General features: G+C 43.4%; 1 protein-coding gene and 2 long non-coding RNA genes across 7 annotated transcripts; 1 reads left to right on the top strand and 2 right to left on the bottom strand.

The window, feature by feature from the left end:
• Window positions 1-58,747: 58,747 nt before the first annotated feature.
• LOC116737883 lies at window positions 58,748-64,077 on the bottom strand. Its single transcript, XR_004343191.1, has 3 exons — window positions 63,906-64,077; window positions 60,330-60,461; window positions 58,748-60,084 (listed from the first exon to the last, which is right to left on the bottom strand). It is a non-coding gene; the product is annotated as an uncharacterized LOC116737883 (long non-coding RNA).
• Window positions 64,078-66,573: 2,496 nt separating this feature from the next.
• LRATD2 (LRAT domain containing 2) lies at window positions 66,574-194,979 on the bottom strand. Of its 5 annotated transcripts, XR_004343149.1 has the most exons (5): window positions 194,750-194,979; window positions 192,922-194,156; window positions 169,710-169,837; window positions 104,835-104,919; window positions 66,574-66,805 (listed from the first exon to the last, which is right to left on the bottom strand). XR_004343149.1 is itself a non-coding variant. In XM_030303923.2 (2 exons), the coding sequence occupies exon 2, from the start codon at window positions 194,058-194,060 to the stop codon at window positions 193,119-193,121; it is 942 nt and encodes a 313-aa protein (XP_030159783.1). In that variant the 5' UTR covers window positions 194,061-194,156; window positions 194,695-194,979; the 3' UTR covers window positions 189,215-193,118. The 5 variants fall into 5 exon arrangements, 3 of the variants coding, with proteins under 3 accessions (XP_030159783.1, XP_030159782.1, XP_030159785.1); XR_003966214.1 differs by lacking the exons at window positions 66,574-66,805; window positions 104,835-104,919; window positions 169,710-169,837 and adding an exon at window positions 190,810-190,985; XM_030303923.2 differs by lacking the exons at window positions 66,574-66,805; window positions 104,835-104,919; window positions 169,710-169,837 and having other exon boundaries at window positions 189,215-194,156; window positions 194,695-194,979.
• Window positions 194,980-195,120: 141 nt separating this feature from the next.
• On the top strand, window positions 195,121-225,539 carry LOC115506083. The gene is made up of 4 exons (XR_003966217.1): window positions 195,121-195,265; window positions 206,284-206,402; window positions 208,993-209,577; window positions 225,310-225,539. It is a non-coding gene; the product is annotated as an uncharacterized LOC115506083 (long non-coding RNA).
• The last annotated feature ends 62,819 nt before the right edge of the window (window positions 225,540-288,358 follow it).

Below are 288,358 nucleotides of genomic sequence, written 5' to 3'. Positions count from 1 at the left end.
ATTCCCACAAAATATTCTCCCATTTGTGTTACTGCTCTTCTTTAATGCAGGTACGGTTCTCACAGGAGAACATTTGTGAAATGCTTTGAAACAAAGAACAAGATTTTGGGGTTCTTTGGTGGAAAGCCAGGCTTAGTCTAAGCCTACTTTTTAGGGTTCTTTCACTCTGTGGTATCTCTAAGCTTTGTATTGTCTTCCGGCCATTTTACAACTCCGTAATTTGCAGATATGTGATAGACAGCAAGCAATACAATTGATTCTCACACTCTCTTTTCTCCTGTTCCTTCAGCCTCATCCCAGACACAATCTAGCTTTACATATATTTGTAAATTCATTTTGGCACCATTTACTGCTCATAGGTGTGGTTCTTTGAATTCTCCTTCTGAACCAACTATAAACATCTTCCCTATCCCCTCAGTTAATGAGTTCAATAAAATCTCTGACATGTGTTCATTTGTATGAATGCCAAAACTGGTTTTAAAACTGCTTTTTATTTTTTTTTTTAAATTTTTTTTTCAACGTTTTTTATTTATTTTTGGGACAGAGAGAGACAGAGCATGAACGGGGGAGGGGCAGAGAGAGAGGGAGACACAGAATCGGAAACAGGCTCCAGGCTCCGAGCCATCAGCCCAGAGCCTGATGCGGGGCTCGAACTCACGGACCGCGAGATCGTGACCTGGCTGATGTCGGACGCTTAACCGACTGCGCCACCCAGGCGCCCCTTAAAACTGCTTTTTAAAAAAAATACTGTTTAACAACTTTCAAGATACTTTAAAGTAGGTAACGAACTTCCTAACCAGCCTCAACATCTATCAATATCTCCTCATTCCCCAATATCCTCTGTCTTATCACCTTTGGGCTGCTCTCACAAAATGCCACAGAATGAGTAGTTTACAAAAAACAGAAGTGTACTTCTCACGGTTCTGGAGGCTTGATATCCAAGATCAATATGCCAGCATTGTCAAGTTCTGGTGAAGGTCTGCTTTCTGGCTCACAGATGGTACTTTCTTGCTGTGTCTTTTACAAGGTGGAAAGGGTGAAGGAGCTTTGTGGGGTGTCTTTTTTTATCAGAACACTAATCCTATTCATGAAGGCTCCACCCTCAAGACCCAATCATCTCCCAGAGGCCCCCACCTCCTAATACCATCACACTGGACATCAGACTTCCAACATATATATTTGGGAGGAATACAAACATTCAGACAATAGCACTGTCCATTTCCACACGGGTGCACACACCTCCAATCCTTCTGAATGAATATATATTCACTGAGCACATCCTGCACATTTCTGTCTCAATGTTGCCATTTATTCTGTTTGTGTGGTATACCATACAAACTGTTTTCAGTTCTTCATACCATTAATTTTTTACTCATTTACTAACATTCATTTTAAAAAGTTACTTCTGGGGCATCTGAGTGGCTCCGTTGCTTGAGCATCCGACTTCAGCTCAGGTCATGATCTCACGGTTCGTGAGTTCAAGCCCCGCGTTGGGCTCTGTGCTGATAGCTCAGAGCCTGAAGCCTGCTTGGGATTCTGTGTCTCTCTCGCTCTCTCTGCCCCCCCCCACCCCGCTTGCATGCACGCTCTCTCTCTCTCTCTCATAAATAAATAAAACATTTTTTAAAAGTTACTTCTGTGACCATTGCCCTAAATGCCCAAGGTCAAGGTAAATACTCCTTCTTCTGTGCTCCCTCAGCACCTGGCCAGCACTGCTAGAATAGCACTCATCACACTGCACATACTTACTACCTGTGTGCCCATCTCTTTTGTCAAACACAAACAGTAACCTCCTAGAGAGCATTTCTTATTTATTTTTGCATACACATCACTTGATTAGAACCTGGTGCATCACCAGTCTCTATCCCGTGTTTGTGGAGTGAATGAATCATTGAATGATGGAATGAACAGGCAATTACAATCTCACCAGCAGAATCATAGACTTAATCCTCTGTATACACATTTTGATCAATTAGATCATTCTCATAGACCCTCTACATGGGAAGCTGAACATGAATAAATGAAAAAACATCTATCTGTGATTATTGGCATAAAAATTGGCAGTGGACACCAAAAAAACATTATGACCAAGGAAAAAGAATAAACACAATATCCAAACTCATAAATATGTTTTTGTCTCAAAGTTAATTTGCGAACTGGTTGATTAGAACTTCAGGCAGATTTCCCCAGACTAACAATAAGATGCAAAGGGTTTAGTCTCCAAGTTCAGTCCCCTCAAATCTCTTTATCCTGTGACATATTTGAGAACATATATATGCAATAAAGTAGAAGAAGATCACAGATTCAAGAGATACTCAGCATAGTGTCCTGATGACCTAGTATACTCTTTCTAACATTTAGGATTTAAAGAAGATAATTTAATTGACTAGCATATCACTTCTCCATCATTTTGAATACACTATTTGAGGACAAAGGAGGCTTTAGTAGAGCAGAATGATGTATTAGATGAATAACAGAGTATTTCTGAGCACTTTGACATGTGTTTGGCTAGAGAAGCCTGATACTTGACTACATCTAATTTCATTTCAAAATTCATTGCTTTGGGGAGCCTGGGTGGCTCAATCAGTTGAGTGTCTGACTCTTGATTTTGGTTCAGGTCATGATCCCAGGGTCATGGGATTGAGCCCCGTGTCAGAGTCTGAGCTGAGTGTGGAGCCTGCTTAAGATTCTCTCTCTCTCTCTCTCTCTCTCTCTCTCTCTTTCTCTCTCTCTCTCTTTCTGTGTGTCTCTCTCTCCCCTCCCCCCTCAGCCCTTCTCCCCCACTCGCACACTCTCTCTCTCAAATAAAAAGAAAAAGTTCAGTGCTTTGTGTTTCCTTAACTAGGGCATTATCCCTAGCACAATTTCCACTGTGTGTGTGTGTGTGTGTGTGTGTGTGTGTGTGTGTGTGTTTGCTTTCTGTGGCTTTAAATGCTGTTTGGGTTAACAGAATGTTGGCTGTTCTTTATTTTCTTGTCATGTTGTCGGTGGTGTTTTCTGTGAAGAAAAACAAGAAAGAGAAGAAAGTAAAAGTAGGAGAGAAGAAAGAGAGGTTAATAATAAAGAAAGAAAAAAGGCAAGCAGAGCTTCTGAGGTAGAGGCGAGAGGAAGCAATATTATACTGGCAAACTGGCTGAGGTGAGGCGGAAGCATGACTTGCGTGGTTTGCAATTTCCGCAGTGTAAATATTCTTGATGTCGCTGATTCCAAGCTACCGGCACAATGCCCCGAATATAGACTTGCAAAGAAAAGTGTCCATTTGGCTCTTGCAAGTGATAGGAGCCTGACTAGCCAGCTCCAGGACACCACTGGGAAAGAGAGTGAGGAGAGAGTTTAGAAAAAGAGGAAGAAAGAATGTAAGAGAAATTTAAGAATAAGTTTTTTTTTTTAAAAAGGCTGGTGTTAAAATGATGGGTGTTGTGTAAGAATCAGGCTAAGAAAGGAATTATCCAGGTGTGAAGAAGTTCCCTCTCCTGGAATCCAGAGCTAAGATCATCTCTATTTGTGACCCGGTAGGAAAGAGTTTTCCTAGAGGACTTTAGTTGCTAGTAGACATATAGTTTCTGTAAGGTGCATGGTGAGTCATTTTGGAGGTAATCATTCTCCTGCAGGTAGATATTCCCCCAGGAAGGCCTGCCCAGAGAGATGAGACAGAGAGAGAGAGAGAGAGAGAGAGAGAGATGATTTCCACTAAACCAGTTCCCACATTTATGAGCATAAAAACCATCCAAGGATCTTGTTAAAATGAATATGCTGGTTCAGTGAGTCTGGGCTAGGCCAGTGACACTGCATTTTAAAAGGTCCCAGGTGATGCTGGTGCTGCAGGTACATAACCTACAATTTGAGTTTCAAAGCTCTAGTCTGACCTCTCGTCCATGTGCTTCTTTACGTGACAGATGCAAATCTGCTGGTGTCTCATGAGAAAATCCTGATCTTCACGAAGTACCACATGCTGTTCTTGTGCTCTAAGACTAATGATCTAATCACCCTAGGTCCTGATTAGACACAGATGATAACAATAGTAATCATGTTCCCTTCTATCTTCTAAGTGCCATTTGTGTGTCATTGGCTAACTTCCCATCAGTAACTAATACTTGTTCTTTTGCTGACATATGATCATAAATAGAGATCATTAGAGCAAAGAACCCATCTTTGCTTTTATCCCATGTGACAGCTGAGCCATTTATCTAACAACGTCAGTTCACAGTCACACTATCTGTCCTATCTGCTGTGGTCTGAATGCTTGTTTCCCTCCCTCAAATTCATATGTTGAAATCTTAACCCTCAAAGATGATGATATTAGGAAGTGCTGCCTTTGGGAAATGCTGGAGTCATAAAGTCATGAATGAGATGAGTACCTTATATAAAAGATCCCACAGAGCTCCCTAGCTCTTTCCACCATGGGAGGCACAGTGAGAAGGTCTAGACTCTGAGCCAGAAGGAGGGCCTTCACCAGAATTTGATACTTCTGGCACCGAGATCTTGAACTTCCAGCCCCCAGAACCATGAGAAAAAAAATCTGTTGTTTATAAGCCACCAAGTCCATGGTATTTTGTTATAGCAGCCTGAACAGACTAAGATATTCCCTTATACCATTATCCTGAGAGGATAACCATGGCTTGAACATCATACTCTTGCCTTTAGACTTTAGAAAGTTGACAGAGGAATCCATGCAAAATCTGACTTTCCTTAAAGAGCTTCCTTAGGCTAATAGCCACGCTGGTCCTCATCTTGTCATTTTAAGTCTATTTCAAAAATACCTTCCCCGCTGTAAGGATCTCAAATTCCTTACTGTGAGAAAGGTTGCTTATTGGAAACTAACTGTACTATAATCAATGAAACTCAAGTCGGGGGTGAGGGGAGCAAAAATGCCATGAGGGAGGGAGGAAAGATGAACTAGAGAAGAAATACTGCTTTTGCCAATGTCTTGTCCTGTCCACAAAGGTGACATCACCATCCATAGGCTAAAAGAAAGGACCCTGAGACTGTAAGAAATATGTGGGTTTCCAGGACTTCTTGTGTGCCATGATTATAAAGTGAATGTTAGTAAGTCAACAAATGTTTGTATTTCCATTATAACAAAGGACTCCTGGTGTTTCAGTCTTAACCTCAAAATGGAAGGCTGTAAAAAAAAAAAAAAAAGAGCACCCCTTTTCAACTTAGATATATTTGGTTTTAAGTACAAGAATCCATCACTTATGCACTGTGACTGTCCTTGGGCAAATGACTTAACACACTTTGTCTTCATTTCCCCATCTTTAAATTGGTGATAATAAGACTTGTATCATAAAACACTTTTCCAGATTAAATTACATAACACTTAAGAAGTATCTACCACATAGGGGACATTCCATTAATACTACTTTTCCCACTTCCCTTCCTGTAAAGGATGAATTTTAAGTGTTAGAAATTTCAGGTCTTATGAGTAGCTGAAACTTTTTAAGAATGGTAAAAACTTCCTGAAGAATTAAATCACCATCATATATTCTATATTGTAGACACACATGTGGTATTTATACACAGATTCATTGTAATGTTTATGCAATTAGGTAAAATTTTGTCTTAAAATCTATTTTTGTCAAGACTCTATTTCCTTTTGTTCCATCCCAGTGGAATTCATTCATCATTTATTGTAGACTTCATTCGTTTATTACTATCATTGTCTTTTAATTGATAAAGATAGTACTTATTGTTCATAATATAATCATATTACTTTATAGTTGCACTCTTCTAAAATCTTAGATTTAGATTTTTTTTTCCTCGTTTAATCTTACAGCAATACCAGTTAGGTGGCAGATTAGATATTATTATTTCTATTGCATAGATGAAGATAACAATTTATGTAAGTTAACAAAGATCACACGAGAAGGCACAATGAAGACTGCTGTGTCGGCCAATCCTTTAAAGTAGATTAAATTATCTTTATATTCAGATGGGACCAGCTTCTGAGACGTTAGGGATCTTGCTCAAAGCCACACAACTGATAGATGAATGCAGTTGGAACTGGCATACCAATCTGCCTGATTCCACATCTCACACTTCATCTATTTTTCTACTGTATCATTTGAGGTCTAAAGCTATTTTAACTTGGGCAGCACATTATACTAACAGTCCATTTACCTATGTTACTTTGCTTTGAGTCTGATGCTTATAAGAGTCTTATGAAATTAGGATGGACAGATATCATCATAATTCTTATTTTAGTATTTAAACAGAGGCTCAGATACAAAGTATGTGGCACAAGAAAGTCATAAACACTGTGGTTGGGAGGTTTGGTTGGGGAAGAAGAAGGTACTGTGTGTAATGAAGTATCTATATGGGCAAGGCCAGAAACTTTACTAATAATTCTTCTCTCATTCCACAAACGTTGATAAAATGTGCAAGCCCCTCACCCACCCCTCTTTGGAAGGGCACTATCTTGAAGTTCTAGGGTGATGCTACCTAGAACTGTGGTCATATGTATAAACAGGCTTACTACCACTGATACAGCTTGCTTTCCTTGGCAAATATCTTTTTATTTCCCAAGGAGGCAAGAGTTCAGAGTAGAATAAAGAACTACATTAGCAGTAGTGTCTGAGAGCCTGCACCTGTCTAAAACAGGCAGCTTGCAAATTAGTCCCAATCGATTGGACTTCCAGAGAGAAAGGGGAATAAAAAGACAATCAAGTCAACCCCCTACCCCTGTCCAGCCAGTGGGACACATTATTCATGACTCAAACTCAGTGTGTGCTGTTTATAAATAGTTCTAAACCCCAGGATGCCAAATAAACCCTCTGCTATTTGTACACCATTTGAGGTAAAGCAGGACAAGCTTCAAGCCTAGAGCCTGTACTTGAGGTTTCCAGAAATTCCCTGAGCATTTTCCTCAAGCCTTCTAACGGTGGGATGAAGATTTCATTAGGGCATTCTGGACAAATGGCAGACCCGGGCTATAAATGAGGGATGTGGGTGGCCAGTGAGCATAATAAATGTGTGAGAGGGAAAGCTACCCACTTATAATCAGAACTTCATTGTCGTAGACCAGCAGCAACACTGAAATGTGGTCCTCATCTGGCTGAAGTAGAGATGAGGGGCACAAGTTCTGTGTAATAAAATACCCATGTATTATTACTAAAGTGCTTTCTATAAGCAGACAGGACTTTAATTTTTTTTAAGTTTATTTATTTTGAGAGAGAGAGAGAGAGAGAGAGAGAGAGAGAGAGAGAGAGAAAGCCAGGGAGGAACAGAGAGAAAGAGGGAGACAGAGGATCTGAAGCAGGCTCGTCACTGACAGCAGCAAGCCTGATGCAGGGCTTGAACTCATGAACCATGAGATCATGACCTGAGCCAAAATCAGATGCTGCTTAACTGACTGAGCCACCCAGCTGCCACTGAGCAGATGGGACTTCATGTTAATCAAGGTCTAGTCAGCCAATGAAGATGCCATGGCAGGTGCTTCAACAGAGGGAATTTAATATGGGGGACTTAGTTATGACAGTACTACGGTAACTGAAAAACCAAACACGAAAAGGTCCTACAAGAGGCATACATCAAGGTGGGATTAGGTATACTAAAGATTTGTTGGGAAAAATCTCTGTCAAGTACAAAGTAAGAGGGAGCACGGACAAGCAGTTAGAGCCTTCAGAGTCAGGCGGATCTAACATTCATGAAACAAGAAGGGATGGAAGGACTGGGTAGCAAGAGCTTCAGGCTGCAGATAAGGTTCTGACAAAGTGCCAAACAGGTGAATAGGGGTCTCCACACAACAGTTGCTCATGAAAGGAATCCTGCATTGAACAAGGACGACCTGCATCTAGTTGCCCTGCCATCTGCAGCCATTGGCTGGGAGAAGCGTAGGGAAAAACATGATCTTGTCTCACAGCAGATGGATCCACCGAGTGGTGGGGCAGCTGGGCCTGTCAGTCAACCATAGTCCCCTTGTAGTGAAAGGGAACATCTAAGCAGCACTTCTCCACAGTGACCACACTGAGGACACCCAGAGATTCGCAACAGGAGGAAGCCACCACCCACCTCAGTACCAGAGAGGCAAAGGAAGATGATGTTACAGTATTACAGACCCCATCGGCCTGCAGGTGCTGGAACAACAGAGGAAATGTGGGCTCTGCAGAAGAAGAGCCATAACAACAAAAAGTAATAAAATAATAACAAAGTAATTCAAATCTGTGAAATGGACCGAGCCAGTTAGCTCCCCTGCTTTTTAAAAATTAATTTTTAAATATGGAGAAATTCTCAGGTGTGGAAATTCCACTTCCAGCCAATTTGGAGTAACAGGGACTATACCCAACTGCCTGGAACTACTAAAAACCCAGACAAAATATACGAAATAATCACTCTCAAACTATTGGACTTCAATTAACAAAAGTCAGTGATTCCCTAAGAGACAGGAAACAAATTAGGTGATCCCCACCAACGCCTCCTGTGACTACTTGTGGAAGGTCTCCATGCTGTAGCACGTGGACTGGAAGCCCAAGCAGAGTCCAGTGGACTTCCTGAGCTGAGGTGACAGAGCTGAGACTCCTGAGAAACCATGGCAACCAAAAGTTTGGCAGGGTATTGGAGGTAAGAGATATGTATGTAAGAGAGAACTTTGAAGGTCCCTCTCAAATATTCAGCTAAATGCTACTCAGTGCATGCTTAATGAGGAGATTCCTCAAAGCCAGTGGAAGAGCCACCCGAAAAGATCAGAAGGAACATGTGCAAAGCTCACACGGGGTCTGTTCACCAATTAGAGAAGAGGAACACCTATCATATCATATCATGTGCATCATGAATGAACTAGTATAGAAAGACGGTCTTAGAACTGCAGGGAAAATTAGCCCTAGACTACATACCTTCCTGATCCCACCCAACAATGCTTTACAAGGGTAAAACTGTTTCCAAGTAACTTACTCACATTCCAGGACAATACTTATAGAAACACAAAAATATCCAGCATGCAACAAGGTAAAATTTAAACTGTCTGGAATCCGGGGCGCCTGGGTGGCTCAGTCGGTTGAGCGTCCGACTTTGGCTCAGGTCATGATCTCTCGGTCTGTGAGTTGGAGCCCTGTGTTGGGCTCTGTGCTGACAGCTCAGAACCTGGAGCCTGCTTTGGATTCTGTGTCTCCCTCTTTCTCTGCCCCTCCCTCGCTCATGCTCTGTCTCTCTTTCTGTCAAAAATAAATAAATATTAAAAATACATACATGCATACATACATACATACATACATACATACATACATGAATAGTCTGGAATCCAGTAAAAAATTCCCAGACATGCAAAGGGACAGCAAAATGCTACACATAATAAATAACAAGAGCAATTAATGAAAACAGACCTAAAATTGACAGAGATGACAATATTAAAAGATGGAGATGTTAGAACAGCTTTTATACCAGGATAATGTACACAAAAGTAGAAGGTTAAGTATGTTAAGGAAATAAATGAAAGATATAAAATGACAACATTGAACTTCAAGAAATAAAAATTATAATGTCTGAGATGAATAATACACTAAATAGGACTAACATTAGTTGATGAGACAATGCAGAAAAAAAGATTAGAAAAGTTTAAAACATAGCAAAGAAACTCTACAAAATGAAATACAGAAAGGAAAAGATTGAAAACAGAAGAGAATGAAGCATCAATAAATTGTGGGACAAATTCAAGGAGCCCCCCCCCAAAAAAAGCACATAGAAATATTTGAAGATAATGGCTAAAAATTTTTCCAGATGTGGAAAAAAGAAGCCAATAAAGTCACAGATCCAAGAGTATCAAAAACACACAATCAATCAAAAGAAAAATGAAGAAAACGATATCAAGGCATATCATGATCAAATTTCTTAAAACAAATGAGAAGGGGGAGAAAAATCCCAGAGAAAAAAGATCTACATTTCACCTTTAATAAGCTAGAAGAGAAACTATACCCAAAGTAAGCAGAAGAAGGGGAATAATTAAGATTAAAGCAAAGTAGGGGTGCCTGGGTGGCTCATCAGTTAGGCATCTGACTTCAGCTCAGGTCATGATCTCCCTGCTCCTGAGTTTGAGCCCTGCACCAGGCTCTGTGCTGACAACTCAGAATCTGGAGCCTGCTTCAGATTCTGTGTTTTCCTCTCTTTTTCTGCCCCTCCCCGTCTTGCGTGCACACGTGTGGTGCTCTCTCTCCCTCTCTCTCTCTCTCTCTCAGATAAATAAACATCAAGAAAATTTTTTTTGAAAAATTAAAAAAAAGATTAGAGCAAAAGTCAAAGCAATAGAAAACAGAAGATAGTAAAGAAAACCAGTAAAAACCTCTCTGGGCCTCAGTTTCTTCATGTGTACAATGGGAATAAAAATGTCACTCTAATAAATCTCACTGATTCTATTTCCCAACATTAAGGATGAATGGTGGGCGTCATTTATCATCACAATTGCATTACTGTTTTTCTAGTAACAAAGAAAAAGAGGAATGATACTCAAATATAATTTCCAGTGTCAAAGATTTTTATACCCCGAAACATCTTTATTCATTCCTATTACGTGCTTGATTCCTGAGCCCTAGAAGTTGGCAGTTGGCTTGCATGCTCCTTAACATGGCATTAAAATATTTTCCCAAGCTCACCTTAACCTGCTGGTCCTTCCACATCTGTCATCTCCCATTTCTTGTATGTCTGTTACAGCCAGATTAACCATCTCACTGCCCCTGCTGTATATACCATGGTCATTCTTGGTGTTGAACTTTGGACATGCCCTACCTCCAAGGTGGAATGAGGAATCCTTCCACCTCGCTGAATTCTACTAACCCAGTCCTTTTGAAAGCCAATGTTTTCTGTAAAATGTTGTGATACCTCTTAACCAACTCCCCTTACATAATCTAGATCTCCAAGAAATATATAATCGAGAGGGGAACAATAACACATGGGCAAACAAGTGGGATAAAATCCAGTGGGTACTATGTATGTAGCACAGGCATGTACAAAAACCTAGGAAATCAGAAAGGGGGAATTAATTTCATCCAGCAGATACGAAGAGGATACACAAAGTTCACATTTCACATAGGTCTCTAAGAATGAATGGAAGTTCAATCACAGAGTGAAGCGGGGGCAGAGAAAGCAGCCTGTGCAAAGCCAAGGAAATAGAGAGCTGCATGTTTAGGGAACAGTGAGTAGTATGGAGTGTCTGGGCAGAGAAGAGGACCCAAATCCTTATGCTCCCCCAATTCTTTCAGTTGGCTGTTAGAATGTAGGCTCCCGAGAAAGCAGACTGAATAAGATATTAACATGTGGGCCACTTATTAGGGAGTACTCTTGGGATTGATAGCTGTAGAAGAGAGGAAAAGGAAACAGGATTGAACAGAAGTTGAATTTACACACGATCCCAGTGACTGGATCAGATCACCCCACAGTTAGCTCCAGAACTGGAATGACCTCTCATACTTTCAGGCCCCTGCCTCTATCAGCCCACTAGATGTGGGCTGTCCTTGGAAAGAGATGTGACATTGAAGAAGGGAATTTTCTTCAACCTGTGACAATCCTCAAGCAGGGCTGACAGATGTGGGTCATCTTCCAGTAACACTCCCAATAGGTGAATTAACAAGTGCTTCATTCCTTGGGGGGGCGATCTGTGTGTCACATCAGTGTCCAGTCTGCTATTTTGGCCATCACATTTCATCATTTTCCCTCTCCCCCTCCAAAACACGATACTGGACTTGAAATATAGCAATATTGACCTGCAAAGTTGCGAAGCAAACCTGAGAAATTTGCAATTTAAGATGGGATGGATTTTATTGTTTCAGGTATCTGACAAAACACTAAGCATCAATACGAATAAATCTTCAAAAACCAACTCAGGAAGTAGAACTGTCTTTCACCAAGCAATTTGGCTAGACCAATCTTAGTGATATTTGTTCTTTCAAGGACTAATACCCTATTGATATGAAAATTAATTATCTTAATTTTAACTAACTAGAGATATCATGGAAATTGTAGTGGGCATGAATAGCCAAAATGTAGTAAAATAACATAGCTGGAACTATGCTCAGAACTCAAGGGGAATGCTCTGTATGCAACTTCAGTGGTGAATTCATTTATTTGCTACCAGCTAAGACTTCCCTGTAATAAAATCAAACCTGTCCATCTCCTATACAGGAGGGAGAATTCTGAGATGGTCTTCAGTGATCCACACCTTTGTGTAATCCCCTTTCTTTGAGTGTGGGTGAAACCTGTGACTTACTTCTACCCAGTAGAATGTAGCAAAGATGATGGGATTTCACTCCCATGACTGTGTTTTGCAGTATGATAAAGATGAAGGGATTTTGCAGATGTAATTAAGGTCCCTAATCAATTGATTTGAAATTAATCTAAAGGGAGATTATCAGGAGTGGGCCTTTACTAATCACTAATCACATGAGCCCTTTAAAAGAAGGTCTGGAGATTAGAAATGGAAAAAGTAAGGGAGGGGCGCCTGGGTGGCTCAGTGGGTTAAGTGTCTGACTCTTGGTTTCAGCTCAGATCATGATCTCATGGTTCATGAGTTCAAGCCCTGCATCAGGCTCTGAGCTGACAGCATGGAGCCTGTTGGGATTCTCTCTCTCTCTCTCAAAATAAAGAAATAAACTTAAAAAAAATAAGTAAGAGAGATTTTTCCGTATGGCCTTAAAAAACAAACTACCAGATTCTAGGGAAAATGGCGGCGTAGGAGGACGATGGGCTCACCGCGTGTCCTGCTGATCACTTAGATTCCACCTACCACCTGCCTAAATAACCCAGAAAACCACCAGAAGTCTAGCAGAATGAAGTCTCCGGAGCCAAGCACAGACGAGAGGCCCACGGAAGAGGGTAGGAAGGTCGGAGAGGCGGTGCGCGCTCCACGGACTGGCGGGAGGGAGCCGGGGCGGAGGGGCAGCCCGCTGGCCAAGCAGAGCCCCCGAGTCTGGCAAAAGCAGAGGGGCCAGATGGAGTGTGTTCCGACAGCAAGCAGGACTTAGCATGTGGGAGGTCATAAGTTAACAGCTCTGCTCGGAAAGCGGGAAGGCTGGAGGACAACAGGAGGGAGAGTTGTTGAGCCCCGGACGACAGAGCTCAGCTTGGCGGGGAACAAAGGCACTCGCCAGCGCCATCTCCCTAGCCCATCCCCCAGCCAAAAGCCCAAAGGGAACCAGTTCCTGCCAGGGAACTTGCTCGCTCCTTGCAAACAACCAACGCTGTGCTTCTGTGGATCCATCCCTCCGGCGGGTCTGACTCCCTCCCACTGCCACAGGGCCCCTCCTGAAGTGGATCACCAAAGGAGAAGTGAGCTAAGCCTACCCCTCCTGCCCCTGTGCACCTTGACTACCCACCCCAGCTAATACGCCAGATCCCCAGCACCACAAGCCTGGCAGTGTGCAAGTAGCCCAGACGGGCCACGCCACCCCACAGTGAATCCCGCCCCTAGGAGAGGGAAGAGAAGGCACACACCAGTCTGACTGTGGCCCCAGCGGTGGGCTGGGGGCAGACATCAGGTTTCACTGCGGCCCCGCCCACCAACTCCAGTTATACACCACAGCACAGGGGAAGTGCCCTGCAGGTCTGCACCACTCCAGAGACTATCCAAAATGACCAAACAGAAGAATTCCCCTCAGAAGAATCTCCAGGAAATAACAACAGCTAATGAACTGATCAAAAAGGATTTAAATAATATAACAGAAAGTGAATTTAGAATAATAGTCATAAAATTAATTGCTGGGCTTGAAAATAGTATAGAGGACAGCAGAGAATCTCTTGCTACAGAGATCAAGGGACTAAGGAATATTCAGGAGGAGCTGAAAAACGCTATAAATGAGATGCAAAATGAAATGGAAATGACCACGGCTTGGATTGAAGAGGCAGAGGAGAGAATAGGTGAACTAGAAGATAAAATTATGGAAAAAGAGGAAGCTGAGAAAAAGAGAGATAAAAAAATCCAGGAGTATGAGGGGAAAATTAGAGAACTAAGTGATACACTAAAAAGAAATAATATACGCATAATTGGTATCCCAGAGGAGGAAGAGAGAGGGAAAGGTGCTGAAGGGGTACTTGAAGAAATAATAGCTGAGAACTTCCCTGAACTGGGGAAGGAAAAAGGCATTGAAATCCAAGAGACACAGAGAACTCCCTTCAGACGTAACTTGAATCGATCTTCTGCACGGCATATCATAGTGAAACTGGCAAAATACAAGGATAAAGAGAAAATTCTGAAAGCAGCAAGGGATAAACGTGCCCTAACATATAAAGGGAGACCTATAAGACTCGTGACTGATCTCTCTTCTGAAACTTGGCAGGCCAGAAAGGATTGGCAGGAGATCTTCAATGTGATGAACAGAAACAAATATGCAGCAGAGAATCCTTTATCCAGCAAGTCTGTCATTTAGAATAGAAGGAGAGATAAAGGTCTTCCCAAACAAACAAAAACTGAAGGAATTCGTCACCACTAAACCAGCCCTACAAGAGATCCTAAGGGGGATCCTGTGAGACAAAGTACCAGAGACATCGCTACAAGCATAAACAGACATCACAATGACTCTAAACCCGTATCTTTCTATAATAACACTGAATGTAAATGGACTAAATGCGCCAACCAAAAGACATAGGGTATCAGAATGGATAAAAAAACAACCCATCTATTTGCTGTCTACAAGAGACTCATTTTAGACCTGAGGACACCTTCAGATTGAGAGTGAGGGGATGGAGAACTATTTATCATGCTACTGGAAGCCAAAAGAAAGCTGGAGTAGCCATGCTTATATCAGACAAACTAGACTTTAAATTAAAGTCTGTAACAAGAGATGAAGAAGGGCATTATATAATAATTACAGGGTCTACCCATCAGGAAGAGCTAACAATTATAAATGTCTATGCGCCGAATACGGGAGCCCCCAAATATATAAAACAATTACTCATAAACATAAGCAACCTTATTGACAAGAATGTGGTAATTGCAGGGGACTTTAACACTCCACTTACAGTAATGGATAGATCATCTAGACACACGGTCAATAAAGAAACAAGGGCCCTGAATGATACATTGCATCAGATGGACTTGACAGATATATTTAGAACTCTGCATCCCAAAGCAACAGAATATACTTTCTTCTCGAGTGCACATGGAACATTCTCCAAGATAGATCATATACTGGGACACAAAACAGCCCTTCATAAGTATACAAGAATTGAAATCATACCATGCATACTTTCAGACCACAATGCTATGAAGCTTGAAATCAACCACAGGAAAAAGTCTGGAAAACCTCCAAAAGCATGGAGGTGAAAGAACACCCTACTAAAGAATGAGTGGGTCAACCAGGCAATTAAATTCTAATAATTTAATTAGAAATTAAAAAATATATGGAAACAAACGAAAATGAAAATACAACAATCCAAACGCTTTGGGATGCAGCGAAGGCAGTCCTGAGAGGAAAATACATTGCAATCCAGGCCTATCTCAAGAAACAAGAAAAATCCCAAATACAAAATCTAACAGCACACCTAAAGGAACTAGAAGGAGAACAGCAAAGGCAGCCTAAACCCAGCAGAAGAAGAGAAATAATAAAGGTCAGAGCAGAAATAAACAATATAGAATCTAAAAAAACGGTAGAGCATATCAACGAAACCAAGAGTTGGTTTTTTGAAAAAATAAACAAAATTGACAAACCTCTAGCCAGGCTTCTCAAAAAGAAAAGGGAGATGACCCAAATAGATAAAATCATGAATGAAAATGGATTTATTACAACCAATCCCTCAGAGATACAAACAATTATCAGGGAATACTATGAAAAATTATATGCCAACAAACTGGACAACCTGGAAGAAATGGACAAATTCCTAAACACCCACACACTTCCAAAACTCAATCAGGAGGAAAGAGAAAGCTTGAACAGACCCATAACCAGCGAAGAAATTGAATGGGTTATCAAAAATCTCCCAACAAATAAGAGTCCAGGACCAGATGGCTTCCCAGGGGAGTTCTACCAGACGTTTAAAAAAAGAGATAATACCTATCCTTCTCAAGCTATTCCAAGAAATAGAAAGGGAAGGAAAACTTCCAGACTCATTCTATGAAGCCAGTATTACTTTGATTCCTAAACCAGACAGAGACCCAGTCAAAAAAGAGAACTACAGGCCAATATCCCTGATGAATATGGATGCAAAAATTCTCAATAAGATACTAGCAAATCGAATTCAACAGCATATAAAAAGAATTATTCACCATGATCAACTGGGATTCATTCCTGGGATGCAGGGCTGGTTCAACATTCGCAAATCAATCAACGTGATACATCACATTAATAAAAGAAAAGATAAGAACCATATGATCCTGTCAATCGATGCAGAAAAGTCCTTTGACAAAATTCAGCACCATTTCTTAATAAAAACCCTTGAGAAAGTCGGGATAGAAGGAACATACTTAAAGATCATAAAAGCCATTTATGAAAAGCCCACAGCTAACATCATACTCAATGGGGAAAAACTGAGAGCTTTTTCCCTGAGATCAGGAACACGACAGGGATGCCCACTCTCACCGCTGTTGTTTAACATAGCGTTGGAAGTTCTAGCATCAGCAATCAGACAACAAAAGGAAATCAAAGGCATCAAAATTGGCAAAGATGAAGTCAAGCTTTCGCTTTTTGCAGATGACATGATACTATACATGGAAAATCCGATAGACTCCACCAAAAGTCTGCTAGAACTGATACATGAATTCAGCAAAGTTGCAGGATACAAAATCAATGTACAGAAATCAGTTGCATTCTTATACACTAACAATGAAGCAACAGAAAGACAAATAAAGAAACTGATCCCATTCACAATTGCACCAAGAAGCATAAAATACCTAGGAATAAATCTAACCAAAGATGTAAAAGATCTGTATGCTGAAAACTATAGAAAGCTTATGAAGGTAATTGAAGAAGATATAAAAAAATGGAAAGACATTCCCTGCTCATGGATTGGAAGAATAAATATTGTCAAAATGTCAATATTACCCAAAGCTATCGACACATTCAATGCAATCCCAATCAAAATTGCACCAGCATTCTTCTCGAAACTAGAACAAGCCATCCTAAAATTCATATGGAACCACAAAAGGCCCCGAATAGCCAAAGTAATTTTGAAGAAGAAGACCAAAGCAGGAGGCATCACAATCCCAGACTTTAGCCTCTACTACAAAGCTGTCATCATCAAGACAGCATGGTATTGGCACAAAAACAGACACATAGACCAATGGAATAGAATAGAAACCCCAGAACTAGACCCACAAACGTATTGCCAACTAATCTTTGACAAAGCCAGAAAGAACACCCAATGGAAAAAAGACAGTCTCTTTAACAAATGGTGCTGGGAGAACTGGACAGCAACATGCAGAAGGTTGAAACTAGACCACTTTCTCACACCATTCACAAAAATAAACTCAAAATGGATAAAGGTCCTGAATGTGAGACAGGAAACCATCAAAACCCTAGAGGAGAAAGCAGGAAAAGACCTCTCTGACCTCAGCCGTAGCAATCTCTTACTCGACACATCCCCAAAGGCAAGGGAATTAAAAGCAAAAATGAATTACTGGGACCTTATGAAGATAAAAAGCTTCTGCACAGCAAAGGAAACAGCCAACAAAACTAAAAGGCAACCAACGGAATGGGAAAAGATATTTGCAAATGACATATCAGACAAAGGGCTAGTATCCAAAATCTATAAAGAGCTCACCAAACTCCACACCCGAAAAACAAATAACCCAGTGAAGAAATGGGCAGAAAACATGAATAGACACTTCTCTAAAGAAGACATCCGGATGGCCAACAGGCACATGAAAAGATGCTCAACGTCGTTCCTTATCAGGGAAATACAAATCAAACCCACACTCAGATATCACCTCACGCCAGAGTGGCCAAAATGAACAAATCAGGAGACTGCAGATGCTGGAGAGGATGTGGAGAAACGGGAACCCTCTTGCACTATTGGTGGGAATGCAAATTGGTGCAGCCACTCTGGAAAACAGTGTGGAGGTTCCTCAGAAAATTAAAAATAGACCTACCCTATGACCGAGCAATAGCACTGCTAGGAATTTACCCAAGGGATACAGGAGTACTGATGCATAGGGGCACTTGTACCCCAATGTTTATAGCAGCACTCTCAACAATAGCCAAATTATGGAAAGAGCCTAAATGTCCATCAACTGATGAATGGATAAAGAAATTGTGGTTTATATACACATTGGAGTACTACGTGGCAATGAGAAAGAACGAAATATGGCCCTTTGTAGCAACGTGGATGGAACTGGAGAGTGTGATGGTAAGTGAAATAAGCCATACAGAGAAGGACAGATACCATATGTTTTCACTCTTATGTGGATCCTGAGAAACTTAACAGAAACCCATGGGGGAGGGGAAGGAAAAAAAAAAAAAAAGAGGTTAGAGTGGGAGAGAGCCAAAGCATAAGAGACTTAAAAACTGAGAACAAACTGAGGGTTGATGGGGGGTGGGAGGGAGGGGAAGGTGGGTGATGGGTATTGAGGAGGGCACCTTTTGGGATGAGCACTGGGTGTTGTATGGAAACCAATTTGACAATAAATTTCATATATTGAAAAAAAAAAAAAGAAAAAAAAACTACCATGAGTTCCACAGGTTCAGTATAAGGACATGTCATATGTGAATATGTGTCTCTATCTATACATCTATCTACATGTATTCAGCTGACCTCTAAACAACTGGGGGCTTAGTGGCAGTGAGTGACCTCCTGCACAGTCAAAAATCCAGTGTAACTTTTGACTCCCCAAAAGGCTACTAATAGCCCACTGTTGAGTAGAAGCCTTTCTGATAATGTGTCAGTTAATACATGTATTATATGTTATATGTATTATATACTGTATTCTTACAATAAAGTAAGCCAAAGAAAGGAAAATGTTGAGAAAATCATAAGAGAAAATGTATTTGTAGTACTGTACTGTATTTACCAAACTTCTCCTATAAGTGGACCCACACAGTTGAAAACTGTGCTGTCCCAAGGGTCAGCTGTGTATGTACAAATTTTCTGTGTTCCAATATGTGTACTCTTCTACACATCCGCCGCTACATATATATTTATACATTCACACCTGTGCAAGTGTGCACCTGCATGTGGTCTACGAAAAAGCATGGTTAGGTTCAGTGCAGCTCAGTGTATATTTTGATATGTACAAATGCATATTTATATATATGTTCTGCTCATCATTTCCTAATTTTTGTACATTTAATTATATGATATGGTGTGCATGTGAGATGCAGCCTATGAGCCACTACTACCTGTGGCCTCACTTTTGCCTAAGTGTCAAGAAAGAGCCATGATATTTAAGTGACTTTGGTTTCCCTTGGACATCCTGCAGTTCTCCATTTGATGTTAATGTAAATGAACTGAAATGGAGCATGAGATCAGGGCAGGATGACTGCCGATTCCATCTCCACTCCCAGTGGGCCACAAATGGAGCCTGGTAATTCATCCTTCCTGCTCCCCAGGCCAGGAGTTTGGGTCTCTTCCCATTACCCTTTACTAGGACTCTGCCTGTTTTCTGGGCCCCAGCTTTTTTTCCTGACAAAGAATTCAGTAAAACCATCTGGCAAGTGCAATCTTTCGGTCTCCTGGTATAATACTCAACGTCCAGAGAAGCACGTTCCTCTCCCTTCTCTCCCTAAGAGGTCTTCTTTATTTCCTTCTAATGGACTCTCTTAAGTGACAAATTTCCAGCTGTTGTCAAGATTTCTCCATTAATGTGGTCTGAAACTCTTGGGTAGCCTTCAAGCGAGGCTGTGTTATCCTGAAGTCCAGACATACCTATACTGGCCTTAACTCCATGGTCAATACCTGTGTTGACAACACTCTTAAAGTACACAGCCACTGGGGACCCTCTCAGGATGCAGTAAATATGCATTAAAACCAGAGTCTCAGGGGCACCTGAGTGGCTAAGTCGGTTAAGCGTCCAACTTCAGCTCAAGTGATGATCTCGAAGTTCATGAGTTCAAGCCCCATGTTGGGCTCTGTGCTGACAGCTCAGAGCCTTGGAGCCTGCTTTGGATTCTGTGTCTCCCTCTCTCTCTCTGCCCCCCTGCCACTCACACTCTGTCTCTCTCTCTCTCTCTCTGTCAAAAATAAATAAACATTTTAAAAAAATGTTTAAAAACCCACAGTTTCAGATTTGAGAACTTTTTCTCTCTTTTGCTTGCAGGATATGGGCTTAGATTTTCTTGCTGAATCTACTACTACTACTGGAGAAAAGTGAGTCAGAGAGTTGAAAAATCACACCACCTTCCTTCTAGACTCCTTTTCTCTTTCTTCAGTAGAAAGGGTTAGGGCTTGTTATTGCTATGACTGTATTAAATGACTCAGCTATTTTATGAAACATGTCATGCTCTGACGTTTATAGCCGCTGAGGGTCATTAAAGGAGCAAGTTTCCAGGGTGCGTTACAAGTACAATTTCTGGTTTCCCACACACTGTAGCCAGAGTGGTCTTTTACAATGCAAATCAGACCCTGTCACGCTGTTTAAAATTATCCAAAGCGGTCCCATTACTTAGAATAAAACCCCAAAATTTTCATGGCTTAAAAGGCCCTGTGTACTGTTCTCCCTCATCTCCCCAGCCTCATCTCAGGATCCCCTCCTCCTTGACTTTCTTATATAGAATAGAGCTCTTTCAGTTTCCCTAATTCACGGTGCTCCTTTCTGTGAATGCTCCTTTAGCTCGTATGTTTTCTCTCTCGGATATTTTCTTTACCTCCTGCCCCTTCACCGGCCAAATTTGTTCACGATTGGACCTCAGTTCCAGTGTCACCTTCTTTTGTACTCCTCCCCCCACACATACACCAAGTCAATCTCCTAGTCAGACCCCTTGATAGTACCTTCATTGGACCCATCAGAGTCTATAATTGAATGGGTCCTTCATTGGACCCATTACAATTAGTAAGCATACATCTGCTTGCATGACTCTTTGCTAAGTGTCTGTCTTCTACTAGACACAGGATAAGAATCGTGTAAGTTTGGCTAAGCAGTATATTCTTCATACCAATTACCGCCAGTTGGTACCCAGCAGGGTGCTCAACCAATATCCCTGAGTAAATGAGTATGTAGGTTAGGCTTTACCCCGATTATAGCAAAGCCTGAACTCTGCTGGACAAGCTGTCTCCTACATCTCTCAGCGTCCAGTTCCAATACCATGCACCAGAATAACTTCCTTCTAAAAATATATTTATGATATTTGGTGGAGCTGTTTTGCTGGTGAGCATGAAAATTTTACTTCACAGCATTCAAACTGTCTTTCTGAAATAAGAGAACATTGCTTGTGAATCCTTTGCACAGTTTGGCAATTTTCAATTTAAATATTTACCGTGGGTTCACTTGTCATATTTACCATGAATACATAATGCAAGGCAGATGGTAATAAATATTATAATAGACCTCGAAGGTGCTATGAGAACCAAACAGAAGGAATTAATCTCCACTGGGGAGATCTGGGAAGGCCCCAAGTACAAGTTAACATATAAATAAGGCCTTGAAGTCTGGGTAGGTTGGTAAAGACACTTTCAACCCTGTTTACCTGGCCAACCCTTAGCTAACCCTAACTATCTTTATAGTTCAGCTTAAGAATCACTTCCTCCAGGAAGTTTTCTCTAATCCCATCCTCCAACCAAGTTACATGCTCCCATTGTCCTTTCTCCATTATCACATCACTTATTTGTCTATCTTGCTAAATTCTAAGCTCACAGGAAAAGGAACTGAAGGTGACTTATCCACCAATGCATCTGCATGGTTTAGTACAGTGCCTGGCAAAAGGCAGACATTCAATAAATACCCACTGCATGAATGAATGAGTGACAGAAAAATAAGAAGTAAAAGTGGGAATAGCAATTCAGGTATGGAGAAATACCATGAAGACATAAAAGGAAAGAAAGCCTGGTGTGGTCAACACAGATACATTGTTCCATAAGAGAAAGAAAACATCTAGGCAGTTAAGTGCATATTGTATATGGGAAACATAGGAAAAGGAAAGTTTGAAAGCTGGAGTCAGATTTTCAAAGGACTTGAATCATAATGAAGAATTTGTAGTTTCTATCACCAAAAAGAGCTACATGTTACTTAAATAGGAGGGTAGTGATATTAGATGTGTACTTTACAAAAACCACTTCGGTGGACCAGAAGACTGGAGAAAGAAAAGAGAATAAAGGTACAGAGAACGTTTAAGCTACTATAATTATCTAGTTCATGATTTCTCAACCTCGGCACCATTAGCATTTGGGGCTGGTAATTCTTTATTGTGGGTGGCTATTTAGTGCATTGTAGGATGTGTACCAGCACTCTTGGGCTCTACCCACTAGATTCCAGTAGCACCTATCCCCTAAGGTGTGACAGTCAAGAATATCTCTAGACATTGCCTACTATCTCCTGCAGGACAAAATCACCCTCAGTTATTTTGAGTATGACGGATCCAGGTGATAGATAATATGATATAATCGTAGGTGATGGTTTTTAGGATGAATGGGTCAGATACCAAGGACACTAACAAAAGTGATTTACCACAGGGAACAGCCATTTGTTATTGTGCAGCATGACTGGTACACAATATGGAAGTAGGTCTCCTCAAAAGAAGACAGGTAGATTCTTCTTAAAATGATCACATTTCTCCTAGAAAATGTACAGATAGCCGAGTTCTAGACATTTCCATCTATTTTGTTGGATTTAGTAGTCAAGAGGCCATCATTCTTCTTTGATAGTGAAACTCTGATTCTCTCTTGGGCATCAGTCCATGGACTTTAAGCCCCTACCTCTGACTCCAAGGATGAAACAGCTAACACAGAGCCCTGAGCTAAGCAGACACAGGGGATGCCATCATGACACCTCAAAAGAACAGTATATCTGAAGAAGTCAAAGGGAAAAAAGAAGCCAAGAGAAGAAGGGAAAGAAACTAGAGCCATGATGAGGTTATCCGTGCTCTGGAATCTTACCATGCCTGAAGGTAGGTCATCCTTGGATTCCTCAATTTAGTGAGTCAACAAATTTATATTTTTGGTTTGGGTTATCTGAAGAACTGAGGGTGAGCCATATTGTTCAAGGAGAGTAACAGTCATCTAACAATATCCAAGTATCATTATAGAGTGTAGAGTGAGCACTGGACATAGAACCAAACCTCAGAGTTGAATCTAAGCCCAATCATGCACTCATCTATTAGTCATGCATCAAACTTTTATTGAGTACTTCTTGTGTCCTGTGCAATGAACTACACCGAGGCCATAACGCCAGAAAAAAAGACAGTCTTACCTGCCAATAACTTATATTCTAATGCTCAGTTGATGGGTGTCGACCCTGACTACATATTTGAATCAGTTCAGGATGTTTTATTTTTATTAAGGTTTATTTATTTTTTAGAGACAGAGAGACAGAGCACGAGCAGGGGAGGAGGGGCAGAGAGGGAGACACAGAATCCAAAGCAGCCTCCAGACTCTGAGCTGACAGCACAGAGCCCAACAAGGGGCTCGAACTCACAAACTGAACTGTGAGATCATGACCTGAGCTGAAGTTGGACACTCAACTGACTGACTGAGCCACCCAGGCCACCCCCAGGATGTTTTTAAATATGACAATGCCTGGGTTCCATACCAGATGAGTCAAATAAGAATTTCTTAGACATGAGGTAGGCAATGCTTACTGAGGTAATAATAATGATGGTTAGGGTTCTGTTCCCATCTTACAAAAAGGAAGGTGGGGTTAAATAACATGTTCAATGGGGCGCCTGGGTGGCTCAGCGGGTTAAGCGTCCGACTTCAGCTCAGGTCATAATCTCACAGTTCGTTGGTTTAAGCCCCGCATCAGGCTCTGTGCTGACAGCTCAGAGCCTGTAGCCTGCTTCAAATTCTGTGTCTCCCTCTCTTTCTGCCCCTCCCCTGCTCATGCTCTGTCTCTCTCTCTCAAAAATAAACATTAAAAAATTAAAAAAAAAACATGTCCAAGAATACACCACTGATGAGAGGCAAAGCTAGGATTTGAACCCAGACAAAGTCCCACGGGGTTTCAGAGCCTCCTCTTAATCACTAAGTTATGCTGTCATTTGAAAGGCATAGAAACACCATGGTATATTCAATCCAATATTATTATATACAAGCCAAGTTCATTTTCAGAATTCTCAGCTCTTCCTTTGCCTTCCCTTGTTCTTGCACTCACCAGCCCCAGCCTCATACGTACCTTCCACATGTACAGGGATAACAACTTTTCTTCTCTGTCCTATTCAATATATTTTTTCCAGTGGTGCCTGGGTGGCTCAGATGGTTGAACGTCTGACTTCGGCTCAGGTCATGATCTCACAGTTCATGAGTTCTAGCCCTGTGTCAGGCCCTGTGCTGACAGCTCAGAGCCTGGAGCCTGCCTCACATTCTGTGTCTCCCTTTCTCTCTGCCCCTTCCCCACTCATGCTGTCTCTCTCTCAAAAATAAATAAACATTAAAATTTTTTTAATTACAAGTAAAATAAAATATTTTTTTCCAGAAGTTATCTGCTACTCTTCACTTACAATAGAGTATGTGTAAGCCATGGTGCTTCCTTATCCAGAGTCACACTTACATCTTTTTTTAAAGTTTATTTATGTATTTTGAGAGAGAGAGAGAGAGAGAGCAAGCAGGAGAAGGGCAGAGAGAAAGGGAGAAAGAGAGTCCCGAGGGGGCTCTACACAGAGCCCGACTTGGGGCTCCAACCCATGAACTGTGAGATCAAGAACTGAACTGAAATCAAGAGTCAGAGGCTTAACCGATTAAGCCACCCAGACGCCCCCACACTATGTCTTGATATAGCACTTTCTGCCATGGTATAAAGAACACTGGCTCTGGAATTAGAAATCTCAACTATATCACTTTAACTTAACCAGCCCCATAGCTTCAGATAAATTACATAACTACTCTGAGCCCCAGTTTCCTTTCATGTAAAGTGGGAATAACACCTCTCTTGTTGTGTGGTGGTAAAGATTAAATTGAAATATATTTACAGTGTTTAACGGGGTCAAGCACGGCAGACACTAAATTAAAGGCAACTACTGCTATTACAATTGCTGAGTAGTCATACCGATTTTCATATGGCTGAGGCCGTCAAAAATATGTAAAAGTAATTAAAACACCCAATATTATCAATGATTTACTGTGTTCCTGACATTGTTATCATTTCTTTACATGTATTTTCTCAGCTATTTCCAAAAATAATTGCATAAAATAGGTGTTTCCATTTTCCACGTTTTATAGATAATGAAACAAAAACAGAAGGATACCACATAGCTTTCCTAGGAAAGTGTTAAGGATTTATGTAATCTTAGTGCAGATTCTCTTAGGGTTTCCAGACTCAATTTCCAATGGTGAAGGCAAGGGTGGTTCCCAAACACCACAAAAGCAATTCTTTCAAACACCAGCAGGCTGAGGATTCAACTCAATTCTGACACCACCTACTTCAAGAAAGCATCAGATTCCACAAGTTAAGGGTTCAATCCTATAAGACAGTCTCCAACCCCTGACTTCGGAGGCCAGTTGCAAGCCCCAGAATGTTACTACCTATACTTCCGACTGACAGCCTACAGAGTGGAGGTTCCAACAACCTCCTCCTTAAATTCAATTAATTTGCTAAAGCGGCTCACAGAACTCAAGGAAACAGTTATTTACATTGACCAGTTTATTAAAGGAAACAAATCAACAGCCAGATGAAGAGATACACAGGGTGAGGTATTGTTGCAGGATTTTTTACCTCAACACCCAGGGTTCATTGCCTCGCCGCTTTGAAGAATCAAGAGGTGGACACGGAACAAAATGAGCAGCAGGCCAAAGTTTGTTAGGATATAAGATCAGAAAGTGAGAATAGTATGAAACCTGTCTTTACAAAGAGGGGGCGTTCGAAAGTGAATACCTGTAGACTATAGGCAAGGGACTTTGCTTTATAGGGTTTGGGGTGACCCCTTCCCTTCCCCTGTGTTCCTTCTCACGTTCTACCCTTACTGGCTTGACAACTGTAGTCATTCCCTTTGGATCGGGTCGGTTCCACTGTATGACGGGTGGTCTGTAGCCATACTGTTCCTTGTGGGTCATAGTTTTATGATCTGCTTATTTTTACTCAGGTCTTTGGTCAAATTCCTGAGGGAAACCTGAGGGAAAGTAAGTGGTGTCTATTACATTCTTAAGAGGAACCTTATGCCTGAGGGAGTTTGCTTGTGGTCAGATGCTCCCAGCATCGTTTTCAAATCTGTGTTTTCCCCACCCAGGGACCTCGAGTCCTGGCCTTTCCCTCTCTGCCTATTTTATCCTGTATTTCCCTATCATAGTACAGGGAAAGAGTGTGGAGAAGATGTGCCATTTTCTCCACATCTCCACTTGCTCATCACCCCAGAAGCACTCTGAATCTAGTAGTTTCGGTTTTTATGGGGGCTTCATTGCATAGTCATGATTGACTAAGATATTGGCCTTGGCCGGTTCAGTCTCCAGTCCCTCTCTCTTCCCCAGAAATGGGGTAGGGGGTGGGACTCCAATCACCAAGGCACTCCAGGCAACCAGCCCCTATCCTTGGGTGGAGTCCAAAAACGACTCTCATTAACATAACAAAAGACGTCTTTATTGCTTTGATTACAGGAAATTCCAAGGGTTTTAGGAGCCAGGAACCCTGGAGGAAGACTAAATACGTAAGAGGACTATAGTTTGGTAGTCTAAATAACAAAATATGTATTTCTTGTAAATTATAATACCACACAGATCACAGAAGTTTCCTGTTTGGGAACAAATACCAGCATTGTTATGACCATGTACGAGGCACTTGTCATGACAGATGTTTGTGTACATGATCTCATTTAAGCTTTACAACAACCCCAGTTTACAAACAAGCAAACAGAGGCTCAGCGAAATTATGTTAGCTGCCTGGATGTGGGTAGAACCCTGGTCTGTCTCACTCAAAGCTTGTGTGTGCCTTTTTCCCTCTTAGATATAAATAAAAGCTTAATTAAAGGTTTTGATTAATTAATATTATGTGTACACAGAAAAAAAAAAAAAAGGCTTCATTTGTAGATCAACAAACCCCAACCCACCAGAGAAGGGATCTAATGAATTTTAATTTCCTTCTACTGCATTTTACTGACCTCTCAACACTCTTCTCATCTTTGGTTGTCCAGACATCGATACCTCTTCAGTTGTCCAGGGTTCCATCCAGAAAAACTCCCCCTCTTGGGAGGACCCACACAGCATCTCCTTTATGAATCTAATCCCCTTCGCAAGCACAAACTTCCCTGGTCTAGTTTGAATTGGAAAGAGGTCCTCTATTTCAGAATACAGAACTCTCCCAGCATTAAAAAAGAAATTCCGGCAATATGTTCAAATAGGGTGATCAGCCCAAGTCTATCACATTGAAATAGAGGCAAAGATAGCTCCCATGACTTAATTAATTCTTCTATTATCAGCATTCATGCTCTTCAACTGAATCTCATTTGCATATTCCCGTAGAGCATCATTATTTAAGTTTAAAGGCACTTAAAATCAAGTCACACAATGGTTATATGTACTCAAATCAATGCAGGCTATTCAAAGAAAAGCACTGAATGGATATAAAGACTGGCTGATAGATGTACCATTTTCACGCTTGCTCTCTTTATGCTCACATCCCAATAATGCCACTGAGTACCTACTATATGCAAGATATTAAGCAATGAGTTTCACTTCTTATGGGTGTGGTACAGAGGAAACTATGCATTTAAAATAATGCTATCCTATCAAGTTATTGATCTACATTGTATATATTTCCTGGTCATAGGCAGCTTCCACACAGAAACATCTGGATGCAAATTGAAGAATTCAATTACTCAGATCCAAGTGGGTATATCTGTTTCCTGGTAGGTGGATAATTGACTTATAGCTGGCTTCGTACAGATATAGCCCAAAGCTATTTTGACAAAGACAGAATGAAGTAATGTTTTTTTTAATGCTGCTGAGAAGATCTTTGCAGACATGCTTGACATTATGCAGGTAGCCACCAAAACAACCAAATTAGGATTACTATTGGGTCACCTCGAGATGCTACGTGAACCCTCTGATTAATACAACAGTGTAAAAAATATGTCAAGATATTGCCATAATATTGTCTGATATATTGCCTCTGGTACATTTTCTGAGGCATTTCCTTGCCCATGTATAAAACAATGATGGAAAAGTAGTAATTTCAGGAATGAGGGGAAGCCAAGAAAAGGTTTAGATGTTAAATAATGTTTTGAACGTTAAAATGTTAAAATGTTAAAACAATGCTTTGAAATCATTGTTACTCTAAAAATGCAACGTTAGAACTTTTATTGTGGTAGCCAGCCTAGTCTAGTCTAGTCTCTGAAACGAGAGCACAAAGTTATACATTTGAAGTTAAATGAAATGACAATTCAATCTGGATTCCTTTTTCTTTTAATATACTTTCATTAATTTCATCTGAGCCTTGGCCTCTCCAGATCCCTGGAATGCCAGGAGTCATCTCCATGCATTTGATGAGGAAAGAAGGAGGACTGGGCAAGAGGGTGGGGGAAGGGGGGAGGATGGGGTGGGGAGGACAACATAGAAGAGGGAGGACTTAATGAGAATAGACACACCTCTCCTTACACTCAAAAGACACTCTGCTGTGCTGCTCCATTCCCTTCTGTCAAACAGCTTCCCACACAAAAGCCATCTGTAAAGGGAGGTGACAAAGCAAGTTGTTGACAGTATGCAGTCAAGTTCATCTCTGGCCTTATTAGGAAGAGAAATGGAAAGCAGATCTTAGGGCTGTCAGGAATTTCAAAGGTGCTGTTTGCCCAGATGATGGAGAAGACCTTGTTTACTCTGTCTGAGCTCATCCTGCTTCCAAAATCTGCAGGGACTCCCTAGTGCATCTCAAAAGTTAATGCGATTTGGCAGATTGGAGCCACCTGGGAATCTTGTTACAAAGCAGATTCTGTTTGGGTGGGTCTGAATCCTGCATTTCTCACAAACTCCTAGGTGATGCTCTTTCCTAACCCCTTGCTCTTTCCTACCAGATGTTGTGCTCTGCTTCTTCTGACCCCCACCCCTAAAAGGTCCCTATGATTCCCAATGTGTAGCAGTAAGAAGAAAAAAACGTTTTCTATTCTGCCATGCTGCCAACCTCATTTCAAGGGTATGTCTGCAATTCCTTCTTCCCCTAATGGTACTTGCTGATACTTTTGCAGGCTCTTGGAACACTTTAAGTCTGTCTCCTTCTTCTCCTTCTCCTTCTTCTCCTTCTTCTTCTTCGCTCTTTCTTTCTTTTGAATATTTAGTGAAGCATACTAAATGCCTGTGCTGAGGGTGAGGATTCTGGGATGAACACAGCTCCTGCCTTCCTGACTTTCACAGGCTGGCTGGGAGCATTTGGAGAGAATAGGGTGCAACACAGCCAGTCAGTACAATATGGAGGTCCTCCTACAGAGAAAGCATGCGCTGCTGCGGAAGGGCTGGGAAACTGAGTTTTAAAGGAGGATTTTACATGGCCGAGAAGGGAATGAATATTCTTCAGACAGGAGAAAAAAAAAATCACCAGCAGCAACACAGCAAGTAAGGAAGAAATAGCACTGCAGGTGATACAAAGGGCAAGGCGAAGAGTGTCAGAGTGGAAGCTGAAGTTTCTTTGACTTTCACTGTTGAGATTCTCTGACATCTATCAAGGGCTCCAAGCCAGGACACCCTCCTTCAATCCCTTCACTTGACAGAGCCTCCTTTGGAATTCTGGACAATCACGTCTTGCCTCCTGGGGCAAACCCTGAGCTCATGAAGCACATGCGGTTACCTGTTGGTCCCTGAGCATCGCCTAACCTATAACTCGCATACTCTCATCTTCAGTAGCGGACATTTCCATCTTCAATCTTTGCGTTTCTCCAAGAACAGACCCTGGAGCAAGGGCTTGAGAGCAAGTAGTTTAGCTTGGGATGTGAAGACCAGCAGGGGAGTGGAGAAGTGAGAAGGGGAAGGGAGGACAGACAACACAGGGAGGATTTTCAAGCCAGTTGCTGCTATGGGTGCCTGGAACTTCATCCCACGGAGGAAACCTGGGGAGCCAGTGTGAAATATATGTCCCTACGGTACTACACAGAGGGCAAGGAAGCTGCTGGTGCTCCGACGTCCATTTCCCTCATCACTGGTGAGGGCTGCGGGTGGCACAGGAGTTATCCCTCCGGCATGGGATGCTTCTGCTCTGCCATGCATGGAAGTGAGTCTCCTGCAGCGAAAGAAAGCCCTCAGGCAAAGACACGCAGGACCTGGCAGCTGGATGCACACTGAGCTGGTGAGGTAGGGGGGCTGTGAGGTGTCTGCCACATGCCCCACGGAACCCAGGGCCAAACCTCCTTCCTCTTTGCCGGCTCCCAATACCACCCTCAGCCCGATCTTCCTAGCATCCGACCTTGCTGATTCAGTCTCCTGTTTTGGGTTCTCCTCCAACTGAAGCTTCCCTCCCCACCTGCCACTGGGTAGAGCTCACACCGGAGTACTCATGGAACGTTTGTGGCATTTCTACCTGATGACTCAAATCCAATGGGCCACCTGGTGAATTTATTTTTAACATGATCCTGAAATGAAACTGAGATGACTTTACATCAGATGCATACTTTATCTGTAGGTCAACATTTATATTACATCCTAGCTCTCTGGTGACTGATGAAACGTGACAGCAATTTATTTTTGTCTCGAAGTCTGATTCAATTACATCACCATGCCACGCTTAGGAGGTTACATTACATTGCCTCTTCTGTGCCCCAACTGTGCACAAGCCTGCAATATTAGGGAGATTTTGCTACAATTCTTAAGCCTCAAGTACAGTTCCCCAGTGGTCTGTTTTTATGTGCTCTTTTTGGATGGCATTAATGACATCAGTTTTAGGAGGCTGAAGTGTCAGTGGCAGGTTTTTCTCTTTAGTCATTCACTCATCTTCTGTTAGCAGAAGGAAGAAACTAGCCCCTCCATCGTCAGATCACGAGCCTCAGGTGGTATATTACCACCCGCAGCTCTAGCAGCAGGCAGAGACTGTTTGCCTTCTTTCTTCTGAACTTGAACTTGAGAGGATGTTGGCCAGGTACTGCTGTCAGCCTCCTATTGTCAAACCTGAGCCTGAGAACAAAGGTGACAGGGAAGAGAGAACTGGGAGAGGGAGGGGGGCTGAGACTAGATGACCAACGTAGCCGACCTTGAAGCCATGGATCTTTCTGGCCTCAGCGGCAATGTAAGATAACAAATCTCTTTTGCTTTACGATAGTTTGGTTGGATTTTCTGTCACGTGCACCCAAAAGATCTCGAGAGGATGCAGTCCCTGAGAAACCTGGATTCAAATCCCAATTCTGCTTTTTGTTAGTTCTGTTTTTAAAGTTCAGTTTCTTCAGCTTTCAAAGATGAAATATCCCCCTGACAGGGATATTGTAAAGATGAAATGAGATGATGGACTCAAGCTTCTCTGCCCAGTGTCTGCCCCCAAGGCAGGGATCTATGTACCCACTGTCCTTCGCTAAGGAAGCATGTCCCAGCCCAACCAGGGTAAAGTTCTGCACACTGGCTGCTTTCCCACAATTGATAAAATCAGGAAAAAATGCACCCATGAAAAGCCTGATGTTGAAGTATCCCATGACCACTATCAGACTCCATGCTGAGGAAGGCAGGAGCTCCCAGCTAGCCCAAGAAGACTTGTGTCATCTTTGTGACTTGAATAATTTACGTGTCTGCGCTGGGCCTCAGTTGTTGTCATTTTCCAACGAGAAAAATAGCATAGAGATGGTATCTAAGGTTTCTTTCAGCTCAGAAATACTCTATGCCTCATTTCCTGAAATGCCCCCTCTTGGTACTTGGTAAAGTCTAAAGTCCCTGCAATTGTATTCAAAGCAGAGTCAAGACCCGGATGAGGCAAGTGGAAAGCCTAAGACAGAGTACACAAGGAGTCAGTGGCTCCTTGTGCCAAGCCACACAGCACAACTCCAAGAGCAAGTTCCTCCTTAAATTTTGCTCCCTAAGCACCAACCTTGATCTGTGTAGTCTCAACCCTAATATGTTCCTTGTATAGCAGACCTTGTCTAGAATAGATGGAAAACAAATGCTGTGTTCACCACAGCTGGCACTAACCGGCTAGCGCTGCTAAGTAATTTTGAATTTTGAATTAGAATCAGGAAACCAAACCCTTCCTGAACCCAAATGAAGACATTTCCTGACCTATGAATTACAAGACTCATTTCAAGCAACCATGGAGAGACTTATGAATCATACTGTCCTATCTAGAGTTTAAGTTTTCAGTTTTGAATTAGCACAAACACCATGAACCTCCCCCAACCCCCACTCTGGCTTTTCTAGCACATCACAAGTGCCACCATCACCTTCACTCATTGAAGAACGATTTGGGGGGGCGCCTGGGTGGCTCAGTCGGTTGAGCGTCCGACTTCGGCTCAGGTCACGATCTTGCGGTCCGTGAGTTCGAGCCCCGCGTCAGGCTCCGGGCTGATGGCCCAGAGCCTGGAGCCTGCTTCCGATTCTGTGTCTCTCTCTCTGCCCCTCCCCCGTTCATGCTCTGTCTCTCTCTGTCTCAAAAATAAAATTAAAAAATGTTAAAAAAAAAAATTAAAAAAAAAAAAGAACGATTTGGGGAGCTTCGTCACTGATGTCAGTCTTTACCTGGCAAGTATATTGATTGAGCTCCTTAAAACAAATGAAAACAAACAAAACCGCCTCTGGTTTTGTTTTATTCTTTGGCAATATACGTGTGATGTAGCTTTGGGAGAAAGAGTTGATCCCACTTCATTTATAATGAGGTGCATATGACTGAGAAAAGAGGCGTGTAGGGAAGGAATATTCAAACACTGAGAACAGTGTAGAAATAATTAGACACAGGAAGGAGAGGCAAGGATTGGATAGAAAGGGAGTCATTGTCAGACTCCATCTTTGATGTAGATATTCACATGTAAATGAGTACACAAATGTACTTTGAGCATTTGCCAAATACTGGGCACTTTACACGTGATGTCTTATTGAATGCTCACAATAAATGAGAAGACATTGCTATCTCCATTTTACAAATAAGTAAACAAAGACTGAGCCCAGGTCGGTTTCTCAAGGTCACAAGACCCAAGTGTGGTTAAAGTCTTTACTGAAAATGAGGTTTCTCTGACTTTAAAGACAGTGTGCCACCATTCACAATTCTGTAAAAACTCAATGTGATTTTAATTGACTATTTGCCTTTTATACCCATCAAAGTTTTAGTGTTCTTGGTCATCAGCTTAGTTGTTTTTTTAAATGTTTCTGTTAATGTTTATTTATTTTTGAGAGAGAGAGAGACAGACAGACAGAACATGAATGGGGAGGGGCAAAGAGAGAGGGAGACACAGAATCCCAAGCAGGCTCCAGGCTCTGAGCTGTCAGCACAGAAAGTGATGAGGGGCTTGAACTCACGAACTGCAAGATCATGACCTGAGCTGAAGTCAGACGCTTGACCAACTGAGCCACCGGGGAACCCCAGTCATCAGCTAAGTTATAAGAGGAAGAAGTCTCTGGCCACTGAAGGAGCTAGTTTTAATAGCCTGCTTCAGTGAATGGAGTTACACTAGAACTCTTTTTGGAGAATTAGGTATCTGACTTCATGCCTGCTTTTCCAGCAAAGTCTCACAGCTTTTGGCTGTGGCCACGTTTGTAACAGATCTCTCAGCATTAGAGGGTCCACAGCAGCACCTGTAAGATCCCAGAGGAGCAGCAAGACTCCCTCTCTCTCTCTCTCTCTCTCTCTCTCCCCCATCTCCCACACCTAATGTGCCAGTAACACATACCTTACTGATAACCCCGAATTTTGACAGCTCTAGAAGAGAACGTTTTCCCAGTTATTGTCTTTTTAAGGAGCAGTTTCAAGAGTGGGTTCTGATGCAATTTGCCTGGTTGCATTACTAATCCAAACTCAGAACTGATCCAAACTCAGAACTGATCCAAACTCAGAATGGCCATCTGAAGGAATCGCTCCAATGATGCTGCACCTGCTATTTTATGGTCCTCTGAAAAGGCATTTGTTTGTGAGAAACACAATTAATGTCATTTAGTTCTTTTCAAACACCCCATAGTGGATGAAGAATCATCAGAGGAGAAAATGAACAGTTCTTGGAAGAGGTAATGGTAGGAAATAATTACAGCAAAGTGACTGGACCAGTACTGGCTCCTTCAGAGGGACAGAGGGATGACTCTGGCATCTGCCCAGGGCAGACACTGATGTTTCCTAGCCTTTCGTTAAAGCCATATTTGCAGAGTGAAATAGAATATCTAAAGTAATATGGACCATTCTGGGGTTAAATTTGCTTAACGTTTAAATATAGAGAATGTTCTTCATTTCAGACTCCTTGTGTAGTGCAGATATTCGCATGCAAATGAGTCCCTGGTAGGTAATGTAATAAAGAAAATATCTATAGAATATCTTTTGAAATTGATGCGATCAGTTAGGTATTATCAGTGGTCTTTTATAGCTTGAAAAATCTCAACAGTCAGTTCTGATTACTGCTGTTAGCCTATTTGTTTCATCCATTAAGTATATTTTCTAATTTCACTCTCTCTCAAGTCCACCCCAAACTATGAGCCCCTTGAATACTCCATCACATCGTCAGCTCAGTGAACCCCTGTGAAGTTTTAGTCCTATTTGGCACATAACTGATCCTCAATAAATGCTTGTTGGATGCATTGATTTCCCAAACTGATCTCCAGCAATCTTCATGTATGATTTCTAATAATTTTGTAACAATTTCTCTTACAAAAACTGGGGAACCCAGTCAATAAACAGAATAAATCTATATACATACACATACATATACATACATACATATATATATACATACAATATGAAATATAATATATAATCTGTGTATATGCATGTGTATACAATGTATATATGTATATAATATGTATACATTTATACATATATGTAATCTGTAAACATATACATATACATATATATTTATATGTACACACACACAATTCCAGGATGGCCAACTCATAAACTAGGAATAAGAAAAGTCAGTCAGTTAACCTTTTCATTGTTTTTTTTTACCTAGCTTTTTATTTTTTTTCCATTTCTATGTTAACTCTGCCATTGGCAAGTTATTTATCCATTAGTGTATAGCTTTCCCTTTCTGCCATAAGTTTGCTTGTGGTTTATATTTGTTTCTAGGGATTCTTTCTACTCTGAATTTTCACCTAATGGGAGACAGACACAGAACAGCCAAGTTTTCAGGGGAAAGGTAGAGAAAGAGGGTAAAATATCCACTAAAACATAAGAGACAGGTTAGTGGATCTCTGCTAAGCTGATTTCGCACTGGTGTGTGAACCTCTGTAGAAAACAGAATTCAGAGTTGGGTGTGGGATGGTAAGACAGAAGTGGAGAAGTGACCTCTTTATAGGCTGTTTCAAAAGGGGTTACTAGGGGTGAAGCAAAGTCATGTGTCAATCTGAATCTCATAGTATTGACCAGTGCCTGGGAGTTTCTCTTCTCTCTAACAAAAACTGTCCTTGGCTGAGTTCTTTGCTAACAATATCCCCCAACACTTGCCTTGGTTTCTGCCCATATGCTAAGCCTGGTTGTGCAGCCTTCCAACTGATTAAGAGAGCCAAGCAATAGCTTTCCAATAAAGTCTTTGTATGCCTAAACTGGCTAGAGTCTTGCAACCAAGAACATTCACAGATGAAAAAACTAACAGATAGAGATGTTTGAAAAACTTGGCAAAAGTCACAGTTGCAGGCAGCACTGTTGTGATCCAGGCAAATCTATAGGGCTCCCAGAGTCCATGCTCTTAACCATACTCAACACTGCTAGTTTTGCAATAAGGTATATAGCCCCTTTTGGAAAAAGTTTCTAAAAAATCTAGTAAGGTTGAACATATGTATATTCTACAACCCAGAAATTGCACTCTTTTATTTTTATTTTTTTAAAATAAGCTCCACCCCCAATATGGGGCTTGAACTCACAATCCCAAGATCAAGAGTCACACGCTCTACCGATTAGCTAGCCAGGAACCCCCAGAAATTGCACTCTTAGGTGTGATAGATTACAAAAATCAGTGCAATATTTTTCATATCCTCTATCAAGAAGTAGAGTTTATTCTCCCACTCTGCGATTCTAGCCTGGTCTTGAGATTTGTTTTGTCCAAGAAAGTAAGGTAAAGTGATGTTGGGCCAGTTCTGAGCCTGGGTTTCAAGAGAACTTACAATTTTTGTTCTTGCTGCTCTTAAAACTTTGATAGCCTAGGCTGAACCAGACTGCTGGAGGAGGAGAGAAAGACCATGTAGAGCAGAGATGAACAATCCCAGCTTAACCATTTGAGACCACCAGCTAATAGACATTTTATAAGCTGATCATAAAAACATAAAAAGCCCACCTCAAAACAACAGAGCCTGAGCACAACCTAAAATGCCAGCCCACAGAATTGTGAGCTAAATAAATGACTGTTGTGTTGTCACTAACTTCTGAAGTGATGTCGTGCAGCAAAAGCCAATTCATTAAGTGTCTTAGGGGTATCTATCTATCTATCTTCACTAGCTGTGTGTATGTACACACACACACACACACACACACACACACACACGCACACATATAAAGAAGTAGGTATAAGAATGTTCACAACAAAATTGTTTATAACAGCAAGAAATATAAGGCACCTGGGTGGCTCAGTTGGTTAAGCATCCAACTTCAGCTCAGGTCATGATCTCAGGGTCCATGGGGTTCAAGAACCATGTTGGGCTCTGTGCTGACAGTTCAGAGTCTGGAGGCTACTTCACATTCTGTGTCTCCCTCTCTCTCTGCTCCTCCCCCACTCACACTTTGTCTCTCTCTCTCAAAAATAGATACACATTAAAAAATATTTATAATAGCAAGAAATATGAGACTATTTAAATAGCCAGCAATAGCAATATAGATACACAAATGATGCCTGGAGAAATTTACAGCAGTGAAAATAAACTGAGAGAACAGTACCTTACCTGTAGTATGGGAGGATCTCACAAGCAATGGTGAGTAAAAAAACAAGATGCTGAAGAATCACTTGCGATTTAGTTCCATTTTTGTAAGTTGGAAAACATGAAAATTATGTGCTGATTGGGGACTCCTCTTCAGGGGGTAAAAGTTTATATAACTGCATGGAAATGACTAGTCTATTGGTGAGAGGAGGCTAACTCAAAACAAGTCCACTCTTCATTCATGTTTCAGTCCAGTGAAGTTGGTAGTGAAAAACTGCTTCATGCAGTCACTCAGAGACCCAGTTCTGTTCCTTGTTGTCCCCCATCCTCCTTTGGGAACTTTGGAAACTTCTCTATGCAGCCAGTTAAGGAAAGAGCTTGGAGAATACTCAGGATTATGAGCTAGATTTGGAAGTGGTGTACTTCCATTCCATTCACATTCTTTTGGCCAGAATTCTATCACATGCTCTGACCTACAGCAAGGGAAGTTGGCACATATAGTAATACCTACATGTCAAAGAAGAAAAAAAAGGGGGAGCGGAATTTTTGAGTAGGTTTCATTGTGATCACCACTGGATTGAATATGAAGTGTATTCAGGTGAGAAGAAATGAAAGGTTTCATCTACACTGTTGTGTTTTATTTCTTAAGCTGGGATGCATATATAAGTTTTTATTATATTTTATAACATTTTTCTTCAAAAATTTATGGTTTTTTTTTTCTGAAGTATGTCATAAGACAGTAAGAAGCTTAGGAAAGTAATTAGACAGAATGCAGGGGCTCTAACCAAGGGGACTGGGATAAAAACAGTTCTTCTGTATTGAATATTCAAGAGAAGTGAATCAGAATTCTAGTCTGTGATTCTGGAAAAGGAGTAGGGATTTTGCAATTTAGAACTATGTAAGTGCACAGGGCAGATCCCTATTTACGCTGGGTTGATCTTTGAATCAAGATTGATTCTGGAAAGGAGTGAAGATAAGCACTAATATTTCTACTGGAGAGAGGCAGGACAGTCCAAACACCTAATTCTTTCATGCTTCTCTTTGGCTAACCAGAGTTCCCCACTACTATGGGTCCTAACATACACCTTATTATAAAAGAACCATGAAATTTCTGAATGGGAAGCATCTGCAAGGTCATGCACTCTTACCAGCTTTTTACCAAGGACAGAAATCTGCCCCAGAATCTTTGGCAGGTGATCATCCAGCCCCTGTTAGAATATTTTCAGTGAAGAGTATTCTGGGTCTTCTCTATGGGCCTGACTGTCCATCATGTACTCCCTCAGACCCTATTTTCTGCCAGGACAGGGCTGAACAATCCAAGGTAATCTGTACTATGTTGTCATCTGGACTGCTTTTCTGGGAATAGGTAATGGCCTTTCAAAGTCTTAACCCAATGGATGGTCATGCCACAAGCCTGATAGGGAATGTCTTGGAACATATGGAACTTTCATCGAAACTTGCAGGTGCTCACTTATTATCTGTTTATTTTCAAACAAATTTCTTTGCTATTGTGGGACACATATCTGAGATCAAGATTTAAAAAAAAAAATGATCATCTAAAGGTGATATTCAGTTTATGGGAGGCCAATCCCATAGTCATAAAGGTGATATTCCCTTAGTCTGTGCTCCTGGGGAACTGTGTTTATACCTCTTTTTTGAAACTTCATATAATCTGCCATCAGTGAGAGAGTGCTACTTGAATATATTCTCTCTAGTATTTGAAAAATTCCTCATAGATCTTTTTTTTTAATTTTTTAAATGTTTATTCATTTTTGACAGAGACGGAGAAACAGAGCATGAGCAGAGGAAGGGCAGAGAGAGAGGGAGACACAGAATCTGAAGCAGGCTCAAGGTTCCAAGCTGTCAGCACAGAGCTCGATGTGAGGCTTGAACTCACGAACCGTGAGATCGTGACCTGAGCCAAAGCTGGACGCTTAACCGACTGAGCCGCCCTCATAGGTCTTATTAATCAGCTAAAGTCTTTGGTCTATAGAAGATGGTCAATAATAAGAAAAAAAATATGGACATAAACATTAGAAAAGTAATGAGGAAAACAATTTTAAGGTATTGATGAAATGTGAAACTACTTCTATTTAATATGAGTTATTAATGACTATCCAGCTACATAATAAAAAATTATAGTGGGGATCATTCCAAGATTTCAATAAGAAGCTAGTTGAGTGAACCCTTAAATTACATGTAAATTGGGAGGCTTTCAGAATACATGTATAATGACCATGCTAAAAGCTGTGGCCAGCAGGAGTATGAAATTTACCCCTTTTCTTAGACACCCAAGAGTCAGCTATGTTCATGTGCTGAAATTCAAGAAGACGCACATTTTTATAAAACAAGAGAGATAAGATCAAAAGTGTTTTCTTCTCCAGCCCTAGGCGGGAGTGCTCAGTTCCAAAAATGTCAACCTCTTCCTTCCCACTTGAGTATAGATCCAGTTGAAAGATAAGCACAAAAGTCAGATAAAAATGATGACTTAAGTGCTCGGACAAATCGGCTTGCTACTATTTTGCTGAATTGAAAATTTCCCCCAGAGTGCAGTTCATCTCCACAAGGACCGAACCAGCTCTCTTGTGCCTGTGGCATGGTGAAGGCATGATGAGAAGGAGCTGAAACACAATCAAGGAGCATCCTCCGAAATTACCAATCAGAAAAGACCCTCTTCGCAAGGGAGCAGCGATAGGGTGAGAAAGACCAAGAGAGCTACGCCAATGGAAACTTCTCACCCAGAAACGGGAGAAATAGTACATAAGCATTGCCCACCAACAAAGTGGGATTCCCCAATTCTGTTTGCAGTCTGATACCCCATTCCCCATAAAACAATGCAGAGTGTGCTCGCCCCCTGAATCTTTTTCATGACCCAGTAGAAGGCTCGGTTTGACAAGTTCCATGGAAGCCACACACTCCAACACCGTATTCCCCCGCTCCTGGTGGCCCCAGTGAATGCTGATAGAAATGCAAAGACAGTCATCATTAATAAATACGTAAGTAGGTCTGAGCTTGGATAGCAAGGCACAAAGAATCCGGGAGCATGAAATAAAGCTGCTTAGGATTCTGCTGACTGGTCTGAGGGAGAAGTGGTGCAGGCAGATTGTACACTCTTTCTGTCAGAGCCTGAGCGGCTCAAAGGGATTGTTCTGGAAAGTCCCGAAGCAGTTATAAATTTATGGTTGCAAGTATTCTGTTGTGAATGTGCAATTCTAGCGGGGGTTTTAGAATTGAGTATTTCAATTCAATTTGAAAAAAAAGACTATGAAGCCAAAAGCACATCGATCCTTTATAGTATAATTATATAGTCTTCTGTGGCTTTGTTCTAGGACTCTAAAGTGGATACATACACACATATATATTTGTTCTGTGAATTTATATATTTATATAAGCATATCACACAACGTCAGCTACCAGAGGTTTCTGACTCATAAATCGTCCTATGTAAAGTGTCCCTCTTTAAATATCAAAACGTCTTAAATATCAAAGGTTTTACATTTAAAAAACTTTCTAAGCAGATTCTCTGAATTATTAAAAGAGGATTCTGAAGAAAAAATTAACCATTCCTGAATTTTATCATCATAAACGTAGATGACTCTGGGATGAATGTGGGTTATTGAAATATTTATAGACACCTGCCCTTACATGTAATGGCATGTCCATGCTTATAATCTCTTTGTCACTGTCAGCTATGTGATGCCTTAAAGATAAAATTTACAGGGCACCTGGGTGGCTCAGTTGGTTGAGCGACTGACTCTTGATTTTGGCTCGGGTCATGATTCTAGGGTCATGGGATCAAGTTCCATGTCCATGCTGAATGTGGAGCCTGCTTGAGATTCTCCCTCTTTCTCCCTCTGCCCCCTCACACTCTCTTTCTCTCTCTCTCTCTGTCTCTAAAAAAAAATTGAAAAAAGGTAAAATTTACACACAATGAAATACACAGACCTTAAGTGTGAAATTCAATGAGTTCCGATAAGTGTTACACCTGTGTTAGCACCCCAATCAAGACATAGGATGTTTCTATCTGCACAGAGTCCCCGCATGTTCACTTCTAGTGAAGCCTCACTTCCTCCATCAGCAACCGCTGTGCTGATTTTCAATCCACACATTAACTTTGCCTACTCTTGAATTTCATATAAATAGAATCAACAGTATGTAGCCCTTTATGTCTGGCTTCTTTCACTCAATATAACATTTTCAGGATTCATCCATGCTGTTGCATATATCTATGGTAACTTTCTGTATTGCTGATTAGTATGCCATTGTTAGAATAATTGCAATATGTTCTTCCATTTCTCTTATTGATGGATATTTGGATTATTTCCCTTTTTCCCATTATGAACAAGGCTGTACTAGACATTTTTTATAAAATCTGGATATACAGGGGCACCTGGGTGGCGCAGTCGGTTAAGCGTCCGACTTCAGCCAGGTCACGATCTCGCGTTCCGTGAGTTCGAGCCCCGCGTCGGGCTCTGGGCTGACGGCTCAGAGCCTGGAGCCTGTTTCCGATTCTGTGTCTCCCTCTCTCTCTGCCCCTCCCCCGTTCATGCTCTGTCTCTCTCTCTGTCCCAAAAATAAATAAACGTTGAAAAAAAAAAATTTTTAAAATCTGGATATACATATGGAAAACAAACTTGGGACCTTACATCAAATCACATGCAAAAATTAGTCTGTGATTGATTATAAAATTAATGTAAAAGCTAAAACCATAAAGATTCTAGGGGGAAAAAAAAGAAACATAGAATATCTTCATGACCTTGAAGCAGGGAAAAATGTCTTAGGTATAACTTAAAAAGCACTCAACATAAAATAAAAGTTGATAAATTATACCTCATGAAAATAAAAGCTCATCAAAACAAGCCATTTAAAAACTGGGAAATTATTGTCAATGTATTAGAGGCATTGAAATATATTGGCAATATATTTGACAGAGGAATTGTGTCCAGAATAAATAAAGAGGTCTACATATCAAGAATAAGAAGACACACTAGTAAAAACTCAGCAGATGATTGGAAAAGACACCTGACAATAGAAGGCATGTGAATGACCAATAAATACACGAAAAATGCTCAACATCATTAGTCATGAGGGAAGACAAATCAAAGAACAATGATATACCATTTTATACTCACATGAATGCTAAAATTAAAAATATTGACAATATTAAATGCTGGAGAACGTGGAAGGGATGGAGGTGTGAGACGATACTGTCACTTTGGCAAATTGTGCGACAATTTCTTGAAAACTAACCATGTATAACTACTGAGAAATTCCATCCCTAGGTATTTACACAAGAAAAAGGAAAACCTAAGTTCCACTATTGTTTTTAGATGACTGTATACAGGATGCCTTGAAGAACTTTCCTTTAGGGTAGAACAGAAGCAACATATTCAAGGGGCACCCGGGTGGCTCAGCTGAGCCATGATTTCTGGGATCAAGCCTGTGCATTGGGCTCTGCAATGACAGCTCGGAGCCTGCTTAGGATTCTCTCTGACCTTCCCCCAATGTGCTCCCTCTCTCTCTCAAAATAAATTTAAAAACTTAAAAAAAAAAAAAAAAAGCAAGCACAGTCAAGAGAAGCCGACATTATCTGAGCACTTGCTATATGCCAGCCGTTGTGCAAAGCAAGTTATGCATATTACAGGAAATATGTGATTTTCCCAAAGGCAAGACAGGTTAATAGATAACAGATGAGGCTTTTAAAACTCATTGTGGGCTCCTGGGTGGCTCAGTTGTTAAGTATCCAACCTCAGCTCAGGTCATGATCTCAGGGTTCACGAGTTAAAGCCTTGCATCTGGCTCTGTGATGACAGCTCAGAGCCTGGAGCCTGCTTCAGATTCTGTGTCTCCCTCTCTCTCTACCTCTCTCTCTCTCTCTCTCTCTCTTTCAGAAACAAATAAAAGACATTAAAAAATCATTGTATGGATTCATCAAATATTTAGGAAGTTTGTGTTGATGCTGGGCACTGCTCTGAGTGCTGAATATACTACCTGAAAAAAAAAAATTAAAGGCTTAGAGTTTTGTCCTAATGGTACCTCAGTTTTAGTGGGGATTGAAGAACCATAGACGATCAAATCGTTAACATATTAACATAACATTAATATTAGCATATTAATATAAAGCTAATTCCCCATAGAGAGGACATTGAAACAAGGTAACAGGACAGAGTGACAGCAGGGTGGAGGCACATTAGACAGGGTAGCCACGGAAGGTGGATCTGAGGAGATGATGTGTGTGGGATGATATTCTGATGATGAGAAAGAATCAGGCACATGAAGATCTGGAGATGAATAATCTACGTGGAAGGAACAGTAAGAGCAAAGGTCCTGAGGTGAGAACTAGCCTGATGGGTCAGAATAAATAGAGCCTATGTGACTGAAAAGGGAGGATGCCAAGAAATCAGGCTGAAAAAGAAGGAAGCGGCCAGATCATCCAGCACCTTAGATGCTACGGTAAAAAGTTCAGATTTTTATTAAACTCAATAGGACTCCATTAGGAGGTTTTAAGAGCCACTCCAGAAACATTGTTAGGACCCGCTTGATGGTAACTATAATTATTACAGCAGGATCTGACTTGAGGGTTGATTCTATCACTTCTTTAATAAAGTCAAGTACACATTCATTTATCAATTTATCTGCTCAATAAATATTACTTGAGCCCTACTGTCAGCTGGATACTTTTGTCCACACAAACAATGCAATCACAAATTGCACAATCAAAATTCCTGCTCTTCCGGAGTTTATAATCTATTTCTGTGCTTCTCTAACGCGGTTGCACAAGGAGAGTCACCTGGGGAGGAAAGAAGCAAGAAACACGCAAGCAAGAAACTAACAGAGCCTGGTAATTTTTCATCTCTCCAGATTATTTTAATGTGCAAACTGGGGTCAGCACTCTGCTCTTTCCATAGACACATGGGGGCAGCATGAGGTCGTCTTATAGGTTTACAAAAAAAATTTTTTAGCCTTGTTTTCAAACAAATACTGTGATGAAGCCGAAGCACAAATCAACTTTAAAGTGCAGACCCTGCATTGTCCAGCAAGTAGCACAGCTGAGATTTGAACCCATATCTTTCTGATTGCATAGCAATTCTTTTTCCACACAGCAACTACAAAATGTTTTTTTTTTAAATAAATAGTATTTTTGTAATGACTCCTTAAGTTTTCTATTTAGTATCTCAATTCTTTTGCCTCTTACAAAAAGTTACAAGAAAAGATAATATATAATTAGGAGTAGAATTTTAATCTTCTACTTCAACTCTGGAGTTGATTATAGCACTGTCATGATTTAAAGAAACAGGTGATGAAACCTTGAATAACATTCATAGCTGCATAGAGTCTGAACATTGAATTTGCTCGAGATTTGGCCCCCTCCTTCATCTAGCATCATAGGGGGAGTAAGATAGGATGTTGCTTCTGTGGACAGAAGTCTGTTCCTGACATGATCTATGACTTTGTGGGGGGATATTTCCATTTGCAAGATGAAGTTGGCCTTATTTTAAATAAAGAACAGAATTTAAAAAGAAGAGATATTCATGATCACTAAATCTTCCTTTTTGCTTGACATCAATTTGCATAACACAGGTAACTTGTGTCTAACATGCTTTCAGAAACAAATAGAGAAAATAGAAGTTTTCTTTCAACTCCAATAGTAATTTTATATTTTGCCAAATACCAGCTAATGTGGAACTTCAAGGAATAAGGAACAGCTAGGATTTAACCAGAGACTCCGGTGACCATTTATCAAAATTCAGTGTTAATATAAAATGTGACCTCTAGTAGACCTAGTTTGTCAGTGCCTATAAATAATTCACTTGTATTGGCACAAGTGTTTTGCATGTGTATGAAAAGGTTGATAAACCTTCACTAGCCACCAACACCCCTTACCATCAAGAGATTTACAGTATGTTACAGAAGTTAGATCAACATAAGGGCTGCCTATTGTTGTGTCCTTGAATGAACATTCATTTTGCTGAATGAAATAGATCTGAAAAATATCCAATATCTGGTCATTGTGTTTCTAGATAGTCTTGCCGCCCACTCCAGCCAAGTGGGCAACCTCTCATCTTGGCTCAAGTGCACTTAGCACTAAGACTCAATACTTCTTCGTTGCATCCGTGTACCCCGGTCCCCTCATCCAAATTCAGAACTATCAATAGGTAGCATTTACATCATTTACCATGTGAAAAATTAGTAATGATGAAAAGCAAAAAAATGACACCTGGTTCTTCACCCATAATGTCCCTTTCTGGTGACTAGCTGTCTCAGGAGGCTTCTTCACTTTCCCTTCTCCATCACAGGAAGGATGCCATTGTTCTCGGCACCCACGCCCTGACTCCAAGCTTCTAGCACCAGTGCAAATTAGACAAGACACCACCTCTAGAGGACATAGATCCTGATCTAGCAGGAAAGCAGCTGGGCTGGGATGGATTTCAGGACCTATTGGCACCCAGTGACTAGGCACCCAGTGGCTCTGTGCATATCTCTTGGGATTAACCAAACCTACCCTCCTTAGGATGAGGTCTAGTAACCTATCCTTAGTGAGTATGTTTTTTAGGGTTCTCTACCATACGTTTCTAATTAAAGAAGTCACAAAACAAAAACAATTTTTCGGTGGGGAAGGAGGGGAGGTTTCTCTAACGTTAAAACAGCAGTAACAGCAGCAACGACAAAAACAACATTTTCTCCATATCTCAACTATTAAAATATGCCCCTATCCAAGGAAGGTCCACATAGGAAGCGTCGAATCCCACCAGGCTGTCACCTGAAGAGGCCAGAAGAAGGCTTTATCCAAACTTAAAGGGAGACGATGAGTTTGCTGCTCAAACTGGAGGGGAGGATGCCAACTGTTAAACCTCTTGGCTTTTTTCTGAAGACTTTGAAACACAGCCCTGACATTAGTTGGCTAGTTTCTTTCTAAGTCAATTTTATTGTTAGAAACAGCATGCCAGTAGTGATCGGGAAAATTGTGACTATACCCATAAACAATATTATTAAAAGCTATAAGGAGCAAAACAGGTTGTGTGGACTAGCCAGAGGATCCTGCCATTTCGCTGAAAAAGCGTCTCAAATTTGGATGCATTCTAGACATCGCATTAAGGAAAGAAGGGACAGAAGAGTGACAGATGGGATTGCCATTTCTTGAGTCCTAGAAACGTGGAGTTACCTTACACACATTCTTTCTACGTTGCCGAAGCAAATACTACCGAGGGCTCACTTGGTTCCGTCTGGTTTGGGGACCAAAGAATCGGCCTCTGCCTTCAAAGGGGCAAAGGTATTTGGAAATGGAAAACAGATGGCATAGCCAGTGATTTATTACCTATTGAGTTGCCTGATGTCTTTTCCTTTAGTGTTGATCTAATCCACTAATTTAACCAAAATTACCAAGTGGACATTGGGAATCCATCTTGAAATATCTAATTATATGTGCCCATAACAGGAAGTAAAACCAGGTATATATAGGCCTCTATTTGTTTTTGGATAAAGTGAAAGAGTAGGTCTAACTTACAACCCACCCAAAGTCACAAGAAGTCCCTGTATTAGAGTTCTCCAGGGAAACAGAACCAACAAGAGATATTTATATCTCTATATCTGTATCTGTGTTTGTATCTGTATCTATCCATATCAATTTATTTTTTATTTAGTTTTTAAAGTTTATTTATTTATTTATTTAGAGAGACAACAAAAGAGAGTGCAAGCGGGGGAGGGACAGAGAGAGAGAGAGGGTGAAAGAGGATCCCCAGCAGGTTCCACGCTGCCAGCACAGAGCCCGATGTGGGGCTCAAACCCACAAACTGCGAGACCATGACCTGAGCCAAAACCAAGAATCAAAAGCTTGACCAATGGAGCCACCCAAGCATCCCAATCTATATCAATTTATGATGAAGAACTGGCTTATGCCATTATGGATGCTGAGAAGTCCCACAATCTGCCATCTACAGGCTAGAGACCCAGGAAAGCCAGAGGTATTATTCAGTCTTGAGTCTAAAAGGTCTAAGAACCAGGAGAGCTGATGGGATAAATCCCAGTCCGAGGGCACAAGAAAATTAAATGATATGAGATGATGTGTCCCAGCTCATACAGTGAGGCGGGAAAAAATGGCAACTGGCCAAGGCAGAGGCCTTTTGCTAGTCAGGCCCTCAACAGACTGCCCACCCACATGGGGGAGGGTAATCTACTGAGTCTACTGATCCAAATGCTAAGCTCATCCAGAAACACCCTCACCATCACACCCAGAAATAATCTTTAATCTGGGCACCCCCAAGCCCACTCACGTTGACACCTAAAATTAAACACTGCATTCCCCCCTTGGGTGTCAAAGGAGGCTGAGTGGAGAACCTGGACTTCTAGCCCTGGCTGGCAGTCACAGGACAATGCCCCTGCCTTTCCTTTGCCAGAGTGGTATCAGAGGGCCTAGCCGAAACAGATGGTTTAAATAAGGCCCGGAGTCTCATAGCGCAATATGAAAGTGTCCAAGTTTCAACTGCACATCACACATCATCCCGAGAACTAGGAAAATCTCCAGCTGAACGAAAAAGACAATTAACAGATGCAATCCCAAGGTGACAGAAATACTGAAATAACCTGACAAAGATTTAAAGCACTCCTCCTAGAGATACAAGGAGAGCTACAAACAAACAAGACAAATCAAGAAACAGGAAGTCTCAGCAAACAAATTGGAATTTTAGAACTAAACAAAAACACAATAGCTGCAATTTAAAAACCTCACTGGATGGGTCCCAGAGCAAAGTGCAGAGGCAGGGAGACAGAGGAAAGAACCAGTGGATTTGAAGATAGAAAAATAGAAATCACTAAACCTGAACAGAGAGAGAAAAAAACAGAACAAAAAGAGGAACAGAACCTCAGGGACCTGTGGACCGTCATAACAGACCCGACATTTCTGTCATCAGCATCACCGAGGAGAAAAGGAAGAGAGTGCGGCTGAGAAATTTCCCAAACTTCCCCAAAGACAGAAGCCTATGGATTTAAGAAGCTGAGTGAACCCTTTACTGAATAACCTGCTCCCCAAATCCACAAGCCACATTACAGTGTAACTTCGAAATCTAAAGACAAAGAAAAAAATCTTGAAAGCAATGAGACAGAAATGGTATTTCCTCTCCAGGGAAAAACCCAATTCAAATGACCCCAGGACTCTCATCATAAACTATGGAGCCAGAGAAAGTGGTACAATTGAGCGCCCCAGACAGTGTATGGAAAATAAGCATCTTAATACTCTGAAAAGTGGAAGGAACAAGGCGGGCCGGCTAGAAACTATAAAACTTACAGAAAACAAAATAGAGGAAATCTTCAGGATCCAGAGCCAGACAAAGAGTTCACAGTTTGGAGCGTAAGTTTGATTCATAAAAGGAAAATTGGCCAACGAAACTTGATCAAAATTAGAAGTATTTTTCTCTATGAAGGACTCTGTCAAGAAGATGGAAAGACAAGCTGCAGAGTGATAGAAATTTTTTGCAAGCCACGCATCTGACAAAAGACTAGTATCTAGACTCTATAAAGAGCTTTCAAAATTCAATAGCCAAGAAATAATAAAATAAGATAAAAGACCGGAAGAAATATTTCACCAAAGACATACAGGTGACAAAAAAGCACCTAAGAGATATTTAACAGCATTAGCCCTTAGGGAACTGCAAACTAAAACCATGATGAAATATGACCACACACCTATCAGAATGTCTAAAATAAAATGTGTGACAACATCAAATGTTGGTGAGGATGCCAGACTGAATCATTAATACATTCCTGGTCCAAATGTAAAATGGTACGATCCCTCTGGAAAACAGTTGGGAACTTTCCTTAGAAACGAAACACACAACTACCATAAATCCAACAATTACATTTTTGGCCCTTTATCCCAGAGAAATGATGACTCTCGTTCAAACACAAACCCCTACATACATGTAGAGCAGCTTTATTTGTAATAGCCCAAACCTAGAAATGACCCAGATGTCCTTGAATGGCTGAATGGTTTAACAAGCTAGGGTACGTCCACACCACAGAATCTTATTCCACAATAAAAATGAACGCACTCGTTTTATACTCAACAACCTGGGTCAATCTCCAGAGAAATATGCTCACTGGGAAAAACCAACCCCGTAAAGTTGCACACCATCTAACCCACTTATATATTATTAAAGTGATACTTGATAGGGTGGAAAACCTAAATGGAGAAAACTATGGGTAATACACTGTCAATTAGCTAAGAAAGGAGGAGGGGAGGCATACATATATATTTTTTCCTTTTTTTTTTGTTTTTAAGAAAAAAGAAAAAGTATAACAAAAACTTGAAAAGAAACAGGTACAGGGCGCGTGGGTGACTCAGTTGAGTGTCTGACTCTTGATTTCAGCTCCAGTCATGATCTTGAGGTTTGTGGGTTCGAGCCGTGCATCTGGCTCTCTGCTGTCATCACGGAGCCTGCCTCAGATCCTCTGTGTCCCTCTCTCTCCTCCCCTTCTCATGATCTGTCTCTCTCTCAAAATAAATAAATAGACTTAAAAAAAAAAAAAAAAAAAAAAACAGTTCCTCAAAGAACCCAAATAAGTGGTTCAAATGGAGGAAACAGGAGAGGGGAATGAGGTTAGAAGTTAAATTTCTCTGAATATACTCTATCATGTGATATGATTTTGGAATACACTAATATTTTGCATAATTATATAAATACATAAGTAATCTCTCTAAATAAAAAATAAAGTAAAATGACTTAATAGAATACTGAGTTGGTGTCATAACCACATGAGAGAAAATATTTCAGATGACTTTATGACATAATAATTTACTAAACCTCTTTAGTGGGATGCAACTTAAGGCCGAAAATATAAAAAAACGTACAAAAAATCTTAAATTGATTTTAATAATCATATTGCTAATGGTAGCATTTATATTGTTTTTCTGAGTCTGTCGTGTGTGAACTATGTGAGTAATTACATCAGTGTTGAGAAATGCAATGCTTGGCATAACAGAAAAGGAAAGGATATGTACACTTAAACATATTAGGTAAAAACTATGTAGTCCTAATTTGATTGATAAGTATCCACATCAACTCATGACAATTTGTCTTTATTTCCCGGCTCTGTCCATTGAAAGGGCTTAGAAATAATAGCCAAGGAGTACCCTTAGTACCCAGACCATGGTCTTCCACTTTTAGAAGAACTCAGGAGACTCTGAAATATTTATGAATGAGATGATATGATGATATGATGCCAGAAAACAAAGAAGCTATAATGTCTATAAACGTCATATTGAAAGGTTTTAGGACCTCAGGAGTCCATTAAAAGACTCCTACTGGTCAAAAACAGGATAATTTGGGCATCACAAGAGTAGTCACAATGGATTAAAACATTTCAGACATGGTTGTATCCATGAATTCACAGTTACTAAAAGAAAAATGTCCTCATTCTTCTCTGGAGCTTGTGATAAAATAATCTCATATAGTTTGAAAAATAATAAAGGAAAAGCATCAAACATTTATTCTTTCTTTCCTATAAGAACTTATCTCAGGGAAATCAAGTAGTTGACAATGAAAAGTTTGTCTCTAGAAGCATTTTAGCTGGCAAATGAAGGAATGTTGCCATCTCCAACCCATGAAGATAGGCTGTCGTGACAGATGCCGACATCTCAGATCATCTGCTGACGGAAGCACAAAACACCACCTATGGGGACTTCTCGCCAAAAATAAAACTAAATCTGGAACAAAGCTCTATGGCCAACCACCAATTTTTTTTTTTTAATTTTTTTTTCAACGTTTTTTATTTATTTTTGGGACAGAGAGAGACAGAGCATGAACGGGGGAGGGTCAGAGAGAGAGGGAGACACAGAATCGGAAACAGGCTCCAGGCTCTGAGCCATCAGCCCAGAGCCTGACGCGGGGCTCGAACTCACAGACCGCGAGATCGTGACCTGGCTGAAGTCGGACGCTTAACCGACTGCGCCACCCAGGCGCCCCACCAACCACCAATTTAAAGAAAATAGAGGTGACAGAGAACATGTTAAATAACAGAAAATTCCTAACTGTGAGGAGCTCTAGAGATGAATAATCTGGTTTCTTTAAGAAATAAATAAACTGTAAGGATAAGGAGAGATCAAAATCATGAGATAGTGATTGAGAGAGAGGGAGAGGGAGAGAGAGAAAGAGGGAGGTAACCTGTACAAATGACCAAGCAGAATGAAGGAGCTGTAGTTTGAAGCATTTTAAGAGAAATACAAACTACTATGTTGTAATTTATAAATCTTACTTTAATTCTGACCCAAAGAGTATTAAAACTTTTTTAAATAATAAAATTCGAACATCAGCTTGTTTTTTATACTAAGAAAATTCCACTGGTCTTAAAGTATGTATGTATGATAATGATATAGGATTGTATTTTAAAAAAGAGTCTTTAACTTTTGAGGAAACAATTGAAGTATTTATGAAGAAAATAATATGATAATTGGGATTCATCTCAAAATAAGGGGAGGGAACTACATGGGGATACAGGTACCACAGGTTGGGTTGTAAATGAATGATTGGTGGAATTAGATGCTAGGTATAAGGGGGTTGATTAAACTGCTCTCCCAAATTTGTGTATGTTTGAAAGTTTTCATAATAAAAGAGTTTGTAGGGGGGAGGAACCAAGATGGTGGAACAGCATGGAAGTTTTTTGTGTCTCACGTCCATGAAATACAGCCAGATCAACACTAAACCATCCTGCACACCTAGAAAACTGAGCTGAGGATTAACACGACAATCTGCACAACCTGAACCACAGAATTCAGCAGGTACATGGCACGGAGAGGTGAACTTGGGGAGCGAGAAAGGGGGTGCTTTTGCAGGTGGAGAGAGGACAGAGACAGGTGGGGGTGAGGGTGGAGAACGGGAAAAGCACCTCCCCTCAAAGCAGCTGGAGAGAAAGTGGAAAAGTGGAAACAGCCGCAGGGACTGAACTAAAAAAGGAGAAAGGAGAAAGGACAGGGTTTAAATGCCATTAAGACTCTCTACAGGGGGAGCACAGAGTTTGAAACTCAGCAGCTGATACCTGGCGGTGCTCTGGTTGGAAGGGCGAATCCCCAGGAGCGGAGGGAAGTCCAGGGGTCTTGGGGCCACACGGGAGATGCGGTTCCTCTGCTGGGAGGCCATCTGGTAGAGGCTGTGTGGCCCCCCACACAGGCAAAGGCCCCAGTGGAGCCGGGAGAACAACCATGTTCGCTGGTGCTGGAACAAGGTCGTTGGGGGTGAACCCCAGTGCCAGATGCGTGTTGTGATTTTCCATAATCCCTGAAACGCTGCCGCTACACAATTGCGTGAACGTTTTCTGGGGCGGGCTGGCACCCGGCCGCAGTCTCTGGGCATTGGCAGCAGCACAGTCCCGCGAATGTTCCTGGGTGCGGCAGGCACCCGGCAGGTGCTGGTGAGACCCTCCCGCAGAGCGGCTGAGCGGGTCAAAGCCGCAGTCTCTCGGAAGTCAGGGGTCAGGAAACACAGCCGCACCTGAGATAAAACTCAGGAGAGAGGTGCTGCCTGGGGCTTGATCACAGACAGTGTAAAAGTGGGACGTGGACGGAAGCTGAAGACAAAGGACGGGTGCGCAATTGCTGATCGGGAAGAACAGAATTCTGACACTAGAGGCCGGGTAGCCGGGTGATGCCATTTTTTACCGCTCCCACGCATGCGCATACGCACCCACGAGTGCCACGCACTCCACCCCAGTAGGCTAGCAGCGCCATCTAGTGGAGAATGGAGCCATTACACTAAGCCCCGCCCAAATGGGCTAACCTCCCTCTTCAGGAACACACATCTCTCCGCCCGCTTAGTTTACGAACTGTAAAGCGGTTCATAGTTTGACTTCTAGGGGAAAACGAAGTAATTTCCATCGTATTTCAGTCTGCTCGCTGGTCCATCTATTTAATTTTCTTTTTTTCCCCTTTTTCATTTCCTTTCTTTTTCTTGATACGGAAAGAGAACAAAATGATTTTTATTTTCAATTTTTATTAAAACTATTTTTTTAATTTTTTTCTACTATATTTTTTAATTTTGTGTGAATTTTTTCAAATTCTATTTTACTTCCATCTATTTCATCTTATTCTATTTCAATGTATTCATTTTTTCAAATTTTCAAATGATTTCTTTTTTTCCTCTTTCCCCCTTTTTCTCTATCTATCAAGCCCCTTTCAACACCCAGACCAAAACACACCTAGGATCTAGCATCGTTTATTTGATTTCTGTGTGGGTGTGTGTTGTTTTTAATTTTTTAATTTTAATTTTTAATTTTTTAATTTTAATTTTTTTAACTTTAATTTCTTTTTACCTCATTAACTCCTTTTCTCCCTTCAAAATGATGAAAGAAAGGAATTCGCCCCAAAAGAAAGGGCAGGAAGAAATGGCAGCCAGGAACTTAAGCAACACAAATACAAGCAAGATGTCTGAACCAGAATTTAGAATCATTATAATAAGAATACTTATTATCGAAAATACTTATTATGGAGTCAAAAATAGATTAGAATCCCTTTCTGCAGAGATAAAGGAAGTAAAAACTAGTCAGGATGAGATAAAAAACGCTATAACTGAGCTGCAATCTCAAACGGATGCCACGGCGGCACGGATGGATGAGGCAGTGCAGGGAAGAGCAATACAGAGGACAAACTTCTGGAGAATAATGAAGAAGAAAAGAAGAGAGAGGCTAAGGCAAAAGAGCACTATTTAAGAATTCAAGAAATCAGTGATTCATTAAAAAGGAACAACATCAGAATCAGGGGTCCCAGAAGATGAAGGGAGACAAAAAGGGGTAGAACGGTTATGTGAGCAAATCATAGCAGAAAACTTTCCTAACCTGGGGAGAGACTCAGACATCAAAATCCAGGAAGCATGGGGGACTCCCATTAGATTCAACAAAACTGACCATCAACAAGGCATATCATAGTCAAATTCACAAAATACCCAAGCAAGGAAAGAATCATGAAAGGAACAAGGGGAAAAAAGTCCTTAACCTACAAGGGAAGACAGATCAGGTTTGCAGCAGACCTATCCACAGAAACTTGGCAGTCCAGAAAGGAGTGGCAGAATATATTCAGTGGGCTGAATCAGAAAAATACGCAGCCAAGATTCTTTATCCAGCAAGGCTGTCATTCAAAATAGAAGGAGAGATTAAAAGTTTCCCAGACAAACAAAAATTAAAGGAGTTCATGATCATTAAACCAGTCCTGCAAGAAACTTTAAGGGGGACTCTCTGAGGGGAGAAAAGATGAAAATACATGCATACATACATACATACCAAAAGCAACAAAGAGTAGAAAGGACCAGAGAACACCACCAGAAACTCCAACTCTACAAGCAACATAATGGCAATAAATTCATATCTTTCAATACTCATTCTAAATGTCAATGGGCTAAATGCTCCAATCAAAAGACATAGGGTAACAGATTGGATAAGAAAACAAGATCCATCTATATCCTGTTTACAAAAGACCCACTTTAGACCTAAAGACACCTTCAGATTGAAAGTAAGGGGATGGAGAACCATCTATCATGCTAATGGTCACCAAAAGAAAGACAGAGTAGCCATACTTATATCAGACAATCTAGACTTTAAAATAAAGACTGTAACAAGAGATGAAGAAAGGCATTATATCATAATTAGGGGGTCTATCCACCAAGAAGACCTAATAATTGTAAATATTTATGCTCCATATGTGGAAGAACCCAAGTATATAAATCAATTAATCACAAACATAAAAGAAACTCGTTGATAATAGTACCATAATAGTAGGGGACTTCAACACCCCACTTACAACAATAAACAGATCATCTAATCAGAAAATCAATAAGGAAACAATGACTTTGAGTGACACAGTGGACCAGATGAACTTAGCAGATATATTCAGAACATTTCATCCTAAAGCAGTGAAATATACATTCTTCTTCATTGCACATGGAACATTCTCCAGAATAGACCACATCCTGGGACACAAATCAGCCTTCAACAAGTATAAAAAGATTGAGATCATACTGTGCATATTTTCAGACCACAATGCTATGAAACTTGAAAGAAACCACAAGAAAAAATTTGGAAAAGTACCAAATACTTGGACACTAAAGAACATCCTACTGAAGAATGAATGGGCTAACCAAGAAGAGTAAATTTAAAAGTACATGGAAGCCAATGAAAATGATAACACCACAGCCCAATCCTCAAAGAGAAAGCAGGCAAAAACCTTTTTGTCTTGGCCACAGCAACTTCTTAACTCAACACGTCTCCAGAGGCAAGGGAAACAAAAGCAAAAATGAACTATGGGACCTCATCAAAATAAAACAAAACAAAACAAAACAAAACAAAACAAAACAAAACTTCTGCACAGTGAAGGAAACAAGTAGCAAAACTAAAAGGCAACCAACAGAATGGGAGAAGATATTTGCAAATGACATATCAGATAAAGGGTTAGTATCCAAAATCTATAAAGAACTTATCAAACTCAACACCCAAAAAAACAAAGAATCTGGTGAAGAAATGGGCAAAAGACATGAATAGACACTTCTCCAAAGAAGACATCCAGATGGCCAACCGACACATGAAAAAATGCTCAACATCTCTCATCATCAGGGAAATATAAATCAAAACCACAATGAGATACCACCTCACACCTGTCAGAATGGCTAACATTAACAGCTCAGGCAACAACAGATGTTGGTGAGGGTGCCGAGAAAGAGGATCTCTTTTGAACTGCTGGTGGGAATGCAAACTGGTGCAGCCACTCTGGAAAACAGTATGGAGGTTCCTCAAAAATTAAAAATAGAACTACCTTATGACCCAGCAGTTGCACTACTAGGTATTTACCCAAAGGGATACAGGGATGCTGTTTTGATGGGGCACATGCACCCCAATGTTTATAGCAGCAATATCAACAATAGCCAAAGTATGGAAAGAGCCCAAATGCCCATCGATGGATGAATGGATATAGAAGATGTGGTACATATATACAATGGAGTCTTGCATGGCAATCAAAAAGAATGAAATCTTGCCACTTGCAATTATGTGGATGGAACTAGAGGGTATTATGCTAAGTGAAATTAGTTAGAGAAAGACAAATATCATACGACTTTACTCATATGAGGACTTTAAGACACAGAATAGATGAACACAAGGGAAGGGAAGCAAAAATAATATAAAAACAGGGAGGGGGGACAAAACATAGAGACTCTTAAATATGGAGAACAAACAGAGGGTTACTGTGGAGGGGTTGTGGGAGAGAGGATGGGCTAAATGGGTAAGGGACATTAAGGAATCTACTCCTGGGATCATTATTACACTATATGCTAACTAACTTGGATTAAATTAAAAAAATAAAATAAAAATTAAAAATAAATAAAAATTAAAACAAATAAAAAATAGGGACACCTGGGTGGCTCAGTTGGTTAAGTGTCTGACTTGGGCTCAGGTCACGATCTCGTGGTCTGTGAGTTCGAGCCCCACGTCAAGGCTCTGTGCTGACAGTTCAGAGCCTAGAGCGTGCTTCAGATTCCGTGTTTCCCTCTCTCTGCCTTTCCCCTGCCCACACACTGTCTCTCTCTCTCTCTCTCTCTCTCTCTCAAAAATAAATAAAACATTCAAAAAATTTTTTAAATAATTTAAAAAATAAAAAATAAAAGAGTTTTTAAAGTATCATCCAGGATGAGGGTAGTGTCTGTACTGTGTTTGAGGACTATGAGACAAGCTACTCAAAATCATTGGGCTCAAAGCAGGAGGGCAGATTTTCAAAACAGTTGAAAAGTAATGGTGATTCAACACAGTAATACCAGTGAAAAGCAGTGAATGAAAAAATAAATAAAAATTAATTCATTAATCACAATGAATGAAAAAATAAAAAGTAACTAATCACTGAATCAATGAATCAAAATAAAAATGAGCAAACTATAGAAACAGGTAACAGCATAAATGACCCTCCCATACAGGATATTGAGCCAGACACCAAATGAGACATACAAGGTGATTTCATTTATGTAGAGCTCAAAAAAGGCAGAATTAGTCTATATTCTTTTGGAATGCATATAAAAATGGTAAAATGATTTTTTTGATTTATTTAGTTTTGATAAAATGAGGTTTTTTTTTTGTTTTTTTTTTTTTGTTTTTTTTTAAGCAAGGGATAGGATTATACCAAATGTCAGAATCCTAGGTTCTCTCCATAAGGGGGGTGGGGTCCATGAGCGGTTGGAGGGACAGAGGTCTTCTTGGGTTCTGGCAACCATCTCATTCTTGGCCTATGTGGTATTTCCTGTGTATTCACTGTATAGTAATTATTTAAACTGTATGTCTATCTTCTGCACCTTTTAAACCATAGCATATATAAAAAGAGGTTTAAGGGAAAAAGCACAATGATCTGTGAGCAGCATCGTGGAAGGAGGAAGACTCAGTCTCCCCTGGGATTAGGCTCAAGCTAGTCATCAGATTCTGGGCAGACAGAGGCAAAGGAGGAGGGCAGCGTCTCTTGCAGAGGGCCACAGAGTGATGGTGTTAGCAGTGTCCCACAGAAGAGCAGGTGGGGACATTCTGTGAAATAAGGCATGTGAATCCAGAGGAAGTGACCTTAGTCCAGAAGGACCAAAGGGGTTTTCGTCTAGGGCATTAGGAAGGATGGGACAGAGGGAGCTGAGTCTAAGCAACAGACCTCAAACTTCTGAATGGAACTCAGGAACAGTTATTCAATGTCCAAACTGACACAGCACACAGGTTCTTCTGGGTCCCATTTCTACCAGCAACTCCATCCTGGTCAGGGGGGGTGAGCTACCAGCCCATGCGGAAGCCACGGTATCTGTGGGACCTGACAGGCACCAGTCCCGCCCCCCATCCATTTTCATCTTTTTCTTCTGTTTGCTGTAAGACCGTATCTGCCGTGAGCACTGTATCTCCAGAGCCCAGCACGGTGCCTGGGAGACTGATGCTGGTTCAGCCCTTGTGGAATGAACTAAAGAATGAATGAAGAATTCCTATTTCATATTTGTAGAAGCTAACTAAACCTAGAAGAGCTACAGACGGGAATGGAGCCAGCAGAGGGACAGATCGCTTAATACGCGCCATTTAATCCTCAAAACCGTTTTCCGTGACCAGCCTGATCTCTGGTTCCACAAGCTCCCCTAACAGTTTTTGCAGAGCCCAGACTTGGGCAGCTGGGGTTAAGATACGCCGAGGAAAGGAGCGAAAAGCAGGCTCTTGTTCCTTTAGTAAATGGACTTGCTACACTTTTTTTTTTTTTTAAGTACAGAGCTGTTTTGAGATCATTCCTAAGTGAGAGCTCTGTGGGGAAGAAGAGTGAATGGTTGTTTAAGGCAGTTGCAAGGCCGCAGAGACGGCTGGAGGAACGGCCACAGATCGAACCAGGTCGGAAGGAGGCAGAAACAGATCAATGAAGGAGACTGGGCTGCCTCACATCTCAGGCACCTGGGGTGGGACAGAAAGACGAAGCAAGCTTGCAGACAGGGAAGATTAGAAAGGGAGCGGGGGAGGGGAGGCATGAGAGGGCCAGCAGGCACAGTAATAGAAGTTTGTTCTCCTGACTAGCAGGGAGCATCGCAGCCCCCACAGGGGGGTGGGCATGCCTGCTGCAGGGGCCTCCTAACCAGTGTCCGTGCCTCTGGCTTCCCGTGGATCCAGCCAGCACTCCCCACGCTGCTCTGGGTTAGCATGAATGGCAAGAAACCTGTGCTCTAATCCAAGCTTTAGAAGAATGCCGTCGGGTAGAAACATAATGCAAGCCACGTCCGTTATGTTATGGTTTCTAACAGCCACGTGAACAAGGCAAAAGAAGACACAGGTGATCTTATTTTTGATAATACATTTAATTTAGCCAAAAGTTTCCAAAATGTCATCATTTCAACATATAATCAATGTAAAAAATATCAATGAGATACTTATGTTCCTACGGAGCCAATGAAATCCTGTGTGTATTTACACTGAAAGCACACTCCAGTCAGACTGGCCCCATTTCAAGGGCTTCGTGGGCACAGGAGGGGAGTGGCTACTGCATAGGACAAGGCAGGGCTGCTGGGTGACCCCGAGCGTGACACTCTACGTCTCTGAGCCTCAGTTATTTTCCTCCATAAAATGAAGTTTGGGCTCACAGCATTTCTAAGTTACCTTCAATACATTACGGACACACGTTATCAGCAAAGTAAAGCTCTGTTTCATAGCAAGGGACTCCACCTCCCACTCCGGCCAGCTGGTTGGAAGATGTGCAACAGAGGCTGATATTTCCAAACAGCAATACAGATCCACTCAGATGACCAGGGAGTGGGCACAGGGGACAGTCCCTGCAGCACAGCCATTGCCTGTGCAGATCTGGAGCTAGAAATGTCAAGTTTGTGGCTGTACGCCCCGCAGCGTTCTTTTGTGGTGTCCTCAATCTGCAGAGATGAGAAAAGGGACATTAACTTCCACAAACCATGCAGCTGCTACTAGCAATGAGGGCATCAAAGACAGAACCTTTATAAGCAGGAAACCCAAAGACCTTAAGGGTCCAATTGGTTGCCTAAGTTCCTTAAGATAATTTAACTAGTACTTTCTTCTGGAAGGTACACTGCTGGAGGTCACACGTTTGCTGTACTGGTGGCAAAGAAGGTGGGGGGAAGGGAGGGGTCTCCCTTACAGGAGAACTATTCCCCAGAAGATTTTTCTCCACTGCCAAACTCTGCAAAGACAAGTGCACATTCCGGCCATGCAGCTGGCTTATTATAGAATTCTCTGGAAGCTGTCCAAGTTGGATAGAATCGTGCCTCACCTATACTCTGACTCTAACTTGCCTGAGCACATCATCCCCCATCCTCTTACCTGCCTGACTTAGAACCCGTTCCCTGTGTGCAGCCGCACAGTCTCGCTTCTTCCTACCCATGCTCTGCCTTTTGCAAATGCAGCGCTGACTTGAATGCCCCCCGGCCCTTCTCCACATTGCAGAACGCATCTCAATATTCAGCTCACAAAACTTGCAGTATTTCCTCTGTGAAGACTGTTGTAAGCAGTGACTTCTGTGTTTCCACGGCTCTTTGCATGGTATCAGTGCCAAAGTGCTTCTCAGTGACGTGCACCAAACTCCCCGCGGTGTGGAAATGGACAGACCAGAGTTCAGATCCCAACTCTGCCATTAACAAGCTTTGTGCCTCTTGAGCAAGTTACTTAACTTCTTGCAGATTCCTCCTAAATAAAATGGGGACCAAAATAACTACCCGCTGACGCTGCCAGGTTGTTTTAGCTAATCTTCACAAGATGCCACTCAATGGTGTTTATTAAAGCTGATAGCATTGGAAGCACCAGATGCTTGTGCCTTAGTCCATTCAAAAGACATTTACTGAGCAGCTCTTAAGGGCTGGCACTATTGTCGAGGAAAAGGAGAAAGTCTGGTAAATAAGTGAGTCAGTCCCTGCCTGGGAGCAGCTCGTTACCTCAATGCACAAGCTTCAGTCTTTGATGCTGGAACACGAGCTCCTCTGGAAGGCGCGCAAGCAGTCGCTGACTGCCTTTGGTAACTGGGCTCTGTCGGGACACCTGTCGCCAGGCTGGAGAAAAGGAGACTGCTGGAAAGGAAACAAGACAAGGCTGTGTTCAGTAAGACGGGCCTCCCTAGGAGTCCACGTGGAACCGACAACAGCTTAACACCATCTAGAACATGCCCTGCCCCTACCTCCCTTATATTGACTTCCCATTTCAGAGAAGGCTCTGCCCCACCTGAGAACTGGGAGCCACAGCTGAAAGTCAGCAGGGCCAGCACATGGTTTCAGGAGGATCGTGACAAAACACATCTTCCCCACCCCCGATAGGCCCAGTTTTCATGTAATGAAAGGAGAGAGGGTGCATGAGTTCATGCTGACTTAGCCATGCCTCCCTCAGGTAGACTAAGATTTGGGAAGACAAAAGGAATGTGTTTCTTCTCTAAGAAAGGAGGTATCCTGGAGGGGAGAGTGGCTATCACTCTTGTGAGGGGTCGGCGGGGGGGGGGGGGGGGGGGGGGGGGGGGTTGCCAGAGACACTCAGGGGCTGTGATGGAGGAGGGGTCAGCAGGGGCAGGGCCAGGGGCAAGGGGCGGGGTGGGGGGGTGCGGTGTGAGCAGAGAAGTCAGGGAGGAGCCGGTCTGGCAGTGAGGTAGAACACATAACCCCAGGCAGACTCCTCTGGAAATAGTAAGTTCCTCCCAGACGTTAGACTCAGGTAAGCAGAAGTCTTCCAGACCCCCTCTTGCTGTAGAGAGGGGACTCAACTGCGATGCCCAATCCTGACACCTTCAGTTGACAGGACTAGATGGCATGGACAGCCCGGAGAGCAGGTGGCTAATACCACAAAGTAGGCCTCAAGCTTGCAAAGCAGAGCCCTGGGTAGTGAGAAAGAGGAGGTGCTTTCCAACTTCCACCCTAGGAATTGGGATCCCCTAGGGCTCTCTCCTCCCAGGAGACTCCATCTGCCCCCAGGGAACTGGGTGGCAGCTGCTTCTGGTACTCAGTAAGCTGCAAATTTGCACTCACAGTGCAATGCGGTGGGCTTGCTTCCTAAGCATGTTACAGATGGAGAGAACTCAGTGGTCCTCACTACCTTCCTTACTGCTAACCATTTTTCCCTTGGTAGGAAAGATACCCGGGTGTACTCATGGGCATTAAAGTCAGAGAAGATGAGAGAGACAGAGAGAAGATATCTCTGGAAGCTCTGATTCAAAACAAAACAAGTCATTTAAACAAGGACACAAGCTTCGGTTAGCTGCAAAACTGCCCTAACCTGGATAATACTTGGTGACCAGCAGTGGCATTTATGCAGATGAATGGGAGACAGAAGTGCTCACCGAGCATCCTGGGGACTGTGTCATTAAAAAGATGGGGAGAAAATGCAGCCATTTCTGCACAAACCAAGCACAAATCCAAAATGGGAATGCAAACTTGGTGCAGCCACTCTGGAGAAGAGCATCGAGGTTCCTCAAAAAAGCTGAAAATAGAACTACCTTATGACCCAGCAATTGCACTATTAGGTATTTACTCAAAGGATACCAAAATACAAATTTGAAGTAGTACATGCACCCCAATGTTTATAGCAGCATCATCAACAACAGCAAGCTATGGGAAGAATCCAAATGCCCATCAACCGATGAATGTATATATAATATATATATATGTATGCATATATATATATACACACACATATACATATATACACATATATGTGTGTATATATACATATAAATATATACACATATATGTGTATATATACATATACATATATACACATATATACGTGTATGTATATATACATATACATATATACACATATATATGTGTGTGTGTGTGTGTGTATATATATATATATATATATATATAGCATGGAATATTACTCAGCCATCAAAAAGAATGAAATCTTGCCATTTGCAATGACGTGGATGGAGCGAGAGTGTATCATGCTAAGCAAAATAAGTCAATCAGAGAAAAACAAGTACCATATGATTTCACTCTATGTGGACTTTAAGAAACAAAACAGATGAACATATGGGAAGGGGTGGAGGAGGAAAGAGAAGAAAGAGAAATAAACCATGACAGGCTTTTAAAGATAGAAAACACGCTGAGGGTTGATGGAGGGAGGTGGGTGGGGAATGGTCTAGATGGGTGATGGGTACTAAGGAGGACTCCTGTTGTGATGACCACTGGGTATTGTACATAAGTGATGAATCACTGAATTCTACCTCTGAAACCAATATTACATTGTATGTTAGCTAACTGGAATATAAAAAAAAAAAAAGACAAAAACCAACCAACCAATCAAACAAACACAAAATAGGGAATGAGAAGGAGGATGGGTGAATGAGAGTGGCCTATCACACCTCCAGTTCCCTCTGCCAGGGTCACCCTGAGAACTCAGGGAGCTGCCACTCAAATGCACCTCTGGGGAGACAGGAAAGAGAAGTGACCGTGAATCAGAAGTTTAGTGGGCAAGTCTCGGACCTGCCCCTCAGGAGTGGTCTCAGAAAGTCTCCCAACACCTTGTTTGCCAGATTGTGAAGCATCCTCTCTCTTCAGGGCCTGGGTAATATGGCTCCACTTTCACATTCTGCTTTGTATATACGATTCCTTCTTCCAAACCCTGAGATTCTCCTTAGGTAAGAACTTTGTTTTACTCAGTCTCAATTTCTTACCCCCAGAGCCTACTTGGTATAGACTGGATGGAAGAAAGGAAGGGAGGGGAGAAGGGAGGGAAAAAGGAAGAGGGAAGGAAAAGTCTGCTGCACGAGGCAGCCTGGGATACTGCACACATCTCTTTCTTTAAGTCAAATCTGGTGGCATCAGGTACTCTGGGTTCTCGATTCAGACCACACAGTGTCAATTCCTGGCCAAGCTAGCTAGCTGTATGACCTTTGGCAAGTTTCTCATACTCTCTGTGCCTCAGTCTTCTTGGGGATAAATGGTGAATTGTGATAGCATCCCTTTCTTAGGGCCGTCACGAGCACTGAATGACACAGTGTATAGAAATAGCTAATTACAGTGGCTGGCACTTATAGGTACACGCTAAATATTAGCAATCGTTGCTACGTAAAAAGAAGAAGTAATTAAAATAAAGCCGGTGTGGTTGAATCAAGTTGGGGGATACACAGCCCCATCTGTTCTACCTCCCCGCCTCGTCCCATGGTGCCGGAGAGAGCCCCTGTGCTCCCTTTGGGTACTAGAAATCTGCGGAAAGCAGTGAGAATCACCATAGAAAAGACTCAAGTGTGGAAATCAGACCTGGGTTCCAATCTCAGATTCATGACTTAGAAAAAAGGAAAGTTCCTGAACTTCTCTGAGTTTCAGTCCTCATCTGCAATTTAGGGATGAACGAGTCCTTCCTGACAGATGTGAGGAAGAAATAAAGGAAACTATGCAGAGCATTTAGAACAGTTCACCTGGGGGCTCGATGAATTCACTTCCCTCCCTGCTAAACACCCCCCCCCTTACGCGTGCACGGTAGTTCATTATTATTTTCCAAGCGCGTAAAGAAAGCATCTTACTTACACAGCCGCGAGGAATTTGACAACATCCAGCCCCGTTTGGACATGTGAGGTGGTCCTTTCCCTTGCTTGATGGACAGCAGTAAGTACTCAGGGTCTCCTGCAGCCAGACCTGTCAGCCTTCTGCCAACATCGGGGACAGACTGCCGTCTGACAGAACTGCCCCTTCCAGAGGCCACATCTTTAGCAGACAGCAAAAAAAGAAAAAAAATGCAAATCAGGAAATATGTGGCTTTTGAAATCACTTTACCAATTGTCAGATTAGGGTTGCTCCAAGACAGCTAGTAACTGAGCAAATATGAAAAAAGGAAAAACTCACAAATTCCCAAGAAGAGTTTCATAAATGACTCAAGAACGACAGCTACCTCATTTCAAGTAAGATAGCAACCTGTTGCATAAAAAAAGAAAATTCCCAAACGTGTGTGACAGTGCAAGTGGCTCCAAGACAGAGGGAAGGAAAGAACATTCCCTACACAGAAAAGAGAAGGTTCCTGACTACTCTTTCCCTCCACTTTCCTCCTCCCTTCTAAAACCAGAGCTTGAAGCTAGATTTTAAAAAGGAAGGACAGAAACAGAGGAATCAAAACAACAGAGAGTATTATCTTTAATTCCCTAATTCCTTCAACAGACTGTTTTCCTCCTTTTTTGCTAATTAATTTTGTAATCTGGAACATTTCTAACGTGTGTAAAAATAGAATAACCCAATGAGGGGCGCCTAATTGGCTCAGTCGGTTGAGCTACCGACTCTTGATTTTGGCTCAGGTCATGGTTTCACGGTTCACGGGATGGAGCCCCCGTGTCAGACTCTGTGCTGACAGTTGGAGACTGCTTGGGATTCTCTCTCCCTCTCTCTCTTCCCCTCCCCTGCTCTCTATGTCTCTCTCTTTCTCTCTGTGTGTCTTTCAAAATAAATAAATACACATTAAAAAAAAAAAAAGGAATAACCCAGTGAGTCTATCAACCATTTTCAACAATTATTCAATCTTGTTCTACCTCTACCTACACTCACTTTCCCTCCTCCTGTACGATTTTTGAGGAAGATCTCAGACATCATATCATTTACTCCATAATATTTCATCCTAGCTGTATACTGAGCACCTTCTAGATAGGCTTACCCTGGCCAGGCAAAAACAGATGGGGAAGACTCTGGCCCTCACAAAGCTTGGAGGGAAACATGGATCTGGTGAAACATGCAAAGTTGAGGCATTTATTTATGCAACAAATGTTGTAGCGTGTGATTAATGCCAGGCACAGTTCTCAGGGCTTTACAATATCAATTTATTTAAACGTAGTCCTCCAAAGTCCCCAGGGGGGGTAGGTAAGATGATCTTCCCCATTTTACGAATGAGAAAGCTGAGGCACAGAGAGGCTAAGTGTTTTTGCCCAAGGTGACACAGCTAGTAAATGGTGGAGCTGAGGTGCACAAATTGCTACGAAGACACAGCAAAGGAAGTGGATCATTCTATCTGGGGCCACTGAGGAGTGAGTGGAAGTTCCCCGTGTAGACAAGGGCGTGAACAACGGTCCAGAAAAAGAAAGAGCTCAACACGCAGGAAGCAAGAGTTTTGGAACGGCTGGACCTGGAACTGGAAAGGCAGGTGAGACAGGGCTATGAAGGGCTTTCATGTGCCGAGTGGAGCAGTGTGGACGTGCCATGGCCTCGGGACAGCCCGCAGAGCCTCAGCAGGTGAATGACAAGATCACATCATATTAGAAAGACAACTCTGAAAACTGCATGGAAGACAGACTGCAAGTGGGAGAAATAGAAGGGCTGTGCGTGTCCAGGTAAAGCTGGGAGGTGATCACGTCTGGACAAGAACCATGGAAGTAGGAATAGAATGAAAGATACAGAAATAGGAATCAAGGGACATGATGATGATCGGAACTTCCATTTCTCAGCGTGTTGGCAGAAGCCCAAAGCTCTGAACAATAAAGAGCAAGTACTGCGAGTTCTGAGACCGGTGCTGGACACGCTGACAAAGAAGCTGAGAAGTGACCGGACCCCGTTCTGAACCCTTCAGCCCACCCCACTCCACTCCCCAGATAAGAGCTGCCTGGAGATTTCTCCGGGAGACATTTCTTCGCAGAACATTGTTGGCAATATAAGGGAGGAATGCTCTCCCCTCTCAAGCCAAGAGAGGGAACTCAGTGGCCCCCAGGATCAACGGGACACCAGAGTAGTGGGGAAATTCTTGGGAGCACATGACAGTCTTCTCAAGAGTTGGGTGGGACAGAATGAGGTGACTGACTGTTACTCGGGGGGAGGGCTGGTGGGACCCACCAGCAGAGCCAGAATGCCGCAGCAGGAGACACGAGGAGCTTCTGAGTTCACAGCAAAGGCATCAGACGGTTAAGAGACGGCCCGCCTGGGTCGCTGCTTCCCCGCAGCAAGAGGCTGCATTGTGCTGCTGGCAGCTGCTGGGAGGCGGTTGGAGAGGGCTGCTTAGAGGTGCAAGATGAGAGCGCCTTGGAAGGGGTGATGAGTCACCACGGCAGGCCTGACGACTCTCTGATGAAAGCCTTGCTTACAAGGGTGGCCCTTAACTGGTGTCGGCTGGTGACTGGGAAATCAGACCCTTCCCAGCAGCCCCAGGACTGACCGCCGTTGTGGCTGTCTAGGCATAAACTGATCGCACAAACGGCATGGTTTATGCCAAACACGTGCTTCCCTTCCAGGAGTCTGGAATTGGGGGCTGTGCCGGGAAGAGGGACGTACGTACTGGCCTCCAGTGAAGACTCTGGTGAATGGTCTCTAATGAGCTTGTTGTCACAACTCACCGCTGGAGAGTTAAGCGTGTCCCGGGTGACCCCACCAGGGAGGACCTTTGGAAGCTTGCATCCGGTTTCCCCGACTGAGGCCCCACGTGTCTCTTCCCTTTGCCGGTCTTGCTCCTCACCCTTGCCCTGTAATGAATTATAGCTGTGAGGGCTACTCTGTGCTGAGTCTCTGCGTCTTCCTCGTGATTCCCCAAATCTGACGGTGTTGCCAAAGAACTCACATAGCCCCCAAGAGAAGCAATGCCAGCATTTGGGTGTCGGCCAGATATAAGGGGCACAGATGTCAGACGCGATAACATCGATCATGGAAAACCATTTTTAGATTTTAATTGCTCGGTTTTCTCCTTGAGCAGATCCTGGGGAGAGCAGAGGCCACGGGGGGCATGTGGGAGGAGGGGAGAAAGAGCAAATGAAAAAAAAAAAAAACAAAAAACAACCAGACGCAGAAGAGGGAGCCAGATGAAAAGTGCACACCCCCTCCCACTTTGCAGAGTCTGACCTGAGCTGGGCGGGAAGGAGAGTTGGCAGGAGGCTGGCGGGGGACGGGGCGGGCAAGGGGGAGTTTGGGAGGAAAAACTGAACTAGAAATTAAGTTTTGCTATTTCTAATATCAAAAATAACTGTAAATAACTAGGAAGAGGTTAGAAAAGCCATGTGATCTTCTTGAAATGTTGTCAAGGATGGGAATGAAGGTCCAGAGTGTATATCTGAGGACAATATGGGAGCAGAATAAACCTATTTCCCCGTTGGATTTTACCAAGTCCAGACCATCCAATAGTACCAAAACCCACTTTCTAAACGCGAGCCAAGTGCTCCCTAAAACCACACAGGGCCTACAGGTAAGCACGTTCATCTGTAGTTCGAAGACCAGTGGCTTTGAATTCCAGCTCTGCTTTTTTATCCATGCAGTTTTGGCAGAGGGTTCTTAATCTCTGAGCCTTGATTTCTGTTGTCCTAAAATGTGGTCTTGAATGTCAAACCTCACGCACGGCTCATTGTGGGAAAGAATGAGAGAAGACACATTAAGGGGCCTACTCGCTTTGGAGGGCTCAGCAATAGAACCCTTCTCCTATTGGTCACCCACCCTCTTTCACCCTCTTTGGAGTTTTGTGAAATATTTGGAGGAGGAGGGACTCTGTGGGGTTGCGTGTTTTTATGGTCTTTCCTCTGTTGGTGGGAGTGAACGTTCGCGCAAGTTTGCCGAATGTGTAGTTGGGGAAGCTGCGATTTGGGCCCAGGAGAGCTGGTTCCTCGACTGCCTCTCACAGGTGAGTCCAGCGGCCACCAGCACTGGCTCTGGGATGCTGTGTCCATTCCCAGTATGAACCTTGCTCGCTGTCTCTCCCATCACGCATCCCTGGGCTATCGTGTTGCTCAAAGGGAATTTGGCTGTGTTTCCTTCCCTATTAACGTCACTCTGATGACAGATGGAAGTGTATGTTTTTCCATGAGGATAGACTTACCCACATCCTTTCAAAGTACATCTCCATCCACGCCTTGGACAATACAGGTATGCCTGAAATTCAACGCGTGGAAAATACTGGATTTAAATAAAGCAAGTAGATGAAGGTATTCCTCAAGTGAAGGTAGCATTGCAAGCCACCCTTCAAGGCCATAGGATGTTTCTGGGAACCGGAGGGCCCATAGGCTATCCACCCAGCTGTGAAACTCAAGAGAGCCTGTTTCCATCAGGAACTGCCAGCTGGTCCTTCTGCCAACAAGAGCTTAAAACACTCCTAGCGCACAGTTCTTGGGTTTCCTTCTTATCTTTACCACTGCATATTTAGACCTGATGGGAGCGAGAATGCAAAACAGTAGAAACACGCATATTTAGCAAATATATTTTAAGCAAACTTTATGCCTCTCTGACCTTCATTTTCCTCTTCTGAGAATGAGGAAGACAGACTAGATCAGTGGTGTCTTAACCTTGCTGCATCTAGGATCATCTGGGAGCTTTTAAAAAATACAGATGCCCAGGCCCTCTGCTCACCAATTAAACTGGAATGTCTGAAGTGGGGAGGGGGGCAGGGTATGGGTGTTTTCCACAAGCTACCAAGGTCATTCTGATAGGAAGCTCCCGCTGGGCTACATGACGCTTGTTATTTCCACCTCTAATATTCCTTTTATGATCTTTTGCTTCAAGGGTGGCCATAAAACAGTGGGATGGCTTCCCATACCTCTCATGAAAAGCCACCTGAATGCCAATCTTTCTCTTTGTATAGTTGAAGGAATCCAGGCCAGCCTGTGGATTTGGGACTGACCAAGTCATAGCGTGGTTTTAGGAACTTTTCTACTGCTACACATCTGATAGGTAATGATGAAATCTAAGACCCGAGGAGTGAAGAAATCAAATGGGGGGCTTTTCAGGTCAGGCAAGGAACATAAATGTGTGACTGAGACCAGGCATAACAATAGACAGGGGTGGGGTTTGTGGAACTAAAAAACATGTGCCTTGCCTATAGGCATTTAAACAAACTCCTTTTCTCTTTCCCACTCTCCCCTCCTTCCCTCCCTCCCTTCCTTCCCTCTGTCCCTTCCCTCCTTTCTTCCTACCTTCCTTCCTTCTTTCCTTCTTTCCTTCCTTCCTTCCCTACTTTTCTACTTTCTTCCCTTCCTTCCTTTCTTTCTTAAATATCATGTTGGCAGAATGAGAGACTAATCTGTGTGCTCACCTCATCCATGGGTCACCTGTTTAAGACCCCTGTTCAAGACATTCTGATACATTAGGGAAAAAAATAATGAAAATATTACAAAGGCATCTGCCTCATTATTAGACCTCCCAAAAGACATCAAGTCTTCTGCATTCCACACTGCAGTAGACAATAAAATTGAGACATAGACAATAGGACCTACTGCCAAATGCTGCTCCAAACCTACTCAACCTCCTTTTCATTCGTGCATTTCCATGGTTCTACAGATCTGGTTCCACAGTCTTCAGTCCAATATCTGCTTAATGTTCTCTGGGTTCTGTACCATTCTGGTTTCCCTCCTGGGCTTACCATACCACCTTCCCACATGGAATTTTGAGCAGAAGCTCACAATTTCATTCTCTCTCATGAAAGCATACAGCTTCAGGGAAGAGAGCCTCTCCAATCCCCCAACCCTGGAGAGTCTCCCAACCAGCCATCTCCTAACTCAGGGTTTCTCAGCCTCAGCATTATTGACATTTGGGGCCAGATCATTCTTTTGTGGGGGAGCTGTCCTAGGCATGGTAGGATAGTTAGCAGCATTTCTGACTCCTACCTGCTAGATGCCAGCAGCAATCCCTCCCACATTTCCCAGCATCCCATGTGGAATGGAGACCCACTGCTTTAAGTACACGCAGCATCCCAGTGCCTGTGAGGAAAATGGTACAGTAAAGCTCCATCAGTTTGGGACATAGCCAGCATAATATCCAAGCTTCCAAAAGAGAGGCCCCAGCTGAAAAGGAAACAAGCTTCAGTATGATCAGCTGTGTCAGTTCTATTTAATTGTAAATTTGGACAGGCTCTGCTGAGTGAAGTACAGAATGTTTTTCGCCTTGGGCACTGATATTATATTAGAATAAAAGCAACCTGAGAGGCATTTGTTTTTGTGGAAAGTGCGTGCATGGGCAAATCTCTGCTCATCAGATTGTTTTGAATTAATGTGGAGACTATAAATAAAGTGCTCTCTCTTTTGGGGGCTGGCTTTGATCTATTGTTATCCCTCCCTTTTTAGAATTCTTTAAAGGCAATTTTCATTCAGATTCTTCATCAGTGAAGCAAGCGGACTTCAGTAATTCTGCTGAAAAGCCTCTGCCGCTTTCTGCACACAAGCTCCATGTCAATCAGCCGGCTAGCCTGCTCCCCTCCATGGCTGCCCTGGAGAATGGAGGGTGGATAGGCAGCTAGGCTGAGGTAACTTGGACAGGCGTGTAATGTGAAGAGAAGAAGTCTGACTGACATTTTCTTCTTGTGTTAAGGTTATTGAATAATTATGCTAGAATTACTGTAGTCAAAATCCTCACGTGCCCTGGAGAAAGGGGCACAAAAGAGTTGACTGGGTGAGGGGCATGATTCAGAATCCTTGGGCCCAGTTGAGTCATTAACGACTGAATCCTCTGAAGCAGCCCACATTTCCGCAATTGTTGGAACCCACGCGTGAGAGGTGACATGAGCTTCTATTGCCGCAGGCACTTACAAGTCCAGAGTAATGGACCATTAGTGTGCCAAATGGGTATGGGAGGAGTGTGGAAGGAAGAAGAGAATGACCCCCTCCTCTGAAATAGTCCCAGCCCTGCCTCTTACTTGCTTTGTAATGTGACCTCCTCTGAGACTCAGTTTCTTTGCATGTAAAATGAGGGCCATCATATTTTTTTCATAAAGACATCAAAAACTTTAGAAATTTCTGTGGCAAGTGCTTGGCATAATACCTGGTTCATGGGAAGTCCTGCCTATCATCATCATTCTCTTCCTCTTCATCCTCATCACTGTCATCACCATCACCATCATGACTGCCACCGTCATTCTTCGTAGGGCGATGAACGGCTTTGGTGGTAATGTGCTAAACTCTTCTTCGTTTGTGGCAAAGAGGATTCTAGGTTATTCTTTCCATGGGATGCTTTGGCAGGAGGAGAGAACTTTTCTCAGTCTCTTATTTCTAGAGAAAAGTGAGAAGTTCCCCAGAGGTTTAGGTCCTCATAGACTTTCCAAGACTGAGTGAATAATAGCAGCATTCACAAAGACTTAGTTCAAAGATCTAGAAGGCTATGGAGGGGGTTGTGCAAATCGAAAATATGCTTCCCTGCCTGTCTTTCCCTTAAAGAGCATGGGCTGTGATTTTATAGAAATCGAAGACTCACGTGTCAACAAATATCCTCTCCACTCCAACTGGCCTGCCAGAGTAAGTTAGAAAAACCATGTGGATTAAGGCATAGGCCATGGACAAAGAAGTCAAGTGCATGTGGAATCAAATACTGACTCCTCCCTGTAGTAGATGGGGGACCCTTACCATCTCTAAGCCTCATTGTTTTATTCTAAAAAGATGGGTAGAATAATTCTTACTTCACAGGGGATTCGTTTCTGGTGCAGTGTCGCTAGGATGTACGACGAACTAGAGAGGAGGATTGTATTCAGTGCAAGAAGTTCATTAAGTAAAAGTGTTTTTATAACGAAGGGCTGTAAGATGCTGAGGCCGAGGCAACTGTTTTGCTCCAAGTCAGAGTTGAATACCAATGAGAGAGGAGACTTTCCTCCTCCTCTCAAGGTGGTGGCCACACTGTGTAAGGCTGGAGGGAGGGTAGAGGGGGAACTCTTTCATAGATAGGATCTGAGATGCAGCTGCTCCCAGACACAAAGGATCAGAGAGTCACAAGGCAAAATGACAGAAGCATCAGAAATGCTTCCTCAGGAGGGTCAAAGCCATCTGTGGGTCCACAAAAGACAATCCAAGAGATCCATGGACCATAAAGGGAAGATTAGGAAGGAGCGAGGGCCCATAAATTCCGTTATTTAGGATGAAGTCAGAAACTGTGGCTTGTTTGTCGTGACCCTTTGATGCTTCCAGCTGGTGTGCCATGGGAAACAGCGGCTACACATGGATTTACAAACTGCTCATCCTTGCAGCAAACAAGAAAGTATGCAAGGTTCGATCCGTGGGAAGGGCAGAATTCTATCACAGAGTGCCTTGCTAGGAATCAGGAGTCCAGTTCCTAGACCCAGCTCTGCCCTCCCTGTGATGCCGTGGATCTCAAACCAGGCTTTGCCGGTTGGACGTTCATCTATAAAATCAGTGGTGGACTTCGTTGGAGAATCCGCATCCAGGAGGTCAAGTAGTTGAATTTGGTAGTAACTTTGGTTGTCCTATCCGAGGCATTGGGAATCTGAGTCCAAGGTTCTTGGGATGTACCTGAGTGTCCAGGGGAAAGCTGCACCCCCTCCCACCCCCAGTCATCTTATATCTAGAACGGAGGCAAATCTCCCTACACCAAACCTAGCAATTAGCCCAAAGCACTCAAGGAATCAATTTTTTTTCTGTCACACAATTTGGCACTCTGTCTTCTCAGCAAAATGTGGCTAAACACATAGGTCTTCCCTAAGGGAAAAAAAATACCCTGGAGAGAAATCCAGTTTTAACCGAAAGATGACCTACACACCTCAGAATGGCATCCTCCCCCTACAACGAGGTGGTTTACCTGCCCCGTTATACAGACCTGAATTGCTCACCAAAGGCTCTCGATGGTCCACTGGGAAATAAAAGCAAAGACAACCTCACTTTTCAGAGACTTTAGGGACTTATCCTCATTTGGAGTGTGTGTGGAAATGAATTTTAAGCACAAATCTGTACTTACTGAGCTTGAAGCAAATTGGAATCTTGACCGCAAGGAATGAAAGTGGCTAATCTAATTTGAAGACCTGCATGCAGGCAAATGAGTGACTGTGAGCTTCTTGGGACCCAGGTCCTTCTATTGCCAAATACTCGAGAGAGAGAGGAATAATGCATTCATCTTCAGGGCAGGATAGGTCTTCAAGAAATCCGAGAGCTTGCCTCCAGCTCTAAAATGGTGTGACTATGGGTATATGACCCTGTGATCCCTAAAAATTACTTGATGAAAGTAGAAATTCGCCTCAATAGGTTCACAAACACTGGTAATGGAAGTTACTCAAGCTATTTGTTATAAGCACCTACCATATGCCAAGAAATATTAAACAGAGCTCTCTTTTTCTGTCTCTGTTCTCCCTACCTCTCTCGACATAGATAGATATAGATCTAATTTCACACCAAGAGCCCTGGGGTTAGCATTATTATAACCATTTTAAGATGAAGTGATTGAAGTTCAAAGAGATTACATAACTTGACCTTGATAACCAGCTGAAAAATGGAAGAGTCAGCGCTTAAACTCTGATCAGCCTGACTCTAAAGAATTTTCCAGCGTTTCATCCTTCTTGGGCATGTATTGGATATGGGCATATTTGCAGAAACATAAAGTGATAAACAGTCATGGTCATAGTGGTTTAATATCCCCCAAACAAAATAAAACTGGTGGCCGTTTCCTGTGATGATTCAATATAAGAGAATAGCACTATACCTCAGAGTATGAGGTATGAAGTTTGGCAGGGCATTTCCTTCCAGGAGTCATTTAGGGTCTTGCTACTCAAAGTAGGGCCCATGGACCCCTGGCATTGACATTCACCTGAGAGCTTCTAAGAGTTTCAAGCTTTGCCGTAGGGCTACTGGATCAGACTCTTAATTTGCATTAAAAGTCTGAGAAGTATTGGTTCAGGGCACCAAGGCATAATATGGATTGTTCCCAAAGCCACGGACACCCACAAATTGAGGCTTCTGGAGTGTTGTGATTTATAAAGATTTTAAAGTCTTTTACAAGGAACACGGTATATAATAACATAACATGTATTGAACACTAACTCTATCCCAGGCACAGTATTCAGCACTTTGCATTTATTATTTTATTTAATTCTTGTAACAGTTCTAACAGGCGCCCAGTCATTATCCTCATTTTGGAGAGTAGGAACTGACGTTCGTAGAGCTCAATGAACATGTTCAAAGTCACTTAGCTGGTAAGGGGTGGTTCTGGGATTGGAACACAGACAAGACAGTGTGATACTAATTCTTCCAACTTTGAATCGATTAGTGCGCTACGCCGCCTGTCCAGCCCCAACAAGGAAACACTCAGAAAAGTTTGATGGAGCATTGTGCTTCATGGAGGTTAGCTAGCATTATAGTTTTCAACAAGGGCCTCACTATGCCCAAGTGCAACCTCCCATCAATTACCAGTTCTGCAGAAGGCGAGTATTACTAATTAAACAGTAATCAAATTAAATTTATTACTGAGTAATTAAATGTCTCTGGATTAATTAAGAAGTAAATTAAGCACAGTGATCAGGCTGTGTCAATAATAATAGTGCCAATGGACATCGCTTGGCCTCCTGCTATGACACACGGACATAGTACATGCTTGCCAAACAGGGTTTAACCTGGATCAAATCAGATGAGTGACAAACCCAGAGAAATTGTTACGGATTACAGGAGACTAAGCAGACGTGCCAACCCAATAGCCTGCGTAACCCCTGACTGAATCTTGAAAGGGGTGAATGGTGGTGGAGATATCTATGAAAGTGGTTATGGACACAGCTGAGGATCTCTGAGTAGGGACTGTCTGTATCGTTAAGTAATAGAACTGTATTGGTGTTAAATTAATTGAGTGCGACCATTGTGTTATAACTGTGTAGAATAAGTCCTTGTTCTTAGGATATGCGTGCTGAAGGGTCTTGGGTTTGAGAATCATTTATATATGCTCCTTCTTTTTACACGGTTCAAAAATAGAGGCGCAAGATAAATCAGATGTGGCACAATGTTAATTTGTGACTCTCGATGAAATAAATACGGGTGCATGTTGTACTATTCTTTCAACTTCCTATAGGTTTAAAACTTCAAATTTAATATTTGGGGAAGAGTGAATTAGTGCTGATTCAATGTTATTTCAGTAAAATAACGCCCACTCAAGTAAGAGACACAGGACAGTGTATGGTGGAGGAGAGATGTAGGGATGAGGGGCTGGGGAGAGAATTTATCGGAAGACCAGAAATTACCAAGAACCTAGGTGAGCCAAAGGGAGGTGGCCTGCTAGTGAATGTCACCTGCATGCATTTTGAAGTGTAAAATTGCAATTTACACCTTGTTGACTTTGCTGTGGTTTTTCAGCCCTGCCCCGCTAGACCCAGTAGATCCAGTCGGGAGTTGACACTAGTCCCAGGCTCCCCCCAACACTCATCATTTTGAACCAATACCCCCAAGCAACCTTCGCCTCAGTCCAGATATATTCTGAGGAGTTCTTACGGGGCCCCCACCCCACTTTCTTTGCTGAAGAGTTGGTCCTGGGCAGTCACGTTTGTCCTACCTTGCCCTCTCTCTTAGCCACGAGGACAGTATGATTAGACACCTAAACTGAGCTGGTCAGTCAGATTTCTCCCCCAGGAATCTCAAACACCGAGAAAATGAATCTGCTCTGGGAATCTGGGATGAAAAACCATAGTTGTTAAAGTTAGCTGAGCCAACTATAGCCAAAAGCATGCTGAAGTTATCAAGAAGCAGAAACCATAAATGCACAGAGGAAGGTAGTCATCCGCAGAGAGGAGAATGAGAAGGTGTGTGGAGAAATATAGATGAGAGACCTAAGTCCCCAGAGCAACTAGGAGCTGATTCATCCCAAGGATTAACTCCTAGCTCTGCTGCCCCTTAAGCCTGATTTCCTCCCCACCCTACCCCCAGGGAATCCTCTCTTCCTCCTTTCTCTGAACTAATAATTAAGTAAGTTTCAATTCCTCCAGCAGGCAACATCCCCAAGCTATTCGTTCCACCCTCCCCTCCTTTCATCCAATGCCTGTCTCCGAGCCAGCCCTGCACCTGAGCTCACTTGAATGGTGACATGATTTATTTTACTGTTTCTTTTGTTAATGTACGGATTGGTGGGATATTTGTTCTACTTCTAGTATACTGATTGCCTTAGGGATTCTAGAGGGCCAGGGACAGGAACTGCACTACTTGTGTTTTTATTATAAAAGTAATACATGTTGATAATAGAATTCTTGGGGAAAAATAGAAAAGGTAAAAGAAGAAAAAGAAAAATCATTTGTAATTCTATCATCCAGAGATGAGTCCTATTAATAATGTTTGGGCTTGTTTCCTTCAAGTCCTTTCAGATTTAGCAATATAATTCAGATTACGTGGCACATACAACTTTGAATCCTCATTTCCATTACATGGAAAGCATTTACCTATATTTTTAAAGTTCTGTTAAAGTACTCTAATATCAGCATGATGTTCTATTTTATGTAAAATATATAAAACATATAAATATACAAATATATGAAACATAAGCATAAATAACATTTAACATATATGAATAATAACAGACAAATATATGAAATAATCTGTACACACTCTTATTATTGTATATGTTGGTTGTTTTCATTGCTTGCTAATATAAATAACCCTGGGATAAATATCTGTGTGTTTTTTTGGGGCGCCTGGGTGGCGCAGTCGGTTAAGCGTCCGACTTCAGCCAGGTCACGATCTCGCGGTCCGTGAGTTCGAGCCCCGCATCAGGCTCTGTCTGGGCTGATGGCTCGGAGCCTGGAGCCTGTTTCCGATTCTGTGTCTCCCTCTCTCTCTGCCCCTCCCCCGTTCATGCTCTGTCTCTCTCTGTCCCAAAAATAAATAAACGTTGAAAAAAAAATTAAAAAAAATATATCTGTGTGTTTTAGATTCTTAATGCAAATGGACAAGTCAGTTTCACAAAAGGTCACAGTTTGCTTTTTCTCCTCTGCTATCAAACTTTTCTTGCACAGCCTCTCTCCTCGTATTGCTGCAAGATTTTTTACCTCAATACCTCAAGGTTCTTTGTCTCGCCACGTCCAAGAATGAAGAGGTAGACACAGAATAAAGTGAGCAGCAGGCAAAAGTTTATTAGAGTATCAGATCAGAAAGTAAGAACAGTATGAAAGCTCTCTTTGCAGAGAGGGGGCATTCAAAAGTGAATGCCCTCAACAATAGACAAGGGACTTTGTTTTAGAAGGTTCTGGTCGGAGGCTCCTACCCCCAGTCCCTCACCCCTCACCCCATTCCTTCCCCCTTGCTCTTCTCAGGTTTTACCCTTATTAGCTGGGTAACTCTACATGCTTAGTCATTCCTTTGTAATTGGCTTGTTTTCCATTGTATGAGGTGTGGTCTATGGCCATACTGTTCCTTCTGGGTCATACATTTTATGGTCCACTACTTATTTTTAGTCAGGTCTTTTGTCAAATTCCCAAGGAAAACCTGAGGGGGGAGTGGATGGTGTCTGTTACATTCTTGGCAGAAACCTCATGCCTTGAGGGCCTTTGCTTAGATGCTCCCAGCATTGTTTTCAAATCCGCGTTTTCCCCACCCAGGACCTCAAGTGCTCACCTTTGCCTCTGTGCTTAGTTTACCCTGTCTTTCCCCACCATAGCATGGCTGCCACTGTTTCAATGTTTACCAATCTAATCATTAAAAAAAAAAAAATAGTAGTTCATATTTGTTTGCATTTTTTAAAGTTTTTACTTAAACTCCAGGTAGCATACAGTGTAATATTAGTTTCAGGTATACAGTGTGGTGATTCAACACTTCCATGCAACACTCGGTGTTCATCACCACACGTGCCCTCCTTAATCCCCATCACCTATTAAAACCGCCTCCCCGCACCTCCACTCTGGTAACCATCAGTTTGTTTTCTATAGTTAAGAGTGTATTTCTTGGTTGCCTCTCTCTCTTTTTCCTTTGCTCATTTTTGTTTCATAAATTCCACATATGAATGAAATCATACGGTATTTGTCTTTCTCGGACGTATTTTGCTTAGCAGAATACTCTCTAGGTCCATCCACATCATTGCAAATGGCAAGATTTTTCTTTTTTATGGCTGTGTAATGTTCCATTATATATGTATATATGTGTAATATTTGTTTATGTATATATAAATTATACACATATAATAATAAACTGTTTATATAAAATGTATAAATATGTCTGCATAAATATATATGTATAAATATATATATATTACACATGTATGTATACATATAATGGAAAGATATAAAATATCTTCTTTATCCATTCACCAATGAATGGATACTTGGACTTTTCCCATACTTTGGCTATTGTAGATGATACTGCTATAAACATTGGTGTGCGTGTGTCCCTTTGAATTAGTATTTTCATATTCTTTCCATAAAGACCAGTAGTATAATTGCTGGGTCGTAAAGTAGTTCTATTTTTAACTGTTTTGAGGAACCTTCATAGTGTTTTCCAGAGCAACTACACCAGTTTGCATTCCCTCCAACAGTGCAAGTGGGTTCCCCTTTCTCCACATCCTGCCAATACCTATTGTTTCTTGTCTTGCCAATCAATGGTTGATTTTAGCCATTCTGACAGATATGAGATGATATCTCATTATAGTTTTGATTTGTGTTTCCCTGATGATCAGTGATGTTTGCATTTTTGAAAGCTAGTAAGGTTGAACTTTTTTCATTTGTCATTTGACTAAAATCAGAGTGACTTATGTTTTGTTCCACTTGATGAAAGTCATGGGTATTTTTTAACATAAAGTAATGTTTTCTGCTATCTACTGTCTTGGAATGTCCAAAACAAAACAAACAAACAAACAAAACTCACCAGGTAAGTAAGTCAATGATTAGTGCTCTGGAGATAGTATCACAACGTTTTGACAATTCCCCCCAAACTGAGACCCAAACTTTAGTGGTTACATATCTAAATGGAGAAAAATAAAGGAATGATACTTAAGTGAAAATTACATCTGAAGAAAAAAATATTGCAGTATTTTATTGTAAATGACTTCTCATTTCCTTGTTAATGCCTGGTTTCAATTAGGCACTATTATAATATGGTGGATTTGAGGCGTTTACGGGTAAAAAGCTTTGGTAATGTGGTTTGAAAAGATGGAAATTTCCATTTCTTAGAACTCCAGGTAGAATTCTAATGGGGGAACAAAGAGGGTCTAGCCTAAAAAGATTAGGTTTTCTCCTGGTTTTGAAAGTATAAGACAGGAAATGCAATGGTACCATCTATTCATATTCATGGTTACCTAAGAACTTGGACTCACTGAACCCCTCCAATGTCTGGCCAGCTCCTTTTGAGCTGGAAAGTCTCATTTTCCTCCCAACTCTACATTGGAATCACTATTCCTGAGTTCCCAAGAAAGGAGATGGAGACAAGGAAAAGTCCAGGGACTTATTTAAGGTTGTGTTAAAATTTAGAGGGAAAGGGGGAATAGGATGGGTGGTCCAAAGGTACAAACTTCCAATTATAAGATAAAGAACCACCAGAGACATAACATACAACATAATAGCTATGGTTAACATGTCTGTGTGGTGTATTTGAAAGTTGTTGAGAGAGTAGATCCTAAGAGTTCTCATCACAGGGGAAAAAGAAAGCATTTTTTTTTCTCTTCTTCCTTTTCTGTATCTATATGATGTGATGGATGCTAACTGAACTCATTGTGGTAATCATTTCACAATATATGTAAGTCACATTATTATGTTGTACACCTTAAAGTTATACAGTGCTGTATGTCAGTTATAGCTCAAAAAAAAAAAAAAAAAAAAAAAAAGAGAGACAGAGCTTTAGAGACTTTTTCAAACCCTCTTAAAAATACCAAAGAATCCCATTGTTGAACTGACCCTAAACTTGTTTTATATGGGCAGAAGCTATTGAAAATGTAACTCGGTCTTCTTTTGTTCCTAATCTCCAGACTTGTCAGAGAATATTCACATTTCATTTTGTAATTGTAATAGCAGAAGTCATTTTACATGTCTGCAATTTTCCCTCCCATGGAAGCTGGAGATGGCTTGTACCAGCTCAGGAAAGCTGATTGCTAAACCTTCAGGAATTTTGTGAGCCGACTGATAAATACAGCCATTTTGAATTACATAAGCCTAAAATTTAATCAATTATATTAAAACGTAAAGGTTTAATAAATTTTCCAAACATCACTTCCTAATTATTGTACTATATTTGGTTACTCTCTGTGTTCTTGGGTTTATTTGCATCGACTGCCTCTGTGTGATGGAAAACCTGCATCTCTCCCCAGCTTTGTGTTTAGTGGCATGACATTTGTAGCTTGGAATTTGCCATGGTAGTATTTCTTTCCACAAAATTGGAAACCACCACAGATCAGGGCTTCCCCCCCACCCCCACCCCACACGTACAGTCTACTCTGCTAAAGCGACAGCCATTGTTGAACATTTGCCAGCCCTCCAAGGCAAGCAGGACATCTCATTTGGTGGAGAGGATAGGGATTCATGGCAAAGGCTTGAATTTCAAAGTCAGAGAAACTTAAGTTCTCTTCCGGCTCTGTCATTTACCAACTCTGTGGCTTTGGGCACATCATACAACTTCTCTGAAACTCACATTTCCCATCTATAAAATGGGAGAGTATCTGTCAAGATTATTTTATTGTGATATGGTGACAATCTAAACATCCTAGATATTCTTCAAGGTGTACTGTCATATCAAAAAGGCTCAATAGATGCTATTATTTTTTTTTCCACTATCATTATTGCTAATTTGACATATAAACGCTAAGAGTTATCATGTCGGATAAGGCAGGAAAAACACTCTCTCCTTTACATAGCAGAAATAACTACAATAGGGCTGAGAATACTCCAGTGCTACATAAATAAAGAGGAAAGGAAAGATTGGGGGTGGGGGTGGGTAGAGGAACAGAGGGAGGAGACGAGGTTACAGAGGGGGACAGCAACAAAGTGTGGAAAACCTGTGTGCCTCACTAAAAACTGTACCCAGATTCTCAGGCCAGTTAGCATCTACTCAGGATGTTCGAGCAAGAGACTGTTACAATCAGATTTGTGCTCTGGATAGATCATTCTGGCATCGGTATGAAAATGAAAAGTAGAGGCCAAAGCTGATGAGTGAAATGGGAAGCTACTGTATGGTCTAAGTGAGAGAGGGAGATGGTTTAAATGAAGGTACAACAGGGGTGCCTGGGTGGCTCGGTCGGTTAAGTGTCCGACTCTAGACTTCGGCTCAGGTCATGATCTCATGGTTCCTGAGTTCCAGCTCCGTACTGGGCTCTGTGCTGACAGTGAGGAGGCTGCTTGGGATTCTCTCTCTCCTCTGCCCCTCCATCTCTCTCTCTTTCTCTCTCTCTCTCAAATTAATAAATAAACTTTAAAAAAATAAGCTACAACAGTGAAATGGAGAGAAAGACATGGTAAGAAAGGCACTAAGAGCTCTCTGCTTACAGAAAGGCCTTGCCATCCTGGATAGTTCCTGCAGAGATAAGCGGTACTAGACTAAATTCTTGTAATATTCCAATCTATCATGAGCTGGAAAGATAAATTCTTGCCTCCCTTTCACTGCATTCTTGGTTAGAATAATTATCACGGAGCAGCACTAAAAAGATAACAGTATTAAACACTTTTTATTGAAAAAAATTAACAACCAGGGGTGCCTGAGTGGCTCAGTCAGTTTAGCGTCGGACATCAGCTCAGGTCATGATCTCATGGTCCGTGAGTTCGAGCCCCGCGTCAGGCTCTGGGCTGATGGCTCAGAGCCTGGAGCCTGCTCCAGATTCTGTGTCTCCCTCTCTCTCTGTCCCTCCCCCGTTCAGGCTCTGTCTCTCTCTGTCTCAAATATAAATAAACGTTTAAAAAAAAAATTTAAAAAAAAAGACAAATTGATACGCTACCTGGAACTCTCTAGCACAGGAGTCAGGAAAACTTTTCTGTAAGGGCCCAGACAGCAAATACTTTAGGCTTCAAGAGCCATACGGTATCTGTTGCACTGACTCAGTTTGGGGCTTAGAGTGTGAACGTAGTCATAGACAACACTTGAGTGGATGAGAACGGCTGTGTTTTAACACTCTAGGCTCGATAGGCCCGCAAGAATACACATCGGGAGGATAGTCTCTGTCATTTTCAAATCCTAACATTTTATTTTTCAGTGCTCAAAGGAAAGTCAAAAGAAAGGGCTTGATCCAGACAAAATCCCACACCCTGAGGAGGATCTTTCACAAGCGTTTTTGCTTCTCTCTGTGTCCCCTCATGGGCAGTGGACACCCCATAACCCTATTTCCCCCAGCTTGGCCTGGTAACGTTACTTACCAGTAGCCTGGCATGCTGATGCCTAAGGGCAGACTGCCAACGACCCCTCTTCCTTAAGATCCTGAAGTCTTCTGGACTTCTGAGGTAAGCACTGGCCTTGGAATGAGAAGACTAGGACCCGAGGACCATCTCTATGACCTACCCACCATCTAACATTAAGCAATCTCTCTCCTCATCATTAAAGTGACACTTCATGGCCGGAGGTTGTAAGAATCAAGTGAAACGCTGAGCTACGTTGACTGAAATTTTGAGAGATCGTATCTTTTTCATATTTCTCCTAAAGTAGCCTCTAGTGAAACCTTTTATGTCTGGTTCTATGTCCTTCGTAAGCTCCATAGAAATTTGTGTATCTATCCACACATCACAATGGTCTCTCCAACAACTTTCCTTAGTGCTTGTTGTGAACACACTTAAGAAATAGGGGAAGGGGAGGAGGAAAGTATAACAGAAAGAGCCGAAGGCTAAAGGTCTGCTCCTCACTCCCTCATCTTTGTGGCTTTGGGAAAATAATGCCCCATCTTAAGACCTCACATCTACCTAATGATGGGGTTTCAATAAGTAACTGCAGAAATGCTCAGACTAAACTTCATTTCTAGGTAAGCCTTGGGGCTACGTTCTCCTTTGTTTTCCTTTCCCCAGCTTCCATTTTACAAAAAGTCTTCCCCCTGTATCAGTATTTTTAAGCATGTGATCCTGAACCACCCAATCACAATCAGCTGGGAAGCTTGTTAGAAATGCAGATGCCCAGGTTTATACGGTGAGAGAAAAAAAAAAATTAGAGGAGAGGCGTGAGACTTTGGTATCTTTATTTTAACAAACTCTCCAAGTGATTTATACCCACTAAAATCTGCGGTTTTCACCCTAAGCTTCTTGCCTATAATCCTAGAGGAGTGGGACCATATTTGTTTTGATTACAAACATATTCCAAGCCCTTCGTACAGTGTTTGGCACTCAGATGACACTCAGCGAGCTTTTAAATGAGTCATTTAATGAATCAATGGTTCAAATGAACTCTGAGTTCTAGGGCTTTGGTCCCTCCCTTCATTGGAAATGGCCACCCTACTGGCTGCTGACAGCCTAATCAATAACGCCAGTGGTCATGAGGGTAGCTGCTAAAAGCACCAAAATGTGAAACTGTTTCTCCCACATGAGAGAGGCTCCGTGGGCATTTTCCTCCTGCAAGTGCTGAGTGGGGAAGGATTTTTGAACAGGAGCAGACTTCGGTGTCCCTCCGTCAGATCACCTAAGAAATTTGTCCGCATACCCAGCATGAAACCTCCAACTGTCTATGCCTAGAGCCTGGTAGCTCCAGAGCTCCGGTGAGTGAGAAGGTCAAGAAACCCCCAGTAGTGCTCACTGGTCCTGCCAAGGCTTGCTTGGGGGGTTACTCTGCACCTCATTTCCAGTTCTTTGGGTATGCTGAGGAGAGATAGGAATTTTGGAGAACTTTCAGTTTCGTAGACTGATCTAATCCCTTATCACTGAGATCTGGCATCCTCATATTACACCGAATTGCTCAAATAGTATTCATTCATTCGTTCACAATTCACCCAACATCTGTTGAACATCTGCCAGGTGCTGACGCTGTGCCAAGTGCTGTGAGATATAACCCCCCTGACCCAAACAAAGGAGGGACGCGGAGACTCGGAGCACAGTGAAATGAGGCTTAAGTCAACGTTCCTGCAAGAGAGGGTGTCTGGTGGACAGGCACACTCAGGGCAGTTACAGCAGGCAATTTATCTCCTAGCGTGCAAGTCCCTCCCCTGATTCCTCATTGGCTGAGTACTTACAGGGGTTACAGCCTTCCCCAGTGGTAGCCTATGCCCATGTAAGGCAAACAGTAGTCTCATTGGAACAAATGTATGTTCTTTGAGGTGAGGCAGAGACTTCAGGTCTTTGGGGGCACGTTCCTTGCAAAGCTTGCAAAAAATAAGTCTGTGAAATGGAGAGGGGAAGAACCAGGAAGTGAAGTGTCTGAGGGTTTGGGACTCCGTTGCCAGGTGGGGGCTGGTACATATTTCCAGTAGGTCATAAACCTATTGTTAACCAGACAGCCCAGCTCTTATTTGGTATTTCTGAAACTGAATCATCTCCCTTACTTCTCACAATGCTCAGACCAAATAAATAAATAAATAAACAAAAATAAACAAAACAGAATTTTTACATTTAAGGAATTCACATGATAAAGGATTGTTTTATCATAATAAAGGAGGGTGAGATATACAAAAGTGAATCAATGCGAAGTGATAATCTTAACCTTAGGGTGGTGCTACGGAGAGTTGGCAAAAGTAAGACAAACAAGAAATGTTTGCTTCGTACGTTCATTCTTTCAGCAGGCTTTTATCGAGCACCGACCAAGCACCAACCACAGTCTGGACTTTCTGGGAATATGGCTTTGAATATTCTAGAGCTTGAGTGAATTCACTAAGTGATCAAGAGGGAAGCAATTCAAAGGCAATGGTAGTGGCCACCATAAAGGAATGGAGTCAAATGTCCTCAGGGCTCTCCATAGTATTTATCTTCCTTCTTTTTAACCCTTTCATTTATTTTCAAAACTTGCCAGTTCCTCTTCCAGTGGTACACCACAGAAAAGGACAAGTGCTTTATTTGGTAACTTGCTACTATAGACTCTCACCCAGACAATCGTGTCTCTAAAGCTTTACATAATTCCATAAATGAAACTAAGGGCATTTAAGGCAGCTCAGGAGGAAGCATAGATGTGTGTGAAGAGACTGGGTGCTGACGACCACCAGTTCCCACTTCTAGACCTTCTTTTATGAGTGGTAAGGCCGCCTCCACAGAGAGCTGTGGGCTTACTTCACAAAGAACTGATGATGGAAAGCTCCAAGGTTATAGAGAGGGCATCCTGTCTCCCGAGATCCTAGCAGAGCTCCTGGAACAGGCCAAGTAATTGTGGCCAAACAGGGTTCACTTTTTCAGATGCTCAAAATCAATGGACTTGCTCACACTCAGAAGTAGTCCCCGCTGTTCGAAGCTTCCAGAACAGAGGGGGTGGGCGCTGGGGGAAAACTGTTAGTAGCAGAACAGATTGGCCAAGCTTTAAACCACAACAACAACAAATTTCCAGCTTGATGTGAATGATTTAGACACGGCAGAGCCACTGTGTCACATTAGTATATGGACTCTTCACCCCTCCTGTCTAGAGCACAACGCTTTTCCTATTTCTTCAACCCCTTCTGACAATTTGTAGTTGGCACTGAACATTTTACATGTGTCATTTTGATTTGGATGATGACAAGGTATTTCTTGAAATTGATTTACTTTATGCCGAATATGAAATTGGATTTGTGATGGTTGGAGCACATGGAAAGTCCATGAAAAAAGTACCAAAGCCACCACCCTGCAGGCCTAGGGGCTGTGAATCGGGCTGCTGTTCCCATGGGGGGCAGGTGATGCCCTAGGGCTATCGCTCAGGACAAAATGGAAGGAAAATCAACTCCCTTTGAACTGGTTTGAGTATAAGTTTCTTAGGGGCTGTCCTGACTGGTCTGAGTAGACAAACCCAATCGACATGACTTCCCTCACATAGACCCTCCCTCTTGACTTCTTCCCAGGTCTCCTCTGTCCTCTGGTTGCATGAATTCACCTGATTTCTGGCACGCAACCCTTCTCTCCCTCCACTCTCCCTCCACCTCTGATCCTCCATCTATCGCCCTCACTCTCACTGCTTCTTCCCTTCATCCTTCTCCAGCCCCCACCCACCTTTTTCTCCTTTCCCCATCTCATTCTGCCTCTTTGATGTGCTCCAGCTGCTGGGACTCCGTTCAACTCATTTTTCTGTTACTAACAAGGAACAAATGGACAACGATTATCAGAAACAGAATGGGAAACTCTCTTTCCACTCCCTCTGTAAGCACAGGACATGCACTTAACACAGTGGTTTGGTGGGAAAGAGGAGCTTTGAGTACAAAACCCACAGACCTCACCGTGGGGATTGTGCAGACCCCTCAAATGGGGGGCTCTGTTCCTCCACACCTCAAAAGAACCCCATCAGGATCATCAGATTCGACAGTAATGGCTGGCCCCTGCTTCTCTCCACTTGGACAGTTCCTGCTTTGGATCAAGGGCTCCAGGGACACTATCAAGGGAAGATGAAGGCTACTGGTAGCCCAGGGCAAACATTCTCTTGAAACTCGATACAATTTCACAACCTTTTCCTGCTCCCATTTTATAGTCTTTATTCTGCATCAAACAAAACTGCTAAAAGTAGACTTCCTGTAAAACCTGTGAATGACTCCTGGTCTTCTCTCCTTTTGGACAAAGCTCCTTGCTGGGGTTCACAGGACACTCCATCTTCTGCTAATTTTCTCCTCTGAGGCCAGCTTCCCATCTCTTTCTAATCTAGTCATGATAATGTATGCATCTATCCCTGGCCATTGGTGGGGTCCCAGTTCTCTTGGTGGGCTCACCCTCTCCACTCTTTCTACCAGTGTGCCTGGCTAACTCCATTTGTCCTTTCAGTTCAAGTATCGACGTCAACTCTTCCAGGAAGCCCTCCTTGATTCTCCTACCACATACACCTCTACCCTACCATTCACATGCACACCCTCTTCCCCGCACACGTTAAATATACATTCCATCCATACAACCCACACTCCCCAGCACGTGCCCACTCCTCCATACAGAAATCCACATACCCACACTTATACCGCCTACACATGTGTCCAACCTTACACATCAGATTGAGCCATACGAAATTGCCCATATTAGGTGGGTTTTTTCTTAACCTCCAAAAAAGTAATTTGATATCATGTATATTCAACCTATGTATTCTCCCACTTCTGCCCAAAAATACACACCTATTCCCAAATGCATGCTCTCTTGGCCAACACAAAACCTCCCAACTGCCCCTTCTACGAAGTATTATGTAGATGAATTGCATGGTGTTTTCATCTCCCTCATGCTCAACATTTCTGGTGACAGTACACATTTCTAGTAGCAAGTTGCGCATTAATGTCTCAGCATATACTTTGGAAAGGTGACCTTCCTCCTCCAGTGCCTCAGAAGCCTATGGCTGCTGATGAAAAGATACCTGGAATGAAGACGCCTCAGTATTTCAATAATTCCATTGTACTATAGAGCAGAAGAAACCCTTAAATCGATCTGTAGAGATTTCTGAATGACAGCAAAGTGTTTAAAAATGGTACAGAAGGTGGAACAAGGAAGAGGCTGAAAGGAATGCAATCCAGCTCCACAATTATTGAGAACCCCCTACGTGCCAGTGTTATGGGCTGAATTGTTTCTTCCCCCCAAATTCGGATACTGAAGCCCTAACCTTCAGTGTGACTCTATTTGGAAATAGGGCGTATAATGAGGTAATCAAGGTTAAGTGAGATTGTAAGGGTGGAGTCTTAATCCACTAGGGCTAGTGTCTTTCCAAGAAGAGGAGACACCAGAGATCTCCCAATCTCTTCCTCTGTCCGTGGAGACAGGTGAGGACATATCCAAAAAGCGATGTCTACAAATCAGAAAGAGCGGCTCTACCAGACATCAACCCTGAACTGCCAGCCCCTTGGTCTTGGACATCTAGCCTACAGAACTGTGAGAAAATAAATTTCTATTGTTTAAGCCACCCAGTCGGTGATACTTTGCTACGGACGCTCTAGCAGACTCTACAGGCAGGCACACTATTCCAAGCATGAGCAAGAGGGCAGCGAGCAAACAGATGAGGTCTCCACACTCATAGAACATACACGCTGATGGGAAGGAGACGGACAATAAACAAATACAATAAGTATCATAGCCTAATTAGCGTGAAGACGAGAAAAACAGCAAGGAAAAGAAACAGAGAAGGGATTGGATTAACAAGGTAGTGAGATGTCAGACCCTGTAAGGACTTGAAAGCTATGATCAAACTTTGAATTTAATTCTGTGAAACGGGGAGCCATGGCAGGGTTTTGAGCAGAGCAGTAACCTTAATACAGGTTAATGAGGCAGTTTAATAATAAGCCTTAACACCCAGGCTAGGTCACTGTGGGGGAGGACAAATTAGGCTGAAGCCCGGGACAGTGAGGATGACCCTGGCTGCACTGTCTTCCACGTGATGTTTACAGATGAGGACACCATGGGAGGGGCCACAGCTCAGGCAGATAGTGGGGGGCAGATTCACCCTAGCACATGTGGAATAAGTCCATGCTGTAGTTAGTGGCTCAAGCTCGACTGCTCACTCCCTTGCTGAAATTTAAGATATTATTTGATCTCTCCACCCTTCACTAATTCTCTCTGTCAAACAGCGTTTAAAATAGTATTTCCTTCTGAGGTTGTGATAAGGAATAAAGGCGATTACTCCAGAGGACACGGAAGAATTATAATTACTGCCACTTATGGATTCTTATGTTTTCCTAGCACCGTTCTCTGTGCTTTTTATCTATTTATGCAACCAATGCTCATAACAACCCTCGAGTTAGGTACTCAGGGTTGCTCCTTGCCTCTCTGGAGCTTATGTATAAAGCAGTAAAAGCCTCCCTTTATTTTACTCCCATCTTTTGGAAAATTGTCATAGTAAACGATTCTGTCAGAATAGGACATTCTGTTGGCATCTGCTGGGAAACTCCAGCAAGAAATATACCAGCCTCTCATGTTGATGAGGTGACTGGGGTTCCCTTAGATCTGGTGCCTTTGTGCACCGCACAGCTTGGATATCTGCATGAAGCAAGTCTGCAGATATGATTGCTATCCCCATTGGACAGCTGAGAAAACTGAGGCTCACAGAGATTAAGTAACTTAGTTGAGATTGTACCAAAAGAACGTCACTATGCTTTGAGCTAAGGCGCCCAGCACAGTGCCAGGTACAAAGGAGGGTCTCATTAACGACCAGGGGCAATTTTTGTCATTGTGAGAATTGACTCAAATAGGCAAAGTGGAGTCCATTACAGGCTTTTGCCTTAAAAGGGAAATGATTCTAATGACAGCAAAATGGACAAATTGGGGGGGGGGGGGATAATTGCATCACCTGTCAGAATTGGTCCAGTGTTGTTAACTGGTCGTGCAGCACAGTTTAGTTTTTGATGTTGTGAAACAGAGTTTTTATGTGTGTTTAAAGCTTTGTTCTTTGTTAAAATGCCTTGCGTCTGACATTCTTTATCATCTTCACAAGGTTTCTACATCTAGTCCTGGTGATAGCCCTGCATTGGCAAAAGTGCAAGGTATCCTCCAGATTTCACAGATGTAAAACGGGAGACTCTGTGTCCAGCATAGTCCCTTGTTTATAGGTTAAAGGACTGGATGGAGAAGCCTTAAAGTACACGTAAGCATTGACTCATTGACTCGTAGCCCCGGACAAATGGCGAGGGCATGCGCACACAGGTTCCTGTGCTCCCAGAGGCGAAAGTGATCAGGGACCGTGGGAATGAGAGGTTTCAGCGAACGGGCAACTGTCCTGCATGTTTTCCTCCAAAGATTTAAGAAATTCCTTGAGGGGCGTCTGGGTGGCTCCGTCTGTTGAGCGTCGCGTCAGACTTCAGCTCAGGTCATGATCTCACAGTTGGTGAGTTCGAGCCCCACGCCAGGCTCTGTGCTGACAGCTCAGAACCTGGAGCCTGCTTTGCATTCTGTGTCTCCCTCTCTCTCTGCCCCTAGCCCACTCACATTCTGTCTCTGTCTCTCTCAAAAATAAATAAACATTAAAAAAAAGAGAGAGAGAAATTCCTTGAAAGAAGAAACCAATGATGTACACACCATGACTTAACTCCTAGTCAGCAGTTTTTGAAGTGTGGGGCGGCATCCATAAATAAATGAAAACTGTCCCACCTTACAGACAGACCTATCTGTTGGAAATGCTAATTCTGAGGATATTTTTCAAAAACAGAAGATTCTCCCCATACGGGCCACCCAAAAAACAAACAAAAACAAAAACAAAAAACAAAAACAAAAAAAAACAAAAACAAAAAAACCCAAAAAACCGGAAGCATTCTTCCTTTAGGTTTTAAACCGAGAATACAAAACATAAGGTAACCTTTTCTTGATGCCTCAAGATCAGCCTTTTGCTGTTGGTGATCTTTTCTCAGGGCACCTAGGAGTCATTCCTAAATCTATACAGAACAGTCCAGGGAAGGGTCCGAGAGGGACATCTCATCTCTGGTACACGAAACAGCCAGGCGGTGGCCTGGCACGTTGCCTCTTGCCGGGCTGTGATACCGACTTCCATTCCAGCGGCTCTGTTAGCCGCGGGAATGTGACTTGCGGGGAGGTGGGGATTCCAGATGTTTCCTTCACTTTCCCTACAGGACCTGGGTATACGCCGGACTGAACCTGGATTGTAAGATACACCGTTAGTTTTTGCCAGTAAAAAAAGAAGGTGCTATCAAAAGATGCCCTAAATACCAAGGATTCGAAGATGCTTCATCAGCAATGAAACAGCGTTAGTTGTAAAACACAACACGGTTCAGAGACTCAAGCAGTTAGGGGGATGGGGGAGGGGGCCAGACAAGGGCCGTGCTCTGTTAGTAAAGAGTCGGGTGGGAGTGAATTTGGGATAACAGCACTACTATGCATTGGTTGCTGTGGTCAAAAATGTATTTGTAGGTGGGAAGCGTGTTAAGACAAAATTCCCAGGTGGGGGGAAGGGCTGAAGGGGTGAGGGGCATTAAGGAGGACACTCGCTGGGATGCGCACTGGGTGTTTTGCATAAGTGATGAATCACTAAATTCTATTCCTGAAATTATTATCTTAAAAAAGAATACCCAATTCGTATTTTTGACTACATTATAATGTCTGCTTTCTAACATTATTGACATGGAAAATTTCTCTCTCTTTTTTAATTTTTAAAATTATGGTTCAGTATTTAAATAAATTCTTTTGACAAAAAAAAAAAAAGAACAAAATTTCCCACTGGCTGATAAAATCTGGGTTCTGGAACCTGGAAAAGTGGGCACTTAGCATCAGATACACACAGCAGCTCACCTCATGGACACATTCCAGACTTCCGGATCAAAGTACTTCCTTTTTTAAGTACTCAGAGCCATTCTGAGAATGTTAGGTCCACATCTTTCCCATCTATGGGAATGAATGCAGAGAAGCCTTCTTATCAGGAGTGCCTATCAGGAGAGTCTCTCTCTCTCTCCTTCCTCTTTGCTGCCTTTGACTTGGGCTTCTGACTTTTCTGAATAAAAGATATCACCCCTCCTCCACAGGTCCTGCTATTTAAAAGATGTTTAAAAAATTTTTGTGCTAGGGGTTGCATGGGTGGCTCAGTCAGCTAAGTGTCTGACTCTGGATCTCAGCTCAGGTCATTTGATCTCACTGTTTGTGACTTCGAGCCCCGCACCAGGCTCTGCGCTGATGGCACAGCCTGCTGGGGATTCTGTCTCTCCTTTCTGCCCCTCACCTGCTTGTGCTCTCTCTCTCTCTCTCTCTCTCTCAAAATAAATAAATAAACTTGAAAAAAATTGTGCTAGAATCAACAAAGTTTACAGTGACTAATCCTGAAAACAGTAGACACTTATTACCCAGTAGGTGCTTATTAGTTAAATGCTCGGTAAACACATGACCAAGTCAGGGCAGAGTCTTGAACCCGAGTGCCCGCCTCCCGCTGCTTTGCTGGGAGCTTTGAGGGGAGTTACTTAGTCTCTCTCAGTTTTCCTCTCCTCATATCAGGAGGCTGAATAGGATATGAGCATAAATTGTCAGGCAGGGTGCCTGGCACGTAGTAAGACCTCAGTTAATGGAAGCTGAGAAACAGTCATTCAGTCTTGCATCAGATTTGCTGAAACTTAGGGGCATCGAGATGAAGAGAACAGACTCTGCTCTGGAAAAGCTCAAGGCTCAGTGTGGGAGGCCAGTGTAGACACCGCCAATGATACTCTGGAGCAGTGGGGCTTCTCCCGAGGGGGCCAACATGGTCTGCAACGGCCCCACCGCATCTAAGCAGGTGACGCTAGAGCTGAACGGGCATTTGCCAGATGGACACATGGGAAAAGAGAAAGGTGGGCAGAATATGAATCCTGCAACGGGGGAGGAGACTGAGAAAATAGTACTATTTCTGGGGGCAAGAGGCAGGGGAGGAGGTAAGACAAACAAATGGGCAGGGAGCCTGACATACGGTTTTGTGTGCAGGCATAAGGACTTTACTTTTTCCCCATAGGAAGTAGGGGCACAGTAGGAACTACTCACACAGAGCTATACCTCCACATCTACTATGGTGTGGCAGACGGGCTGCTTGCTGTGTGTGCGTGTGTTGGGGGGTTGGGGGAGGCCAGGTAGGGAGGTGATTTCATTCGTGCTCCCCCAACTCCAATCCCATAGACACACTCCACTGTTCACGGCTCGTTCATTGTAATGAGTTTACAAATTCCCACCCACTCTAGAGTTGAACATCTAAGCAAGAAGTCCAGATTTAGAAAACCAGATATCTTTTCTCTTTGTCATTATTTTGCTCCATCCCGACCCTTAAATCATCCTCTGCCATCCCCCACACTAGCCTGGGGCTAGCACATAAAACCCACAAACAGCACCTCCAGCTTGGAGTAGCTGTCCATCTGTTTACTCTCCCCCTTAGTAACAGCTGTCACTTAGTCATCCGAAAATAGAAGCAGAATGCCTACCACATATCTACTCCGAAGTGTAAGGTGAGAATAAAAGGGTGAATAATATAACTATAGTGCCTACCCTCAAGGAATTTTTAGACTGACAGAGAACTTTCTATAGACTGGATGCATTTCTCCTGTGTGTTGCTCCCAACAATGCTATGAGATGCAGGGTATCGTTATCCCCATTCTAGAGATTAGGAAATGGGTTTTGGGAGCTGAGGTGACTTGTCCAAGCACACAAATAGGATTCCTCTTTTGTTCTCAACATCTTTTCTCTTATTCTTTAATCATCATCTTGTCAGGACGGGAACCTCTTTCCCATTCCTGATATATCCTTCCTGTGTAGGGAACTCAAGGAACAAAACATGACCAACCTCTCTACTCCTTCTAGACACAGAAGAGTGACTCGAGGTGACTAGCAGTTTGAAAGGAGAAACTGCACACCTAGTCCTTTTCTTTCCCTGCCTCCTGAGACTTGCCCTAGTCTCAAAGCACACCTGCTGTCCTCCTCCATGGCCTCCCTTGCCGACACATCACCACTAAAAGCATTGCCACCACATGGCTAAGTAATGCGTCCATGGCTACCTATAGGTTTGAAGCCAGGTGGGTTCACCCCAGAGTCTCTATCCTTGACCACTGCGTTGGTTTGTGAGGGCTGCCATAATGAAACACCAAAGACTGGTTGGCTTAAAGAATAGAAATATATTTCCTCACAGTTCTACAAGCTGTAAGTCTGAGATCAAGATGTCAGCAGGGTTGGTTTCTTCTAAGGCCTCTCTCCTTGGCCTATAGATGACCATCTTCTCCCCCGTCCTCACATGGTTTTCCCTCTGTGTGTGTCTGTGTCCTAATCTCCTCTTCTTATAAGGACATCAGAGATATTGGACTAAGGCCCATCTGAATGACCTCATTTTACCTTAACGATCTCTTTAAAGACCTTACCTTTTAATACCTTCACATTCTGAGGTAATGGGGATTTGGACTTCAACATGTGAATTTTTGGAGAACACAATTCAGCCCCTCCACATCCAGCAGCTAAGACTGTCTCTTTCATGGCTAGACAAGATTGATACAAAAATAATGGGAATGTGAGGGAAGAAGCTATGTAAGCTCTCAGGAATGGATAAACAAATTAATGTGGGAGTTGAAAAGAGGAAGGAATTACCTCCAGCTCCTGGAATGGGGCAGGGCTGTGAAGAAGATAAAGGAATGCCCCTCAGGGCTCTTGGCCATGGCCAACAGAGACCAACTCTGGCTTCCATAAGCAGATTAATAAAATATATATAGTGGGAAGAATAGAAGATTTACAGAATGCCAGAAAAGGATGAAGTTGGTGTGAGAAAAGCATAAAAAATAAAATAAAAATAAAATAAATAATAAAATAAAATAAATAAAAACAAAAAAAATAAAATAAAATAAAATAAAATAAAATAAAATAAAAACATTCCAAGGGGTCTGGGTGGCAGAAACCCATGGAGAGCCCCTTCCAAATGTCCCTTCCAAAATGAATTCACTCTAGTCACTTCTTCCCTTATAGCACTCCCTTTGAGACTCAGATTTCCAAGATGGAATACAATGAAGCTGGCTTGAGGCACGTATCTATTCCTTAGAGCTTAAGGGGTCCAGGATGCCTGGAATAAGGCTGCATCAAGTAGGGGTGGGTGGGTAGTGCCTCGGAGACAGATCAAGAGGCTGTCACCAGGGGAGGGGGAGTAAATGCTGAATAGGCAGAAACAGCACCACAATGGAAGGCCTCATTGTCATGTTATAGTTGGGGAAACTGAGTCTTAGCTTTAGGTGCAGCTGGTGATTTCAGAGATGCGGGATTTATAAGAAGTTCTGCTAATTCTAAATGATGTGCTCTTTCTAGCTACCCCATAGTGCATCAGGTTGCCCAGTTCCAGGGTCAGCAAATGAATATACGAGTAAATACATAAATAAATAAGTAAGTAAACAGGTACATGACAAAGCAAGAATTCTGGAATTTTAATCCACTAATAAATATAAACTCTCTCTTCACTACTAAATTGAAGTGAGGGCTGAGGTATGCTTAATAAGAGAGCTTTTGTTGTTTGGTTATCATTAATATTCAAGAGAGGATCTGAATCCACACAATGTACCTTTTGCAAGAGGAGAACAAGTTCTCGTTTTCTCTCCTATCAATTCATCTGGGCCACGACAAGCTAAGGAATCTTTGTTCACAGCTCAGCTCTTGTAGGTGACCTCTGCTTTCCTGCCATTTGGATTATTAAGGCTACCAGGCAGGGGTCATATCCACCTCCGTGTTTGCAGTAGCACTTGATATATTGGTGGATCGCAAAAAAGCATAAATTAACATTAAGCAACGTGGATAGGTTTGTCATGTATATGTGAGCAGGAATGCTGAGTTCCATATTTGGGGAAAGGTACTTGAGAAGGGGTGGGGGTGGGGGAACAGCAGATCCTGCATCAGTCAATTGATTGGGTACTTAACGAGCCCCCAATTATAAGTCCAGTGCTATGCAAGCCCCTCAAAAGAGAGGCCAGAGAGTAAGCCAGCAGCAGATTCTCAGGAATGTTTTGTCTTTCTAGTTACAGGTTTTGTAACACAAACTTCATCTCTGGAATGAATTTAAAGGCCAACTCACAAGGGCATGTCATGTCCATGGTATTCTTCTCCACAACCATCATGCTAATTATGAGAAAAAGATCAAACAAACCCAGACATTCTGCAGGATACCTGGCCAGTACTCCTCAAGAAGACTGTCAAGGTCATGAAAAACAAGGAAAGACAGAAACTGCAAGAGACCAGAAGAGGATGAGGGGACATAACAGCTAACTGCGATGTGGTACCCTAATTGGATGCTGAAATAGAAAGAGAACAATACTGGATTGAATAGTGCACCCATTTCCTCCAAAGTTTATGTTTACCCAGTACCTGAGAATTGGACCTCATGTGGGAATAGGTTTTTTGCAGATGTAATCAAGTTAAGAGGAGGTCATACTTGATTAGGATGGCCATAAAGTCAGTATGATTGGTGTCCTTGGGAAAGGAGGAAAGGTTGTACACAGAGACATAGACCAAAGGGGAGAAGGCCATGTGAAAACAGAGGCAGAGACTGAAGCGGTATGTCTACAAGCCAAGTGTCTTAGTCTATTTGGGCTGCTATAACAAAATACAACAGACCGAGTGGCTTTTAAGCAAAAGAAGTTTATTTTTCACAGTTCTGGAAGCTGGAAGTCAAGATCAGGGTGTCAGCACTGGCAGATGAGGGCCCCCTTCTGGGTCACAGATTTCTTTCTTTCTCTCTTTCTTTCTTTTTTAATGTAAATCCATTCGTTAACATATAGTACAATAATGATTTCAGGAATCGAATTTAGTGACTCATCACTTACATATAACACCCAATGCTCATCCCAACAAGTGACCTCCTTAATTGGGTCACAGACTTCTTGCCATAGTCTCACATGACAGAAGGGGCAGGAGAAGTCTCATGGACCTCTTTTGACAAGGACATTCATTTCCTTTCCTAGGACCCCACTTCCGAATACCATCACATTCCGCATTAACATTTCTACTTACCAACTTAGTGGAAATACAAACATTCAGACCACAGCACCAGGGAGCTCAGGATTGCCCGCAACCATCAGATGCTAGAAGGTTTCCTCTCTAAAGTCTTTGGAGAGAGCATCATACTCTAGACACAATGCTTTTGAACTTCTAGTTTCCAGAACTGTGAGAAAATACATTTCTATCGTGTAAGCCACTTAGTTCATATGTTATGGTAGCCCTAGAAAACTAATGTAAGAACATTATTGGAAAAAATAATGGTGGGATCAAGATATAGGCTGGATTTTAGTGTAATAATAAAGTACTGACATTGGTTTCTTAATCTGGCAAGTGCACTACCATAAGATATCGACAATAAGGTATATACCAGAATTCTCTGCACTATCTTTGCACATTTTCCATAAATATATAATTATTCCAAAACAGAAAGTTTAGTTTGGGGAAAAAAGTCGACTCGCAGGCTGTATCATCTTTGGACTATCAACTCCCTAAGCTTGGGTCTCCTCGTCAATAAAATGGAGATAAGAACAGCCCTATTGAGGGTTTATTTATTTATTTTTTGAGCCCGCGTCGGGCTCTGTGCTGACAGCTTGGAGCCTGGAGCCTGCCTCAGATTCTGTGTCTCCCTCTCTCTCTGCCCCTTTCCCACTCATACTCTGTCTCTCTCTGTCTCTCAAAAATGAATAGATGTTAAAAATTTTTTTAAGTAAAATAATAATAATAAACAAACACGATAATGCGTATAAAGTTTAGCAAGGCACATCATTTCTCATTATGAATCTGTCACTTAGTTGATTTGCCAGTCCTTCCAAATGCATGTCACAGTGAATTTGCCCAGCTCATGCCCTCATCCATACCATTATTTAAAATCTTAACAAAGAAAAGGACTGAGCCTGGGTGGCTCAGTCGGTTAAGGGTCTGATTTCGGTTCAGGTCATGATCTCACAGTTCTTGAGTTGGAGCCGTGTGTCGGGCTCTGTGCTGGCAGCTCAGAGCCTGGACCCTGCTTAGGATTCTGTGTCTCCCTCTCTCTCTCTGCCCCTCCCCGGCTTGAGCTCTGTCTCTGTCTCTGTCTCTGTCTCTCTCAAAAATAAATACACATAAAAAAAATTTTTTTAAAAAGAAAGAAAAGGACAGAACCCTTCAGGCTTCTGTTGGATTCAGAGACAGTATCCCCACTGAACAGGAGTTCTCTTTGTCTATGAATCCAGCTAACTCATGTGTTATAGCTCAGTTGAAAACCTAGGCACCCGATGAATCAACATCCCCACATGTCCACTAGTTGACTAATCTTACTAAAAAGTAAATGAGGTTAGTCCAGGAAAGATATGATGTTTTCCTTATCTTTTATAGGTGACCATGTAACATCATGATTAGGTGGAGTTATACTCACAGGGTTCAAATGTTAGCTTGTACCACTAACTAGCAGTGTGCCGTTGGGTAAGTTGGTTACTCTTAGATTCAGTTCACCCACCCGTAAAATGAGGACAAGAATACCTTTCTCATAGATTTGCTACAAAGTTTACAGTAAATAATGCACGTGAATCACTAAACCATAATTCCTTACACACAATAAGCACTGGCACTTATTAGCACGTGTATATACCTGTGTGAGTGTGTATATGTGCATTTTCATTGCCTGGTGCAGCGACTGACATTAGAAGCACAAAAATTGTATGTTTCAAGAAAAAAGCCTATAAGTGAGGACACTACAGACTGAAGAGGGACCGTAACTTGACCAATGTCGCTGTGCAAGTGAATGACAGCAGTAACAAGTAGAACATAGGATGTGTGACTCCAACGGCGTTTCCTCCACAAGGGTCTCGGGAATAATCTAATTGCTTTTATTTTGTAGATATGGAATCTGAATGCAAACAATCACACGGGCTTGTCCGGGGCCCCACAGTTTGTTAGGGGTAAATATTACACCTCCATCTCATGTGTTCCAACTCCTAGTGTAAGCTTGTTTTCCTCCCTCTTCTGGATTCTCGATAGTTCCTAAATCTATGCGTAGGGCATCCAGTGTGCACTTAAAGAGTTGACTGTTGATATGTGGCGTCTCAGAAATCAAGGGCAGCTCTGAGAGTTACCAGACCTTTGAGCAAGGGCACTAAGGATGAAGACAGCAGAGCCAGGACAGCTTTGATTAAAACATAGTGCTTTGCTGAAAGACCTGTGGCTATATCTTAGCGTAAATACTAGAAAGGCACAGTAATCCCAGAGGCTTCAGCGGCATGCATCACAGCTCAGCAGTATTTTGGCAACTCAGGGAAGCACCAGGAAAGTTCCAGCCCAGCTCTGTCTGCCTCACTCATACTGTGGAATTTTGAGCAAATCATTTCTTCTAGCTGTGTTGCAGTTAATATTGGAAATAATGGGGCCGGAGAGTTTCAAAATACTTCATGGTTTTCAAAAAGACGTTTTGGGGGGCGCCTGGGTGGCGCAGTCGGTTAAGCGTCCGACTTCAGCCAGGTCACGATCTCGCGGTCCGTGAGTTCGAGCCCCGCGTCAGGCTCTGGGCTGATGGCTCGGAGCCTGGAGCCTGTTTCCGATTCTGTGTCTCCCTCTCTCTCTGCCCCTCCTCCGTTCATGCTCTGTCTCTCTCTGTCCCAAAAATAAATTAAAAAAAAAAAAAAAAAGACGTTTTGGCTCTTGGCCATTGTCTCACTTGTCCCTCTCGAGAACCTTCAAATTATTATTGTCATTACTAGATTACAGTGCCTATAATATAGATGAGAAAGCAGTTTCAGTGAGATAGAGTGGTATTGTTTTTATTGACACATATATATTGTCAACAATGAAAATAAGGAAAGTAGTAGCTGTTCATATTTGCTGAGCATCTATCACAGTCCCAAGCATTTTAAGAATATTTGTCATTCAATTTTCACACAACTCTGTGAAGTTGTTGATAATTGTTACCCAGTTGTATTCTAAGCCACAGAGACATTAAGCAATTTGCCCGAGGCAGCACAGCTAGGAAGTGGAGGAGTCCGGATGTGAACACAAGCAGTCTGGCTCCAGAGCCCCATGTTCTTACTAGTAAGCTCTAATAAACACAACCTCCTGCTAAAGAATGAGCTTGTGAGACACACATGCCCCCTTCTCCTTAAAGAGCTCTCAGGCTAGTTTGAGGAAACTGACATGTAAATTAGATCATTAACATTTAGGAAGATAAAAAGTATAAGGTGCACTTGATCAGAGCGATGGCATCGGGTGACTAAAAATCAATATGGTGGAGATTGGATTAAAACCCGAGCCTCCTGACCATATAATCAATATTCATTCTTTTCTTTATTCAATAAACACTTAACATTAAGTGTTAGAGATTGGAAATAATAACGATAATAATACAAAGACATTGTTGTTCTCCTCAAGAACCAGTTACAGTCCAGAGAAAACACCTTCCAACCTGCTTCAAGCCCCCAGCCTTTGTTCCAATACGAACGCACCAAGAGCCCTCCAGGTACCAGCTGAAGCGAGGACTCTTTCGCTCTCCGGCGCCCCTCCCACCTCCTCTGCCCCCCACCCGTGAAGAGGGCCATTCCATTCCAGTCCCGCTGGCAGTCCTCCCCGGATTGATTGATTGACTGATTTACATTACAGCCTTTTCTTTTTTACTTTCTGTATTTAAACGCAAGTTAGTTAACGTACCCTGTAGCATTGGTTTCAAGAGCAGAACCCAGTGATTCACGTCTTACACGTAACACCCAGGGCTCATCCCAACAAGGGCCCCCCCTTAATGCCCATCACCCATTTAGCCCATCCCCGCACCCACCCCCACCTCTGGCAACCCTGAGTTTGTTCTCCGTGTTCAAGGGTCTCTTACGGTTTGCTTCCCTCTCTGTTTTTATCGCATTTTTCCTTCCCTTTCCTGAAGTTCATCTATTTTGGTGGCCTGATTTAATATAACCTCAAACCCCCCTGCTTCCACTAAATGTAGGGTCAAGTGGGACCCCTTAGAGGTTTCTTCTCAGTAGACTGGGTGGTGTCTCTGCCATGAGAACTGTGCTCTCTGATGCCAGGTCTCCAGCAGGAGTCTCTCAGCCGTCTCGGAGCCCAGCAGCGGTCAGCACACTCTTCAGTATCGGCTAGGGGTTTTCAGCCAGTCCTCACGGTAACGTTGATGAAGGAGGGATGTAGTCAAACGTTCCACACCTACTCCCTCTGGGGCCAGACTCATCTCAGAAGACCCGTTCTCCAATGTTTGGAGGATAGAACCCATGAGATTACAATTAGAAAATGCTAACGATGGCGTTTTATTCTTAAAATAACTCTTAAAATTCAGCTATAAATTCCACTATGTAGCTCAGAGTGTGTGAGGTAAAACTATAAAATATGCCTGCTTCAACAACGTGACTTCCAAATATGGTTATAGTTCTTTCTGTTTCCAAGTAATCACCAGAATACCCGTCCCGCCTATTAGCAGAAAGGCCAAACCTTGAGCCTTCCCTAGCAATTGGCTGGAGGAGTCCATCGCCATATTCACGCCATCTAAAGGGCAAGGAAGGGGTGGGGGTTGATTCTGTTTCTACATAGCGAGAGCAGAGAGAACACATATCCAGTCTGCCAACTATCACTTCTTGCTGCCACACTGTGCCACTATCAGACTGGCCCATGACCTTGTTGACCCAGGTCATCGACCAGAGCACAGAGAATCCCCAGGTTGGACCACAAGTCTGGCCACTTGACCCCAGGGCTTAACCAGGGTGCCCGGGTCCAGTTTCAGCCACTACTTGGCCAAACCCAGCTGCCCCTTATCCCTCTCCACGCGGAGTGCTTCCATGAACCTGGGCCGCCTACCTAGGCTACCTCTGTTGGAGACGTTTTTGATCGTCTCCTTCATTGGGCTTCGGTTGGACCACCCTGGTCCCTCATGGCCCATCTTCCTCGCTTCACATTTTCCTGGCTTCTTTCTGTCCTTGGACAATTAATGCAAGCTGGTCCCCCTCTTCCTCCTCGGGGATCAGTTTTGCATACCAGGGGTCTCAGCGATGGACACCTTCATCAAGGGCGTGCCTTCGGTTACCCCTCCTCCTCACGGACGCCTATTCATTCCGAGTCTGTGCCACCCAAAGAGTCATTAAAGCCTCTCCTTTGAATGGAGATCTCCTTCAGGACTTTCATCACTGCATCCAGTTCAAGAAGAGTCTGGCCTCTTTTTCAGGACCCCCCTCATCATCTCCACCCTGGAGGCAGCACGTACACGTGCCAGAGGGCCCGAGTGGGGTGGCAGCATGCTCCAACCTCAGCGAAACCCAAGGGGCATGGACTCCACTTTGGACAAACTGGTTGGGGCAGGGAGGCAAAGCCACAACAGCAGAGCGATTGTACATGGCCTCGTCTACTTTTTCTCCTCTGGCCTGGAAGCCCAGCAGTTAGAGCACAGCTTGCTTGTGTGAGCGGCTGACCCGCAGAGGGTGACCCCAGAGAGGAGACGACAGCCAGCCAAAGAAAGGCTCCAGGATGGAGTTTCTACGTCAGCGTGACTCATGGCCCGATCGAGCCCGTGGTCCTCAAATGTGAACCCTTGAGGTTCGCCAGGGCTGGCGAGGCTGCTGCTGTGAATTCAGAGGACAACTTCGTGTAGGCAAAGTGTGTTGTTGTGCCTGGAGCCGTTTGCCTTCCCTGTCTTTGTTCCAGAGGCCCAGGCGGCGGCCTTCACCTGCTTGCCTTCTTCCGGGGTCCTCCTGCTCAGATAAATCAATTAAAAGCATCATCTGCTGGAGGAACACAAACGCAGGCAGCAGGAGAGGGCCCGGAGGGCCAGGTTCTGTTCAGTTACTCTGGGTTTCTGGGTTTCTAAGCACATTCCAAAAATATAACCCCCACCGCCGTGGCAAACCTGCCTTTGATGAAACACAATGTACGATCTCTAATGTTGACACAGAACAGATGGGACTTTGATTTTTTTTTAATCTGTTCTCGATAGAAGAGAAATAAGCACAATGGATTTTTTTTCTTGATTTGGAGGGTTTTTCTTTCCTTTTTTTTTTTTTTTCTTCCTCACATGCATATCTGAGACTGAGAGTCCTTTGGTTCTTTCTCCTTGTTTGTCATTGATCCCTTCTATAACAGGGAGTCTCTGGTGGACCGGGCCTTTCTTTTCTCATCAACCAGCCAAGATGAAGGTTACTGGCCCCCGTGTCCCTTCCATCTGGCTCAACAGAGAAGTTGTGGGAGCTGCACACCCAGAGCATCCTCAGACTTACAGGCAGTGAGACAGTGGCTTGTCATTAATGATCTACAAAGTGATGGCTGAACAGGGGACATGAGGGGCAGTTAGCCTCACCTACCCCAGATATTGCTCCAATCCAAGCAAACCTGTGGGCAAGCCATGAGAAATTGGCTTCAAGACAAGTCTCAACAGACTGCAGCCCATTAGCCTGTCCCAAACAGGTCTTCCAGAGCCGACCCTGGTTACAAAATGTCTTCTTCAAGCCCTCCCAATGACTGCCAACAGATCCTTTGAGCATGATCTAAGCATGGAATGTTCTTTGGTGCGGGGATGTCCACTCCCCCATGATTCCATTCCCATAACAACAGCTGTTACAGGGGCAGAGTGCAGTAGACACTGTGAGACAGGTTAGGCCCCACTATATTAACTTCAAACTGTTTGATTAGATGATAACAGGTACAATTGGATAGCTGCTTAAGCCACATTTCAAACCTAATTTGCTCTTGGGTTTTAATTTCTTCTCACCCAAACACATCATTCAAGAAAGAAAAATGTTACAAGAGTCAGGGAAGAACACACAAGAGACTGCCACTTGGGGTAGTCTGGGGTCGTGGATGTTCTGCCCAATGCCGAGAGTAGTCTGGCCGTTAGTCTCAATTAGACAGCTCCCCGGGGTTGTTGGATTGATTCAAAGAAACAAAGGCGTCTTGTGTGCGAGTGGGTGTGCAGGTTTTGTTGACTTTCCCAAGCCCTGCTCACTGTCCCACCATTCTCAAGGGGCTGTTGGGGTGGCAGGAGGTCTGGGAAGGTTTACGTTTATGAAACTGGTAGGATGGCAGCCTGGAGTCCCATCTTAGAGCCTGGAGTCAGTCTCTCCAGTCAGTCTTAACACCCAGATGCCAGTCTCTCCAGCACAAATTAAATTGCCCTAACCATTTTTCTGAAAGAAAAATATGGAAATAGGAACATCTCTCCAAAAACCATTTTTGCAGAGGAAAAAAAACAAGATCATACAGCAATATTTTGTTAACAACAGTAAAAGCCCAAAATCATGATCTTCAAGAGATATCTGCACCCTCATGTTCACTGCATCATTATCCACAATAGCCAAGACTCGGAAACAACCTAAGCATCCACTGGTGGATGAAAAGATAAAGAAAAATGTAATATACATATTGTGGTATACATTATTCAGCCATAGAGAAGGAAATCCTGCCGTTTGGGACAACATAGATGGACCTTCAGAGTATCATGCTTAGAGAAGTCAGAGAATGACAAACACTGTATGATCTCTCTTATATGCAGAATCTAAAAACCAAACCAAAACAAAACAAACCAACCCCCACACACCCACACAAACCAAACTCAGAAACAGAGAACAGGTTGGTGATTGCCAGATGGGGAGTGGAGGAAATAGGTGAAGGTGATGAAAATATACAAACTTCCAGTTATGAAACTAATACATTCTGGGGTCTAATGTAGAGCATGTTGACTATAGATCACAATACTGCATTGCATATTAGAAAGTTCCTAAGATCTCAAAAGTTCTCATCACAAGAAAAAAAAAATCACTGTTATAATTCTCATCACAAAATGTTACAGTTTCTCATCATAAAAAATCATAATCTCTCATCACAAGAAAAAATTTGAACTATGCCACAATTGTTATATATATGCTATGAATGTTAACCAAACTTATTGTGGCAATCGTTTCCAATAGATCCATATCCAATCATTATTTTGTACACCTTAAGCTAATGCAATTTTACATGTCAATGATAGCTCAATAAAACTGGACAAAATTTTACAGAGGGACAGAAAATATTCCTGGGTTTATTTATTTTGTGAGCTAGCTCTAGAAAAAGAAGTCTGATTCTACCTTTTAGATATTTCACACACAACGGAAGCATGTCCTCTTGGTGACTCTATTTCCCATACTCAATACCACGTATATAAACAAGAGGACACTTGTCATTTCGTTTGCCATGCTAGACAGGAAGTGCCATGATACATAAAAGATACTCAATAAATGTTTTGGCTTTAAAAAAAATGTTTTAACAGTCATTATTTAGTTAATGAGCATTGAGTGAACAAGCAGCAGGAGGAGAATGACAGCAATGATGCTGACCGTGGAGTAAAGAAGAGAAAAACAAGATGGGCTAATAACCTATGTGGGGTAACCTACCAATTATCTGATGAGTAAGTGTAAGGAAGATGGGAGCACCAGGGACTCAAAGCCCGCTCTTACCACTTAGGATGATTAGTTGGCCAGTCACATCATGTCCCATGTCACTTTCTTCACCTTTAACAGGGAGGTGATGATTCTTCACAAACTGTGAAAAATCAAGAGAGAAAACTATATGTGAAAGCATTCTGGAAAAGGGCTTGTACAAACATAAGGAGGTAATCTGATTTACAATCATAAAAGATCTACATAAGTCACTCAGCATCTGCTCAAGTGTTAAAACATCATAACTACAGTCTATCTATAAAAATGCAGAATTACCAGGAATGATATATTCTTTTGTTGTTGTTGTTGCTGTGTAATGAATGAGCACAAACTTAGCTACTTAACACAACACCCATGTATAATATTACAGCACTGGAGGTCTGAAGTCCAGGCGGGCTCACCTGGGTTTTTGCTTGGGGCCTCACAAATTTGAAGTCAAAGGTGACAATTGGATTGGGTTCTTATCTGGTAACTCTTAGGAAGAACAGCTCCAGAGCTCATTCATGTGGTTGCTCAAGTTCAATTCCTTGGGTTATAGGACTGAGGTCCCTATTTTCTTGCTTACTATCGGTAAGATACCACACTCAGCATCTTGAGGCTGCTCTTAGGACCTTGCCCTGTGGCCTCCTCCATCTCAACAGCCTTCCTTGTATCATATTCTCTCCCTCTGACCTCCTGTTCTACAGCCAGCAAGATAAAACTCTTTTTTTAAAATGCTTTTTATTGTTTTTAATTTTTTTTAACGTTTATTCATTTTTGAGAGATAGAGAGTGACAGAGCGTGAGTGGGGAAGGGGCAGAGAGAGGGAGACACAGAATCTGAAGCAGGCTCCAGGCTCTGAGCTGTTAGCACGGAACCCAACGTGGGGCTTGAACTCACGAACTGTGAGATCATGACCTGAGCCTAAGTTGGACGCTTAACCGCCTAGGCCACCCAGGTGCCCCATAAAAACTCTTTTTTTTAATGTTTATTTATTTACTTTGAGAGAGAAAGAGATAGAGCTTAAGTGGGGAAGGGGCAGAGAGAGAGGGAGAGAGAGAATCCCAAACGGGCTCCGTGCTGTCAGTGCATTGCCTGACACAGGGCTGGAACCCACGAACCATGAGATCATGACCTGAGCTGAGACCAAGAGTCTGACACTTAACTGACTGAGCCACCCATGTGCCCCAAAGAAAACTCTGCTTTAAAAATATTTTTAAATGTTTATTTTATTTTTGAGGGAGAGATAGAGACAGAGCACAAGCGGTGGGGGGGGGGGGGGCAGAGAGAGAGAGAGACACAGAATCTAAAACAGGCTCCAGGCTCTGAGCTGTCAGCACACAGCCTGACGTGGGGCTTGAACTCATGACCCATGAGATCATGATCTGAGCTGAAGTGGTTGCTTAACCGGCTGAGCCACCCAAGTGCCCCAGAAAACTCTGCTTCTACAGTGATTAGATTAGGTCTGCCAGAAACAGTCATTATTTTGATTAACTTAAAGTCAACTGATTAGAAACCTTAACTACACCTAAAAAATCCTTTTTGCCAGGAAATGTAATGTAATCATGAGTACAATATCTCATCGCATTTACACTCCTGGGGATTAGGGTTGGATATCTGGGGAAGGGGATATCTTAAAATTCTGCCCACCACAGATTAGGAACCCCTTGGAGGATAGCTTTGAATCTGTACAAGATCCCATTCATATACTCTTGGTGCCTGTATACTTACTTATACACAGCAAGTATTTAGTGTGAGTTTGTTATTTTTTTTTGTTGTTCACTTAAAAAAATTTTTTTTATGCTTATTTATTTTTGAGAGAGAGAGAGAGAGCATGAGTAGGGGAGAGTCAGAGAGAGAGAGACCCAGAATACAATGCAGGCTCCAGGCTCCGGCTGTCAGCACAGAGCCCGATGCAGGGCCCAAACCCACGGACCATGAGATCATGACCTGAGCCAAAGTCGGTGGCTTAACTGAGCCACCTCAGTGCCCCTAATGTGAGTTTATTAAACAGAGACATGAGGCTTCTTTAGGGACATCTTCCCTGAAATCTCTGCTTTCATAAAGAAAATAAGGAAAGAAAGTGCTAATAATTGCTAATTATTGTACATCTTGCTAATAATTGTACTGTACCCACCTCACCCCTCTGCCACCTAGCAAAATACCCAACATATAGTGAGCCCACAATAAATCATGCTGAATGAATAAGTGAATGAATGAATGGAAGAATTTTCCACTTAGGCTCAACTGATGATCTCTTTTGATATCTGCGTATTAAGCTAAGTTTTTTAGTCTTGTTTTTATTTTTTCTAATTTTTTTGGAAAAGAAGAGATTGGGGAAACCTCAACAGTAAGATTTTATTTTGCCTTTTTAAATTTTTTATACATGTTTATTTATTGACTTATTTATTCTGAAAGAGAAAGAGAGAAAGAGGCTGAGACAGAGGGAGAGAGAGAACTGCAAGCCAGAGCCCGACATGGGGCTCAAACCCACAAACCGCGAGATCATGACCTGAGCGGAGATCAAGAGTTGCATGCTTAACCCACTGAGCCACACAGGTGCCCCGATTTTGTTTTGACTTTTTAGACACTTTTTATAAAAGTTTCTTCAGGGATTTGTTCCACTATGACCTACTTGCACAGAATAATACTGTTCCCCGTCCACACAGAGAACAGTATTTCCAGACAAGAAGGAGATTTACATAGATCAAAGGAGAGTTCTGCCTGAGGCATCGGACAGCACCTGAACAAGGACCAACTCCAAGAGCCTTCTCAGAAAGAATTTGAGAGCCTTACCATTTTGCTAAGGAATTTGACTTCACGGAGCATCATAACAAACTAGATTCTAGCTCAGCTAAAAAGTGAATGGCTCCTACCAAACAAGGCACAAAAATACTTCCATTACCCATCCGCGAAAATAACAAAGCCTCCACACTGTGCAAAGCTTCCTCTTTGAAAGCTGGATTGACAGATATTGGATTGAAGCAACGCAGCTTAATATCAAGAAACGACAGCTGGCAGCGTAGCGGGGAAACACAACCCACTTTGCTGTGGATAAATCAATGTTCTGCTCTGAGCCATTACTGCATTAGTGGCTGGTTATTACTTAAAAATAAAAACTCGCAAATGTATTGGCTACACCTTCATCAGACCGTCTCTCTGGAGGATTCTTTTATGATTCTTCTGTTTTCCAAGTTGCACAAAACAATTTTCCACTAAACCGTATCCCAGCATATTCTGCTTACTAAACCAAACCATTTACATAATAGGTAATTTAACACACACACACACATACACACACAGAGGCACACAAATTAGCTAAATATATGTGTAAACAAATACCTTGCTAAGGTTTGGATACACTTGGGAAATGCAAAATATTTACACTGTGGTGGAAGGGGAAGATGGGAGTAAAGTATATATATGTCACAAGTTCAAGAACAAAATACATTACTGTTATCTAATATTTATGATAGCACTTGCTACACTATTCTAAGCGCTGTATTTGTATTAATTCATTTCATCCTCACAGAAACTCTATGATGTGGGTGTATTACTAGTATCAACTCCCACTTACAGATGGACCTCTGAGCCAGGGAGGGCAGACAGAAGAGCTGGGTATCAAATTCAAGAAGACTTAATTATTAGACTCTGCTACCGCTAGTATACTCAGTGGTGGGCTGTCCAGACTTCACAACCACTTTGTTACCATGTGACCAGGTGCCGCCTCCTGCTGCTGGTTGGCTCCCAGTTCTTGGCTCCATTTCTCTAATCCCCAGTTCCCACATCTGTAAAATAAGGATAAAAATAGAGGCAACCTCCAAGGGATAATTAATGTGAGGATTATTCATTTCTCCATTCGAAAGATATTCAGTGAGCATCTGCTCTGTGCCAGGCACTGTCCTGAACAATAAGAGGAATGGACAAGCTCCTGCCCTCAGAAAACTTACCTTCTAAAGTGAGGACTAGACAATAAACAAAAATGCGGCTGAACTATACAGATTCTACAGGTGCTAAAGCAGTGGAGAGTGGACCTCCTCACTGGGCTGATCAGATACAAACCTGACCCTTGGGGTGAAGAAGCCACTGGGACATCTAGACATATCATAAAGAAAATGGTCTCACATTATTTAGCCAACACAGACTCAGAAAAGTTAAGTTTTGCCCTCAGGATACTGTGTCTAGTGAGTGATGGTGGCTGTGTTTTTCAGGTCTGTGGGACCCCCAAATCAGTGGTTATTCTAATGGAGATGTTCAATAAATGAGCATTTTCTAAGCTGCTTGCAGCTGAAGAATCTTCCTCTTCTTCTAGGCTTTACATTATGGCTGGCTTTAGCACAACTGATAAAAGAAAAAGTGGGCAGAGATAGCAACTTGACTTTCAGGTACCAACTGCATAAAAGACTCTATCTCAAGACATGACTTCTTCCTGAGCTGGTCAAGGTCATCCATAGAAATGGGGATCAGAACGTGCCATCTCAGGAGAAGGGCTGATGAACTCTTAGTAAGATGTCACTTTCTGTTGTCAGAATCCTCCTGGGGTGATTTTAGGCAAGTTAAATAATGTCTTTCTTCCCTGTTCCTCATCTGCAAAATGGGGTTAAGAGGAGTCCTATTTCACAGAGTTGTTACAAGTGTTGAGACAGCACCATTTGAATGTTTGAATGAGATACATCCAAACATACCCAAATTAAATATGATGATTCTGATTTTCATCCCCAAACTACTCCTACCCAGCCTTCTCCATTTCAGTAAGTGGCAATTCTGTTTTTCAAGGGTCTCAGTCTAAAAACAAGCAAACAAAAAATAAATTTTCTGGATTCTCTCCCCCACAACCCCTGCCATATGCATTAACAGAAGTCTGTCATGTCAACCTTGAAAATTACCCAGAATCCAACCACCTCTCACATATTTACCTGCTAGAACCCTTGTTCAATCACTATAATCTGTCACTGGATTGTTGCCATGACTACTTAATGGTCTCCTTATTTCCATCCTTGGCCCTCAATAGTCAATTCTCAAAGCAGTGACCAGAAGAATCCTTTAAAAATATAAATCAGCTTATGACACTCAGCCCAGAACCCTGCAATGGCTTTCTCTCTCACACAGAATAAATTCAAACCCTGGTCTACAAACCCCACACACTGTCCCTCCCCCGTTTCCCTCTAAGTTTGTGTCCCCTCTCACATTCTCCTTAGGTCACAATGGTCTTCTTGCTATATTCCTTGAAAAACCCTTGCTATTCATGCTCTTCTCTGGGTCCTTTCCTTTTGCTTTTCCCTCTGGCTGGAAGTAACTCTTCCCCTTGGTATCCACATACATGCCCCCCACTCCTTTAAGGCTTTCTTCCAAAGTCACCTCTTCAGCTAGGTCTTTCTTGAACATTCTGTTTAAATTTCCAACCACCAACCCTCCAGCCGAGCACACAAATGTACTTCTTATCCTTCCTCCCTGGTTTTATTTTTCCCTTCACAGTATAAAACTTTTACTGCCTTACAATATAATTGACAAATATTTATTTTTTAAGTGGTTTGTCTCCCCTCCCTAAAATATAAATTTCAGGAGGGCAGAAATTTTGTCTGTTTTGTTCACTGTTGTACCTCTGTTGCCCAGAATAGGGTTTCTCAACCTCAGCACTACTGACATTTTGGGCAGGATAATCCTTTATAGCAGAGGGCTATCTTGTGTATTGAAGGCTATTTAGCATTGTCCCTGGCCTCTGCCCATCAGTGCTTTTCCCCAGTTACAACTAGTCTCCAAATATTGCCAAACACCCCCTGGAAAGCAAAATATCTTCCAGTTGAGTATCACTGATCTAAAGCAATGCCTAATACACAGCAAATGCTCAATACATGTTTATTGAAAGAATAAATCAATGTTAAATGAGTTAATGTCTTAAGTACATAGAACACTGTTTGGCACGTAGTAAGAACTCAAAAAATGTTACATTTTATGAATGTGTTATTTTTATTATTATTATTGCCTTGCTGTCTACATCTAGAATAAACTATGGAGGCAACCAAAGTGTATTATGTGGAGCCCTAGGACTTGGTACAGACTTCATTTTTTAAATATATGTGAATTATTTTAAAAACTGCAGTACAAAGCCTCACACTGAGAAGCGTTAACACATTGGTTACCACCAATCCATTAACTTGTGTTGCCACGTTAAATTGTTTTGTGCAGACCTCAGAATACATCATCTTCTGCCATCTCTGCATATATTTTAACTTCTTATAAATGTGTTACTGATTCGGAAGGCTATAGTTTGGCACTGGTGTTTATTTTTATTCTTGTCTATTCCTGTCGGCTCATGTAAAACTGTTCAAGCAAGTATTCCATGGTAGAGTTGTATCAAACATACATTGATTTAATCTGCCCAAATTCAACTCTACAAGCTTGGCCAAAAAAATAAAGAGAAAAAGCATAATTTTCATTCAACATGGGCCCCTAAATGCAAGCCAATTACTTCATCTGGTGCTCAACTAAGCAACAGCAATCTGTTCCACCCTGGAGAAACAATTGGCTGTATTAGACTTAGCGGAAAAATGGGACACTCTACACAAAACTGATATACCATCTTTTATGGGAGATTTAGGGTATTTTTCATGGCCAAATTTGACCATGTATGTTTATAGTTCTTTTTTTATCTACAGTCTCAAAATGCAAAAAGTCTTTGAAAAATAGCATTTGGGAGTAACTCATATGGCAGCAAATTCTGTGAGGTTATTCATGGTCATTGGTTTCCCCGTGTGTTTGATTATGAGATGCTGCCCAGACCCTGCTGAAGGGGTTACAAAGAGAAGACACGTGCCTTATTGCCTTATGAAAATTCTGATTTTCAAAACACATGTGACCACACAGTTTCAGAAGATGGATTGTGGACCAGTAACTGGTTTTCTGCTCACTTGTTATTTTTTTGAGGCCTCAGTAGGATGTTACCTAGGGGCACAGCAATACCACTGTAATGCACCCCACCCAATCCGTGCTCCCTGCTTGTACCTCCCATGTCAAAAGAATGATAGTGAGTAAAAGCATATACAACATTTAGGTAGCTTTCGTACTTAGTGTAAGTTTGGGGTACTTCTTGTCTCATTTTTATATTTACAATATCAAATTAAAGTAGTTGTTATATAACCCATGAAGCCACTAATCACAGGGACTAACTATACTACACACAAAGTCTTATTTATTTTTATAATAATAATAAGCATCATCATTGTCATGGCTGGTGGTTCATCTTTGAAGTCAAATTTCTTACCAGTGTTTTTTCACACTTCAGTAACAGTTTAGTTGAACAGGTAAACTGTTAAAAATGGTCATGTCTGCTCCCACATGTAATATCTTATTTGTTCAGTGCAGACTTTATCAACAAAACCGGTAAACCACGAACCAGACAGATCAAGTTAAAAAAAGAGAAGACATAAATGATCCATAATAGAAATGAAAGAGGGAGTATCATTACAGTGCCAACAAGCGTGCAAAGGATAGTAAGGAAGTATTTTAAACAAGTTTATGCCAATAAATTTGATGATACATGGACACATTCTTTGAAAGACACAAACTACCAAAGCTGACTAAAGAAGAATTAGATAATTTGAATAGTCTTATATCTGTCTAAAAAGTTGAATTTCAAGTTACATCCTTACAAATTGATTCTAGTGCTCTCATTTTTGAGCTCTAGATTTAACATGTAAGAAAGAATGCAAAGGAGTAGTAGAGATCTTTGGGGGCTTGAGCAGAAATAATCTGTAATCTTAGTTACGGCACAAGTTCCATAATGTGTACATCTTTTAAAACTCTTCAAACTATACACCTAAAATAAGGGGTGAATTTTACCACATGTAAATTATATCTTTAAAAACCTGAATAAAAAGGGGTGCCTCAGTGGCTCAGTCATTTGAGTGTCTGACTTTGGCTCAGATCATGATCTCCCAGTCCGTGAGTTTGAGTCCTGCTTCGTGCTCTCTGCTGACAGCTGGAGCCTGGAGCCTGCTTTGGATTCTGTGTCTCCCTCTCTCTCTGGCCCTCCCCTGCTCATGCTCTGTCTCTCTGTCTCTCTGTCTCTCTCTCTCGCTCTCAAGAATAAATAAACATTAAAAAAAAAAACCTGAAGAAAGAAAGATGAAGAAAAAATGAAAAGTGGCCACTATTTGGGAACCAAAATCCAGGCAGAGTCTGAAACAGCAAAATTCAACATAGAGAGTGCTCAGATGACAAGCCCAAAGAAGGTTCTCAGGCAATGAAGTCTAGACAGAGTTACGGGTTTTACATCAAGTTGGGTAGAGGCCCTAATGAAAGCAAAAGCCACATCTAAAACCACCACAAAGTCCTGTCCTCACTCTCCATCCAGCAGGCTCTAGAAGAACACAGAATCAATCTGACCTCTAGTAGCTTTCCCTTTGATGAAGAAACATTTCTCTTCCTTCTCCATGGCTCCTGTGAGAAAGTACATGTACAAGCGCATGGAGTGGTTATAGCTGCTTTCCTTGGGAAATAACCTGCTCTTCTCGAATGCGAAAGAGACATTTTTTAGGTGAACGACAGAGGCCTAAAAAGGAATTAAAATAAATTTCTTCGCTCAAAGTAAAAAATACACAAAACTAAAGAATTTTGTCTCCCTTTTACTTCTAGGACCTAAGATTTTATTAAAGCTCAGAAGTGTCACTTGTAGACCCAACTGTCATCATTTTTGTTTTATTTTTTACTACTTTGTTACGGGCTGAACTGTATTCCCTACAAATGTGTATGTTGAAGTCCTGACCCCTGCTACCTCAGGATGTGACTATTATTGGAGATAGGGTCTTTGAAGAGATGACTAGGGTTGAATGAGGTCATTAGTGTGGGCCCTATTCAAATCTGACCCATGTCCTTATTAGTAGAGGAGATTTGGACACAGACACACACGGAGATAAAACTTTGTGAAGACACAAAGAGAAAATGGCCTGCAAGCCAGTAAGAAAGGTGTTTAAGAAAAAAAACAACATGGGGCACCAGGGTGGCTTAGTCGGTTAAGCGTTCAACTTCGGCTCAGGTCATGATCTCATGGTTCATGGGTTTGAGGCCTGCATCCAGCTCTGTGCTGACAGCCGGAACCTGGAGCCTGCTTCGGATTCTGTGTCTCCTTCTCTCTCTCTGTCCCTCTCTCACTTGCTCTCTGTCTCTCTCTGTCTCCCAAGAATAAAGGAAAAAAAAACATTAAAAAAAAAAGATAGAAAAAAGAAAAAAAAACCCTACAGACTGCAGACGCTTTGACCTTGGTCTAAAATCATGAGAAAATAAACTTCTGGCCTTCAGCCTGTGGCCCTTCATTATGGAAGCCCTTACAAGACTCAAATAGTGACTTTCTGGGCAGTGGGTACATAATAAATACAGGGAAAACTCTGCATTAGGAAGCTATGATCTCTGCCTTGCTTGAGCCAAGTCACAGCCCTCACAGAAAGGGCAAGAAACTCCAAATGAGCTTGTCCCAAATGGAGTCAGACGTGACTCAACCATGCTGGACACTGGTCTCAGCCTTCAAGTTCATTTTAGCAGCCCTGGAGCGATTGTAGTGTGAGCCTTAGCTGTATGATTTCCTAACGGCATTTGTGCCTTGTTCGTGCCCATATTTGAAAATGAACAAAACAGGCATTTGGTTAATTACATATTTTTAAATCTGAACAAATTTTATTCCTGAATCCAGCCCAGCTTGTTTTTCGCTACTCCAAATGCGACAGTGAGCTATGCGGGGTGACAGAGTAATTTTCTACCCAAAAAAGTCACAACAATAATTTAAGAGCCCCAAAAAGAAACAGGAAGAGGAGGACAAGAGAGGATATTTATTTTCAACGAACACAGACGGAGCATGTTCTCTGTTCTCCGTACCAGCCTCTTCATCAAGGAGCACACAGCCTTGGAGCTCATCTCACGTTCTCTGAAAAGCCTGCTTTACAACATACTGCTTCACAGCAAGGACTTTAAAACAAGAATGCCTTGGGTTTCAATTCTGGCTTCATCACTTACTGCTCTGTTTCATTTATCTAGCTTTTAATCTCTCTGGGGCCTGCGTTCCCTCATCTTCTAAGTTTTATTACTGTTTGGAAGGCACTTATTAATTACTATCCTTCAAATTCAATAGAGACTGTCATCGTTTGTATAAGAGTTTGAGACATTGTAAAGCACTTTTACATACGCTATTGTTTTTATCCCTAAAATGCCTCTGCGAAGCCAAGGGAGGGTATTGTTACACCTGTTTGATTTGTAAGGAAATTGAGTCTAAAGAGATTTGATGACAAGCAGGGAGACAGTTTTATACTTAATTCCACATCTTCAAACCCCTAATGCTAGGCTCTTTCCCATCAGTACACTGCCTTCTCCCTCCCTAAAGGTGACCTGGAAGGTTGCTTTAGGCCAGGATTTATTTCAAATACCTGCCTTCCCTCTTGCAAGTTGTAATCAACAATCCATAAACCAGGCAGACCGCAACCACGCCAGACAAACGCAAGTCTGCTAAATGCCTTTTGCTGAGACAACTGATATCAACGATGATGATCTACACACACACACACACACACACACACACACACGCGCGCATCACATACATCCCCTGGGGCTCCCTGCCTGGAATCAGGTCATTTTAAGAACTCATTTAATACAACTATGCTTTGAAAGGCAACTGCTATTGGCTCAGAACAGCACTGTCCGAAGGCAGCCCACTCCTGGAGCCCTGGCTGCTGACGGCAAGGGCCATTAACTAGCCTCCCGGCTCGTCATCACAGAATTTCCCCAGCGTGGGATCTGAGTGATCTCAAGTCAAAGGCCATTTGCCTGGGGTATGCTCTCTGATGCAGAATGTCTGGGCCTGGGCCTTGGCTTGTAAAGCAGGATTGCTCAGACTTTTTAAAATGCAATCTTCAGTAAAAAAGATATTTATGTCGTGACCCAGCTGCAAGTGTGTTTGGAAACAGTGGGTAGAGAAATCAGTTTAGTTGAGTACAACCAAAATTTAAAAAAAATAATTAGATTAGAAGGGGATGAAATGGAATGAAATAATTATAGAATAGAATAGAAAGCGTATTGCATGTGGTCAGGATGATCTATCTATCTATCTATCATCTATCAATCAGTCAATCATGTGTCAATCTATCTATGAACTGAGACTTCACGTTTAATCTACTTCTGACTGTGAGTCATAGTCAAAAAGGTTTGAAAGACCACAGTGCAGACCATGTCAACAGAAGGGTGTTGCAGTGGTTGGGGATTTGAAGAAAGAGCTGTAATAAGGTTTGAGAAGATGAGTGAATCCTACTTCTTCCCTCACTGGGTTCTTTCAAAGGCTCCTCCTCATCATTTCCCAGCAACCCCCCTCCTTGCTGAGCACACGCAGTCATGTGAGATAGAGCCTGTGACATCCCCAGCCTCATGGCTGACCACTCCGTCGAAGTAATGAAACAAGGAGGCCATGAGGCTGGGGTGACTCTAATGCCTTGATAGCCTGTGAGCAAACCAAAACCCAAGCCAGGCTCAATGCATTGAAATTTGAGAAAATGAAACTGGAAAACAATTATCTGAGACAGCCAACCAGACTTCCCCAAATAAGTCAACTGCTTACGGCTATAGCCAACCAAAAAATGTCCTTGCTTTGCTTCCACATCTCTATAAGGACTTAACCCTAAGCTCCTGTTTGTGGCGGGGGGTGGGGGGGGGGGTTCCCAACCACCTTTGGTTTAGCAGCACCTAACTCAAATCAGTGTCTGCTCAAATAAACTCTTGAAAGTTTTCATGTGCCTCAGTTTATCTTTTAACAATTCCTGTTGCCATCCTGCCTAAGCTTCAGCCACACCAGTGCAGTTGCTGTTTGGGGAACAGTCCAAGCTCCTCCATCCTTACAGGGTTCTGCTCGTCTATTTCTTCTACCTAGCATTCCTGTTCTTACCGTGCTTCTGCCTTGGTTACTCCTGTTCAATGCTTTCAATTGTACAATGGAATTAACCACCTATCTCCTCCAGGAAGCTTTCAGATCTCACTGAGCATTCATTCATTACCAGATTAGTCCCCTCTACATATTTAAATGTGTGAAGAAAGAAATCAACAAGCAACTAAGGAAATGATTGACAGAATGAATAAATGAGTAAAGCTTTTCCTGTCTTAGGATCCTCTAGAGTGAAGCAGGTACCTATACCTAGAAGGAACAATGGGCAGGATATAGTCCATCCTTGACTATACGGATAAGGAAGTGGATACAGAAGAAGAGTCACTTCCAAGGGTCTCACTGGAAATTAGTGGGAGTAAGGGCCAAATTCCCGGTTTCTTGAGAGATCCAGATCTAGAGACTCATCTTTCCATTAGACCTGTAGTTACATCCCAAGGAGAAGGGAGAAGCAGGGCAGACCTTGTTGTCTGTGGTCTTCATCCAGGCAACAGGGGAACTCCAAGAAATGTACACTTTGAAAGGGAAACTCCGGAAAGGAAAAAAAAAGAAACAAACTTTCCCAGAACTAGCCCAGCTGATATAAGCAAAACCAAAAGAAGAGGTGAGTAGATTGCTTAATTCTGTGAAAAATGTGCCCCATTAGGCTGAACCATCCAGACTCATTAGTTTGGAAACTAAATTGCCTTTCAGGGGCGCCTGGGTGGCTCAGTCGGTTAAAGCGTCCGACTTCAGCTCAGGTCACGATCTCGCGTCCGGGAGTTCGAGCCCCGCGTCGGGCTCTGGGCTGATGGCTCAGAGCCTGGAGCCTGTTTCTGATTCTGTGTCTCCCTCTCTCTCTGCCCCTGCCCCGTTCATGCTCTGTCTCTCTCTGTCTCAAAAATAAATAAAACGTTAAAAAAAAAATTAAAAAAGAAATTCCTCTTGGCTCTGCAAATATTCAGTCTTGTGAAAAGAGATGCCATGCCCCTGAAAATATTTTCAACTGTCTACAATATGGTTCTCTAAAATATTAGAGGTAGAAGAAAAAGAGAAACTTCCCCAAAGTCCTCATCTGATCATATAGAGAAGGAGGCAGGGTACTTGCTTGCCCAGGCTGTGCCCAGAACCTGTCCTGTCCCTTTCATGTTGGGGCACTTGCCTCCCACCATACTGCCTTATCTTTTGCTCGTTGCAGATTAGTTTTCTTCTTTAATTTTGTGAGAGAACATTCCTCCCAATTATAGGATTGAGATTTATGGAGATAACTGGAAAGCGTGAAATTCTATTGGCCTTCTCCCAGATTCCAAGATATCAGAGGAAAGATTGCAACACTGTCACATCAAATTAAGTGTCAGATGAAAAGAGCTCCAGGGAATCTTCAATCCAAGAGCTCCTTCCCATCTCACTCTCTTTCTCTTTGAACTCCTGCACTTTAAATAAAGCTTAATGGGAGCTGATCTCAGAAATAGCCACTTTTTCTCAGCACAGATTATATTGGGAAGAGATTTAGAATGGTAAGGTTGTGAAGTGTGCTCAGGGATAATAATATGACTTGGAGAGTTCTTTGCATTTTACATTTCTTAACCAATAGTCAAAGAGATGCAATATTGAATATTATTTAAGTATTTATTTTAGAATATTTTGGAGCTTAATTTTGGTTGCAAAGATAATACAGAAAGCTCCCACATATCCCTCATGCAGTATCCTTTATCACCTACACCTTACAATACCGTGGGACATTTGTCACCGCTAAGGAACCAAGGCTGGTCATTATAACCAACTGAACTCTACACTTCATTTGGATTTCACTAATTTTGCCCTAATGCCCTTTTTTTGTTCCAGAGTCCCATGCAGGAAACCATGTTCCATTAAGTCATCCCATCTCCTTATACTTCTTTGATCTATAACGATTCCTTCAGATTGCTTTTGTTTTTGATGACCTTGACAGTTTTGAGGACTCCTGGTTGGAGAGTCCATACATTGGCCTTCACTCTGCGCTTGTCTCTTATCTTTTTCACAGTTAGAATGGGGTCATGGGTTTTGGAGAGGAAGCCTGCAGAGCTAACATGCCATTCCCGTCATATTTCGAAGGTTCTTGTGATCAACATGACTTATTGCTGATGATAACCCTGATCGCCTGGCTGAGACATGGACTAAATCAAAATAGCAAAACTTTTTAACCACGTGTAAATCACTTCCGTTGCCAAAACTTCTCTCACTACACTTCCCGGGAGTACAGAAGACAGGCAGTTTACAAAGCGTATCGCATTCTTCATCCTGATAGTTCTTTGTTCATGCTGCTGTCTCTGCCTAGAACTCACTCTCCTTCTGCCTTGGCTAATCCCTACTCATCCGTCCATATTCAGTCTTGCTGATACTTACATTACTTTTTCTGGGACCCTCATTGCCTAGAGAGAGGCAGGGCAGGGTATCCCTACGTTTGTTCCCACAGTGCCCAGTTTGCACCATTTGGCATGCTGATTTATATGTGCTTACTCTCTACCACCTCCCTCTCATCTGTGAGCTTCTTGAATAACATGGCCATGTATTATACATTCTCATCCTTAGGGCATAAGAGCGCATAGAGGAAAGTTGAGAAATGCTCACTGAGTAGGTGAGAGAATGAATAAACCAGAGCCTTACAACATTGTCCAGTGGATATTATTTTCATTTTTAAGATGGGGAAACTGAGGCTTGGAGATATTAGATAACTTCCTCGAAGTTAGGAAGTAAGTAAGGACTGTGTCCTTCATGTCAACTTCAGTGCTAATATCTCAAGAATTTGAAATGACCTGGTGATGTGTGCAAATTCCTTAGTAGCTAGAGGTGGTTTTTGTGCTGTCTTGCCTCTTCTTCTAGGTTCAGCGGCTACTATTTGGGTCTTGATTACAGTGTTTTAATGTAATGTAGTTGAACCTTAATTGTAAGAGCTTCATGTTCTCTCCTAAAATTTGACGCAGGGTGCCCAAGGGACTTCAAGGTTTGTCTCTTTGAAAGTGAATTTAAGAGCGTACCTAATGTTGGAGGCCCAAATGTGATCATTCACATTATTTGCACTCTCAGTTTGTGAGATATATATATATATCTCAGTTTGTGATATATATATATATATATATATATATATGGAAGCAATTGCTAGTCCTAATTTGGATTACAATCAAGGATGTCTGTTCATAAAGATCACTACATTTGGAGCTCATCCTTTGCTTTATACGGGATGATGCAGAGATCCAGAGAAGTGATTTATGTGCTGAAGGCCAACCAGCCAGAAGGGGATGAGACCATGTCCTGAAGCTCCTCACCATGCCCTTCCTCTCCATCACTTGGGCTCCACTAGAATTGGCTGACTTCCAGAACACTAGGTAGTACATACATTCTCCACGGAGTATGATAAAATATTGGAGTTGCTGAAGACAGAATGAAGAAAACCTGGGCCATATGTACAGCCCTTCTCTCACCCCTTCTTTGTCCTCCTTTGCTCTTTCCTCTTCCCTCCCCCTCCTTCTGCTTGACAAGTGGGTTACAGTAAGAGAGAGGGAAGTGGGCAGAGTGCCAAACTAATTATAACATCTAAACTTAACCTACAGCTAAACAAACATATGCTAGATTTTCTAGATGAGTTCCAATCTCAACGATTCTGTTCACTCTCCCTGAAGAATTTCTCACAATGCTACACTCAAAATGGGAACCTCACCACTCCTAGGAAAGGTGGGCAGTCCTTGTAGCTGTGCCAGAGAAGCTCCAGCTGACTGACAACATGGGTAGAGTCTTCTTTCTTGGCATTCTGCATCATTGTTGTTTTCCAGCACAAACTCTCAGATCACCGATTCCCCCTAACTGTTGGTTAAATATCCTGTCCATTCCCATCCACAGCTGCCAACCCAAGGACATCCCAGCTGCAACAGTGGCCATCAGACCACTGCAGCCCCTAATCAGATTTTTTTGTATGGCCTCCAAGCTAGGAATGGTTTTTGCATTCTTGAATGGTTGAAAATAAATCAAAAGGATAATAGTATCTCTTGACATATGAAAAGCACATGCACCTGAAATTCAAATTTCAACATGCATAAAGTTTTGAATTTCATTGTTTAAAAATTTGTAAAAATTAGTTTTTGCTTTTTTTATATAAGTACCTATATAATCGTCTCAATTTTGCCTCTTGGCCTACAAAGCCTAAAATATTTACTACCTAGCTCTTTACATTAAAGATTTGTTTTCCCCTGTTATGGAGAAAAACTGTAATGTCATAGTTAGAAACTCATGTCTTAGCAAGCTGACTTGGATGGAATCCCCATCTGTGGGGCTTCAAAGCTGGGTGATTTGGGGGCAAGTTACATACCCCTCGCAAATTTGCTTGTCAATTAAATGGGAGAAAATAGCACTTGCCCTGTAAGAATATCAATGAGGATTAAAAGGGAAGATACACGTAAGGCACTTAAGCGTGTGCCTGGCACATAACAAGCACTCAGTAAGTGTTGGTTATTATCAGTGTCTACATCATCATCCCTGTTATCTTTGTCATTTATTATTAAAGTGATTCTTCTGAAGTTCAGTTCAGAAACTCGAAATCTCTCTAAAGTGGGTCCTCTACTGAAACGGTGATTACGGGGAGAAGCTGATAACAGGAAAGCATGTAAAACTCCCTTTCAGGCTCCTCAGTCCGAAGTTCTGATAACAGGGAATCTGCATACTGGGCTCTCCCTGAGATGCTGATCTAATTAAGTTTATGCACATTAGAGAGTCTACAAGGCTTAGCTCTCACAGAGGAGGCATTTTTGTATTAACAGAGTTACTTATTTCACCAAATAAATCTTTAGTTGTTGAAATAAGTAGATGATGGAGAAGGGAAATTGGTCAATGATGGTAGAAAAAGAATACCTACCTAATTTTTGTGCACAGGAACCAGTCCGCCCTTAGTCCCTGTCAATGTCACCTTACATACTTCTCACTACTCCCATTTAGGATGATTCAATAATCCTCCCTCTGCCTCCTCCAGCCCAATACACATTTACATCACCTACACACATACTTTAATTTGTCTTTACGAAAGCCTGATGTATATAAAAATGGCATTGTATTGTTTTGTTTTTAAATATTTATTTTCATTATAAATGCCATATTACCATATTATTGAAATTTGGGGAAACAAGGAAGTAAAAGAGAAAAAAGCCAATATCCCACTTCAGACCTTACTTTTCCTGAGCATATGCTTTTTCAGAATTGTACTCATTTTTTAGGTATATTCATATCATTCAACAAAGTCACACACTGCAATTTTCACCTGCTTGGTGAAAACATTTTTCTGTGTTATTTTATAGCCTTCGTAACCATTGGTTAGTTGTAGGCCGGACACAGCTAACCCAAATGGTAACTTTGAGGGAATTAAACTGTCCTTTTCCCAAGCCAAGGCAGTCCCACTGTTGGATAAGCAGAGCACAGACTAGATTTCAGCCTTTACTGGTCTCTACTTGCCCTTGGTTGGATGGCCTTGTACAGTGAACAATCTAAAGCACTATGCATGGCAGCTTTGGCCAGCTGCATATCTGTTCACATCTCTATCCTGGAGTCTTAGACTATGAATCACAAGATGCCAGTTGTGACCCTTTGGGGCTTTTACTTCACCTGTGTTTTTACACTACTGAGTTCTGAATCTTTAAAGGTATGATAGATGTAATGCCAACGATAGGTAGGGGAAATAATAATAAAGTAACAAGCCATAAAAATAAAAGAACAACACTAAGAAGGACTCAGGAATCAGATAACTAGGTTAAAATCCATCTCCTCTACTACCCGTTGTACAGCAAAGTACAATAAAACATTTATTTGGTCTTTGTCCCCAGTTCCTGGCACAGGGCTCCTAAAAACCCTGGGGTTTCCTGAGTGATAGGTGTGTCTTTTATTACTCATAACAAGACCCCTTTTGATTATATTTGAGTTTATGCTAATGAAGCGTTACAGGGTAGAGGTCCCAGATAGCATCAGGATGGGAAAAACCAAACCTGTGATCAGTAGGTAAGAACTTTCAGCCCCTCCAGCCATCCACCCCACCCTAATGTCAAGGGAGGGAAGGGAGGGGGGCTGTAGATTCAGTTATAAAAACTCTTGAACGATGAAATTTAGAGAGCTTCTGAGTTGAAGAACACATCGATGTGCTTGGAGAGTGGTGCACCCCAACGGGCTCCTCACATTCCCCCACTCCATGCACCATATACCTTGCCTTATACATCTCTTCCATTTGTCTGTTTCTGAGTTCTAGTCTTTATGCAAAACTGGTACAGGAAAACCTTGGTTTGCGAGCATAAGTCGTTCTGGAAGCATACTTGTAATCCAAAGCACTTACATATCAAAGCAAATTTCCCCATAAGAAATAATGGAAACTCAGATGATTTGTTCCACGATCTAAAAATATTCATTTAAAAAAGGATGACGACACTGTAATACTCTACAAAATAATAAAGAAAAATGTAAAGAAAATAGAAAGAAAAGTAAACAAATTAACTTGCACTTACCTTTGAAAACCTTTGTGTGGGTGTGAAGGAGACAAGAGAGAGGAGGGTTATTGTGTAGGACAATTTTCACTATCACTAACGGAATCGCTGCTATTGGCTCGATGGAATCCTTTTCTCTTCGTTCAACTTTAACAAGGAAACTGTCCAGTGACACTTGCTCTTGCCTCCTTTTGAGGACTTTGTGGAAAAGTGACATCACGCTGTCGTTAAACAGATTCATCGCTTGCCCTGCTACAGCCTTATTCGGGTGGTGCTTTTCCACAAAATTTTGCAGTTTCCCAAATTTTACACATCTCCCTAATCTCATTTGAAGTGAGGGATTCCTCCACCTTTCTCTCCTCCTCCTCTGCAGGCGAGAGGTAGATGTAGACTTCTTGTGAAATCTTGCAATTTCGACCGCTCGCATACCTCGTTCATACTTCTCGATGATTTCCTTCTTAACTTCCACTGTAATCATCTCCTTTTTCTTACTGCGTTTCTTTTCAATCTTTTTCTGCATGGGAGCCATTTTATGCGCTCGCACGGATGTTGACTATAGTACAGTATTAATAAACTCTTGTCATGTACTGTTAATGTAACTGGCAACAAGGCAGCAGAGGAAAGGGTCTGTATCTGCAGGCAGCCTGACCTAGAGTGAAGCAAAGCATTCCTAAGCTTACTCTTGTCTGGAAAAGCAAAGGACTGTTCATAGGCGCTTTGAAGAGACAAAATACACTAGTGCCAGCTGTAGGCACCTTCCAACATTCTGAAAAATCACTGATTTCTGCCAAACTCCGCCGTCTGAGACGGACCATCCAAGCATGGGAGAGGATCACCTACAATCCTGGAGACAGAGAGAGAGAAAACCATTGGCTCAGTTGTGATCATGTGACATTCAGTGTCATGTACTACTCATATTGCAAGAGGTCACTCATTTATCAAATTAAAATTTATTAGAAATGTTTGCTCATCTTGCAGAACACTCGCAGATCAAGTTACTCATAACTCAGGGTTTTACCATAAATGTAAATAGATGTTTTTCTGAGTTCTGTGAGTCATTTTACTAGATTGTAGAACCTGATGAAGGGAGTCATGGGAGCCTCCAAATCTGGAGTGAGCTGGCCAGGAGTGTGGGTGGCCTGGCCATTCCATCCGTAGCTGGCATCTGAGGTAGGGGCAGTCTTCTGGGGTCTGTGTTACCTCCGGGTGGATAGTGTCAGAATTGCATTGCATTGCTGGATACCCAGCTGGGATTGGGGAATTAGAGAGCTGGGATGGGAAAATGACACACATTTGATATCCGAAGTGGGGTCAGAAAACACCACACAACACCCTTCATGACTGCCGGTGACAGTTCATAGAACAGGGAAAGAGATGGTCCAAGCATGGTCCAAGCATTCCCGGGTTGTCCAGTTCTCATTCCTTCCCAAGCACCCACTAATGGGAGTGCAGACACACTTGTTAGGCAAAACACTCCCAAGGTACAACCTCCCCAGGACAAATCTGGGGAAAGAATCTTCTCAACCACAAGAACGAAAAAACTAATTTTGGAAGTGCTTCATAATTTGAAAAGTTCATCTCTACCCATAGCATCTGTAAATCACATTATCCTGCAGAGTAGAGTGAAGCCCTTTTTATTTAACCTTCCCCCCTTCTAAATTGGGCCACTTGGAGCTTGCAGGGAAAAAGAACAGACCCCATGGCAAGAGCTGCTTCCTTCATTACTGGAAGAAAATCAGTGCAATCGCTGTCCTAGCAAGGATTCAATTAAATTCTTAGCCAAAGGCCCTTGTTCTCTGTAGTTTCTATCTAAGGAAAGAAGGCGAGAGAAAGCTCTTGATCTCTCGATGACTCCAGGTTTTGCTCTTAGCTTCATCAACATTTTATTCATATCTCTGTAGTGGTACTCAACATTGCAGGATTTATCTTTTTGCTGCTTTCTCCCCCTCGCCTTCTCCTACCCTATTAAACTGGATGCACCTCAAAGGCAGGGTCGACTCACCTTGCACAACAGAACCCGGTAGAGTGTCTGGCCTACAGCAGGCATCCAGTGAGTAAGTGGATGAGTTTGTGGGAGTCTATATGTATAAATAAGGCATGAATGAATACACAAATAAATAGCTAGTTAGGCTAATAAGGCCGACCTTTCAGGATTCTTGCAAATAAGGAAGGGAACTGGAGGGAAGAGGGAGCACAGTTCCTAGTCTGTGTCCCTGTTGAGTAAACGCTAAGTTTCCTCCGTTCATTTGCTAAATACAAAGGCTCCCATTTTGCCTCTGGGGTTTATGACGTAATTATCATTTATATGTTGCTTTACTGTAGTAATTGGACACTTTTAAGAAGTCCTCAGCTCAGTTTTTGTCTGTGCTTTTAGCTGTTATGTGTCTCATTTTATCGCGGTATTGCAATGTATTCCAGGGAGCAAATCTCTATTCTCATGTTATAAGCAAAGAGCCTCCTTGCCAAGGATGGTTGAGTGTTAAGTGCAGCATCTATTTGGGATGATAAGTGGGGTCCTTGAAAAAATACAGGGTATATATAGAAGAAGACAGTCTTTAACCTAGAAGGGGGAAACATCAGCATATTGCAATAATTTAGGGAGAAAGTGGGTAAGAATATCTTAATTTTAAATGATATATGAAACCCACTCAGCCATTAAAGGAAGAAAATTTTTTAACCTTTAAAAGGGGGGGAGAGGGGGCATCTCTCTAGTATGCAGATAAAATAGTATGCAGAAAAAAAAATTGCTAGGAATATCATAATTCAAAAGCAGATACTAAAACTACCCAGCCACAAACAGTGTATAAACACAAAGCCTTTCCAGACATTATATTTGCTCATTAAAAGAGAAAGCACTTTCCAGGTTTGATTTTCTATTTTATTCTGTTTAGCTGTGTGTGTATAGTACTTCCTTTTATCTTTACTTAATGAGAAGAAGCAAAAGAAAATAGAGTAGGAATTGCTAAGTCAAGTTATGTTCATTTTAGCCCATCAGAGGTTGTTTTGTTTTTTTGTTTTTCAGAGAATCGGGGTACCTCCAGAATATTCAAAATAAACTAAAATGGGATTTTGTTTTTCTTACTCATGCCCAACCTCCTTAAAAACAAAAACAAAAACAAAAACAAAAACAAAACCACTCTGCCCACTGACCTGTATGAAACTGAAATTTGGCATCCATGAACCAAGCCATGGTTCTTTTAAAAACCTTCAGAGTCATAGCCATTCTCTCCCTTGGATAGAACCACAGGATACCTAAGTATAATTACCATTTAATTTGTTTTCTCCCTCTTGGTGATGATAAACTTTGTTGCAACAAAGTTCCAATTAAGGAAGAATTAAGAGAAACCACGCCTCTCTGGATCTAAGCAGAATTCAAGGGGGCTCCTGGCTTGGGTCTTCTAAATGGGAGAGGAGCCAGATTATTTGCGTAGCTTAATTTATATCCATTACAATTACAATATGGTGAGTCTGATGCCGGTAATGATGGCTTGGAAGCCAGCCAAGGTTTCCCTTTCCCTCCGTCAGGCTCTGGCCGGGTGTGCCTTTCAGAGCCCCTCCTGCCCAGGCTTCTTTCTATTGTCCATAACCAAAAGGCTTTCCCATTCAGGCCACAACAAGCCCCACTCAGTACCCATGGTCAAAGAAAAAAAGGATCAGCACATAAATTTAACTGACGGAGTCACCAGGGATTAGAAAACAGAATCTGGCAATAAATATGGTAATTAGGTAATTTGAGACTTTAGCACAAGGTCTTTTGAAAATGCAATCTCAGAACTGGAGTCTGGAGCTGATTTTTGCACCATTAAGGAGAATTACGAAGGGTCGAAACTTTTTAATGATATTTAAGTATTTTTCATTGGCCAGTTAGTAACTGCTCTGTCCACACTAGGGAAATTTTAATGATGCGGCTAGGAAAAAGACCCCTAGCCTATTCCAAGCTGCCCAGTCCAAAGCAAACTCCCATTCCTCTGGAAGGCAAAGCAGAGTTTGGCTTGAGTATGTAATGAGCACTTAGTGGATGCTTAAGAATTCAATTCAGCTGCTACTTAGAAGAAAGAGAAAGAGCTGGGGGGAGGGAGGGAGGGAGGAAGGCACGAAGGAGGGAAGGAAGGAAGGGGAAGAATGAAGCAGCCATCTTTTTTCCCCCCTCTAATTTAATAGCGTGGACGTTTTAATTGTTTTGCCATTTCACAGAGGAGAGTTTGGGACATTTAATCAATCTGTAGGTTGTGCCTCAGCATGCTGTGTTGGCTGTGAAGAAGCCTTGATTCATCAAGGAAGCCTTCCCTTTGTGTTTGGAAAAGGAAGAGAGAAGGCAGCTCAATGTGACTTCCTTCAGAAGGTCACTTCTAAACACCCAAGACTGAGTCTTGAGCTCCTCCTGGGGCCATTGCCTCCCGTCTCCCTGTACCCTCACAGGGGCGGTTGTATTGAGATCCCTGGTTTTCTGGTCTCTCCTCCTCCCCCACCTTTTGAGCTCCTCCAAAGAAAGGACGATGTGCTGTTCCCTATGGGACCCCAAGTCTTTCCACAGCTCCTGGTACATAACGGCTCAGTTATTTATTGAATAAATGAGGGGGTAGGGCCCATAGGAATAAAAAATGCTCTCATCATATAAAAACTCTGTGTATTGGAAAGATTCCCGGTTCTATTTTCCTGCAAAGGCTATTTGTGTAATTCCTTGTACTGTCCTAAACTATAATCTTTGAGGCCTCAAGATAAAAGAGCCTTGGAATAGTAGCTCTCAACCTGATTAGTGATCAAAATCACACTCAAAAGTTAAAATATCGATTTCCTTGTGAAATTCTAGGATGGGGGTCTGAAATACTACTGTTTTGTCGTAGTGGAATTGGTAGCTAGATCTCTACTTAATCCTGAAACACTGGAACCCCTGCTTTTGAATTAGATCATCTAATCCTTGCAGTTGATGGATTAGGTCATTGGCTAGAAAGAATAAGGGACCTTGGGCAACCAAGGTCAAAAGCAAGTCAGTGGCAGAGGTAAGACTTGGACCTACGTTTCCTGATTCTCAGCTCTTATAGCTCTTTCTTGCACTTCAAGTGCTTAAGAGTTTACTGAGCACCTATTATGTGCCAGCACTCTGCTGGGTGTTGGAAATAAAAGACAAATAGTAATAAAGCTCCTTTATCAAACACTTAGTATGTACGCGATACGGAGTGAAGTGCTTTATATAACACAACCCTGGAACGTATTATTATAACTGACTCAGAGAATTTCAGCCTAAAGAGGTTAACTTGCTCAACAGTAAAAAAATAAAAATAAAAATAAAAATAAAAAAATCAGTGGTTTTTAAATAGTGGGTCCTGCTGGGGGGGAATTCAGTCTAACAACAGAGCTCAGAAACACCTCTATGCGGTTTGATCCAGTTTTCTCCCCCAACACTCCTCCCACCCCTATCTTTCCTGGAGCTGGTGACTTTGACAACATCACTCAAACTGGGGAAGGAGACAGACCCTCTTCAGCATAAGATACAGGATATAATAAGGTATAGAAGATGTGTCTATAGGAGCTGGGTTTTGTGGAATAAGGCCTTTGTGGATTTTTTTTTTCTTCATATAATCACCCTCTGGCAGACCAGTGAACTGTGAAACCCACTGCTTCTCTTTCCCACTTCTATCCCCAAACCCCAACCCCCTGCTAGGCCTCTAGCAGCTGCAGAAACAAACATAAAAGAATACTTAACGTGGAAGAGTGGACTTTGAAGATAGGACAGAATGGGTGATAGGGTTAAAAGGGCTCAGGGTGTTGATTTGGGAGGAAAGAAGGTAAGTGGGAAGGGTCCCAAGGGTCACACCCTGTAGGTGATGAAGGTGGCCCAGGAGCCTGCTTGGAAATCCAAGGACAAAACCCCAAACCCATGATGATATGGAACTCAGGGAAAGGCAGATGATCTAAAAAGGCCATTCCCAAATGCCCGTTATTTTATAGATTCTCACTCAACAGAAAAGCGAAATATCTTATCCAGGATTTCATCTGCTCTTTATGTGTTTTCTGCTGATCTTAACATTTTCTGACAGACTGTTCTATCCTTCTCTTCCATGGTGGGGTGGAACAGGGAACAGAACTATGAGCACATTCCAGAAGTGCTATGGAGCCCAGATAAAAGAGAAACGAAATCTGCCTGAGGATAGGGTGTAGGATGAAGACAATAATCAGGGAAAATGTGGCAATGTTGGGGCAAGCCCTGCAAGCAGAAGGAGCCTTGAAAGTATAGCTGTTTGGAACACAATGCTCAGGCAGAGGGTCTCCTGTTCTGGAAACTTGCTGAAATGCGGATTCTTAGACCTTCTCTCTGAGACTTGACTCTCTGAGGTTTAGAGGAGGGTTGTTGTTTTTTTAAAACTTGGTGTACCTAACTCAAATTCAGGAGGTCCCTGACCTTGGATGGAAAACATTTCACATCTTTATTTTCACTAACCCTCATTTTTCGTAACATGATTTTTAATGTTTATTTATTTTTGATAGAGAGAGAGAGACAGAGCGTGCAAGTTGGGGAGGGACAGAGAGAGGGGGACAGAAGATCTGAAGCAGGCTCTGTGCTGACAGCAGTGAGCCAGGTACGGGGCTCAAACTCACAAACTGAGTTAGCGACCTGCGCCGAAGTTGGACGCTTAACCGACTGAGCCACCCAGGTGCCTCTTTTCACTAACCTTTAAGTGAAGTTTAGCATTTTGAAAGTAGGCCACAAACTCGGGAAGTATCAGTACCTGTGATGCCACCAACAGACACCCCAAATATTTTGAAGTCACGTTATTATTGTTGTAGATACCGCCAAATAATGTTTATGCTGAACAACAGAAGCTATTAAACTTGATGTTAGATCTTATTTCATGTGTTAATAAATAAACATATATATTACCACATCAGAAAATTGATATATAGTTATAGAGATAGAAAACTATATAATTATTTCCCCTTGTAGGTCCCACGTATTTAATTGTGTGCATTGTGAGAAGGGAGTCCAAGGGAGGGGTCTGAGCACAAAAAGTGCCATTACTTCTTGCAGGGTAAGTTCCAAAAATCTCCATTTTTAATATGTAAACCTGGTATTTCTGATGGTAACGGTGTAGAGACCAAACTTTGAGAGATTCTGATGTAGGTTATGTGTGTATGTGTATATGTGTTTGTGTGGTTGTGGGGGAGGGGGTAGGAGGTCGGTGTAAGTGTGTGTATGAATATGTGTGTATGTGTGTGTACGTGTATATGTGAACACATGTGTATGCACGTGTGTGTATGTGAATGCGTATGTGTATGTTTGTGTACATGTATATGTGAATGCGTGTGTATATGTGGGTATCTATGTGTGTGTGTGTGTGAATGCATGTATATATGTGTGTGTATGTGTGTGTGGACGCGTGTGTATATGTGGGTGTGTGTGTACGTGTGTATGTGAATGCGTGTGCGTATGTGTGTACGTGTGTACATGAATGTGTGTGTATATGTGGGTGTGCATGTGTGTGTATGTGTATATACGAATCCATATGTATATGTGTGTGTATGTGTGTATGTGTTTGTGTGAATGTGGAGGGGTAGAAGGTGGGTGTGAATGTGTGTATGTGTGTGTGTGTTTGTGTATGTGTATATGTGAATGCGTGTGTATATGTGGGTGTGTGTGTACGTGTGTGTATGTGTGTATGTGTTTGTGTGAATGTGGAGGGGTAGAAGGTGGGTGTGAATGTGTGTATGTGTGTGTGTGTGTTTGCGTATGTGTATATGTGAATGCGTGTGTATATGTGGGTATCTGTGTGTGTGTGTGTATGTGAATGCATGTATATATGTGTGTGTATGTGTGTGTGTTTGTGTATGTGTGTGTGAACGCGTGTGTATATGTGGGTGTGTGTGTACGTGTGTATGTGAATGCGTGTGCGTATGTGTGTACGTGAATATGTGTGTATATGTGGGTGTGCATGTGTGTGTATGTGTATATATGAATCCGTATGTATATGTGTGTGAATGTGTGTATGTGTTTGTGTGAATGTGGAGGGGTAGAAAGTGGGTGTGAATGTGTGTATGTGTGTGTGTTTGTGTATGTGTATATGTGAACGTGTGTGTATATGTCAGTGTGTGCGTATGTGTGTATGTGTGTATGTGAATGTGTGTGTATACGTGGGTGTGCATGTGTGTGTATGTGTATATATGAATGCGTGTGTATATGTGTGTGTGAATGTGTGTGCGTACGTGTGTATCCCTAATGCGGAGGAACTGGGGGTGAAACGTAGTGTTACAGAGCAACAGCGCGTAAAAATGAGACGGCAAAGTCAGCTGGGCCTAATACGCAAGCCTTCTTGAGAAAGTTTGTTAAGCACAGCACAAGGAATGTCACACTCTCAAACTTAAATGTAAGGTCATAAACGAGTAATGCATACCACTTAGCCACCCAGCTGTAATTTATTCCTCACTTCCTACAGTCACTGTTAAATCACAGAAGCAAAGCTACCAGGGTTTATGACAATAGTGGATTTATGTGTATGCTATGGCTCTTATTAGCCTGAAATCCAGGCCAAGAATAGGAATGAAAACAAATGAGCTTCGAGAGACAAAAGGAAGCAGGAAATGCCAAGAAACCAGGGCTCCACTGGTAACAAAGGTGGGGACCTGGGGCTCCGGGATCATTCTGGCAGGCTGATCTCCCCTTGGCTGGTGTCCAAAGAAAGAAGAGACAGCAGCCACAAAGGGAGATAATATGCATGCCACCCACAGTCTTACTTCAAGTGTTTTATTTGACCTCTTCATGTTTAATTATAAACCACATTCCTTTGTGGGTTCAAAGGGAACCAAGAACTAAATTTCATATATATTTCCTGCAATCCAGATACCGTATGTACCTGATCTCATTGAACTTTGAGGGAGCTACTCTGGTCCCCATTTGACAGTTACATGAAACCCACATGGCTAAAGATTGTGCTTAGCGGCTAAAAGGGCTACTGCCATGATCAACCCTCGCTACTTTTCCAATTCCACGCTGCTTCTCTAATTTGTGCTGAGGAATTTCTGCAATTAGATGGGGAGAAAAATTACATACTGTTTGTCTTGAAAAACAAAATAAAGACGGAAACACGCACTCATTTTTCTCTTCAGCTACCCAAACGCAGTCCAGTCGAAAGAGAGTGAAAGGATTATTCTAAGTACAAACCCTCAAGGACAAAGAAAACAGGAGAGGACATAATAGTGGCATAATCTGAGAAGCTACAAAGCAGATGGATGATTGATATGACAGTGAATGCAAAGGGCTGATCCAAAGCCTGCAGTGGGAAAGCCAGTTGTACAAGCTGGTTTATGCTGTGTCCCCAGAGAATCAGAAATCGGTGGCACTGTGTATCTCTGGAGAGGGGGATCTTGGAGGCTAACAACAAAAGGATTCCTTTAAAATAGGCTTAAGAAACAGTGAAACCCCACATTGATTTCTCTATGAATCACAGTCAGGAGTCAGTTGCTTTACTGCAGCAAAAAGCCTGGAGGTTTATTCTTTGGAAGAGCACAACCAACTCGGTGGCCACCCATATTAAGGTGAATTCGGGTTGGCTTCCCACATCCTCTCCTTCCTTGGCTGTGTACTGGGTTCCCAGTCTCCTTAAAACCTGCTGAATCTGGAAGATGGTGATAAATGACCCAGACTCTTGCAGTGAAACGATGGTCTCAAAAAAACAAAAACAAAAAAACCCGAGAAGATGCGCTGGGGATCGAGAAGGCACAGTAGCCAGAGAGAAGCATAAATTTCCCACCACCAGCTTCACAGAAATGCTGAACCAAAGATTGTGGGTGAGATTTCTGACTTCTGCAGCGAGTGTCAGCATGATGCCAGATACCACAGACAGTTGTAAAAGTGCCCAAGTTTCCCGTGAAATTTCCTGGCAAGACAACTGGGTTCCATCCTCAGAAACGCACTGGGTTTGGTAAATGTCATGATTGGACAGAGCCTTAGCACCAGGGCTGTCTGATTCTGCCTTCCCCTTGTTTTCAGGGAGAAGAAAAAGGGTAAAGAGGAGGCCATGGGGAGGACCAATGTTTATTGACTCACTGCAATCATCTACTATGTGCTTTCCCTGAAATAGCAAGAAAAAAAAAAAGAAAGCTAAAAGCCCATAGCCACTAGAAGTTGCTCTGGACAACAGTGAAGACATTCTTTCATGGCCTCTCTCTCCTTCCACCAGCAGATGCTGCTAAAAGGGAGAGAGTATCTTGGACTTTCTTTAAGAACGGGGGTGAGACGGGCACCTGGATGGTTCCGTCAGTTAAGTATGACTTCAGCTCAGGTCATGATCTCATGGTTCATAGGTTCAAGCCCTGTGTCGGGCTCTGTACTGACAGCTCAGAGCCTGGAGCCTGCTTCGGATTCTGTGTCTCCCTCTCTCTCTGCCTCTTCCCCACTCACACTCTTCTCTGTCCCTCTCAAAAAAATAAATAAAACGTTAAAAAAAAAAAAAAAAGAACAGGGGATGGGAGAATTAAAAAAAAAGGTTTTTTTCAAAGTTTCTGCCTTGCTAAGATTAATGATACGTGATGAATAGCTCACTAACTTAGGAAAACATTCCTATGTCCTTTGGGGTTAGGAAAGACAAGACGCAGCTGTGATTTACAAGGAGAAGGTTGAAACCAAAGGGGGGATAAAGTACCCTGGAAAATAAAGGGAGTTTTCAATCCACCCCAATCCCCCAACCCACACCCCAGGAGGCTGCAGGGTGGAAGACATAGGAGGGCAGGGCTGAAGGGAGGACCAACGCCCAGAGGTGATGCCAGGCTGAGACCTAAGGAGAACTAGACCGACAATGTTCATCCTTGGGGCTGGCCAAGGAAGTGTTGGGAGAATGATAGCCGATACTCACTTTAAGGGGTGCCTTTTGTTCTTCATGGTAGTCAGGCTGGCCCTGACAACCGAGTCAGAAGATGAGAAGATGCGTGACGTTGGCAGGTCTGTAAGGTCACAGATGCTGGGGTCAGTGCCTCCTGAATCTGGCTTATACTTGAGAACAGCTTTTTTTTTTCTGGGCCTGAGCTGAACAAACCAGTAATGAAGCAATCATGCCTGAGGTTTGAGCCCATTGGGGTGTGGGGTCCCTGTCACAGAGTATAACCCTGGGAAGTGGACCCAGGAATCACTGTCCTTGGTGTAAGAACGATCTTCTCTGGGAGCCAGGGACTCTGACCCAGCTCTGCATTTTGGACTTGACCTGGCCCCAGACCATCTTCTATTTAGCAACCAACATTTTCCTCCCTTTCTGTTCTTTGCCATCCCAGACATCATGCTCAGATAGAGACTGAAGTGCTGACTCTGGGTTCTCTTCCAACTTTGTCTGTCACATACTATGAACAACTACAATATTAACAGCTACCATATTAAGAAAACTTACTACATGCCAAGCATTGTTCAAAGTGCTTTCTGTGTATTAACTCATTTAATCTTCATAAGCCCCTTTGAGATAGCGGCTGGTGACATGCCCACCTTTCAGTTAGAGATGAAAGGCTGTTGGCCTGGACTCCCGCAAGCCCATCCTGCTGTGCAGATAATAAAGGGAGGTATAGCCATCTGAGCCTCGGTTTCTACCACCCCTGCTCAGTGTTTGCAAAGTCCCCCACCAGCCAGCCAGGGGGCCTGGAGCGGGGCAGGAGAAGCACTGTGGATCCCCATGCATTTAGTTTGTCATTTACACTGACTGCATCCAAGTTAGCAGAGGGCACAGTGGTCTGCCGTACCCAAGATTTTCCTCTTGGCCAAACTGTGCCAAACTCACTTCTCCCCAGACCTTCCTCCAGGGAGCTCTTGCTAGGTCACAGGTACAGGTTTTGTTTTTGTTTTTGTTTTTTTCTCATTATAACATCCTGATCCCCAAGAAGGAGTTACCAAGGTAACCAGGAATGATGCATACACACCGTCTTTATGGAGACTTCATCTCCACTTAATCGGATTACGTGTTCTTGGCTTACTCTGTTTCTGTGATAACAAGAACATGACATTTTCTTCTTATGTAGTTTCCTGCTCCTTATTCTGCATTTCGCTCACCCTTTCTCACTGACCTTCAAACTTTTCCCAGAAATTACTACCAACTCAAGAATTTACCAGATGTGAAAACTCCCTAACCTTCCGTGAGATAGATAACCTTTTTGAGCCAAGCTTCCCCTCCACATGAGGCACGTGGAGATTCCTTAGAAGGAGAAGGACCAGATGTTTGGACACCCTTCTATACCACTGTATGCTCTGAGAAGTGATTTGAAGACATCCTCTACAACTCAGGTGGCAAAGATGGACACTGCAGTTAAACACACACACACACACACACACACACGCACACACACACACATCACTTCCTATCTTCTTGATGATTAGAAGAGACAATGTTTTAATGTCCCTGAGTTCCCCTGCCTTCTCTCATGTCACTCTTTCCTTGAATACCTAAATAGATCATCTCAAGTCCCCATTCTACGAGACTGAGAGAAGTCCGAAATGCTCCCAAGAGGTCTGAAGATTCTCACGATTCTGCAAAGTACCACATAATAAAGCCGTTCTTGTCTTTAATGAGTTAGTTTTTAAAAATAATGTCAGGGCACCTGGGTGGCTCAGTCAGTTAAGTGTCCAACTCTTGATTTTGGCTCAGGTCATGATCTCAGTGTTCATGAGATCGAGCCCTGCATCGGGTTCCATGCGGACAGCACAGAGCCTGCTTGGGATTCTGTCTCTCCCTCCCTCTCTGCCCCTGCTCTGCTGTCTCTCTTTCTCTCTCTCTCTCAAAATAAATGAATAAGTACTTTTTTATTCAGTGAATAAAAACTTCTAAAAATTAATTAATTAAAATAATGTCAAGTGACTACATGAAGAACAAAAGGCACCCCTTAAAGCGAGTATCAGCTATCACTCTCCCAACACTTCCTTGGCCAGCCCCAAGGACGAACATTGTCGGCCTAGTTCTCCTTAGGTCTCAGCCTGGCATCACCTCTGGGCGTTGGTCCTCCCTTCAGCCCTGCCCTCCTATGTCTTCCACCCTGCAGCCTCCTGGGGTGTGGGTTGGGGGATTGGGGTGGGTTGAAAACTCCCTTTATTTTCCAGGGTAAGAGCGGCCCTGGGAAAATAATACCAACATGAACTTGGTGGCCCCGCTGCCTTTGTCCACCTCTGAGCAGGTCACGTTCCCATTGTCCTCTGAGTAGCTCTTTCCACTTGGAGTCTTTGGTACCAGTCCTTTCTTCCTCAGAATATCATCTGGGTCCCTTAAACAAAATGGCCCACCACTCCCCAGAGCTCTGCAGGCCACAAGGAGCAGAGGTAAGGAGGTCATAGACTGTTGGCTGCTGTCTAAAGGGAATGGAATTAAGCAGAAATACAATTTTGGATTCACCCTCTCCTAGGGTGGGACCATCTTATGATAGGAAAAGATAGGATTCAGTCGGCAGGGAGGGAAAAATTAGGACTGAGGTCCCTGGCGGGGCGGGGTGGAAGGAACACAGATTTTGGAACAATGCTGGGAGTGTCTGACCACAGCAAACCCCCTTAGGCTTAAGGTTCCTCTTAGGAAAGTAACAGATACCACCTGCTCCCCCTCAGGTTTCCCTCAGGAATCTGACAAAAGACCTAACTAAAAACAAATAGTGGACCATAAAATGTATGACCCACTAGGAATGATATGGCCTTAGGCCACCCCTCATACAATGGAACTGAGCCAATCAGGAATGGGCAACCCAGCACCTAGAACTATCAAGCCTGTAAGGGTAGGACCTGAGAAGGAACGCGGGGGGAGAGAACAGGGGAGAGTCAATCAGAACCTTATAAAACAAAGTCCCTTGCCTATTGTAGTGGGCATTCGCTTTCGAACACCCCCTCTCTGTAAAGAGAGCTTTTCTACTCTTCTTCCTTTCTGATCTTACACTCTAATAAACTGCCTGCTGCTCATTTTGTGTCCACCTCTTCGTTCTTCAAAGCAGTGAGACGACGAACCCCGGGTATTGAGATAAAAAATCCCGCGACAATCTGACATCCGCCCGCATGCCTAACATAACGCCCTAAAGATCAGCATGAACGTGACATTGTATCTCTGCCTACCCTGAAAGTACCAGGTAACTGTTTGGGAGCAGCGTCATTTGAAAGAGAGAAGAAAATCAGTCTTCAGTGAGTCTTTCCAACTTATTCCCAACATAAGGATTAAAGAACTGAGGCTCAGAAAGGTAAGCCTTTCTGAGAAATTAATAGGAGAAAATAAATTTTAATGCATGTGTATCTGGTTCTAAGCATGTCTCCCTGCCGTAATCAGAATAAATGCCCTATGTAATATAAGCAAAATAGAAAGAGGTGCGGAGTAGAATCAAAAGACCAGGGTCATGCCCTTCTTCGCATTCAATTTTTGTTGTTTCTGTGTGTGTATCACAAGGGAGGGTGTGACCTGCACGGAATAACGGCAGCGGTTAACCAAAGTTGGTACTCAGAAAACACTAGAGCATGGGAGAGACAGATCTGAAGGAGCTGCGGAAGGAAAGGAGAGGAAGAAGAAAAGAACGGCGTTAAAGGAAGGAAGGAAAAAGAAACAGGATAGAACAAAGTCCCTCACAAACTCAGAGGCTCCAGCTCTCAGTTGAGGCACCAACTGAGAACAGGAGGAAAAAGCAAGTCCAAAATGGAAAACCCCCCAACAATTCATGGGACTGAGCCAAGCCCAAATGCCATGGCTTACATTTCTGGCTGTTAGATACACATTGACTTAATAACAGACTTCCGGAAGGGGTGGGGAGCAGGGAACCAACCCTTCATTAGCTGGGCACATAGATGTTGTGGTTTCTCGGAGGTAACAATTACAAGCCTTCATCTTCTGAGTTGGGAGCCCATTGACGATAGATACCGGTGTCCGGAAATAAAAATCTCAACTTCGTCGTGGACAAAACTGGATTGGACAACTACAGCTTGGATATGCTGCCAAGAGGAAGGGTTGTACATTTTCCTGGGTGGAGTCTGCAAAGCCGTAGGGCCCGCAGGGGAGCTTTCAGATGAAACAGAAAAAGGGACCCTTTCAGGCGACAGCAGCCCCATGGGCGCACGGCCTGGCACACAGAGCGAGGGCTGCCTCTTAGCCCCCGCTGGTCCTCGTGGCTGGCCACGCTTTTGTTCGAACACTGACCACTCCATTCCTTACAGCTGTTCTGCCAAGGAAGGACGTGCCCCTCAGTCCGCAGCACCGAGAAACTCAGCCTGGCTCTAACTTCCTGACCCTAACCGACCACCAGTGAAACCGTGGGCCTCTAAACCTGCCTCCAGAAGAGGCCCTGGATCCAGATGTCCTTACTACTTTGGACATGAAGCAAACAAAGGAAACACCGTGCTCAGGAAGCAGGCCAAGTGACCCGAGGAAGTGAAGACAGGCAGACCCTGCGGGAGTAATGGCCTGTGATGAGCCATCTCAGTCCAGGGACACCAACTAGTAAAGACGCATAAAAGGTTTTGACCAAGACCTACAAGAAGAGATATGTTTTCGCTGGTGGGAGTGCCAACCGGTGCAGCCACTGTGGAATCAGTGTGGATGTTCCTCGAAAAGTTAAAAACGGGGGCACCTGGGTAGCTCAGTCAGTTAAGCGTGCAACTCGTGATTCCAGCTCAAGTCATGATCTCACGGTTTGTGAGATCGAACCCCACATCAGGCTCCGCAATGTCAACGTGGGATTCTCTCTCTCTCTCTGCCCCTTCCCTGCTCATGTGCTCTCTCTCTCTCTTTCAAAATAAATAAATAAATTTAAAAAATTAAAAATAGAATTACGATACTATCAAGTAATTTTACTACTGGCTATTTACCCAAAGAATATGAACATACTAATTCAAAAAGATATATGCACCCCTCTGTGGGTTTTTTGTTGTTGTTTTTTGTTGTTGTTGTTTTAAAAGAAAGGCAGGCTGTGTCATGCAGCACCTCCTTTGGATGTGTCCGGAGTCTTGGAAACTTGACTACCCTTCGTTCTCCTGAGAAAGGACCTTGAGGGCTTATTTGGAGATGCTAGAGGCAAGTGCAACTACTCCTACAGACTCGCCTGAAGAACGATCCTCCTCGATCGGGGAAGGTCATCCTCTTCGACAGACCGATCGTGCAGTTTCGGGAGGGATGCACAAGGAGCAGTGATGGAGGAAGGGGACCTCAGCCCAGCCAGCCAGATCGGCCAACTCAACGCTAGTGATCAATGGGGTGACGGGTGTCACAGCCAGATCACCTTCACATCCTGTGTACCCTTATGTTTGTGCACCCAGTGTTATTTACAATAGCCAAATTATGGAAGCAGCCCAAGTGTCCATCAATAGATAAATGGATAAAGAAGATATAGTATATATACACAATGGGGCAGTACTCGGCCATAAAAAAAGAATGAAACCTGGCCATTTACAACAACACGGAGGGAGCTAGAAAGTACAATGCTAAGCAGAATAAGTCAGAGGAAGACAAATACCATATGATTTCACTCGTGTGTAGTTTAAGAAACAAAACAAATGAGCAAAGCAAAACAAAAATAAAAAGAGAGACAGACAGACAGACAGACCGAAGGGCAAACCAAGAAACAGACTCTTAACTGTAGCAAACAAACTGATGGTTACCAGAGGGGAGGTGGGCAGGGGGGTGGGTGAAATTGTGGATGGGAATTAAGGAATGCACTTGTCATGAGCACCGGGTGATGTAAGGAAGTGTTGAATCACTAAATTGTACAGCAGAAACTAACCTCACACTGTATGTTAACTAACTGGAATTAAAATACAATACAATAATACATACATACATACATACATACATACATAAATACATAAATAAAGATATGTTTTATGCTATGATCCCACACATGTGTGTGCCCACACCCAACCCAAAATAAATCTCGCGGAAACTATATTTACAACATCCTCCATATTTATGTGATGTAAATCTCAACCTTTTATTGATTTCAACCTTTAATCAGTCACCACTCCAGTCTGAAAATATTCTGAACTAGTGGAAGAAATCTTCTCCCATCAATCAGAAAAATGACTCTTCCTTCCTTATGGAGGATTTGGTGACGGGGCTGGAGAGAAAAACCGGTCTCACCTTTCTGATACTTTGTACAGGGATAAAATGCCCATTCTAGGACCCTTGCCCTGGCAATGCAGACACGGTAGTTTGAACGATGGATGACAATTTCAGAAATGACAAAATGGTTTAAGGGCTTCTTTTAATTAAAGAAACATGTTTTGTTTTGTTTTGTTGTCTTGAACTGTGACTTGAATGAAAAGTACTTTTTTGTTTGTTTTTTCTACAAATATGCCTACTGGATGGTTTCAAAGTGTGACCAAATCAATGCATTATCTGGTGATTCAACTGGAAAAAACCAAAACAACAAAAACATCCTTCATGCTGAACCAATATTTTGTTCCTTTCAAGCCTCGATGGATCCTGAGACTTAAGGCTTCGGAAGTGTTGATCCCAGAAGCAAAAGGACCCTGGACTTAATGCCACTCTGTCCCCCTAACTTGGAGCCTGTAACCCTGTTGTCCTCAGTTACTCTCAGTTCCCATACAGATCCCCAAAGGCTCCATGTCTCCAAGCCTCTGCTCACACAGCTCCTTCTATTTAAGCTGTCCTTCTTTCTACCTCTTGCTTCCCTGTCCGCTTGCCTCTCTACTCATCTTTCAAAAGTCAACCTCATAATCACTTCACTCATTCATTCATTTATTCATTCACTTTTTCAACAAATGTTAGTTGGAGATTCATCATATGCTAGGACCCATCCTAGCTAGGACCCATCATATGCTAGGACCCATCCTGGTTTATTGGGGAATCCAAAGATGAACAACACATGGTATTTCATGGTACAGCACATAGTACTAGTCAAGTGCAGTAGGCATTTATAAAATAATGTGGTGGGGGTAGTCATCCAAGAAAGCATATAGGATAGTATCAGAGGACAGAGCGGGGTCCTTAACTCAATGTAATGGGCCACATAAAGCTCCCGGGAGGAGCTGAGGCTTGACTCAGCTGAAAATATGGAAAGAGTGGGGATTGATTCTAGGGGTCAGCAATAATCGAATTAACTATCATTATCTCCAGTTTAGAGATGAGGAAATAAAGGCATAGAACGGTTAAATACATCTCCCAAAGTGCAAAGTTATCAATTAACAGAGCTGATATTTGGTTGTAATGCACACTGACTCCAAGGCAGGTCTCTTTAATCATTAACTTGAATCATCTCTCATTTGCCATAGGAATCCAGAAAAGGTGGCAATACTAGTGGACAGATAGAAGAAAGAAAGGAAATGGGATAGATCCGTGGTGAAGGCAAGTGCTAAGCCCAGAGAGATTTATTGAGAGGGGTGGCGTCTGGGTGGGGGATGGGGACAAACCCCCATGCACAGGACCTGTAGTAAAGTGTTAGGTCCTTGTAGAGAATCTATCAATACTACACATTGGTTGAACACTTGTTATTTCAAAGCCAAACCAAAAGAGGTTTTTGGTAAATCCTCTGATAATTACTAGAAAAGTGTCCTTGGACAATGCGTGTATCCTTTGTGAGCCTCCCTTTCTGTGCCTGTGCAATGGAGATAGCAATGTGTCTACCTTAGGGGGCTGTGATGAGGATTATATTGAGCGAATAAAGCATCAAGCGTAGATCCTGGGACACAGTGCTGATTCACATTCTGTCTGCTTCCCTTTTGCATCCCTTAGGTTTTCCGTCCTTTGCTGAGAACTTATGCCTGGTGTCCACCCACTTCCTCTGCCACAGAGTGAGCAGCAGCCTGGGACTCAACCTCATCCTGGTACAGGTGGGTCCTTGGTAGCAACTTTGCCAGGGAGCGGCTGGGAACAGAGTCCCAGGGCACTCAGCAGAGTTTATTAGAGTGAAAATGAGGAGAACAGGGTCCATCTTTAAGAGCTGTCCAAGGGAGACCAGAGCCACCCAGCCCCTGTAGGAAGGAGCTGTTAATTGTGCCATTAATAATACTTAGCATTCTCCCCATGCTTTTCCAAGCTAATTAATTCTGCTTCAAATCCTGGAAAACAAATGACTGGGTGTGTTGGGGACAGGCTTCTGTCTCTGAGATTGAAGGGTGGAGAAGCTTGCCCTCTGCAATGACTGGGGGAAGGGAAAAGTGGTGTTACCTCTTCTTCGGGTCAGGTTTCTCGGAATGTGCAGAGGGCTTTGACCCCTGGTAGGGACTTCCCCTTTACCCTCAAGACCTTCTTCAAACAGGGATAATCACCCAAAGGTACAAAGATACAAGGCTCACCCAGCCGTAGGACACTGTCCAGAAGTGGCAGATGTTAAGCTGACACCGTGGTCTGGAGGGAAACTTTCTCTTTCTCTTTCCCCAGAACCCAGGGTAGAGCTCGTGTGCCAGAGGCTAGGTAGGATGTGTAGTTAGCTCATCAACTCTGCTGTCCTTTAACTCAGTGGAGACTAACCTTACAGACCAGAATCTGGGGGTCCCAAGAATCTGACCCAATTCCCTCCCTTCACAGAAGTGCGCGGTCAAGCATGAGAGACAGAAGTGTCAGGTAAGCAAAGAGAAAGCTACAATAATAAAAAGAATGACTTCGATAAGGGGAGCACCAAGAACCTGTGGCAATCTGAGAAGTATAGAATGGGTTCCTGGTGGAGAACATGTTTGAGCTGTTCGGGTGGTTGACTAAGAGACAACAAAACAAAGAAATGGAGATGATGGTCAAGTGAGGACTAGCTGTGCAGATGCTTAAGGTCAAGAGGAAACAAAGTACGTCCGGGAACTTGAACCTAGTCCCATGCATTGTGGGGAGTTGGGGGATTGCAATTAGACAGTGACTTTTGTCATCACAGAGCAAAGAAAGGCTAGTGGGAAGGCACACAGATGTAGAGGCATGCATAATGCATGAGGAGGGCTCTGGTGAAAGAGAAGCAATTGAACGAAGTAGACACTACTTTTGCCTTTCAGGAAAGGAGCAAGTCAGTGACAGATGAAAAGGGCAGGGTCCTGGCTTGAGGCCAGAGGAAGCATTTCTCAGGCATGAACTTTTGCCAGAAGCTCCTAGCCCACAAGATTCTGATTCAGCAGGTCTGGTTGGGGCCCGAGAACCTACACTTCTAACGAATATTCTAGGTTACACAGATATGGGACATCATCTCCCAGGTCTCCCTTGGGAGGTGTGGTAGAGATGTCTCGGTACCCAGGCTGGCCTCACAGGTGTTCTGACTCTGGTCTGTGCTATTTGCAAAGAAATCCCAGGGGGGGCAGCACCCACTGCGAGATGGGTATGGTGCACAGGGTAAGTTTTCATATTCTTTTCCAGTGTTCTACCTTTCTAAATCCAGAAAAGCTCCTGCAACATAATTTTTCAGATTCTATCCCTTGTCGCAAGACCCTTGAGAGAAGGGATGCATCCTATTTGAAGGTATACCCCAGCTCCTAACACAGAGACAGCCTGGGCAGATTAATGCTTGTTTAAATAAATGGAACTGATCTCCATTTCTTTCCTGAAGAGTGTCCAAATGTCAGCAGCCATCATGGTTATTTGTGTGGGTATAGGCTGCCTATCCTAATTTCTCTCTTAAAAGTAGGAATCTGGTCTCTAGTTATTCTAGAACCACAGTTGGCACAGGGACCAGTGGTTTCATGTGCTTGTGGTGTTATGTCCCCTGTGTGGTCACTGCAAAGGGCAATGGACATAAGAAAACTCACAATTGTGACTTAGCTAGTTACTAGTTACAGAACTCTGGGAAAGTGAACTACTGTCTCCATATTTCAATTTCATCTTTAATGAAAGTGAAGGCATTAAGTAATTTACTCATTGGTTCCTTCACTCAATAAGTAATAATCAGGCACAAACACAAAGACTACTGTGCGCTCTCCTCGTTGCAACGAGTTATTGATCAATAAGACACACTCCAGGGGCGCCCGGGTAGCTCGGTTGGTTGAGTGTGACTTTGGCTGAGATCATGATCTCACAGTTCATGAGTCTGCGCCCAGCATCTGGCTTGCTGCTGTCAGTGCAGAGCCCGCTTTGGATTCTCAGTCCTCCTCTCTCTGCCCCTCCCCCACTCGTTCTCTCTCTCTCTCTCTCTCTCTCTCTTTCTCTCTCTGAAAAATAAATAAATAAAGACTTAAAAAAAAAAGACACACTCCACCCTCGTCTGGAGGACATAATGATGGGTAATGAGACCATCCCTTCTCCACACAGTCATTCATACCCAAAGTTTGGAACCATCTTGGAACAGGATCCTTCTACATCCTCCTACCAATCACTGTGTCTGGATAATTCTATTGCCTCAATAACCCTATAATCAATTCCCTCTTTTCCATCCCCATTATTGCACAGATATTCCAACCCGCTCCTAAGTGGTCCCTGCCTTTCATGCGACCCATTAATGTTCTTCCTTTTCCATGGCCCCCAGCTGCACTTTCTCAGATGTAAATCTGCTTCTGTTACCCCTCTGTTGACACGCCCTCCCTGACTCCCTGAGTCACTAGATAATAGCGGTAATTCTTAAAAGCAACTGCTTACTAACACCAGGTATTGTTTTAAAGGGCCTTGCGTACTTGAACTCATTAACTCACAGCAAGCAGACAAGGTCCTTGTCCCCATTTGTGCTGGTTGCCTGTCAGCTGCCAGCTCCATTCCTGCCCTCTGCTGTTCTCCTTTACACCGCGTGGGAGCCTGCACACTACAGTTCCCGGGCCCCCTGGTCAGCTGCCTCCTGGTTGGGCTTTGCCAGTGGGAGGCACTGGGAGAGACTGGAACGCTGGAGGAAGGGAGAAGTTTGCCTCTGTCTTGTTTTGCTTGCTCCCTGCTGCCGCGGGTGTCCCCCCACCCCCCACCACCAAGTGGTAGTGGTGTTAGTGGGGGTGCCGCTTCTGGTCCTCACAGCTGCGGGGACTGCCTGAGAGCAGTGGCAGCGACCATGCCTCTAGCGGATGAACAGCACGCGCAGGCTGCGCTCCCGCCAAGTCTGGTAAGCAAGCGCCTACTCCCCTCTTGGTCGTTCTCTTCTCCCCTTTATTCTTCGATCTCTTCCCAAGGCTTATAACTAATCACCTGCATTGAAGCCTTCTCTGCTGGAAATATCTGCAGTGCATTCTATTTTCTTGACTGCATCCTGATGGCTACACCACTTAATGTATGAGAAACTGAGGCACAGAGAGGTTAAGTAACTTGTCTCAAGTTCAACAGCCAGGGAGTACAGCAGAGCATGGATAAAGCAGGGGAAAACAACAACAACAACAACAACAGATACTAAATTAAGTCGAAGTTCTTTAAATATGTCATTCAAAGCCCTTCAAAACGGTTTTCCTGATATCTCACAGTCCAGTTGGGGAGTGACACCCGGTACGGGATTGTATTTTGTTCTTGCTTTTGCTGCTGAATAAATGAACAGACGAATGGCAAATGCACCATACTTGTGCAAAAACCCCAGCAGGATGGGTAACTGTAGCAGATGTTTGATGGATGAGTAGGAAACACGTAATAAACAAATGAATAAACTCCAAGCATAGAACAAATTGACCCAAGAAGCAATTCCCTACCTCTGTTCCTTCCAGCCTCAGTATCAGAGCCTGCTGTATTTGAGACAGTGAATATGCACATTCCTTATATGGAGTCAGTGTACGATAAATACACATTTGTTAAATGGATGGACGAATCAATCAAGCAAAAATGTGATCAATCAAGCCGTGGCTCAATGATGCTTGAAATTCTAGTTTATCAAAATATGAAATTTTCCAGGAGAATGGCACACACAAAAAAAAGCATTACGTTTTCCTAAAAACAAAAACCTTGCACACAGCAGCCCACAAATAATTAGATGTTAATGTTTCTAACTTGACAGGAAAAAAAAAAAAGCCACAGTTAATCTCAAGGGACATCCTGTATGAACAAGGAAAAAACAAAACAAAACAAAACAATGAGTCATGGATTCTAACCTCCTATTTATAACCTGGATCCACAAATGATCTGTTGCTAAAGGAGAAGAAAGCCATTAATCTCCCAACTCTGGGAGCAATTTTATATTTTGAATAAAAACAAAATAAACAGCATTAAGGAGGAAAATAAATCAGATATGCAGTAATTAGTTTGAAAGAGCCGGATTTTCCTGCCTAACACTCTCTTTGGAACTTAAGCCTCATCCATCAAAGCGAAAGTGTATCCGATGACACGGAGATTTTCCATTCTCTTTTCAGACAGAATTAGTCAGTTGATCTGAATAGTGAATTGACAGGAGCCAGAAGAGAGGGCAGGAGTGATGGGGCTTTAGCAGAGGTGGGACCTGAGGCTTAATAACATTTGGTGAAGCCCTGACTTTGCACTTTTAACCTCCTAGCCTCTTTACTCATTAAGTTGTTAGTTTTCTATCCCTGCAGTCTTCAAAGACTAAGGATTTTTAAAAATAGAATCTAAAAGAGACCTTATTCATTTTCTAACCCAGTGTCCTTAGTTTACAGATTGAGAAAGCTGGGCCCAGCGATAGTAACTGACTTGCTTAAGTCTGCACAACACAATGAGCTTCAACTCCAGAACCCACATCCTCCCAGCACTTTCTCACAAAATTCCATAAAGACAAAAGCCCCAGCGATCATAAAGGGGTTCCTTACTTCAGGCGAGATCTTTGATTTTTTGCACCACTTTCTGGGCGGGATTCCCCCTTTATGCCTACATTATGGACAAGGTCTACTTCCTTTCCAGGCTCCACTTTCTGTATGCTCCCTCAGCCATTTTTCTTCCCAATCAAAACCCTTTCTCCAGATTCCTCTATGACTCATTAGTACCTTCTTCTGAATTCTAATTATTATATCCTCTCTCCCTACTATTTTCAAATGTCCTGCTGGAAGAGGTTTTTTTTTTTTTTTTTTTCAGCAGCAGTTTGGTAACTAATTTATTTGAAGCACAAGCATAATAAGTCTCTCCAGATATATTTACAAATCCTTGTGTCGGATTTTTTAAAACTCTTGTGAATAGAGCTCTGTGTATAACATGTCCTTTTCATCTTCCGCAATCCCAGCTATTCGGTTTGGGTCTATATGTGCAAAGATTAATGATCATACAGTGGAGAGAGCAAGGAGATGTAGAAAGATTAAGGATCTCATCAAAGCATTGGTCAATACTACTACTAATAATAATACTGGATAATATTAGCTATATACAAGGTCTAAAAATGATATTCATTATCAGAATAATTCAAAATTTGCCAAAAGTTAAATGCCCATCAACTTTTGGTTCACCGATATAACAAAAAGCTATTTAGCCATTGAAAATGATTTAGGGAAGGACATGCATTAACATAGAACAATGTTCAAGGGGCGTGGTTAACATAGGGAATGTGAAGATTTATCAAACGACACTTATTATATGGTCCTATTTTTTACCAAAAACAAATAAACAGATTTTTATGAAAAAAGTATGTAATGATATTTTCAACTTTTCTATTGCATTTCATAGCCATACATAGATCCCATTTGTTATTTTTTTATGTTTATTTATTTTTGAGAGAGAGAGAGAGAGAGAGAGAGGGAGCCCAAGGATGAGCAGGGGAGGGACAGAGAGAGAGACGGAGACACAGAATCCAAAGGAGGCTCCAGGCTCTGAGCTGTCAGCACAGAGCCCAACGTAGGGCTTGAACTCACAAGCTGTGAGATCGTGACCTGTCCGAAGTCGGACGCTTAACCAACTGAGCCACCCAGGTGCCCCTTGTTATTTTTAAATATAAAGTAAAACTACCCAAGCCGTTGCCCTGCACACCTCGAAAAACAAGGAAGAAATTACTCCTGAGTGTTCTCAGGGAATATGTAAATATTGGGGAGAAGAAGGATCCTTGGTGATTGGTCCCATCCTTCCCACTACCGTGCTTTATTTTATATATTGGTTTTGTTTGTTTTTATATATGACATTCTCTTTGAACGAAAGCTCCCAAGGGCAGATATGTAGATGTATTTTGCTCAGTTTCCTTTAATAATGATCAGAGTAAGTACTTACGTATGGGTATCTTCTTGGTGTGGACAAAAGTAGGAACATAAACAGGTACTGAAAGGGTCCGATGTATCAGGTGTTGTCCTAGAGCTTTTTATGGATGCTGTCCTGTTTGTCATCACAGCTCTGAGAAGCAGGTGTGATTTCGTCTAATTTGAAAACACAGGAGTAGAAGCTTAGAAAGAAGCAGTGACCTATTCATGTTCTCTCAGGCAGACGATGGTGAGACTGAGAAAGGAACTCAGAGCCGGGAGAAACAAGTCCTATCTTCCGGCCAACTCACAGCCACGTGGTCTACCAGTGCACTTGGCATTAAGGGTTGAATCGTATCCCTGGCTCAAATGCACATGTTGGAACCCTAACCTCTCAGTACCTCAGAATATAACTTGATTTGGAGACCGGGTGTTGACAGAGGCAACCAAGATAAAGCAAGGTCATTCTGGTGGGCTCTAATCAAATATGACTGTCGTGCTTCTTCTAAGAAGGGGAAAGTTGGACACAGACATGTACAGACGGAAGACGATGTGACCAGGTGAAGATACTGGGGGAATGCCATTGAACATGAAGACAACCAAGCCAAGGGGAGAGGCCTGGAACAGAGCCCTCCCTCAGAGCCCTCAGAAAGAACCAGCCGTCCCAACCAACACCTTGATTTGGGACTTCCAGCCTCCAGGAGATGAGACAAGAAATTTCTGTTGGTTAAGCCATCCAGGCTGTGATACTTGGTTACAGTAGTCCTAGCAAACGAATACAGCTGGCCGCCTGGTGAACATAAGAAATGTCAATTGTGATGCGGGAAGGGGTACCCCTAAGAACACAGGGAAGTTTGAGGCCACTATATGGCTTTGAGGAAGGGAATAGGGAAGAGGGGGCAATGCCCAGGAGGAAAGACGTCCCACAAAGCCCTGCTGCCTTCCTGCCCCTGGGGCCTTTGCCCGCCCTACTACTAGGAATAAATCTACAAGGTAAATTATTCACAATTGTGTGTATTAGCGCCCAAAGTGCATTATTTAATTTTTTTTTTTTTTTTTTGCAGCAGATGTACCTTTTTAATTTGGTTTTATTTTAGGTTAAAATTGCAATATTAAATTTTAAAATCCAAACACTAGCATGACTTTGCATTCCCTGAACATCCACTGCCTCCTTCTTCCAGCAGACGCAGAATAGCAATAGGGCAGAGCTGGAAAGAAGACCAGGCTTTGGCTGCTGGTCCTGTCCCTGCACCAGAGTGGTTGTGTGACCTTGAATACGTGGCTTCACTCTTCTGAGGCTTGGTGATCTCTGCTGTCAATGGTAGAGACGGCCCCGGTGTTCCCAAGATTCCTCCTGCTGAGAGTATCAGCAGGTCTGAGTATCTATAGAGACCAGGGGGAGCCAGGTTGAGATCAGCTACGGCTGGCAGTGCAGGAAGTGAGTCTTAATCTGTCCCTTTGCCATTGCCAGAGAAGGGCAGGCAGCCACGGAAGGTGAGCATCTCCAAGTGTTGATAGGTGTATGTACCCTAAGGAGGGTCTTTATAGATCTTCAAGGACCCAAACAAAAGTTCATAGTGCCTGTTCCTTATTCTCGTTAGTAAATGATAAAATACAAAAGTTACACGTATGCTGAAAATAAAAGATCTTCTGGGGGCGCCTGGGTGGCTCAGTTGGTTAAGCAACCAACTTCGGCTCAGGTCACGATCTCACAGTTCGTGGGTTCGAGCCCCGCATCGGGTCCTGTGCTGACAGCTCAGAGCCTGGAGCCTGCTTCAGATTCTGTGTCTCCCTCTCTCTCTGCCCCTCCCCTGCTTGAGCTCTGTCTCTCTGTCTCTCTCTGAAAAATAAACAAACAACAAAAACAAAAGACAAACAAACAAAAAAAGATTTTCTGGGCTCCTGGGTGGCTCAGTCAGTTGAACAGCTGAATACAGCTCAAGTCATGATCTCGCAGTTCATCAGTTCGAGCCCCACATCAGGCTCGCTGCTGTCATTTGGGAGCCTGCTTCAGACCCTCTGTCTGCCTCGCTCTCTGTCCCTCCCCCGCTTGCATTCTCTCCCTCAGAAGTAAATAAGCCATTAAAAAAAATAAAAGATTTTCTGACTGCAAATCTTGGATTATTTGTTCAAGCTTCTATGATTATGGAGGGGTGTGTGTGTGTTTGTGTGTGTGTGTGCACATGCACGCACCTACATCACACAGGAGGTGCCTCAGCTTCAGTTTCCCTGGTCTCTCAAGCAGGTTCTCAGTCTTTCTGGGGGTGGTCATTAAGCTTTGAAAAGCAGGTGCTTCAGTAATCCTTCCTATTCTCTCCAGGCTGCCTTTTAATTTCTACTATTGTGGAGAGTATGACTTGGTGACACTTTACTTAGTACTTGGAGCTTCTCTACAGCCCCACGGGTTGGGAGTCTCTGTGCTATGACTGATATCCTCGCTCTAGAGAAATTTTGTGCCAAAACTTGGAATGAAATTGGATAGAGAAATTGGTCTCTCCTGGCCCCCTTCCTGATCGGCCCCATCAGTCAAATGCAGCAGACTGCAACAATACTAGAAGTTTTTCACTGAAGAGTCAGGTAATGCCAGAAAATTATTGTGACATAGTAAGAGCAGATAATGACTTTCCAGCTAACTTAGAAGTTTCCTAGAAAACGCTTCTATGCTTACGTCTTAGACAGCAGGGATACTCTGCCATATGGCGTAACCGAATCGAGGGACTGACATCCTTTGCCATATTCTGTTGGTTAGAAGCTAGTCACAGGTCCTGTCCACACTGCAGAGGAGGGGATTATACAAGGGATACCTCACTGGGAGTTAGTTTAGGGTGTTTCTATGATGCTTGTAATAATTTTGAACCCCTTCCCGGCCTTGTTCTTCTGCTTCCTCCCACCAGAGCACAGTAGCAAAAGTGGATGACCAACCTGGAAGAAACTAACAGAATCAAGAGCACTGCCTGGCTTTTCTTTCCTTACTTCAGTAAATATTTCATAGAACATCACTGAGCCCGGAATTTCCTAGGTAAAGTGAGCAACTAAATGAACAATAAAAATGGTTATCACATGCATCTACTACTCACTGTGTTCCATGAGCTGTATACTAAATATTTCAGTTATTTTGTTAAATACAGTAAGTTTTCATTATTAATCCCATTGTGTCTACCTGAAGGTAAGGATTCAGAACTTGAACAAGATCTGTCTGACCCAAGCACAATATAATAATAAACCAAAAAAATTTATGGAATGCTTAATAGGTTTCAGGCAGCATTCTGTGGATTCCACACATAACAATGAACTCATTTGATTTTCATAGCATTCCTAGGACGTAGGTACCACTATTAACCCCATTTTATCTATGAAGAAACCGATGATCAGAGAAAGTAGTTAACTTGCTTTAGATCATGCAGCTGGCCGGTGGCAGAACTGAAATTAACCAGAAAGTATGGTCCCAGAAGTTATGTTTTTTTTTTTTTTGTTTGTTTGTTTTTTTTTTTTAATTTTTTTTCAATGTTTATTTATTTTTGGGACAGAGAGAGACAGAGCATGAACAGGCGAGGGGCAGAGAGAGAGGGAGACACAGAATCGGAAACAGGCTCCAGGCTCCGAGCCATCAGCCCAGAGCCCGACGCGGGGCTCGAACTCACGGACCGCGAGATCGTGACCTGGCTGAAGTCGGACGCTTAACCGACTGCGCCACCCAGGCACCCCCAGAAGTTATGTTTTTAATCTCTGTGCTATCCTTGCTGCCACAGCCTTGAAGGAGAAAGAGTGGGTCATAGTATATCTACCCTCCCAAGGGTTAGCAAAATAGATAACTCATAGTAGAAGAAGAATGAAAAAAATGAGTAACATAAAATAAAATATTCTTCATCAAGAATTATCTTTCATTTTAGAAGCAACATACTTCATTTGGATTCTCTGGTCAAAAATAGACTTAAAGCCTTCTGAAATATTTTTATGAGAGCAATATTTTAGACCTTGAGTCCAAACAGAGAAGTACAATGGCCAGAATTCTCAGCTATGAGTTCAAACACTGAGCTAAACTGACTGAATATTTGATGATATTAAGTAATTATTGTTATATTCGTTTCCTACGGCCCTATAACAAATTACTACAAATTTAGGGGTTTTCACACCACACAAAGTTATTATCTTATAGTTCTGGGATCTGAAATGGGTCTCACTGAGTTAATAAAAGGTATCCACATGATTTCATTCTTTCTAGAGGCTTTGAGGGAAAAACTGTTTCCTTACCTTTTCCAACTTCTATAGGTCACCCCCATTCCTTGGCCCCCTTCCTCTACCTTCAAGGCTAGCAGTACCAAACTATGTCCTTTTTGGGGTGGCCTGGGTGGCTCAGTCAGTTAAGTGTCCAACTTTGACTCAGGTCATGATCTCATAGTTTGTGAGTTCAAGCCCCGCATCAGGTTCTGTGCTGACAGCTCAGAGCCTGGAGCCTGCATCAGATTCTGTGTCTCCCTCTCTCTCTGTCCCTCCCCTGCTCACGCTCTGTCTCTCAAAAATAAATAAACATTAAAAAAAAAAAACAACCAACTATGTTCTTCCTCTGCTGCCATCTCTAGGGTTCTCCCTCCCTGCTTTCCTCTTCCCTTTAAGGACTCTTACGATTTCCTTGGGCCCACCTGGATAATCCAGGATAATCTCCCTATTTTAAGGTCAGCCAATTAGCAATCGTAAACCCATATGTAACCTTAATTCTCCTCTGCCATATAACTTATTCACAGGTTCAGGGATCAGGACATGAACATCTCTGGGGAGTTACTATTCAGTCTGCTACGACTATTGGTTTTCTTTGGTTTTGTGTTTTTCAGGGCCAAGTGATAATTGTACTGTAGTTATGAATATTTTTTTAAGTTTATGTATTTATTTTGAGAGAGAGAGAATGCAAGTGTGAACAGGGGAGGGGCAGAGAGAGAGAAAAACAGGGAGAATCCCAAGCAGGCTCTACACTGTCAGCATAGAGCTCCATGCAGGGCTCAAACCCACGAACCGTGAGATTGTGACCTGATCCGAAATCAAGAGTCGGATGCTTAACCAACTGAGCCACCCAGGTGCCCCATGGTTATTACTACTTTTTAATCTTTATCTTTCAAGGGCACATGTTGCATAACTTACAGATGAAAGGATAGGATGCTTGACATCTCCTTCAAAGTAATAACGGGGAAAAGAAGATGGGGACGGGGGTCAAATTGGCCATGAGCTGAGCCCCGTAGATGCTGTGTGTTTGGTATGGGGTGGTCACTGTGCAATTCTGCCTACACTCGAATACATTTAAAATTTCGTGTAAGATAAAGATAATGACTGCAAATAGAGACCCAGGGACCAAGAGACAATAGCATAAACTAAGCAATTCTGTGTGCCAGGCAGTATGCTAAATGCCTCATCTGACTCTCACAACAGCCCTATGAGGAAAACATTCACAGTCCCACTTACACATAAGAACCCGCTGCTCTGCTAGGGTTAGGTTTCACCCAATATGCCAAGAACCAGGTTCTGAATCCAGGTTAGCCTCTGTTTCAAAGCTCATGTGCTGAATCACTATTTTAAGTTAAATCTCAAATCGAGGTTAAGTGGCTATCTAAAGCACCGGTAGGGTGCCAATATTTTAAGAGATGTGATGGTTGGTCTCAAGGAGATGAAGCGTTAGAAAACACTTGTTGAATCGAAATTCTGATCCTGGCTCAACCACCTACAAATGATGAGAGGCAAAATATCTCAATTCTCTAGACCTCAGGCCTACACGATGAGATCACAGAATCCATTTTGCACATTGTAGAGGAGAGTAGGGAAGATCAGATTTAAGTAAAACCATTATCATCAGTAAAGGGTTGTATAAGTAAAAAGGACAAAATGCAGCAACGGTGATGATATTGTGGTTGAAGATGAAAAGGCTCACAACCCACACACAAAGAAGAGTTTTAAGGTACTGTGTCACGTTCTCCCACGCCACATGGTTTTTTCTTCATGGAAGCTCCTCAGCAAATTCACACAGAGTGAGGCCGACCCTAAGAACACCCAAGACAGTGACATTTCAGAGTGACTGTGGAAAAGCTCGGTCATTGCACTGATATCTCTCCCACCTCAGGGACTGTGCTTAGCACACAGGGGCAGCCATGTACGGGGAACAGGGATTATTCTCGATGTGGTGACTGGGGAATCATGACATGGTATATTAATAAGGAGACAAGAACAGATGGTGTCAAATGCACATTAACCTTCACTGTGATGTCCTTCAGGATCCGGTCCCAGCTGGGATCTCCAGGTTTATCATCCAAACCCAAGTCATCTATACCTTTCATTCTGGCCTGATGTAAAATGAAGTTTCTGGGGAAGTCATGCCATCTCACTGCCGTCTTGTTTATAATTCTCATGTGAGCTCGCCCTTCCTTCACCCTTTGCTTGGTTCTTACTCATTCTTTAAGATTCAAGTCAGGTCGTTCCTTAGGAAGACTTGCCTGACTTAGGTCCACTTTGTTTTTGTGTTTGTTTTGTGTTGCTTTTAAAAAAAAATTTTTTGAGAGAGAGAGAGAGAGAGGGAGAGATGCAAGCAGGGGAGGGGCAGAGAGAGGGGGACACGGAGGTTACAAAGAGGGCTCTGTGTGGACAGCAGAAAGCCCGATGTGGGGCTTCAGTTCACAAACCATGAGATCATGATCTGGGTCAAAGGCAGACACCCAACCGACTGAGTCACCTAGGCACCCCAGGTCCACTTTGAATTAGTTATCCCTGCTTTGACTTCCATAAGGCTCTCTGACTTCCAAACTATATTGTATTATCCATTTTAGAACACTGAAGGCAGCTGTTGACTTTCCTTGCTCTATCTCATTTCTAGAGAATGGGAGAGAACACAGTGTATTGTGATTATATGTTGAATGTAAGATAGTATATCACCAAAAATAAATATTATTGAATGTACTCTTCCTTTGTAATTGAAGGCTTCTTTGCTGAGCACTGCACGGATTGTGAGGGTGCCAGCCTGGAAACAGCTGCCTGAGATCTACATAATCAAGAAAAGAGAGACTTGGAGAAGAACAAATATTGTTAAAATGTCCATACTACCCAAAGCAATCGATAGACTTAATTCAATCTCTGTCAAAATACCAACAGCATTTTTCACAGAACTAGAATAAACAATCCTAAAATAATTGTACAGAACCATGAAAGACTTCATATAGCCAAAGCAATCTTGAAAAATAAAAAACAAAACTGGAGGTTTTCAAGATACATTACGGAGTTCAAGTTATATTACCATGTGGTAGCTTTTAAAACAGTGTGGTGCTGGCATAAAAATGGACACATAGATATGTAGAATAGAATAGGAGACTCATAAATAAGCCACAGTTATATGGTCAGTTAACTTTGACAAAGGAGGAATGAATATACAATGGGAAAAATACAGTCTATTCAACAAATAGTGTTGGAAAAACTGAACGGCCACATGCAACAGAATGAAACTGGACCACTTTTTTTCACCATACACAAAAATAAACTCAAAATAGATTAAAGCCCTAAATGTGAGACCTGAAACCATAAAAATTCTTGAAAAGAGTGCAGGCAGTAATCTCTCTGACATCAACTGTAGCAACATTTTTCTAGATAGGTCTCCTGAATCAATAGAAATAAAAGCAAAAATAAACCTTTGGGACTATATCAAAATGAAAAGTTTCTGTGCAGTGAAGGAACCAATCAACAAAACTAAAAGGTAACCTATTGAGTGGGAGAAGATATTTGCAAATGATATATCTGATAAAGGGTTAGTATCCAAAATATATAAAGAACAGATACAATGCAATACCTAAAAAACAAATAATACAATTAAAAAATAGACAGAAGACATGAAGAGACATTCCTCCAAAGAAGACATCCAGATGGCCAACAGACACATGAAAAGATGTTCAACATCATCCTTCATCAGGGAAACACAAATCAAAACTACGGTGAGATGTTGCTTTACTCCTGTCAGAATGGCTACACACACACACACACACACACACACACACACACACACACCACACACACACACACACACACACACACACACACACAAGAAACAACAGGTGTTGGTGAGGATGTGGAGAGAAAGGAACCCTCTTGCAATATTAGTAGGAATGCAGATTGGTGCAGCCATTGTGGGAAATCGTATGGAGGTTTCTCAAAAAATTGAAAATAAAACTACTCTGATCAAAAAATATGAAAACACTAATTCAAAGGGATACATATACCCCTATGTTTATAGCAGCATTATTTACAATAGCCAGGCTATTCAAGTAGCTCAAGTGCCCATTGATAGATAAATGGATAAAGAAGATGTGGTGTGTATATATATACATATGTACATACTGGAGCATTATTCAGCCATAAAACAGAATGAAATATTGCCATTTGCAAGGACATGGACAGAGCTAGAGAAGACAATCCCAAGAAAAATAAGTCAGTCAGAGAAGGACAAATACCACATGATTTCACTCATATATGGAATTTAAGAAACAAAACAAACAAGCAAAGGAAAACAAAACAGAGAGAGACAAACGAAGAGACAGACTCTTAACTATAGAGAACAGATTGATGGTTGTCAGAGCGGAGGTGGGTGGAGGATGGGAAAATAGGGGATGGGGGTTAAAGAGTATACTTAACCATGAAGAAAAAAGTGAAATAAAATAAAACGATTTAAAAAAAGAAAGAAGGAGGTGGGTGAGAGGATGGGTTAAATAGGTGATGAGGATTAAGGAGTGCACTTGTGATGAGCACTGGGTGATGTATGGAAGTGTTGAATCCCTGTATTGCACACCTGAAACTAATATTACAATGTATGTTAACTAAATGGAATTTATTATTATTTTTTTTTAATTTTTTTCAACGTTTATTTATTTTTGGGACAGAGAGAGACAGAGCGTGAACGGGGGAGGGGCAGAGAGAGAGGGAGACACAGAATCGGAAACAGGCTCCAGGCTCTGAGCCATCAGCCCAGAGCCCGACGCGGGGCTCGAACTCACGGACCGCGAGATCGTGACCTGGCTGAAGTCGGACGCTTAACCGACTGTGCCACCCAGGCGCCCCTAAATGGAATTTAAATAAAACTTTAAAAAAAAAAGAAAAGAAGAAGAAGAGAAATGTTCTTCCAGCAGGTACCTAGAGGATCTGAGGCCATACATGCACATCCACTGAACACATTTTTAAAATAATTTTAGAGAGAAAGAGAGCACACACGAGAAGGGGAGGAGGCAGAGAGAGAGAGAGAGAGAGAGAGAGAATGTTAAGCAGGTTCCACCCTCAGCACAAAGCCAGATGTGAGGCTCCATCCCATGACCCTGGGTTCATGACCTGAGCTAAAATCAAGAATCAGACACTCAACTGACTGAGCCGCTTAGGCACCCCCACTGAACACATTTTTATTGAACACCTACTCTGTGCCAGGCAGTAAAGATGAAAGAGAGAGCAAAAGTGCTCCCGGGTCTTGGGGAGGTTAGCTCATAAAGTGTCACTAAAGCAAAGCAATAGTGTTGTCCCTTCCATTTTTGTCCCCCCCCCCACCTCCAAGAGATTGAATTTTGCCCTTTGTGGCTTTTTTTCCTGTGTAACAGCCCTTTTCATATTGCTGTAATATCCACTTCCTAATAAAATTGACCAATGGCAAAAAGAGAAAGAGAGTGACTTGGAAAAGCACAAGATCCGAAACAGTGGGAAAGGAGTCTTCTCGGGCTATTTAGACATAAAGTTTAATATTCATTTACAAGAACTTTCTCACTCACATAAGCCCCCAAGAGATGATTGTGATGGCAAGGGGTAGAGGTGTAGACCAGAGTTAGAAGTAGTTCAGCCCCACATGTAGACAGGTTGCTGGAGGCTTCAACACCATCAACAGTCCCTGGATTTCAACACTGAGCCGGTAGTGCCGGGAAGAGAGAGTGGACCGTCCATGCGAGGTTTTTACGGGCCAGGTCATCAGGAAGCGGTGCTCCCCATTTTTACTCATATGTCAGTGGATCAACTCCGTCACATGGCTACACCTCACTGCAAAGGACCCTGGGAAATGTACTCTCACCATGCGTCCAAGCGCAAGAGAAAACCACCTTTGAGGAACACAGGGTAGTCTCTACTGCGAGGGCTGAGAGATGGAGAGGATCAAGAATGAGGAAGTGTTCTGGCAAGACAGAAGGCAGAGAAAGGGCAGATGCAGGCAATGAAGAAGGAAAAAGGAAAAAGAAAGGAGAGAAGAAGGAAACGGCAAAGGAGAACTAGAAGGAGATCGTGGTGAATTGTGTTATAGTTACAGTTACAGCCTCAACTCCACCGTCCCTTAAAAAAGAATCATCAGTGTATGACACTGCTTAGTCATGATTGTGCCTGAGTGGATATATCTGGAAAGGGACGAGACCTGAAGAACGAGGACAAAGGTAACATGTGGGTTATAGCATGAATAATTACAGAGATTACATGCTTCTTCCAATGATGATTCCCTCTATCAAAGCATGACTGACACTCTTTTTGGGTAACTGCCTCCACAGCCAATTTCCAGACTTTCAAGAAAAGCAGAGCATTTTGTTTGTTTGTTTTAAGGAAAAGTCACTAAATGAACACTTTAGTCATGGCATAGCCAAGACGAAGACCCAGTCTACAAATCCTGTTGTCTCTCTACTCCACTAACGGAGCTAAATATGAGACAAGACATGAGCCTTGGACCATTTGGGTACTGAGAAAGCAGCCTCCATGATCTATACGAGGACTGTGCATTTGCTTTATCACTAAATCCACCTGATCCCTCGTCAGGTGGTGTCATTTCCTCCATTTACAGATGAGGAAGCTGCGATCACCAGGGCCACGTGACTGGTAACCAGCAGAGCTAGGAATAAAAATCCAGACTGCTAATTGTATCAACAGCAATAATAAAAGGTGATGTTTGGCTAGCACATCCTATACGCGAAGCGGAATTTTAAGAACTTTACCTTAGTTATTGAATTTTAATCTCAAGGCAAACATATGAGGGAGGTATTAAATACTATTCCCATTTTGCAGATGAAGAAGCTGGAGTAGCACAGACGAATCACGTATACAAGTTTCCTCAGCTGTTTTGCAATAGGGCTGGTACCTGCACCCAGGTGTTCTGACTGTGACTCTGCCAGACTAGCTTCCTACCGCCCCCATGACCAGCCCAAATCCATCTCTGCCAATGACACCCATTGCTTCCTGACAACACATCTACCATGTACAGACCCCTTTGAATATTTATCTAGTCAGAACCCCCAGAGGAGAGAATATATTTTGGAGCCTTATGTCTGAGAAGATTGCTTTATGGTCCCTTCCATCTGGATGATCAACCATCCCAGCTTGCCTGGAACTGTCCCAATTTCACTCTGAAAGTCTTACATGCTTGGAAACTCCTCCGTCATGGACAAACCAGGAATGTCAGTCACCCTACTTTCAACTCTGAAATCTGTGTATTTATAAACTTTACGCAAGACCCTCTGTCCTACCCCAAAAAGAAGAGGGTCAACTGGGCGCATGCTTAGAATCCTAACTCTTCTCTCAATTAGACCCAAGTCACCCACACTATTTTCTCTTTTTAACCCACCTCCTATAGCTGGTTAAGGAAAACATGTGAAAAATGAGACACCATTGGAAGGAATGAGGAGCCATAATATTCTCAGTGGATCATGCAGTTTTATCATCTGCGAAGACTCTAATGGGGAGAACATTCTTCATTTTTAGTAAGCCATCCAAATGGTACATTTGAGATCAGGCACCATTAGAAATTAGCAAGTCTCTCTTTGGTCTGTGCTGTTTGCAAACCCAGAGAATTAATGAAGCCATGGACAGAAGCTGAGACATGGAGCGCTGGGGAAGGGGGGGTGCTGGCACAACTTCGATAGGGGCGGCACATGTTTCAACACCGTTTGGGGTCCAACCCTGGATTGGTGACTCAAACATGGCACAGAAGTGAGCGAGCTTTCGCGACATCCTAGTCTGCACTGCGAGCAACCATAGAAGAAAGGTTTGCCTGGGTGGAATGTGAGATGCGAGTCAAAATGAACCATTACCAATTCCCCCACGTTACTGCAATTTCATTTTAAAGTATCGTTTCTTTAGCTTGCCACCCTTAACAAAGGATGTCATCCTCTGTCTTGGTCTTTCCCGGGCTGCTATAACAACATACCACAGACTGCGTAGCTTAAACAACAAACACTGATTTCTTACAGGTCCAGAGGCTGTGAAGTCCAAGATCAAGGTGCCAGTGGATTCGGTTCTTGGTGAGAGCTCTCTTCCTAGCTTGCAGATGGCTGCCTTTTCTCTGTGTCCTCACATGCTGGAGGACGAGTGAGCTCTGGGTCTCTTCCTCTTTTTATCGGGACACTAATCTCATCACAGGGGCCTCATCCTCATGACCTTGTCTAAACCTAATTACCTCCCCAAGGCACTACCTCCAGATACCAGCACATTGAGGAATAAGTCTTCAACATATGGATCTGGGGGGGATACAACATTCAGTCTATAACACCTTGTGTCAGGAGCTCCCCCCACCTACAGGTCTGCCCCAGGCTCTACAATTGATCATGTGTTTAGTCAGGGGAAAATGAACACACACACACACACACACACACACACACACAATTTTGTTTTAACAAACACTTAATTTTGGAATAACTTTAAATTCACAGAATAACTGTAAAGATAGTGCAAAGAGCACCTGTATGTCCTTCACCCAGCATCCGCTATCATTAACATCTTACATTATCATGGTAATATTTGTCAAAGCTAAGAAACCGACATGGGTACATTATTTTTAGTGAAACTCCAGACTTTATTTGGATTTCACCAATTTTTCCATTAATGTCTTTTTCTTTTTCTGTTCCAAGACTCAATCTGGGATTGAATTTAGCTGCCATGCCTCTTTAATCTCCACTGGTCTGTGACAGCATCTCAGCCTTTCCTTGTTTTTGATGACCTTGACCAGCTTTGAGGAATATGGATCAGATATTTTGTAGAATGTCCCTCAATTTGGGTTTAAGTGATGAAAAATGGTTTTTATTCTATGACATATCTGCCATGAGTTTGATTTTGCTTTGGCCAGATGACCTATAACATTAATAGGGCCCTGACTCATTTTGGGGAAGAAGCATCTCTTTTACATGCAGAATTTCTGTAGCTAAGTATTATCCCTCTGTCCTCAGTCCCTCTGGCACTGAAAGATGTCTGACCCAGAGGAAAGAGCATAGGCATTAGGATCATAAAAACTTGGATTCAAATCTTGACTTCACATTTACTAACTTTGATCTTGGGCAAGTCGCTTAACTTCTGTGAGTCTCAGTTTAGCCTTTAAAAACAAAGGAGAAAGAGAGAGAATCGAATGCTGAGTTTCTGGTAGTGTTGCTTAAGATTAAACGAGCTACAATGTAGCATTTGGAATATTATGTAGTACATGTGGGTATTTAATTAACTTCTGTTATCTCCCCCTTAGATTTGTTCTTTTTAGTCAAAAGAGCCTGCCTCTAAGTATCATCTGTTGTCATTTGTTTCTTAATAAGAATATATGGAAAATGAGCTTATCACAAGGAAAAAAATTCTAGCTTTGAATGGGGACAGATGACAACTAGACATTGGTGATCATTTTGCATTGTACACAAATATTAAATCATCGTGTCATACACCTGAAACTAATATAATGTTATATGTCGATTACACCTGAAAGAGAGAGAAAGGATGAAAGGAAGAAAGCAAGGAAGAAAGGAAAAGAAAGAAAGAAAGAAAGAAAGAAAGAAAGAAAGAAAGAAAGAAAGAAAGAAAGAAGAGAATAGAGAATAAAAAAGAGAAAAAAGAAAAAAGAAAAGAAAAGAAGGAAGGAGGAAAATGGACACTGGAGTGACAATCCAGCTCACAATCCCCCTCGTAGTGCCATTATCTGTGTGATTAATTCCTTTCTTACAGTAATGGACCTGCCTTACTGGTCATAGAAGGGACATGTGATCCAAGTCACCCAATGGTAGGGCTCCCCTTCCCTGGCCATAGTGATTGGTCCAAGCTCAGCCAATCAGAGTTTTTCCCTGGAATTTTTTCCACTAGAGTTAAGAGAAAGTTCTCTTTCCTCTCTGTTCATGCAGTTAGCTGTAAGGATAAGCTGCTTGTAGCTTTGCTTACTGCCGTGTGGAGACAGCCAGCCTGACGGCAGGAAACCAGCATGCATGAAGAAGCTGAGCTGAGAGATGGAGAGAGCATTCAATGGAACTCTAGTACTTGGCTCCGGAGATTCCTGAGGACAGCCTATCTCTGGCCTTTCCATAGTTTGGTGACCTGATTAAATCAAAGATCCTTTTTTCTTAAGTTATTTTTGGATTGCGATTTTATAAAGTGCAAATTAAAAGCATCTGAATAGATTGCTTTTCTGAACTTCGCTGCCTATGCCACCTGTTCTAAGCACCTTGCCCTATAACCTGTTATCTTTCCTTTCCCCCTCCTGTGGACTGGTTGGTACCGAAGTGGCCTCCCTCTTTGGCCCTTTGCCCAACACTGGCTCTAACGTTAAAAGTCTAAATTACTCTGACACAGACCATCCACTAAAGGGACAAGAATCGAAATCTCTAGGAGCAAGTCTGTGAGAATGCACTGAAAAGAAATAAAACTGCAGATAATGTCACCGAATTGTTCAGAACATAGACTCCAGAGTCCATCAGACCTTACTCCATACCCTGCCTCTGTCACTCACGAGTTGTATGACTTCAGGCAACCCACTTAACCTCTGAGCCTGTTTCGCTTCGTTAATAAAGGAGCACGAGGAGACCTTTTTATGCAGTTTTTGTGTGGGTTCAATAAGATAACATACATGTGATGCCAATCTTAGTGCCTGCTACGTTGCTGATGCTTAACTTTACAATACCAGTCATTGATAAGGATAATTAAAACTGTGTAAATCACCTGAATCCACCAATTCATCTCAGCCGCAGGAAAGGTAGAGTAGTTGAACTTTGTGTCTAGCTTGATGTGCTGTAGTATGAGACACACATGAAGCGCCACTCATGAAATATTCTTGCCAAAAACAAAAAAAAAAATCTGATTCTGAATCTGAATCAAATCAATCCTCAAGGGCTCATTTATAGGAAAGGGGCATGAGAAAGAATAACAAGTTACATAAAACTCTAAGGAAAGAAACACACATTCAGAATGTGGGACATCGCAAAAGACAGATAACTTGATTTCTTCAAGGAGTCAATGGCAGGAAGAAAAACAAGAAAGACAAACATACAGACAGACAGAGACAGAGACTGAGAACAAACCATGATTATGTTGTTATCTCACCATGATATACTCATTTGGGAGGTACTGGAAAGAGTGCTGATTTTATGAGGTGACCTGAGCACATATCCCTATCAGCTATAGTCATTACACAAATAAGCTTGTGTGATTCGTTGAGGGATGATAATCCAAGAGCTGAGGTGAGCCTCAAAAGAGACAATGTCTACGAACTAAGTCATGTATACATAACTTTGTTTACACTGTCTCACATAAATGCCTATACACTAAGTTCCTGCAATGCTTATCATTTCTCTCCGTTTGCTCATACTGTCCTCATGTGTTTCAAGCTTATCTGTAACGTGCCCCTCCACCCATTAATGCTGTCAACCAACTCTTACTGAATATCTGTGTGTGCTCAGGATGGCAGCAATTATAAACACAGTAAGAAAAAGTCCCTGCCCCGAGAGGATTTCCACTGCAGTCAAACTGTCACAGGTGCATCATGAAATAAAGGCAGAGGCAACCAAATGTGACATAGGGGTTGGGGTAGGCAGACACGGTTTCAAACCTCAGCTCCGCCATTACTGGCTGAGTGGGTCAGATCCACTCTCCACCCCAAATCCCCTTGCTCATGGCTCTGGGAGACCCATATATAGGGACAGCTTTAACAGGCACAGGTAGTGCCTGCTGGCTCCTTACTGGGTTTGACTTCCAGAGGAGCTTGGAGACAGAGAGTAGAGGCAGGCAGGCTGGCTTCCTTCCTGAGCCATGACTTAGGACCTGCTGGCTCCTACAACCTGAGCTCTCTGCTCCTCTCAAAGTGGCCCTCAAGACCGTTTTCTCCTTCCCTCCTCCTTTTCGTCCTGGGGGTAATAGCCCTGCTGCTAACTAGTCCCGAAAATCTGCACTATCCCCTGTGGCTTCCTAATGCTGCCCACATCTTTCTAAATGATTCTCTATTAAACTGTTTTCGAGCTGCTTCCTTTGTGTGAGCTGCTGGAACTTGGACTCGACCACACGATGGACTTTGACTAGTCTACAAGGTGGACTCAAACTTCTGGAGACTTTGTTTGCTCATCTGTAAAATAGGATTAAGTGTAATCTCTTCTTCTTGGTCCTAGGCCACTTCGGTTAGGAGAAGGCTTTGGAGTACAGGGAAGACTGAGCAGGGAGAAGGACAGATCAGGGTTCAGATCTGATTTCTGCTCTCACAAGTTGAGTGACTACTGGCATTTGGCAACAAATTTCTTTGCAGTTCAGTTCCTTGTGGGTAATAGGATAATAGCCAATGTTTACTAAGACGAAGTTTTGGCTGAAACCTCAAAGGTGGGGACAAAGCTAAGTAGCCGTGTGTCCTAAAGACAGGACCTCGACCCCTCTCCACAAGAATGCCTGGTCTGTATCCAAATCAACATTCCCAATAGCTTGTTTATAGGAAGGCCAGAAGCTTCCTTAGAGAAAAGGAATTCTTCCAAGGAGCCTAGTAGTATTGGGTATGGCATTGCTTCCATTCACCCACAACAAGATGAGGACATCTAGGATAATTGATCTTGGAGAAAGGATTCATTGGAAGAGGGCAGGCTGGATGCTTGTAGGATGTGGAGATGCAGGGACTGGTCCCAAGCTGTCCAGTCTTGGAGCATAGTCGAATTCTTGGGAGATCTTCAAATATGTTCTTTTGGCATTGGTTGCTAAGAGACTGGTGCCTAGTGCTTGCCTGGAGAAGGCTGGGGCTGGGGCTTGTGAAAGCTGCTCACGATGGCAAAGCAGGTATGTAAGCATTTTACTAGGGCCAGGTGAATGCATTGGAAAGCAGCCAGCTTCACTTATCTGCTCAAATGGACTGGGGTACCACGAGGTACAGACACTGAGAGAAGTCACAAGAGGTTAGTAGAGTGCCTTGCCAAGTCAGGGTCTCTAATGAAAGCCACCATTTGGATCCTACTATTTGTAGGGCCTTCAACAGCTAAAAGGACACCAAGAACAGCATCCACCACGAGATCTCTCATCCTTCTCACTACTCTAACCTTGGAATATCCATCGGCAATTAGGCAAGTCAGGTAAGAGGTGGAGCAATGATTGTTGAAGAACAGATCAAAGGCTCTATGTCTTTTCTGGTACCTGAGCATCTGAATACACCTGAGCCGGGCAGAAGGGAGAAGCTCTGAACTGGATATGAGATTCAATTTTGATTTCGATTGGACTGGACATTTTAATACTTACAAGTGACCAGGAAGCTATAGACTGTCCCCAGTATGCCATCAGGGGAAGGAAGAGGCAAATGAGTGTGAAGGCCATAGGGAGAAAAAGAAAGCTATTTCCTGACACTATCAACCAGGTCCAACCTATTTCCAACAAACCTATTGTATTTACTGTGCAGAGTATTTGCCAAAAATAAGTGAAATGACATGAAGTCGTGCCTGGAACAGTGCATACTTGTGAAAAGCAACAGTATTAAGATTCCAGTGTATATGTTACAGTGCGAGTGAACAACACACGAAGTAATCACATCCCAACAGTTAATGTAGAAGACTGGCTGCCCACAGTGAGCTTTGCTCCAGGGATCTGTTTTTAGGGGATCCCAGTTTCCTCCTGGAAGCAGCCTGTCCTGCCTTTTGGACCTGGTTGCCCTTTCAGAACAATCAAATTCTTTCCGTTAAGAATAGAATACCTAGGTGTCTATGTTCTTTTCGGCTTCTTTTTCACCTCCCTTTAGTAATTCACTAACTCTATCATTTAACTATTACATCCTTTAAAGGCGAGTTAGGTGAGCAGGCTTGCCTGGATTGAACAGGTGATGGAACGCAGGCTGGGGCATTAAGAAATTCGTCAAAATTCACAGGTAGGACACAGACCTTGAGACTTTGAGAAGACTCACTCCGTGGTTTTGCACACTCAGCGAATGTCGAGTGGCTGTTCTTGTAAGAGCACATCTGTGGCAATACACAAAAGCCATCAAAGCTTCTGTGTAATCAACATATCCCTTCCTGGCTGTACCTGTGTGGCAGGCACGGAGGGTGAGTGCCCATCTTTAACCACTTCATGGCTAGTATTTTGGAGACCACACAGATTCAGAAAGCCAGCTGGTATCCGAGTGGGGGCTACAACTGAGCTTCAACTCCCACTACTCCTTCGCCACGCCCACCACCGTCCCTGTGTGTGGGTCTTGTGACGAGAGTAAGACTGCTGTAAGCCAAGGAAAAAGGGAGTTTCTTCCCCTCTCTTTTTTGCCTAAAATATACTTTGTACAGTTTACAGAATGTTTCAACTAACCCTCCACGTTAGTGGTTCTTAATGTTTTGGAGGATGTGCACAACCATGGGATTCTCCTGAAAGACTTGGAAATTTTTCTCAGAAAGAGAAGCCCATGGAAGACAGAGATACAAAACTGGTCTAAGTATCAGAAGGTTCATGAACACTATGTATAGATCTTTGCACATCAGTGAACTCCAGGCTGAGATTCCTGCACTCATTCAAGAGGGAGAGAACCAGAGGATCGATGAATCCAACATGGTTCCCCTTCCAAGTAGTGCAGGAGAAGAGAGGACAAGGTCACTTGGATCAATGCTACTGAAATGTGCCCTACGGGAAGTCCTCGGCTGAGCCTTCCCCAGGCACTTTCATGCAGCAAACAGCAATGTTTACCGGTGCTACACATTTCAGGGAAGTTTGTTTCAAGTCCAGCTTGCATTCCTGACTGTGATTCATGTTATATGGATCGCCATAATGCACAGGAACCAAGTACCATCCTCAGCTGCTGAATTTAATGAGAACATTTTGCTTTAATGTTTAGCTAATAACACCTTGAAAGAAAGCTGCCAAATGCCTGGTATTTTGTGGCCCCTCATTCCCGCCTCCTCTCTCCTCCTCCAGCACCCAAGTTGCAGAGGAGACTGATGAGCTCATGTTAGAAACACAGCGAACACAGAGTAGGGACAGTCCCTGTAGAGAGAGTCCCTCCTTGTCAGACCACAGGTGGGTGTCAGCGAGGGAGCTGATACAGAGAGCCAGGGGGAGTCGGTCCGCCATTTTGTCTGTTAAATGCTGTCTTCACCGATATTACCACTAAACACACTGCTTTTGGTGGAATGAGGGGTGGGAAGCATGGGAACGAGAGCAAGGTATGAGACTCTCGTGGTGAGAATGATGAAGGCAAAAAGACTCGAACTTTTACAGGCTGAGAAAGCTGACTGGAAAAACAAAACAAAAAAAAAAGATAAAAAAAAATCACAACTAACCCAGAGATGAACTACTTAAGCACCATGTCGTGACCTGGTGTCACCCTGGGTTTAGGAAGGCTCAGCAAACCCCTGCAGCAAGAGCTTTTACCTCAGAGAGGACGAGGAGGGGTGGCTTTTAAACCTTCCTTCGTAACCCTTACACGTGGGGTGAGAAGCCTGCTCCGTTGTGTTGATTTTTTTTTTTTAATATTTTTTTTTCAACGTTTTTATTTATTTTTGGGACAGAGAGAGACAGAGCATGAACGGGGGAGGGGCAGAGAGAGGGAGACACAGAATCGGAAACAGGCTCCAGGCTCTGAGCCATCAGCCCAGAGCCTCACGCGGGGCTCGAACTCACGGGCCGCGAGATCGTGACCTGGCTGAAGTCGGACGCTTAACCGACTGCGCCACCCAGGCGCCCCCCGTTGTGTTGATTTAATAACAGAGGTCACCTTGCTACCTGCACAGCTTTCTTCGTCGGCTTTTTTCTCAAGTGGGAAGCTTAAGACCTGTTTATTGTTTAGACGGGACTGTCTGGAAGCAAATTCGTTCAAATAATGGAGGTAGCGAAACATTTCCCCAAGGAAGGTTGCGTCCTCGTTATCACAGTCACTGTCATCATATCATCATGGTTACCTTGCCAGATGCAAAAACAGTATTGAGTGTGCACGTGTGCGTGTGTGTGTGTACAACTTCCCAGAAATCCTGCAAATGTAGGGACGTTTAGTTGTCCTTTCATGTGTGAGCACACTCAGGCTCCCAAAGACTCGATGGCCTCCCCAGGGACTCTCACTTCACTCAAAGATCAATAGCACCAGAATGATGTTCCTGATGTCATTGGCTACCAAAACCCTCAGGGTTCCATTATTTGCTCTGTTTCCAAAGACTGATTTAACAAATGGATTTGCGGATGGTAGCTACTAAGTGTCAGACGCCTTGCTGGGTTGTAGGGACACCAAAATGACAAGCCACCATCCTCAGGAAGCCCACAGTCTAGTAAAGGAAACTATCGGCTGCTGAAATATTTGGGAATCTGTCTTAACCACTAAAGCACTATACAAATCATGGCTGCCGTGGTTGCACTAAAGCAATGTGTCACTCTCCTCTTTCACCCATTTCTTGAGGAATGGTGCCAACCTCATGTATAACCTTTATGTTCCTTGTCGCTTTTCCTCTGGGCCCAACCTCCAGGCTCCAGTGAAAGTCTGCATCTGGTCTCTATGTTCCTTTCTGCTGGTTCCCTGGTCACTGTTCTGCGGCCCTGTCTGTCCACCATGAGCTGCTCAACCTCGGGCCTTCACCGGGTCCGGTCTTGCCTGTTAGCGCCTGGACCCGATTTCTGAATCCTGTGACCAGTGATTCAGACAACTTTTGGAGAGGAGGGGAAGTCAAGGAACCAGGTCATAAAGGCCCCTTAGGGTGCTGAAGAAGCGTCTGGCTCTGAGGAAGTGCCCAAGGAGAGGGTAGAATAAGTTTGTAGAATGTAGTGGTTATAAGCAAGGACTGAACAGGGGCGTCTTACAAACTTTTTCTCAGAAGTCTTTCTAGCTATATTGGAGCAGTAATTAATCGCTGTCTGCCTTGGTTTCTGGGGAGTTAATAATAATAAATCCCTTACAGGGTGACTCAAAGTAGTGACTGAATTATCAGAGCAAAGTAATTATCGTTGTACGGTACTTTGCCATTTAATTGAAAAAGTCTTAGATTGCCGTATGAACACTCAATGACATGTGGTCCCCGTGGCCTTTGTGCTGGGCGTGTGCAAGTGACTGGCCCAGATCCACTCTCCATTCTTCTCTGTGCCCCAGGAGGCCGCCTGGAGGAACCCATCAATGGGTTCTCTTGCCATTCGGCTTCTTGTAGTCTTTGGCTAATTATCAACACCAGCAGAAGAGGGAGGAATGTGAGGTGGGGTGTTTATTCTGAGTCACACCTGGAGACGGCCACCTCCTTCCTCTTTGGGTCTGTCTCATGTCAGGCAGCTTTCTCCATACTGGTCAGGCCCTCTCTGTTTCTGTTCCATATGCCACTCTGCCCCTCTTTCCCTTGGACCTGGGGATGCAAAGGAACCTTGTTCTTATCAGCCCTGGTACTGGCCCTCAGGGTTTCCTTATACGCACATGTGACATCAGGAGTCTCTCCATGAAACTCGCCTTGACTGTGACTAACCTGAAGGGCATGTCTTCTCCCAGGAACAAGACTGAAGCCACTCCCTTCACTTTGCCTGAGATGCTACTGCTTGCTCCAAAAGAGGGCCGGAGTCCAGCTTTGAAGTTCTTGTCTTCTGGTTGGAATTTCTGTTGGTAGGATAATTGAGAACAAAGTACTAGTTAAAATAAATTACCCTGGGGACGATAGGTCCTGAAGGAATAAAGGGAAATGTTGCAAGGAGATTTTAGCCCTAGAGATGAACAAATCCTAAGGGAAGAGCTGACAAACGGAATCAGGAACCACCTACCTCAGTTCTCATACCTCCCCAAATCCCCCTACCACATCTTCCTCCCTGTCTAGCACCTCCAGGCTCCCTCCCCTGCCACCCCCCAGGACTCCTGAGAGCAGATCTGGGACCACACTGGCTCTGGGGCAGGGCGGGGGAAAGAGCAGAACAGATGTTCAACTTCACTGGTAACCGAAGAAAGGAAATTAAATAGCAATAATGGTTTTAAAGAAATGAGGAATGCTTTCTAAGCCAGGACACAGTTTTAGATTCACAGGTTTAATGAAAAGACTTCTGGTGTCAGCTCAGAGATGTAGAGAACCGGAAAGGACAAAGGGGGAGAAGGGGGGAGGGCACAGGGCTGTCCTGGAATCTGGGAGAAGCAGGCATTTGTAAAGGAGACACGGGATCCAAGAATTTGCTCATTTACTACCCCGGGGCCGATGCCAGGTAAGAAGATTCAGTTAAACTCATGTGTGGTTATATGTGTTATGTGAAAAATACATAGAGATAAACACACACATGTATATAAATTCACTGATGCAAACATATGGTGGGTAAGCATTAATTTGAGTTTAGGGTACTGTAAATTATACCATGCCTGGTTCATTTCACAACGTGGGTTTAATCATTCTCATTCAGCCCGTTGTTACCTGTACTCTTATTTTACATCTTATTCATCTAATTTTTTAAATGTTTATTTATTTATTTTTGAGAAAGAAAGAGCACAAGCAGGGGAGGGGCAGAGAGAGAGACACAGAATCTGAAGCAGGCTCCAGGCTCTGAGCTGTCAGCACAGAGCCCGACGTGGGACTCGAACTCACGAACCACGAGATCATGACCTGAGCCGAAGTCGGACGCTCAACCGACTGAGCCACCCAGGTGCCCCAATTTTACATTTTATTTTTAAATATTTCCAACATACGTAAGATGACAGAGAGTATAGACATCGACAGAGCTCTTGCTCCCCAGGTTTAACCAATGAGGATATATGTCACCTGCCACGTTGGCCACCCCTCCTGTGTTTAAACACGGCTGCCCCAGCTCCTTGGGTTCAGCAGACTTCTGGGACAATGCCTACCCCATCTTACTGCCCACGCCCACCGCACCATGCCTGGACAACCGCAGCCCGTGTTCTCCTCTGGTTCTAGCAATCCACCCCCTTCCTCTCTGAATGGAACTCAGTGTGGTGAGGCAGAACATCAAAGTTCATTTTTGTTTCTCTTGGAGCTGGTGAGTTTTGTTTTCATGTGTAAGCAAAAGGATCTTCTCTGAGCCTCAGCTTTGAAACAGAAGTTGGCCTGTACCCGGCCTAAAATAGCATGCTTCCTGTCACACAAAGACCTTAATGTTAAAAAAAAAAAAAAAAACAAAAAACAAAAAACAAAAAACTCTTGGTTTTTGAAGCTCTGATTTGTACTAACTCATTTAATGAATTGTTCCATTTGTCTTTCCAGCAACACTGTGAGAAGGATGGGGTGAGCCCTGCATGACAGACGGGACCCAGAGAACGGGAAAGGTCACCAGCTTACCCAGGTATACAAATGTATATCTGTCAGGCATCAAAGCCTGCACTTTCTTTCTTTCTTTCTTTCTTTCTTTCTTTCTTTCTTTCTTTCTTTCTTTCTTAATGTTTATTTATTTTGAGAGAAAGAGAGAGCACCAGCAGGGGAGGGGCAAAGGGAGGGGGGTAAAGAGGACCCAGAAGCAGGCTTCGAGCTGACAACAGAGAGCCCAAAGTGGGGCTCGAACTCACCAACCATGAGATCGTGACCTGAGCAGAAGTAGGACACTCAACTGACTGAGCCATCCAGGCGCCCCAACACCTGCACTTTGTTTTTAATGACGAAGGTACAGGTTGCCTTTTATCTTACAATATCTAGATCTGTTACTCATAAGCCTTTTCTAGGTCTGTGGCTACATTCAACGTAATTGACGCTGAAAGGTAAATGACCTCCACGTTCGTAAGGACAAGGGGGACTAGCCGATGGTTTTTTATAGCAAGACCTTTAATTCCTGGCTATGGTATTATTTTGGACTTAGAGGAAAGATCCAGCAGAATTTCGTTACTATCTGCCTTAGGTCAGTGACATCAAAGCAGCCCTTGCAACAGTGATTTGGGTGAATGTAGATTCAATGCCTGCAGAAGGCCCTGGAGAGAGAAGAAATGCAGGGAGCAGGGTGGGCAGAGGAGGATTCTAAGCAAGGATGTGGTCTCTGGTCTCGGCAGGATCCAGCCTTCGCCTGATCAAAAAGGGAGCTCTGGAGCATGAAACACACCTGCTTAGTCATTGCCGCTTTGAGGCAGTGTGGAAAGACGAGAGATACCTTCTCACAGCAGTAGGGGAATTTGTGTGGGGACCAAGTAAAGGGAATCTGGAAAGGGAACCAACATCCCAGCTCCACTGTCCTTGAACATTTGAAGGACTGATTGATGAGGCCACAAGTGTCCATTTGCATTACAATGGAAAGCCGCAGCATCATTAAAAAGATCGAATTGGAACTAAAGAAAACCTGCTACCTTTTAGATGATTGGACACGCTGAATAAGGAGATTAAGTAGAGGGAAGTGGGAAAGCTGGTCCTAAATGGTTAATTTCCTCTACCACTTGCAAAACCATTCAACTGAAGTGAAGTGAGAATGAGTTTGGTCCATGGCTGACTACCTTAAGAACCTTCTGCTATTCTTTGTGATGAGGCCTTCACGGAAGTCCCCTTTGCCAGCCTTGAGATTGCTGATTTCAAGGCACTTCTAAGACAAAAATAAAAATTCCATTACTTTCTGCGGGAGATGACTGTCTGCTCCTTTAGAGCTGGGCCGGAGGGAGCATTCAGAATACATTGCTGGGAGTAAATGGAATTTCTCAGCTATTTAAATTGCAATTCACCCCTGAAAACTCCATTTTATCAAAACTCCTGGTTAATACTATTTTCCATGCTCAAGTATTCTCCCCAGATACACAGGCAGGAGATGCAGGAGCCCGGGGGAGACTGTGCCGGGAACAAAGTTCCTTTAAGGGGCCTCAGATACTAACATCCTTACTGCCGTGTAACAAACAAAACTTAGAAAGGCCTGAGCTTTAACATGGTGGACAGGTGTGCAGAAGGACAGCGGGTGTTCTACAGGAATCAGAGGATTTAATCTGCCTCTCATTAGTTGTACGCCCATGAGAAAGTCATATGGTCTCTCTGAGCCTTTAAGTTCCCATCTCTGAAATGCGTTTTGGAGCACCTTCTTTGCTATCTCAAAGAACTGTTGTGATGATTACATTAGGTTAATTTATAGGTATGATTTATATAAAACAGTGCTACACAAAACCCTACAATTAAGACTATGGTAGGCAAAATTCTAAGACAGCCCCCAAGAATCCCATCCCCTGGTGTATGTACCTTATATTATCCCTCCTCCTTGAGTGTGAGTATGTCCTGTGAATATGATAGGCTAGTCACTCCCATGATTAGACTATGTAGCTTAAGTCTCTATCTTAACAGACCGAGGAGAGGCTTTTCCTGCTGGCTTCAAAGAAAGTAAGTTTCTAGGCCATGTTAGGACCTGAGGGTGGCCTTGAGGAGATGAATGGACTGTCAGCCAGCGAAGAAACAGGGACCTCAGTACCGCAACCAAAACTCAAAATCTACCAACAACCTCAAGGAGGATGAAAGGAGAGCCCAGGTTCAGAAAGAACTCGGTCTAGCCAACACGTTGATTTTAGCCTCATAAGACCCTGAGCGGAAAATCCAGTTGTTCTGTGCCAAAACTTCTGACCTATGAAAACTATGACATAATAAATGGGTGTTGGTTTAGCCTCCAAGTTTGTGCTAATTTGTTACGTAACTATAGAAAGTGGATATACAGCTGGTTGTTCTGAAATGGTTGATTGAGGACCTCTGAAACCCGCTTCTCCATAACGGCAATGAGAACCCTAGTGAAAACTGTCAAAATTAACTGTTTCGTAACTGAAAAATCACCGGTGGCTTGCAACAACCCTAGCAGCATTTACTCAAGAAAAATGGCCGAATCTCAACAAGGACAGGGAGTATCGTGGCATTTTAACGGGACTTAAGCCCATCACCCTCTCCCCAGCACTTCAGTAGCACCGAAAGCCAATAGCCTCACAATTACAGTAGCTGTGAAAAATAGCAGATTAGCAGCTACTGAAGAAAGCAAAATGGCTTTGGAGCTTCTAGGAAGTCCCATTCCTAGAAACTGTCGCCACATGATCTGTCTGGCAGTTCACGGAGAAGCTCCACTTTCAAGAATGCCTTTATCTGATCTAATCAGAGCGTGCTTTCTGAGGAGCCCCACCCACAGAGTATTTGTCAAATATAATCAGTGGCAATTGTTTAATATCACAGCTGCCTGAGGATGTGTTAACAGTTGGAGCTAACAAGTGGCAAACCAAAAGTATTAAAAAGAAAAGCAAAACTGGGTAATGAGATATCATAGGCATCTTTGAAAAGCTCCAGCATATTCCCGGGAGTCTAGAAGCCCATGTGCATATTCGGGACTGTTGGGTATGCCCAGGAAAGCCTTGAGAATGTCCTACTCTCACCTCTGGTTATCTTGAGTCTCTGTGTGAGCAAGGAGTTGACTACAAACTAGAGTTGTAAATTGCCTGCCAGAGCACTGAAAACATAACTCTGCACACACACACACACACACACACACACACACACACACACCTTAACAAGGCTGAAAGATTATTAGTTTGAGTAATTTTATGGAAACCTCTTGTCCAGTCATCAGTTAACCACTAGGCTAAATGAATAGAAACTTCGGTAAGTTACACATGACATAGAATACATATTTTACACAAATAGTCCAGGAATGTCACTAAATTAGCAAACAGTGGCAACAATAACAAAGCTCAGAGAAGAGAAGGAATCTGAGTTTCAGAACTGACATGCCATATTATTTTAAATGTCCAGTTTTCAGTAACAATAGCAACAAATACAAGACATGAAATGAAATAGGAAAGTATGGCCCACACACAGGAAAAAAAAATAGTTTACAGAAACTGTCCCTGAGAAAGCACAAGACACTGGAGTCACTAGGCAAAGACTTAAATCAGTTATCACTGATATATTCCATTCCACTTGGTCATGATGTGTTATCCTTTTTTATATATGCCTGCATTTGATTTGCTTATGTTTTGTGAAGAATTTTTGCATTTATCTTGATGAGGGATATTAGTCTAAAGGTTTTTGCTATTTGGGAGGCATTTCAAAATAAAGCAAACCCACAGTTTTTCCCGAGTGTCTATTCTGTCCACGAAGCATAAGCACATGCACTTGTTTAATTGCTATGTGACTTTGGACAAGTTATGTGACCTCTCTGAGCCTCAATGTCCTCATCTATAAAATGGGAATAATACTAATATCTGCTTCATTGGGTTGTTATGAAGATTGAATGAGAAAATATGTATTACGATAGGTTGAATTGTTGTCTCCAAAAAAGATATGCTGAAGTCCTAACCCTCAATATCCCAGAAAGGGATTTTATTTGGAAATGGAGACATCGTAGATGTGATTAGTTAAGATGACAGTAAGACGTGAGTAAGGTAGGCTCTTCCCCCAATATGACCAGTGTCCTTATAAAAAGGTAACTAAGTGACGACACAGACATGTGGGGGAGAATGCCATGTCACAACAGAGGTGGAGATTGGAGTTATGCTACCGTAAGCCAAGGGATGCCTGTGGCTTCCAGAAACTAGGAAAAGGCAAGGAAGAACATCCCTCAGAGACTTTCAAAAGGAGTTTGGTCCTGTCAACATCTTGATTTTGGACCTTCTAACCTTCAAAACTGTGAAACAATGAATTTCCATTGTTTTAATCCACCTAGTTTGTGGCATTTTGTTATGGAAGCCCTAGGAAACTAATGTACGTGCGACGCTCTGAGAACAATGCCAGGCATAGGATAACTCCATAGTTGTTTGTATTAATTTTAAAACAATTTCATAAGTTAGGTTATTCTGGCTACCATATCAAAATACCGCAGACTGGGTGGCTTAAACAACAGAAACTTCTTACACTTCTGAAAGCTGGAAGTCCAAGATCAGGGTGCCAGTGTGGTCGGGTCTCTGCAAGGACTCTACCTTCTTGCTGTATGCTCACGTGGTGGAGACAGGAAGCAGGGTCTCTGGTGTCTCTTTTTATAAGGACACTCATCTCATCATGACCTCATCTAAACTTAATTGCCTCTTTTTTTAAATGTTTATTTTGAGAGAGAGAGAGAGAGCACAGCAGGGAGGGGCAGAGAGAGAGAGAGAGAGAGGGAGAGACAGAGAATCCCAAGCAGGCTCCATGCTGTCAGCACAGAGCCCAACGTGGGGCTTGAACTCACGAACTGTGAGACCATGACCTGAGCAGAAATCAAGAGTCAGACGCTTAATCGACGGAGCCACCTGGGCGCCCCATAAACCTAATTACCTCTTAAACGCCCAACCTCCAGACACCATCACACTGGGGGTTAGGGCTTCAACATATGAATTTTGGGGAGCACAATTCAGTCCATAGCAATAGGTATTATTAACTCCATGAAAATGGAGTCTCAGTGAAATTAGTACATGAAAAACTATAAAAGGACAATGGGGGGCGCCTGGGTGGCGCAGTCGGTTAAGCGTCCAACTTCAGCTAGGTCACGATCTCGCGGTCCGGGAGTTCGAGCCCCGCGTCGGGCTCTGGGCTGATGGCTCAGAGCCTGGAGCCTGTTTCCGATTCTGTGTCTCCCTCTCTCTCTGCCCCTCCCCTGTTCATGCTCTGTCTCTCTCTGTCCCAAAAATAAATAAACGTTGAAAAAAAAAATTAAAAAAAAAAAAAAGGACAATGGTATTAAGAGGAGAATATTCTTGTAGACACGTGAATTCCTCATGGGCATTTTCATACACAGCCATCCATACATATACATCCATGTATATTCCATAGTAACAGTCATGTTACAGGTCCTGAACTCAGAGCCTGAGTTCAATTCCACTTTCTGCCAATCATGAACTTTGGGGCCTTGGGGAAGTTACTTAACTGTTCGGAGTCTCAATGTCCATTACCTGCAAAGGGGAGAATTCCTAATTTCATGGAGTAGTTGTGGGCACTAAATGACAAATACATATAAAGAGTGTCCCAGAGTGCATGGCACAAAGCAGACATCGATTAAGAGTTCAGACATCAAAGATACATATACAAACCTGTTTGATGCCCATGTGATTGTTAGAATAGATTTGGACGACTTCCATATCCAACAATAAGTCACACAAACTACGGTTCATTCCCATAGATACTATTCAGGCACAAAACAGAATAAGATAGATTTTTTTTTAACCTCCTGGGTTCTCTTCCCATCCCTAAGTGTTGTGTGAATTTAGGCAAGTGATTTAACCCCTCTGGGCCTGTTTTCCTATCTAAAATATGAAAATAAAAGCAGGACCTTTTTCACAGAGTTGTCATGAGGGTTACATGGCATATTGTCCATACAAGATGCTTAAAATCTTCCCAGGCACATAGCAAGTATGTGATAAATATTATCCATTATTATATTATAATTCCATTTGTGTGGAAGGAAGGAAGAAGGCTAATTGATTAATTTCTGGGAAAAGATGTAAGAATCTGCTATTAGCTGTTGTTTCTGGGGAGTGAGAGTGGGAAGTAAGAGTGGGAAGTGAAAGAGAGAAGGGCTTCAACCTTCCCTTTACCCCTCGGGTGCCACTGGGAAAAACCACCCCCGAATCATTAGCTCTACCCCTTCCCTCTTTCTCACATAATGAAGGCTAGACTGAATGGTAGGTGAGCACTTTCTTTTACTGCCAGCCAAGGCTGTTGTTCAGTCAGGACACATGAGCACAGTAGCTAAAAGATCTCCGTTCTACTTGGTACATGGCCTCCTTGCCCCCATTATCCAGTAAGGAAGCATTAACTCCTTGCCTGCTGGGGGGCCCCTGAGAGCCTCTGGGATGCTGATTCACCATGACTGGTTTCTTTAGGCGCCTGTAATCCAAGTTAGTAAATATTTTGACTCACTCTTGGTGCTAGGCATTGAGCTCAGGGCTTTGCACCCATTGTATTCGACTCTAAATAAGTCTTCAAGGGACTTATTCTTACTTTCCCAGTGATGAAATACAGATTACTTATTATATAACTGGCCCAATAGCACACCACTAATAAGAGTCTCTCTGGCTCCCAAGGACATGCTCCTCTCATTGTGTCTTTGCTTTCATTGGCTCACATTCTGTCTCTAAAAATATTCCTATGTTCTGCCTCAACGAGTTATTTTTAAAAAGTTAGTTTTACCAGCTTTGTAGTTCTGGCTTGTTCCAACTGGTTCAACAGTTTCCAGGGAAGAGCAGAATTATCATCAACTCTGTGAATAATTAACAAGTTGAGTTTGATCTCTGGACTAAAACTGACCACTGAACTTAATATTTGCCATGAACAAAAAGACAAGGAAAATTTCCCTAGATCAGCACTTTTTCCATGCCTGGAGAAGTAGGGAAGCCAGAGAATCATTCTCACTCTGTTGCCCCTCGAGGAGATGAAGTCCCCTGCTCAAGGTCACAGGTGCTGAACCCAGCCTGGAGGCTGGGACTCTACTCTGTGGGGACTGGACAAGGTTTTGGAAATTAAATAGTCTCAGGCTGAAGTCATTATCAGTTGTGTGACATTGGGCAAAGTTACTCCCTCCTTCCCTCAACTTCCTTCGTCATTTGTAAATGGGGGTGGTAGTATTTATAGGTACTTAAGCTAATATTCTGCAGTGATATTAACATTTTTCAGCAGTCATCAACCAATCAAAGTGGTGCACATAGAACTTCAGCCGAGTGCTGGAGGCCCCAACTCTGCAGGCGTGCACCTGTTAGTCTTTGGGGATGTTGTGGTGGGGGGGGGTCCCAGGGCAGCGGCAAGGTAGCCAGGAAGGTGGGAGTGCTGAGGGGGTGAGGGGCAGGTTTTGGGGAAGCAGATATTTATCAACTGCTATGGAAGTGTTTTAAGATTTTAACATCTGCTAGGCTGTTCAAATGGTTACAGGATGAAATGGGGTCCTTCGCAATGTGAGTTTGCATTTATAGGGGAATTTACTCTGCTTGGTGCTGTGGTGAAACTTCTTTTCTCTCACATGATCCCACATAATCTTCACAAACACTCTGGAAGGGGCCACCTCAGGCCCCTTCTTTCGATGAGGAAACTGCCTCTCTGAAACTTACAATAGTAGTAAGTGGTAGACCAGCATGCCAGAGCCAGCCATGCACCTCCGATGGGTGAGAGCAGGAAATCCTGGGCAATAGTGCAAAACTGAAGTTGAGAACATGGGTAGGAAAGGACGAGTAAGAGAGATGGGCTGCAGGACACTTCTTATGAGGAATAACAGAGCTGCTAAACTCACGGAGTCCTTGGCAAGAATGACATTAAAAACATGTATCCCACTCCCATTTTGCAAATGGAACAAAATGCTGACAAAAGATGAATCTGCATCAAGGGTAGGTAAGAGTTTTTTGCATTATGCTTATTGAAGCAACTTTGAAATTCTGCCCAAATAATAAGTTCAAGTAAAAAAAAAAAAAATCACATAGCCCTTTGTACAGAGGGCTTTGTCCTCTCTCAGCTCTTGGTCATCTGTCAGTTGGATTGTTCAGCTTCTTGCCTTCATTGACTCAGTTTTCAGAGTACCAGGGGCCACTGAAGAAGGTATAGGTGGAATGTTCCACCTCGCCAACTTTCAGAAGCACCGAGGAAATCTGAAGACAAGCTTTTGTGATTGTGTGACCTGGAAATGCTTGCATTTCCAGTCTGATAACTGTGGGCTGAATCTTGTTTGGCCCATTTCACAGGTCAGCCATCTTGGACAAATCATGACTTCATATTAAAATAAGAATCACCGTGGCAACCTCCCAGGTTATACTGGAGATTAAATGAAATACCACTTGTAAGGCTGCAACCATGGGGTCTGGAGTATAGTATGTGCTCAGTGGACATTTTATTTCCTTTTCTCAGAAGCTCAATTTCTACACCTATTCAAGGAGAATGGTAATCGTATCTTAAAGAGAGCGTGCAGAGATTTAATTCAACAACCTGTGAAACATGCTTCAGCAATGCATAACATTATCAACACGTTAAATTAGTGTTTTCATTGCTAGAGGGAGATGATGAAGGTGGCTCAAATGCCCTCTTGTCCCTAGCTACATCTCACAGTTGAATGTCTCATTTTATCCTTATTACTTTCAAGTGTCTTTCAACTCTTTAATCTGATTCTTCCAAAATGACTATTGAAACATTATACATGTCTCATAACACAATTCACATCTCCCTATCATGCCTCGCCCAGGTCTGTAAGCTCCAAACGTGTGGTGAACATGTGCATTTCTGAAGGAAAGGCTAAGGAGGTGACAGGCATTCAAATGAAACGTTTGTCTAAAGTGATCTGTAAAGAGGTGAAACTATGAGGCTCTGGATATTTCTTCCCCTTACGAGTGAATCTTCAATTTCAGGATTTCAACGAGTCAGAAAACATTAGGGTGCAGACAGCTTTGGGGAGCCATGATTCTGCACCATCTTGCGACATGGTATCACAGTGCAGTTAGGAACTGTTTGCTCAAATTTAGTTTCAGATATGTACATACACACACATATATACACACACAGGCACACACATACATATATGTAGGCATTTAGTTATGACACAGTTCATTTCGTATTGCAGGTCGACAGAGTGTCTGAAAATACTGTTCTAAAGCAAGTTAGAAAGACCTTGGTGTGTTTAGGGAAAAAAATATAGGACTGTGAGGCTGGAATACAGCTGCAAGAAGGAGCGATAAGAAGTGAAGTTGGCAGCTAAGCAGAGGCCGGATTGTGCAGGCCAACAGGTCACGGTAAAGAACTTAGATTTTATTCTAAGCACCACTGGAAGCCACTAAAGGGTGTAAAGCAGCATGTTGCACACTCCGATTAACATTTTTAAAAGCACAGTTTTGGTTTGCTCAAGTTCACATATTAGACTCTGGAATTCGTCAGGCCCACTCAATAACCAAGTGCTTTGGAGAGAATTAGAATGTTTGTAATGGAATAACACTGTAAACCGCTGATTTGAATTCTTGGAGATACCAATGAGATTAGCTCGGGCGGTAAAAAATAAAACTCCCATAGAAACTCAAACAACAATGTACTATTTTTCACCTGTAAGTAAGCGAATATTTTCAAACAGCTTTACTGTAATTGGCACAATCTTTTTTAGAGGGTCACGTGGTCATTCCTATCAAAACTTTACATTTTGCATAACCTTTAATCCAGAAATTTCACTTCAATGATTATGTCCTTCAGAAATACTCCCTGGGGCGCCTGGGTGGCGCAGTCGGTTAAGCGTCCGACTTCAGCCAGGTCACGATCTCGCGGTCCGGGAGTTCGAGCCCCGCGTCGGGCTCTGGGCTGATGGCTCAGAGCCTGGAGCCTGTTTCCGATTCTGTGTCTCCCTCTTTCTCTGCCCCTCCCCCGTTCATGCTCTGTCTCTCTCTGTCCCAAAAATAAATAAACATTGAAAAAAAAAATTTTAGAAATACTCCCATACAGGGGTGCCTGGGTGGCTCAGTCAGTTAAGCGTCTGACTTTGGCTCAGGTCATGATCTCATAGCTTGTGGGTTCAAGCCCCACATCAGGCTCTGTGCTGACAGCTCAGAGCCTGAAGCCTGCTTCGGATTCTGTGTCGCTCTCTGCCCCTACCCCGCTCACACTCTGTCTCTCTCTCTCTCTCTCAAAAAATAAACATTTAAAAAAAATTTCCTTAAAGAAACACTCCCATACATGCCAAGAACACGTATAGCAAAAATGTTTGTATTATTTATAATTAAGAAAAAATGGATATAGTTGAAATGCACATTAAGGAAAAAAATGCATAAATAAGAAACAGAAACTTTTTACTATGAAATATTAAAGAGCTATTTAAAAAGAACATTCTAGAAACTTTATGTACTAATATGAAGAAGGTTTGGATTTATTAACGAGTGAAAAATAGAACTATCACAGTAATATGAGTAGCATGAGCTAATTAAAAAAACTGGGCAGCTAAGCATATCTGAATATTCATAGAAAAAATTCTAGAAGGAATACACAACACATGTAATATTGATAACCCCTGGTCACATGTGGAACAAGGTGAAAAAAGGCAATGGAAGATGTCCTTTCTTTTACTTTATAGACTTTGCTATTTGAACTTCTTCTAAGCACATATTATTTTTGAACTGTAAAAAAAAAGTAATAAAATTATATTAATAAAAAAATATTCATAGGCTTAAAGGGCAGGCAGAGAGAGGCACTAACCCGGGAGGTAGTAAAACAGTTACAGCTTTATGAGGATATGATGTCAAAGCCTGAGCTTCACCTCCTACGTTGTCGGGTTGGGGAGAAACTAAAGATTCCGATGAAATGATGCACTTGGCTCGTTGGGGTGTGTGTGCATGTGAGCATACATGTATGTGCACATCTATTTATGATTTTCTTCAAACACCTGGAGCCAGAGAGTTTTAAACATTACAAAACTAAATGTCACATCATCTCCGACCATCTTAACTCTGGTTAAGTTTCTTTGGCTCAACTTGCTGAGTTTTGGGTGAGTCGCGCACACAGGGCAAAAGGGAAAAGGGGCAAATGGATAATGACAGCAACCAATCCCTGAGCATCAAGCTTCCTCCCAGGACTACTTCCCAGTGATTTCTGTCTATTACCAGGTACTCCATAACCCCACGTGGTGGGTAACACATCATTCCCCCTTTACAAATGAATACAGCCCGGTCTCCTAAGCCAGGCGAGGCCATCTGCCCAAGTGGCACAGAAAGGGGAGGTGCTGGACTGACAACCCAGGCCTGACTCCAGCGCCGGGCAATGCTCTCCACTCCCTTTCCAATGAGAGCCTCTCAGCTCCCTCGAAACACAGAGAAAGCAGCCTCAACCTCAACTGTGTTGGAACTGCTTGGTTATGCCTAAAGGTAGCTGGAGGATGGGGCTAAAGAGAACAGAACACTTTTAACGCAGTGCAATTATGCTTTCAGAGCTTTCAATGATGTGCCCTGGTTGGCTGAAATCTGTATCCGTGCTACAAAAAAGAAAAAAAGGAATTACTAAGCAATTTATAGTATTCGTTCTCATGTCCCCCCACTCCCCCAATCTCGTACAGAGACAGATGTGTGTTTTGCTCCCAAAATAAAGGGTTGATGAGATGGGAGCAGGATTATGTCAGAACCTTCCTCTGATAAGACTTCCTCCTATCTACTTAACTTTGCCTAGGAATTTCATTCTGGCCCCCCTTCCCTAACCCCACCACATGGGGTTAGCTGCTAACACCCCCACCCCTTGCCAGTGCTGCTATAACGCCTGGAGCCTGCTCGTTCTCCGTCCTATTTACTATGTGCCTGTCTTGCTCAGCGGAATGTGGGTAGGCACCTGGACACGGGGACCACGTGGTATTCCTTTTTCTAGCCCCAGTGGGTAGCAGGTTGCCTGGTCAGCCTCAATACGTAAAGAATGAATGAACACAATGCTAGCCAGACGCATCATTCGGAATGGCAAAGAAAACAGAAGGGTCCTGCAGAGGTGTCCCTTAAGGCTTGATAAAGAGCCGAAAATAGTCCAATTCTTAGCTTGGGAGAGAAAGAAAGGAAGGAGACATGTCTTGCGTAAAACTATTCCCAGATACTAGAATGGTGGATATACTTTTCAAAACCATAGAATGCACAACACAAAGAGTGAGACCTAACGTAACTATGGTTGCTAATGATGTGTCAATGTTGGCTCATCCGGTGGAACAATGTGCGAAACTGATAGTCATGCTGACCCTGGGGGAGGCTTTGTGGTTGGGAGAGGGGGGATATGGGAACTCTGTGCTTTCCACCCAATTTCGCTGTGAACCTAAAAAATAAATTTTGCTCTAAAAAATAAAGTCTATTAAGTTTTTTTTTTAAAGTACTGAAAGAGATGTCAGCACAAAGAACTGCCACCGCTTGATGCTTTATGGCTTTATGAACAACCTTGCTCTTACTGAAATATAAAAAGAAATAGACCCCATTAGAATAAAGTAGAATAAATCATGTGTATCCATTGAGATACAAGAGAATTCTCTCTCCGTGGGCTTTGATGTATCCACCAACAGTAGAGCCAGATAGCAAAGTGTACCCTAGCGTGCAAAAAAAAAAAAAAAAAAAAAGAAAGAGAAAGAAAATCAGTGTTCAAAGAGCAAAATTAAAAAAAATTAAAAATGGAACAGCAACAAAAAACTTACTCTAGGAAATACTATTTCTAAAGGAGATACAGATTTACTCTTATCATTGCCTTTTACCTCATCAATGGCCCAGATTTGGTTTCTAACATTAAATATTGTAACACAATTTGCCGGTTCATAAAAACATTATATAGTCTCTACTTTTCATAATAAAAGTACTCCCTGAAGTTCAGTCATCCTAGTATTACTTTTTTACATTTACATAGTAATTTTTTTACATATTAATTTTTTACATTAATGAGGTTTAGGGCTATGGCCAAGGAATAAGTATTCATTAATTATAATCAATTAAAGCAACTAGCAACTTCTAGAACCATCTCAAAGGATAAAGTTGTACTTGGAATCTTGTCATGGACTGCTGTTGGGAGTCCTAAATTCAGGATCCTAGTGTGGTAAAGGGACTTGTTCAAGGTCATATATCATACTTGTAGCCACACCATTTGTGGCAAAGCCAATATGGCCACCACTCCATACCTACACGCTCCATGATGCACTTGATTCACGTTATCTCATGTAAGCTGGTAAACAGACCTATGGAGTACAGAGTCATACTAGCTCCAATTTTTAGGTCCGTCAAAGTGGCTTCAAGAAGTTATTCACTTGCCCACTGGCCACATAGCAGGCCAGGGGCTGGCGCCATGATATGAAGTCGGCCTGTGTGACCTGACTTTGGCCTTAAGGGGGAAAGGGAGTCACAGAAGCACAGAGAGGGACAGTTTCAGTAGGACTGTCACAATGCTCAGCCACAGGGAGGGTGGAGGTAATTAGGGGATGGTCAACATTCACCCAGGGCTGGTGATCGTTACTCATTATAAGGATGTAAAATCTCTCTTGTGAGAGCTGCTTCTCCTCTTCCTGACTCTTCTGGCTTCCAGGGTCACACTGCCCTCAGAGTTGCTGCAACAGGATGAAAATCTACCTGCTACTCAGATAACGCAACAAGCCAAATGTCGGAGCAGAAGAATGTTCTATATATTCTTTTTGGGTAAGGAGGGAGGGGCAGCCAAAAGTGGGGAGTGACCAGATGATCTTCTAGTGGGGGAATCCTAGCCTGGGGCTTTGGAGACCAGCATTCCTGTTCCAGGCCAGAAGCTGTAGCTTATTAGCTGTGTGACCATGGACAAATCGCTTCATTTCTCTAAACCTGTTTCCTCAACTATAAAATGGAGATCTGAGCATCTGTCCAGAAAGGCTGTTGTGATGATTCAAACTGGACATTGTGGACAAGGTGACCTCATCAGTGTTAATATTATCACCACACAATCACTTCTAATTCCTCCTCAGCTCTCCAACACCTTAGTACCTTAAAAGTTCTTTGGAAATACTTGAATTAATGAGTAAACGTAAAAAAACGTATTAACAAGTTAAACGGTTGATCTACTAAAAATCAAAGCTCAGGAAAACATTTCAAATGCTATAGCAGTAGTGAGACAACTAAAGTATTAATTAGTTATCTCTTTACCTTACCAATTTCTTGTATCTAGCTGAGAAATTCTCCAGAACTAAAGGGAAGATCTCTCTCCCAGAGAGTCACTTCATTCTGAATAAGGTTTTCAACACATACAATATCCTAGATTTTCTCTAGTCAATCATAATAGCTATTGATCTGCGCTTTATGTGCATGTTTCATTTTGTGCTTACAGCCATTTGAAGTAGATACTATTATTTTAGTCCGATTATGTTATTATACACACTATATATTTATTTTCCAAGAATGACTGAAATGAATTGACCACTGTTGTCAGCCACACCATACAGAAGATAAACTAAAGCTTCCAAGCAAGTATGTAACTTCTCCCACGAAGCTTAAGATTACGAGCTTCATAGTAAGCAGAGCGCAGAGGAGAGAAACCCAGGTAGTTTGACAGTCAGGCCTTAACCACTATTCAGTTCTTTGTTACCTAGGTCAGACTCTCTACCTCCAGTTTATTTTTTATTTAAAAAAATTTTTTTAATGTTTATTTATTTTTGAGACAGAGAGAGACAGAGCATGAGCAGGGAAGGGGCAGAGAGAGAGGGAGACACAGAATCTGAAGCAGGCTCCAGGCTCTGAGCCGTCAGCACAGAGGCTGATGCGGGGCTCGAACTCACGAACTGTGAGATCATGACCTGAGCTGAAGTCAGATGCTCAACCGACTGAGCCACCCAGGCGCCCCTCTACCTCCAGTTTAGCCCAACTACTGAGAATCCTCAGTTATGAGGTTTAAAAAAAAAAAATGCACCTATCAAGACAATCAAATCTTGGGGGTTAATTACATTATTGTACAAATTTCTCCCCAAAAGTAGCAGAGCTCATCTTCTGAGTCATTTATGGCCACACTTCACAAGCAAGGCATCAAAGACTTATTATAGCATCAGGGAAAAGACCGAAATTCACTCTACTTCATAACCTGGCTGGCAACTGAGTTCTGGGAGAGGGAAAGACAGTATCACTCACTTGCTCCCACTTTTCATTCCATCCTAAACCCACTGCTGCCTGACCCTATTCAAACCAGAGCTATGACAGTACCTTTAGATGATAGGAAGGCTTTCTACTCTAGCAAACCCAATCCCCAAATTCATTCACTCACTCAAACTCTGCTTTGTCCTACTGGAGTATGAAGCAAAGCCATTCTGAGAGCACTCAACATTCTTTTGCTCACTCCCCAGACTTCCCCACCCCCCACCGAATTAATGTAACCTGTGCACACTCTGAAGCCCCTGGCTCTCTCCTGCACCTCTTCCAGAGTTCAGCATAAATGCCTCTTCATGGAAGCCTCCACTGACTCATTGATGGAGAGATCCTCTTTTATATACCCTGTACATTCCCATTGACTGAAATGAAATTCCTTACTGTGAATTCCTTTTTGGCAAGTAGTTACCTGCCTTACCTGTCAGAATGTAAGTTACATTGAGGACAGAAACTATGGATCTGGTTTATCTTCGTAGGCTAGGCACTGGGAATTTAGAAGCCTCCCGGTTAAGTACTTTGAGAGTATTTTATTAGTTACCTCTTTTTTGCCATCATTTGTACAATTTTGGTCTGAATTCTCCGAAGGGAGTACTTCAACTAAACCTACACCCATGGGAATGCCAGCTGGTGCAGCCACTCTGGAAAACAGTATGGAGGTTCCTCAAAAACTAAAAATAGAACTACCCTAGGACCCAGCAATTGCACTAGTAGGCATTTATCCACGGATACAGGTGTGCTGTTTCGAAGGGACACATGCACCCCCATGTTTATAGCAGCACTATCAACAATAGCCAAAGTATGGAAAGAGCCCAAATGTCCATCGATGGATGAATGGATCAAGAAGATGTGGGATATGTATACAATGGAGTATTACCCGGCAACCAAAAAGAATGAAATCTTGCCGTTTGTAACTACGTGGATGGAACTGGAGGGTATTATGCTAAGTGAAATTACTCAGAGAAAGACAAAAATCATGACTTCACTCATATGAGGACTTTAAGAGACAAAACAGATGAACATAAGGGAAGGGAAACAAAAATAATACAAAAACAGGGAGGGGGACAAAACAGAAGAGACTTATAAATATGAAGAACAAACTGAGGGTTATTGGAGGGGTTGTGGGAGGGCAGATGGGCTAAATGGGTAAGGGCCCCTAAGGAATCTACTCCTGAAATCATTGTGGCACTAAATGCTAACTAATTTGGATGTAAATTAAAAAAAATAAAATTAAAAAAAAAAACACAAAAAACCCTACACCCATCTGCTTTCTTTGAAGACCTACCAACCATCAGCACTTTCCAGGGCTATCTTTGATTAGAATCTGTCCTAAACATAGGTGTGAAATTGATTTGCCCTGAGAAACAAACTCCAGGGCAGGGACTATCTCTCAAGGTGTTGCTTGTAACCTGTGTTCTAGTACCTAGACTAGAGCTCAACATCCTCCAGCCCTTCATAAATAGCTAGTAGTATCTTGTTGTGCTCGCAAATATACCCTAATCACTCTTGCATCTACTCTGCAGATAAAATTGCTACATTCGTTCAATAAGCAGTTTTCCCAGTTAATTCAGTAAAAGGAAATAAAAGCCCTTCTGCACATATTCTGGGCCTGTTCATTTTGGAGGTCCTTTTAAATGCCTCCAAACATGTCATTTTCCTACATTAGGCAGGCTCAGTCCACTTAGAGGAAATGGGAACAGCAGCCTACACCAAGATCACCCAAGTATAAATGCACATCCTGTATTAGGGTCCCCTCCCTTTACTTTGTGCAGTGAGAACCATGATAAATTAAGGACTCCCACTCTGGGGATAAATGGGCTCCCCGCCATGGAGCTTCCTACTCCCTTCTGCATTCACCTTTCTTCCTATTTACATTTTTCATAGGAGCCTGTTGACAAAGCCAAGGCTTTTGAATCTCACAGGTCTGTGGCAATGGTTTCAGGTGCTGGCCACCTCCCACACACCAGTCCCAGATGCCACATCTGCTCCTCTACCAACGCTGGCACCTGCCTCCTTACTATGCCAACAGGGCCATATGGTCACATTTGCCCATTTTCTGTAATTCAGCTACCCAGTGAGCACACTCCCTTTGTCTGAGACTCTGAAACTACTTAAGAGATGCAACTGATCTTAATACCAAAATGCCCCCGTGTAGACTCCAACAGGGGAGCGTAGTGATCAGCAATGTTCCCATTGATTCTGAAAATCAATGCGCTCAGAAAATTTATGAGACATTTTTCATGAACGCTGATAACCTAGAAGCAATGGGTGATGAAATTCTCACACAGCAAACGTAGGGAGGGCTTTGTCACTAAATGAATTCATCAAAATGTTTACTGAACAACCTAACGATGAAACACACTAACATTCTCAGAAAAATTGCAGCTTGATTTTGGACCGCATATGGCAGAAGAAGGTATACAAGTGGGAAAAAAATATAAATTCAGTTAACACTAATGGATGGTTTACTGGAAACCCTCAGAGCGCTTTTCAAAAGGACTTGACAGATTTTATTTTAATAAGATAGTGAAGAGGAAGTAGTTCAAAAGAGGTCATCAGTCTTTTATTTAACTAAACACTGCCCTTCATTTTGAAGGAAATGATACAATTTCAAATCGGAACCTCCTTCTCAAGAAGAACGTAACATTGATTTAACGTACAATCTTCAACAAAAATACAGTTTACACAATTCACCAGGAAATAAAACACACAGAGAATTTACCGTATTAGTCAAAGGAATTCCCCATGGGTCACAGGAATTAGAGCTAAGAAGAGAACATAGTGAAAATCTGAATAAACCAGTCAAGTTCATAGCTACCACGATTTGAAAAAAAAAATTCACAAATAAACATAACTTTTCAAACAAAACCATTCAAGGACCATGATCACAAGAGATTTTATTCTCATTTATATTTTAAAAAATGGTTAGACAATCACATAATATCAAGAGTCTTCGACACAGTGAATTCCATCTTAAGAAAAAAAAAATAGAAAACAAGTAGCATTAAATTTTCTTCACTCTCCATAGCATATGTCATATAAAATTAAAGTTTTGCTTCCAAAAATATGTTTTCATGTGGTTGTCGTGTTGTCTAGTGGTGCTCTTAGGGCCAGAAGCACCAAAGACACGAGAAGTGTTAACCACCCAAGTGTCATTTTTTTCATAAAAACTAAAAACTTTCTTAAAGGTCTGGTGTAAAGTCTTCTGCTAGGCATTTTAGTGCTATAAAGTCATTTGAAATCACATGTGGAATAAAAGCTACAAAAAGTAGTTCTTTCAATACAAAAAGTCGTGTAGCTGAAGTTGTGGGCTTCTCTGACATACATAAGCAGTCTCACTAAAATATTTGCTCAAATAAGAAAATAGAATTTGTTTCATTACTTTTTAGTATCCGGTCCGGTCCGCGGCCCTGTTCATCCCTGCCACAGCTTCTCAAGAACGTCAGAATCAATATTTCTTTCTTTCAGAGAACATACATACTTCACAGCGCAAAACAGTTCTGAAGTCTTATTACAAGGGAGAAACAGAAATTATTAAATATATCTATTTTTTTTTTAAAGTGCCGGATGTAGCCATAGCCTGGACATGAAGAACTCACTTATCCACAACACTGCCACCTTGAGGAGAGAGCGGAGTCGATGGAGTCCCCCTTTCTCGGAGCCTTCGTTGGTTGGTTGTTCCTTTAAAGCATTAGAACTCTAACAAAACTTCCAGTGAAATCCTTTTTTGTATTACACACTTCACTTCTCGGGTAGCCAGTAAAGACACATGCGTTACATGGGAAAGCCATATCCGGAGTAGATGGATTTTCTCGTCCGATTCATTTTCACAAAAACCTCTTCTCTGGAGGCAGAATGATACAATGGGCGCGGATTTCACAAGTTCTTCCTTCAAGTTGAGACTTCTCACAGAAAGCAGTTCCTTTGGGGCGCCCGGGGGGGCTCTTGGTTTCACTTCAGGTCATGATTTCATGGCTTCGAGGGTTCAAGCCCTGTGTCAGACTCCGCGCTGACAGTGCGGAGCCTGCTTGGGATTCTTTCTCCCTCACTTTCGGCCCCTCCCCACTCGTGCTCGCTCTCTCAAAATAAATAAATAAAAACTTAAAAACAAACAAAAAAGCAGTTCCTTTTTAACAGACTGTCACTGCTGTTACCTCCATGTGACCAATGACATTCACTTTCCAACTGAGGGCAAAGGAGGGACACAGAGATGGGGGAGTGAAAGAGCTAGCTGGCTAGCCAGCCCAAAACTGCTAGAAAGTGCCGTTCTGCTGTTCTCCTTCTGGCTGTCCGCACATTGGTCTTTCGACTACTGCATTACGCATAAAAGAAAATCCAGATCTGTTAGGTATGTTAGGCTCTCCTAAAGGTCTCTTACCTTGCTCAGCTTTTCCATGAGCAAAAGAATGTAGACATGAAACTGTGACATTATTAAGCATGGAAAACTAGATCTACATCTCCACAGGTGACTGGTAGCTCTCCAAAGTTCCAGACTAGGGCTGAGTGTGGTTCATCTTTAGCAAAGTGACAGGACCTGTTTGGTGATCCTTGTGAGAACAGGGAACACAGCTAATGTCCCTGAAATTAAATTATTTCATATTGAGGTGCTACGACGGTCTAGGCTTTTAAAAATTATGGCCTCAGCTTCCAAGTTTGAAAAAAGTATATACCAGGACATCCTTCAAGTCTTGTTGCCATGAGTTAGAAATCCCCGGGGGAGAAGGCCCAAGGACCACTATAGGATGTTCACACAGAATTCCAATCCAACTGTGAGAATTCATTCACAAAAGGACTTGTTTAGTGTCATCTATAAGGATTCCCAAGAGAAAGAAAAACTTCACTCAACTTTTGAGACGGCATTAGCAATGCCAATCTGCAGCAGAGAAGAACTGTGAAATCAAGGGCATACACTACACCAAAGAGCTCACAGGAATACAAGAGATGGGTTCCGCAGTAAAGCACACAAGATCAGCAGCAGATCCAAACGGTACAGGCCAGCCTGTGGCTGACAGATCTCACAACCCTAACCCGTGCCTTAGGACTGTCACCAGATTTGGTGCTGACTACACCAGGTGGCATTTAATTTGTGATGGCTGTCACCCCTCTGAATTGCAAAAGCGCTCTGAAGGGGTGTTCTCCGAGGATCAAAGACACTGCTGCAACAGAACGAGACTTTGCATCTTGAATTAAATTGCATCAGGTGTGGCTAGCGAAACAAACACCTTATCGTTGAGCCCACTTCAAGCCTAAGATTTTATCCCGGGCAGAATAAAAGCGAAAGTGAGGAGGAGGAACAGTGAGGAGGGGAAAAAAAAAAAAAAAATTACAGGCCCACCACCAAAGCCTTACATTTTAAAAAAGGTTACCTTCACTGTTCAGGAAGGGGGTTAGGGTGATGGGTGGGAGATTAACTAATCCCTGCCAGGGCAACCCCATTTGGCTGCTTCTGTAGTGGATACTTTATGGGGTGGCACCAGCCAAGCCCCTGGATGACCTGCCGAGGAACACAGCCAAGGAGGTTTAATTAGATCTGAGACACAAAGGGCTATTCCCTCCTTTGATAACAACGAGGCTGCAAGTGCCCACGATAGCAGGTGAGAAACAAAGGCGACAAAACAGAACCATAATTGAATCCTTCCCCTAGCTGGTCGGTGACAATGATTTACTTGGAACCTGGGAAGTGGTGGCTGGAGCAGGAAGGAGCAGGAGACTCTGCTAGAAGCCAGCGCCAGATGATGAATTACTTGCGGGCGGGGGTGTGAGGGGGGAGGTAGCAAAGTCTTTGTTTTGTAGCCCAAGTTTACCCAACTATTTATCCCTGCTGTAGTCTGCTGCTCCCGGACCTGGGCCTGGTCTCGGACCTGGGCCTGGTCTCCGGCCTTACACCCCAGGAATCCCCAGCTTCCCAGGTACCACACACACCCCTGGGGAGTGGCGGTAGCAGATCTGTAGCTCTCGGAGCTGGCGGGGCGCCGCCACCCAGGCCGCAGTACAGGGCACCCTTCAGGCCTTCAGAGGAGGGGAGGAAGTGGGGCGGGGGGGGGGGGGGTAGGCAACGGCCAGCCCTAGTACTCCGAACTTCCCTCCACCCCCGAGGGCGAGTGCTTAAGGGTCGATTTTGGAGCCAGGGCCAGCAGGGATGAAGTGTCAGGCAAGTCCACCTTTTGGCCCACCTCAGAAAGAAAGAGCGAGCCAGCGGGCAGGCAGGACGTGCCCCCCTCCCCCCGCCCCGGCCAAAGTGCTCCTACCTGCTCCCTCTTCCTCCTCCGTCCAAGATAAAAGCTCAAGCCACAGCTGGCTGCGCAATTCGCCACCTCTCCTTTTCCCAAAGGGCCCAGGAGCCCAGATGGGGCCCGGAAGGTGCTGGAGGAGGGAGTGAGAGGAGGGAGGGGGTGGCGGCCGCGGAGAACGGCTCCCTCTCAAGGCTCAGCACTCGGCTCGCGCCTCAGTGCACCGCCGCCTCTCGGGCCTCTTCCTCCCGTCCGGGCGCAGGGGGGCGCCCGGGAGGCGGCGTAGTCCGCGCCGCATCGCTGTCGCCCTCGTCCGGCTCGGCCGGATGTAGGTGCATGGCGAGCTCCTGCAGCACCGCCGCGCGCCCGATCTGGTCGTTGCGCCGTTTCTCCATGATCAGGTCCTCCAGGCTCTGGAACTCGAGCGTGTGGCTGCGCTGCGCCGAGAGCTGGATCTGCAGCCGGTAGGGCTGCTTGCCGATGCGCAGCTCGCCGCCAATCTTGAACTCGCGCTTGCCGTAGCGGCACCAGGCGGCGAAGCTCTCGGAGTTGCGCCAGCTCAGCTCGCGCTCCTTGGCGCCCACGTGTGCCAGCGCGTTGCGCACCACGGCGCCCGGGCTTAGTGGCTTGTAGCGGTACAGGTCGTTCACCACGCGGCCGCGCCGGCCCTGGCTCGCGTCGGTCAGGAAGCTGTTGCTCACTTCCAGCCGGTGCAAGTGCACCACCTGGAAGTTGCCCACGTATACAGCCCAGTGCGGGTACTGCGCCTGCGACACGAACTCCACCAGGTCGCCAGGCCTGCACTTGTTGAGCAGGTTCTCGGGCGTGTAGGTGCTCAGCGCCGCGGAGCCCGGCGAGAAGCTCTTCTGGTAGATGCACTCGTCGCGGTAGAACACGGAACACTCCACTTCGTGCAGCCGCGGGTCGTACGGCTGCGGCGGCGGCAGTGGCGGTCCGTCGCCGCCGTCGGGCAAGCTGTCGCCGCCGCCGCCATCCGGCCCCTGGGGCGGCGGCTGCGGCTCCACGTCCTCATCGTCGTTGGAGAAAATGTAGGAGACCCCGATGCGAGGCCCGTCGTCACGGTCCACGCCAGTCGGGTCGGCCGTGGGAACTTCCTTATAACTTAGGTGGGTCAGTTTCTCCACCTGGTTGCCCATCACGCTGCGGATACACGTTCACACAGCCGAGAGGGGAGAAAGCGAAACCACCACTAGGGTCATTGGCACGGGTCCCCGGACAGGGGCTGAGGCCACCTGTTGGAAGAGGAAAGCAAGGAAGCCATGTAGGACCCTCCGTGAAAGGGACGATTTCTTAAGAGAAGGAAGAATGGCTGGGGGCCCAGCAGCTGGAGCCATTTTACGGGGAGGCTCGGTTGCGGCGAGCCTTCCCTCATTTCTCCACCTCTAGGGTCACGGTCACAGGAGGCCGGGCAACTCTAGCTCTACCCCGCCCCCAGCACTTCACCTCGCCCGGGCAAAAGCCCATTGCATCAGCAGCTCCAACAGCTTCCGCCGGCGCCCTACCTGCCGAGCCCAGGCAGGAGGGAGTAAAGACGAGAAACTTTACTCCAATCCCCCTTTTCTTCATCCTCCTTTCACCCCTGGGCCCTAACTTAGCCCCTGAGACGCCCCCCAGGCCTCCATCCTCGGGGAAACCGGCGAGGATCCCGCAGATCGGCCGGGGCAGGTGAACCACCCTACCTGGCTCACCTGCGGCGCTCTCTCCACCCGTCTCGCCCGCCCCTCCCCCGCGCGCCTGCCCTAGGGCTTCGGGTTACCTGTGAAAACTCACCCGCAGAGAGGTGGAGGCCTTGGGGAGTTTACCCCTCCCTCCCCCCCAACCGCACCTTGAGACTTCTAGGGTGAGTTTGCAGGTGTGGGATCCGCAATCCCTCCTCTCCAGGCGCGGGTGGCAGCGAGGCTGGGCAGCGGGAAGCGACGCATGTCTTGCCCCCGCGGGTACGTAGCGCCCCAAGATATGAAGGTGGGGGGCAATACCTGTTTACACCGACCCCCTCCCTCCTGCAGGGACTGCTGTTCCCCCTCAACCTGCTCTCGGGGGTAGGTGGGACGCGAGAAGGCGGAGAAGGAAGCAGCCAGGCTGCCCGGCGGCGGCAGCTCCGGCTCGGACCGGCGAGCAACAAGCGCCGGAGCGGGAGGGACGGGATTGTAGATCCGGCTCCGGGCTCCCCGGGCGGGAGCGCAGCCCCTGGCATTTAAAGAGACAGACGCTTGCTCCCGGAGCCCAGGTCTTTCCCACACGGCGCAGAGCCTCCGGGATCCCCGCCCCCGCCCCGCCCACCCGGGCCGCGAGGCTCCGCCCAGACCACGCCCCCACGTCGGAGCGGGTTTAAATCCAACTGGTAAGTAATCAACCGGCGGGCGGGCGGGCTGGTTGACACTGATCGCCGCCGTCTGCGCTGGCCGCTGGGAATCCTACTTGCCTTCTTAGCGCAAAGGCTTGCAGTGGGGGTCTTTGCTGCTTGCTCAGTTTGTATTTTTCCCAGCTGATGGCTTTAAAAAGAAATTGGAAGGCATACGCCACCTGCCAGTGCAGAGATGAGAGAGAAAATAAGAGTTTGGTGTTTGTTGTGTTTCTTCTCTTCTTTCCTAGAGTACCTGGAGAGGGAGGAATAGTCATTAGGTAGTAAACAGACGTTTGCTTCTTTTCCTTTCTTTTTTCTTTTCCTCTTCTCTTCTCTTCTCTTCTCTTCTCTTCTCTTCTCTTCTCTAGATTGTATTTCTTGCCAGAGGTCACAGAAAAGAATGTTTTGCTAGGACAGCTCAGTTTAGAGGTGTTCCTAGAACGGGAAAAAAAAGTTTACAGAAAGGAAACAGCATAAAACAGAACAAAGACTAAGTTGCTGGCTTGTTTTCAAGCCCTGCGCTCCATTTATTAGATGTCCCTGGAAGTTAGCACAAAGTTGATTTCATAATCTCTTTGTTTCGAATGTTACCAGGTCATCCGGTAGTGAGAGAAAGCATTCAGCTCTCCTTGTTTTTCTTGGGGCTAGGGGACATAGGGATTGTCTAATTGTCCTTAAATTAAAAACAAATTAGCAGAGGCCCCTCCTAGATGTATTCCTATTTGCTGGTTTACAGAAGGAAGTGACAGGAGAGGAGCATTGCCTATTAACCTTCACTACAAGGGGACACTTCCTCCATGCTGATTTTGCTTTTGTTTCTTTGTGTGTGTGTGTTTTGTGTTTTGTTTTGTTTGTACCTAAGATGCAGGTTACCAAAATGTTCTTGTCTTTTAAAAAATAATAGGTCTAGATTGGAGTGGGGGTGGGGCATTGTTAATAGACAAGCTCAGGCAGTCACTGGAACACCAGACTAATGCGTGGTGGAATTAAGAATGCAATTTTAGACCTCTTCTACCCTGTTTTCCATCACTGTTTCTTTTAACTAAATTTTTCCAGGTAACACTATTATTTATTCAGTGTGCATACCAACCAGTGGAAAGAGGCATATACTAACGCTACTGCGATCCTTTTTAGTTTGAGAGAGAGAGAGAAAAAAAAAATCAATCTACTTAGGTCCTTTTGAGCCCGAACGATCAATATTGGTGGGGCTGTGATGGAAGTTAGTCCTTCAGCAAGTCTAAAATCACAGTACAAGTTAGACCAAAAAGAGACTTCTGTGTGCCTGCTGTGAAGATTAAATTTAAATATTTTCTGAACAGCCTGAGGCACATGTTCTGAGGTGCTGCTGTTACCTGAAAGCTTTGTGTCAATGTAGGTACCCATTTTATAGGGAGGAGTTAGGCTTCTAGAGGCAATGGTGACTCATCCTATGTCTATTAGACTGGGAGACTTGTCTTATACACCACACATTCATTCTACAAGTTCAACAGGCACCAGCAGTGAGAAGGCCACTTTGCTCTTAGCTGCTACTGGGTAGGTTGGCTAGGGATGGGAGAATCCATAGAAGGATGCGGTGGTATGACAGTTTGCTGCCAGCACTTTGGGACAAAGATCTAATAATTAGGAAACCACACCTTGTTGTCTAGATGTCTGTCCCCTTGTCTTGAGGAGCTCTGTTCATGTATGTGATAGTGGCTCAGCAATGTTTCTTCAACTGACCAACTATAAATTCTCAGAGAAACTTGTGCTGAGTCATTTTTATATCCCAATGCTTGGTACTTAGTAAGTGCTCAATAAATGCTTGATGGATGCATTACTGGAACCTTGGCCATCACCTGCCTCCTGGGTAGCTTCTGTTAATTCCTGTTTGGGGGGCCCCAACTGCCATCTCATCATCTTGGTCAGAGGTTGTATAGGGCTCCCAAACATACTTTGCTCATCTCCAATAATCATTTAATTAATTACACTTGGGAAATCTCATGTTTAGATTTCCAACTTCACTTGAAAAAACTAACTATATGAGCCCATCAGGCCCACGTTCCACGATAACATCAAAGAGCTAGAAACTAAGTGATGGTTGCCTTGGAGATGAGATGTAGACTCCAGTTGGCCCCAATCCTGTCCTACCACCTCACCTACCTGGTTCCTTGATCGGCCCGGAGAATCTCTGTGTTGGCCATCTCTGCCATTCAAATTCTACTACTATCCCTTTTATCACTTCATTATATATAATTCAGCAGTGGATCATATACCACCTGGTATTATTCTTTAATTCATGTACTTAAAATGTCTTTTCTAGGGAGAGCTTGATTGAAAACATATTTCTTGAAGACCTACTAGGTACCTCCTTGTCTTACACACCACATATTCATTCTACAAGTTCAACAGGCACCAAACCAGGTTTTATACATATTCATGTCCCCGTGGAACTCAATGTAGTGGAGGAGACAGAGAAATAAGTAGACTTCTTAGGACAGTATGACATGTCCTGAAGGAAGAGGAAGTAGAGGGTGCTGAGAAGTTTCAAGGCATGTGGGTATAAAATGAGTGTCAAAATGCCTGCCATCAAGGGTGTTGGACTCATGGGGGTGACACAACTCTAGATTAATAATGACAATGACCGGTGAGCTCTTGACTCTATTATTCTATTAAATTTAGATAGGCTAGATGACTTCTCCCAGCAAGTGGGACAGTTTCACAGGTCCCATTGACTTCAAGGCTTGTGCTCATAACCACTTTGTTTAAAGATTTGACAAATTCTTGAGTTTTGCTGATTTTACTGGGCGCCAGAGATAAAACGCAGTAGACAAAGTCCTTTCTCTGATGGCGTTTATACACTGACAGGGGGAGGGGTGGCAAGTAAGTCAATGAATTAGGATTTCTGAGAGATAAGGGCCATGAAGAAACTAAAATAGGGTAATGGGATATAACTGTGGCCTACAGAGAGGCTGTTGGGGTGGTGACCTACTTTGGATAAGATGGTCAGAGATGGACTCCTGCGGAAGGGGAACTTGAGCTGGCCTTGGCATTCCCTTCACATTCCTAACCAAGGTGGGAAGGAATTGGGATGTTCAGGAGAAAGAAGGAGCCAGTGAGCAAGGGGCTGGGTTGGGAGGTACAGTCAGAGAGGTGGGAGGCTTTGAAGTTTGAAGGCCCTTGGAAAATGGACCGGAAAAGTATGGGAGAGGACGCACGTCCAGTAGAGGGGCCAGGCTGCGTGAGAAAAGGCACTCCATGCAAATGGAGCCTGGCAGGCAAAGGATGAAGCCCCGTGAAGGCATCTTCCCAAAGAGCAGCCACTCACTGAAGACATGTTCGTTGGATTTGGATTCTCAGCCACACCATAGCTTCATCCCCCCAGCCCGGCAGTGACCCAAAATGTCACATCCCACACACCTTCTTGGAGGAGGCGCTCAATAAAACAAGCTGTGTTGAATGCCAGTTAGTCACTCTCACAGTATCCCTGTCCAGAGCAGCAGGGAATAATCGAGAGCTGACATTTCTACCTGACAAGGCATGGGCACAGACTCTTCAGGTGTAGTGGTTTGAATGGCTCACTCCAAGAATGTAGAAAACAGGAGCACGAGGGCAGAATTATCTGATTAGGCAGTCTGGAACTCTGCCTGTTCCCCGGGCTGGGCCCCAGGCTTACAGTGGCAGCAGATAGCTGAGAGAATTTGCTGGAAAACAGGTTCTTCCACACCTTCTTATTTGGGGAAACTCCCAGACTTACCTGCACCTGTTACCCACTGCTGAGGTTTTGTTGAGATCGTAAGAAGTGAGCGGTAGCAGAATGGAAACAGGTGACCTGGGCTGGCGTCCTGTTTGCCAGGTATATGACCTTGGAGCCTCTGTTCTCCATTTGGCCTCCTTTCCCAGTCTCTAAAATGGGGCTGATGCTACTCCTTGTCTTATGAATCCTCCAGTGAGGCCGTTTATGTGGAAGTACCTTGTAAACCCTAAGACCGTGGAGATGCCAGGCATTATTCACACATCACGTAAGAGCCAGATGATGATTTTAACACGGGGAGGAAAAGGATAACCATTTGTCGTGGGAATGGTCTTCCTAAATTTCCATACTAATCCTGTGTTTTCACATTTCCCAGATGAGCACTCAAAGGCCCAGGGATCTGAATCTTGCTGACTGTAAGTGAGAGAAGCTGGATTCAAATCCAAATCCGGCTGGTTCCAAGTCTACTTTTCATGCTGCATCAAGCTGCCTGAGGAACACCAGCATTTATATGTTCATTCAGACATTGGCCAGGGTGTGGGCTGGTATGTCCTCTGGATGTAGAGTGACCACCTTGTCCTGGTGTGCCTGAGACGATCCCTATGTTAGCACGGGAAGTCCCGTATCCTAGGCAAACTGGGACAGTTGGCTGCCTGCCCTACATGGATGTCATTGCCCTCCCTGAATCAAGGGCTTTCGTGGGGTGTTGCCGGGAGTGGAGCAGGGATGGGACAGGAGCAAGGTGAGTCAGGTGTTTTAGTCCAGAGCTACCTCACAGAGGTGAGGTCGTATACACACAGCAGCCACTGCATGAGCAGGGCCAGCCCATGAAAAAGACAACACAGATAACCTGCTTTGGCATTCATTCTTTTTTCTCTTTTTGTAATGGGCTCCTCCGCGGGAGGCAAGGGCTGGGTCTCTCTTCCCCTGTGAGCTGCTCTTCCCACCCTCCTAGGCTGGCTCTCTTGGGCTTTAAAACCTGCAGGAGTTTTGCACTTTAACTGAATTATTCCTTGACCTTCAGATTAAGGAAGGAATCACAGAGGCCGCCTAGTGGGAGTGGCATCCTTTCCTCGGCTCCCATATTTTATTTGCGTCCCCTCCCCCCACCCCGCCCCCAGACAATCAGAGCGGGGTCTCCCCAGCAGGCTGGGCCACAGCTAGTCTGCCCTGTGGGTAGGTATGAAGACCAGATGCCCCGAGAAGGCCTCTGGGGCGGCTACCCACCCACCCCAAACCATCAGCTCTCCAGTCATTCATTCATCCTGTGGCCAAACTGCGAGGAAGCTTTGAATCCTTTTTCCAGAAGAGGGCTCACCAGTGGGAAAACACGGAGGCCTGACCCCCCCAGATCCTTGCTGTTTTGGGAGGCCCCTGACAACATACTGTTGATGTTGAACCGGAGAGTTTGATTTGTGCTCGGGAGTCTGAGCTTGTAGCTGGGCTCCTGCAGAAGCCTCATGAAAGATGCATTTCACCAGGCGGTTCCAGGGGAGAGACTGGCTTAAATTACAGCTCCATAAATCCAAATATTGCATCTCTGCAAATCCAAATGTAGAGATTTCAAAAAAAGTCTAAATTCTAAGAATCTTATTTTGCACTTCTTGTGCAAATGGGGAGGATGAGATATTTAGAGAGGAGACAAGGCTGTCAATAATGAGAAAGCTTTAGCACAGCGAACCCAACCCCCTTTTCTTTCCTTGGGCATTCTTCATGCTTCCAGGGAAAAGGGATGACATGAGAGAGGAAGGCAGCATTTGTTCAGCTTAGCTTTTTTCAGGACAGATTAGGGGGACCACCCACCCAGGATTTGGGGCATAGGGCTCAACAGATCTGGTTGGTCAATTTCTGTCTGCTTTCCCCAAGCCACTTCTAGGCCTGGGACCAAGGGAACCCCATGGGGAACTCACCCCATTATAATCTGTTCACAACCCAGCAGCCCCCAGCAATCCCATGAGACTATGAGCCAAACCAGATCACTCCTTTGCTCAAAACCCTCCTGTGGCTCCCTATCTCCCCTGGAGAAGGGCCAAAGTCCCTAAAATAGTCCCCAAAGCCTGGCCCGCCTTCCCCATTACCTCTCTGGCACCTCTTCACGCACACCTCCAGACACACAGGCACCTCACTATTCCTCTCCTGTGATGGGCATGCTCCTCTCCTCACAGCCTTAACATTTGCTGTTCCTTCTACCTGGAACATTTTCAGACATCTTCATGGTGTGCTAGGTCTTAACTCAGATGATAGCTTCTTCGTATGCCTTCCTGGCAACTCTATTTAAAATTCCAGATGTCCTCCCATACATACCCCTTATCTTTCCTGATCAATTCTTGATCACTCAACTCATTTATCACCTTTTAGGATTCTACTTTAATTTCTCTATTAATTATTTTGTTTATTATCTCTCCTAATAGAGCATAAGCTCTATGAAGTCAGGGATCTATTTGTTCACTGAGGTATCCCAGCTTCCAGAACTGTGTTTGACACATGGAAAAGATTGTTCTTAATTTAGAGATAAGCAATTACTTATAAATTACTAAACACCTATGTGTGCCAGGCACTTACGAGACAGTTGAATTTCAGAGGGATTAAGAAGTTAAGCACAGGTAATGCAGCTAATTGCACCAAGAAATTACAGCTCTGTCCTGTTCAACATGGTAGCCACCTGTCCTATGTGGCTATTGAGCACCTGAAATGTAACTGGTCTGAACTGAAATGGGTTGTAAATGTAAAATGCACACCAATCTTACACTATGACACAAAAAATTTAAATATCTTACTTTTTTTTTTTTTTTCTGAGTGATTACATGTTGAAATTGTGATATCTTAGATCTCCTGGGTTAAACAAAAGATATTTTTTTACAGAGCCCGGACACCAGCCATTAACATTACTGAGCATGTGCTACTCCCTGCCAGCTAAGCAACCTTCTGAGAGGCATCTGGGGACTCACATAAGGCATGCTTACAAAGAATACAAACTGACTTAATAATTATATTTCCTTTTGTCAATCAGTGAGCTGAGAGGTGAGGGGCTGGCTTTATGCCTCTGACTCTGTGGGCTAAGTCCCTCCACTTTCCGTGAGTTGTCAGAGTTGGTTTCTGAGCCTTTGAGCTTGATGATTACATACACCTCAAATGATGGAGAATTCACGGAGGTGGTAATACACAAACAAATAAATAAGATCGTAGCAGCTAACGTCTGTGAGATGCTTACTATGCATAGCACCATTCTAAGACCTTCACCTACGAGGTAGGCATTGTTATCATTATCCTCAAGGATCTTGCCCATGGCAACACAGCTAGTGCCTTGCGGAGGTCAAGAGTCAGACATAAAACAGTGCCACAGAGTAGGGGTAACCTCGAGCTAGCTGCCCAGCAGGCCCAGATAGTAACCAGTATGGCAGAGTTCTTTGTCTTCATACTCCACGTTCCCCCTGGTCCCACCTGTGGGTGATGAGGCCCTCACCTGTTACCTTTGCATTCATTCATGAATCTGACTCTTCGTCACCCTTCCGACATCATGTCCTCTCAGTTTCCCCACTTGCCCACTACGTATGTCCCAGCCACGTCAGTCCCTGGTTTCCTGTCGACACCAGGCTTGTGATTACCTCAGGCCTTGACAGATCCATTCCCTGGGCCTGGAATGTTCTAGAATTCCACTCTAAACAAAGCTAAATCCTTTGTCTTCTTTATGCCTCCAATTAAGTCAAGTCCTTAGAGGGGGTTTTGCTAACTAGCTTGTTACACACCTCACCCTTCCTCAGCTTGTTGTTTCCTACATAACACTTATTACAGTAGTGATTATATTTGCTTATTTCATCATTGCCTGTGTCTCAAGGAATCTAGACTGATGTGTCACTATTGAACCCTCGTTGTCCAGTATAGTGTCCTACACACAGTAGATGCTTAACAAATATGTGCTGAGTAAACACACCCTTCTTTGGATTAACCTGCTATTTCATTTGATGTGACTCAGGAGAAGCATTTCTTCCAAAAAATGATTTTGAGTTTCAAGTGTGTGCTTAGTTTGTAAACCCAGGTGTGAAGGGGAACCAGGAAGAAGTAGATGGAGTAAAATGGGTGAAGTAGGAGAAATAGAAAAGAAAAGAAAAAAAAAAAAGAAAGGAATACAAAAAGGACCTATTAAGGAGAACAAATATCAAGAAAGGGTTTGCTAAAGTTCACGGCATTGGGGTTGATTGCCAGTTTGGTGGCTGAGTTTCTCGGACTAGACTACAGGAGCGAAAGATGGGGTGGCGTTGTCCCTCTACATGGTGAGGACCCGCCTGCGGGCTAGCCCTGCCCTGGGCCCTGTGGCAGGGCCTGAATGTGCACTGCTCCACATGGCAGTGAGCCCCTGTGCCTGGCAGTGCAGCTCCAGGAATCCATATTGAATACCTACTTTATGCCATCCGTTGTTCTCCCTTGCTATGCAGAGGGAACAAAACCTAATATTTGCCCTTCGGATGCTCACGGCTCCATCACACCAACTAGCATCTACTGAACAGCTCAGGAGGTATTTAGTAACATTTTTTTTTTTTTTTAAGTACGGATTAATGAATGCATAGAATTAAGCCTTTGTCTTAAGAGTCCTAACGCAGTTGGGGATGCCAGACGAAGTATATTTAGAGACTGAGCCCAAAGGGTAAGTTATATAAGCTTATATAGCTATGTTTACCTAGCGTTTGCAAACTGGAGAAGCTATAATCACTCCGTACATAGCTATTGTAGGGGAGGAAGCAACTGATTTTGCTCTGTCTTAGGTTCATTGGCTGGGGTCCTCAAATTAGACTGGCAAATGACAGATTAACAAGAGAAAAACAAATAAAAGCTTATTAACGTGTGCTTCACGCATCTGCACAGGAGTGCTCTGTGATGAGTAGATCAAAAGGGTGGTTGGAACCTGGGCTTATATAACATCGTAGCAAAGTATAGTAATTTGTAGAGAAGTGACGTGACAAAGAAAAAGGACTTTGAGCTTCTAGGGAAAGCAAATTGTGGGAAGGCAAATATATGGGGAAACTAATGGAAATTTCCTCAGTGCCATCTTAACCTCCAGTGGTACAGGAAGTGGGGAAAGGGGACACCTTAACAAGGGGGATTTATGTTCTGTTTTCAGGCAGAGAGGTAGAGGGCAGAGAACTTTTCTTATATCTGCTTCTTCTCAGTTGCTTTCAACTCAATCCTTGTGCCAAAGTGACATCTTTTGGACGGTGTGTTATACTACTCGTTACTATGAACTAGCAAAACGATGAGATCCTATCTCTGAGATAGCAGGAGAATTCATTCTGTGCCAGGTACTGTGGTAATTTTGTAATCATTATCTGGTTAACCCTTCTCACAACCTCCCAGGGCAGGTTCTATCAGGAGTCTAATACTCACTTTATAACTGAGGAAAGTGCACCATCTAAAGGGACCCGTCCCTATCACAGAGCTGGCAAAGCAGCCAACCAACAGAATATGGACTGAGACAGGTCTGAATACAAGTCTCACTGGACCGGGAACCCCGGTGCTCCAACCACTATTTGCCCCACTGATGTGACAACAACAGGAAGGAGCTTCTTGGTAAGGCAAAATGCAGCCATTGAGTGTTTCTTTCTCCTCTTCCTCCTCCTCTAAGTGGGGCATGCTTTACCCAGAGCAGCTAGCTCAAGGTTTTCAGACTGGTTTCTAGGACTTAGCACACCCATACTGATTTCAGTAGCAGCCTGATCGAAGATGCCCCACTGGGAAAAGGAACCTGAACTTTCTATATCAGGATAGCCCAGGGAGAGGCAAAAAGAAACAACCTGGGGACCCTGACTAATGTGACAAATGAACGTATTACTGTGGGAGGGTCTGAGTCATTAGAGCTTTGGGGACATGCCAACTATGATAAATAAATTGGATTTCAGTGTGCTGTACCGAATCGCTACATCCCCATAGGCACTTCAGCACAACACCAAACCTGAGCGTGAAGAAGTCTGCCATTTTGGCAAGGTCGAAAAGATTCCCATTCCAGCTGGCAAATTTCCCTCACCTCGTGATTTACAAATTCCTGCCCAAATGGTCAGGGACTGGATCAACATTTACCAATACTGTACTCAGCCTCTTTCCTTCCATTGTCCACAAGCCCCAGGGGCTCTTCCCTCCTGGGTCATTATGTAAATGAGTTACTGGCAGAATATGACAGCCTTTAACTAGGAACACTCCACCTTGACCATCTCTAGTTAGCTGGATTTCTGCTTAACTGAAGGTTAAATAAAATCTGCTTTGTTTCCTTCCTTGTTATTGAAAATCTTCCTAAACTGTGTTAGTTCACCTACCTGCCTAAGTTTCTGGAGTAGAATACAAATAATTACATTTTTGCTTGGTGATCGCACATCTTGCAGTGCCTCGGGGCACTCTTCTTGCCTCGTGGTTAGGATTAAAATCTCCATGTAGTTGTAGACTTCTGTGAGAAATTGGGTGCCAACTCTCCTTAGTTGAAAAGAAATTAATTTAGCTTTATTAAGAGAAACACAGCATCTTGCCTTCCCGGTGCCTAGCAGAGTGTCAGGGGTATTTTTCTCAAAAATGCTGGTGGAGTCATTGACTACCTGCTATGAATTTATTTCTTGCAGATTCCGCTCCCCCCCCCCCCCAATAATAATTGTATCTGGTCTTTATTGATTGCTAATGGTAGTTCCAGGTGTTGCACTAAGCCCTGTGCGTGCTTTACAGCATTTCACCTCGTTTTGCCACACGGTGGGTGGGCTTTCTTCTACAGATGAGGAAAAGGAGCCTCAGAGAGGTGAGTGACTGGGCATATGTTCTAAAACTAGTAGGAAGGCACAAAACAGAATTCACATTACATGAGGGGTTTTATTTATGGATGGCAGTTTTCCTCTGCATGAGAGGCTAGATATGCCAGAACTGCTCCAAAAACCACAAGAAAATGGAACGAATGAGAAGCGAAATTGAGGTGGGGAAGACAGACATTTATCCCATGGTCCTAGACTTCCCGTCGATTGGGGAGTCAGTACAGTTTTGTAATTGCGAGAAGGAATTTTCCCATTATCTGTGGGGAAGGACCAGGCTGTTTGTTTTGTTGGCTTGCTTTGTTTATAATTTCTAACTTCTTGTGCGTGGTACCTTTGCAAAAGAACATGGATACCAATTACCAGAAGAATGAAGTAAAAATAATAACAGGAGTACAAGCCCTAATTTTTAAAAAGTGAGTATTAGATTTACAGATATGCAATAGTTGTCAAATAGTTCTAGAATTTCGAGTGGTTCACTCCCAGTTTTGTTCTTTCCCTGTGGACAGGTAACAGTTGGTGGACCTACTCCCATTCCACTTTAGAGTGCCGATGGGGTTTTGGAGTGATGGGGGTCCGGACCTGATGGCCAAGAAAGAATTCTTGAGACGTCTTTGGTGCAAAAAAGGTGATTTTATTAGAGCAGGGGACAGGACCTGTGGGCAGGAAGGGCTGCACTGTTTATATCTTATGGAGTTGGGGGAGGTGAGGTCAAAAGGGAGGCCTCCAGAGGGACTTTTTTTTTTTTAACGTTTATTTAATTTTTGAGAGAGATGGGGACAGAGTACGAACGGGTTAGGGGCAGAGGGAGAGGGAGACACAGAATCTGAAGGAGGCTCCAGGGTCTGAGCTGTCAGCACAGAGCCCGACGTGGGGCTCGAACTCACAAACCGTGAGATCATGACCTGAGCCAAAGTCGGACGCTCAACCGACTGAGCCATCCAGGAGCCCCTAGGGGGACTTCTTATGCTACAGGAGACTCATAAGACATCAGAGGCCTAGCTATTGTGAAGCTAAGTGTGTTTTTCCTCTAGTAAGGCTTTAACATTATGACGGTAGGGAGTTCCCGGAGAAATGTTATACTCTGTACTTGCCTTGAGTATTTGTCAATGGGCTGCAGTTATAAGGAAATTTAATTTTACCTGACCCTTCCTTCTTGCCTTTTTCCCCATATCACTAGGGAGGGGAAGGTGGTGTTGGGGCTCCAGAAACTGAGTCTACAGGTGTCTAGAGATTAGGCTAGTGATAAGATTGTCTTTTTCTTGTAATTCACTAAGATATTTATAAACTGATGGAGACTCCTGTCTTGCAAGACTGTGATCTCGATCAGTTAATCATTTGGGTTTTTTCCCCTTTCCTTTGTTCTTGGGCAGCGGGACTGCCAGAGGAATATCACATATACCACACCTGGGTGTGGGGTGTTATTAGCTTGTGCTTTGCCCCTAGCTTGCCTCTGCTCCCTCATCAGTGCTGGGTCAGACTGCCCCTCCTCCCAGTGTGTGGTCTTTCACCTGGCAGCATGGTCCTCACCTGGGAGCTGAGCTCATTGGAAATGCAGGCTCTCAGGCCCCCAGGCTCCCACTTCCTAGTCAACCTACTGAATCAGAACCTGCAGTTTAGCAAGGTCACCAGGCGATTCTTGTGCACGTTAGCACGTAGGAAGCACTGTCTCAGAACATAGGCTCTGAAGTCTGACCACCTGCTTTCATCAAGCTCTTATCTCTTACTACTGTGTGACCCTGGGCATCTCACTTAACCTCTCTGTGCTTCAGTTCCCTAGTGTGAACAGTGCACCCCTCTCTGGGCTACTGTGAGCCCTGCCAGGTAATACACGTGGAGAGTTAAAGCCAGATGAGCTGAGTCCTATTGAGCCCTGCGTTGTAAGGTAATGGCTCTGAGCTATTGTTATTGTTAATGATTAAAAAAAAATTTTTTTTTTCTAAGCCAGCCTATTGTCTTTGAGGCCTAAGCATCCAGGCCAAGGACGTTTACTTTGATGGTTGATAAGGGAGCATTTGGCAAGCAGAGGGCAAAAGCACAAGCCAGCCCCGCTGCCTACCCGCCTCCCCCGCCAACCCCCCGAGGGTGAAATATATGTGATATTCCTCAGGCGCTCCCGCTGCCTAAGAACAAAGGAAAGGACAGAAAATAAATGGTTAAACTGATAGGAGTCTCTTTCAGTTTACAGATAATTGAGTAAAGGGCAAGAAAAAGGCAATCTTATCCATAGCCTAATCTCCAGCAACCTATAGACTCCGTTTCCTGGAGCCCTAATAACACCCTCATCAAGATGTAAGGGGGTTTGAGTGCTGGCCATGGTGATGCAGAAACAAAGGCAAATGAAAAACTAAATTTCCTTACTGCCTACAGCCCATTCACAAGTCCTTGAAACAGGCAGAGTGACCTTCCTCTAGGAGCTCAGCTGCCTCGATGATGACACTTTGCTAGGGGCAAAAGGGAATTTTCCTGTGAGTCTCCTCAAACACATAAAAATTCCTTTGCAAACCTCCTTTATCTTTAACTCCCAAGTATATGCTGGCAATTATACTCCATGCATATGGCCCCTGATATACATCTGAAGGGTCTCATGACTGAGGTTTTACTAAACAGTAATAAATGACGTTTTCCTACCAACAGCTAGCTTCTCAAGGTGCTAGAAACCTTGCTTCCAAAATTCCTTAGAGACTTACACTGTCCCTAACCCCCTCTGAACCTGAAGCGTATAGAAGAAAGAAAGCAGCTCTTTCTGTCCACAGGTCCTGTCCCCATGCTTTAATAAAGTCACCTTTTGCACCAAAGACATCTTCAAGCATTCTTTCTTGACCATCGGCCCCGAATCCCACCGTCAGCCCAAAACCCCGTCAACGGTCACATTTTTTTTTAGCTGTATGGCCCCCTTCCCCTGTTTGATCCACGTTATTTAAATGGCCGCTGAGGCCATTTAAAAACCCACTTGGACAGGTTCTTCACCCCACTCAGGACCATCTGTTCATACTGGCCCCCGTCCTGAACAAGTAAGACTACAAGAGGCCCTGCAAACTGGGAAATTCTGGTTTCCCAGGAGGTTGAGGGCAGATCTCACTGGGACTCTCTGGGTCAGGGACCCATGGCAGTTCGGCTGGGAGAGAGGACACACGCTCTGCTCTGCCTGGTGGGGTTTCTGTCGGGTTTCAGAGTCACGGCCTGGATTGCCTTCTTTTCTTCTGTTATCTCTACAGATGAAAACCAGCGTGTCTACTGGTGAGGCTAACGTTCCTGTGAGCTGGGGCCAGGAAAAGGCAGCAGACAAAGGGAACAGTCAGCCAAGTAGAGTTTGCTGGAGATTTACGTGGAAACCTCCTCACAGAGGCAGTGCTGCTGGATTTATAACAAGGGTGAGATAATTTGTTCTTGTGTGCTAAGATAAGGGTAAACAAATTTCATGCTGTGATGTAAGCCCCTATCTGCAGAAGTCAGGAAAGATTCCCTGCCCTGCCGCCGAATCGCGTGCTTGACAAATTATCCTCAGAGCCTTATTTCTCTGGAGACTTCATCTAGCGGTCATGCCCGGGCCTGAGTATGAAAGGTGGAAGGACCGGCCTGGGTGCAGAGGAGGGGGACTCTTGTGTTCCTGTGCATCTGGAAGCCCAGAAGTGAAAGTGACCACAGCGCTTCGGTGGCATATTGAGTAGCTCCGTGGGATCCCTGGGCATGATTGAGGAGACATGCCTGGAAATGTGAGTTTCTGTTTCACCTCGTGCTTGGCCTTGGGGCAGCAGTCACCTACGCCCTGGCTCTCCCTTTACACCGTCAACGGCAAGTAGGTAAGTGTCCAGTGTTCCTAGTTGCTCATCGCACCTCCAGGGAAGGAAGCCTTCACTGGGCTCCAGGAACTAGTTGGCTGTCTCTCCCATACCTTCCACTTCTTCTTCTTTTTTTTTTTTTTTTTAAGTTTATTTTTGAGAGACAGAGTGTGAGCGGGGGAGTGGCAGAGAGGGAGGGAGACACAGAATCTGAAGCAGGCTCCAGGCTCTGTGCTGTCAGCACAGAGCCCGATGCAGGGCTTGAACTCATGGACCACGAGATCATGACCCGAGCCGAAGTCGGATGCTCAAACCGACTGAGCCACTCAGATGCCCCTTTGTTTATTTTTTACAGAGAGAGAGAGAGAGAGAGAGAGTGTGCATGCACGAGTTGGGGAGAGGGAGAAAGAGAATCTTAAGCAGCTTCCATGCCCGGCATGGAGCCCAACGCGGGGCTCCATCTCACGACCGGGAGGTCATGACCTGAGCCAAAATCAAGAGTCTGATGCTTAACTGATTGGTTGAGCCACCCAAGCACCCCATTTTTTTCTGTTTGTTTTTGAACCTCTTTAAAAATATTGGGGTGCAACTTAAAATTTGGAAAGCTTATTATTCTAGAGTGTACATATTTAGTGTTTTGCATATATATTTTTTATAATCTTAATTATTCTGTATGTAATTATTATCATCCCCTTCCCAGATACTCAGACTGAGGCCCCAGAACCAAGAAAACACAGCTCACGTGTAGCAAAGCCCAAGCTGATCCCAGTGTCCTGAGCCAGGGTATATTGCTATCCGTGTGCCTTTGGGCATTTCCCTAGGCCTGGGCCTGCCTCTCATTTTCCCCAACTGTAAAACATGGGGAGAGACAGTTAAGATTCCCATCAGCTGCTCATCAGTGGCGTCAGAGGTACAGGAGGAGGAGGTGTGCAGTCAGGTAGACTGGGCTTAAGGCTTGAGCAACGTCACGTGTGAGTCCCCAGTACACAGCCTTGGGTTGAGAAAAGTGAATAGGGAGCCAGTCACAGGGCCTTCAAGAGGCAACTCATCCCGGAGCCTAGAAGTCTAACCTGCAACGGATGAGTGACCAGGCCGGCGCCATTGACAACGCTGATCCTAAAGATGGCGTGGTCGTGTTTGTGGGTTTGCAGAGTAAGGCACACATACGTGCACACTCATGCACACACAGATACAATCATCAAGAGAGTGTGTGTAGCCAGAGACACAAGAGACATAGGATAAGGTTCTTTTACGTTGCAGATGATATCATCCAAACTCTCCGGCATCCCCATAGAGGACTTTGAAGATTACGACTGTCTTCTGTTACTCAGTCTTCCTCTGCCCATGCTTTCCATATTCTTGGTGCAGACGGTATGTATAATATATTACTTTTCTGGAAACCAGAGTAATGTATATGTGTGTGTATATATACGTATATATATGTGCGCATATATATATATACATATATATATATCACTATATATTTTTTCCCCATGATTTTTCCTTACGTAGACTATTCTGAAAGTTCATTCACAAAGCTGGGAAGCATAGTTTCCTCTGGGTAGGGATCTGAGTGCCAGAGGTACGAAAGAGAATAATTTTGCATAATATCCTCTTTTATATTTTTTGAATCTTTTAATCATGGGTATGGATTCCTTATTCAAAACAGTAAACTTAAAGCAAAAATAAATTAAAAAAAATAAACTGTGGTCAAGTGTCTCTCTTACACTCCACTGTTCCTGAATTGGTTCCTCCGAGCAGATGATTGTTTCTGAATGTGATTAACTCGCAAAGTATTTATAATACAGTTAAAGGCTGTTTAGGGTTCATCAGAAAGAAGTAGACTGAAGGAAGGCCCCTGAGGTGTGGAGGATGGAAATGCCCTAGAGGGGGGCTGTTTCTCCAACCTCAGCCAGGAAAGACCAGACCACTGGGGCGTGATGAGTGCTGGTAATTCCAGAAAATCAGTTAAGAAATGAGGTGGACTCTCCGTCTTGGCACGTGGCTGGAAGGGGAGTATTTAGTAGGAGCATTGGGAGATTTGAACTGGACTTACGGAACTTCTTTTTTAGTTTTGAAAGTAATTTGGCTGCAGGTACCAAACATTTGTTGCTGGGACTGACCTGTGGCCACAGAACCAAGGTGCAGGCTTTAAAGGCAGAGTTACCTGACTGTATTTAATACCTGCCCTGGGCCGGATGGTGGGTAGGCATTTTGCAGGTCTTAAACAATCCAACAAGTAGTGAATTTTACCTGCGAATGAACTTGAGACCATAACGAAGTTAGGGGTTAATCAGCTGGCCCCGGATGTCACAGCTAATATGGCAGACTCACAATTTGACACCAGATTCTCTTTGATTCCAAACCCTAGGCTTTACCCGATACTGTCTAAAGAAAAGGAGCTTGAGGTGGGGGTGGGGTGGGGGGGCGCCTGGGTGGCTCAGTCGGTTGAGCGTCTGACTTCCGTTCAGGTCATGATGTTGTATGGGTTCAGGCCCCACATTAGGATCTGTGCTGACAGCTCAGAGCCTGGAGCCTGCTTCGGATTCTGTCTCCCTCTCCCTCTGTCCCTCCCCCGCTTGTGCTCCCTCTGTCTCTCAAAAAGTAAATAAACATTGAAAAAATTTAAAAAAGAGAAAAAAAAGGAGCTCGGGCTATTGTCTTATTATATTGGCAAATATTTATCATGAGGTCGTGGCTCTCAACCCTGGCTACATCACAATCACCTGCAAGCATTGTTCGAACACTTGTTGCTAGCCCCCATCCCCAGAGCTTTAGGTTCCGTAGGTTTGGGGTAGGGCCTGGGAATCTGCATCTCTAACAAGTTCTCAGGTGATGCTGATGCTTCTAGTTTGGTGACTCCTCTTTGAGAACCACTGCCATAAAGAGACTAGAGTAGGGGGCTCATAAAGCTTAACTGTTGAGTTGAGGATCAGATGTGATAGGAACAGGGCAATTTCATGCTGTTTATATTTGTTGCAATTATTTGTGTTTTCTTTGGGTTTTAATGAAGTACTTTCTGAAAATATTTACCTATTTTTCCTGTTTTAAGGTGAAAGAGGGAAATGACTGTGTTGGCACATGAGCCAGAGAGAAGGGGGAGCAATGTACCTTAAAGGTACCTGGAGAGCCGACCACAGGACTCCGTAGGGGAAAGACCAGATCACTGATCAGCACTGGTCAGGTCACAAGTGACAGAAATCTAACTCCTTTCTCTTACAATCAGATTTGGCTGTGTGAAACAGCAGCTCACTTTAAACAGTGTCTTGAAACCAATTTTCTGTTTTTCTCGGACAACAATTCTGGAGGTAGGTGGTCACTGTCATTGCTTTAACGGCTCAACAATATAAGGTCTGGTATCTTTGGGATTTTTTTCCCTTTTTGTAAAAACACCTGGTCTTAAAAGAGCTGCTGTGGCTCCAGTCATCACATCTATATTCTAGTAAGGAAGTGGGAAAGTGGAAGGGATATGGTCTACCTCCTCAATTGGTATATCCCTCTTAAAGGCTTCAACTGTGTGTCATATAACTACTTCTAGCTGCAAGGGAAATGGACAGAGTATTTAGAGGTGATACATTGCCTCCCCTACACAAAATCAATTTTTCAGACAAAGGAGGAGGAGTGATTGGATATGAAGAATGCACTGAACAGTCTTGCACAGCAGATTGGGCAAAATGGAGAAGACAGTAGCTTTAGGAGAAAGGCAAAAATGGGTGGCTTCGAGAAAGTTATACGAGTTAGCTTTTGCTGAAAAACAAGCCACTCCAAAATTTGCTGTCCTATAAAGTTTAAGTAAGCATCTATTTGTTTATGAATCTGTAGATTGGCAACTCATCTGAGAGACTCACCTGTGCTCCATATGGTGTCAGCTGGGCTTAGTGTTGCATCTGTGACCTTAGCCAGATGGCTGGCATAGCTGAGATCTTTGAGATGCCTCCGATCTTTGTCTACATGGTTGCTGGTCCTACTGTCACCTTCTTCACATGGTGGCAGGAAGGTCCCAGAGAGTCACAAGTTATTTATTGTTGAGCAACACAACCACTCTAAAACATGGAGAAATACACAACCACCCTTTCATTTGCTCATAGCTCCGTGAACCATCATTTGGTCTGGGCTCAACTTGATACTTCTTCTGCTGATCTCTGGTATCGCTCATGTGACAAAACTGGGGCCAGATGATCCACGAGGGTCTTCCTTTTATGTCCAGCAAATGGTGCTGTCTATTGGCTGAGCCACTTGTCTCCTTAGGCTAGCCCGGGCTTCTTCACATGCTGACCAAGTTCTAAAAGCAGCAAGGGAGAGAGTAGGTCCCAACATGTAAATGCGTTCCAAGCCTCTATCGTATCACATTTGCTGGTGTCCCACCAGCCTCAGCGAGTCCTGTGGCCAAGATGCGAATCAGCATGGGAGGGGACTGTGCAGGTTGTGTATACGAGGAGACAGGATTTAAGTCTCCCACGTGTACCTTAAGCCGGTTCTCTCTATCACGTTCTTGCTCTTCTCTACTTGTCTTCCTCATTCCTTTAGGCAAAAGCCTTCCCCTGAGCCTGGACCCACACCTGCCCTCAGCTCCAGGAATCACCTTTCTCAATTTCCCAGCAAAGGGAAAAGGGTCTTTCCCCTTTCAGTGCCATTCTGAATGCCACTGGGAAGAACTCTGACTGATCTACTTTCGGTGAAATGCCCTTCCTCTGGCTAAGCAATAAGGGTACCATTTCTGGCAGTTGCCTCTAAATGGCATATTTGGACAGGGGTTGCCGATAGAGCAATTTTTGGAGACGCTACCCTAGAAACAAAGTGGTGTCTCTTCCGGAATAATAGAGGTCTGCTGTCCAGAAAAGACCGCTATAGTTGCACAGACAATTTTAGGGGCCATTTGAACAGAAAGCCTCACGGACTCTTCTGTGGATATTTTTTTGTTTGTTTTGTTAGCCGGTCAGGAGGGGGGGTTGGTTGTAATAAATGCAGTTTCTATCGTTTTCCAAAACACTAAACCAATCTACACATTTCCCCTATTTTCTTTGAAAAAATGCAGACCAACATCCACTGCTGGCCCCAGTGGGAAGGTTTCTTTCTAACTGGGTGTTCTTTGTGGCAAATATACAATAGCAAGTACATTGTCTTGTCACTCACCTGCCCCTGAGATTGTGTTGGGATAACAGAACCCAGGAGAGCAAAAGAAGAAAGACCTGAGTCCTTAAGTGGCCCATTGGTCATATCAATGAGGGTCTATTTTTTTCCCCCCTCCATTCCCGTTAGGAATTCGAGAGTATGCTAATAACTGACATTTCACATTATGATCTGTGAGTATATGGGCATGAAAATTGCTGGGATTGCCTCTGCTTTGCATGGCTTTCCAGGTGAGTGTCACTGAGGGGCCCCAGCAGGAGCGGAGTGTCAGGGCCCACTCTGGCCTTTTTAATTGGAGTGAGGGACAATCAAGAGAAGCAACCACTGAGGGCACATGCAGTGTAGGAATGCTGGCCTTTGGGGAATGCGATCCAGTTTCCAGAAATAGCGGAGATTCCTGAAAGGCTTTGTGGCAGGCTCTGCTGGGTAGCCATAGAGATGCTGTGTCGCCTGCTTCCCTGCTGCAGAACGGCATGAGCTTGCTCTCCTCTTTCCAGGGGCCTTACTTAGCCGGTGCAGCCGGGGGCTCATCTCAGAGACTCTCCCAGACACAACCACTACTCAGAAGCACTCCATTAATCGGTGGAACCGGGGCCCTAACGGTCTCGGTGCCCTGCGGCATCTCACGGCCTCCCCTTCTGCCCAGCAAACATTTGCCAATGATTGTGGTGTCACCGCTTCTAGTTAACAGGCTCCGGTTTGCCTTCAAGGGGTTGTTGAGTTCAAATCTTTTGGACTCTTTGTTAGCAGTTAGAGTGTGTTTATACGTAGGACTGCTGAGGAGTCTTGGCGGTGACTTTGGAACATGAGAACCGTCTGGCTTCACGCATACCCAGTTTTACACTCCACGTGTCCTCTCGCCACACTCCTCCGTGGTCTCCCATACCCACGGGTCCTGGATAGACCTTTTCTGGGAGATGGCTGGGACCAAACTGGGATTTCTCAGCCAATGCAATGGAAGAGCCAAAATGAGAAGAACAGAGTTTCAAACAGGCCAATTGTGCTATGGCCTGTGAGAAGCCACAGGAGAACCACGTGCCTTTCTAAAACAGCACCGTGGGCCTGGGGTGGGTTTCCAGGCTGGGCTACGGAGCAAGGAGCCAGTTCAGACTATGTAGGGCACACTTGTGGTGCTGGGGATGGGGATGGCAGCTGGGGGGTAGGCAAAGCCAAGGAAGAGTTCACGTAACTGCCTAGTACAGTGGGGATTTTTCCACAGTGGTATCTCAGGGACCCACAAGGAGGAGAGTAAGATCTGAGATGTGCCTGTGGGTATAAAGTAGGCAGGACTGCACTCCTACCTCAGCCAGGATCTGCCTGTTCTTATATTTTATATATTGAGTGACCAGCCAGGATGCAGGTTTTTAAAAATTGGTAGACTTTTTTAGAGCAGTTTTAGATTCACGCAAACACTGAGCAGAAATCGGAGTTCCCATGATCCCTTTCCTCTCCACTCCCCAGTTTCCTCTATTATTAACATCTGGCATTAGTGTGGTACATTGGTTACAACTGATGAACTAATACTGATACATTATTATTAAAGCCCATGGTTTAAATTAGGGTTCACTCATTACTGTACATTCTATGAGTGTTGACAAACTCATAATGTCGTGTATCCACATTATAGTGTCATAGAGAATAGTTTCACCGTCCTACAAGTGCCCTGTGCTCCATCTAGTCAGCCCTCCCCGAACTCCTGGAAACCCCGCCTTTTTACTGTCCCCATAGCATTCCCTGTGTCATACCGTGGCAATCATACAACATGTAGACTTTTCCGATCAGCTTCTTTTACTGAGCACTATGCACTTAAGTTTTTTGCCATGTCTTTTTGTGGCTTGATAGCTCATTTCTTGTTATCACTGGATAATATTCCATTGAATGGATATAGCACAGTTTGTTGGGTGCAGACTTTAAAAGAGGTCTTCTAGGGAAAGCGTGTGTAAAAACCACTGCTTTAGAAAACAACAACAACACTAGTTTAGAGTTTATGCCTTTTCCCCCCCATTTATTGATTTATTTATTTTCCCTAAAGGATAAGAATTTTTATTTCTTTATTGTTATTTTGTAATTTTTTCTTTTCTTCTTTTTATTTCTTTTTATATAATTTATTGTCAAATTGTTTTCCATACAACAGCCAGTGCTCATCCCCAACAGGTGCCCTCCTCAATGCCCATCACCCACTTTCCCCTCCCTCCCACCCCCCATCAACCCTCAGTTTGTTCTCAGTATTTAAGAGTCTCTTACGGTTTGCCTCCTTCCCTCTCTGTAACATTTTTCCCCCCTTCCCCTCCCCCATGGTGTTCTGTTAAGTTTCTCAGGATCTGCATAGGAGTGAAAGCAAATGGTATCTGTCTTTCTCTGTATGGCTTATTTCACTTAGCATCACACTCTCCAGTTCCATCCACGTTGCTACAAAAGGCCATATTTCATTCTTTCTCATTGCCACGTAGTATTCCATTGTGTATATAAACCACAGCTTCTTTATCTATTCATCAGTTGATGGACATTTAGGCTCTTTCCATAATTTGGCTATCGTTGAAAGTGCTGCTATAAACATTGGGGTACAAGTGCCCCTATGCATCAGCAGTCCTGTATCCCTTGGGTAAATTCCTAGCAGGGCTATTCCTGGGTCATAGGGTAGATCTATTTTTAACTTTTTGAGGAACCTCCACAGTTTTCCAGAGCGGCTGCACCAGTTTGCATTCCCACCAACAGTGTAAGAGGGTTCCCATTTCTCCACATCCTTGCCAGCATCTGTAGTCTCCTGATTTGTTGATTTTTATGGTTTTATTTTATGAGGCGACCAAGATGTTGGGGAGGCCACCCATGTAAACAGATGTAAGGGTGGGCAAGAATGATTGGTTCACAGAAAACCTCAATTCCTACATGCACATAAAAGACAATATTTAAAATGGCTAGTATTAAGAGGAAGAACATCGGACAGGAATGAGAAAACGTGGTCCAGTAGGAGTTGAGCACAGAGTGACAATTTGTTCATTCATTCATTCATTCATATATTAATTCAGCACTTATTTACTAGACACCTTGTTGGAAGATGTCACGCTTCACACTGGGACTAGAATAATGAACAAAACAGCTGCAACTGATGGAACTTTCAGGAGAGTCAGGCGCTCACCAAACAGGTCATGCCAGGGAATATACAGTTCCCTACAGAACGACGTGCTCTGCAGGAGGGCAACACGACTGCTATTGGAGAGCCAGGGATAGTTGCCTATAGGAAGGGGCACTTGACCCGAGATCTCAGGAATAAGTCAGAGTAGACTTGGGTGAGGGAAAAAACTGCTACTCTTGTGACCAGCTCCACCCGAATCCTGCTTATCAGACTCTTCTTTTCCACTGTCCTCCCCATAAGGCAACTCCGTGATGGAAATGTAGCCCTTTTTGGAATGATGGGGGCATACGGTGGATATGACTCTCTGACCCCAACCCCAAGGGCTGTCTAAGTATCTCCACGCAATGCAAGAGGGTCAAAGACAACGAAGCTTTATTTCTTGCGTGCTGCGTCTTCCGTCTCCATTCTTCCTGCAAAATGTATTTTGAGCAGTCATGGTATTCCAAACAGGGAAGTTATAAAAATAAATAGAATATGGTGTCTCCCTTCGTCGATGAGGCTGATGAGTCAACATATAATCGCAGAACGCACTCCAACGGCAGCTCTCGCAGGGTGTTCTGAGGCATCCGTGTGTGTTCCTCCTGTAATATGTATTGAGTGCCTGCTGTATGCCAGGCGTTGTGTTGGGCGAGGGATGGAGAGAGGAAGGAGGTACATGATCTGTACCTCACTTTCTAGTGCAGGAGATGACCTATCAATGTAATTGAGGGCAGCGGCTGCCAAGATAGGTGTCAGAGGTAACAGAACTACTTGGAAGAAGGCACTGTTGAGAATCCTCGCTTAAAATCTTTTTGGCTTTAGTCAGAGGAAGTAGACTTCTTCCTAAGTTATGGTAAAGTAATTTATGGAAATGCATATATGTAACTATTTTGGCTAAAACATTCTTTTCACTTAATCTGAGGCCTGAGATGATAAATTCCTCACTCTGCAGAGGGAGGCTCAATGTTGCAGAATTAAATAAAGATCATTCGGCTTCCTGGGGTGGAAGACAGAAACCAGCACGCTGAGGTCAGACCTGCTCAGATGCAAGCAGCATCTTTAGTTAGTTCTGGCTATGAATTCTCCCAGGGACTAGTGAATGAATGAGATGTTGGGGATCAAATGTAGCCCCTGATTTTCCTTTTGGAATAAAGAATCAACCATAGCCTGTCCTCGTCCAAGGGCCCCAGTGGGAGCCTCTCTTGGTTCAGCCAGGACCCTTAGAGAAAGGCTGATGGGCGTCTGGAATACGATTCCCAACCAGGATTTAAATGTGTCTGCTGTCCCCTCATAGCCTCTCTGCACCAGCAGATGTGGTCTGTCCCGGCATCGTAGAGCGAGTCCGGGATTCCGGGGGCAGTAGGCCAGTGAGGATGTCTGTCTTTTGCCCACTTTCTTTTTCTCCCTGCCTGGTAAGGAGGCTGGCAAGTATGCACTGTCTGCCCTGTGCCATTCTGCCCACCGCACTTTCCCATGAGGAGGTGCTCGAGGCCACATCCCCCAGGGTTCCCAGCTGGCCTGCGTTGTCCAGAACCACTTATTGCTGTTCCAGTAGAGCAGTTAAGAACGTGGGCTCTGGACTTAGGCAGATCTGGTTTTGATACCCAGTTCTGGGAGCTCTTGGACAAGTTGCTTTACTTCTCTGAGACCTGTCTGTAAAATGGGTATAATAATAGTACCTTTATCAGGATCCTGATGGGAAATAGGCGCCACCCTCAAGTTAGGGTCATTCAAACAGGGCTTATTTACAAAAAGAGAAGCTATAAATACATGGAAGCCACACAAGCTAGTGAGGTAACTCAGGTTAGTTGCATAAAGCTGTGGCTACACATAAGCTAGTAGGAAAGAGGGAAGAGACAAGTGACAGGAATCAGAAGGAGGAAGAGGTGCTTAGAAAAGGCCTCTTTGAGAAAAGCCAAGACCTTAGTCTACCAGAAATGGCCTCACAGGAAGAGAACCTGACCCTTCTTACTTTCCTTTCTCCAAAACCCTGTTCTCCCGAGGCTGCCTATTGGCCAAACCCAAGGAGAAGCTGAGGGCATTGAGGGCAGGTGATACTAGCTGTACCCACCAACCTCCCGGGGTGGAGAGCAAAGTGGAGGCGGGGGGTGGGGAGGGTGGCCGTGGTGGGTGAAGGGAAGATGTCCAGCACAAAGCAATTCGCGGCATGGCTGAGCTGATTACATCATGCAATGACCTTCAGGCCTTCGGCACCGTTCCTGGCACTGAGTATTTACGGACAGTTAACCATGACTGTTAGTATTTCTGTTTTCTCTATCAAAGGTTCAAGAGTTGGTGACGTTTTAGGGCTAAGTGCACGAAGCAGGGCCCAACTGGAATAATTGGGGTTAGGCATGTGGTCCCTCCCCAAGCCCAAAGAATGATGAGTTTGTGCTTCTGTGGGTCTAAAAGGAAAATTTAAGTGTTGTGTCTCCTGTGCTGAGGGATGCTCAAACACTTCTTTGAACCCACCCCACTTTCTGTGCTTCTCTCATCTTTTTCTCTGCCGTTTCAGGTTGTGTGGAAATGTGCTGTTACAGAGAAAATGTGATTTAAGCTACTAATCACTAAAGCAATGGTTCTCAAGAGAATAAGAGTTATTTGGGTTATTGGAGGGGCAGAACATGGGGACTTCACTTGCCAAGGTGCAGAATGTGTGGAATGTAATGTATGAAGATGATACGAGCTCTTATCATCAAAGAGGCTGACTCATAGAGATACATCCATCTCCGGTCTTGGTATTCACAGACCTTCCACAGGGTCCTTTTTTTTTTTTTTTTTTTAAGTGTTTATTTATTTTTGAGAGAGATTGAGAGAGAGCACAAGCAGGGGAAGGACAGAGAGAGAGAGGGCAGAGGATCCTAAGCAGGCTCTGTGCTGACTGCAGAGAGCCTGATGTGGGGATCAGACCCACAAGCCATGATATCATGACCTCAACCAATGTTGGACGCTTAATGACTGAGCCACCCAGGCACCCTACATGTGGTCCTTCTTCTGCCTTAACTTTCTGTGTGAGCATGAACAAGCCGTGGTACCTAAGATTTCTGTGAATTCTGTGTCTTACCTCCCAGGAATATTCTATAGATTAACAAACATACAGAAAACAGGTGAGTCTTTTTTTGCACGGAGAAGGTTGCCCGCCCTGCTTCTGCCTACAGCCAGAGTTCATTAGTCAAGGTGGTTTGGCACCCCAGTTCCACCTCTCACTGATGGTGTGAACTTGGGTGAGCTGTGTCACCTCTCTGAGCCTCAGTTTCCTCATTTGTTAAGGTGAGATAACAATATTTTTCTCATGCGTCATTTGGAGTGAATGAAAGGAAATCATGTATGCAAAAGACCCGTGGGTACTCAATATATGACTCTGTCTCTTGAAATCTATTTTATTTTATGTTTTATTTACTTTTATTAATTAATTATATATTTTATTATAAACATCCATAAATGCTCCAGTCATAGGGAGCAAGAGATACTCCACGAAGGTTCTCTGACACCCACAGGAAATAGAAATATTTCCCAATCCTCCTATATCCAAGTGTCACGGATTGACACAACTTCTCTGAACATAGCCTTCAGGTTCCCACCTCCTTCTGCTTGTTCCTGCCGGTCCTTTCTTTGGAAGGCTGCCCTTCTGCCCCACACCAGCATCTCTCTCTTTAGTTTCCCTGTGTCTGTCCTTCCCTAGAACTGCAGTCACGCTCTATTCAAGATTCGCACCCTGAGATGCTCCCATCTGCCCAAAAGGCCCCCTGTTAGGCTGTGCCCTCTGTGCAGGTAGCACCTGGGATTTAATACCAGCAAAATGCAGAAAGTCTCTTCGGTTCTAGACATGCTCTCTCGTTGAACCCTCCCATCTGCCTTCTGGGGCATTGTGAACACACTTTATGGGTGAAGAAACTTTAGACACCAAAAGTTTCAGCATTTTTACCTCAGGTCTCCAAGGTCCAAGTAGCAGAGCCCGAATGTGAATCAGGCCCGACTTGAGAGTCTCCTCTCTTCTCCACACCAGATATGCTCGCACTCCTGGCTCTGAATGTAATCCCTGCCTCATCCTAGGTATTCGGGAAGTGCTTGTTGAATTAACTGGAACAAACATCCAAAGCTATACTTAGAAAGTTTTAACTTCATGGACTCTATACCCTTATTTGAAGGAAATGCCGATGTAATGAATTTGCACCCATGAGGCAAAGGAGAAAGGCAGGTTTAACACGTGAAAGTCACTCTGCCGGTCCGTATAACACAATCTGTGTAGAATCTTTTTCCACGAAGACACTTACCCAGCATGATATAAACATACACATCACTCACGAACTACGTATGCCGCACACTTCCCTTTCCTAGGTAGGGACGCTTGGGGATGGCTGGGGGGCGGGGAGTAAGACTGCAACACATCTCTCTGTGTCCTCGTAAGGAAATTCCAACAGCTCACACGGAGAGTGTGGCCTTTGGTGGGAAGCCGCTCATGCTGCACAGAGTGAGATAAGTGTTATCATGGCCATTGGACTTGACTGGAGTTTAACCCCAAGGTCACTGGGAGGCCAGAGGAGAACAAGGGAAGGAATGTGGGCCTCTGAGCCAGCTGAACCCCTGGCACTCTCACTCCCCCTGTTGGCTTTTCCACGGAGTGCTGTGACAGTCGGTACCAGCCCTTCCTGGGGCTGCCATGCTTCTCCTCGCAGGAAGGGAACAGACCCAGCAGCCAGGAAAGCTTGGGGACCTCCCTGCATGGCCCTCACTCCTCCTTCCCCATGCAGCCTGTCTCCAATTCGTACAAAAGACTCTTTCAGAAACTAGTTACCTAGATTTGAACTTTTCAACAAGGCTTTTTTTTTTTTTTTTCTTTAAGCTCTGCAGCTCAAATACCAGATCCTGCTGTTGCTAAGATTAAGGATTTTTTCCCCCAGCTCAGTTTCCGTTGACTAGGAAAGACCAAGAGATGGATTACTGTTCTCTTGCCAAAAGCAGAGAGGGTGCTTGAGCTTCTGGGGCTTACACCGGGATCCTACATTCTTCAGGCCTGTGCTAATAGTCCTTAGTTACTCCTTGAGCTCTCACAAAAGTCACACGCATTTGTGTCAGTAACTAAGGCCTACGGAAACCACTCAGCCCTAAGTGCACACAGGAGAACCATGGTGTCGGAGTAAAAGGTAATTTAACATGAATATTTATACACTGTACAAACTGCACGCCATGATTCACCCAGCTTATTTTCAGTTCATGCATTTGCTTCCCATTTGCAGTCTTTATTTATTACGGAGTTAAGGCCGTTAGCAAACTAACACATCAGAGTGGGTTTTCTCCCCCGCCCACCCCCGTTTTTAAAATTTTCCCTGCTTTCTAATCTATTTCTGGGAAAGTGTGCCAATATAGCAACAAAGCTGGTCATTGCTGCAAAACCCTGAAGAGACGGACGGAGTATTACGCAGAGCAGCCTTTGCCAGGCCTTCACCACTGAGGGTGGTGCAAAGCTGCCGCGGGAGCCCCGTGGTCACGGAGCCGTGGCAGCTCCTCTCCGTCACCGTCACTGGCAGGAATCACCCACCGCTCTGACTTTCAAGGTGGGGATGCAGGTGCAAAGGCTGCTAGAGTATTCCACGGCTGCAGGGGATCTGGAGCTGGAGAAGCTGGGGATTACGGCCCAGGCCTGCCCCTTACGAGCTCTGTGGAGTCTAGCAAATGACTTTCTACGAACATTCTGAGTCTCCATTTCCTCTTCTACGAATCGAGCATAATACTGGAGCCTTCTTCCTAGAGTGGGGTACATGTTAAAATGCATAAAATGCATGAGTGTACTCAGCCTGACCCTTGACGAGCTCTAAATATGCGCGTGGTCCTAACAGTTATGGGGGGGGTGATGAGGAAAGGCACAGCCTTAGGAAGTTTCAGTCCCTTCCTTAATGCACACACCTACTGCATTTTGGACCTAGTTGTCCGATCCCCTGTTTGCTTCATTCCAAAGCTTACAATCTGTTCATAATGAAATGTACCTCAATATCCCTTGCCACTTTCTACCAGAAACACGTATTCGAAATCTGGCAAGTTTGAGTTTTGGGGGGGGGGGGGGGGGGGGTTGACCTGGATACAAATGGTAAGAACGCATGAAAAAAGGGGGGAAAAAAAGACTCAGGTTGTCCTCATGCCGGTGCCAGATGAAACCGTGCTTTTTAGAAATGTCATCCTAATATTTTGATTTGAGCCTGAGTTCCGTTTCTATGGGAGCTGCGATTCCCAGCACTCCTAGACTTCGCTGCTGCCATCACGGTCTTGATGACTGGTTCACAGAGAGATGCGTCTCTCAATCCCCGGGGAAGATCTTGACCAGCCCTGGATGTCACTTTCCAAGAGAAGCAGAGACATTTTGGGCATGTCCAGAGGGGCGGCTGGCAGGACGGTGAGGGCAACAGTTGCTAGATCTCAGATGAAGAGGCCTGATGTGTGGGAGATGGGTTAATCTTTACCTTTGAGGCTTCAGACAGAAGCCTCATCTTTACCATGAGGCTCCTCTCGTGCAACAGGCAGGAGGCACTAGATTTGGGTTCAACCCGAAAGAGGGAGTTTTAAGCCTGAAAGCAGCTCGGCAATAGAATGAGCTCTGATGAACAGGAGACTTTCTCCTCCCTATGGCTGTGTCTGATGGACTGAGGAGCAGTTTTTAACCATGTTGTGCCAAGGATTTATGCAGAGACAAGAAGGTAACTAAGGTCCCCTCCAACTCAAAGATTCTATCCTCATGATACGTCTGGTGCTTACAGATGTGCAAAAGGCTTTCCTGTATCTGTTTTTCTTCTGCTCATTCATATGCAGTTAGTCAGTAGACCAATGAATAGCTACTGTGCTCCTACTATCTGGTACTAGGTATTGAGTACGCAACAGTAAACAAACCTTGCTCTCAAGTCCCTTACCGTCTTGTGGGAGGAAGGGACAAGAAAACAGACGTTTGTAACAGAGCCTAGTAAGGGTTGGAAGAGGAAGCACACAGAATGCCAAAAAAGAAGACCTACTCTTATCTAGAGATGAGAGAAGGCGTCCTGGAGGAAGGGACATCTGGGATGGGGCCCGGCTGGACTAAGGTGAATAATGCAGGAGCATAGTAGGCAAGGCATTAGCCTGAACCATAGCCTGGAAGCCTAGAAGAACAAGGCAGGATGGGGAGCTATAAGCCGGTCAGCTTGGCTGGAGAAGTCTGTGGAGATGAAAAAAGGGACCCAAAGAGAGGAGACTAGAGAAGGAAGTTGGGGCACCTGGGTGGCTCAGTCAGTTAAGCGTCAGACTTCGGCTCAGGTCATGATCTCGGTTTGTGAGTTCGAGCCCCACAGTGGGCTCTGTGCTGCCAGCTCAGAGCCTGGAACCTGCTTCAGATTTTGTGTCTCCTTCTCTCTCTTCCCCTCCCCTGCTCATACTCTGTCTCTCAATGATAAATAAACGTTAAAAAAAAATTAAAAAAAAAGAAAGAAAGAAAAGGAAGTCGTGGCAGAGGGCAAAATGGCCACATATTCTTTTCCTCTTATCAACAGGGGTCATCGACTTTCCCATCTCATCCCTTGAATCTGAATCACCTATGGGACTTGCTTCGGCCAATGAGAAATTAATAAATATGATGCAAAGAAGAGGCTTGAAAAATGCCTGCATGTAAGCTTCCTACAGTTGCCCACAGATGCACGAGTGAGCCCAACAAAGCTCATGAGAAGAACTGCCCAGCTGAGCCCAGCCCAAGTGGCTGCCTTGTAAAATCATGAGCTAAATAAATGGCTAGTATTTTAATCAGCTAAGTTTTGAGTGTTTTTTTTTTTTTCTTTAGTAAAAGCTAATTGATACAGCAGTCATAGAGATGTATAAATCATGTTAAGGAATTTGGACTTGAATCCGAGAGTGCCATGGTTAGTTCAAAGTGTGTGAGCCACAGAAGTGGTAGTTATCAGATTTGTGTCTCAGAAAAATCACTGTTGGAGCCAGCCAATGAGATCATGTGTGGTTAAGTATTTGCAAATTGTAGAGCAGTATACAAATATAGTTGATGCGGGAGGGGGGTGGGGTGCAGCTGGGTGGCTCAGTTGGTTAAGCGCCAGCTTCAGCTCAGGTCGTGATCTCACGGTCTGTGGGTTCGAGCCCCGCGTCGGGCTCTGTGCTGACAGCTCGGAGCCTGGAGCCCGCTTCGGATTCTGTGTCTCCTTCTCTCTCTGCCCCTCCCCCGCTTGCCCTCTGTCTCTCAAAAATAAATAAATGTTAAACAAAATCAAATAGAGTTGATGAGTAAGAGAACACACACCAACGGCCTAGACGTGCCTGGCACACAATTTCAAAGCAAGTCCTTCACATCAGACTCCTTCAACACATCCAGCAATGGCACCTCCAGCTACAAACAAATGATCTCCCAAGTACCTTGGTGCTCCTAACCAGCTCCGGGCCTAGAAGAACTGGCCAAAGCTAGGCGGCATGGGGGAGGCACGAGGTGTACCAAGAACGTGGAAGATTCACTTCTCTCAGAACTTGGATCGGCAGTTTTTCAGGCTAATTTGGTCCCTGTGACAAATACTTGGGTCGTGGGGCCTCAAGGAAGCCTTTTAGAAGCTCATCCTAAGGAGATGATCAAACAATTGCACAAAGATTAGTGAATTTGGGGGTGCCTGGGTGGCTCAGTTGGTTAAGTGTCCGGCTTTGGCTCAGGCCGTGATCTCCCAGTTTGTGGGTTCGAGCCCCGTGTCAGGCTCTGAGCGGTCAGCACTGCTGACACAGCACAGCCTTCTTGGGATTCTGTGTCTCCCTCTGTCTCTGCCCATCCCCCATTTGCACTCAGTCTCTCTCTCTCTCTCTCTCTCTCTCAAAAATAAATAAACATTAAAAAAATTTAAAAAAAGATACGTGAATTTGTTCTTTCCGACAGTATTTATACTGTGAAAAGGTTAACATTATAAATGTCCAACAAGAAGGAAATAATGATGTAAATTTTTATACGACTATGTAACAGTGGTTGAAACTATGAAAATATTAAAATAATATTTTTAAAGATCACGACACAAAAAATGTTCACAATATAAAAGATATATATAAAGTATGTGACAGGTTTCCACTAATATCCATTCGGCCTTTTTACTTTGAATAATAAACTTCTGATTTTTATCCTTATTATTAAAAAATTTTATTTGCAGTTTATTTATTTATTTTGAGAGACAGAGAGAGAGAGAGAGCATGTGAGCAAGAATGGGGGATCGGAAGACAGTGCGGGAAAGAGAGAGAATCCCAAGCGGGCTCCACGCTGTCAACACAGAGCCTTATGTGAAGGCTCCCATGAACCATGAAATCATGACCTGAACCAAAATTAAGAGTCAGATGCTTAACTGACCTAGCCATTCAGGTGCCCCAAAGCTCTTGATTTTTAGCTGAATACATGGCCACCAGCTAGAAACCTCATTTCTCAGCCTTCCTGTTTTCCAAGTGTGACCACATAGCTGGGTTCTGGACAATGGGATGTTCCCAGGAGGGGTGTGTGCCATTTCTAGATTGTCCTGTAACTATTTGTGGATGGATGCTCCCTTTGCCCGTTCTTTTCTGTAAGGTTGAGTGGCAGATGCCATGATGGGAGCTAAGAGATACATCTTGGAACCAGCACCTGTTTAAGGAGTAGGTGCCTCCCATGTTGAAATTCCTGCCCAGTGTGAATGCCTCACCAAAGCTCAAGTGACCCATGAGCTGCTGCGTGTTTGAGGGACACTCACTTGAAGGTCACTGATCAGGTGGGCAGCTTGGAAAAGTCACACACTCAGTCAGCAGCGGAGTCATGCTGAGCCAAATCTTCTCATTCGATGCCTGGCACCTTATCTCGCAGATTAACTGTGATATTGTGGGGACTGCAAGTGATGTGAAGAGACAGAGGAAGGACTGTCACGGGAGTGCAGGTGGGTACATATAAGGTGTGAGTCAACTTGGGCTATTCATTTGGGGTCATTTCTCCGCTGGTCTATTTTCTTTCTTTCTTTTTTTTTTTTAAATTTTTTTAACGTTTATTTATTTTTGAGACAGAGAGAGACAGAGCATGAACGGGGGAGGGGCAGAGAGAGAGGGAGACACAGCCTCCGAAGCAGGCTCCAGGCTCTGAGCCATCAGCCCAGAGCCCGACGCGGGGCTCGAACTCACGGACCGCGAGATCGTGACCTGAGCCGAAGTCGGACGCTTAACCGACTGAGCCACCCAGGCGCCCCTCCGTTGGTATATTTTCATTGACTCTGGATTCTACTCCCTTTCTGTCATGGGTTGAATGCTTCCCCCCAGCCAATTCTTATATTGAAATCCTAACCCACAACGCCTCCGAATGCGACCTTTACTATGCACAAAGATCTCTGCAGATGTAATCTCTGCAGGTGAGGTCACTAGGGTGGACTCAAATCTAACACGACTGACGTCCTAATAAGATGACACAGAGACACACATGGAGAAGATGGTCATGTGATAATGGAGGCTGAAGGACTATAACTGCAAGCCAATATTTCCAGCAGACCACCAGAAGCGAGGGAGAGTCAAGGAAGGATCCTCCCACATGAGCCTTCAGAGACAGCATGGCCCTGATCACCCCTTGATCACGGATGTCAGGGCTCCAGAACTAAGATAATAAATTTCTGTTCTTTTAAGCCATTCAGTTTGTGGTACTTGGCGAGGCAGCCCTAGGAAACTAATACATTCTTCGTGGGCAGCCTAATTCTCTGTAGAAATGGCCAAAGCAGGCAGGGCACCTACAAGATTCTGACCCCTTACGCAGAGCGCTGGGAGTGACTGGCTGGCCAGCCCGGGGCCTGAGTTCTAGGATTTCCCTCAGCATTAACGCCAGAATGGATCACGCATGGACAACTGCAAAATTTATTACTTAACCCTGATTCCTCACCAGGGTTATGGGGGAAAGAATCAGATCCGTGGCTTCTGGAGAACTTCCTGGGAGGCCCTTGTCATATTCTCCACGTTCCCTTGTTTGGTTTCATTCTTTTTCTGGGACAAAACTCTCAGATTCCTACTCCTGTCTCTGGATAAGGTGGAGCTAACTTGAGGAATGTGAACATTAGCACCAATAAAATAACAAGTTACTTCGTTTGTATACACTTTTCTCATTTAAATGCCATTACTACAGGGGGGGAGGTCCTATTGCCAAGGGTGACAGAAAATGAGTAACAGAAAATAAGCAGGCTAGCTGTGCCAGAGCCTCTTTCTCCACTTTGGTTCCTGCTGTGGTCTCTGCTGTCCCCTCATTTGCCATTAAAAGAAAACAAACCATTCCCTTGTTCTCCTTTTTCTCCTCTTGCTGTGGTTTTCTCTTTGCCTGAGATCTTACTCCTCACCCTACTGGATTTGCTCATTTAACACTTCCATTTCTTCCAGCTGAGCTCGATGACCCTTCTCCTCCTGTTCCATACCCTCTTTCTCCGATCGACGCCCCACTTACCTGTTTTCGTGTGTTTCTGTCCAGTGCCTGGCACTCAGTCGTATGACCTGTACGGTACGCCTTGAGTGTGAAATCCAGCGTGGCTGTAAATTAGCTCCACGACCATGTGATAAGTTCTTCAATAATTCCAGGCAGCAGGTTGCTGATCTGTAAAATGAGATGTTGCGCTTTAAGAGAGTTAACTAAGGTAGCACATAGGCAGGCTGATGCAGACAGGCTCTGGTTAGCTAATGCTGTGTAACTTGCGAACTTAAAGCAGCAATACTCATTTATTATCCCTCACCATTTCTGTGGCTCAGAAATTCAGCAGCAGCTTGGCTGGGCTGTTCTGGCTGGGGGTTTCTTTTTGTTGTTGTTTTTCCTTTGTTTTTTTAAAAGGTTTATTTACCTTGGGGGGGGGGAGGGGCAGAGAGAGGGGGAGAGACAGAATCCTAAGCAGGCTCCACACTGTCAGCACAGACCCCAATGCGGGGCTCGAACCCATGAACTGTAAGATCGTGACCTGAGCCGAAATCAGGAGTCAGATGATTAACTGAGCCACCCAGGTGCCCCACTGGCTTGGGGTTTCTCATGAGGGTGCAATAAGATATTAGCTGGACCTGTGGTCATTTGAAGGCTTGGCTGTAGCTGGAGAATCCACTTGGAGAGTGGCCCTTCCACGTTGTCCACTCCACTCACAGTGGCGCTGGTTGTTGATGGAAAGCCTCGATGCGTGTCTGTGTAAGCCTCTCTGTAGGGCTTTTGAAAAGCCTTATGGCACGGTGGCTGTCTCCCCCCAGAACAATGTGGGGGGAGCAGAGAGAGGCACAGGGGTGTATGTTTTTTATGACCTAGGATCTTAAGTCATATACCATCACCTACACCACATCTATTTGTTGAAAAGGAGTCACGAAGTTACTAACTTCAGCTCACATTCAAGACTAAGGGATTTATTATCATCATTTTTTCAGTTTATTTATTTATTTTTGAGAGAGAGAAGGGGGGGCGGGGAGGGACAGAGACAGAGAGAGAGAGAGAATCCCCAAAAGGCTCTGTGCTATCAGCGTGCAGCCCAACACAGGGTTTGAACATACAAACTGTGAGATCATGACCTGAGCCAAAACCAAGAGTCGGAGGCTTAACCGACTGAGCCACTCAGTGCCCCCAGATGAAGGGATTTAAACTCTACTATTTCAATGGAGGAGTGTCCAGGCCACTTACAGAATCAAATGTGTCCACGGGGTCTGCAGAAACTCACCCTGGTCCGTGGGTATCTGCACTGAGTCAAACAGTCTGGACAGAGTCCCGGTCTGGGCAGCAGCTCCTCTGCCGGGGCCAGGCCTGGGCTCTCCCTGGCCCCTCTGTCCTCAGCACCTGCTGCTGCTGGAGGAAAACAGTTCACAGGCAGGTGCCTTGTTGGGCCGCTTGGTCCCCACCTGCTCCTGGCCAAAGCACCAGGACACCACAGCAGGCCAAACACCTCTTCTAAATTTTTTTAATGTTTATTTATTTTTGAAGAAGAGAGAGACAGAGCGTGAGCGGGGGGAGCAGCGGAGAGAGAGGGAGACACAGAATCCGAAGCAGGCTCCAGGCTCTGAGCTATCCGCACAGAGCCCAGCTGGGGATTCAAACCCACAAGCCGTGAGATCATGACCTGAGCTGAAGCTGGACGCTTAACTGACTGAGCCAGCCAGGCGCCCCAGGCCAAACATCTCTTCTATTGTGTGTTGATTTTGGGGTGGTTTGAAACTTCAGGAGATCTCCAGGTAAAATTCGAAACCAGACTCTGCACAGGGAGGGCACGGGGAAGGAAGAAAGAGGCAGGCCACTCCAGATCAGTAGGTGACGGGTTTAAATAGCAGGGGAACTTAGGAGGCAGGCAGGGGACCATCCCAGGTGCCAAGAGCCGTAGATCTCTGCACCTGCCAGCCAGAATCTTAGCGGTTTACACGGAGGCCTTAACGGGGTTCAGTCATGGTACCCGCCAGCACCTCCCTCCCTCCAGCTGCATCCTTGAGTGGCTCCAAGTGTGGCAATGGTGGGCTGAGTGTATATTTCAAGGACAGAGGAGGGGGTAAGAACCTCTGATTGCTCGAGGGTCAACCGGAAGTCGTGTCCTCCGGATGACCTCTTCCGACAACGCCTGCGCCTGCGTGGGAAGCCGGCAGCCTGCAGCGTTAGCTTCATTTCCTCCAGGGCTTTCCCTCTGGCCTCCAGCTCTGGCTCCAGGCTGCTCTCTCGTGGACAGGGCTAACCCCGGCACAAAGTGCAGTCTTTTGGCGGAATCTGCCCTCAGGCCCTCCAGGACCTCCGGGTTCACGGAGCTGGACAAAGCCAACCTCCGCGCCCGGCCCCCACGCGGAAACTTCTTGCCAGGAAAGATCAGCTGGTTTTCCCAAGCCTGGCTCTGACCTTGTGGACAGGAAGCACCTTGAAACAATCTCTGCAGAAGGATCACCACAACAGGTAGGCCGCCCTTGTCCTTGACACATTCTGCTCATAGCCAAGCCTCAGTGGTAGCAGCTGCTTGGGTACTTCCCTGGAGTCCTCATCCACTGGGCACACATACTGTGTCAGTGTTTGGGGTAAAAAGAAAAATAAAAAGATGTTACACCTGGAATTTACTGCATCTTGCTCTGGTAAGCCCTGAACTACTGAGGGGTGGTGCAGTGGACTGAATGCTTATGTTGTCCCCCAAATTCCTGTGTTCGTATCCTAACCCTCAATGTGATGGTAGGAGGAGGTGGGGCTTTGGGGAGGTGATTCGGTCATGAGGGTAGTACCATCAGGAATGGATTAGTGCCCTTATAAAACAGACCCCAGAGAGCCCCCTCGCCCCGTCTGGCATGTGAAGTCCAGGCGAGAAGATGCCGTCCATGAACCAGGAAGTGGTTCTCCCCAGACACGGGATCTGCTGGGGCCTTGATCTTGGACCCTCCCAGCCTCCAGAACTATGAGAAATGGGTTTCCATCGTTTCTAAGTCCCCCAGTCTGTGGTGGTCTGTTAAGACAGCCCCAGCAGAGGGAGACAGCTGGCCTAGAGTAGCCATACTGACATTTGGTGACTGAAAATATCAATCTCTTTCTTTTTGAAACAGTTTCTTCAGACTCTTTAAGGTAAATAAGCCACTGATTAAGAGCTCAACCTCCCTGCAGGCCCGATGTTTTCCCTCTTAGGACATCTGTCCTTTCCTGTCTCCCTGAGGACCCACCCCCCACTCACTGGCGCTGAACGTGTTTTCTGCCCGCAGCTTTCTTTTTGGCCCCACCCTGCCATGTTAGTCTTAATTTGGCCCCATCTTGCTTCTTTGACTTTGAATTGAAGTCGTCCTTCTTTGTCAAGTAAAGGTGGAAACCCAAAATGAATTATCATTACTATTATTATTATTATTATTTGCTGAAAATATTGTGGTAAGTTGTATCTACATTTCCAGGCCAGTTGCCAAAGGCTCATTTCTCCAACACTGTAAGTCATATCTGACAATGGGCATTTTTGGAAAAGTGGTGATGTTACCAAACGAATAACTACATAAAACAGAAGAATATATTTTTTCATTTATTAATTTTATTTCTTAAATTATCACAGAGGAAAATGGACTGTTTTGGGGTACATAGTTCTTTGAATTTGAACACATGTATGATTGATGTAGCCATCTCCACAGTCACGTTACCAAACAGTTATGGTGCCCCCAAAACTATCTTGTGCCCTCCTTTCAAATAGCTTCCCCCACCCCTAATCCTGGCAAAGCACCAGTCACTGCATTACCATCATTTTGTCACCTCAAGAATATTGTGTAAATGGAATCTTTTGAGGTTGGTTTTTTTTCCGTTCAGCATAATCCTACTGAGGTCTATCCATGTTATTAAATATCTCAACGGTTTATTCCTTTTTTTTTTTTTTAACGTTTATTTATTTTTGAGACAGAGAGAGAGCATGAATGGGGGAGGGTCAGAGAGAGAGACACAGAATCTGAAACAGGCTCCAGGCTCCGAGCTGTCAGCACAGAGCCCGACGCGGGGCTCGAACTCACGGACCGCGAGATCATGACCTGAGCTGAAGTCGGCTGCTTAACCGACTGAGCCACCCAGGCGCCCCCGGTTTATTCCTTTTGAATGTTGCATCATATCCCGTTATATGAACATACAACAGTCTATTTATCTGCATGACCACTGAAGGACATTTGGTTTCTTCCCAGTTTTTAGCAATTTGAAACAGAGCTGATGTAAACATTCAGGTACAGGGTTTTTGCCTGAATTACAAGGTCTCATTTCTCAAGGGAAAATGCCCAGGAGTGAAATTGCTGTTGAGTCGTATGACGCACGTATGTGTGTAAGAAACTGCCAAACTGTCTTCCGGAGTGGCTGTACCATTTTAACACTTCCACAAGCACCAAACGAGCGTTTCAGTTATTCCACATAATTAAAATTAATTCAAAATAATTCAAAATAATTACCATTGTTTTTTAAGCCATTCTAATAGACATGTAGTGGCATCTTTCTGATGCTGTTAATTTAGATTTCTCTGCTGGCTAGTTATGTGGAACATCTTTTTATATGCGTATCTGCCATCCCGCTATCCTCTGTCCTTTTGCCCATTTTTAAAATTGGGTTTCTGTTTTCTTTCTGTTGTGTTGAGAGAGTTCTTTCTATACCTACATATACATGTCCCTTGTCAGATATCTGATTAGTTTCTTCTAGTCTGTAGCTTGTCTCTTCAATCACTTAACAATGTCTTTTGTGGAACAGAAGTTTTTAATTTTAATGAAGTTTGGTTTATAATTTTTTGTATGAGTTGTGCTTTGGGTCTCGTTTCTGAGAGCTCCAGTTCTTCTCTCTTCTTCGGTTTCTGATGAGAAATCTGTCATTCAAATTGTTCCCCCATAGGTAAGGCATTATTTCTCTCTGGCTGCTTTAAATATTTTTTTCTTTATGTTAGTTTCTCAAAGTTCGATGATGATGTGCCTGGATTTTTTTTATAGTTTTTTTTTTTTTAATTTTTATTTATTTTTGAGAGAGAGAGAGAGACAGAAAGAGAGAGAGAACAGTTGGGGGAGGGGCAGAGATTGAGGGACAGAGGATCTGAAGCAGGCTCTGTGCTGACAACAGAGGGCCTGACTCAGGGCTCGAACTCCCGAAACCACGAGATCATGACCTGAGCCGAAGTGGAATGCTCAACCGCTGAGCCACTCAGGTCCCCCACGAAGTACCTGGATTTTTGAGGGCTTATCCTGTATGGGTTTTGCTTAGTTTTCTTAAATCTGTAGGTTTCAGTCTCTTGCCAGATTGAGGAAATGGTCATTATTTCCTGAAATATTTTTTCGGCACCATGCTGTCTTGGGACTCCAGTGACCTGTTTTTTATGGCCCTGCAGGTCCCTATGACTCTGTTTTGCTCAATCTCCTTTCTCTTTGTTGTTCAGATTGGGTGATTTTTATGGATCTGTCATCAGGTTCACCGAATATTTTGTCTGTCATCTCAGAGCCCATCCAGTGAGCTTATTGATACAGTTTTTGGCTATTGTACTTTTTATTCCTAAAATTTCCATTTGATTCTTGTGATATTTTATTTCTTGGCTGAGATTTTCTAGTTTTCAATTGTTTCAAGAATGTTTGCTATTGCTTGTGGCATTTATTTATTTATTTTTTTAACGTTTATTTATTTTTGAGACAGAGAGAGACAGAGCATGAACGGGGTAGGGTCAGAGAGAGGGAGACACAGAATCCGAAACAGGCTCCAGGCTCTGAGCCGTCAGCACAGAGCCCGATGCGGGGCTCGAACTCACGGACCGCGAGATCATGACCTGAGCCGGAGTCGGTTGCTCGGCTGACTGAGCCACGCAGGTGCCTCTAGTCAGAAAATTATACTATCTGTGTGTATTAGTCTACCGAGGCTGCCGTAACGATCACCATGGACTAGGGGCTTGGACAGCGCACATTTATTTTGTCACAGTTTTGGAAGCTGGAAGTCCAAGACTAAGGTGCCGGCAGGTTTAGGATCTTCCAAGGCCTCTCTCCCTGGCTTGCATGTGGCTGTGTTCTTATGGTGGCTCAGGCACTCTTTCTTCTGTGCACATGTATCCCTGTGTCTCTGTGTGTCGTTTCTTCTTCCTATAAGGACCAGTCAGATTGGATCAGAGCCCACCCTAAGGGCCTCATTTTAATTTAATCACACGTAAAAGGCCCTATCTCCCAATACAGTCACATTCTGAGATACTAGGGGTCAAGGCTTCCATATAAGAATTTTGTGGGGACACAGTTCATCCCATAACACTGTGTCATCTTGAGGTTGCTGTCTGTTGATTATGTTCTCCTATGTGGATTGAGAGTTGTTTTTTTTTGTTTGTCTGTTTGTTTTTTAAATCAGGTAATTGTCCAGTTAAGTTCAGGCTACAGGTTCCAACCTTTATTCTGTGGGCTATCTTTCCAGTGTCAGTTCAGTTTTTAAAGTTTTTTTACAGGTCCGGGGCCCCTGGGGGGCTCAGTCAGTTGAGCATCCGACTTCAGCTCAGGTCATGATCTCACGGTTTGTGGTCTTGAGTCCCGCGTCAGGCTCTGTGCTGATGGCTCAGAGCCTGGAACCAGCTTCGGATTCTGTGTCTCCCTCTCTCTCTGCCCCTCCTCTCTCCCTCTCTCAAAAATAAATTAAAGAAACATTTAAAAAAATTAAAAAAAAAAAAAAAGAAAAGCTTTTGCAGGTCTAATTAGATCAGTCCCATGTGTGTGGCATTCAGGAATCAGGCTGAGATGTGGGCGGAGTCCTGTGTGTTCAGTTCTCAAATTCTTTGATATGCAGGTCAGGATCACCTCCATGCATGTGCAGGTCGAGGGAATGCATACGAGTTTATAAGTAACTTCATGGGGGTGATTTTCTTCATGTGTTTCCTTTTTGCAATCTACTGGTGTTTATTTGTTCCCTTTGCTCTTTTAGCTGGAAAGTGAGGTTTTTGTTAATCCCCCCCGCCACACATTTCTGTGACTATGCCCGTGGCCTGGGCCAACTTCTGGGAGGACACAGAGAGAGGGAGAATGGAATTGTTGGCATTCCAACCTTGTTGGAACTTGTTGGAATTCCACCTCCACCAGAGGAGTAGGGCACCCCAGGGCCCTCGCCATTCAGTGGGCTCCCGTGGAGGGTCTCTGCCACCACTACCATGGTGTGTTGCTTGGGGACCGGGATGCAAAACAGAAGGGGAAAGAAATGTGAGAGCTTTATATACGCTCTTATTCCGGAACTAGAGTTCTCTTTTCACGTCTCGACACCAAATTGAGGGCTTCTTCTGGAGCTCTCTGTACTGATACTCACTTCCTGGTTGCAGGCTCCACCGTACCCAGGTGGAGGGATACCTAAGGGAAAACAAACGAAAAAACTCAACATGGATGGGTGGTAGCTCAAATTCTGACCTTGTTTCCCAGTCGTCCTGCTACTATTCACTTCTTAGAGCCTCCGAGTAGCTCTTTCGTGTATTCTGCCCGTTTGTAGCTGTGCCCAGGGAAAGAGAAAGAGCAGATTGTGCTCACTCATCTTACTAGGAACTGGAAACTCCTGAAACAGAGCAATATTAAACTTGAGTAAGAAAAAGACAGGATGCTAATGCTTAAGGCAAACAGATGTAATTAGGGGAAGATGAAGAGATGGGTAGTTTAAGTGAAGAATAGGAGTTCTGAAGGAGATGTCTAAAAATCTGTGAAGCCTTTTGAAATTGAGAATACCGGAACTTACTGTTTCATTTTAGATAAAAATGGATGGTTTCTATTTTCTTGAATGCTGACATATAGCTAATACTATCTTTATGCTTATAAGCGATGATAAATTTTCAGCTCACAGGAAAAAAAGAGTGAGAAGGGGGAACATTTATGGGGAATATATATGAAACAAGAGAGAGATGTCGTTTAAAATGATATATTTGTCTTAATTTGAGTTTCCCAGTAAAGACGGGGAAGGACAGAAGAAGGGGTGAGTGTTTGACTCCCTTTAATGGGAATAGAGGTAGGAGGAAAAGCAGGCATCTTGGTTTTCTTTGGTGACCACGTGGTGGCGCTGTTGGCATGAGACAGCTTAGTGCTGTCCTCTCCAAAAGGGGTGTATACATTCTAGGGATGTGCAAGAATATCCCTGAAGAAAATATTACAACTTCAATTTCTGTCTAGATTTTCTCTTCAGAAAATGGAAATATACTAAACTTTACTAATGTTTGATATATGGACTCGTACTGGTTCCATCACCGAATCAGTTAAGTCAGATGATTCTGTGTCACACAGTCTGCAAGGACACTCCAAGAACGGGGACTCTGTAAGTTAGAGGTTGGTGGTGGCCAGCCACCATTCATTAATTTGCTCTGAATGTATGGTGACATATTACAGTTTGTATATTCTTGATGAAATGTGTTTATACACTGTATTACTGATTTTTTAAAACTTTTTTTTAACGTTTATTTATTTTTGAGACAGAGAGAGACAGAGCATGAACGGGGGAGGGGCAGAGAGAGAGGGAGACACAGCCTCCGAAGCAGGCTCTGGGCTCCGAGCCATCAGCCCAGAGCCCGACGCGGGGCTCGAACGCACGGACCGCGAGATCGTGACCTGAGCCGAAGTCGGATGCCCAACCGACTGAGCCACCCAGGCGTCCCTGTATTACTGATTTTAATATACTAACCCTCTTAAAACATACAGATGACTTAAACTATTTCCTGCAAAGAAACTGCAGGTCAAAATGACACTAAGTCAGGACACCTAGTCAGGACACTAAGCTATCCTGACGCTAGCTCAGTCAGGATAGCACGGGACTCTTGATCTCAGGGTTATGAGTTCAAGCCCCACATTGGGCATAGAGCTGTACTTAAAAAAAAATGATACCAACAATTCAAGCCCAAGATAACAACAAGAAAATGAAGGAATAGCAAGCCTCGTTCTTCTATTTTGGATTCTTTTCCAGACATACAACGGGATTGAAAACAATGGCTATTGGTGATAGATAATCTGACAATGACCTTATGACAAAATAATGTCAACTTAATTGATCCCTTCGAGGTAAAAGTAATTTTTTGACAATAAATGAGGAAATGACAGCTTTTTGAAAGAAATTCATGCTTTGGAGAAAGAGTTTTGAAAATATATGTTTAAAAATATTTCCATCATTATGTGATTTTTGTTCCTGAGATGAATATGGATGTATTTTACCTGTAAAACTCTTGTATTTTGATATTAATAAGGCTTTCAAGCTGAATTTTCTAGTCTGTTCAAAAATCTTCCAGGGGCACCTCGGTGGCTTAGTCGGTTGAGTGTCAGGCTCTTGGTTTTGGCTCAGGTCATGATCTCATGGTTTGTGGGTTCAAGTCCCACATGAGGATCTGTAACTGACAGTGTGGAACCTGTTTGGGACTTTTTCTCTCCCTCCCTCTCTGCCCCTCCCCTGCTCATTCTCTCTCTCTCTCTCTCTCTCTCTCTCTCTCTCTCTCTCAAAATAAATAAGCTTTAAAAGAAAATCTTCCAAATGAAGACTCTTGGTAGGTTTTAAGACCAATTGTAAAAATATAAATGTTAAATACTTTTCATTAATTTTCAACCAAAGAGACTGACATAATATAAGATGGAAATTTATTGGTCACATATCAACATTAAACTTAGAATTATTAATAAATGGGACCAAAAGTAGGGACCAAGACTTAATAATTTGAGCTGATATGATTACTTGTATATGAATATGCTTTTTCCATGGGGACTTGTGTGGTTTCTTTGTGAAGTATATTTTTGCAACTAGGCAGTTAGTAATTTCAGGAAACAAAATACATTTTGAACCAGGCCATGAAATTGCTGCATCATGAAATGTGGTGTCCAGACTCTCAAAAGCAACTGAGCATATTAATCATATTTCTCTTGGTAAAATTAATATTAGTAATATTTTTCAGTAATACTTTCAGTAATTAGTAATATCAGTAATATTTTCAATAATTAGTAATATTTTCAGTAATATTTCAGTAATATATTTCAGTAAAATAAATATCAGTAATATTTCAGCACAGAAGATTATGTCGTTAATCAGTAAACTAAACTAAATTTATTATTTTTGATTTTCCTTACATTTCATTTTTTTGTATTTTACAATAGGTACAATCATAATAATTATTATATCTGGCATTTTATACATTCTACTGTGTACCAGGTACTGTTTTTTGTTTTTGTTTTTTGTTTTTTATTTTTTTAATGTTTATTTATTTATTTATTTATTTTTTTTTTTTTTTAAACGTTTTTTATTTATTTTTGGGACAGAGCGAGACAGAGCATGAACGGGGGAGGGGCAGAGAGAGAGGGAGACACAGAATCGGAAACAGGCTCCAGGCTCTGGGCCATCAGCCCAGAGCCTGACGCGGGGCTCGAACCCACGGACCGTGAGATCGTGACCTGGCTGAAGTCGGACGCTTAACCGACTGCGCCACCCAGGCGCCCCTAATGTTTATTTATTTTTGAGAGAGAGAGAGAGAGAGAGAGAGACGGGAGAAAGACCCCGAGTGGGGGGAGGGGAAGAGAGAGAGGGAGATGCAGAATCCGAAGCAGGCTCCCGGCTCTGAGCTGTCAGCACAGACCCCAACACGGGGCTCAAACCCACAAACCGTAAGATCATGACCTGAGCTGAAGTCAGACACTCGACTGACCTAAACCACCCAGGCGCCTACCAGGTATTGTTTTTAATGCTTTACATATATTAATTTAAAAAAAATTAATGTTTATTTATTTTTGATGGAGAGAGAGCTAGAGCATGAGTGTGGGAGGGGCAGAGAGAGAGGGAGGATACTACGATATATTTGGGTGTTGTAAGGATCCTTTATTTAAAGGATCAGGAACCTGAGGCATAGATAAGAAACTAGCATAAGACTGATTAACTAATAGAATCAAGATTTATTAGTATAGTAATACATTATTTAACTTATGCATAAATTACTACAACTCTAAACCAATAAAAAGGCCAACAGAAGCGTGGGAGTTCAGAGACTATCTAAAACTAATTGGCATGGTGGCTCCATAAGAATGTGCTCACAGGGAACTCAACCCAACATTCAGTGTGGTTTATTAGCATTTGTAAAGCACATTCATGATCCTGTTTAATTCCCATAATAACCTTTGAAGTAGTGATGTTAATCTCAAGAACACAAAAAATAATATTTAATGGAGTCTGACAGACTTGGATATAGAGTCTAGCATTATCAACTCACCACATCTTAGAGTATTTCCTAACTTTCTTGAATTTAGTTTTTCTCATTTTCAAAGTGGGCAAACTAATATATGTCTTGTAGGGTAACTGTAGGATTAAATGGCATGTTCTAATGTACTGTAGGGTAGTGGTTAAGAATACAGATTTGGGAGCTGGGCTGTCTGGGTTTGAATCCTTGCTCTGCCACTTAGTAGAAGCAGCTTTCTCTGTTAAGTTATAAAGTTTCTCTCTGCCTTAGTTTCTTCATCTGAAAAATGGGGCTAATAATACTACCTTTCTTATAGAGCTTTTTATGTGGAGCGATTTATGTAATGTTATTTAGGATCTGGTACCCAATGAGTACTCAGTAAATAATGGCTGTTCTAATAAATATAAAGTGCTTGACATACAGTAGGTGGTCAACAAATAACAAATGTTTGTAATCGTACCCATTGAGAATTCCTTCAAGATTATACAATTGGGAAGTACCCAGGTCTCCTACTTCGGATTCTATGCTGTAAACAGCTACAGTTTACCTGCTTGGCTAATTCTCTTCTGAAAGATGTAGGCAGAATGTGTTCTTGGGGGGAAAACACTTAGCCTGAGCTCATCAGGACAGAGCGCTGGGATCTGACTAGCTTGGAGAGGCAGGAGACTCAGAAGAGGGAATTCGAGGGAGAAGGGGTGATGCACATGGCAAGAAACAGGAAGAGAAAGATGTGTTCAAGGGAGAGTGAGTAAAATGTTTTGATTAGATCAGAGCTACCTTTTTGAAAGATTAACCTCGGCAGGCTATTTAGGTAGAACTAGAAAAGACCCAAGAAGTGAGAAGACAAAAGAGAAGTGTATTGTGGTCATCCAAACATGAGTACAAAGGACCAGAGAACTAGGGAACCACTGAAGGAATGGAAGAGAGGACGGGGACAGATGCCCTCGCAAAGAAAAGTCAGCAAGGTTTGGAATCTGATTAAATGATGATAGAGATGGACGTAAGTAGACAGACTGACACTGGTGTTCTCATTTCACTTGGTTGGGTGTATATAATGACATTGCGAAATAGGAAAGTGGTATTTAGAGGGGCAATGATAGCTTTGACTTTTTACTTTGAATTGAATTAATGGAGAGGCACTTTAAGTAAAAATGTCCTGGGGCATTTGGAAAAGATTGCTCAGGTCCACAGATAGAGTGGGGAGTCATCTGCGCAGAGGACATAACTGAAGGAGGTCTCTGTTATCCAACAAAGATTTATATTGCAAAAAGATCATTTAAATGAATCCACACCGGGACAAGACTGATATTAAACAATAATAGTGAAAAACTGGTTAAATTGGGACCTCAAAAGAACAGATAATTACAAATAATTATTTGTATCTTATATTTAAAATGATTTATAATTCTAACTGGTTACTAATTCTTAGAATGAACAAATAATAATTGCTATTTGTTGTTGTTATTACCATACATCCAGGTAAACTTGTGCACTCGCTAGTTAGGAGAATCTTCATTCTGTTTTACTTTAAAACACATATAAATGCATGTTTATTTTTATTTTTATTTTTTTAATTTTATTTTTTATTTTTTTTAATTTACATCCAAGTTAGCATATAGTGCAACAATGATTTCAGGAGTAGATTCCTTAGTGCTGCTTACCCATTTAGCCCATCCCCTCTCCCACAACCCCTCCAGTAACTCTCAGTTTGTTCTCCATTTATGAGTCTCTTCTGTTTGCTCCCCTCCCTGTTTGTATTTTGTTTCCCTTCCCTTTTGTTCATCTGTTTTGTCTCTCATCCTCATATGAGTGAAGTCATAATGATTTTTGTCTTTCTCTAATTTCACTTAGCATAATACCCTCCAGTTGCATCCATGTAGTTGATTCTTTTGATTGCCGAGTAATACTCCATTGTATATATATATATATATATATATATATGTATATATATAACATATATATATATACATATATATATATATATATGCCACATCTTCTTTATCCATTCATCCATCGGTGGACATTTGGGCTCTTTCCATACTTTGGCTATTGTCGATAGTGCTGCTATAAACAAGGGGGTGTCCCTTTGAAACGGCACACCTGTATCCCTTGGATAAATGCCTAGTAGCGCAATTGCTGGGTCGTAGGGTAGTTCTATTTTTAGTTTTTTGAGGAACCTCCATATTGTTTTCCAGAGTGGCTGCACCAGCTTGCATTCCCACCAGCAAATGCATTTTTATTTTTAAATCTTTTTTTAAAAATAAATCATTGGCATATTGGTTAGAGTTTTGACTGGTCTCTCATGCACAGATCTCACACATAGTAAAGAAGCCAATCTTGCTTCCTCAACATGGAGTGAAAATTTAAACTCTTTTGGGAAGCAATCTGAATGCAGTATCCTTTTAGATTTTTATAATGGTTTCCCCTAAGCTTTTAAAATAGTTTTTTTTAATTGTGGTAAAATATATACAGAAATTCAGTTTTCAGTTTTTTGAGGAAATTGTAGCTGTTTCAGTTGTTGTGAAGGGATATCTCATTGTGGTTTTGATTTGCATTTCCCAATGAACACCTTTAATGTGCTCATTGGTCATCCATATATCTTGGGGAAATGTCCATTTCATCTATACTGAGGGAAATGTCTATTCAAGTTTTTTGCCCGTTTTTGAATTGGGTTGTTTGGTTTTTGTTGCTGTTGATTCTTCAGGGTTCTCTACATAATCTGGATGTTAACATTTTATCAGATATGTGGTCTGCAAATATTTTCTCCCATTTCATAGTGTGCTTTTGCCTTTTTACTCTGTCAGTTGTGTCCTTTCATGCACAGAATTTCAATTTCTATGTGTCCCAACTTAAATGCATTTCCCTTTGTTGACTATGCTTTTCATGTCATATCTGATGTAGATCAGAGGACGCTCCCCCAAAGTATGGCACCTTGGCATATTCAGTATTTTAAGCTGAAGGAGTTTGAGAAAATGGCAGTCATAAAACCCTGTGTGAGAAGTCCTCTCACACTGGAGGAACTGGAGGAAAGGAGATTCTTACCTGTGAAGAGAAAAGAATGCAAGAAGAATTCCTACAAACAGGCCTTGCTAAATTTCCCCCGGTTTGTTACACTTACCCTGCACTCTTTGCCCTGTCATATTTCTCCACAACTGTCCATTCTTCATCAGACCCAGCATAATGATACTCAGGTTTAGCCATTTCTTGTTAAATCTGTCTTTATCAGTTTAATTTTCAACCTCAGCCAGGGATCCCAAGAGGGTCAAGGCAATTTTTTTTTCTTGTCATACATGTCCAAGAAATTACTGACAAATCCAGTGTCATGAAGCTTTTCCCTGTGTTTTTTTTTTTTTTTTTTTCTGGGAACTTTACAATTTTAGATCTTACATTTAGGTCTTTGATCCATTTTGAGTTTATTTTTGTACGTGATAGAAGATAAGGGTACAACCTGATTCTTTTGCATGTGAATATCCAATTTTCCCAAAATTATTTACTGAAAAGACTGTCCTTTCACTGTTGAATAGTCTTGACATCCTTATCAAAAATTACTTGACGGGACGCCTGGGTGGCTCAGTCAGTTGGGCGGCCCGACTTCAGCTCAGGTCATGATCCTACGGTTCATGGGTTCAAGCCCCATATCAGGCTTTGTGCTGACAGCACGGAGCCTGCTTCAGGTTCTCTGTTTCCCTCTTTGTCTCTGTGCCTCCACTGCTTGTACTCTCTCTCTCTCAAAAATAAATAAACTTAAAAAAAAATTACCTGACTGTATATGTGAGGGTTTATTTTTGGACTACTATATTCCACTGGTCTCTGTGTCTGTCTTTATACCAGTAACATACTGTTTTGAGTATAGTAGCTCTGTAATAAGCTTGAAATTATGACGTGTGAGACCTTCAACTTTGTTCTTTTTCAAGATTGTTTTAGCTCTTCAAGTACTCTGTTTTACATTTACGGCATCACTATAAAGAGGACAAGATTGCAAAAATATTTGAGGGTTCACCAGTTTTTTTTCTAAGAAACTCTCTTAATGTTTTGATATTCAGATAATTTTCTGTGAAGACTTTGAAGTCACTATTCTGTCATCATCCTTACACATTGATTTTCATTTATTAACTGAAGTACCTCTCCCAAGTTCTCTTATATGAGTGCCTTTGGAAGTGTTTCAGCTATACTCTGACCTCATGAAATCCTGCATCTTTTTTTTTTTTTAATTTTTAAGTTTATTTATTCACTTTGAGAGAGAAGAGAGAGAGAGAGAGAGAGCACAGGTGGAGGGGGCGGAGAGAGAGAGGGAGAGAGAATCCCAAGCAGGCTTTGCACTGTCAGCCCAGAGCCCATTGTGGGGCTTGAACTCAAGAACAGTGAAATTGTGACCTGAGCTAAAGTCGGATGCCTAACTGACTGTGCCACCCAGGTGCCCTGAAATCCTGCATCTTTTACAAGATGTGCGATTTTACCGTGAAATAGAATTGCTCTTGTATTTCGTGGTGCTAGTAGATGTTTACATGTGATAATCAGTGAATGACTGCCTTACTTGTCTTGATGGACTAGGAGACTTTTGCTTTAAATAGGGAAGGATGCTTGAGTGGAGACGAATTTTTAAAACATTTTTTTAAGTTTATTCATTTTCGAGAGAGAGAGAGACAGAGCGTGAACAGGGGGAGGGGCAGAGAGAGAGGGAGGGAGACACAGAATCCGAAGCGGGCTCCAGGCTCTGAGCTGTCAGCACAGACCCCGAGGCGGGGCTGGAACCTACGAACCACGAGATCATGACCTGAGCTAAAGTTGGATGCTAAACGGACTGACCAACCCAGGCGCCCTGAGACGAATTTTTATAAATTGTCAGTTCTTGGGTAAATATTTTTATGTTGACCAAATATAAAAAAAAAACCTCAGTGATTCTGAGGTTATACATTCAAGTAAAGATAATGTGTTGTTGTTAAAGCCACAAGAATGGATATCTTCTTCAGAGGAAGCACTTTGAGCTGGAAAGAAAACCAAGGTGGTCATGAAAACAGTAACTTTTAGAGGATTGAGGAGAAAAATAGTTGCTGGGCCAGGAGCTTTCAGGGAAGTATGAAAATCGTTTGGCTAATTAAAAAAAAATAAACAGGAGAGAAGAGCATTCAGATTCGTTATCTCAGGCAGACTGGTTATTGAGGAAAGAGGCATATGGGGTATAGATGCTCCTAAGAAAGAAAGAGGACATTGGGTATATTTGAAGATTCCAGGCACAGCTCTAGGCATAGGAAGTGGACAGTGAGATGTAGTAGAAGCCCCTGTGCCTTCTCTCTTAAATGCCACTGCTGTCTACCCAGCACTGACCTACAGACGAGAAGAGCTTCAGCTCCCAGGAGCTCTGAGTTTGACTAGTCACTGGCCCCCGAGCATCCTGTGCTCATCACACATCTAAGAACAAGTCCAATGTCAGAGAGGGAGGCTCCATGCCACGTTCGGGACATGACCTGGACTCAAAGTGAAGAGAACCGAGTAGGGGAGTCACTCGTGACCTACATGTCACAGTTTTCTCATTTACCAGTGCGTTTAGTCCCTTGTTTCTTTCCACAGGGTGTTGAACCCCATTTGGGAATCCTGGAGGAAAGTATAAATTTAAAATCGGAAAATAGGGGCGCCTGGGTGGCTCAGTCGGTTAAGCATCTGACTTCAGCTCAGGTCATGATCTCACGGTTCGTGGGTTCCGGCCCCACGTCGGGCTCTGTGCTGATGGCTTGGAGCCTGGAGCCTGCTTCGGATTCTGTGTCTCCCTCTCTCTCTGCCCCTCCCCCATTCACATTTTGTCTCTCTCTGTCTCTCAAAAATAAATAAATGTAATAAAATTTTTTTTAATTAGAAAATAATAGTTGAAAACAAGACTGAAAGAAAAAGGCAATATGAATATACCAGCCATAACCTAGATGTTTGGTCCTGGTAGTGAGAAAATACAGTCAGGAATTATTATATTCTTTATCTGTGTTCAACTGACTGAGGTCCTTGAAATTTTAGAAGATAAAGGATAAGGTAAAAACAATGTTAAAATAATTTGTAATCCCAACACAAAGAGATTTATAATTGTTAATATTTGGTATATTCCCCCCTGAGTTTTTCTCTCTTTCCTCTTTCTGTGCATTTAGATTATATCATGAGCATTCTCCCATGTCTGACTACCTCATGCAAACATGATTTGTAATGGTCTTAAATATTACTTCATATGGACATACCATAATGATTCCAAAATCCTTATTATTGGATATTTTGATCACTTCTTAAAAAAAAAAAGGAGAAAAATGATGGTAAATGAAAAAGGACCTTTGGTTTCAATTTCTTTAACAATACAGGGGGAGGTGGGTAAGAGATGTATCTCCCAGGGAGCCCCCATTACATATACTTTCTTATTTTTATGCACGGACCCATGCAGAGGCATCATTAGAGATCACACAAAGCTTTCCATTTTGACCATGTGCTTGAACACCAGTCCATCTCCTTTCTGTTCTGCAAACTACTCCTGTAGGGCTTTTGTCACAGCTGGCATTCAGCCACCTTGATGTTAGTTAATAACTGCTGAAAGTACTTTCCCTCGGAATGATTTGCAATTTAATGAGGGATTCTAGAAACCTAATAGAATCATGTACAACAAAAGGTATAAATATATAATAGCGGCATGTGAAGCGTATTTACAAAGTCATACTGTTTATTCATTCACCTTCTTCATTTCTTTTAGGAGTGTTTATTGAGCTGTCTATGTGCTAGGCACAGTGTTGGATAGAGAACACAAAAATAAACAAGTCCTCAAGGAGTTCACTGCCTAAGTCGTTCTAACCAGGAGGCAACAACACTTCTCTCTCCGCGTTTGAACATGTTGGGGGCAGTTTGGTTATCCCATTGACTTGAAGGACGTTATTAGTATTTAGGGGTCGGGGTTGCTAAATGTTCTGGAGAGGTTTGTACAAAGAAGAATTGTCTGGCCCCAACCAGTGGGGTCTCCCTTGATTAACCAATGTTAGAATGTGAATAAAGCTAGTACTAACAAGGTATTATAGACCTGCATTGTGTTAGGCGCTTTACCTGCATTGTCTAGTTTAACTTCACCTTGGCACTTTGCAGTAAATACTGTCTCCATTTTTCTGCGCAGCTTAAAGAGCATAAAGAACTCTCTCAAGGTCACATTGCTACTAAGTGGCAGAACCAGATTTTAAACAGTATCCTAGATCTGACCTCTGAACCCACACTCTTTTTTTTTTTTTTAATTTTTTTTTTTCAACGTTTATTTATTTTTGGGACAGAGAGAGACAGAGCATGAACGGGGGAGGGGCAGAGAGAGAGGGAGACACAGAATCGGAAACAGGCTCCAGGCTCTGAGCCATCAGCCCAGAGCCCTGACGCGGGGCTCGAACTCACGGACCGCGAGATCGTGACCTGGCTGAAGTCGGACGCTTAACCGACTGCGCCACCCAGGCGCCCCTGAACCCACACTCTTAAATAACTATACCATTCAGCTTTTTAAGCTAAAGATAAAATAGAGCCCAGAGATCATGTTTGAGCAACCTGAGGAGACAAACTATGATTTATTCATCTTTCTTCTTTATATCTAGTACAAAGACTGCAATAGTGCCTGTCCTTTAAATGTTGTTTTATTTAGTCTAAACCTTCTGAGTTTTACAGATAAAGAAAACTAAAGTTCAGGGAGGTTAAGTTCTTCTAGTATGGGGCAGAGCTGAGGTTAGAATCCACGGAAATGGAAAACAGTATGGAGGTTACTGAAGCTACTATGGAAAAACAGTATGGAGGTTACTGGAAAAAAAAAAAAAACTAAACTAAAAATAGGACTACCATATGATCCAGCATTTCTATTTCTGGGTAAATGTCCAAAGGAAATTAGATCGCTATCTTCAAGGGCTAGCTGCACCCCCATGTGCTTTGTAGCATTATTCACAGTAGCTAAGAATGGAGGACTGTGTTAGAAACGTAGGCTCCTGAGCCTCACCCGTAGAGATTCTGATGAAAAATGTCTGATGAAGAGCCACCATGTATATATTTGTGATGGAATCTTATTTGGCCATGAGAAAGAAGGAAATCCTGCTATTTGCAGCAACATGGATGACACTTAAGGGTGTTGTGCTCATTTCATCTGAAATGAGTCAGATAGACAAAGACAAATATTGTTTGATCTCATTTATATGTGGAATCCTACTTTACATATGGAAAAAAGCCAAACTCCTGGAAGCAGGAATAGTGTTTGCCAGCGGCTGGGGTGAGGGGGAAATGGAGAGATGTTGGTCAAAGGGCACAAGCTTATAAGATGAAAAAGTTCTGGGATCCAATATACAGCCGGGTGACTAAGTTAACAGTACTGTATTATATACTTATATAGTTGAAAGTTGCTAAAAGAGTAGACGTTAAGTGTTTTCAACACACACACACACACGGCAATTATGTGAGGTGATGGAGGAATTAACTAATGCTACTGAGAGAATCATTTCACAGTATATAAATGTATCAAATCTAGGTGTTGTATACCTTAAACTTATACAATGTTTTGTGTATACACACACACACACACACACACACACACACACACACATCAATTATATATCAGTAAAGCTGGAAAAAATAGAGTTCACCCACCCTGGATCACTTAGAAAAAAGTCCAGGGAAGGGAGAGGACAATTTGCTAGAAGCCAGCTACTCTGCTAGCCTATCTCTTAGCATGCCCACGTTCTTCGTCTCTCAGTCCCTTGAGACCCCCAATAGTCCCCATCTATTGACACCAGAAGTTGGCAAACTTTTTCTATAAAGGGCCAGGTAGTAAATATTTTAAGCTTTGCAGGCCATATGGTCTTTGTCACAACTGCTCTCTCTGCCATTTTAGCAAGAAAGTTGGCATAGATAATTTGTAAACAAATGGGTGTGGCTGTGTTCCAATAAAACTTTATATACAAAAACAAGTGTTGGGCCAGATGTAGCCCAGGGGCCATAGTTTGCTGATCCTTGGTCTATCTCCAGTGGTGGATTTTGTCCTTTTAGATCAATCTGTACTTGAATCGTTACTGATAACTTGGAATAAGACTGGGAAGCATTTGGAACCAGTATTCTTCAAAGTGATTGTTCGCTGGAATACTTGGGAGCTGTGTTAGAAATACAGGTGCTTGAGTTTCACTCTTAGAGATTCTAATGCAGAATGTCTGGGGAAGAGCCTCAGCCTCAGGATTTCTAGGCCCTGGCTCTGATGCCTGCAGCAGAGTTTGGAAACCATAAGTTCATGCTTCCAGTAGATAACTTTGCAAAGAACTGATGTTAAACAAATGTCTGTGTCGTTTCGGTCTCACCCACAGTCCCAGCTCCATGCCAAAAACTCTAGTTTACTGAACAGAATATCCATTTCATCTCAAAACCTCATATCATTCCACCCATTCCCCACTTATTCAGAGGCAGACACATTTAAGCAAAAATAATCACCATCAGAATACTAATGGGCCATAAGCTAATGCAAGGATATTTATTCAGCTGAATGCAATTACCAGTAAAACCTTGTTTTCTAAATGGTGTGACTGTAATCCAATTTAGGTCTTTTAACCCCTGGTGATTTTTGTTTCATTTTGCTTTGTGATGGGTGGAAACCAGGCATGGTTGCTGGGGGCTGGCAAAGCTAGAATAAAAGGGAAATATCACCACCAACCACTACAGGCAATTTTCGATTGCAATGAGTCACTAAATCTCCATAACCACGGGTGGCTCTACATGATTCTGTTGCTAATTGAATTTTTTTTCCCAAGTAGAATAAGGGCTTATTTTTACATCAACATGATTCTATTTTGTGATGATTGTTGATAAAGTCAGCTAAATTAATGGTATTCAGCTTCTGTACCCATAGGTATCACTGCTTTAAGGAGGATGAATCTCTAAGTAGGTTTAAAAAAAAAAAAGACAATGTACAGAAAAGATGGTCCCCCCCAAAAAAATAATAATAAAAAAAAAAAAAAAAGAAAAGATGGTCCCAAACTCGCTGCACTGATGCGGATTAAATGGTTGGGATGGGCTCTCACATAAGTGATATTATGCCCTTCTCAGTTCATCTATCAGAAGGTACACGATGTCAATACATTTTATTACTGGTGAGGTGATCTTTGATCATTTGGTTAAGGAAAATCTATCAGGTTTTCCCACCATAAAGTTTTAAACTTTCCCTTTGCAATTAGGAAGCATCTTGTAGGGAGATACTCTGATGCCATGAAAATTCATGAGTTGAACTGGTAATGGAAAATGGACTCAGTTATGTGCATATGAGTGGTATGTATCAGAGAAACTGATGGCTAAAAGCGATTTTACCATTAACTAATCCAAAAGTCCCTCATTTGAGACAAAGAAAATGGCTCACCTTTAAGAGAATTCAGTCTTAAAATTGGGATGACCACCAGCCTAGCCCATTTTCTCACCTCAGATTGTTTTCTCCTTCCTGACCACCCTTAGAATTTATCATCTGTCCATAGTTTGTTGGCTTTTGATTATGTTTGTGTTATAGAGACAGAATTCATTCAGGTTTCCCCCTTATTCCACTCATTGGTCAGCCAACTTTCTCTTCTTCTCACTGTGTAATTAAAGCTCTGTTTTCACTATCTTGGCTCGCAGATTTTCTGGGATACAGAATGTTGCTAATTGTGTTTGCTTCAGTCCTTGGATCTGCTGGAAGAGGGGCTCCAGTTTGCTAAAGGCAGAGATAGCTTGTGCCCCACACTGGTGGGACAGCCCTGGGCCTTTCCCAAAGCTTTTATTTCTTCCCTCATGTGCAAGGCCATGCTTGGTTCCCCAGGCCAGGCCAACTGTACCCAAAACCTCAGCCCTGTTTTCTACGCTGCCTTAACGGGAGCTCATCGGTGCCTCTTTAACATGAAGTGTCGGAGTTATTTTAGTCTTGTTAGTCTTAGTTTATTTCGGGTAGTCAGCCGAACACCGATCCATGTGTCTTACACCAGTGGTTCTCAATTTTTTTTTTTTTCCGGTGCCTCGTCCTAGACTGCATTTGAGAAGTTGTCAGAACAGAGCCTGGAGGAATAAAAAAGAGGTCAGAAGTCTCTAGAGACCATCAACAAGGCCCCCTGTCTCCCTCTCAGTCCATAAACTTACTCATTAGCAGGAATGAGATCATTAGGACTGCCTTTGAGAAAGCCTTCTTCTACCCCTCGCCCAACACGGAAGTATGGTTTTATATTGAAGACCAAGGATTTAGACATCATCAGGGCACATATTAGGATTGCGTAGATAAGTGCTTTGGAAAATGTGTTATCTGAGGAGGATGGTGATGTTAACTCAGCGAAGAGAAGACTTATGGCCACATAACTTTTATCTTCTAATATCTGACTTGTGAAATTGGTAGCAAATGTGTTCTGGTCATGTCTAGAAGGGGAAAGTAAGTCCCATGAATGGGTGAAACAGAGGAAGATTTTGGCTCAGACCAAGGGGAAGAGTATGTGTCTACTGTGCTTGGCTATAGTGGGTGAGAGGTTTCATTCTATGTCGCTGCATCTTCGTACGTGAAAGGTTATTATTCCTATGCCACCTGTAAGGAAACCACGACGCAGAAAATAGCCTGTCCCAGGTTGCTCTGCTTCGTAAGGGCCAAGGGGGATTTGCGTCCGGGCCTGTGTGGTCTTTCCCCTGTGCCTTCCTACCTCCTGGGCCCACGGACCTGAGCTGTCCACTCACGCCCTGGTCATTCTGTGTCCCAGTGACCCTCCCATCGCGGGCAACGTTGGGGCAGAGTGTGTAACCCCAGAAACTCCTGCACTGGGTGCCACCTTGCCCCAGATGACCCTTAAGGCCCACTTGCAAATGTCAGACCCTGATTCCAGTTCAAACCAAGGAATAAATGAACAGGTCACAGTTTAAGAGCATCAGGCCGTCTTCATGGTGTCCTCCTTTCCTGTACCAGTTCACACCTCTGTTCTTCCTTGTGCTGCAGAATAACCTTCTTGAAAACACAGCTCAGACCCACCACTGCTCCAAAATCTTAAGCAGCTCCCATCTGCCTATAGAATCAATCAATCAATCAGTCTAAAGCACATTTCTATTTTCAAAGCCTGTCTTCCTTTCATTTTCAGCTCACTTAGTCCCTCTCGCAGAGGCTGCCCCCCCGGGACATCATTCTTCTTACATGCGGATGCTGTACCTTCTGTAACCAGTCTGTTCCCTCTTGCTGAAATGTGCTTCTTCCTGACAGCTCTCCTCGAATCCCTTCCCTCCTTGAAGGGTCACCTCTGATGGCCCCACTTCTGTGAAGCTTCTCCTCAGTGCTCAGCCAGAAGTGAAATCTGTTGTTTGAACTAGGGAATGGGTAGCCTGTATCCACCTTATAGAATGAGCAGTTTCAGGATTCTGTGTACCCTTGTCCTGTCTCCTCACGAAATCGGTGGCTTCTTGAGGGCAGGGCTTGGATTAGAGTTATTCCTTGAATTAGAGTTATTCCCGTTTCTCCCTTTCTCCCCTCCACGGCCCAGGGAACTGCCCAACACACACCAGGTAATCAGTGTTCTTTGGGATCTGTGGAGCTGGTGACAGGATTGAGTCACCAAGTTAACTCCCAGAGCAACCTACTTAACACGTTGTAGTGTCTGAAGAGTTGGGGGTTACGACTGGAGAGGAAGAGAAGGAGGAGGAATAGATTTTACCTGTTAATTCTTGCCTGGTATTTTTAGTCTTCTTATGAAAGATAAAAAAGGAGAAAAAAAGTAAAAGCTTTGTCGACAGTAAAAAGCAGACATCTATTATCTCCAAGTGTGTGCTCACTCTTCTCAGAAGGAACTTAATTCATCTTCCAAATGGCTTTTTTTTTTAACATCGCTATAATTATTTTCTTTTTAAAAATAGCCATTTTGAAAAGAAAATTCAGTTTCAGGGAGGTTAATTAATTTGCCCAAATAAATGGCGGAGATGTCGATACTCAAAGATTTCGCTTCTCCTTGTGGTCCATTCTGCCTCCTGGACCCGCAGAAAGATGGAAAGCGAGTGGTTTGGGGATAGTCTGCAGTGGCTCCAGGAGGCGCTCGAGCTGAGGTCGTCTTGCTTCGAGTTTGAAAAATACCAAAATTAATAATGCAACGTCTACTTGAAGTTAGCAGACTTGACTTTCAACTTCCATATTTGTTTCAGGTCACTCTCTTTAAAGTGGAGGGGGAGGGAGAGAGGGAGAGGGCATGTGAGCTGGCCCTTAATTTTTCATTCTTCAACCGTCAACCCATCTTTAGGAAAATGAGTGATAAGAAGCAATGTCTCATCAGTCTGTGGGAAACTAAAGAAAAAAAATACTTAAGGATACACATGTATGCAACATTTGCCTTGTTTATATATACCAAGCTATGCGCATATTTTTTTCAGTACAAATATCAAGGAATCGTGCTATAATCTAAGACTGTCTTTTTAGCCTGAGCCTTTTGGCCTAAGAAACCACACGTGTGCCCTGCAGAGAACCGTGTGATCTCTGGAGTATTTATGAAGGAGGAAAGGACGCCGGGCTGGGAGTCAGGCCCTAGGTCTGACTTTGCTTCCACTCAGATGCACAAGATTGGGCAAGAAATGTTACCCCTTCAGTCCCCAGGGGTTTTGTTGCTTGTTTGGTTTTGTTTTGTTTTGGTTTGTTCTTTTTTTTTCACGTATCAAATGACGATGTTGGGTTCGAACAGGGTTTCTAACCTCGGTGGTGTTGATACTTTGGCTCAGGTGACTCGTCACTAAGGAGGCTGCCCGGCACATTGCATGGAGTTTAGCAGCCTCCCTGGCCTCTACCCAATAGATGCCAGCAGCATACTCCCCCTGCTCCCCACCCCTTGGAATTGTGATGGCCAAAAAAATGTCTCCAGCCATTGGCAAATGTCCCCATGTCCCCTGCATGGGGGTGTCATTCTCAGCTGAGAACGACTGGCTAGAAGCATATTTTACATTCACCCAATATGTATGGAGAACACCTGGTTGGGAAGGCCATGTGCTGTGCACCAGGGACACAGAGGTGGACCATCTTCACGGAGCTTCAGTCTAGTTGGGGAACAGGTGTCTTCAGGCTGGAGGGAACCTCTAGAATAGGTGCTGTCACTGGGCACACACAGGAGTCAGGGACCCTCCAGACCTGTTATTCTGGGAATGTATAAACCCTGAACAGACACAGCCACTTCTTAATACATGATACATTTTGGACTGAGGCCCCACAGAGAAGTGGGGAAAATGAAGAGTCCCATTTGGGAAGTCTTGCCTCTGCCGCCTAGGCTCCCAAATAGATGGGCAAATGAAGAGTGGGTATAAAATGGGCACCAGAGCCGAAGGAAATGATTCTCTGTGCTTACTTCTCATCTGTCTTTCCGGTGATGGTTTGGGCATACTTCCTCCTCTCAACTGCCATAGTCACCCGAAGAATGCGGCAGGGATGAGCCAGACCTTGTGCCAGGTTTAGCTTTTTTTAGCCTCCGATTCTCATCCTCCTCTGGGTTGTTTTCTATTGTAATGGGATTACAGGACATTTTATATAAGGTTTCCTTGGGGGGGGGGGAGGGGAAGCACTTTTAGAAAGTTGTTTCTTCCCTAAACAGAATATACCAATAGGATATTAAATTAATAGGTGCGGTAGCATACAGACGAAAAGTCCAGGCTCAGCAGGTAGGGTATTTGGGTTCATAATTCTGACTCAGACACTTACTTGCTGTGCAATTGCAAGCAAGTTACTTGACCTCTCTGTGCTTCATTTTTTTTTTTTTTACTAGTAAAATGGAAACTCTGATCCTATTTATACCTCACAAGGTTGTTGTGAGGATTAAAAGACTTTGAACAGAACTTGACACGTGGAAATCACTCACTAATGTTTGAAAGATATTCTGATGATTCTGGGAATCACTGGGTCACTTGGATCAGGTATATTTAAGGTTATGAGTAGATTTTCACAAAGCACGGTTTAGTGGACCAAGTTATGTTCTTCTGAGTCCCTTCACATCCTTCTAACATAAGCACAGTCCCACTGCCAGCTTGTGTTACCTATAAAATCGGGGAGGGGGGCGGGGGATTAAACATTATTTATCCACAGTCAGGCATTTGACCCAGAAGATTTCTGGAAAAATCCATCCCAGGTCTAAAACTTCTGGTTTTGATTTATTCTGGGTTCTCACAGATTCTCTCACTTCTTTGGTGCTGTAAAATAAGAACAATTGATCTCAACCCACTGTGGTGATGAAATATTAGGTGAGGGTTTAAGAAAGACATTTTCGCTTATTGAAAAGAGTGTTTTATAAGTCAGGATGAAAAGATACTTCGATTGGTTAAACACTCTTGGACTCACTTTTCTTCCTCCCTTAAGATTTTTCTCTCCTTTGTCCTTTTGCCTCCATTCCTTCCTTTCTGATCCTCAAGCCCTCGTCAGTATCCTGCAGGATGCACGCTTTGTTCGGATGCTTCTTCTGGGCCGGAAGCAGGCCATTCGGTTTGCACTGTGCACCTGCCTGCAACGTCTCCAGTGTGGTACTTCCCAGAGGAGCAGAACAGGGGACTTTTAAACTTGCCCATCACCCTTTTTCCTTAACTAGTACAGACAGCCCATCTCTGTTGATTGTTGGTTTATGGCTTAAACTTGTCAAGCTAACTATCTGCAGCTTTCTCAGCTGCTTTATGCATCTTTTGGTTACTTTATCCTCTTAGAAGGCAGCCAGGGGAGCCCAGAATTCCCATGATTGATGGGAGCAATGAATATTCGTCAATCGACTGATTCTGAAGGAAAATGTTCCTAGAGGGCAGGAAACCAACTTCCTCGTGCAAACATAACCAGACCATTCCCTTGTGTTACTGAGTGAGAATTCGCTGAACACTTTCTGTGTGTCAGGCTCTGTGCTAGGTGCTGTCATCATAATGTCATAGTCCCTGGGGCGAAGGGGGGTGAGGTGGGGGGGGGGGACTTATTAGGTAAGCCAGACCCTACATCCACTTGACAGCCTTGTCTCCTGGTTCTGGAATCCTTGCCCAGGAGGAGGTTCAGATCACGGGACCCAGATGAAATGGGGCTTGGGGTTCCAACAAGGAAAGAATGTGGAAATCAGTGGAGTAGAATCTTTCCCGTTTAGCAGTTGCCTCTGAGTGACTGTCTTAGCTTCTGGGGATTAGCCTCTGAGAGAAACTCCGAGGGTAGAGAGTAATTGACTTCTAGACTCATCAGGTTCAAACATGGACCCTGAGAAAACCTTTGAAGTTTGGGAAGGGGATCATAGCAAATGCATACTCTTGCCTGAATTGCTGACATCTGGCTGGGATGGTTATCCTCTCGTACCTGGCTCACAGCTGGACATCTAAAGACAGCCGAAGAAGTAAGGTGTACCTCCCCAGATTGCTGAGTCAGGCGCCTCAAGATCTGTGGGGTGACTGATGTTGCAGGCTTCTTACCTGGCCGAGTCACAGAACATTAGGAATAGAAAGATGCATGAGTTGATTCAAGATAGCGGTTCTCATAACTGGAACTGGAGTCACCTGGAGGCTTGTAAAACCAGAGAAACCCGGGCCGGAGATGCACTAACAGAATTAGGACAATCTCAATATACAGGGATTGGCAATCGTATGTTTTTAAACATCTAGTCTAAGCCCCACGTAAAGGGAGTCCCTACACAAGATGCACCAGTCAGGCCTCTTGTGGATGCCGTCATTCTGTTCGTTATTTTAAATATAGTTGTCATTTCTGGAATATTCTTTCTAAAAGTCACGGTTTCAATATTTTAATTTATGTGAATTTATGATTCCTGGAACCAGGTCAGAATACGTTTACGACTGTGCCTCTTTGGGAAATTAAATGTCTGTTCCTGATCCTAGGATGAGTGGTTAAGTAAGGTGACCACTATTTCTGTGAGGAAAGTATGTGTGTTTGTGCGTGTGTGCGCGCGTGCATGTGTGTGTGTGTGCGTGTGCGTGCGTGTGTAAGCACACTCACACAGTGTTTCCGACAGTTGTTTCCAAACTGTTGACATATGATCTCAGATGTCATTTGATAATGGGCCAATGTGGGGGGCCCAGGGTGATCCCATTTGAATGATAGGGAGACAGAACACCATATAAGGTGGGGTGCTTTCTTCAATGTTGAAGGCTGTTATTGTTGACCTAAAAAGGACACTATCTGCCACCATGACTTTTGTGGGACTGTTGTAAAAGGTATTCATTCATCCCCTCAATATTCTATATTTAGTTAGCAACCTGCTGTGTGGCAGGTACGTACTAAGTTCCTGCTAGGGATTCAGGGATGACGAAAGCCCTACATGGGACCACTGAGGCTTTAAATGTGGTTGGGGAAATGCATCCAGGTTAAGAGGTTGTTGCTCTGCTGACACATGGTTAGGAGTTTGTGTTCTGTTCTCTAGCCACATCACTTACAAAATGTTCATTAAATGCGAAGGGTGCCCTGGGAGTACAGTGGACCTAGCTAGCTCCCACATCCTACACCTCTTCCAGGTTTCTTCCTCCCCATGGATACTTTAATCCAGTCTCCATTCCTCATGTAAGGTGGGGCTGGGAGCTTCTGATACAACCACATATACACTGTTTTCATGGTTATGTGAATCAGGGTGACTAATTCATCAAAAGTAAGTTTCTAAAGCCTAATGGAATAATGTCTCTAAATTGATACACGCTTCCTTTAAAACTAGTACATTTTTAAATGTCTTCTATAAAACACAAAAATTATCTGGAAGGTCTTTTAAAAGTTATTCAATTTGTAACTATTTATTACATTTCTGTGCACAAGGAATATACTAAGTGTTTTACATAAGTGATTTTAATTTTTTTTACTTGAAAATTTTTTTGAGGTGGGGGAAGGTCAGAGAGAGGAAGAGAGAGAATCTTAAGCAGGTTCCATGCCCAGCATAAAGCCTGATGCAGGGCTTGATCTCATGACTGTGAGATCATAACCTGAGCTGAAATCAAGAGTTGGATGCTTAACTGACTGAGCTACCCAAGTGCCCCAAGTGATTTCAATTTTACAACAATTCTGTGAGGTCTTCATTATCCCCGTTTTACAAATGGGGAAACAGAGGTATGAATAATAGCTGAACTAATTTGCCAAGAAAGCAAATAGAAAATAATGGAATCGGGATTCAAATTCGAGTTTGTCTAATTCCAAAGTTCACAATTAAAAAAAAAATCTCTACCCTGTCTCTTTTGATTATATATATATTATCTATGTATTTATGGATCTATCTGTGGCATTGGAAGTTGTCATTCATTATCTGGATTTCAGGACCACTTAGAGATTATCTGATTTTGAACCTATAATATAAATTCTCTCTGTAAAGATTTTGATTTGTTTTCAGATGCACCAAAGTATCTAATGAGTATGCGTTTGACTTTGTGGCAAAAACTGGAAACCTAAAATTGAGAATACAGGTGCAATAAAACAGACACTTGTAAGATCAGATCGAATAATTGCAGTTCTGTGATTGCTGTAAAAGAGAAGTCCTAACTTCTGTTAATCCTAGGAGACCAATATGAGCTATTAAATCCTATTCTAATCCCTTATGGAGATCACTCAGCATCGGACACAGATACAATTCACATGTAAAGGGAAATGAAAAATGTTGCAGCAACCACGTCCATCTTCTTCTCTTTCAGCACATGCTCCATGTTGAGTGAACAAGTCACATGAACTTGAAAAGGAAGCATGGGTTTTAGAGGGAAAAATGAGTTTGTCTCTGTAGGCAAAGGCCTCCATTGTTTCCTGGGATCAATGCCATCGATTTTGCACTATGGTTCCTAAGAGCAGTAGCTTTGAGACGCAGACGTTGACCAGCAGCAAAAGGCCAAGGATAAAGCTGTGGTAATGAGAGAAAGTGACTTGACGTTTCTCTGTCCACCAATAGGAAGACTTTGATTTATCTCTGTTCCTCCAGTCTCAGAGTTCAGAGCAGTGGTACATGTGAAACCTTAAACAGTGAGCCTCACAGAAGTGGCAAAGTTATACCTGGAGTGCCAGGATCTGTTGCTGGCATTCGAGGTAAGAGAGGGGAAAAGTGGGTAAGGACCAGAAAAGTGTGCTCTCAACTTGCCTGATCATAAATCCTACTTGGGCCCCATGTCAGTTAAATAGCCATGGCTTTTGTCACATAATGGCTGCATGTTGGTGGCATTTATTCAGCTCCCATGTCTTCTGTCTCTTGGATGGGGGTCGGCTGATCTAGACTGAACTTGGCTCATGGGGTCACTGGTCTCCTCCCTCAGCCGAGCTGGCTCATTAATCTGTTCTGGCTTGGGTCCAACCCTTCCACATGACCCTCATCCTTCTCCTGGGCCATTGGTACAGCTGGGGTGACTTTTCCACATGGCAGCATCAGAAGTGCAAGAATAATGCTAAGCGTACAAGTGCTTCCAGACTTGAATCCTGCAATGCCCACTGATGTTCCAGGGCATACCACACAGACCCAGGAAAGGGCGGACAACTGGGACTGTTATGCACGCCACCTTGGTCTTCTGTTAAATATGTTAAACAGGATGTCTATGGGAGCTGCCTCTGACTCTTACCATGGAGCTAATTTAGATCCAAAACACAAACTTTTGGAGTATTATTTTTATGTAATCAAATAAGTACAAATACGTATAGAATACCCATTGGGTCATCTTGGAAAAGTCAGGTTAACTGAAACTTCTTTCCAGTGGAACTCTGAATCTTCCCTCAGAGTTTTCTTTCTTTTCTCTTCTCTTTCTCTTTCTCTTTCTCTTTCTCTTCTCTTTCTCTCTTCCTTCCTTTTCTCTTTCTTCTTTCTTTCTTTCTTCTTTCTTTTTTCTTTCTTCTTTCTTTCTTTCTTTCTCTTGCTCATAGCTGTATTGAAATGTAATTCACCCATACCATACAATTCACACATTCAAATAGTTCAATGGCTTTTACTATATTCAGAGAATAGTGCAACTATCACCATAATTAATTTTAGAACATTTTTATCAGCTCAAAAAGAAAGTTGTATCTGTTAGCTGTGTCTCCCCAAACCCACTTTTTTGGGTTTTGAAGTAAGGTTTTTGATAATTTTCAAAGGCATTTCTGTTTGTGTGCTGAGTTTTGGAAATAACTGCATGATAGCACTTAATCACATACCAAGGCTAATATTTCTTTTTCTGTCTCTCCTATGAACCTATAACTTCCATGAGGACAAAATGCTGTGCCTTATTGAACTATGTTATTTTTTAGCCTAATGCCTGGTATATCTTGGGGTTCAAAGAAGGAAGGAAGGCAGAAAGGAAGGAAGGGAGGGAAGAAGGAAGGAAGGAAAGAAGGAAGGAAGGATAGAAGGAAGGGAGGGAGGAAGGAAGTTAATTGTCAATAGAACTTTTGGGTTAGTCTGTAGAATATGCTCCAGAAAAAATATCCTTGTGACCTATTTTGACAAATATGCATGAGGCAAAGAATAGTATTTTTCAAGGAAGAGAAACATCTTGAATTTTGAATAGAAATCATTTTTTTTTTTGAGCTAGCCTCATCCCGGAAGTTCTTCAGAGCCGTCACAGGATTATATGATCATTCTTTGTTTGTATTAGTTAAGATATGTGTTTGTTTACTATCACAGAGTCACAATAAAACAAGTCAGAATTTTATTTTCAGTGTCACAGCGACAGCTGAGTAGATGGTTCACTGCTGATGGTGGCCTTGTATCACAAGACCGTCTAAGAAACCGTTCTTGGACTTCATCTTTTCCAGGGTATCAGTCTTCAATTGGCTCCCCAGTATTTCTATGTTCCAGCCAGTTGAGGAGGACCATAGAACTTTAAGAGCATAATCTAGAGGTTAAGTTAAATCACTTCCGCGTACCTGCTGGCAGAATAAATCCTATGGCCAAACCTAGCTGCGCAGGGAATCATGGGATATGCTCTTTCTTCTGCTTGGACTTGTATCCAGATAAAAGCTAAGTGTTTCTTTCTCTAAAGGAAGAGGAAGAGACTGGGTGTTAGGAAACAGCTAGTTGTGTGTCCCGCTTTTATAAGTCTTAGCAGGCAACCTAATACCGAGCTCTTCATTTTCCTTTAAGTTCTGTATCTTCAACTTTGAGGCCTGAAAAATTATTGTGAGTTTTAAATGTGTTTTGCTCTCTTCTCCATGTTTAGGCATGTTGCATGGCATTAAAAGAAAACATCCCCTTCAGAGCACTGTCTTCTACTTTTGCAAATGAAAACGTATGTCAGCTAAATTATAAAATAAATGGGTTTCAGTTGAGCGAGCCTAGAAAACTTAGAACCACTTACAATATCGTTTCTGTGGGAAAATGGCTTTGAATTCTGCAATGGATCTGACAAAGAAGTGTACTTTTGGACTGAAACACATTTGGAAGTTGGGAGCTGCTAAATGTAGGTTTACACCCGGGAAGTAACAGGTGAGATTCATTGGAGCGCTTCCTCGGCAGTGGCTTACACAGCACCCCAGCCGCTTTGGTGCCCGGCCAGGACTAGGCAAGTCGCGATCCGGCTTCTTGCTTCCTGCAGGTGTTTGTTGGGCGCACAGGTTCTGGTTTCTCTTTCACTTTAAACGTTTTGCTTGTCATCATGAAGGTGTTCAGTTGCGAAGTTGTAACTATAGTCCAAATAAAAGGCTAAGTAAGGCTATCTGGAGATGTTTCAGTTATGAGCTCGATCAACACTTCTGAGACCATTAATTTGATTTTAATAAATGCAATGGTGGCTTTCTTAGGCTAGAAGATTGCTACAAATAGAATTTTACTATTTTTGGAACAATATGTGGTATTGATGGTATCCTAACATGAAAATAGCTACTTATGGGATGGGTGGAGCCCAATGTTCTGGATATTTGGTTAAAGGAGTTATTAAAATGCTTTTTAACTGTTCTGACCCCCAATTCTATCCCCCTCACCTCCCCGCCCACCCTGTGCCCTAAGCATGTGCTTAGCCTGAGAATTGGATAATCCAGTACTGATAATAGAATTTAACTCCCAGTTCAGTCTCAACCAGAAAGTTCTCTTCATGCATTCAACAAATATTTACTACATTTACTATGTGCCTATTAAGAAAGTACTTGAATTATGTTCTGGTCACTGGGAAGGTGATTTTGGGCATGAGTCACGAATCATACTCCTTTAAAAAATTTTTTTTTGATGTTTATTTATTTAAAAAAATTTTTTTTAACATTTATTTATTTTTGAGACAGAGAGAGAGCATGAACAGGGGAGGGTCAGAGAAAGAAGCAGACACAGAATCTGAAACAGGCTCCAGGCTCTGAGCTGTCAGCACAGAGCCTGACGCGGGGCTCGAACCCACGGACCGCGAGATCATGACCTGAGCCGAAGTCAGACGCTCAACCGACTGCCACCCAGGTGCCCGATGTTTATTTATTTTTGAGAGAGACAGAGTGCAAGTGGGGGAGGGGCAGAGAGAGAGGGAGACATAGAATCCGAAGCAGGCTCCAGGCTCCAAACTGTCAGCACAGAGCTCGATGCGGGGCTCGAGCTCACGAACAGCGAGATCATGACCTGAGCTGAAGTCAGACGCGTAACCAACTGACCACCCAGGTGCCCCCCAAGTCACACTCCTAGTGAAGTGTATTCTCTACTGGGGGAGAGAGACTGTAAGTAGGTAGTTACAAGGTTTGAGGGGGGTTTTGTTTGGGGGAATAAGTGTGCAGTGGGAACAGATTGCAGGGGTGGATGTCTTAGACTAAAGGTCCCAGAAAGCCTCCCCAGGGGAGAACGAGTTGGAGTAAAACATACTCTCCAAGCAGGGTGAAGGTGACGGCATATCTCACTGAGCGATTACATCACCAGGAAGTAGGCTGTGGGAGGAAGGGAAGAGGTTTATCTTAGCACCTGTGACTTACCGGTGGGAAGACAGCTAGCGTAGGATTTGACACACTAATGTCTAAGGAAATTGAATCAATGAATGTTGGAATTTCAGGCAATATTGCTGATGACAAGAAAAAAGTTTTCTGTGCATCCCAGGGCGCAATGACCTTACGTATCGCTTCCTTCCAGATAAGGCTAATACTTCCAAAGATGGCTTAGAAAAAGCTCAGCTGGTCAGAGGGCCAGGCATTTATTATAAGTAAAAACAAAACAAAACAAAACTCTGATAAAGAGATTGGAATGCAGCAACTCTATGAGATCATAAAATCAGAGTGTCTGAGCAGGAGCCCCAGAGGTGGGCAGGCCGTGTCTTCCATCTGATGTGTGTGAAATCAAGTCCCCAACTGTGTGTGCATATGTGTTCAATGAGTTTATAGAATTCAGAGAGGAGAGCTCTGTAAAGATCTTCTATAAACCAAAGGGGGATTTCTCAACTTAAGAAATAAAACAAAAATGGTGAGTTAGAATTTTGGCCAGAGAGACGTGTACCTAAAGCTGCACTGGGTAGTGATTCTGGGTTAAACACAAAGATGAATAAAGGGAATGGATTCCTTTCTCTCTTAAAAGGCATCCAAGGAATCAGAGCACCTTGAAACAGTACAGAAAACCGTTGAGATTTCATTTATTCACTCATATAGTCACTAATTGACTCACTCCTTCAAAGATATTTCCCGAGCAATTAATAGGTGTTTCGTGTTGGAGATACAGTGGTTGGTTACCCTTTATTGGAAAAGATGGGATTCGTACTCACATGGAACATTTAGCCTAGTGGAAGATGATAGGCAATTAAAATACAGTGTTAAATTCTTGGCTGAGAGAGAGAGAGAGGGAGAGACAAAGGATATTTAATGCAATATGATGGTATGTGTAAGGGGTTTCCGGTGAAGGCTTCTTGGAGGAATCACATATAATCAGATATCTGAGAAATAAGTAGGACATCATCAGGTGATAGCAGGCAGAGTACAATGAGAGCTCAAAGTTCAAGGAAGAGCTTATGTAAAAGCACGGAGGTCAGAGCATAAGTTGGAGGCCAATAAGGCACATAGACAGTCCCTGCCAGGCACAGTGCAAGGTCCCAGTTCTAAGACAAATAAGGCATGATTTGTGTTTCTCTGTAACGGGCCATCCGCCACTTCTGCACACCAGGATTTCAGAGTGAACCGTTCAGCGGTTATTCTGGAATCATTTGAGCTAATTTTAAAATATTCTCTACTCTGCTTTCTAGGATCAGGAGTGAAACTCCTGGTTCATTGTAGTTAGGTGGGGGCTGCATGATTGATTATTTCCTGCCAGTGAGTTGTGAGTGGAAGGCAGCTGTGTCACTTCTAGGTTAGTATTTACCTGCCAGTATAAGGTTCTCCAGAGTTTTCTTTGGCAGCAACAACCTAGCAGTGCCTATGCCATCATCCTGGGGCTCACAGTGAGGTTGATATGGAACAGAGGCCCCAAATGGCATGCGATTGACATGTGGTACAAATGATAAAGAAATGGTTTTTGTTTGTTTGTGTTTTAGTGAATGTTTTTGATTTAAGGTAATTTTTTTAGGGGCACCTGGGTGGCTCAGCCAGTGAATCATCCGACTCCGGCTCAGGTCATGATCTCATGGTCCATGTATTTGAGCCTCACATCGGGCTCTGTGCTGACAGCTCAGCACCCGGAGCCTGCTTCAGATTCTGCGTCTCCCTCGCTCTCTGCCCCTCTCCCCGCTCTTGCTGTATCTCTCTCCATCTCTCAGAAAATAAATAAATGTTAAAAAAAATACTTGTTTAAAAAAAGATAATTTTTTAAAACCTTCCCAGACTTCTCATGACCAATTTATTTATTTATTTTTAAATGTTTATTTTTGAGAGATAGTGGGTGGGGGAGGGGGAGAGAGAGAGGGAGAGAGAGAGAATCCCAAGCAGGCACCACACTGACTCAGGGCTCGAACCCACGAACTGTGAGATCATGACCTGAGCCAAAATCAAGAGTCAGACCCTTAACCGTCTGAGCCACCCAGGCGCCCGGATTTAAGATAATTTTTTGTTCTTCACTGGGTTGCAGGGTTTGTTTGTAGCATAACCCAGCTCACTGTGACAGATATAGAAGAGGAAACAAAGTTTTAAATTAAATTAAATTAATAGTCATTTAAAATTTGCCTACTCTGTTAGGTGCTATGAGCATAAAGGCTGGAAAGGCAGATGTTCTGCCCACCAAGAGCTTAATCAGGGGGAGACAGACTCATGATCAAATCAACTGGATGCCAGGAGGTCAGTGAACACGAGAAGCAAGCACAAAGTCTGGTGGGAACACACAGAAGGCCATGCATGTCATCTGAGGGGCGTGTAGAAGGTGAACGAGGCCCAAACTGATTCTGGAAAGATGCCTAGGGGAAAGCCAGGTTGAAATGATGGGAGAGGATATTCCAGGGAATGAAAAGAGGAGGGAGAACAATAGAAGGAGATTAAGCCCTGCCTTAAGCAAGCAGCAGGTGTTCTCCTTGTGAGGACTGTGAAGTCTGACATGTTCTAGCCCCAAGACATAAAGCACAAGGTCTACGTTTTAGAGCTCCTTGTTGCCGTAGACTGCACGTTTGTGGCCCTCCTCCACCAAATTCAGATGTCGAAACCTAATCCTCAGTGTGATGGCCTTTGGAGGTGGGGAAGGAGCCTTCATGTATGGGGTCAGTGCCTTTATAAGATGGACCTCAGAGAGATCCCTCGCCCCTTTCACCATGAGAAGTTATCATGAGCGGGTGGCTGCCTGTGAACCAGGAAATGAGTTCTCAGCAGACACTGAATGTGTTGGCACCTTGATCTTGGACTTCCCAGCCTACAGAACTGTGAGAAATCAACCTCTATTGCTTATAAGCCACCCAGTCTATGAACTTCTATTTTGGCAGCCTGAATGGACTAAGACAGCTGTCCTGGTGGGTTTCCTGTTAATACATATTAGGGCTCAAAAAGGGGGCGGTGGATAGAAATCAGTCAGAAACAACCAACAACTAACCGAGTATAGCTGGTAGAAGGAACGATCTGTTATTTCTTGGCAATCCTGCCTGGTGAGGGCCAAGCAGAGCAACAGACTTCTGCTTGAACTTCGTGTTCAGACCCTAAACATCTAATGGCTCTCTTAGTCTCTGGAAGGGAAGCAGGAGACAATGTCACACCCACATGACACTCCTGTGCACGCTTCTAGACTCCAGAATCCTCTTAAAGCCCTGATGTGGCCAGATGTGCTTCCCCAGTGGCTCTTTAATGAGAAGAGTAACCTGATAGAAAAAGAGTTTCAACTTGCCACATGGTCGTTCCAGTTGGAAGGTCCGTGGTTGTTCGGGGGTGGGGTAGCGTGTGCATTTAGATGTCGTCCCAGTTTTCCTGAAACCCACTCCTCTTCACCTCTCTACCAACTGGTAGCCATGCATCCAAATGCTCATTTTTCTTAATTAAATATGTGACGGTTTTTAAAAAAATGATTTCTCTCCATTTTAATTAGACGTTAGTGATTCTGCTTTCGCTGCTAATTACCACATATCTTCCTTCTGAAGACTATTTATATATATAAAACTATATGTGTATTTATATGCACACATGCATATATGTGTGAACATATGCATGTGCATATATATATATACACACACACACACACACACACACATATATATATACACACACACATACATAAAATTGAAATTTTAATAACCTGCCTCTTGGGAGAATGCATCATTGAAAAATACCACTGCCTTGAGTTGGTGGTTTTCTGAGATTTCAATTTAGCTTCTTCCATATTAGGCTGCTTTCATCTCAGAGGAAATAATTATATCCAGGTTTGGCTTTGTTCAATGGGGCATGACTACACCAGAATGGGTCTCTTCCTGAACAGAAAAAGAAAATTGAAAGGAAAAAAAAATATATATATATATATATAAAGGCCTGACACGCCAAACCCCAAATTATCTAAATCCATTTTCAATAAAAAGCTTGGTGGCTTGGTAAAGACGTGATGACTTTTGAAGGTAAAATCCATTGAAAAATCCCATTTCCCATGCTGTAAGGTTAGGAGAATAAATTGCACTCGGGGAGGAGGGGGAAACTCCTTTCGACGCGTAATAAAGCAGGTGTCCTCATTTGAATTTTCCCATTAGGGCTCCTGGAGCGATCTCAGAAATATGTTGGCCTTGCAAACTGTAACTCAGCCTTGGCTCTCTGACTCCAGGACTCACACAGTTTTTCATGCAGCAGAATTAGAGTCTGGATTACTTGAAATGTCCAGCAGGAAGTTATTTGTTACCGTGTTGGGTTTCCTACTTGCCATGGAATATTAAACAGGTGTCTTATTTTCCATGGACTATTAATAATCTGACTTGCCAGTGGGCAAGTGCCTTCCCTCCCAACCAGTCTTTCCTTTTGTTCCTTTCTTTCTGTTTTCACACCTGGGGTCAACGGAGATGCTGCCATCCAGCGTGCAGGGAGGGGCTTCCTAGATGCAGCATCTGGTACGGATGGGCTTCCGATAGTAGTCAGCGGTAACCAGCCCAAACGTAGGCATCGCCAGGAGAAGCTTGATGAAGCAGGCCATGGAGAGTCTGCTACATCTTTTTGTTCACTCAACAAATGCTATTGACGGGCCCTGAAACAACATAAGAAATACGGCCTCTGTCCTCATGTGCTATATGATCAGAAGAGACATTACAGAAATAATTAGCAAAACATTAGCTCATTGTCATTTTGAAAAGGGCTATGAAAGAGATGTATAAGAAGAAATGAGAAGGCGTGTCAGAGAAATTCAAAAATATACATGCCCCACATAGACTAATAAGTTGGTATGTTTTCAAATGGATTAAAAAAACTGGTTTACCTTTTATTTAATGGAAGCAGGACAAAATGGCTTTAAATGAGAATTCACTACCCCCCCCCTTTTTTTTTTTTTAAAGAAACAGCAAACAGGCTCTCTGAAGGGTATGCACGAGAGAGAATATGTGTTGATGTGGGCAGGTATGGTTTACAGATGTGCCCTTTTGGAGGGTGGGGGGAGAGCATGTCTCAGCAGCCTGTGCAGAATGACCCATGCACTAGGTCAAGAGTCTACACCTGCCTTTTACCTAAGTTTAGAGTGATGACGTCGTCCTAACATTTGGGTTCTGGGTATGAGATTTCTCCCTGTGCCATAGCTAGGGAGTTTGTGGAGTGCTTCAGGCATCCCACATAACCTCACGGCTTCCCTCTTTTATTTCTTGCTACGCCCATGGGGACTCTATGGCCATGTGGCCCCCTATGACGTTGCTAGGGACTCCTAGCAATTACTGAGTGAGATATTTGGGGTTCGTCAGAGACCATCCCAAGGCAGGTGTGGGAGAGAAGAGGAAAGATTAAAGAAAGGCGGTCTGTTGCTGGCTCCGTCAGCCCATCCATTACTCCTGTGTTGGCAGGGTTGTCTGTTGTCAGCTAACAGACGTGATGGGCATTTGTGCGAGAATCATGGGGGGCCTGAACTCATGAAAAAGGGCCCCTTCTTTTGCTCTGTTGCCCATGTTCTCTAGCAACACAATTGCTTTTACCCTCGATGCCTTCTAATGCCCCAACCTAACCTCAGCCTGGATCCAGGCGGCCAGTCCTCTGGCAGCAAGATGACCACAAAGAGGTGTATGGCTAAGGGTCACACCGTGCGAGCGGCTGTCGTGCCCATATGTGGATGCATTTAGTGCCGCGTGTCATTTTCATTCCTTTGAATTATATTCCACGTATAAGTATTACTTACACACTCGCCTGATCAAGGAGCTCCTTGAATGGAGGGTCCGTATTTCACTCACTTGTATTTCACTCCGTATTTCACTCACTCACCCCTGACCCATCGTAGGTGTCCAATCAATGGTCAGATTCCTCTGGCTGGCTCTCGCTGGGCTCCACCAGGCCCTGGAAGCTGGTGGGAAGTCTTTTTATTGAAACACTGATAGCAGTATAGCCTGTGGGCTGGGCTGGGGTCCGGTACAGGTACATGCTACAAACAGAGGACACAGCCGTAGGGTATGCGGCCTGCCTGTAGCCAGACTTCAGAGAAACTTATTTGAACTGATCACAATTATATACCAAAATAGTTCTTCCCGTGAATTCACTTCACTGACTAAAGCAGCATTGGTATTCTGAAACACTGCTGGCAAAATGTTGTCTGCGTACCCGCGGTTCTTATTCTCACTTACGTTTTCTTTTGCAATTTCCCGAGCCAGAAAGCATCTTGGGAAGCCTGTTAAAGGATCCAAGATATGGATATTAAAATAAATAATTTGCTCTCATTTCCCTGCATGGATTATTGGGATTCTGAATCGCAGCTGACTGCTGATAATAGGCATCTCTTAAAAAAAAAACAAAAAAACAAAAAAACAAAAAAAAAAACAACGCACCACAGGCGGGTTCAGCCCAGTAAGAAATATTTGCTTCAATTTACACTCAAGGGTGTGATTGACTTTTCTGGAATCAAGAGCAATTTACATTTTGCCAGTGTTGTAAGTTTACTGTGCCAGCCTGAGTTAACTGCTTCGGGATTATAGTGATGTCCCAGAGCAAAGGTCAGCACGCTATGGCCCACAAGCCAAATCCAGCCCACCACCTGTTTTCATAAGGTTGTATTGGGCACAGCCACACCCATGCACTTAGACTTGGGCGTCATCTCTGACGGCTTTCGCACTCCAACCACAGGATCGAGCAGATGTGACAGAAACTGGATGGGACGCAGAGCTGAAAATATTTACTGTCCAGCCCTTTACAGGAAATACGTTGCTCACTGTCAGTGTGCCGTGTATAAATTAACTCTCCGGTGGCTCCCCTGTCCGGGGAACTCACCTAATCTGACATGGCAGGAACAGCGGAGCCCAAAAGAGAAGTGGGAATAAACAGGTAAATACAAGGCGGAGGGAGGAGCCCTAAGCCTGGGAAAGCCTCCATCGGGGAGGAATCTGAGGTATGTGCAGAAGGGAAAGGAGGCCACTCCGGTCACGGCTAAGGGGAAGTCGGAGACTTATTCACGGTCCGGCTGTCAAAGCCCTCCAGAGCCAGATCACGCAAAGCCTTGTATGCCACGACCAAGGAAGTTTCTAGACGTTCTGACCATGTCAGACTTTCGGTGTCCAGGGAATGCATTACAAATTGAAAACAAAACACAGCCAGCGGGGATGCTCTCTGTGCCAAGGCCACATCTCGTTATCCCTACAAACTCGCAACAGTGTGACCTCTCCCTGCTCCGACGTGACCTCTGACCCTCTGGGATTCACCCCAGGTCAGTCTGGCACCTCTTCCCTTGCTCTTCCCCACCTGCAGCGGCACTCTGGCCCCCCGGTGGGCTGGCCGTGGGCTTCTGGCCTCACTCTGTCTCCTGCCAGAGCTTCTGGGAGCCTCAGAGGTGGTGCCAAGCTTGACCACGATGTGCCTGAGTGAGGAGAAGGCAGGCCCACAAAGACGGGGTCCCACTGTGCCAGGTCTCATGCTCCGATGCTGCCAGGGCCCGCTGATGGAACACAAAAGAAGCCTTTCTTCCTGTCTCCATTTTCTGGGAATTCAGCCTGAATGGAGGCTCCAGGGCAGGAAACAGTTGATGGCGAAGGTTTGCAATCTGGATTTTGGAATCCATGAGGGCGTGTGATTTGTCATTTTCAAACTTACAAGCTGTGTGACATGGGGCAAGTGGCTGACTTTCTCTGAGCCTGAGCCTCTAAGTTTATAAAACGGGGACACCGGTATTAACTTGTGAGAATTGTGATGTTGTCTGTGATAGCGGGTTGCATGCAAAATGAGTGTGGCGCCTGGCTTCAGAACCAGTGATTATTAATTAGGGATGATTTCACTGGGCTTTTGTTGGATCGTCTGCATCTCTCTCTCTCCTCCTCCTCATCCAAAAGGACACGTATTGCAAAGAACGATCGGTTTGACTGGGCTGGCAGGGGAGCGGCGTCACATGCTTGCACTGCATGGCCCGGGATTACATCAGAGACATCATCCGTGCCTGCGCTTCCCCGAGCGCCTCCCCACACCTTCAAACAAGGCCTCCGTCTGGCACAAAGACCAAGAAAAGGTTCCGGTCCCTTGAGGTTGGAGAAGAAAGCAAGTGCGAAGAAACAAGCTATTAATATTAATGTTCCAGGAAGAGGAGAAGAGAGAAAGGACACGGGTGCCCAGAAAGAATGACTCCATATGGCTTTGATGTTTTCGTTTGCACAGGACGGGGCGACGCAGGGAATACAGAACAGCGAGGAGGAGGGAAATGAGGAGGTAGAGGTGGCCTGGCAGCATCGGAGAAATTATGGGAGCCGTGGGGAGTAGATTTGTCTAGACAAAAAGTCAGCCAGCCACGCTGCCATCTGCAGCCATCAGAGAACAAGCCAGCAAGGGAAAGGGAAGCCCCCTGGCGCCCTGGTTGTTCCCATCAGTGGAGGCAGGGGAGTTTCTGTAAGGGGCTATTGCTGTGCCAAACTTAGGGGGCACCTGGGATTACTGAGACCCCTCCCAAGGGCCTCCCTTTCTGTGGACCTCCAGGCAAAGTTTCTTGAGCCCCTCCTTTGAGGTCCTATTGCACATTTTGCTTTTTCAGAACTTTACTTCAATTCTTTTTTTTTTTTTTTTTTAATTCTTTAATGTTCTTTCATTTTTGAGAGAGAGAAACAGAGCGTGAGTGGGGCAGGGGCAGGGGCAGAGAGAGGGAGACACAGAATCGGAAGCAGGCTCCAGACTCTGAGCTGTCAGCACAGAGCCCAACGCAGGGCTCAAACTCATGAACCACAAGATCATGACCTGAGCCCAAGTCGGACGCTGAACCGACTGAGCCACCCAGGCGCCCCCCCCCCCCTTGTACATTTTAATGTCTCACATGGATATATCGTCTGATGTGTAAGAGTTCAGGCTTTGCAATATGACCTAGATTTAAGTTCTGTGTGTATCTCTGTCTGGCTGGTGCCGTGTTGGGCATATTACCCCACTTCTGGGAGCCTCTCTTCTCTCTTTTTATAAATAATTTAAGTAGCAGTCAGTGAGGAAGTGGTGTGTGTGCAGGACCTCCCGACAGCGGCTGGTCTCGTGAATGTTAGAGCCCGTTCCCTTTCCCTTCCCCATACCAGTGACAGCAGAGAGCTGGTGGTGGCGAAGAAACCACAGCAAACTGTAATATCTTGGGAACAACATGTTCCTAGCGATGCAGATGTTGCAGACTTCGCAGAAGGAAAGAAAGTTCCTTGGAATACTGCAGGTAAAGCCTCTGTACGTTGAGTCCACTGTGATCCTTTTGCACAAGTGGAGGTTGAGGATCTGTTCCCCAAAAGTAAAGGAGATGTCTGATCCACTTGAAGATCAGGCATAGCATGAAATGAAAGGAACTTAGTAAAGGCAGAAAGATGAAAAGTTACATGAAAACTTCGATTACATCTGACTACATGTTTTCATCATTTCCCCCATGATGGGGAATTGTGGGCAAGTAGCAGAAGCCTGTCAAATAATGCCTGTGGTCTCCTGTACATAATAAAACTTTAGTTATTTGTCCAGTAAACTCTATTTGCCATACTATATGGCAGTTTAGTCTTGTTCAGGTATTTCTTTTGATCATGTTTCTAGTTTCACATTAAAGAATCCTTTAGGTATTAAACCCAACATGGATGGAATCTGCCTGAATATTATTGTTAACATTCTGTTGTACAGAGAGGAGCAAAATCTTATTAGGCAAATCTCCTTAAGAATGCTGCCTTAGAGGGGCGCCTGGGTGGCTCGGTCGGTTCAGCGTCTGAATTTGGCTCAGGTCATGATCTCACGGTTTGTGAGTTCGAGCCCCACGTCGGGCTCTGGGCTGACAGCTCAGAGTCTGGAGCCTGCTTCCGATTCTGTGTCCCTCTCTCTCTGCCCCTCCCCTGCTCACACTCTGTCTCTATCTGTCTCAAAAATAAACAACAAAAAAAAAAAACATTTAAAAAAATTAAAAAAAAAAGAATGCTGCATTAGAGAAAATATCGCAAGTTATTTTGGTATGGAGAAGGCCCTTCTAAACAAGACGAAACCCCCAAAAGTGTGAGAAAAAAAATAACATATTTGGCTACATAAAAATGGAACATCTCTGCCCAGGAGAAAAAGCATAACAAATGACAAATGAAGAACTAATTTGTTCAATAGATAAAGAGCTCTTACAGAGCAATAGGAGACCATCTGGTCAGTAGGAACATGAAGAGGGAAAAACACGAACACGGTAATTGATGAAATAGAAGTAAAGTTGGCTTATGAGCAAATGAAAAAAATGCTCAGCATCACTTACAATGAAAGAAATGAACTTTACAACACAAACACAAAGTTCATCCAGACTGGATTCAAAAATATCAGTCTGATGATCATCATATCGACAAGGTGTGAAAAGTAAGTGTTATCATCAAGGATCGGTGCAAAATTTTGGAGGGCAATTTGGCATTAACTATCAAAGCTTTAATAAAAATGCTTGGTTAGGGACTAATATGCTAAAGAGATTTTAAATAATGTATCTTACTGATACACATGTGCATATGAGCAAAGATGTGTGTACGTAGATGGTTATTTCAGTATATAATGTAATATCAAAGATTAGCAACAAACTCAATTAGGAAAACACCATTGAATACACTGCTGTGCATTTGTAAAATGGAATACTACACAGCTATGACAAAGAATGACAAAGAATGCAGTGGTTTGTGTGTGTGTGTGTGTGTGTGTGTGAGAGAGAGAGAGAGAGAGAGAGAGAGAGAGAGAGGGAGGATGAGGCGGAGGAGGAGGAGGAGGGGAGAGAGGGAGAGATCATTAATCACACATGCATTTGGGTCTATTCCTATTAAATTGATCATGTGCTTTTTTTATCCATCTTCAACCTCTTTCACTGGAAGGGAAACGTATGTTTAAAAGTGCGTAAAACAGAATATACAGTTCAGTGAATCATGACAAAATGAATACTGTGGGAGTACTAATCCGATCAAGAAATAGAACAATGTCCATACCCTTTCTTTTACTTACAAGTTGATGGATGCTTTCTGTCATTTAGAGCCTTTGTTTCCTTACCTATAAATTGGGGACACTGACAGTCATTCTGCCATTGTACTGCCCCCATCTCACAATGTACTTTGTGAGGAAGCATTGTGCTTACAAATAGCAGGGAGCTTTTCAAATGGGGAAGATAATGTCCATTCAGTTTTATTGATGTGTGAGGTCTGCAGAGGCATCTTGCTTGAGGTCATCCCTATGGCCCTCACTGTCTTGGGAAGACTGGATGTTGGGAAAACAATAGCGCTCTGAATAGAATGAACCGTTGGTCAGCATTCTTCCAGGAATTTTGAGATAAAGCCACCCAGTTCAACCTGCTCTGAGAATAAGAAGCTTCCTCACTTCTCTGAATCTGTAAGTTCTGCAGAGAGGGAGCCATGCAAGGTTCTGGGAGACCCTGTCAGAGCTGTCCCCTTACTGGAGTGGTCTGCAGTAACTAGGGAAGGGGTCCCTTTTCAATAGCCGTGAGGAATGTGAGGCAATACGCCTGCCTTGCTAGGGTGTCTTTTGCTGGCCCTCTGGCTTTTGGACAAGTCAACCTCGCCAGGCCCGAGTTACCTATCTCCTTTGAGAATACACTTAGTCCCAACCTCGCAGCCTGCTGTGAGGGCCACTGCACAACAATCCATGCAAAGTTTCAGCAAAGCGTCTAGCTTGGTCAGTGCTCGGAAATGTTTGCTGTGTTAATCTCTTGGAAGACCTAACTGGATCATCATGGTGGATGAGATTGATCGTAGAATGTGGGCCTACATGTTTTCTAGAGCTGAAGGCAGGTTGGCTAACACAGACCTAGAGACTTAGAACAGTGGCTTTACGATTAATGCAGCACTCAGGCAACTCTTCGTGTCTTCTAAGTAGGTTTTTCTTGCACTAAGTGACAGAGTCCCTGTGTACCGTATAGTGACACATGGGGTTTGAAGTAGGAAGACAGGGATAGGTCAGACTTACATAGGCGACTTGAGAGTAAAAAACCCTTATTCGTGTGGGGAGGGACATGGAGGGCAAAGGGGAGAGAGAGAGAGAATTACAGAAGTATAAGTGTGTAAGACGTTACTTTAGGACCAGAAAGACTAGACTAGGGTGGAATGTTCTTTAAGAGAAAAATGTATATTTGTATATATTCTTATATATTTTATTTATTTACTTTAATTGTTTAATGCTTACTTATTTATTTATTTTGAGAGAGAGAGAGCGAGCCAGCGAGAGAGGGCGAGAGAGAGCAAGCTGGGGAGGGGCAGGGAGAGAGGGAGAGAGAAACCCCAGGTAAGCTCTGCAGTTTCAGTGCAGAGCCCAATGTGGGTCTCAAACTCATGAATTGTGGGATCATGACCTAGGCTGAAACCAAGAGTCAGATGCTTAATGACCAAGCCACCAGGGCGACTTGAGAAATATGTTTTTTAAAATTTATTTTAGAGAGAGGGAGAGATAGAGAGCACGAGCAGGGGAGAGGGGCAGATGGGAGGAGAGAGAGAAGGAGAGAGAGAGAGAGAGAGAGAGAGAGAGAGAGAGAGAATCTTAAGCAGATTCCACACTCAACGTGTAGCTGGATGTGGGGCTCGATCCCATGACCCTGGGATCGTGACCGGCCCCGAAATCAAGAGTTGGACACCCACTAAGCCACCCAAGGGACCCTCTTTAATTAAAGAGAAATATTAGATGCTAAGACAAAACATATAGTTTGGGGGGGGGGCGGTGCCCCTGGGTGGCTCAGTGGTCTGAGCGTCCGACTCTTGATTTCAGCCTAGGCCATGACCTCACGGTTTGTGGGTTTAAGCCCCACATCAGGGTCTGTGCTGACAGCGTGGAGCCTGCTTGGGGTATTCTCTCTCCCTCTGTCTCTGCTCCTCCCCCTCTCATGAGTGGGCTCTCTCTCTCTCACAGAATAAATAAGTAAACTTAAAAAAAAAAAGAGTATAGTTTGATGTTTTAACTGGAAGACTTTGATGCCAGCTTAGTCATTTAGAATTGATTTTGTAAGTAGTGGAGAGCCATTGAAGGTTCTTAGAGTAGTGATAGGTCTCAAGCATGGAGGAGAATACTGAATTAGCAAATTAGTTAGGAAACAGGATAGTCATTATCTACAACTAAAGCATTATTATGTTCAACTCAAGAATAATCCCCTGGCACAGAGCCTCATGTTCTCAACATATGCCTGCTGAATTTTTATTTTGAATATAAAATTGCTATAGCCCAGATGTCATCGGGCCTCTCCAGCTTTTTAAAAAAATTTTTTCACGTTTATTTGTTATTGAGAGACAGAGAGAGACAGAGCACGAGCATGGAAGAGGCAGAGAGGGGGGAGACACAGAATCCGAAGCAGGCTCCAGGCTCCGAGCTGTCAGCACAGAGCCCGACGCGGGGCTCGAACTCACGAGCTGTGAGATCATGACCTGAGCCGAAGTCGGACGCTTAACCGACTGAGCCACCCAGGTGCCCCAGCTTTTTTTTTTTTTTTTTTTTAATAAAATGACTTTGCATTTTATTTAAACCTGCAGTAAGTGACTCTAAGTCATTCCCTTGCACACACCCAGCCCAAGGGCTGAGATGAGGTTAGACATAATGGCATCCCTCCACCCCCACCTTGCTCCTCCTGCCCTTAAATCTGCAACCAGGTCCTGGGTTGAGCACGGCTGTTGATTGTTCTGGTTCTTTCCTAACATTACCTACCACGAAGCCCCATTTCTTTAGGGTTCCCGGCGTTCCACGGTAAGTAGGGTGCAAAATACTGATGGAGAATGGATAAAGCTGGACAAAACAGCAGGAAGCCATTATTAGGCAACTGTATCAGTGGAGAGAGCCCCAACTTATCACAGGCTTCTGCCTTTACAAACTATCTATGAGCTTCCCTCATGGTGGGGACAGCCTTGTCAAAGGAACTGATGACTAAGAGAAAAGGGTGGATAACAGAAAACTCAGTTTATCTCGAATTTTTGACATTTTATTCATGGCATCCTAATTGCCTTTCATACTTCCCTTGCCCTTTAAGCTTTTTTGTATCATAAAGAAAAAATGAATTGTGTCATTTGCCCTGTGTCATTTGTAGAGAACTGTGAAAGTTAATTAAAAACAAAACCAAAAGCCACAGATGTAATTATTACATAATGAGGTAAGGATAACATTATCTGATGCTATTCCGTAGACCAAGAGTGAATTTTAATTAGAACCCCAGGTGGTTACTGAGAAATCAGGTATAAAGAAATTTTACCTTTACTGCCTATTTGCAAAATTATGCATCACAGTTATGGTTTGGTTATAAATCAGATTCTTTGGAAATACTCCATAAAGGAAGGCTGTTCTCCAGTCCTGGCCTGTGCAAAACAAATAAATAAATACACATGCCTTATCAAGTCCAGTTTCTTCAATCTGATAGGGCAGGCATGTAAGATTTAGGACCATTTGAAACATGTAATCATCTAGTACCAAAAGATTAGATTCATTCTTTCTAGTTTCTGTAAAGTATAAATATGAGCTGTATCTGTAATGGCAATGAAATAAATATTTTAAGGCATCTACTCCTGTCCTTACACATAATTTATAATACTATTTTATGGCTGTGTGTATACGTGTGTATGTGTATAAAATACACAGTTCATTCCAGTGTAATGTATCAAAGTAACAGTAATGTATTTGTACATACCGTGAGATGGTGTTGAGCAACTGGTAAAGCTTTCTAGTGAGTAGTCCCTAAAAGACCCTTTCTAGAACCTAGTAAGGCATGCGTTGTCTCCACCTTGTGGAACCGGGGCAGAAGAGGGCAAAGGAGTCAATAGGATGGGGGCAGGAAAGCATGTTAATCTCTCTTAACACCCACTGCTCAACGGGGGCTGCCTGGAATGCTGTGTTTGAAGAGAACTCTGGAGCCGTGCCCCGGCCCAGGAAGAGCTGTGCCACAAGTTGCTGGTGGATGATAATGTTTTCTGTGGACCTAGGTGCTGTGGCAGGTGGTGGTAAGGTGCATGTAATCACTTTCCTGTTTCGTGCCTATTGAAAAAATGCAGTAGATTAGAATCCAGAGTTCTGTGTTCTAACCTCAGCTCCCTATTCCCCCAATGACTAAATTGCTGTGTTACCTGGGGCACATGTTTAACTTCTCTGAACCATAGCTTCCTTATCTTTCAAATAGGTACAGTGACAGCAGCCCAGCCCTCCTAGCGTGACATGAGACAGAGATAAGACAATCAGTTTAAAATTATTGTATAAAACCTCAGGTAAAAACCAGACACGGTGATAAAGGATCTGGCTTCTTTGCTTCATTCAGGGTAACATTTAGACAGCCCAAGCCAAGGGACCCAAGACGAGCAGGGGAGACAGCACAGATTTAATCAGTTTTGTCATTTGCTTGTAACTCTCAAAAACAAGTCAGCCACTAACACAAGCCTCCAGGCAAGTGTGAGGGTACATTTTTGCCCCTAAAAATATTTACTCGCCTTTACAATATGCCCAGCTCTGTTGCGGGTGTGTGAGATGTGTCAGTGAACAGACAGCTCCTGTTCTCGTGCAGTTTCCATTCTAGTGTGGAGAGCCAGGCAATGCACAGAAACATACCGTGATAAATACATGAATAAGTAGAACAATCAATAACTGCGTGGATAGATACAATTACAGTAATCCAAAGTGCCAGCTGCTGTTAAAGCTGCGAAGGACAAACAGAGCAGGATTGGACACACAGTGAGTACAGGTGGGAGGTTGCCATTTCAAGTAAGGTGACGGAGGGGGTCTCGGGCTCATCATGTGATCAAGGCATCGAGTGGGGTGAGGCAGTGGGCCAGGTGGCTTTCGGGGTCGGGGAGGGGAAAGCGTTCAGGTGGAGAAACAGCAAGTGCCAAAATGGTGTGCCACGGGTTCAAGGACCAGGAACAGAGCTAGTATAGCTTTTCCATTTCTGCCAGCGTTTCTGTTGGAGTTCATTTTTGAGGTGCAACCTTGCCCAATAACCACGTATCTCAGGGGCCAGGAAAAGTCACGTGCTGGTGATTACTGACATGGCCCTGGGCACAAGGTCCTAACTCTCTTGTGACCACCGCCAGTTGATTTTCCACCTTTGCCGTTATAAATGTCTATTTAAACCATGGTGGTGTTACTCTTGCCCTGTAAGTAAATAGGATTTTTTTTCCTCGCAGGAAATACATTTTTTTTTTTTTTTTTTTTTTTTTTGCTGGTACACCGCCTGATTTATCGCTGCAGTAGAAACAAACAGGAACGTTGCTTAAAAGGTACAATCTGTCAAGCGACTGACGGCACCCCAGACTCCAGCAGGACACCCAGCTTCTCCTGCAGGAGGGTGGCAACGTAGGGGCCCCTCTGCTGCTTCCCTTTCCTCCGTCTGCTGCTCTTCTTGGGCGGTGCTTCTCACGCAGCCTCTTGGGTTATAAATAAGACCGATCACTCTGTGTTACCTTCCCCCTGTGTGCTAATAATGCTCTGTAGAGTTTACACTCATTTGCTTGGTTTTCTTACTCCTTATGGCGGTGTAATACTAAACATATTATGTAGGACTGAGACAACGAAATGAAGTCAGATGCATCGAGTGTTAGCACAGTGCCTGGTCCTAATTCCCCGGAAAGGTGCCTACTGTTAGCACAACAATACTTTGTTTAGTCTTCCTAAAAGGCCTGTGAAAGAGGCACTACAATCCTCAGTTTAGGGGCTCAGATAACCCAAGTGACTTCACCACGTCACGCTGCCTGCTAGTTTCAGTCTAAATTAGGGTTTAACGTTTATTTATTTTTGAGACAGAGAGAGACAGAGCATGAACGGGGGGAGGGGCAGAGAGAGAGGGAGACACAGAATCAGAAACAGGCTCCAGGCTCTGAGCCATCAGCCCAGAGCCTGACGCGGGGCTCGAACTCACGGACCGCGAGATCGTGACCTGGCTGAAGTCGGACGCTTAACCGACTGCGCCACCCAGGCGCCCCTAAATTAGGGTTTAAATCTCAATCTGCCTCATGCCGAAGCCTGTGTTCTTTTTCTTTATGTGCTACTGCTCTGTGTTTCATTTTCCTCATATCTGTAAAATGGGAATAGTACACATATGTAAGTGCATGTGTTCTGTATGCATGTACATAATATGCACATACATATACATATTTCACAAATGCGTTTTGGAGGTTAAGTTATTTAAATATGTATTTTTGTAAAATATATAAAATTAATGTTCAAGACGCTTATTTTGTAAAATACTTATTTTCTAAAAGTACACGGATAGGAATTGAGATAGCATTATTCCAAGAAAGCTAAGGCATTATTATTAATGTAAATAATTCAGACAGTCTCCATCGTATCTGTTCAGTTCTGCCACTGTAGTGTGAAAACAGCCATGGACAATATGTAAGATAATGTCTCTGGTTATGTGCTAATAAAACTTTATTGACAAAAACCAGGCAGAGGGGCAGATTTTGCCTACAGACTGCAGTTTGCCTGCCCCTGCTTTATCCCTTTAGTATTCTCCTGGCATTTATTTGTCTTCATATGCTTCTTCCTTTTGCCTTCCCCTTTCTGTTCTGCCCATCCTTCTCATGCATTTGTTAGTTTTCTGCTTATGATAGAAGGTGCAACCCAGAGTTTCTTGCTCTGGAAATTCTTCCTTGATCCTGGAGGCTGGGTTAGAGGCTTCTCACCCATGCTCCCCCAGCACTCACACTTACTTTGTCGCAGTACTTACACCCAGACTAATTATTTTTACATGTACATAATTATTTAGTGAGGGGCTTTCAGTTGTGACAGAAACCCATCAGTGTCGCTTCAGTGCAAAACATTTTTTTTAAGTGGACATTAACTGGCTTCATAATTCAAATTCAAATATAAACCTGAAGCACTATTATTTTTCCAAAATCTGTTAACATTTGCTCTACAGAAGCCCCTTCTTTATGGACTCAGTGACATATGCCCTTGTTTGCTTGGGATTATTCTGCTTTACATTTCTTGTTCTTTAGCATTATAAATAGTGTCCCCTTTGACTCTCATTAGTGCCCTGTAATCTGCAATAAATTGTATAGTCACCTACTTAATGACACCCTAGTCAGATTTTATAACATCCTGGCCACTTCCAAGGACTACGGTGTGTTCTCCTTCATTCTAAACTCTTGTCCTCTTGTTTTAACTTAAACCCCCTATACAATAAAAAAAGCCCCCCAGCTTCCCAAGCATAATGAGGCTGTGACACCCACTGGTAGGAGCAGACAGGTGGTGAGATGCACTAATTGTCCTTCTATGCTTTCCTCTGCCCTGTTTATTGCTTCTTTGGTCTTAGGATGGGAGGAAGAGGCAAAAGCAGTGTTTCCTTTAAATGGTGCTGATGGTTGTTTTCCTCATGGTCCTTTTCTTCTTGGTGACTGCATTATTCTGACCTGAGTCTCCTCTATGTCACAGGAGTCCAAACCTGGCTCTTCTTGGATGTACGCTTAGATTCCACTTGGGAAGATTCCAGGAGGCCCTCCACCTTACAGAGTGGGATCCCTTTTTTCCTTTTTAAGTTTATTTATTAGAGAGAGAGAGAGTGAGTGCACATGAGCACACATGCATGAGGTGGGGAGGGGCAGAGAGAGGAGAGAGAAAGAGAGAGAGAAAATGCCAAGCAGGCTCCACACTGTCAGTGAAGAGCCAGGTGAGGGGATCAAACTCACGAACCATGAGCTCATGACCTGAGCCGAAATCAAGAGTTGGAAACTCAACTGACTGAGCCATCCAGGCACCCCATATAGTCAGCATCCTTGAGAGAGGCCTGATAGAGGTTCAGCCTCTTCCCACCTCAACTACTTTGTGGGCGATCAGCCCCACAGCCCTTGCTGCCAAATCTCTCTAGCCTTGTGTACAGTTCTCTCAGGGTTTACTAGCAAGATGGGGTGAGCTCCAGACAACTTCTACGGTCTCAGATCCACCCATGGAAATATCATCCTTTCCTCCCAGATGGAGGCAGTGTCGGGTCACTTGGCTTTCCTTTCATGGCTTTACGGGTCTTCTTTCTTCACAGCCCAGTAACCTCGGTCTCTTTGCCAATTCAGTGGCTCAGAAATGTTCATGCGACAGGTAGTCATGGGCTCGTGAGTCATGGTGGTGACACTGTTGGAGGTGGGAGCCTCATGTGCTGTGCAACCCCATCTTCTAGGCAGAAGGTTAGGGGCTGAGATGAATTGACGATTCTCCCCCATTGAGCGGTAGGTAGAAATAAGAAATGGCCGATTTTCCACCAACTCTTTTTTTCAAGAGGCGAGCTTCCTTTCCTGTCACTAGCGCCTCTCTGACATGTTAAGAAAGTGTGAGCATGGTGCTCACTGGGATATGATACCCCAGCCCTTCTGGGTGCTTGTGGTGGAACTTACCATTCTCTTGTTCTGGTTCTTCAGCTGTTGCTTGTATCCCAATTCTTGGAAAATGGGAAAATCTCTCTTAGGTCTCCATGTGGCCATGTTACCCTAAGCACAGACAGGCCACCATAGGGCTGGCCTTCTGCAAGAATGTGACAAGTGACTGCATCTACTACACATATTTGTAGATATAGTCTCATATATAAAAATATAATAAAAGAAAAAATATGTGAGACGTACATATCTGTATAGAGTGAGAAGTGAGATAGATACAAAATATATAAACATCTATCTCCCTGTTTCATTCTGTCTATAGATATAAATGTGTCTCTCTTATCTTACTATCTCTATATATTTCTCTATCTAGAGAAAATAGGACAACTTTATGATTTGTCTTGCTTATGTCATGTATCTACGCTGTGGACCAAACAATATGGCCAGGAGATGAGGTACTTGACTAGCTGGACCGAGGCCATGAGTCCAGTTCTGTGCTGGGATTGGGGAGGATACTTCTGTGATTGGAAGGCCTCCTTCCCCACCAAGAACCATATGGATTTTCTAATTAGGGAGTAGCAGTGTCCCCAAATGAAAGAATGGGAGGGACAGGTGCCTGAAGAAGAAGTTCAGAGAGAAAGACAAGTCACCCCAGTCTAGTTCATCCCAGACCAGCTAGTCCTTTGTTGATCCACCAACTGATTATGGATTTGTAAGTGAACCTAGATGAGATCAGGCAAGATGAGAAGAACTGCCCAGCCCAGCACAGCTTGATTTTTCTCAACCCGTAGAATTGGGAGCTAAAATAGCTGACTGTAGTTTTGGAATGGTTTGTTACTCAGCAATAGCTTACTAGTACATGTACTAGTATTTTTATCACAATTTTATCACAAAATGTAATAGTATTTTTATCATGATTATTTCACAGATGTGCTGCCAAATCTTTTTTTTTATTTGAGAGAGAGAGAGTGTGTGAGCAGGGGAGAGGGACAGAGGGATGGAGAGAGGGAGACAGAGAAAATCCCAAGCATGGGGCTTGATTCCATGACCTTGGGATCATGACCTGAGCCAAAATCAAGGTTCGCCACTGATTGAGCCACCCAGGTGCTCCAAATCTTGATCAATGTATAACATTTATTTTTGCTACTACTGAACACACACACACACACACACACACACACACTTATACATCACATATTGTTACAGCAAGATCTGCTCCTTAGTGTTAAGCTCTGTAGGTTGTGGCATAAGGTATAGAGAGGGTTCAAGTTGAGACATGAGATAAGAGGCATAAGTTAGTGAAATGTTGGCACCAGAGAAAGAGGGCAGACTTTCTAGAACCGGTATGGGATTTTGCTCAGAAGCAGAAAAGAGCATGGCCAGAGCAGCAGAATGCTGCTAAATGCTGAATTTCTACTAAAATAATGAAGTGGTCCTGGGGGTTACCAAGTAAATAACACAGACATTGTGGAGCTCTTCATTGGTACATAGAGATCCCAAAGATGGTCGAGCTCTGGTCCACACCTTGATTGCAGCCTTGTGAGAGCCTGAATGGAGGATCCAGCTAAGCTGTTCCCTGACCCATGGAAACTGTGAAATTCAAACGTGTATCGTTTTAAGCTGCCAATTTTGTGGTAGTTTGTTACACAGCCATAGAAAACTAATGCAGGAAGAAAGGTTAGCGCTGGGGTCAGCTAGTGCTATTTCTGGATTAAACTATAAACTCTGTCTGTCTAGCCTGATGGTCAACTGCTTGAGCTCTAGGACCACGTACAGGTTCTGTTACTTATTAGCTGCCTGTCTTTGGATGGCAGATCTTGGCTTTCTAATCTGGAAAATGGGAATAATAATATCACGAGACTTGGGGGCATCAAAGGTAAGAGTCCTTGCACAATGCCCAGTATGGTGCTTGTGCCGTAAGCACTCAGTGAGCATTAGCTGTCCTGTTGAGCTAAAATTACTATTGTGTTTGTGGCACTTAGTATAGTGCACACCTTTATAAGCACTCAGAAAATATTTATAGGAGGCCAGTGATGGATGAGTGAGTGAGTCATTTAAAGAATGGCTGGATCGCTTCGCAGCCTGTTGACTAAGATCAGGTGTAAAGAATGGCTGGCGAAATACATAGATGGTGGCTTGCTGTCTGAGAGACTCAATTCACATTTTTTTTTTAAAGCCACTGCTCTTTTCATTTAAGCCTGTCAGCACCTGTGGGATAAATAGCCAAAGGGCAGCAGGGCTTTCCTAACACACTTCTGGCTCTTCAGCAGCCAAGACTACAGATGTCTCAGGTGCGAGGCAGCAATGCTGGGGCCACATCGGTGAACCCCTGGGCCAGGGGTCACGTAGGATTCACCCTTCCTCGTCTCTGTTTGCACTTACTTCGTTCTCTTGCTGCGCTGCTAACTCCCTGATTACCTGGAAACTCACGGTTGCCTTCTTTCTCCTCCCACCCCGGGCCCCCTTCCTCCAGGCCACATGGAAAGAGTAAGCTCGCTGAGCAGTAGCAGGTACAAATTAACCACGTGATATATAATTATTTTCACCCAGCATGGCAGAGGAGGGGCAAACACAAGGAATGTTTGCAGTACTGAGTTAAAGAACAATTTTTTTTTACATTTATTTATTTTTTGAGCGGTAGAGTGAGACAGAGCGTGAACGGGGGGAGGGGCAGAGAGAGTAGGACACACAGAATCTGAAGCGGGGTCCAGGCTCTGGGCAAGCCTTCAGCACAGAGCCTGACCCGGGACTGGAACCCAGGAACCATGAGATCATGGCCTCAGCCGAAATCAGATGCTCAACCGACTGAGCTACCCAGGTGCCCCTGCCGTACTGAGTTTAAACCCTGAGAATGTGACCCGGAATAGAAACCAGTGAAGGGATGCCTGCTTAATACATACGAAGACCTGATAGGCCCTGGAGGCTGGGTTCTCAGAACACACAAAACAGGTCTGGGTCTTTGTGAACTTTTGCTTTAAGGCACACCTTTCACTTATGAGACGCCCACGATGCAGCTCTGGGGTGGTGGGGAGGTGCTGAACTGGAGTCAGAGCCCCTGAGTCAGATTCTGAGCTCCAATGCTTTTTTATTTTTATTTTTTAATGCTTATTTATTTTTGAGAGAGAGAGAGCGAGCGAGCAGGGGAGGGGCAGAGAAAGAGAGAGACACAGAATCCGAAGCAGGCTGAGCTCTATTTCTTACTCTCTGGATAAAGCTGGGAAAACCACAGACCATTTCCTCATAATATGATGTTATCATGGACACATGACAGGGTTATATGAAAGAATAAAAAAAGTAGTCCTTTGGTGGGTCCCTTCCTCTCTTTAGGACTCAGTTTCCTCAATTGGTCTGAATCAGTCGTTTCAAACTGTGCTCCAAGCATTGGGTTATTTCAGGCTGTAGTGAGGAAGTGTCAAGGGACTACTGAGAAGGTCAGAAGGCATCTAAAAATTTGTAATTAAGGAAGCTCAGTCCTACTTTAATCTATTTGTATATGATAGGATCATCAATGAAATTTATTTTGTAGATAATCTAAATAATAAAAATCTAGATAATAGTCTAGATAGCAATAAAAAATAATAATACAATAATAAAAACACTGGGTCATTGCTGAGTTTCTGTGGAGACTTAGCCACACTCTTCTGCAGTCCCCAGAATGCTTGTGATCGAATCAGGGAGACATACAAGCATTTATATTGAAAACAAAGACAGCCACATCGTGGAATCAAGGTTGTAGAAGTTGGGTCCAGAAGACACAGGCTCTCCTTTGCTTTTGACCATCCAATCTCATTGTTGGTTCTTTACCTACCCTCTTGGTTTCGGTTTCCCCAGTGTCTAAGATGGGACTGTAATAGAAAATTTCCATGGGTGCTCTGAAGGTCAGGGAGTGGAAGTTCATGAAAATGCCTTGCACCCGGTCAACTCTGGAAATGGGTGGGATTTTTCTGCGATACTGTACCTCTTGCTAGCTGTCTTATTAAATACCAACTCCTGCTGGTCTGTAGGGTACAAGCTGGTATTAAAAGCACTCGGTGAGATGCTTAGATACACGATACTTCAAATATATATATCCCTGCTGTTGCTATGCTGACTTACGAAACACATCAAATAGTACTCCAACTTCAGTGCCTGTTGAAAAAGATGAGCAGGTAAGTTCCCCTGACATCAGAGAGAGGGGCTTATTGCTCATGTTTTTGCTACTGTCTAGTTGGTTTCTGCATTTGACATTTAGCCTCGCCTCTTTACATAGTATTTATCACTGTAGTTTAGTAAGGGGCAGAAACATTTGAAATGGCTTTGGCCGAGGAGTCGCCTGAGCCTTGTTTTTATGTTGCAGGAACTGAACACAAGCATTGTGTCTTCCTGTTGGTCTTGTGTAGGGCAAGACTTGCCATTTAGATGGTAGGAAGGAGGGGACAAGAATACCCCCAAAGTTTGAGCTTAAAGTCCTCGCAATGTCTTTTCCTTACTCAGTGTCCCCTGAACTCTTTATGGGAGTTGTCCATAAATCTCTCACTGAAGGCCTTCTATGTGTTGGGCACTCACCATATCTTCTTAATTCTTTTAACATTCCTATGTAATAGGAAATCGCATTATTCCCATTTTATTTAAATGAGATAAAGGCATCTAAAATAGTCTAAGATTGTATATGACTCAAGGGGTTCAGTAAAGACTTAAGATGCGCTGACAAAGGGCTGGATTTTGTAGGACAGCTAGAATTTTTTTTTAAATATAATTTATTGTCAGATTGGCTTTCATACAATAGCCAGTGCTCATCCCAACAAGTGCCCTCCTCCATGCCCATCACCCACTTTCCCCTCTCCCCCACTCCCCCTTCCACCCTTAGTTTGTTCTCTGTATTTCAGAGTCTCTTGTGGTTTGCCTCCCTCCCTCTCTGTTTATGACTATTTTCCCCCCTTATCTTCCCCCTTGGTCTTCTGTTAAGTTTCTCAAGATCCACATATGAGTGAAAACATATGATATCTGTCTTTCTCTGACTGACTTATTTCACTCAGCATAATACCTTCCAGTTCCATCCATGTTGGTACAATTGCCAAGTAGTATTCCATTGTATATATAAACCACAATTTCTTTACCCATCCGTCAGTTGATGGATATTTAGGCTCTTTCCATAATTCGGCTATTGTTGAAAGTGCTGCTATAAACATTGGGGTACAAGTGCCCCTCTGCATCAGTACTCCTGTATCCCTTGGGTAAATTCCCTAGCAGTGCTATTGCTGGGTCGTAGGGTAGTTCAATTTTTAATTTTTGAGGAACCTCCACACTGGTTTCCAGGGTGCCTGCACCAGTTTGCATTCCCACAACAGTGCAAGAGGGTTCCCGTTCTCTTCCCACACCTCTCCAACATCTCCAGTCTCCTGATTTGTTCAATTTTAGCCACTCTGACTGGTGTGAGGTGGGTATCTCAGTGTGGCTTTGATTGTATTTCCCTGATGATGAGTGATGTTGAGCATCTTTTCTTGTGTCTGTTGGCTGTCTGGATGTCTTCTTTGAAAAAGTGTCTATTCATGTCTTCTTGCCCATTTCTTCACTGATTATTTGGTTTTCAGGTGTGGAGTTTGGTGAGTCTTTATAATTTTGGATACCAGCCCTTTATCTGATATGTCATTTGCAATATCTTTTAACCATTCCATCAGTGCCTTTTAGTTTTGTTGATTGTTTCCTTTGCAGTATGAGAAGCTTTTTTATCATGATGAGGTCCCAATAGTTCATTTTTGCTTTTAATTCCCTTGCCTTTGGAGATGTGTCAAGTAAGAAATTGTTGTGGCTTGAGGTCAAAGAGGTTGTTGCCTCCTTTCGCCTCTAGGGCTTTAATGGTTTTCTGTCTCACATT

Source organism: Lynx canadensis, chromosome F2 (genome assembly GCF_007474595.2).
Source record: "Lynx canadensis isolate LIC74 chromosome F2, mLynCan4.pri.v2, whole genome shotgun sequence".
In the NCBI taxonomy this organism is placed as follows: domain Eukaryota; kingdom Metazoa; phylum Chordata; class Mammalia; order Carnivora; family Felidae; genus Lynx; species Lynx canadensis.
This window is presented reverse-complemented; position numbering and strand designations above follow the sequence as displayed.

Excerpts from the sequence above, each read along its gene's own strand:
- LRATD2 (XM_030303923.2), bottom strand. The coding sequence starts at position 194,060 with ATGGGCAACCAGGTGGAGAAACTGACCCACCTAAGTTATAAGGAAGTT.